Source organism: Lathyrus oleraceus, chromosome 6 (assembly GCF_024323335.1).
Source record: "Lathyrus oleraceus cultivar Zhongwan6 chromosome 6, CAAS_Psat_ZW6_1.0, whole genome shotgun sequence".
NCBI classification, from domain to species: domain Eukaryota; kingdom Viridiplantae; phylum Streptophyta; class Magnoliopsida; order Fabales; family Fabaceae; genus Lathyrus; species Lathyrus oleraceus.
The window spans coordinates 210,635,162-210,897,138 of NC_066584.1; the positions used below are offsets into that span (position 1 = coordinate 210,635,162).

Here is a 261,977-nt window from a genome sequence, read left to right on the forward strand (position 1 = left end):
AATAATGTACAAAAAAGTGTCATCCAATTTGGAGCTTTGGTTGAGAAGTTATGCACATTTGAAGTTCAATGCACACTTTGCCATGTTTTGATCATATCTCTTTAACCACACATGATAAATTGATGATCTTGGACTTTTTGGAAATGGGAGAGAAAGATCTACAACTTTCATGTTCAACAAAAATGTCATTTGAAGCTTTTTTGGTGATGTATTTTGAAGTTGAAGTTAGGTTAAAACCTTTCCATTTTTGGCAAATTTGAATTATAGGTCACTTTCTATTTTTGGAAAGTTTTGACCTGACTTTATTTTCTTTAATGTTGATGTTTGAAATGTCAAATGAGACTTGTTTGAGCATGAATGAAGTATTTCTAATCACTTCCCACCTCCAAATCCACTGTTGACTGGGCAGTTGACTTTCTAGGCCTTCAATTGACTGGGAAATGTTCTGATGAAGTTCAAGCCTCTACCACTTGGGATTTTGATTCAAAATAACATCATGGTTCATATGAACTCTTGATAATGATTGTGGTGTCCAAATTCTCAAGAATGGCCACCATCTATGGCTCAATGAATGCCTTTGACTGCTTTGACTGTTGATTGCTTCATCTGCAAGACAAGGGTTAGATGACATATTTTTGTACTTTTGGTTAGTGATGAAAAGAAAAGCAATGATATACAAATGCAGTGAATGCTTGGTGATCAAGAATCACTCTCAAAAATATAACCAACCCACAGGGAAGGAGGCAAGGTGCACAATGATCCTTGAGGCAATGAAATGATATGATATGATGCCATGAGGGATTTTAGGGACAAAATTGGGGTCTTACAGGGACCATATATCAATAAAATCAATTCCGTCATGTGTGCTCAATGTTTTTACTTTTCCTGTTTTATTTGTGAAATGTGACTTTTCTCAAATTGATATGACATTAGAAATTTTTCGATAAATAACTTTTACTAAAAAAAGATTTTAAGGGAAAACATTGAAGTACTTCTATTTCAAAAGTATCTAAAGGCAGCCCATAACACACGTTTGATATACCTCAACACCACAGTGCCACAAAAATCCTTTGGACTTAGCCCAATCAAGAAATTCGCCGGCAGTAATCCTTAACTATTGCACCTAATGCCTACTTGGATACCAGAAGTTCCAGGTTTCTGATGTCGGGAAGTCAGTTCACTCTCCCCAAGCAAATCCCAAGCCCAATCTTCATTGGCATTCCTAACAAATATTCCCCCGCAAAGCCCAATTATACTTGACATAACTTGCAGACTTTGCCAATGAAGATTGTTTCTAGGGCTCCATAGGATGTTGGGACCGATCTCGAGGACTTTGGATGATTGTTTCTAGGGCTCCATAGGATGTTCATCCTCCTTTTCTCTTGTATTGTATTTGGTTACCAAAACTGTATTACTTCTTTGGTGTAAACAAAATTTCCCAAATATTATTGCCATGAGTATTCCATATAAAAGTTAAATATTTTCAAAATATTTGCAAATAGATCTCTATAAAGTTCCTCTAATAAAAAACAAATCATATGCACAAACATTGCATGCATCATATGCATAAGCAGGTTTTGTTTTGAGATCTTGATCATTGGTCTAACTCTTTGCTCTTCATTTATTTTGAAGACAAGCTGACGCACCGGTATAATACCAGAGCTAATCATCCGAGGATAATGGAGCATTTAGAGCAAGAGAACAGGGACCTGAAAGAAGAGATTGCTAGGTTGACTGCCATGATGGAGTCAGTTCTAGCCGCCCAGAGCCAAGCTTCGCCAACTCCTGCAACTCCTCCCGGGAGGACTGTTATATCAGAGATAGCAACTTCTATTGTGCCTGCTGCAATATCCCACTTCGCTGCGTCAATGCCAGTCGGGTTCCCTTGGGGAATGCCTGCTAATTTTGTGCCAGAGGGTTTTTCTCCTACTCTCGCTTCCATGTCGGCATCTAGCACGGTCCTATCTGTGCCACCTCCCGTTGTGCACATCTTACCCCGTGTTGAAGACACCATCTATCATTCCGAACCGTCTGAGGGTCCGGATTTTTATGAGAAGATGGACGACATGAAAGACCAATTCCTTGAGTTGCGCAAGGAACTGAAGACTTTGAGGGGTTAGGACCTCTTTGGTAAAACTGCTGTTGAGTTGTGCCTAGTGCCCAACATGAAGATCCCTATTAAATTCGAAGTACCTGACTTTGAGAAGTATAAGGGAAATACATGCCCGCTCAACCATCTTGTGATGTATGCTCGCAAGATGTCAACACAGATTGATAATGATCAACTGTTGATCCATTACTTTCAGGATAGCCTGACTGGTGCCGCGCTCCGGTGGTATATGGGGCTGGAGAGTGCAAGCATCCTCTCTTTTAACGATCTAGGTGAGGCCTTCATCAAGAAGTATAAATATAATGTGGATATGGATCCGGACAGGGACCAATTGAGGGCGATGTCGCAGAAGGACAAGGAGACCTTCAAGGAGTACGCCCAGAGATGGAGAGAACTGGCAGCTCAGATAGTGCCACCCCTAAAAGAGAAGGAGATGACAAAGATCTTCTTAAAGACTTTGAGCTCTTTCTATTATGAAAGAATGGTCGCCAGTGCTCCCTCAGACTTCACCGAAATGGTGAATATGGGGATGAGATTGGAAGAGGGGGTCCGTGAAGGACGTTTGTCTAGAGATGATGGTTCCTCAGCAAAGAAGTATGGAGGCTTTGCTAGGAAGAAAGAGGGAGAGAGTCATATTGTGTCCTCTCACATTAAAAGAAGGTCGTCTGTAAGGAGGAAGGATGTGCGTCCAGCCGTCAACCAACACCAGGTGGCTCATATAGCAACTGCTTTTAGAGAAGTTCATCAACAACAACAACAACATCGTCAACAACAGCAGGCCTACCAGCCTCGAAACAATAATAACACCAGCACTAGCAATCACGAGAGGAAGAGGGTAACTTTTGACCCAATTCCGATGACATATGCTGAGCTTTATCCTTCTTTGATAGACAGAAAGTTGATAACTCCACGAGACCCTCCTGCTGTACCTACCAATCCTTAGTGGTGGTATAAGTCCGAGCTTCATTGTGTATATTATTCCGGTGCTCCCGGACATGATGTGGAGAAATGTTACCCGTTGAAGACCAAGGTGCAAGACCTTGTGAGAAGTGGGATATTGTTTTTCGAGGACGTAGGTCCTAATGTTAAGAAGAACCCATTGCCAGAGCATGGGAAAGCAGCTGTTAACATGGTCCAGGGTTGCCCTGGAAAATACAAAGTCCTGTATGTGAATGACATAAGGCAATATTTGGTCGAGATGCATAAGATGTTGTGTGAACACAACCACTAAGAGTACGACCATGATAGGTGCCAGGTGTGCACTATCAGTGAGAGAGGATGTCGATAAGTGAGAAAGGACATCCAAGAGATGATTGATTAGGGGATGATTGAAATACTTCATAATCGTAATGAGGACGAAGTCGATGTTATCACCCCAGTATTTAAAATTCCTGAGCCTGTTGTCGTCAAATATGATGGCAGCAAGAAAAAGGTTTCACCAGCTCTTGTGATAAAGCCAACGGGTGTTGTCCCGTATGTATCGGACAAGGCTGTTCCCTACCGATATGACACTGTGATGCTAGAAGATGGAAAAGAGGTGTTGTTGCCCTCAACTTCTATAGTGAGCACTTCAGACGTCAGTGGAGTGACCCGTAGTGGTCGTGTTTTCTCGGCTTCACCAAAATCCCAGGAAGATGTTGTGAAGAAGGCTGTTGTTAATCATGTCGGTCCTGTGGGGACTTCTTCTCAAAATAATCATGTTCCTGTTGTTGAACTTGTTGCTATCAAGAATAATAACACTCCTATGCTGGTTGGCCAGTCTGGCATGTTGAAAGACGATGGTGATGAGATGTTGAGGCTCATCAAAAGGAGTGAATACAATGTTATTGATCAGCTGCTACAAACTCCATCAAAGATATATGTCTTATCTTTGTTGATGAATTCTGAGCCACACCGTGAATCTTTGCAGAGGGTGTTGGACGTGGCATATGTGGACCACGATGTCACCATAGAATAGTTTGATAACATTATTGCAAATATAACCGCTTGCAACAACTTGAGCTTCTGTGATGCTGATCTTCCCAAGGAGGGAAAAGACCAAAATTTGGCTTTACACATTTTAATGAACTGTAAGGATGATGCCGTGTCCAATGTGTTGGTGGACACAAGATCATCACTTAATGTGTTTCCAAAATCCACTCTTGCTAGACTTTCATACCAGGGGCCTCCCATGAGGCAGAGTGGGGTGGTTGTGAAGGGGTTTGATGGATCGCGCAAAATCGTGATCGGCGAATTAGAACTCCCGATCAAGATTGGACCTAGTGATTTCCATATCACTTTCCAAGTCATGGACATTCATCTATCTTACAGTTGTTTACTGGGCAGACCATGGATTCACGAGGCAGGCGCCGTGACATCCACCCTACACCAAAAATTGAAGTTTGTAAAGAACAAGAAGTTGGTGGTGATAGGGGGAGAGAAGGCTCTCTTGGTCAGTCATTTATCTTCCTTCTCCTACATTGATGCTAAGGATGAGGTTGGGACCCCGTTCCAAGCCTTATCTATTTCTGAGCCTTCAAGGAAAGGGCTTTCTTCATTTGTCTCCTATAATGATGCGAAGTTGGCCATTGAGCATGGTGCAACTACTGGTTTGGGGAAAATGATCAAGTTGGAAGATAACAAGTCCTGATCTGGCATAGGGTATTCTTCTGGTGTTTCCAATGAGCGTGGGTTGTTCCAGAATGGAGGTTTCATCAACACCGTTAAAGATCAGGAAGTTGCTGCCATTGTTGAAGATGATGAAGAGGAAAACCTTGGCAACTTTGTCATACCTGGTGGAATCTGCAATAATTGGGTCGATGTTGATGTTCCAACAGTTATCCATAAGTCAACGTAATGTGTTCATTTTGTTCAAAAACCCTTCTCCCATGCCAAACGGGGAAGTGATGACATTGTTGGCATAATTTGATTAATACAATGATATTCATTCAATAATTGCATGTTAAATGTTTGTTTTTCCAAATTATTTTTCCTTTTTGCTTTTTTGCATGAAATTGGTGATCACCATAAAACCCTAAAAAGAGAATAAAAATCAATCTTTTCATCTGCATAATGATTTGCCTTGTTTGAATTCTAAAATCTCTTTTATACTCAATATCATTATGCAGGTTAATCAAACCCATTGAACATAATGATCCAACACCATCTCCCAACTTTGAGTTCCCTGTATTTGAGGTAGAAGAAGATGATGTTGAAGAGATTCCTAATGAGATTACCCGTCTGCTTGAGCACGAGGAGAAGATCATTCAACCGCATCTTGAGAATTTGGAAACAGTCAACTTGGGGTCTGAAGACTGCATTCGTGAAGTGAAGATTTGGGAACTCCTTGAAGAGTCTGTTAAGAAGGGGTTGATTGAGTTGCTACGAGAATATGTCGACGTCTTTGTCTAGTCGTACGAAGACATGCCTGGTCTAAATACTGATATCGTGCAACATTTCCTGCCATTGAAACCTGAGTGTATGCCTGTGAAGCAAAAACTCAGAAGAACTCATCATGATATGGCAGTGAAGATTAAAGAAGAAGTTCGGATGCATATTGATACGGGGTTTTTGGTGACTTCTACATATCCTCAATGGGTGGCCAATATTGTGCATGTGCCAAAGAAAGATGGAAAAGTCTGAATGTATATGGATTACCGTGACTTGAATAAAGCTAGTCCGAAAGATGATTTTCCTCTACCACACATTGATATGTTGGTAGACAATACAGCTAAATTCAATGTCTTTTCATTTATGGACGGATTTTCCGGCTATAACCAGATTAAAATGGCACCCGAGGATATGGAGAAGACAACATTCATCACACCTTGGGGAACATTCTGTTATCGAGTGATGCCCTTCGGTTTGAAGAACGCCGGAGCCACGTATCAATGAGCTATGACTACTTTGTTTCATGATATGATGCACAAGGAGATTGAGGTATATGTTGATGATATGATTGTGAAGTCGAAAACAGAAGTTGAACATGTAGACCACTTGTTGAAGCTTTTCCAGCGTTTGAGGAAGTACAAACTCCGCTTGAATCCGAACAAGTGTACACTTGGAGTCCGTTCCGGCAAGTTATTGGGCTTTATTGTCAGCGAAAGAGGTATTGAAGTTGATCCTGCCAAGGCCAAAGAAATACAAGAGATGCCTGCGCCCAAAACTGAGACGCAAGTCCGAGGTTTTCTTGGCCGCTTGAACTACATTTTGAGATTTATATCCCACATGACTGCCACATGTGCGCCTAAATTCAAGCTCCTTCAGAAAGATCAGCAAATTGATTGGACCGAGGATTGCCAAAAGGCCTTTGGCAGTATCAAGGAGTATCTGTCCGAGCCTCTGATTCTGTCTCCACCTGTCGAAGGGAGACCATTGATTATGTACTTGACCGTGCTTGATGATTCCATGGGTTGTGTCCTTGGTCAGTAAGATGAGTCAGGAAAGAAGGAATATGCAATATACTACTTGAGTAAGAAGTTCACTGATTGTGAGTCTCGGTACTCAACGCTTGAGAAGACATGTTGTGCTTTGGCTTGGGCTGCTAAGCGTTTACGCCAGTATATGTTGAATCATACGACTTGGTTGATATCCAAGATGGATCCAATCAAGTATATCTTTGAGAAGCCTGCTTCAACTGGGAGGATTGCCCGTTGGCAGATGTTGTTATCTGAGTATGATATTGAGTATCGAGCTCAAAAAGCTATTAAAGGTAGTATCTTGGCTGACCATTTGGCACATCAACCAATTGAAGATTATCAGTCTATGCAGTACAACTTCCCTGATGAGGAGATTCTGTATTTGAAGATGAAAGATTGTGATGAACCTACGCTCGAAGAAGAGCCAGAGTCTGGTTGCTGATGGGGTATGGTGTTCGATGGCGCTGTTAATCAGTATGGAAATGGTATTGGGACAGTGATTATTACCCCCCAAGGCACACATTTTCCTTTTACAACAAGGCTAACTTTCAAATGCACGAATAATATGACGGAGTATGGGGCTTGTATTTTGGGTTTGGAAGAGTGTATTGATCTTAGGATCAAACATCTTGATGTTTATGGTGATTAGGCCCTTGTTGTTAATCAGATTAAGGGTGAATGGGAGACGAATCAGCCTGGCCTCATCCCATATAGAGATTATGCGAGGAGGATTTCAACTTTCTTTACTAAGGTTGACTTCCATCATATTCCTCGAGATGAGAATCGGATGGCAGATGCTCTTGCTACGCTTGCTTCAATGATTGTGGGAAGTATTGGAATGAAGTCCCCAATATTACCGTGATGTGCTTGGATAGACCAACTCATGTGTTTGCAGTTGAGGAAGTAAAAGATGATAAGCCCTGGTATTATGATATCAAATGTTTTCTTCTGAGTCAGATTAACCGCCTGGGGAATCTGTTAAAGATAAGAAGACTTTGAGGAGATTATCTGGCAGTTTCTACCTCAATGGTGATGTGCTTTACAAGAGGAATTTTGACATGGTTTTACTCAGATATGTGGCTAGACACGAAGCAAACCTATTGATGACTGAAGTCCATGAGGGTTCATTTGGTACTCATTCCAATGGACATGCCATGGCAAAGTAAGTGCATCCTGACAAGACTTTGTTGAGAGCAGGCTATTATTGGCTGACAATGGAGTCTGACTGTCGCAAGTATGTGAAGAAATGCCACAAGTGTCAGATTTATGCGGTTAAGATTCATATTCCCCCGACACTTCTGAATGTTATTTCCTCACCATGGCCTTTCTCCATGTGGGGAATTGACATGATTGGCATGATTGAACCAAAGGCGTCAAACGGTCACCATTTTATTCTCGTAGCTATTGATTACTTCACCAAGTGGGTTGAAGCGGCATCGTATGCGAATGTGCCCAAGCAGGTGGTTGTAAAGTTTATCAAGAATCAACTCATATGCCGGTATGGTGTGCCAGACAAGATCATTACTGATAATGGATCTAACTTGAACAATAAGATGATGAAAGAGCTGTGTAGCGAGTTCAAGATTGCACATCATAATTCTTCTCCCTATAGACCCAAGATGAATGGGGCTGTTGAAGTTGCGAACAAGAACATCAAGAAGATTATTCAGAAGATGGTTGTTACGTATAAAGATTGGCATGAGATGCTGCCATTTGCTTTACATGGTTATCGTACATATGTCCGCACTTCAACAGGGGCAACCCCTTTCTCTCTCGTATATCGCATGGAGGTTGTGCTCCCCGTGGAGGTTGAGATCCCATCAATGAGAGTCTTGATGGAAGCCAAGTTGATTGATGCTGAACGGGTTCAGAGTCGTTATGGCCAGTTGAACTTGATAGAAGAGAAGAGATTAACTGCCATGTGTCATGGTCAGTTATATCAGCAAAGGATGAAGAAAGCCTTTGATAAGAAGGTCAAGCCTCGTGTCTTCCGAGAAGGTGACCTCGTGCTCAAGAAATTCTTGTCTTTCGCGCCCGATTCCAAGGGCAAGTGGACTCCAAACTATGAAGGTTCATATGTTGCCAAGAGAGCATTTTCAGGCGGTGCTTTGTTGCTTAGAACTATGGATGGGGAGGATTTCACTTGTCCTGTAAATTCAGATGCAGTCAAGAAATACTTCACCTAAAATAAAAACAGAATAGCTCACTAAGTTGAAAACTCGAAAGGCCGGCTTAGGCAAAAATGAGCGTCTCGGTGGATTGAAAACCCGAAAGGGCGATCCAGGCAAAAGTTAGAGACCTAAAAAAAATGAATATATATATCCCGCTAGATTGAGTACCTCACCCCGGGGCAATCTAGGCAAAAATTAGGGATTTGGCAAGTAAGTGCATCCTGACAAGACTTTGTTCTACAACTGCCTTTTGTCAAAGATGCTCGCTTAGTCATCGTCAACTGAAGCTTCAAATACAGTGAATTCAGAGTTGGTGGAGAAACGATCGTTATTTTCAATGTAGCCCTTTTTCCATGTATATCACCAATTTCAAATTTGTAAAGATCCATGGAGTCTCGCCATTTGCGGACCACCATTCTATTAAATAAAATTGAGCCTTTATCCAATTCTTTGCACTCTTATTTGTTTCTGTTTAACAAATGTTTGCATGTTTTAATTGATAAATATCATTGTTTTAAACAAATAAAATTTTATAAATTGTTTTAAACAAAATGAACATTCACAATGACTGAAAGGATAGCCGAAACGTCTTCAGTGCTCTCCCAAGGATAGTACGATTTCCAAAAGGTAAGACATTTGTTCATATTCTGGCATGTTTATATCCTCTTCATCAACTTTCATTTGTTTCATCAGCAAGAAGTTGTTTAGAGCAGTTGGTGAAGGGCTTGAGTCCCTTTTCATCCCCAACACAGCACGTGTGGACGAAGGATTCATTTCTATTTCCCTCAGGCAAGGTATTTTCCTTTGGGAATTTTGGCAGTTTATCCCCAGTAGGGTTGCCTACAGTTTATCCCCTGCAAGTTTGCTTGATCCGGGTTGATAATTTGTATCCCCTCCATGCTTGAAGTTTTCTTCTAAGTATTGAGATGATGAGGAAAATATGTTGTTTCCTTCCCCGGCGGAGCAAATTGTTATTTCTCCCCTTAGCAGAGATGTTTCTCTAGCGGTTGGAAGGGAGTGTTTTGATTGATGAGTATCTGTTTGGTGGTTGTTCCCCATAGAGTTTCACATCATTCCTTGATAAGTTCCCCAATAGAGTTGCTTCTACGACGGATGGTATTGGTATTCAACCACCTGTTCCCGAGAATTGTTGGAAAATCCCCGGCAGTTGAAAGCTGTGACTTTGCCTATCCCTAGCGGTGGTCTATGTCTCATGGTATTAGATCATCCCAACTAGAATTGATTTCTCCTGTCGGCCTTGTCTTTCTTTTTGGAGATATTGTGTCGGATGTTCGTTCGTGGCTCTTGAGCCTGTTTGTGTTAGATATGTTTGTCTGTCAGCATTAATCATACATAAAACATCCATATACATGCATAATCATAGCATTCAGATATTCATGATGCATTCTTTGCTATATATCTTGACTTGTTATCTCCTGCTATTGGTGAAATATTCATCCCCATGCAGATGTTTGTGTCTGATCTCTCCGTATAGAGTCAGCCCCATAGGCAGAAAGTGTCTATCTTTCCTTCTTTATTCCCCACTGAGTTTTGTCCTCGTGGATGATTAATGTTTCAGTTTCCTCCAGTCGCAACCTGAAAAATACAGTGCGTAAAAAAACAACCGGCGAGAGAAAATGACAGAAGAGTCGCCACCGTGCGTTATTTATCCCAAAGGAGGGAAAGGAAAGGCTCAAAGTAAACCTGAAAAGAGGAAAGGAAAAGATAAGGTCTCGCAACCAAATCTTGGGTTCGGGAGTCGGTTATGCGAAGGGAAGGTATTAGCACCCCTACGCATCCGTAGTACTCTATGGGATCCACTTTTGTAGTTCTTGTCTAAAGGGTGTGAGTTTATCTTGTGCTGCTTACTAAAAAAAAGGTTAAATGAAAATGACTCGCGCGGATGTCGCATCCACTGCATACGTATCTCATCTGAGTATGAGAATCAGAGTCTTCGTAGCTCGGCTGACCTATGGGTTGGGGGATGTGTGCTCGCTAAGACATCGCGTCTTATGCCTAAGTATCTCATCTGGAATGAGAATCAGAACAAGCCGTAGTTCGGCTAACTACGGGGTTATGGATTGGGTTTTGGACGAACGACGTTACTACGCAATCTATCGGATGCTCGACCTTTGGAGACTTACTCGCCTGTAGTAGAAGGAGTAAACGTGTGTTTAGGAGAAGAAAAATCAATGAAGGGTTAGGGTTTGGGATGCTCATGCAAAAAGGCAGTCCTTGGCGAAGGAACCTGTAAAAAAAATAAACACACAGAAACATTGCCTCCTATCAAGGTCTTCCAGCTAGGAAAGCAGTAAAATGCGGGAAAAATGTAAAAGTACCACGCGGATAAAGATCCGAAGTAATAGCAATTAGAGGAATGGGAAACCCATGGATCCTTCCCAGCTAAACACCATCAAAGAAAGTGAGTCAGTACAGGTAATCGGAATGAAAACTCCAGGAGGTATCCCATAAATAAAGTGGAAAATCACGTAAGTTATCCCTGCAAAAGTCATGTGAGCCCTCACAAAAACTCAACAAACAGGTTAGAGACAAAAAAATAGGGTAATCAAGGGTTGCCCCCAAATCAAAATGTAACCACATGAATCATGCCATTAAAATTCACAAAAAAGACATGCATCAAAAGGGTATCAAATTCACCCATAATACCTCAAACATTCAGAGTATTCAAATTCAAAGCTTAAAGGTAATGGGAATAAGGGCAAACCTGATTGGAGAGCTTGATTGAAATTGAGTTGCACCCGTGAGGTTTACAAAACAATCTTTAGGGTTTATGTGAGGCAGAGGTGATTCTGTGCAGTTGAGTTCCCTTCAGGGTTTGGAGGCTGCTCTGAACTCTGTTAGCTCTTCTCTCACTATCTTTTTCCAGCCAGGGTAATAGGAATAGCATGGCCTTTTGTTTCACTGAAACTCTGAATTTATAACCTGATTTTTGTGGACCTGTGGGCTCAAATGAGAGAGGTCCAAGTCCAAGATTTTTTCTTTTATTTATTTATTTATTTATTTTTCGTTTTCCTTTTTTTTTCCTTTTTTTTTTCAAAACACGTGGGCTTCGCCTAGCGAGAATGACAGCTCATGAACAAACCTTTGCTCCTTCAAGATTAACGTTTTGACTGACGAATAGACCCCTGTTGGAAGTAACTCAAGTCTTTCCCTTGTGTTGACTGATCATCTAAATAGAGCCCACAAAGTATCCTGGATGATGTTCAAGCTTCTTGGATCCGATTCTGATTCCCATGATGAAATGCAAATGCTAAATGACCTAAAAAATGAATGCATGCATGAGGTGTAAAGCGTATGCTTCCAGGAAAAATGATGGGTAAATTTTGGGGTATTACAGCTGCCCCTATTCAATCAACTGGAGACCTGGAAAGAAGATAGCAGTGACTTTCGTGCTTTCGAGGTATCAAGGGATTGAATACAATAAAAGCCCGAAAATTTGCACTGAAGTGAAGTGAAGTAACAATGCCTGTCAGAATCGGCAAAGAGGTGGTCTTGAAAGAAGAATCTGTCTGGTACGGTGAGAGTCAGTCTGAATACCGAAGAAGAATGTTAACCTGGATACCAAAATAAATGGTAACACAGAAATAACCATGGCCTGAATGCCGCTCATCAGTCTCAATACTAGAAATGACTTCGATCTGAACATCGGGAGATATGAGATTATTAATATCGGTCTGAACACCGAGAGGCTGGCCTGAATGCCATAAGTTGGGTCGACCTGAACATCGGAAACTTCTTCGATCTGAACATCGGAAAACTGGCCTGAACGCCACAAGTTGCATCGACCTGAACGTCGGAAACTTCTTCGATCTGAACATCGGAAAACTGGCCTGAACGCCACTTCGGTCTGAATACCGGAAACTTCATGCCTGTCAGCATCGGCAGAAATAGGGAACGATAATAGAGGCGGCGCATGGGCCAATGACACTTGCTGGGGATAACAAAGGTAAGTCATGAACAATCTTCAGTTTGAGTACTGGAAACAACTTCTGGCTTATCACTTGGGATACCGAGAATGTTTTATGCTTACATGCGTATGTTTGAATTTTTCAATGGCGTAATGCTCCATGAAAATGGAAATGCTACGCGATTTGGTAAGGATGCAATGCAATATGATTCTACATGCACGGATGCGAAATGCTGGGTAGAATGCCAAGCTGAGGCAAGGGGATCTGCTGGGGAAATCATCACCATCTTCTGGACCCTGGCAAGGCTGCTGGAGATGCACAGCGCAAAGAATTCTGTGGGGAAAGGACCTGCCACACGGTGTTCTAGCAATGACGAAATACCGAGATTCTGACTGGGGAGAGAACGGCACTGAAAACCTGCTGTTGGGGAAAGCGATAATGGTTCTGGCAACCACAATCTGCGAGAGATGACTCAGCAGGGGAAGCAAACACCGATACGGTACTGAGGTTCTGCTTCAAGGAAAGAAACCATGGATCTGGCATTGGGATTATCGATCTGGCCTGGAACTCTGAGGAGTAGCCGCTTTTGCTGGGAAGATACAGTCTGGCACTGTCAACTCCGCTGGGGAGTGTATAATCTGAAACCACCGCTTGGGGGGAAGGTATAGTGGTGAGAACCTGTTGGGGATTGAAGAATCTAACGCTCGATCAGCTCTACAGGGATAAGATACCGAATTCGTCTGTTGGCGACTTCACTGGGGAACACATTCACAATCATCTGCAGGGGATTTTAAGGAAATGCCCTGAGGGTATCTGTTCTGAATAGACGATCCAAAGCACTTAAAGTTTATAGCAAATTTAAATGTTTATTAAGCATGTACCTGTAAAGCTCTTATGTGTCATGATGCAATGTTTATCAAAAATTCGGACGTCATTTTTGCAATAAAAACAGAAAAATGAAAATGAAAACAGAGATATACTAAATAACATGATTTTATTGATTGAACGACCTCTGAATAGGCATTTACATCAGGAAGCAATCCCTGGAAAGAGGTAATCGAACAACAGATAAAAACAGACATTAATCTAATGGCAATGTGAAATGGATTTCTATTGGGTTCCAATTCTGCTATGACTTGCTCGTCTTCAAGATCCTCCAGATGATCAGCTTTCTGAAAGAGTGATTGGATTGTTTCCTATCCTTCAAAAGTTTCCAATCATTGACACGAGATGAGATTCAGAACTACTCAGAACGCAGTCATTCACTTAATCCCTAACTTTTGCCTGGATCGCCCTTTTCGGGTTTTCAATCCACCGGGACACCCATTTTTGCCTAAGTTACCTTTTCAGGTTTTCAACTTACCGGGTGTACAATCTTTTCACTTTTAATCCCTAATTTTTGCCCGAACCTTTTTCATTTTCTTGGTTCGCCGGGATGCCCATTTTTGCCTGGACTACTCTTTTTATTGTCCAGCGGGTCTATTTCATGCGAAGTATTTTTTAACTGCGTCTGAGTTCACCGGGGAAGTGAAGTTTTCACCATCCATCATTGCAAGCATTAAGGCCCCACCATCAAAAACCTTGGTGACAATATACGGTCCATCATAGTTAGGAGTCCACTTGCCCCTGTGATCTGTCTGAGGAGGAAGGATCCTTTTCAACACCAAATCTCCGACCTGGAAGCATCGAGGACGCACTTTCTGATCAAAAGCTCTCTTCATCCAACTTTGATACAACTGCCCATGACAAATGGCTGTCATTCTCTTCTCTTCGATAAGACTCAACTCATTGAACCTTGTCTGAATCCATTCAGCTTCGTCTAACTTGACATCCAACAGGACTCTTAGAGAAGGAATCTCCACTTCAATAGGTAGGACTGCATCCATACCATACACAAGGGAGTAAGGGGTTGCCCCGGTCGATGTACATACTGAAGTACGGTACCCATGCAAGGCGAAGGGTAGCATCTCATGCCAATCTCTGTACGTAACGACCATCTTCTGCACAATCTTCTTTATGTTCTTATTTGCTGCTTCAACAGCACCGTTCATCTTAGGGCGGTAAGGGGAAGAATTGTGATGCTGAATGTTGAAGTTCTGGCACAACTCCTTCATCATTTTGTTGTAGAGATTAGAACCATTATCAGTAATGATTCTTTCGGGAATCCCATAGCGACAAATGATTTCTTTCTTGATGAATCGGGCAACCACATGTCTGGTGACCTTCGCAAATGACGCTGCTTCGACCCACTTGGTGAAATAGTCGATGGCAACAAGGATGAAGCGATGCCCATTGGAAGCGGTCGGCTCAATCTTTCCAATCATATCGATGCCCCGCATAGCGAAAGGCCACGGCGAAGACATCACATTCAAAGGATTCGGCGGCACATGCACCTTATCAGCATAAATCTGGCATTTATGTCACTTCCGAGCATATTAGAAACAATCAGATTCCATGGTCATCCAGTAATAACCTGCTCTCAACAATTTCTTAGCCATTGCATGTCCGCCGGCATGAGTACCGAAGGAGCCTTCATGAACTTCCTGCATTAACATGCCTGCTTCGTGTCTATCCACGCATCTAAGCAGAACCATGTTGAAGTTCCTCTTATACAGAACATCGTCTTTGTTCAAGAAGAAACTGCCTGCCAATCTTCTCAAAGTCTTTCTTCATTGTTGGATGCCCCTGCAGGGTACTCTTGATTCTTCAAAAAGCACTTGATGTCGTGATACCAGGGCTTGTCATCAACTACCAGTTCAGCAGCAAACACATACGCGTCCCTATCAAGGCGCATCACGTTGATCTTGGGAGCATGGTTCCAACGGATCACCGTGATCATGGAGGATAGAGTGGCAAGAGCATCTGCCATCTGGTTCTCATCACGAGGTATATGGTACAACTTTACTGTTGTGAAGAAAGTCAACATTCTTCTCGTGTAATCTCTGTAGGGGACCAGAGTAGGCTGGAGAGTGTTCCAATCACCATTCACTTGATTGATTACCAGAGCTGAAACTCCGAAGATGTCCAAAGTCTTGATTCTCAAATCAATGGCTTGCTCAATACCCAAGATACAAGCTTCATACTCAGCTTCATTATTGGTGCACTCGAAAGTCAGATGAGCGGTGAAAGGCATGTGGACACCTTTCGGAGTTGTAATGACAGCACCAATTCCACTTCCTCTGGCGTTGACGGCCCCCATCAAACATTAAAGTCCACTTTTCGTCTGGATCAGGTCCCTCTTCAACAACTGGCTCTTCACAGTCTTTCATCTTGAGGAACATGATGTCTTCATCTGGAAAATTAAACTTCATCGGCTCACAATCTTCAACCGGCTGTTGAGCAAGATAGTCTGACAGAATACTCCCCTTGATGGCTTTCTGGGAAGTATACTGGACGTCGTACTCTGTCAGTACCATTTACCAACGAGCAACTCTTCCGGTGAGAGCTGGCTTCTCAAATATATACTTGACTGGATCCATTTTGGAGATCAATAAGGTTGTGTGAGACAGCATGTATTGTCTCAATCGCTTCGCAGCCCATGCAAGTGCACAACATGTTTTTTCAAGCATTGAGTATCTCGACTCGCAATCTGTGAATTTATTACTCAGGTAGTAGATGGCATGCTCTTTCCTACCTGTCTCGTCGTGTTGACCGAGAACACAACCCATGGAATTGTCCAGTACTGTCAAATACATAATCAGCGGTCTCCCTGGGACCGGAGGCACAAGGATAGGAGGATTCTGCAAATACTCTTTTATCTTCTCGAACGCCCTTTGACAATCATCATTCCACCTGATAGCCTGATCTTTTCTCAACAATTTGAATATTGGCTCACACGTGGCTGTTAGGTGAGAGATGAACCTTGCAATGTAGTTCAACCTCCCTTAGAAACCACAGACTTGTTTCTCTGTTCTTGGCTCAGGCATTTCCTGTATCGCTTTCACTTTGGACGGATCCACCTCAATCCCTTTTCCGCTAACAACAAAACCCAGTAGTTTTCCAGATCTCACCCCAAAAGTACACTTGTTCGGATTAAGCCTCAGCTTGAATTTCCTCAAACGCTCAAACAGTTTCTGCAAATTCACCAAATGTTCTTCTTCTATATGAGATTTGGAAATCATATCATTAACATAAACCTCGATTTCATGATGAATCATATCATGGAACAGAGTCACCATCGCTCGCTGATATGTTGCTCCGGCATTTTTCAGACCAAACAGCATCACCTTGTAGCAGAAGGTGCCCCATGGGGTTATGAATGTTGTCTTCTCCATGTCTTCTGGTGCCGTCTTAATTTGATTATAGCCAGAAAAACCATCCATGAAGGAGAATACCGAGAACAGAGCCGTGTTATCCACCAAAACATCAATGTGAGGTAAGGGGAAATCATCTTTAGAACTAGCCCTGTTCAGATCCCGGTAGTCAACACACATCCGTATGTTTCCATCCTTCTTAGGTACCGGAACGATATTTGCAACCCATGGCGGATAATTTGTGACTGCTAGAAACCCTGCATCCAACTGTTTTTGCACTTCTTCCTTTATCTTGACAGCCATCTCTGGTCTTGTTCTTCTGAGCTTCTGCTTGACTGGAGGACAATCTTCTTTGAGCGGCAAGCGATGTACCACGATGTCTGTCTCAAGCCCTAGCATGTCCTGATAAGACCAAGCGAAGATGTCAACATACTCTTGCAGCAATTCAATCAACCCCTTCTTCATATTATCTTCCAAAGCAGCCCCTATCTTGATTTCTCTCTTGGCGTCCTTGGTGCCGAGATTAATCACTTTAACAGACTCTTGATGCGGTTGAATGACCCTTTCCTCTTGTTTTAATAACCTGGTAAGTTCTTCAGGGAGTTCACAGTCTTCATCACCCTCTTCTTCAGCTTGGAAGATTGGATTTTCAAAGTCGAAGCGAGCCATAGCAGAACCGTTATCAATAGGATCCGGTGATGTGCATCTGCATGAGTGATGGTATGTGCTTATGAGTGTGAAAAAAAAAGTGGAAACTAAACAAAACATTGCCATTTTTTTTTGAAAAACTGCAAAAATAGAAAGACAGGGAACGAAATATTTGAATGCAAAAAGACGTCCTTTATTTATGATAAGAAATGTAAGTGTCACATAGATGAGCCCTATAATGAGTCATTACGCCCTGGCGGAACGTAAGACTTGGATATGCATGAATAAACAAAGAAAAATACTCCTCCAGACAAGTGGCTTGGACAATCTCCTCAGAAGACCAATTGTTGAGAACTTCACCCAGGATCCTCGGACGCACCCAGTTATCGATGTCGCAATCATTATCCCCATCTTCATTGTTGACCGCAGAGACTAATTTGACTTCTCCTTCAACCATGTTAACGTTGGCTCCACCATGCTGGGGCATGGGATTGTTGACGACATTAGGAGCTAGTGCAAAGTTAACGGCCTTTGAATCAATGAGGTCCTGAACTACGTGCTTAAAAGCTTTGCAGTTCTCAATATTGTGGCCAGGTGCCCCAGAGTGGAAGCTACACCTAGCGTTGGTGTCATAACCCACCGGAAGCCTACCAATGGGAGGAGCCAGAGTGCGCAACTGCACAAGTTGTAGTTGTTAAAGACTAGAAAGCAACTGAGCGTACGACATTGGAAGAGTGTCGAAACGCCGGTCCATCGTCCTTGGCCTCAGTTGATAGGCGGGTATGTTACCTGGTTGTTGTGGTTGGTACTGAGCTGGTTGACGATGTGGTTGTTGTTGTTGTAGTGGTGCTGCAGCTGGAATGGTCACTGTCGCAACACATGGTTGCTGATGATAGTTCTGAAAGTTATTCCTCCAGTTATCCCTGTTCTGATAAGAAGATATGGCACTTGCATCCCCTTCTCTCCTCTTCTGTCCCTGAATGAAAGGCTTCTTCACCCTTGATGAAGATCCATCTCCACTCTGGGTCTTGTATGTCTTCAGGTAATTCTCCACCCTCTCTCCAGTAGAGACTACATCAGCAAAATTGGAGGCATTGCAACCCACCAGGCGCTCAAAATAAGGTCCTGGCAGAGTGTTCATGAACATGTTAGCCATTTCCTTCTCTAACATAGGAGGTTGAACACGGGAAGCTATTTCTCTCCAGCGTTGAGCGTATTCTCTGAAGCACTCATCGCTTTAAAGAGATAGATTTTGAAGTTGAGTTCTGTCTGGAGCCATGTCTGCATTATACTGATACTGCTTCACGAAAGCCTCAGCCAAATCCTTCCAGCAACGGATGTGGGCTCTGTCCAGCCTCATATAACATTCCAGGGATGCCCCAGCTAGGTTGTCCTGGAAAAAGTACATAAGTAACTTTTCGTCATCGGAGTATGCAACCATTTTACGGAAATAGGCTTGCACATGGGTCTTCGGGCAAGAGTTGTCATTGTATTTGTCAAATATCGGGACCTTGAATTTCGGTGGCACTCTCACACTTGGGACCAGCCCCAAGTCAGCAACATCTACTCCCAGAGGATTCTGTCCTTCCACTGCCTTCAACCTCTCTTCCAATCTTCTAAACATGGAGTCCACACCATGACCCGTACCAAAGTCTTCCTGCAGCAGGGGGAACTGATCGTCCTGATCATCATGAACGGGCTGTTGACCGGAGGTGACATGTAGGATTGGGATAGGCCCCGGTCCATTGGGTCCATTAGCCTCTCCAGCTGGAGGATCAGTCACCGTCTCTGGTTGAGCAGGGGGATTCCTCTGTATCATCTGCCTGAGCTCTTGCTATCCCTGAGCCACCCCCTGAACCACATCCATGAATTGATTCATGCGGATTTTCATCTCGGTGAACTCTGCCTGTAGGCTCTCCATTACTCTCTGTTGGTTTCTACGGGTACCGTACCGGTGAATGCCTGGGTCAGCTATCCTGCTGATTGAACACCAAACAAACTGAGAACATTGTGGCGGTACCTGTTATGCAAGACATGCTAATGAATATGTAAATGCAATTACATGTTTATCAATTCCAAAGGTATTCTACCCCCTTGGTTCCAGTCTCTCAATAGATAAACGATGTAAAAAAAAACTAAGCCATTGATGAGAACCAAGAAAATTCCGACTAGAATCAAGTAGAAGATATAAACCCCACAGAAATGGATAAACATGTGTGAATGATTATGAATGCAAAATGATGTGATGCAAAATGATGTGAATGCAGTGCAGTGGCATGGGAATCAGGATCTTTGTATCTGCTTGAACATCTGTCAGGTTGCACTGTCTGGAGAGAAATTAAGAGCACACCAAACAAAGGTCATGGGATGGATCATGTTATCCTTAATATCAACCACCCATTTTGGTGGATTATGGTTTACACCTTATCAACACCCAAGTTTCATTGATATTAAGGATACCTGATCGGATCAACCATGAATCAAGGGTTTGTTGCAAGTCACGAGCATGGAGTTTAGGTTAAGAACCACCCAAAAGGAGTGTAATAAGGTTTAAACCTGCCAAACATGTTCTACAAAAGGTTCCCATAGTCATAATCCCATCTTTCGGATATTATCGGAGGAACGACTACTCGTATTTCAAAAATATTCTCAAGAGAGACTCTTATGAGTGTAGTATCGCGTAACAATCGTATCAAATCTTACACTTGAACGACTTTCACACTACGTCCTATGAATAGGCCAAGATGGATTTGGTAAACTAAGGTCCTCGGCTTCTAAGGTCTATATTGGAAAAGTAATGTCTAACCACAACTTACTTGTGTGACATTATTGATCTCAACATGACCTCCACCAAGTGAATGGGCTTGCAAGTCAACTTGCTAAGGAATAACTCCACACAAGTCGACAAGACTATGCCATTCTCCTATCCTAAGTGCACTCGAGTTCGGGTATAGAACTCATCTCACAAAGATCACCAAGCAGCCATAGCCAGCCAACAGATACAACAATGATATGTACACAATGCAATAAGGTAAAGCAGGTAAATAAATAACTGTACAAAAGCATGAATACCCAATAAACAAACAAACTACAAAAGCTAGGAGGGACTCGCTTAGGGAAACCGGGTCCCCAGCAGAGTCGCAAGCTGTCGCAACCTGAAAAATACAGTGCGCGAAAAAACAACCGGCGAGAGAAAATGACAGAAGAGTCGCCACCGTGCGTTATTTATCCCAAAGGAGGGAAAGGAAACGCTCGAAGTAAATCTGAAAAGAGGAAAGGAAAAGACAAGGTCTCGCAACCAAATCTTGGGTTCGAGAGTCGGTTATGCGAAAGGAAGGTATTAGCACCCCTACGCATCCGTAGTACTCTATGGGATCCACTTTTGTAGTTCTTGTCTAAAGGGTGTGAGTTTATCTTGTGCTGTTTACTAAAAAAAAGGTTAAATGAAAATGACTCGCGCGGATGTTGCATCCACTGCATATGTATCTCATCTGAATATGAGAATCAGAGTCTTCGTAGCTCGGCTGACCTATGGGTTGGGGGATGTGTGCTCGCTAAGACATCGCGTCTTATGCCTACGTATCTCATCTGGAATGAGAATCAGAGCAAGCCGTAGTTCGGCTAACTACAGGGTTATGGATTGGGTTTTGGACGAACGACGTTACTACGCAATCTACCGGATGCTCGACCTTTGGAGACTTACTCGCCTGTAGTAGAAGGAGTAAACGTGTGTTTAGGAGAAGAAAAATCAATGAAGGGTTAGGGTTTGGGATGCTCATGCAAAAAGGCAGTCCTTGGCGAAGGAACCTGTAAAAAAAAATAAACACACAGAAACATTGCCTCCTATCGAGGTCTTCCAGCTAGGAAAGCAGTAAAATGCGGGAAAAATGTAAAAGTACCACGCGGATAAAGATCCGAAGTAACAACAATTAGAGGAATGGGAAACCCAGGGATCCTTCCCAGCTAAACACCATCAAAGAAAGTGAGTCAGTATAGGTAATCGGAATGAAACCTCCAGGAGGTATCCCAGAAATAAAGTGGAAAACAACGCAAGTTATCCCTGCAAAAGTCATGTGAGCCCTCACAAAAACTCAACAAACAGGTTAGAGACAAAAAAATAGGGTAATCAAGGGTTGCCCCCAAATCAAAATGTAACCACATGAATCATGCCATTAAAATTCACAAAAAAGACATGCATCAAAAGGGTATCAAATTCACCCATAATACCTCAAACATTCAGAGTATTCAAATTCAAAGCTTAAAGGTAATGGGAATAAGGGCAAACCTGATTGGAGAGCTTGATTGAAATTGAGTTGCACCCGTGAGGTTTACAAAACAATCTTTAGGGTTTATGTGAGGCAGAGGTGATTCTGTGCAGTTGAGTTTCCTTCAGGGTTTGAAGGCTGCTCTGAACTCTGTTAGCTCTTCTCTCACTATCTTTTTCCAGCCAGGGTAATAGGAATAGCATGGCCTTTTGTTTCACTGAAACTCTGAATTTATAACCTGATTTTTGTGGACCTGTGGGCTCAAATGAGAGAGGTCCAAGTCCAAGATTTTTTCTTTTTTTTATTTTTATTTTTTTTATTTTTTATTTTTTTTTCAAAACACGTGGGCTTTGCCTAGCGAGAATGACAGCTCATGAACCAACCTTTGCTCCTTCAAGATTAACGTTTTGACTGACGAATAGACCCCTGTTGGATGTAACTCAAGTCTTTCCCTTGTGTTGACTCATCATCTAAATAGAGCCCACAAAGTGTCCTGGATGATGTTTAAGCTTCTTGGATCCGATTCTGATTTCCATGATGAAATGCAAATGCTAAATGAACTAAAAATTGAATGGATGCATGAGGTGTAAAGCGTATGCTTCTAGGAAAAATGAAGGGTAAATTTTGGGGTATTACACCTCCCTAGTTGTGTATTGGGATGGAATTACTCCCCTGAGTTATATCCTCATTGGGTTGAGTCTTGTTAATTGTGTCTTTCTAGTTTGTTCCTAGATTGACTCCTTTCTTGTGATTCCCCTGCAGTTTCCTGTGGTTTAGTAGTTCAATTTCTCAGGAACCAGTAATTGTTCATCCTTTACCCAGCGTATTTCTGTGGCCTTCTACCCAGTAACCGGTAGTTGTAAGTCCTATTTCTGTGGTTTTCTACCCAGTAACCGGTAGATGTAATCCCCTCTTTGTTGGTTATCTTTACCCAGTAGCCGGTATCGATATTCCTTTGTTTTTTTAGTATACCACCCAGTAACCGGTGATATATCTCTTGGATAATTGCTTTTGTCAGGCAATGTATCCCCAGCGAGTCATCTTTCACTTACCCTTGTTTGGTAATGATTGTTTCTCCCTTTGATTGGTCATCATTTTATACCCAGTACCCGATATCCCGATGTCCTTTCTTTTCGGTCGATTTATCCTTCATTAACCCAATAACTGGTTGTGGATAATCTTCCATGCGAGTATGTTATCTACATTATGACAGTAATAGATAATATATCTCATGCGCTCTTCAGTTGAAGTCTTTTTCCTCCCCAGTTGAGCAAGATTCGCATTTCCTTGTGGAATCGAATGCCAATCCTGTAAGTTGAGTTTGCTTTTTTAGCCCTCCTTTCGGATGATGAGTGTCTTGGATATGTTCCCAATTCATGCCTGGTTCGTCACCTATTATATGCCTAGTAACCGGTATCCCTGGTGTTCCTTCCTTCTGCTCCCTATTATGACTTTTTGTCCCCTGTGGAGTCAGATTTTCCTGAGTTGAGATGTGCCTTTTGGTTCCTCCTCGGATGTTTCGGATGATCGATATCTCTCACCCTTATACCGGTCTTAGATACTCTTTCTCCCTGAGTGTGTTGTTCTCTCACCCAGTAATCGGTGTTTTGATAACATGTCTCGCTTTGAGTTTATTACCCAGTAATCTGTAATATCTCGTTATTTCTTCCTCAGCTGAGTCCTTTGTGGGCGTCCCCGTCTGAGTCCGGATTTTTATCTGATGTATCCTTTATGGATAGTTTCGCTGTATTGGCATATTCCCCAATACATGCATCTTTGCGTCAGCTCGAGTCTTTCCATCGATTTATTTTCATGGAATCCCTTCGTGTCTCCCAGCAAGTTTTCAAGTCGTGATCTGCTCACGCATTTTTTCTTGTTTTTCCCCAGAGTCTTTGTCTCCCTAGTGAGTGTGTTACTCCTATGGATTTTTCAGTTTCTCCTGATTTCTTTTCCTTCATGGCAATTATTCACCATGAAGATTTTATTTTGCATACATACATTTGCATCATGAGGTCTCTTAGGGACCAAAATTCGTCTCTTTGTTATTATTTAAGCCCATTCTACCGCGTCGAGGCAAAGATTTTAACCTTCATATCTCCGGCTAGAATGACCTTAAATAGGGGTATCTGTAAGACCCTAGTTTTGACCCTAAGATCCCTTATGGCATCATATCATTTGCTCAATACATTGCCTCAAGGATCATAGCATGTTTGGCTCCTTAACCCTAGGGGTGGGGCTTGTGTGAGTTGGTTTGAGACCACCAAGCATGCTTGTATTGTATATTATTGCCTTTCTTATTTTGATTACTAACCAAAAGCACAAAAATATGTCACTAACTCTTTTTGTTTTGAAGCTCAAGTGATCATGTGCACCCATGCTCCTAGGAGGCTCTTAAGCTCAGTGATGTGGCTAGATGAGGATAAGAAAAAGCATGACAATGGCCCACAAAGTTCATAATTATCATATATGTCTCCTAAGTATCTCAATTTGCCAATTTGATCAAGATAACCCAAAGGGCTTGAGGATTGTTTCCCAAGGAAACCCTAATTTAATTGTGCATTGATTGTGCCTTGCTCATGAAGCAACCTCAAACTAAGATCAAATTTAATCAAGGTAAGTTCTTTCATTCATTATTTTATGCATATATGAGCTTATGTGATGTTCCTCAATCATTCATTCATCAATATTGGAAGGTTGGCCTTGAGAAGTTGTGAGAAGTTGACTAGTTAAGTCATCTGACTAAATTGAGAATCACTGAGACACAACGTGTGATGTGTTTGTCAAATGAAGATGACCCCAAGAGAAAAACTGTTCTTAAGAACCATATGAACAACTTTCAGGATCATCAAAAATCCATTTGAAACTTGGAAGTTCATCATTCATTTCAAAACATTATAGGTCATTTTGACTGAAACCCTGATTTTGGGTCAACTTACCAAGGATCTAACTTCCTTATTTTTTATGATTTTTAGGTTAGACCAAATGCATTAGAAAGCTTAAGATGTCCACTTCAAATGTTATGTTGGACAAAATTTCATAATCCTAAAATAAATACATTTGATAATACAAAACATTATAGGTCACTTTGGACCTAAGTCATTGAATTTGAAAAATGTCCAACTTCAAGTGCTCATAACTTTCTCATGAAAAATCCAAATGATGCAAAATATAAGTCTAAATTGATCATCGTGAAAATATATACAACTTTGATGTTGGAGGTTTTTCCATTTAAGGCTTGCATCATTGAAACAGAGGCGCTTGATAGTGCTTGCTTTTGTTGCAAATTTTCAAAGGTAACCTAGACATGTTTTGTACCCAAACTCCAAATGATTTTTTTCCCAACATGACTTTTGTTTCTTATTTCAAGGTCTTTCTAACCATTACTCACATTAACTTTTTGGACTTTCCATGAGTGAGTTTCGAAGAGCTTCATGTTTATGTTCATTTTTGCATTTCACTTTGTAACTTCATGTGCAAGCTTATGCACTCTCTTGTGCACGTCCAATTCACTTCCCTTTGATCTCAGCATGGATTTCCATTCATTCTTGGGCCTCACATGCGCCTGTACAGGCCCATGCAAGAGGAATTCAAACTTCATGCACACGAGCTAAGCATTGCCTTGCATCACATTTCAGCTATAAATAGAAGCTCATTCTCATTCAAATGGAAACCAAGTGGAGATCTGAATTGCTGCTGAATTGAAAACCAAACCCTCACTAAAGGAATTTCCAGTTTTCTCTTTCACTTTCTGTATACATGTGTTTTTGACGCCATGAGATTTAGTATGCAGAATGATTCTTTCGACAAATGACGTCATGAGATTAACAGTTTAGTTGATGAGTGTTGTTCGACACTTCGACAAAATGATGGTTCGACATTTCGACAAGATATTTGCAGATGGAAAGACGTCTTTGACAAGCATGGATGATGTTACAGTATTTCGACAATTCGACAAAGTCTGGAGAGAGACGTCATTTCGACATAAAGTAAAATTTTAAATTTAAAAGAGTTGTGACGTTTGGCAGAAGACGCGTGGAAGCATCTTGCGAAAGGAACAAAGCCAAGTGTCACAGTTTTAGGATTTGTTCGTTAGTAACCGTTATTTGGTTTGTATATAAATAGGATAGTTGTTATCAGGAAAAAGTGTGTGAAAACTTGTACAAAATTCCTGCAAATACTCAAAGTATCCGTGTGAGAGAAAAGAGTCATATTTGGAACATGTACGTGTAAACAAACACCAATTCTTTCAAAGTTTTATCTTATAAAATTCAAAGTTCTTTACCAATTTTCCTTTACATTTACCAGTCATTTATCTTTCTGCATTTCCTTTTTGACACTTTATACTTTATCTTAATCTTGTTAAGTTTACTTTTATTTAAGCATTTGTTATCAATATCTTTCGACACGAAAGATTTAGCAAATATAATGAAAGATACAAAAGTTGTTATAGAGATTTACAAAGTTATTTAGATTTGCACATGTCCTAGGATTTGTGTGGTTGATCCTGCAAGTAACCCAATTCGACAAGGATTTGTGTGGTTGGAAAACCAGAGGTTGTTCGCTAAAATCAGCAGCGAACAAATAGGCACGCCGAGTGGGACAGTGCAGAAATCTAAAACTTAGATAAGCGTTAGTCAAGGTTTTTTCTTCATTGCATGAGACTAAGAAGCGGTAAATTAGCCGTATCTGACGTAGAAAGACCTAAGAGAACAAGAGTAAGAAAAATGGCGAGTCAGCCAAATAATCCAAATAATCCCAATCCAAGTGAAGCCATCCAAGTATCCAACCTTATCCCTTCGACAGGAGGAAATGTGGGATCAATCCCTGTGTCAGAGGCTGTGCCTTCGTCAACAGGGTCAATACCAGCGATTTCAATTTCGCAAAATGCGCCTAGTTCGTTCATTAGGGCGCAACAAATGCCTGTTGGGACGCCTCCTCCTATGGGAAACACTTCTAGGCCTTTTGTGACGAATTTCACCACGCCTCTGCCTGGTAGGGAACAACCATTTGGAATGCCAACTTCGGTAATGGCAAATTTACACAATTCCCCGGTAGTATATTATGATTCTATGGCCAATATGTCTTCACCTTTACAAGGGTCAGGATATGGCAGAAACATGAATAGACTAAACCAACAACCACTTTACATGCCAGTGATAACAAATAATTCGGCGCAAGTAATTAGACAACAAATGGACGAGAGTAATCATGATATGGTCCAAATGTTGACACAACAAATGGGGGCGGTGTTCAATCCTCTAATACAAAACACCACCCAAACAAACCAATTGTTGGCAGCGTAAATGACGCGCATTGCTGACTTTTTTGGGGTCCCTCAAACTCGACACAGAGAACAAGTGGTTCAGAACCCAGCGGTAGCGGTCCAGGAAGAGCCTACGATAAACCAAATATCGTTAGACAATCCTCAGAAAAACGTCAGAAACCAAGAGGATGTGGTCGAACAGCCTCGTGTCGAAATCCCTGTTCCACAAGAGCCTAGAAGGATAGTAATCCAGGGAGGCCAAGACGCGGATGCTGTGTTGCAACAGCGAATCCGGTATAATCACTTGCCTGTCGAAAACAATTTAGCGGCCATTGTCTAAACGATAATGGCACAAAATGGGGTGAACATGGGATTACAAAGGCCCAGTTACGCTTCCCCACTGTCGGAGTATATTCTGCAAGAGGAATTGCCCCCAAGATGGAAAGTTCCTAAGTTCACCAAGTTCTCAGGGGATACTAGTGAGTCCACCATAGAACATGTAGCACGTTATCTGATCGAAGCAGGAGAGATAGCCCGTAATGAAAATTTGAAAATAAAATACTTCCCTAGATCCTTGACGAAAAACGCGTTTACTTGGTTTACATCTTTGCCTGCAAACTCAGTGTATACGTGGACCCAATTAGAGAGGTTATTCCATGAACAATTTTACATGGGACAAACCAAAATAAGTTTGAAGGAATTAGCTAGTGTTAAGAGAAAACACTCAGAACCAATAGATGATTATTTAAATAGGTTCAGATTGCTAAAGGCTAGATGTTTCACTCTGGTGCCAGAACATGAGTTAGTCGAAATGGCCGCAGGGGGACTAGATTATTCTATAAGAAAGAAACTAGACACCCAGTATCTAAGGGATATGGCGCAATTAGCAGATAGGGTGAGCGTAGCGGTGTATTCGTCGCTATATGATCTATTGATTAAATCATAAGCAAAGTATACAATGAATTCGAGTCGCCACCGCACTTTTATTTATCCTAAGGACTGGTTAAAAAGCGAACAAAAACCTAAGAAGTTTTACACGTAGAAAATTAATGAAAAAGATCAGAGAGTCTGGATAAGGGGTAAATTACGCAAAGGGAAGGTGTTAGGCACCCAATGCGTCCTAGGTACTCCTAGGGAGCCCTTTTCACACTTGTTGTTTGAAAATTATTATTTGTCATGACATAAGTATTGTGCAAACATGATTGGGATGATGAGAAAAGAATGTACAAGTTAATTATTTTTGTGTTCGAACGGATGAACCCGTTGCCTACGTACCTTCCATCAAAGGTAAGGATCAAAACGCCGTAGTTCGGCTAAAAGATTTCCAAAATATTTGTGAGTTCATTTTAAAACAATAGCACTAAGGTTTTACATTATCCACGGGAGAAAACTCAACCTTATGAAACAACACGTCCACCATGTGAGAAAAGCTTCCACTCGCTAGTGAGGGGTTAACCCTATAATAAGCGAGGAAGACTTACAATTCAATCAACTAAGGACAAATAGGTGAGGTTAACATCAACCAACTAGGATAAATCAAACCTACGGCTAATGTATGAAGACTTAACAAACATGGACAAAGCCACAAAATCATTTGAATGGGTGAAGTTATTTGGATTATTTACAAAAAGGTCAAAGTATGATTAAAGTCAATTCAAAATGAAGTATTTACACAAATGAAGTTTGGAAAATCATGGACTTAAGGTCCAAGTTTCTAATTTGGAAAGAGGTGAGAATGTTTGCACAACACTTATTTCAAGCTTTTTAAAACATGTGTGAAAAAGGTAGGACACAATGGGATGAATGGATAAATGATGTAAAACTTCTTAGAAAGGTTCACCTCTTGAAATCATATATAAGATGATTCAAGTGGGTCCTTAGGAATAGGCTACAAATGAGCAATGAACATGGTAACAGATGAAAGTCAATAAAAGCGGATACTGGATGCCACTCAATGGTCTTATACCTGTCTCCTAAAACAAGTAAGGATATCAGAAGCCACTCTATGGACTTACACTAATCTCCATCAGAATAAAACAAAAAAACAAAACAGGGAAGTCAACTGCCAATCTATCTGGACTTATGTTAACCTCCACAGTATGATCCTAGGAATACAAATGCCACATCACAGGGACTTACAATGAATCCTCACATACAACAACAATGCTCAAACAAAGAGCGAAGAAGATATGAGTGACCAATGAGGTCTTACACTCTATCTCTTCCATGTCATAGGAACAAAAGCCAATCAATATGGACTTACAATTGTCCTCAATGGGAAAACAACAATGTCACAAGGACAAAAGAACTGATCATGCACTGATGGCAAACAAAGATGATAAATGCACAACGGCAAACTCAAGTACTCATGTATAAATGAATCAAGTAATCAATCACATAAATTCAAGTAGCACACACTATAACCATTCAATGAGGCTCAAGCAAAAGGGTTTGACTATGAAAGTCCACTGTAAGAGGTAAGTGTCGCTCTTAACCTTGCCATTGAGGGGCTAAGGTGAAGCAGATGAAAGGGTATGAGGGGTGTGCCTCATTGCTTCTATCTCAGGTCCGAGAGAGCATGTAAATATAAGAATGTGGGGGAGTTCAGAAAGATGGAACTCTTTCCCCAATTGAAGACTCTATAGATCTTGGGTTTGGATCTCAATGCTACAACCATGTAATGGGAGCAAGGAGAAGACTCACAGAATAGTGGGAGATAGGCTACATATCTCTTATATCCACCAATTGCCTCAAAATGAGGACTTTTCCTGCTTGGGACAAACATAAACAATCACAAACATTGCCTCTTAAGGAGGACTTCAGACAGTTTGCCCGGCCAAATAACAGGCCGGGTCTCCAGACTACATGAATAATAGAGAGTCTACCTCAATGCAAATTGCTATTTAAGCAAAGCAATGCAAGTTCTTAAGAGAACTGAGCAACTAAGGGTACCTGAAATCAGTCAAATATAATCAGCATCCCAACATAAACATAACAACAACAATAAGAATCAATCAACAATCAAACAATGATGTGCATAGCACCAAGTCCATGTGAACCAAGCACCCTACAACACAAACAAATTAGTACACAATGATCAAAGTAAACAACTCAATTATGAATCAACCTCCTTAAGGCACTAGCTTTTTAACCTGAAAAGTCAAAGTCAAGCTCAAACATAAGTAACAAGACCACTAGGCCAAGCCTAGGGTCCAAAGGAGGGAAAAATCTTAAAACAGCAAGTAAAACATGATCAATGTCAAGATAATTCAAATAAGAAGATATCTCAAGTGGTCTCATATCCAAACTATGCACTAATCTCATTTTATGCACAATTTAAGGCAAAGTGATCAAAGTTGAATCACATATGAACAACCAGAATGATTACATCCAAAAAAATATCAAAACAGGTCAAGAAATTCCACAAAAATTATATCCTAAACATAGGACATTCAACAAGCTACATGTTAATTTTCATGCCATTTGGACTAGTGGAGCTATGGGAATTAATTCAACATGTCAAGGCATGCAAAAACACAACCAAAATAGGTCACAACATGTACACTAACTTCAATCAAATGGTAAACAGTGATATTAAATGGGAAATGGATGGGACCAAAGCCAAATGAAAGCTATACATGTTAGGAACTACCCCACCAAATTTCATATTCATAGGATTAGGGATGAGGATTTTGCAACATATGAAAAAATGTTACACAAGCAAGGCCCTAAAAATGCTAAGCAGCAAACAAAAATCCTAATCAATTAGAAAATGGATTATTAAAATCCACAAAAATTCATGTTGAAAGTTAACATGTCAAAGGTATCTCATGCAAAAAATCAGAACCATAGGCCTAACGGAAGCATGGAAAAATAATTCATAAACTCAGCATATCAAAGTGTGACACATATTGTCACACTCAAAAAGAATTAATCACATCTAGCAAACCAGAAGTCCAAAAATTACAAATCATATGTCAAAATCTCCAGGAGAGGGTCAAGAATCATCATGTGAATTTTCATCCAATTTGGAGCTAGCATGACTATTTTGTGATTAAAATGGTAAAACACATCAACATAGCACACATGATGAACATCCCTATGCCAATTAAATTTTCTACCAGGCACAACTTAAATTTCTATGCCTAAAAAAAAGTAGATAAAAAATGGAGATCATCAAAAAAAGTCCCAAATTAATTGGATGAATATTGGTTAATCTATGATTTTTTGAAGATTTGAAATAATTATTGAATATTTATTTAAATGGATTTTGGATTAATTGAATTATTAAGGTCTGAATGGCAAATCCGTAAATAGCCAGGCCATAGCCAAAACGACGTAGTGTCATTTTAATGTGTTGGCGAGTTGTGGTTCGCCCAATCCAGCGGGAAACAACAATTTGAATGGCCAGGCGCGGACGAAGGATCAAACACACTCATGTTCATCGTTTTTTCCCAGAAATCTACCAACAAGCTCAAGAACATCAAGAACATCCAACTTCAATGAAAATTAACATGCCTATAACCGTTGGAAAGGTCTCGCTCTCAGGATCTCAAATATCACAATGATTCATCCTAATTCTTATCGTACAGCACAGATCGAGCGGAAGAAGATTTTACATCAAAATTTAAATTCACGATTGCTCTCTCGAATCTTAACGATTTTCGATTCTACCTATTGCAGCGTACTCTACACATTATGCTCTACAATAACCACACAATGATTTTGAGTTTGGTAGAAATCGGATCCTAACCTTCTTGACGTGCAGTGCTGGAATCGGTGTGTGCAAGGCCTCAATGAGTGAAAACAGATGCAGAAGATCGTTGTGGACGGTGAAAGATGAAGAGAATCCAGCTCAAGAACGCTCGAATCAACAGATTTTGCTAACTGCCATGGGAGAACCGCTTTACAACAGCTGCGAATTGGCTTGAATCTTCACTCAATTCCTGCAAACAGAAATCCTAGACTACCTAACAATGATGAATCTGCAAAGAATTAACACAAAGATCAGTGAAAATTGGCGAATTGATGCATAAGTTCTTGGTGAAAAATTGGAGAGAAATGAGAGAATTGGTGGAATTTTTGCTTTTGGATCTGTGTATTGTGATTAGTGTTGTGAGTTTCTGTTACAATTAGGCTTATATATGATTGCTTAATCCCAACTTTAATCAAGATTAGCACAAAAATGGTGATTAGCAAAAATGAGCTTATGTGTGTAGTTTGGCCTTTTTGCCCTTGGATGGTTTTGATCAATGGAACAGTGATTTATCACCTCAAGCAAACCATAAATATCATTTGGAAGCTATTGGAATTGGTCCCATGCCCATTGAATGTATATTTCTCAATTTCACTATGTGATGGCTTATGTGTTCATTTTCAAGTTCATTTCAAAAGCCAATTTTCAAACCATGAAGCCTTGGCAAGTTATGAATATTCCAACAAGTTTCAAATGCCATTTGTGAAGTGTTGCAAAAATCCCCATCCAAAAATTCCAATTATTTCACAAGTTGGACAATTTTGCCCCTGGTCCTTTTTAACTGTCCAGTTGAAATTTGACCTTTTGCATTGACCTTTTTTGAAGAAATCCAATTATGCACCATGAAAGTACATGTCAAATGGAGTTTGTGCATGAGAAGATCATCCAATTTGGACACTCCATGTGGAAGTTATGCCCTCCTGATTATGGGTCATTTTTGAAATTGAATGGGCCATAACTTGCCAACCATACATGGGATTTTCAAGTTCTTGGACTTTTTGGAATGGTGAGGACAAGATCTTCAACTTTCATGTTGGACAAATTTCCATTTGAAGCTTTCTTGGACACGTAATATTTGGGAGAAAAACTTTCCATTTTGGGCAGGTGAGAATTACAGGTCATTTCCATTTTTGGAAACTTTTTGTCTGACTTCAAATCCTTCAACCTTGATCTTTGAAATGCCAAATGAGGCTCATATGGACATGAATGAGACTTTTCCAACCATCCCACACCTTCCAATTCCTGATTAAATGCACAGTTGACCACAGTTGACCACAATTGACTTTTCTATGGTTTTGGATGACTGGGCCATGTTCTGATGAATTCCAAGCCTCTTTCAATTGAGATCTTGATTCCAAATGATATCACAAGTTATATGAACTCTTTATGAATGATCATGGTGTCCAAATTCTTCAAGAATGGCCACCATCTATTGCTCAGGGCATGATTTGACTATTTGACTGATGATTGCTTCAGCTGCAAGAAACAAGGTTAGATAACAATATTTTTGTACATTTGGTTAGTCAACAAATGAAAAGCAATGATATACAAATGCAATACATGCTTGGTGATCAAGAATCACACTCACAAGGTATCCCACCCACTAGGAGAGAAGCTAGGGTATGCAATGATCCTTGAGGCCATGATATGATATGATATAGGGACAAAATTGGGGTCTTACAGATGCCCCTATTTAAGGTCATTCTAGCCGGAGAAGTGAAGTTTAGAAATCTTCATCTCGACGCGGTAGAATGGGCTTAAATAATAGTAATGAGACGAATTTTGGTCCCTAAGAGACCTCATGATGCAGATGTATGCATGCAAAAGCAAATTCTGTGGGGAATATATGATTCGCACAGAAGAAAAGACAATCCATCGGAGTAATACACTCACCAGGAACAGAGATTCTAACAAGACTCTTATTGGGGATAGTAAGAAGAATGCGTGAGCAGGACACGACTTTGATTAGGGAAATGACAAAACTGACACAGCGTGACCAAGACACAACTGGGAGTGGGGATAACAGACATCGGACTGGAGAACTTGCTGGGGAAGCAAAGGACTCACACCGGGGAATAAAGAATTCCAGAGGAAAATAAATCCATTGGAAAGACATAAGCTGACTCAAACTATCCAGAAAGGATACTTCGGATAAAAATCCGGACTCGGACCAGGAAAAGATTCACAGAGAACCTCCCTGCCGGGAAATGCATATACTGGGGAATAAACACCCATATAGCAAAAGGGTAAAAATCACCAAAGGAACTCCGCCGAGAAATGTCTAACAAAGAGACTTTCCTGGGGAAAAGCAACAAGATGAGGTGTTACCGGTATAAGGGTAACAAACTCAGGAAGAATGAATATCTAAGACCGGTATAAGGGTGAGAGATATCAATCAACCAACATCTGAGAAAGACCAACGAAGGGTACACAAACTCAGGAAAATCTAACTCCACAGGGGACCAAGGTCATAATAGGGAGTAGAAAGGAGGGAACACCAGGGATACCGAAGTATATAATAGGTGACCGACAGAACGTGCATTGGTATATATGCCAAGACACTCATCATCCGAAAGGAGGCTTGAAAAAGCAAAATCAACTTACTGGATGGACATTCGAATCCACAACGGGAAAACAAATTTTACTCAACTGGGGACACAAACCCAAAGAGTACATGAGATATAATATCCATTACCGGCAGACCGTGGATAAGATACTCGCATGAGACATATTATCTATTACCGTCAGAACGTAGATAATACACTCGCATGGTAAGAAACACCAGAGATACCGAAGTATATAATAGGTGATCTACCGAAAACGTGAATTGGTATATATGCCAAAACACACATCCGAAACACAAACAGGTTAAAGGATGAATATTCGATTCTACAAAGAATACGAATCTTGCTCAGTTGGGGAAAATCAACAAAGGATTCCAACCAAAGAGCGCATGAGACATATTATTCATTACCGGCAGACCGTGAATAATATACTCGAAAGGACAAGACACCAGAGATACCGAAGTATATAATAGGTGACCGACCACAAAGAGAGACAATCGTTACCAAGCATCCGGGTAAACGAAAGACAACTCAAAGGATAAATTGCGAGCATCCGACAATTATCCAACAACAAGAATATTCGACTCCGCAAAGGGAAATAACGAATCCTACTCGACCAGGGAAACACAAAAGGCTTCAACTGAAGAGTGCATGAGATATATTATCCATTACCGTCAGAACGTGGATAGTATACTCGCATGGAAGATTATCCACAACCGGTATAAGGGTTAATAAAGGATAAATCGTCCGAAACGAAAGGCATCGGGATACCAAACAGGCATATAATGATGACCAATCCAAGGGGAGTAACAACATTACCAATAAAAAGGGTAAATGAAAGACTCACTGGGGATTAATTGCAAGCATCCGGCAATTATCCGCAAAACAAAGGAATACATTGATAAACAATCAATGATCCGGGGAACGAATCACTAGCAAACGGTGAAAAGGCCCACTGGAGACTTCAAAAGGATAACATTGCAAGCATCCGGCAATGATCCAGGAGACTGCTGGGAATACAAATGCTTACTCAAGAGCAACTACCCAAAAGCAGGAAGGAATATCAACATCGAATATTGAATGAAGATAACCACAAAGGAAGATTAGGGTTTACATCTACCGAATACGGGGTAGAAGACCAAAAATCTGGCTGAGAGAACAAGGAGTTTAACAATACCGACTACTGGGTAAGAAACCAAAGACTCAGCTGAGGATAAAATTGCTAGCAACCGGCAATTATCCACATGTATCATAAGATACAACTCTGCTAGAGAGAAAAATCACAGCAACATAGGATTTACAGCTACCGAATACGGGGTAGAAGACCACAAACTCCACTAGGGATACAAATCACCACCGGGAACAGAACTCTGTTAGGGGTAAAACCACAACAACAGAAGATCCACCATCAGCCAGACCGAACCACAAAGGTTACCGCTGCTAGGGGAAAAGAGATAGGACTTACGACTACCGGTATGAGGGCAGTAGCCATACTTGAAGGTGAGAAAAACAAGAAAGGGGGGTTTGAATTGTTTGAAAAATAAGCGCTTTTGCAAAATGAAATCACACAATGATTTTATACTGGTTCGCTTATAACACAAAGCTACTCCAGTCCACCCGGCCAAGGTGATTTCGCCTTCAACAAGGACTTAATCCACTAATCTTGAAAGATTACAAACAACCCCTAAGAGAGAAGAAAATCTCTTAGTCCTCTCAAGTCTACAGACTGCAAAGAGTCACTTGAGAAAATCAAATAAAAATAGATACAAGATGTGTAATCTAGAGTGCTTCTAAGAAAGCAAATATTACAAACTTAAGAACAAATTTTTCACTTGATAAGCAACAGCTTAGTGAAAATCTTTGAAGAACAAAGATGTTTTTCTTGAGCGTGATATGATTTCAGTATAGTTTTGGCTAGTGATTTCTTCGTGTCGTTGTATTTTTACTGAATGAGATTTCTTCTCTATTTATAGGAGTTGAAGTAGAGTTGAAGTAGCGTTGGATCTGTTGGATATTGAGATGTAATTACGCCATTCCATTAATAGCTTCTGCAGTAGACTTTTTCACTTAGAAGTGACTACTTACCACAATTAGTATCTTTTCTCTTGGAAGAGGAGATTAACGTCTCTTTCTAATTGAGGAAATCCATTTGCAGAACTTTAACTTGGCTTAAACGTTACTTCATCATGATTAACAATTCTGATTAGAGTCTTTGTGTATCTGGAGAAATCTTGCTTCTGATGTTATTACTTGAGAGTTCAGATGGCGCTGATAACTTCCAGAGTTTGCAGAAGGCATTTGTTCAGAGTCAGAGCTTCTAGACTTTACTTCATGTTCAGATGCTTCTGATACTTTGCAGTTTTGTCCAGAGTCAGAGCTTCTTGAAACGAGATTCCACTTTAGATGCTTCTGATACTTGAGATTTTGCATCTGATCTTGTTGTGCATCTGATGACATCATCAGATTTATTTCTTCTTTCTTTAGAACCCTGCACACTTAGAAACTTTTCGTTAGGGTGCCATTTTTGGTTTCATCCTTTGTTATCATCAAAATCATGGAATCTATTGTAGAACTATTTTTGTTCTTACAATCTCCCCCTTTTTGATGATGACAAAACAAATAAAATTATCAGATGAAACATGAAAAATATTAGATCAGATAAACAAAAGCTCCCCCTGAGTTAGTACTAGGGAGTTCAGAAGTTCTTACCAGAGCTTTCCAAGCAATAAGATTTCTGAAAACTTTCTGCAATTTCTTAATTTAATGTTAGAACTATTTAATCAGAGCTATTATTTAATCAGAGCTATTTATATCAGAACTAATTCTATAATTGTTGCAGAATGCTTAAGGTTTTAGACATAGTTTTCATCAGAGCTATTTAATAATTTCTCCCCCTTTTTGGCATAATCAAAAAGGCATAAAAAATAAAAAGAATAATAGAGAGAAAAACACTTCATTAAACAAAAGCACAAAGGCAAGCAGAAGTCAAAACATCAGATTCAACAGAAATATCAGAGCTAAAAAAGAAAAGACAGAAGCAAAAACACTAGGCAAACAAAAGAAATCCTAAGTGCCTAAGGGTTTGGAGGAGGAGGAAGTCTCTGTAGTAGCATAGCAAACATATTCTGGAGGTTTTCATTCAGAGCGTCTTGCTTGTCCATCCTTGCCCGGAGCTCACTCTGATCTTGCTTGATCTCTTTCTGATCTTGCTTGATCTCCTTCAGAGTGTTAAGAATCAGAGGGATCGCAGAGGAAGACTCCCCCTGAATCAGAGCCTGCTGAGTTTCAGCTTCAGCAGCAGCTTGGGCTTCTGCATCTGCCTTAGCCTTGGCTTCAGCTTCCTGAATTCTCAGACGTTCTGCTTCCTTTGCCAGGCGTTCTTCTTCCAACCTCTTAGCTTCTTCTTCAGCTTCCCTAGCCAATCTCTCTTCTTCTAATCTCTTGGCCTCAGCTTCTCTAGCCAGTCTCTCTTCCTCTAACCTTCTGGCCTCAGCTTCTCTAGCCAGTCTTTCTTGAAGTCTTTCCTCAGAGTCTCTGATGTAGCCATTTCTGACTTGTTCAGAGATACTCTTCAGCCTATAAGACTCAGAGGTCATCCAACTAATAACTCTGTTCCAGTGTGTCCTAACAGATTTAGGATCATCACTGACTTCAGAATTTTTAGCCAGAGACTTGATCTTCTGGACTGAAGCTTCTGCAACCTGTATAATGGCCTCCTCAAGGGTAGGTGTGATAATTTTAGGTTCAGGTTCAGGTGAATGAGGTGGAGAGTTTTGAGGGCTGAGATTTAGAGGTTGAGGTTCAGTTTGATGAGGTTCAGATTCTGCTTGAAGTTCAGAATCTGCGTCTGGTTGAAGACTAGGAGAAGAAGCATATAATGGATTTAGGTCTAAAGGGTCAGAGTCTGGTCCAGGTACAGCGGGAATAAGTGGTGGAGTGATATAAGGTTCAGATGGTTGAATCACAGGTGGTTGGGTTTCAGAGGGTGTGGTGGTTGTTTGTGGTGGAAGTGAGGTTTGATTTTCAGAGGAGATGGTGGTTGTTTGTTGTGGAAGAGAAGTTCGGAGGGGAGAGGTTACTTCAGTTTGTGTTTGAGTTTGTGGGGCGAAATTTTTAGCATAAATTTCAGCTATTGTTGGGGAGTTTGGGTCAGAGTGTTCTTGATCAGAGGACTCATGATCAGAGAACTCTTGGTCAGAAGAAGGTGAATGGTAAGGGGGTGATTCATAATCAGAGGATGATGAAGAACTGTGGTGATATAGTTGATTAGGGTCAGAGGTTGTTGTAAAAGTACGGGCAATTTTTAGAACAGGTGGAGGTTGAGAGGTTCTGATGGTAGAAGGTGGTATATCAGCGGTGGTATATATTGGTTGAGAGGAGAGAGGGTTAGAGGAAGCCATTACAGATTCAGAAGAGACAGGAGGAATGGACTTACCAGAGGAGACATTCAGAGGTGCTGAAGCTTTGGTGCCAGAGGTTTCTCCAATTCTGGCTTTCTTTGCCTTCCTTGCTTCCTCAGCTATCTTCTTCTCAGAAAGGCCTCTTTTGTATCTGACCAGATCTTCTACAGAGTCCAGACAGTCTTCTAGGCGAAAATCAGAGATATCAATGCCTTCATCCAGACGATCCTGAAGGTAGATAGCAATGGCATCTCTGGGTTCGTTCTTGAAGAACCTTTCAAGGCCATGAGGCATCTTTCTCTGATCCTTCAGAGCTTCCCAGGTCACATTCATAGTGGGCTTGGCTCTGATGTCTTTGATGATTCCCATACTCCTCAGATTTCTGGCATTCAGAGGCTTTCCAACGTCAATTGCCAGATCATCCATACATCTGGTCTTCTCCAGAGCATCTACCAGCCCATGCTCAATGAAGATGTCAGAGAGCAATCTACCCAGAGGAATGTAGGATCTGGGCTTCATATTATTCCTTGTTTCTCTGACTGAATCCCTCAGATATCTGAAGAGAAGAACAGGGAGGTTGATTGGAATACCCTTCTGAATACAGTAGAGGATGCACTTCTGATCAGCATTTATATAATCTGAAGAGTTGGAGGCTGGACGATGATGGATTGTTCCCAGAATAATCTTCAACCAAACTCGGAGGTTCTGATGAAGCTCCTTGTTCTTAGATGGGTTTCCTTCAACGTTTGCTTTGAAGATAGTAGGGTTAATGACTTCTGTGATGCGCTTGGACCTTGGAGGAATGTAGTAAATCCTTTTACCTCCAGCTTTTTCCATATTCAGCAAAGAAGCAATAGACGCTTCTGTGATAATGATCTTCACTCCCAGAACAAAAGAAACGATGAACTCATCATCAGCATCTGCACATCTCCAGAATTCTTTCACCAGAAGAGGATAGATTGGACCATACAATCTGTTGAAGTAGGTTTCCCAACCTTGCTTGTGAAGATCTTCAGTTAAATCAACGCCATTTCTTTTCAAATTCTCAAAATCCACAAGCGATTCACACAGTACATCCAAACCTTCAAAGGGAGTTGAAAGATGAATGTGTTGTTCACGTTCCAAAATGTGAGGTTCTTTGTAAACTGGGGTCGTGGTAACATCTACAACCATGGGTGTTTGAGTGTTTGAGGTTTGGGGGTTAGAAGCAGCTTCCATTTGTTGGGAGAAGTTAAAAACAGCTTGTTCTTGAGGATTCATGACGAAGATTGATGAAGAGGATGAAGAACTGAGAAGGTTGCAGAGAAAACTTCGAGAGAGGGTTTAGGGTTTAAGAGTGAGTGAGAGTGATAAGTGTGTGAAATGTGAGAAAAGTGTTTATATACTAAGGGTAAAAACACATGCAAAACGACACACATACCAGCGTTAGCACAAAAACCAAAATAGCACGTTTGGGGGAAAAATGATTACAGCTCATTAATGAATGTCTAATCCCAACAGTAAGCACACTGCTCAAGGAGATTTTCAAGCGTTCTGACCTTTGATTTCTTTTGACAGCTGTCTAGAAGTTCTAGGGTTAGACGCATGTTCCCCACGTGTTGATGTTTCTGATCTTCAGGAATACCAAAGGATTTCTGAAGATTTCTAACTCAGATATCTTCTTAACTTGGTAGAAGTATCAGAGTCAGAGGCAGAAGTATATTTGTTTTTATCAGAGTCTCATTTTACATGTTCAGAGCCAAATTTTACTCAGGACAATTTTTAATGTTCAGATTTTCTAAGATGAAAAGAAATCTATCTTCAGCTAGAGGCTTAGTAAAGATATCTGCCCATTGATGTTTTGTATCAATGAACTTCAGCGTTACTATTCCTTTCTGAACATAGTCTCTAATAAAATGATGTTTAATTTCTATGTGTTTGGCTCTGGAATGTAGAATAGGATTCTTACTTAAACAAATAGCAGCAGTATTATCACAAAAGATAGGAATGTTACTCTCGAATATCTGGAGATCTTCTAGCTGATGCTTCATCCAGAGCATCTGGGTTGTGCACAGTGATGCTGAGATGTATTCTGCTTCTGCAGTTGATAGAGCAATTGTTGACTGTCTTTTGCTAGCCCAGGAGATTAAGTTGTTTCCCAGAAGCTGGCAATTTCCAGATGTGCTTTTACGTTCTATTCTATCTCCTGCATAATCTGCATCACAATAACCAGAAAGCCTATACTCTGATGTTTTCTCATACATCAGGCCCAGGTTAGGGGTTCCTTTCAGATACTTAAGAATTCTCTTAACAGCTGTTAAATGAGATTCTCTAGGATCTGATTGGAATCTGGCACAAAGACAAACACTAAAGAGAATATCAGGACGAGTAGCAGTCAGATAGAGAAGAGAGCCTATCATACCTCGATAGAGCTTCTGACAAACCTTGTTGCTTACCTCTTCCTTCTCCAGAATGCAAGTTGGATGCATGGGAGTCTTTGCAGAATTGCATTCAGACATATCAAACTTCTTTAGAACGTCTTTAATGTACTTGCTTTGATGAATGTACGTGATTTCTGGAGTTTGATTGATTTGAATTCCCAGAAAGAACTTTAGTTCTTGCATTAGACTCATTTCAAATTCTGCCTGCATTAACTTAGAAAATTCTTGGCAAACAGAGATATTAGCAGAACCAAAAATAATGTCATCAACATAAATTTGGCATATCATGAGATCATTTTCATGATTTTTACAGAAGAGTGTAGAATCAACTTTCCCTCTGATAAAATTTTGTTCCAGAAGAAAATTACTTAAGCGTTCATACCAAGCTCTGGGAGCTTGTTTAAGTCCATATAAGGATTTCTTAAGTTTGAAAACATGTTCTGGAAAAATTTGAGTTTTCAAAACCAGGAGGTTGATTAACATACACTTCTTCTGAAATATAACCATTTAGAAATGCACTCTTGACATCCATTTGGTATAATTTTATAGAGTGATTAATAGCAAATGATACAAGAAGACGAATAGACTCTAACCTTGCGACTGGAGCAAAGGTTTCATTATAATCAATACCTTCTTGTTGACTATAACCTTGAGCTACCAGTCGTGCTTTGTTTCTGACAACTTCTCCTTTCTCGTTCAGTTTGTTTCTGAAAACCCATCTGGTTCCAATGACATGAGTGCCTCTGGGTTTAGGAACAAGATCCCAGACATCATTCTTGGAGAATTGATCTAACTCTTCTTGCATAGCTGCCACCCAATCATTATCTTGAAGAGCTTCATCACATGACGTAGGCTCAATCAGAGACACTAGTCCCAGAGGAATATCTTCAGAAGTTCTGAAGGTAGATCTGGTTCTAACAGGTTCATCTTTGTTTCCCAAAATCAAATCTTCAGATACGTTGCTACGACTCTTGACTTTCCTTGGAATTTCTGGAGATTTAATTTCTTCAGAGTCTGGAGTGACAGTTGCTTCTGGAGTTTTCTCAGATTCTACCAGAGTGATCTCTAAATCTGCAAACTTTTCAACTAGCTTTGACTTTTCAGGGTCAAGCTTATCATCAAATCTAACATGAATTGATTCCTCCACAATTTTGGTTTCTGTGTTGTATACTCTATAGCCTTTAGAGCGTTCTGAGTATCCTAACATAATACCTTTCAATAGTTTCGGAGCCTCTGATCCTTCCTTTCTGATCTCCTCCGAAGCCTACAAAGCCAGCGTCTTTAAGTTCCAGGCTTTGGAACATAGACTTTCTTCCCGTCATATGTCGCGAGCATCCAGAGTCCAGGTACCATGACTGGTGTCTGAACTTTGCTGCATAGGATATCTGCAACATAGATAATCTTATCTTTCGGTACCCAGAATCTCTTGGGTCCTTTCAGATTAGTTTTCCCAGAGTTTCTTACAACTTTGGGTCTTCTAGCATTTTTAAATTTGTGTTCTTGTGTGTGTGTGTAGTGGTATGAGAAAGGCGATTTAATTTGGTTACTGGTAGAAGTTTTATCAGAATCAGAATCATACCCAATTCCCCTTTTATTATTCTGACCTACTCCATAAATCATGGATGCCATAATACTCCTATTTATCCCATTCTTCAGAAATTGTTGAAAGGCTTCTTCATACTTATAAATAATTTCATTTGAAGTTTGTGGTGCTTGAGACAACACTTCTTCTAATTCTAAGCTTTTTGTTTTAGCTCCATCTCTTTCTAACGTTAAAGATTTGATTGTATCTTCATGTGCTAGAATTGTTGTCTCAAGTTCACTACATTCTTCAGATTTTGCTTTAAGAAGACCTTTAATGCTTTTAATTTTTTGTTTTAATTTCTGAAGAGAGGTAAGAGTTTCTGATAAACATGATTCTAAGTCAGATCTAGAAAGTTCAGAAAATACCTCTTCAGATTCTTCATCTGAGCTGCTGGATGTGGTAGCCATAAATGCTACGTTGGCTTGTTCATCAGAGTCAGATTCTGATGATCCTGATTCACTATCGTCCCAGGTGGCCATTAATCCTTTCTTTGTTCTGAAGGCATTTTTCTTGAAGCTTTCTTTCTTAGAGTTATCTTTCTTCAGCTTGGGGCATTCATTTCTATAATGACCTGTTTCTTTACATTCAAAACAGGTAATATCTTTATTAGGTTTACCTTTTGAAGTTGACTCTGATCTATCCCCTCTGGGTCTTGATCTTCTGAAGTTGTTGTTGTTCCTTCTTTTCCAGAGTTGCTTAACTCTTCTGGTTAGTAAGGACAGTTCTTCTTCATCATCAGAGTCTTCAGGTTCAGAGTCGTCAGTATCTGCAGTTTCTGCCTGGAGAGCTTTGGTTCTGTCTGACTTCCGTCTTTCAGATCTGGACTTCAGCGCCACTGACTTGTTTCTTTTCTGAGGCTCATCCTCCTCTAGTTCTATCTCATGACTTCTGAGAGAGCTAACAAGTTCTTCAAGGCTGATGTTGTTCAGATCCTTTGATAACTTCAGAGCAGTAACCATTGGTCTCCATTTCTTTGGCAGACTTCTGACAATCTTCTTAACATGATCTGCAGTCGTATATCCCTTGTCTAGCACTTTAAGACCTGCAATAAGAGTTTGGAATCTGGAAAACATAGCTTCTATAGCTTCGTCATCTTCCATCTTGAAGGCTTCATATTTCTGGATCAACGCCAGAGCCTTCGTCTCCTTGACTTGGGAGTTTCCTTCATGGGTCATCTTCAGAGAGTCAAGTATATCTTTAGCCGTCTCTCTGTTGGTGATCTTTTCGTATTCGTTGTATGATATAGCATTTAGAAGTATTGTTCTGGCCTTGTGATGATTTTTGAACTCACGTTTCTGATCTTCTGACATTTTGCTTCTGGGAACTTCAGCTCCATTTAAGGTTGGAGGTTTGTATCCATCTGTGACAATGTCCCAGAGGTCAGCATCATAACCAAGAAAGAAACTTTCGATTCTATCTTTCCAGTAATCAAACTTTTCTCCATCAAAAACAGGAGGCTTGGCATTGTAAGAGTCTTTCTCATTTGAGTGGGCCATTTGTTTTTCTCGCACTGGATCTCTCTACACGGTTAAGTGTTTGATTTGAAAATCAATAACAGAGCCGGAGCTCTGATACCAATTGAAGGTGAGAAAAACAAGAAAGGGGGGTTTGAATTGTTTGAAAAATAAGCGCTTTTGCAAAATGAAATCACACAATGATTTTATACTGGTTCGCTTATAACACAAAGCTACTCCAGTCCACCCGGCCAAGGTGATTTCGCCTTCAACAAGGACTTAATCCACTAATCTTGAAAGATTACAAACAACCCCTAAGAGAGAAGAAAATCTCTTAGTCCTCTCAAGTCTACAGACTGCAAAGAGTCACTTGAGGAAATCAAATAAAAATAGATACAAGATGTGTAATCTAGAGTGCTTCTAAGAAAGCAAATATTACAAACTTAAGAACAAATTTTTCACTTGATAAGCAACAGCTTAGTGAAAATCTTTGAAGAACAAAGATGTTTTTCTTGAGCGTGATATGATTTCAGTATAGTTTTGGCTAGTGATTTCTTCGTGTCGTTGTATTTTTACTGAATGAGATTTCTTCTCTATTTATAGGAGTTGAAGTAGAGTTGAAGTAGCGTTGGATCTGTTGGATATTGAGATGTAATTACGCCATTCCATTAATAGCTTCTGCAGTAGACTTTTTCACTTAGAAGTGACTACTTACCACAATTAGTATCTTTTCTCTTGGAAGAGGAGATTAACGTCTCTTTCTAATTGAGGAAATCCATTTGCAGAACTTTAACTTGGCTTAAACGTTACTTCATCATGATTAACAATTCTGATTAGAGTCTTTGTGTATCTGGAGAAATCTTGCTTCTGATGTTATTACTTGAGAGTTCAGATGGCGCTGATAACTTCCAGAGTTTGCAGAAGGCATTTGTTCAGAGTCAGAGCTTCTAGACTTTACTTCATGTTCAGATGCTTCTGATACTTTGCAGTTTTGTCCAGAGTCAGAGCTTCTTGAAACGAGATTCCACTTTAGATGCTTCTGATACTTGAGATTTTGCATCTGATCTTGTTGTGCATCTGATGACATCATCAGATTTATTTCTTCTTTCTTTAGAACCCTGCACACTTAGAAACTTTTCGTTAGGGTGCCATTTTTGGTTTCATCCTTTGTTATCATCAAAATCATGGAATCTATTGTAGAACTATTTTTGTTCTTACAATACTCTGGTGGGAATAACCACAAATTGGGGTTTACCTCTACCGAATACGGGGTAGAAAACCAAAAACTCTGCGTGGGGATAGAATAAATCACGAATCCGCACGAGAAACCAAAATGAGGTTTATAACAGACCACAAACTCTGTTGGAGAGTAAGGAATTAGGATTTACGACTACCGACTATCAGGTAGAAAACCAACAACTCTGGCTGGGGACTAAAAGGTATATAACCACAAGTTCTGCCAAGAAAGCCAGGAGAATAGGACTTACAACTACCGGTATAAGGGTAGGGGCCAAAAATCGACTCTTGCGGAGGAATGAAAGGTATATAACCACAAATTCCGCCAAGAGGAAAGGAACAATAGGACTTACAACTACCGGTATAAGGGTAGAGGCCCGAAACTCCGCTGGGGAACAACCCACTGGGAAGCACGATATAGTTGACAAAGCGCCAATTCGGGAATATTCCGAAAAGACAGACTGAATCAAGACACGTCCTATGAGGATATAGCTCAATAGGAAAACTCCATCCCAATATATATGTTGGGAGGAAACGGAAGAAACCGTCATCCACGAGGGTATATCTCAGTGGGGAACTGCAGAAGGAAAGACAGACATTTTCTGCTTATGGGCTGACTCTATATGGAGAGATTAAACACTCGACATCTGCTTAGGAAGATCTTTTAGAGAGATCTATGAAACCCATGGCAGGAGACAAATAAACAAGAGATATATGGCAAACAATGCAACATGACTATCTAAATGTTTCATGAATATGCATGAATATGTGTGATTTACGTTTGATGAATGCTGACAAAACAGACATTACTAACACAACAGGTCCAGGAATCAAACGTCCGGTATTATACTTCCAGGGGAAAACCAACTTGAAAGCCAATTCTGCTGGAGATCTATATGCTATAAAGCAAAGATCTGCGAGTACTGCTGGGAAGCAGAAGCAAAAGAATCAGGGATATCTGGAGAATACCAAATCTCTGAGCGATGGATCAACGATCACCCCAACTAGGGCACAGAAAGTCACAACAGGCAAAGAGCCACAAAGACAAATCTGTCGGGGAACAAGAGAATCTCAAAGTCCTGCAGGGGATCCTAGCAAACACTGCTATGGAAACAGATCCAACATAGCTCCATTGGGGAATAATCCACTGAGGGAGCAAAGGTCACCCGGATAGAGTTTGGCTGCACAAGCAACTCTACTGGGGATATCATCAATTACTCTCTTGGGGAACAACCCACCGAGGAAGGAAAGCACCAAACAAGTAGATTCTGCAACAAACCACTCTACTCGGGGCGAACACACATCTGATGGATCACATCAGCAGATTCTGCAACAAAATCCGCTCTACTGAGGATCGAAAAGTAATCAGGAAATCAATATAGTCTCTGGATGACGGAGCTATCAACCGACCATACCGGGGATTGAAAGAGGTTCAACAGGCAATACTGCCACAACAACCGCTCTGCAGACAAATGCTGGAGAAAGACGGATGAAAATACCGGGATATCAACCCAATCAACCACTGAGTAGGAAAATAAATCCTGCTCTGCCGAGAATAACAACCATTCTGATAGAGAGAAAGTAAGCACTCCGTTCGCGACTGCGCTGGGGAGGAGTGACAACAACTCTGCTCGCGACTTCGATGGGGATATTAATAACTGCACTACTCGTGACTGTACCGAAGAGACAAATAAAGTCTGGGGATAGCGACCCACTGGAGAAAGTGACAGGGCACCAAGGTGGCAAACCATCAACTGCCGAATCTTCCACAAGGAAAGCATCCATGCCGGGGAAAACTGCTGCTGGAGAAAACTGAGTCTTCAACAACACTCTGCTTGGGGAACAACCCCACCAACAACTCGACTTGCAATTATGCTGGCAACTCACTTGGGGAGAAATACGGGATACGGGGATATCAACCCACTAACCACAAATTTTCTGAACACCTGAGCAATCAAGTCGGGGAGAGACTACTGCTGGAGAACAGACTGAGCCTTCAACACACAACTCTACTTCGGGGAGTCAAAATCCACAGAAGCTCTGCTTAAGGAACAACCTCAACAACCAAATCTCTGCTTGGGGAACAACCCCAACAACCAAATCTGGAGAAGAAGGATACAAACCAAACCAGGAGTATGAACAAATGTCTTACCTGTTGGAAACCATGCCACCCTCGGGAGAGCACTGAGAAATTCTTTGAGTATCCTTTTATCATTGTGAATGTTCACTTTGTTTAAAACAATAATCTTTGAAAAATTTTGTTTTTAAAACAATGATATTTTTATCAATTAAAACATGCAAAACATTTGTTGAATTGAACAAATAAGAGTGCAAATAATCGGATAAAAAGCTCAAATTGATTTGATGGAATGGTAGCCTGCAAATGGCAAGACTCCATAGATTTGTACAAATTTGAAATCAGTGATATATATTGGAAGAGGGCTACATTGAACATAATGATCCTTTCTCTACCAATTTGAATCTCGATGTATTCGAAGCTTCAGCTGACGACGAATCGAGAATCCTCTGACGAAATGACAGCTGTGGAACAGAAAGTCTTGTCAGGGTGCAGTTACTTGCCTGATCCCTAATTTTTGCCTAGATTGCCCCGGGGTGAGGTACTCAATCTAGCGGGATGCAAATATGCTTTTTTATCAAGTCCCTAACTTTTGCCTGGATTACCCTTGCAGGTTTTCCACCGAGACGCTCATTTTTGCCTAAGCCGCCCTTTCGGGTTTTCAACTTAGCGAGCTATTCTGTTTTTCATTTGCATATACTTTTTTTTTTAGGCAAAGTATCTCTTGACTGCATCTGAATTCACAGGACGAGTGAAATCCTCCCCATCCATTGTTGTAAGCATCAAAGCTCCGCCTGAAAAGGCTCTCTTAACAACATATAGACCCTCGTAGTTTGGAGTCCACTTGCCCCTGGAATCGGGTACGAAAGACAAAACTTTCTTGAGCACAAGGTCTCCTTCTCGGAACACACGAGGCTTGACCTTCTTATCAAATGCTTTCTTCATTCTCTGTTGATATAACTGACCATGGCACATGGCGGTCAATCGCTTCTCATCAATCAAATTCAGTTGGTCATAACGACTCTGAATCCATTCAGCATCAGTCAACTAGGGACTTGAGGGTATACTTTTCTTTAATTTTTCTTTCTTTTGAAATTTTTTTCCTGATTTTTCATTTTTCATCTTTTTTCACCCTCTCTCTTTTTTTTTTTTTACATTACATTTGTAATGCCCCAGTTTGACTGTTGCTGGGTTCTTGAGACGCAGCCGAATGATCTGCTTTTTATTGCTCAAGTGCTCGGGTAATCTCATCAGGAATCCCCTTCAACATCATCTTCCTCTGCCTCGAATACAAAGAGCTCAAGATTGGGAGATGGCGTTGGATCATTATGTTCAATGGGTTTAGAAATCCCTGCATAATGATTCTGGATAATGAAAAGCTTTAGAATTTTAAACAAGCAAATCATTTATGCAGATGAAAAAGCTATTTTATTGTTTTTCATGGTTTTTTGTGATCACTGATTTCATGCAAAAGCAAAAAGTGAAAACAAATGGAAAAAAAAATGTTTAACAATGCATTAATTGAATGAAAACATCATTGTATATATGAGCCAAACAATGTCATCACTTCTCCTTTTGGCATGGGAGAAGGGTTTTAAACAAAGTGAGCATATTTACTCTGATCTATGGAGGACCGTAGGAACATCTACAGCGACCCAATTGTGGCAGACACCACCAGGAATAACGAAGTTGTTCACATCTTCTACATCCTCTTCAATGATAGTAGCAGCTTCTTCAGGTTGGTCAGCATGGATGAATCCTCCACTCTTGAACAAACCTTGCTCATTACACGCCCCAGAACAGTAGCCAATGCCAGCCCGGGATTTGTTAACCAGGAATAAATCCATCAACAGTACATAGTCTGGCAAATATCTCTCTGAGTTCATAGCTCTCTTGCTCAGGATGATCCATCAATCTCGAAGAATCGGCTCTGGTGTAGTACCGGCGAGGTGCGTCTTCAAAATAAATGAAGATCGTAGGGTCAGACCACAGGACAGGAGTTGAACAAAAACCTGCTTATGCAAATGATGCATGAAGTGTTTGTGCATATGCTTTGTTTTTATATTCAAAGGAACTCTTAGGGTATTATTTGCAAACTTTGAAATATTAACATTTTGATCGTATATGAGAATATCTCATCAGATATATCAGGTGAAAATTTTTTCCGGTTTTTTCATGTTTGAATTTTTTTTGCAAATAAACTCCTTTGAGTTCCTTGAAAATTTTCTCTTTATCTGATGATATGGATGCGGATGAATGCATGAATGTATGAATGCAACAATCACACTCAAGGATCAAGCAAGGCACACCAAACAAAGGTCATGGGAAAGCTCAATGTATCCCTTAATATCAATCATCCATTTTGGTGGATTTAGTTTTTCACCTTATCGACACCCAAGTTCCATTGATATTAACGGTACATGAACCGGCTCGAACACCCTTAATATCAACCAGCCGCTTTGGTGGATTTTAGGTTTTACACCTGATCCGGGATCCATTGATATTAACGGTGTCTGAACGACTCAACCACGAATCACGGGTTTGCTGAGAGTCACGAGCATGGAGTCTTGGTTAAGAACCACCCAAAGGGAGTGTACTAGGGTTTAAACCTGCCAGACATGTTCTACCAGAGGTTCCCATAATCATCGTCCCATCTCTCGGATATTATCGGAGGAACGAATACTCGTATTCCAAAAATATTCTCAAGAGAGACTCTTATGAGTGTAGTATCGCGTAACAATCGCATCAGAACTTACATCTGAACGACCTCCGCACTACGTCCTAAAAATAGGCCAAGATGGGTTTGGTAAACTAAGGTCCTTGGCTTCTAAGGCACATGATTGAAAGAATAATGCCTAACCACAAATGACTTGTGTGACATTATCAATCCAACATGACCTCCACCAAGTGAATGGACTCGCAAGTCAACTGGCTAAGGAATACTCCACACCAATCGACGAGACTATGCCATTCTCCTATCCTAGAGTGCACTCGAGTTCGGGTATAGAACTCATCTCACAGAGATCACCAAAGCAAACAGCATTTGTATATCAAGCAATTCAAACATTACAATCAATACAGTTATCCCAAATCGTACAAAAATATGTCAAATAACAAGATAACAATATAGCACAACAAGGGTGAAAAGTAGGCAATACCACCAAGGGTTGGACTCCCCAGCAGAGTCGCCACTTTCCTGTAGCGGTGTATTCGTCGCTATATGATCTATTGATTAAATCATAAGCAAAGTATACAATGAATTCGAGTCGCCACCTCACTTTTATTTATCCTAAGGACTGGTTAAAAAGCGAACAAAAACCTAAGAAGTTTTACACGTAGAAAACTAATGAAAAAGATCAGAGAGTCTGGATAAGGGGTAAATTACGCAAAGGGAAGGTGTTAGGCACCCAATGCGTCCTAGGTACTCCTAGGGAGCCCTTTTCACACTTGTTGTTTGAAAATTATTATTTGTCATGACATAAGTATTGTGCAAACATGATTGGGATGATGAGAAAAGAATGTACAAGTTAATTATTTTTGTGTTCGAACGGATGAACCCGTTGCCTACGTACCTTCCATCAAAGGTAAGGATCAAAACGCCGTAGTTCGGCTAAAAGATTTCCAAAATATTTGTGAGTTCATTTTAAAACAATAGCACTAAGGTTTTACGTTATCCACGGGAGAAAACTCAACCTTATGAAACAACACGTCCACCATGTGAGAAAAGCTTCCACTCGCTAGTGAGGGGTTAACCCTATAATAAGCGAGGAAGACTTACAATCCAATCAACTAAGGACAAATAGGTGAGGTTAACATCAACCAACTAGGATAAATCAAACCTACGGCTAATGTATGAAGACTTAACAAACATGGACAAAGCCACAAAATCATTTGAATGGGTGAAGTTATTTGGATTATTTACAAAAAGGTCAAAGTATGATTAAAGTCAATTCAAAATGAAGTATTTACACAAATGAAGTTTGGAAAATCATGGACTTAAGGTCCAAGTTTCTAATTTGGAAAGAGGTGAGAATGTTTGCACAACACTTATTTCAAGCTTTTTAAAACATGTGTGAAAAAGGTAGGACACAATGGGATGAATGGATAAATGATGTAAAACTTCTTAGAAAGGTTCACCTCTTGAAATCATATATAAGATGATTCAAGTGGGTCCTTAGGAATAGGCTACAAATGAGCAATGAACATGGTAACAGATGAAAGTCAATAAAAGCGGATACTGGATGCCACTCAATGGTCTTATACCTGTCTCCTAAAACAAGTAAGGATATCAGAAGCCACTCTATGGACTTACACTAATCTCCATCAGAATAAAACAAAAAAACAAAACAGGGAAGTCAACTGCCAATCTATCTGGACTTATGTTAACCTCCACAGTATGATCCTAGGAATACAAATGCCACATCACAGGGACTTACAATGAATCCTCACATACAACAACAATGCTCAAACAAAGAGCGAAGAAGATATGAGTGACCAATGAGGTCTTACACTCTATCTCTTCCATGTCATAGGAACAAAAGCCAATCAATATGGACTTACAATTGTCCTCAATGGGAAAACAACAATGTCACAAGGACAAAAGAACTGATCATGCACTGATGGCAAACAAAGATGATAAATGCACAACGGCAAACTCAAGTACTCATGTATAAATGAATCAAGTAATCAATCACATAAATTCAAGTAGCACACACTATAACCATTCAATGAGGCTCAAGCAAAAGGGTTTGACTATGAAAGTCCACTGTAAGAGGTAAGTGTCGCTCTTAACCTTGCCATTGAGGGGCTAAGGTGAAGCAGATGAAAGGGTATGAGGGGTGTGCCTCATTGCTTCTATCTCAGGTCCGAGAGAGCATGTAAATATAAGAATGTGGGGGAGTTCAGAAAGATGGAACTCTTTCCCCAATTGAAGACTCTATAGATCTTGGGTTTGGATCTCAATGCTACAACCATGTAATGGGAGCAAGGAGAAGACTCACAGAATAGTGGGAGATAGGCTACATATCTCTTATATCCACCAATTGCCTCAAAATGAGGACTTTTCCTGCTTGGGACAAACATAAACAATCACAAACATTGCCTCTTAAGGAGGACTTCAGACAGTTTGCCCGGCCAAATAACAGGCCGGGTCTCCAGACTACATGAATAATAGAGAGTCTACCTCAATGCAAATTGCTATTTAAGCAAAGCAATGCAAGTTCTTAAGAGAACTGAGCAACTAAGGGTACCTGAAATCAGTCAAATATAATCAGCATCCCAACATAAACATAACAACAACAATAAGAATCAATCAACAATCAAACAATGATGTGCATAGCACCAAGTCCATGTGAACCAAGCACCCTACAACACAAACAAATTAGTACACAATGATCAAAGTAAACAACTCAATTATGAATCAACCTCCTTAAGGCACTAGCTTTTTAACCTGAAAAGTCAAAGTCAAGCTCAAACATAAGTAACAAGACCACTAGGCCAAGCCTAGGGTCCAAAGGAGGGAAAAATCTTAAAACAGCAAGTAAAACATGATCAATGTCAAGATAATTCAAATAAGAAGATATCTCAAGTGGTCTCATATCCAAACTATGCACTAATCTCATTTTATGCACAATTTAAGGCAAAGTGATCAAAGTTGAATCACATATGAACAACCAGAATGATTACATCCAAAAAAATATCAAAACAGGTCAAGAAATTCCACAAAAATTATATCCTAAACATAGGACATTCAACAAGCTACATGTTAATTTTCATGCCATTTGGACTAGTGGAGCTATGGGAATTAATTCAACATGTCAAGGCATGCAAAAACACAACCAAAATAGGTCACAACATGTACACTAACTTCAATCAAATGGTAAACAGTGATATTAAATGGGAAATGGATGGGACCAAAGCCAAATGAAAGCTATACATGTTAGGAACTACCCCACCAAATTTCATATTCATAGGATTAGGGATGAGGATTTTGCAACATATGAAAAAATGTTACACAAGCAAGGCCCTAAAAATGCTAAGCAGCAAACAAAAATCCTAATCAATTAGAAAATGGATTATTAAAATCCACAAAAATTCATGTTGAAAGTTAACATGTCAAAGGTATCTCATGCAAAAAATCAGAACCATAGGCCTAACGGAAGCATGGAAAAATAATTCATAAACTCAGCATATCAAAGTGTGACACATATTGTCACACTCAAAAAGAATTAATCACATCTAGCAAACCAGAAGTCCAAAAATTACAAATCATATGTCAAAATCTCCAGGAGAGGGTCAAGAATCATCATGTGAATTTTCATCCAATTTGGAGCTAGCATGACTATTTTGTGATTAAAATGGTAAAACACATCAACATAGCACACATGATGAACATCCCTATGCCAATTAAATTTTCTACCAGGCACAACTTAAATTTCTATGCCTAAAAAAAAGTAGATAAAAAATGGAGATCATCAAAAAAAGTCCCAAATTAATTGGATGAATATTGGTTAATCTATGATTTTTTGAAGATTTGAAATAATTATTGAATATTTATTTAAATGGATTTTGGATTAATTGAATTATTAAGGTCTGAATGGCAAATCCGTAAATAGCCAGGCCATAGCCAAAACGACGTAGTGTCATTTTAATGTGTTGGCGAGTTGTGGTTCGCCCAATCCAGCGGGAAACAACAATTTGAATGGCCAGGCGCGGACGAAGGATCAAACACACTCATGTTCATCGTTTTTTCCCAGAAATCTACCAACAAGCTCAAGAACATCAAGAACATCCAACTTCAATGAAAATTAACATGCCTATAACCGTTGGAAAGGTCTCGCTCTCAGGATCTCAAATATCACAATGATTCATCCTAATTCTTATCGTACAGCACAGATCGAGCGGAAGAAGATTTTACATCAAAATTTAAATTCACGATTGCTCTCTCGAATCTTAACGATTTTCGATTCTACCTATTACAGCGTACTCTACACATTATGCTCTACAATAACCACACAATGATTTTGAGTTTGGTAGAAATCGGATCCTAACCTTCTTGACGTGCAGTGCTGGAATCGGTGTGTGCAAGGCCTCAATGAGTGAAAACAGATGCAGAAGATCGTTGTGGACGGTGAAAGATGAAGAGAATCCAGCTCAAGAACGCTCGAATCAACAGATTTTGCTAACTGCCATGGGAGAACCGCTTTACAACAGCTGCGAATTGGCTTGAATCTTCACTCAATTCCTGCAAACAGAAATCCTAGACTACCTAACAATGATGAATCTGCAAAGAATTAACACAAAGATCAGTGAAAATTGGCGAATTGATGCATAAGTTCTTGGTGAAAAATTGGAGAGAAATGAGAGAATTGGTGGAATTTTTTCTTTTGGATCTGTGTATTGTGATTAGTGTTGTGAGTTTCTGTTACAATTAGGCTTATATATGATTGCTTAATCCCAACTTTAATCAAGATTAGCACAAAAATGGTGATTAGCAAAAATGAGCTTATGTGTGTAGTTTGGCCTTTTTGCCCTTGGATGGTTTTGATCAATGGAACAGTGATTTATCACCTCAAGCAAACCATAAATATCATTTGGAAGCTATTGGAATTGGTCCCATGCCCATTGAATGTATATTTCTCAATTTCACTATGTGATGGCTTATGTGTTCATTTTCAAGTTCATTTCAAAAGCCAATTTTCAAACCATGAAGCCTTGGCAAGTTATGAATATTCCAACAAGTTTCAAATGCCATTTGTGAAGTGTTGCAAAAATCCCCATCCAAAAATTCCAATTATTTCACAAGTTGGACAATTTTGCCCCTGGTCCTTTTTAACTGTCCAGTTGAAATTTGACCTTTTGCATTGACCTTTTTTGAAGAAATCCAATTATGCACCATGAAAGTACATGTCAAATGGAGTTTGTGCATGAGAAGATCATCCAATTTGGACACTCCATGTGGAAGTTATGCCCTCCTGATTATGGGTCATTTTTGAAATTGAATGGGCCATAACTTGCCAACCATACATGGGATTTTCAAGTTCTTGGACTTTTTGGAATGGTGAGGACAAGATCTTCAACTTTCATGTTGGACAAATTTCCATTTGAAGCTTTCTTGGACACGTAATATTTGGGAGAAAAACTTTCCATTTTGGGCAGGTGAGAATTACAGGTCATTTCCATTTTTGGAAACTTTTTGTCTGACTTCAAATCCTTCAACCTTGATCTTTGAAATGCCAAATGAGGCTCATATGGACATGAATGAGACTTTTCCAACCATCCCACACCTTCCAATTCCTGATTAAATGCACAGTTGACCACAGTTGACCACAATTGACTTTTCTATGGTTTTGGATGACTGGGCCATGTTCTGATGAATTCCAAGCCTCTTTCAATTGAGATCTTGATTCCAAATGATATCACAAGTTATATGAACTCTTTATGAATGATCATGGTGTCCAAATTCTTCAAGAATGGCCACCATCTATTGCTCAGGGCCTGATTTGACTATTTGACTGATGATTGCTTCAGCTGCAAGAAACAAGGTTAGATAACAATATTTTTGTACATTTGGTTAGTGAACAAATGAAAAGCAATGATATACAAATGCAATACATGCTTGGTGATCAAGAATCACACTCACAAGGTATCCCACCCACTAGGAGAGAAGCTAGGGTATGCAATGATCCTTGAGGCCATGATATGATATGATATGGGCCATGAGGGATCTTAGGGACAAAATTGGGGTCTTACAGATGCCCCTATTTAAGGTCATTCTAGCCGGAGAAGTGAAGTTTAGAAATCTTCATCTCGACGCGGTAGAATGGGCTTAAATAATAGTAATGAGACGAATTTTGGTCCCTAAGAGACCTCATGATGCAGATGTATGCATGCAAAAGCAAATTCTGTGGGGAATATATGATTCGCACAGAAGAAAAGACAATCCATCGGAGTAATACACTCACCAGGAACAGAGATTCTAACAAGACTCTTATTGGGGATAGTAAGAAGAATGCGTGAGCAGGACACGACTTTGATTAGGGAAATGACAAAACTGACACAGCGTGACCAAGACACAACTGGGAGTGGGGATAACAGACATCGGACTGGAGAACTTGCTGGGGAAGCAAAGGACTCACACCGGGGAATAAAGAATTCCAGAGGAAAATAAATCCATTGGAAAGACATAAGCTGACTCAAACTATCCAGAAAGGATACTTCGGATAAAAATCCGGACTCGGACCAGGAAAAGATTCACAGAGAACCTCCCTGCCGGGAAATGCATATACTGGGGAATAAACACCCATATAGCAAAAGGGTAAAAATCACCAAAGGAACTCCGCCGAGAAATGTCTAACAAAGAGACTTTCCTGGGGAAAAGCAACAAGATGAGGTGTTACCGGTATAAGGGTAACAAACTCAGGAAGAATGAATATCTAAGACCGGTATAAGGGTGAGAGATATCAATCAACCAACATCTGAGAAAGACCAACGAAGGGTACACAAACTCAGGAAAATCTAACTCCACAGGGGACCAAGGTCATAATAGGGAGTAGAAAGGAGGGAACACCAGGGATACCGAAGTATATAATAGGTGACCGACAGAACGTGCATTGGTATATATGCCAAGACACTCATCATCCGAAAGGAGGCTTGAAAAAGCAAAATCAACTTACTGGATGGACATTCGAATCCACAACGGGAAAACAAATTTTACTCAACTGGGGACACAAACCCAAAGAGTACATGAGATATAATATCCATTACCGGCAGACCGTGGATAAGATACTCGCATGAGACATATTATCTATTACCGTCAGAACGTAGATAATAAACTCGCATGGTAAGAAACACCAGAGATACCGAAGTATATAATAGGTGATCTACCGAAAACGTGAATTGGTATATATGCCAAAACACACATCCGAAACACAAACAGGTTAAAGGATGAATATTCGATTCTACAAAGAATACGAATCTTGCTCAGTTGGGGAAAATCAACAAAGGATTCCAACCAAAGAGCGCATGAGACATATTATTCATTACCGGCAGACCGTGAATAATATACTCGAAAGGACAAGACACCAGAGATACCGAAGTATATAATAGATGACCGACCACAAAGAGAGACAATCGTTACCAAGCATCCGGGTAAACGAAAGACAACTCAAAGGATAAATTGCGAGCATCCGACAATTATCCAACAACAAGAATATTCGACTCCGCAAAGGGAAATAACGAATCCTACTCGACCAGGGAAACACAAAAGGCTTCAACTGAAGAGTGCATGAGATATATTATCCATTACCGTCAGAACGTGGATAGTATACTCGCATGGAAGATTATCCACAACCGGTATAAGGGTTAATAAAGGATAAATCGTCCGAAACGAAAGGCATCGGGATACCAAACAGGCATATAATGATGACCAATCCAAGGGGAGTAACAACATTACCAATAAAAAGGGTAAATGAAAGACTCACTGGGGATTAATTGCAAGCATCCGGCAATTATCCGCAAAACAAAGGAATACATTGATAAACAATCAATGATCCGGGGAACGAATCACTAGCAAACGGTGAAAAGGCCCACTGGAGACTTCAAAAGGATAACATTGCAAGCATCCGGCAATGATCCAGGAGACTGCTGGGAATACAAATGCTTACTCAAGAGCAACTACCCAAAAGCAGGAAGGAATATCAACATCGAATATTGAATGAAGATAACCACAAAGGAAGATTAGGGTTTACATCTACCGAATACGGGGTAGAAGACCAAAAATCTGGCTGAGAGAACAAGGGGTTTAACAATACCGACTACTGGGTAAGAAACCAAAGACTCAGCTGAGGATAAAATTGCTAGCAACCGGCAATTATCCACATGTATCATAAGATACAACTCTGCTAGAGAGAAAAATCACAGCAACATAGGATTTACAGCTACCGAATACGGGGTAGAAGACCACAAACTCCACTGGGGATACAAATCACCACCGGGAACAGAACTCTGTTAGGGGTAAAACCACAACAACAGAAGATCCACCATCAGCCAGACCGAACCACAAAGGTTACCGCTGCTAGGGGAAAAGAGATAGGACTTACGACTACCGGTATGAGGGCAGTAGCCATACTCTGGTGGGAATAACCACAAATTGGGGTTTACCTCTACCGAATACGGGGTAGAAAACCAAAAACTCTGCGTGGGGATAGAATAAATCACGAATCCGCACGAGAAACCAAAATGAGGTTTATGACAGACCACAAACTCTGTTGGAGAGTAAGGAATTAGGATTTACGACTACCGACTATCAGGTAGAAAACCAACAACTCTGGCTGGGGACTAAAAGGTATATAACCACAAGTTCTGCCAAGAAAGCCAGGAGAATAGGACTTACAACTACTGGTATAAGGGTAGGGGCCAAAAATCGACTCTTGCGGAGGAATGAAAGGTATATAACCACAAATTCCGCCAAGAGGAAAGGAACAATAGGACTTACAACTACCGGTATAAGGGTAGAGGCCCGAAACTCCGCTGGGGAACAACCCACTGGGAAGCACGATATAGTTGACAAAGCGCCAATTCGGGAATATTCCGAAAAGACAGACTGAATCAAGACACGTCCTATGAGGATATAGCTCAATAGGAAAACTCCATCCCAATATATATGTTGGGAGGAAACGGAAGAAACCGTCATCCACGAGGGTATATCTCAGTGGGGAACTGCAGAAGGAAAGACAGACATTTTCTGCTTATGGGCTGACTCTATATGGAGAGATTAAACACTCGACATCTGCTTAGGAAGATCTTTTAGAGAGATCTATGAAACCCATGGCAGGAGACAAATAAACAAGAGATATATGGCGAACAATGCAACATGACTATCTGAATGTTTCATGAATATGCATGAATATGTGTGATTTACGTTTGATGAATGCTGACAAAACAGACATTACTAACACAACAGGTCCAGGAATCAAACGTCCGGTATTATACTTCCAGGGGAAAACCAACTGGAAAGCCAATTCTGCTGGAGATCTATATGCTATAAAGCAAAGATCTGCGAGTACTGCTGGGAAGCAAAAGCAAAAGAATCAGGGATATCTGGAGAATACCAAATCTCTGAGCGATGGATCAACGATCACCCCAACTAGGGCACAGAAAGTCACAACAGGCAAAGAGCCACAAAGACAAATCTGTCGGGGAACAAGAGAATCTCAAAGTCCTGCAGGGGATCCTAGCAAACACTGCTATGGAAACAGATCCAACATAGCTCCATTGGGGAATAATCCACTGAGGGAGCAAAGGTCACCCGGATAGAGTTTGGCTGCACAAGCAACTCTACTGGGGATATCATCAATTACTCTCTTGGGGAACAACCCACCGAGGAAGGAAAGCACCAAACAAGTAGATTCTGCAACAAACCACTCTACTCGGGGCGAACACACATCTGATGGATCACATCAGCAGATTCTGCAACAAAATCCGCTCTACTGAGGATCGAAAAGTAATCAGGAAATCAATATAGTCTCTGGATGACGGAGCTATCAACCGACCATACCGGGGATTGAAAGAGGTTCAACAGGCAATACTGCCACAACAACCGCTCTGCAGACAAATGCTGGAGAAAGACGGATGAAAATACCGGGATATCAACCCAATCAACCACTGAGTAGGAAAATAAATCCTGCTCTGCCGAGAATAACAACCATTCTGATAGAGAGAAAGTAAGCACTCCGTTCGCGAATGCGCTGGGGAGGAGTGACAACAACTCTGCTCGCGACTTCGATGGGGATATTAATAACTGCACTACTCGTGACTGTACCGAAGAGACAAATAAAGTCTGGGGATAGCGACCCACTGGAGAAAGTGACAGGGCACCAAGGTGGCAAACCATCAACTGCCGAATCTTCCACAAGGAAAGCATCCATGCCGGGGAAAACTGCTGCTTGAGAAAACTGAGTCTTCAACAACACTCTGCTTGGGGAACAACCCCACCAACAACTCGACTTGCAATTATGCTGGCAACTCACTTGGGGAGAAATACGGGATACGGGGATATCAACCCACTAACCACAAATTTTCTGAACACCTGAGCAATCAAGTCGGGGAGAGACTACTGCTGGAGAACAGACTGAGCCTTCAACACACAACTCTACTTCGGGGAGTCAAAATCCACAGAAGCTCTGCTTAGGGAACAACCTCAACAACCAAATCTCTGCTTGGGGAACAACCCCAACAACCAAATCTGGAGAAGAAGGATACAAACCAAACCAGGAGTATGAACAAATGTCTTACCTGTTGGAAACCATGCCACCCTCGGGAGAGCACTGAGAAATTCTTTGAGTATCCTTTTACCATTGTGAATGTTCACTTTGTTTAAAACAATAATCTTTGAAAAATTTTGTTTTTAAAACAATGATATTTTTATCAATTAAAACATGCAAAACATTTGTTGAATTGAACAAATAAGAGTGCAAATAATCGGATAAAAAGCTCAAATTGATTTGATGGAATGGTAGCCTGCAAATGGCAAGACTCCATAGATCTGTACAAATTTGAAATCAGTGATATATATTGGAAGAGGGCTACATTGAACATAATGATCCTTTCTCTACCAATTTGAATCTCGATGTATTCGAAGCTTCAGCTGACGACGAATCGAGAATCCTCTGACGAAATGACAGCTGTGGAACAGAAAGTCTTGTCAGGGTGCAGTTACTTGCCTGATCCCTAATTTTTGCCTAGATTGCCCCGGGGTGAGGTACTCAATCTAGCGGGATGCAAATATGCTTTTTTATCAAGTCCCTAACTTTTGCCTGGATTACCCTTGCAGGTTTTCCACCGAGACGCTCATTTTTGCCTAAGCCGCCCTTTCGGGTTTTCAACTTAGCGAGCTATTCTGTTTTTCATTTGCATATACTTTTTTTTTTAGGCAAAGTATCTCTTGACTGCATCTGAATTCACAGGACGAGTGAAATCCTCCCCATCCATTGTTGTAAGCATCAAAGCTCCGCCTGAAAAGGCTCTCTTAAAAACATATAGACCCTCGTAGTTTGGAGTCCACTTGCCCCTGGAATCGGGTACGAAAGACAAAACTTTCTTGAGCACAAGGTCTCCTTCTCGGAACACACGAGGCTTGACCTTCTTATCGAATGCTTTCTTCATTCTCTGTTGATATAACTGACCATGGCACATGGCGGTCAATCGCTTCTCTTCAATCAAATTCAGTTGGTCATAACGACTCTGAATCCATTCAGCATCAGTCAACTAGGGACTTGAGGGTATACTTTTCTTTAATTTTTCTTTCTTTTGAAAATTTTTTCCTGATTTTTCATTTTTCATCTTTTTTCACCCTCTCTCTTTTTTTTTTTTACATTACATTTGTAATGCCCCAGTTTGACTGTTGCTGGGTTCTTGAGACGCAGCCGAATGATCTGCTTTTTATTGCTCAAGTGCTCGGGTAATCTCATCAGGAATCCCCTTCAACATCATCTTCCTCTGCCTCGAATACAAAGAGCTCAAGATTGGGAGATGGCGTTGGATCATTATGTTCAATGGGTTTAGAAATCCCTGCATAATGATTCTGGATAATGAAAAGCTTTAGAATTTTAAACAAGCAAATCATTTATGCAGATGAAAAAGCTATTTTATTGTTTTTCATGGTTTTTTGTGATCACTGATTTCATGCAAAAGCAAAAAGTGAAAACAAATGGAAAAACAAATGTTTAACAATGCATTAATTGAATGAAAACATCATTGTATATATGAGCCAAACAATGTCATCACTTCTCCTTTTGGCATGGGAGAAGGGTTTTAAACAAAGTGAGCATATTTACTCTGATCTATGGAGGACCGTAGGAACATCTACAGCGACCCAATTGTGGCAGACACCACCAGGAATAACGAAGTTGTTCACATCTTCTGCATCCTCTTCAATGATAGTAGCAGCTTCTTCAGGTTGGTCAGCATGGATGAATCCTCCACTCTTGAACAAACCTTGCTCATTACACGCCCCAGAACAGTAGCCAATGCCAGCCCGGGATTTGTTAACCAGGAATAAATCCATCAACAGTACATAGTCTGGCAAATATCTCTCTGAGTTCATAGCTCTCTTGCTCAGGATGATCCATCAATCTCGAAGAATCGGCTCTGGTGTAGTACCGGCGAGGTGCGTCTTCAAAATAAATGAAGATCGTAGGGTCAGACCACAGGACAGGAGTTGAACAAAAACCTGCTTATGCAAATGATGCATGAAGTGTTTGTGCATATGCTTTGTTTTTATATTCAAAGGAACTCTTAGGGTATTATTTGCAAACTTTGAAATATTAACATTTTGATCGTATATGAGAATATCTCATCAGATATATCAGGTGAAAATTTTTTCCGGTTTTTTCATGTTTGAATTTTTTTTGCAAATAAACTCCTTTGAGTTCCTTGAAAATTTTCTCTTTATCTGATGATATGGATGCGGATGAATGCATGAATGTATGAATGCAACAATCACACTCAAGGATCAAGCAAGGCACACCAAACAAAGGTCATGGGAAAGCTCAATGTATCCCTTAATATCAATCATCCATTTTGGTGGATTTAGTTTTTCACCTTATCGACACCCAAGTTCCATTGATATTAACGGTACATGAACCGGCTCGAACACCCTTAATATCAACCAGCCGCTTTGGTGGATTTTAGGTTTTACACCTGATCCGGGATCCATTGATATTAACGGTGTCTGAACGACTCAACCACGAATCACGGGTTTGCTGAGAGTCACGAGCATGGAGTCTTGGTTAAGAACCACCCAAAGGGAGTGTACTAGGGTTTAAACCTGCCAGACATGTTCTACCAGAGGTTCCCATAATCATCGTCCCATCTCTCGGATATTATCGGAGGAACGAATACTCGTATTCCAAAAATATTCTCAAGAGAGACTCTTATGAGTGTAGTATCGCGTAACAATCGCATCAGAACTTACATCTGAACGACCTCCGCACTACGTCCTAAAAATAGGCCAAGATGGGTTTGGTAAACTAAGGTCCTTGGCTTCTAAGGCACATGATTGAAAGAATAATGCCTAACCACAAATGACTTGTGTGACATTATCAATCCAACATGACCTCCACCAAGTGAATGGACTCGCAAGTCAACTGGCTAAGGAATACTCCACACCAATCGACGAGACTATGCCATTCTCCTATCCTAGAGTGCACTCGAGTTCGGGTATAGAACTCATCTCACAGAGATCACCAAAGCAAACAGCATTTGTATATCAAGCAATTCAAACATTACAATCAATACAGTTATCCCAAATCGTACAAAAATATGTCAAATAACAAGATAACAATATAGCACAACAAGGGTGAAAAGTAGGCAATACCACCAAGGGTTGGACTCCCCAGCAGAGTCGCCACTTTCCTGTAGCGGTGTATTCGTCGCTATATGATCTATTGATTAAATCATAAGCAAAGTATACAATGAATTCGAGTCGCCACCTCACTTTTATTTATCCTAAGGACTGGTTAAAAAGCGAACAAAAACCTAAGAAGTTTTACACGTAGAAAACTAATGAAAAAGATCAGAGAGTCTGGATAAGGGGTAAATTACGCAAAGGGAAGGTGTTAGGCACCCAATGCGTCCTAGGTACTCCTAGGGAGCCCTTTTCACACTTGTTGTTTGAAAATTATTATTTGTCATGACATAAGTATTGTGCAAACATGATTGGGATGATGAGAAAAGAATGTACAAGTTAATTATTTTTGTGTTCGAACGGATGAACCCGTTGCCTACGTACCTTCCATCAAAGGTAAGGATCAAAACGCCGTAGTTCGGCTAAAAGATTTCCAAAATATTTGTGAGTTCATTTTAAAACAATAGCACTAAGGTTTTACGTTATCCACGGGAGAAAACTCAACCTTATGAAACAACACGTCCACCATGTGAGAAAAGCTTCCACTCGCTAGTGAGGGGTTAACCCTATAATAAGCGAGGAAGACTTACAATCCAATCAACTAAGGACAAATAGGTGAGGTTAACATCAACCAACTAGGATAAATCAAACCTACGGCTAATGTATGAAGACTTAACAAACATGGACAAAGCCACAAAATCATTTGAATGGGTGAAGTTATTTGGATTATTTACAAAAAGGTCAAAGTATGATTAAAGTCAATTCAAAATGAAGTATTTACACAAATGAAGTTTGGAAAATCATGGACTTAAGGTCCAAGTTTCTAATTTGGAAAGAGGTGAGAATGTTTGCACAACACTTATTTCAAGCTTTTTAAAACATGTGTGAAAAAGGTAGGACACAATGGGATGAATGGATAAATGATGTAAAACTTCTTAGAAAGGTTCACCTCTTGAAATCATATATAAGATGATTCAAGTGGGTCCTTAGGAATAGGCTACAAATGAGCAATGAACATGGTAACAGATGAAAGTCAATAAAAGCGGATACTGGATGCCACTCAATGGTCTTATACCTGTCTCCTAAAACAAGTAAGGATATCAGAAGCCACTCTATGGACTTACACTAATCTCCATCAGAATAAAACAAAAAAACAAAACAGGGAAGTCAACTGCCAATCTATCTGGACTTATGTTAACCTCCACAGTATGATCCTAGGAATACAAATGCCACATCACAGGGACTTACAATGAATCCTCACATACAACAACAATGCTCAAACAAAGAGCGAAGAAGATATGAGTGACCAATGAGGTCTTACACTCTATCTCTTCCATGTCATAGGAACAAAAGCCAATCAATATGGACTTACAATTGTCCTCAATGGGAAAACAACAATGTCACAAGGACAAAAGAACTGATCATGCACTGATGGCAAACAAAGATGATAAATGAACAACGGCAAACTCAAGTACTCATGTATAAATGAATCAAGTAATCAATCACATAAATTCAAGTAGCACACACTATAACCATTCAATGAGGCTCAAACAAAAGGGTTTGACTATGAAAGTCCACTGTAAGAGGTAAGTGTCGCTCTTAACCTTGCCATTGAGGGGCTAAGGTGAAGCAGATGAAAGGGTATGAGGGGTGTGCCTCATTGCTTCTATCTCAGGTCCGAGAGAGCACGTAAATATAAGAATGTGGGGGAGTTCAGAAAGATGGAACTCTTTCCCCAATTGAAGACTCTATAGATCTTGGGTTTGGATCTCAATGCTACAACCATGTAATGGGAGCAAGGAGAAGACTCACAGAATAGTGGGAGATAGGCTACATATCTCTTATATCCACCAATTGCCTCAAAATGAGGACTTTTCCTGCTTGGGACAAACATAAACAATCACAAACATTGCCTCTTAAGGAGGACTTCAGACAGTTTGCCCGGCCAAATAACAGGCCGGGTCTCCAGACTACATGAAGAATAGAGAGTCTACCTCAATGCAAATTGCTATTTAAGCAAAGCAATGCAAGTTCTTAAGAGAACTGAGCAACTAAGGGTACCTGAAATCAGTCAAATATAATCAGCATCCCAACATAAACATAACAACAACAATAAGAATCAATCAACAATCAAACAATGATGTGCATAGCACCAAGTCCATGTGAACCAAGCACCCTACAACACAAACAAATTAGTACACAATGATCAAAGTAAACAACTCAATTATGAATCAACCTCCTTAAGGCACTAGCTTTTTAACCTGAAAAGTCAAAGTCAAGCTCAAACATAAGTAACAAGACCACTAGGCCAAGCCTAGGGTCCAAAGGAGGGAAAAATCTTAAAACAGCAAGTAAAACATGATCAATGTCAAGATAATTCAAATAAGAAGATATCTCAAGTGTAACACCCTTCTAAAATACCCCAAAAATTAATTAAAATAATAAACATATAATCAGAGTAATAGTGCACCAAGGGTGTCACACAAACATTCCACACCATTTAAACAATATAACAATCATGCTCTTTTATTTAATTTAAATATAAAGTATTTGCACAATTACGCAGCGGATAGAGATCAACTCAATCATGCAAAACATGTAACATCACATGTAATTTAGTTCAACAACAACAACAACAATATTAGTGTTCCCGCCCGATGTTACATCTATCAGAGCATGACCCACTAGGGAGACTACACTAGACTCCAAGCATTTGCTTCTACTCAACTCATTTCTCGTTACCTGAAAAATAGTTGTAAGGGTGAGTTCCTCAATCAATATAATAAGCATTATAAAACAACATGTAATGCCAAGTAATTAACACATCAATCACCCTAATTGCAATACACATTCAGTAATAGCTCATTGGCTTAAACATCATACTCAACATCAATATACAATACCAGTATAATCTCAAATCATACTTAACAACAACACAACACACGTATAATATTGGAACACATCCATTCATATTATACGCCATACATATTTTTATGCAATGAGACTCTACACATGCGGTACCGACTATTCTCGAACATATAGTTCAAGCTCACCGATCCCTCCAGATACGGCTACTAAGCTCACTAGTCCCACTCATTTGAGACCTAGTGACTCACTCACTAATTCCTCACCATGGGAATTAGCTACAGCCCCGAAGGCTAGACTATGCACACTAATCATCTAGTATGCAAACATCAACAAACCCACAATGGTTCACTCACTAATTCCTCACTATGGGAATTAGCTACAGCCCCGAAGGCTATGCCATGCATGCTAATCATCTAGCAATGCAACATCAACAATAATTCAAGAATAAACATATGCTCACACTCTGAGCCATACAACAGTCCATTCACACATACATGCATAATATATACATTCACAGCATCATGTACATCATTATACATCACCAATCGTTCATCACATAAGCATGTCAGATTATGCCAAACAACAACCACAATATTAGTACATTTCAATATTGCATATACTGCTCAAAACAGCGGGAATTTATCCCTATTACACCATAGGCAACATAGGCCAACCCTCAATTAGGTACGCCACATTTAAAAACAATAATTTTTCACTCTGCAACAGTGTTAACCGGTTAACGCCCTGGGTTAACCGGTTAACGCAGGCAAAACTCACTTTCTGGCAAAACGCAACAGTGTTAACCGGTTAACGCCCTGGGTTAACCGGTTAACGCAGGCAAAAACTCAATATTTTCACATTTCAATACAGTGTTAACCGGTTAACGCCCTGGGTTAACCGGTTAACGCAAACCAAACAACAATTCCTGCGCTAACACACGGCAGAATGCAGAATTCCGCCGTTGGAGGACTTCCGGACCTCCGATTCCGATTCCGTAAACAGCTATACGATCGGGAAAACATTACTCACACAAATACCGATTTAATTTCAACTTTCAACACAGTTCATCCAACAACATTTCAACATTTACAAATCCCAATTAGGGTCAAATTAACGGCTTATCACTACCCATGACATATTATCCCAAAATACCCATTAATCGACGATAAACCCCCCTTACCTTAACAATCCGGCGAATCTTTGAGCTTCAAGCCTTTCCGTTCTTCAACCTTTGCTCTTCAGCTCCTTTCTCCTCTTCTCTGCCCTTTTCCCTTTTCACGATTTCTCTGTTTTCACGTGAAATGGTTTTACTCCCAATGGGCTTTTTCCTTAATTCCAACTTATATATATTTTCCAAATAATAATTATTATTCCAAAATAATAATAATTCAAATAATAATAATAATAATAAAATTTCCAATTATTTAATTAAATTAATAATTAAATTATTAACTCAATTCAAATAATTATTTTATTATTATCGGGGTGTTACAACTCTCCCCCACTAAAAGAGTTTTCGTCCTCGAAAACATACCTCAAGCGAACAACTCTGGATAAGATTCCTTCATCTTACTCTCCAGTTCCCAAGTCACGTTGCCACCTGCTGGCCCCCCCCCCAAGCTACCTTCACCAAGGCAATCTCTTTACCCCGCAACTGCTTCAACTCTCGATCCTCGATCCTCATAGGTGATGTCTCAACAGTCAGGTTATCTCTCACCTGTACATCATCTACTTGGACTACATGCGACGGATCATGGATGTACCTCCTCAACTGAGACACATGAAAAACCTCATGCAAATTCGCAAGCGACGGCGGTAAAGCGACACGATAGGCTACCTCCCCTATCCTCTCCAAAATCTGATAAGGACCAATAAATCGAGGTGTCAACTTCTTCGACTTCAAAGCTCGACCAACACCAGTTATCGGAGTAACACGAAGAAACACATGATCTCCCTCTTGGAACTCAAGTGACTTCCTCCTCTTATCATGATAACTCTTCTGACGACTCTGAGCAATCCTCATCTTCTCCTGAATCATCTTAATCTTTTCCGTAGTCTGTTGAACAATCTCTGGTCCAACCACAGCACTCTCACCGGACTCATACCAACACAAAGGTGTCCGACATCTCCTACCATACAAAGCTTCAAACGGTGCCATACCAATGCTCGAATGAAAACTATTATTGTAGGTAAACTCAATCAAAGGCAAATAACAATCCCAAGCACCTCCTTTTTCCAGAACACAAGCCCTCAAAAGATCTTCTAATGACTGAATCGTCCTCTCAGTCTGACCATCAGTCTGCGGATGATATGCAGAACTCAATCTCAGCTGAGTTCCCAAAGCCTTCTGCAAACCTTCCCAAAACTTTGATGTAAATCTAGGATCTCTGTCCGAAACAATACTCGACGGAATACCATGCAAACTTACAATCTTCTCAATATACAACTCGGCTAATCTCTCTAACGGATAATCCATTCTGATCGGAATGAAATGAGCCGATTTCGTCAATCTGTCAACAATCACCCAAATGGCTTCAAAATTCTTACTTGTCCTCGGTAAACCCGAAACAAAATCCATACTGATACTATCCCACTTCCACTCTGGAATAGCCAACGGTTGCATTAGCCCAGACGGTTTCTGATGTTCAATCTTTGACTTCTGACAAGTCAAACAGGAATAAACAAAACTTGCAATTTCTCTTTTCATTCCCGGCCACCAAAACAGCTTCTTCAAATCATGATACATCTTCGTAGCTCCAGGATGAATACTTAAGCCACTACGATGTCCCTCCTCAAGAATACTCTTCTTAAGCTCAATAACATTCGGAATACACACCCGACTACCAAATTTCAAAACACCATTCTCATCAACTCTGAATTCACCACCTCGACCTTGATTCACTAAAGTCAACTTATCAACCAAATGCATATCGGATTTCTGACCCTCTCTGATCTCCTCCAGAATACCACTCGTTAACTTCAACATTCCCAATTTAACACTGTTGTGAGTACTCTCACACACCAAACTCAAGTCTCTAAACTGCTCAATTAAATCCAATTCCTTAACCATTAACATAGACATATGTAATGATTTCCGACTCAATGCATCAGCCACTACATTTGCTTTACCCGGATGGTAATTCAACCCAAAATCATAATCCTTCAGAAACTCTAACCATCTCCTCTGTCTCATATTCAGCTCTTTCTGATCAAACAAATACTTTAAACTCTTATGGTCACTGAAAACCTCAAATCTTGATCCATACAAGTAATGCCTCCACAACTTCAAAACAAACACTACAGCTGCCAACTCTAAATCGTGCGTCGGATAGTTCCTTTCATGAACCCTCAGCTGTCTCGAAGCATAAGCTATAACCTGCTTATTCTGCATCAACACACCACCCAAACCCAACAATGAAGCATCACAGTAAACCTCAAATGATTCCGACGGACTCGGTAATATCAGAATAGGAGCAGTAGTTAACCTTCTCTTTAACTCTTGGAAACCTTCTGCACATTTTGAGTCCCAAACAAACGCTTGCCCCTTTCTAGTCAACATCGTCAACGGTAACGCCAACTTAGAAAATCCCTCAATGAACTTCCTATAATAACCAGCCAAACCAAGGAAACTTCGAATCTCAGCAACAGACTTCGGAGCTTCCCACTTAGATACCGCTTCTATCTTAGAAGGATCAACAGCAACACCACCTCTTGAAATCACATGACCAAGAAAACTAACTTCTTCTAACCAAAATTCACACTTAGACAGTTTAGCAAATAACTGTTTTTCTCGCAGCACTCCTAAAACCACTCTCAAATGCTCAGCATGCTCTTCTTCAGATTTCGAATACACCAAAATGTCATCGATAAACACCACAACAAACTGATCCAAGTACGGATGGAAAATCCTATTCATGTACTCCATAAATACTCCAGGCGCATTAGTCACACCAAAAGGCATTACAGAATACTCATAATGTCCATACCTCGTTCTGAAAGCAGTCTTCTGAATATCCTCAGTTTTCACACGTATCTGATGATATCCCGATCTCAAATCTATCTTGCTGAACACACTCGCACCAACCAACTGATCCATCAAATCATCAATCCTCGGCAAAGGATACCGATTCTTGATCGTCACTTTATTCAGTTGCCTGTAGTCCACACACAACCTCATAGTACCTTCCTTCTTCTTAACCAACAACACTGGTGCACCCCACGGTGACACACTTGGACGAATAAACTTCTTATCCAACAAATCTTCCAACTGACTTTTCAATTCAGCTAACTCAACAGCAGACATACGGTACGGAGCCATCGATATCGGTCTAGTACCAGGTACCAATTCAATCGAGAACTCAACTTCACGCTCTGGCGGTAACTCATTCACTTCTTCCGGAAACACATCAGGAAAGTCACACACCACTGCTAGATCACGAATCACTAGTTTATCTTTAGCCTCTAAAGTTGCCAACAGCATAAACAACTCTGCCCCATCTGCCACTTCCTCATTCACCTGCCTGGCTGATAGAAACAGACTCTGCCCTTCCTCAGTCTCAGGAAATATCACCGTCTTATCAAAACAGTTGATATAAACTCGGTTAAACACCAACCAGTTCATACCCAAGATAACGTCAATCTGCACTAATGGAAGACACACAAGGTCTATCCCAAAATCTCTACCAAAAATATTCAAAGGACAACTCAAACAAACCGAAGTAGTAGTCACTGAACCCTTTGCAGGAGTATCAATCACCAAACTTCCACGCATCTCAGATATCTCTAATTTAAGCTTCACAGCACAATCCACAGATATAAAAGAATGAGTAGCACCTGTGTCAATAATAGCTACAAGAGGAAAGCCATTAATATAACACGTACCTCGGATCAAACAATCATCTGCAGAAGTCTCAGAACCTGATAGAGCAAAAACCTTGCCTCCTGACTGATTCTCCTTCTTCGGCTTAGGACACTGGGGACTGATATGACCCAACTCTCCACAGTTGAAACAAGTTACAGTCTTCAATCGGCACTCTGCAGCCAAGTGACCACCTTTCCCACACTTGAAACACTTCATCTCAGCACTGGTACACTCATGAACACGATGTCCAGCCCGACCACATCTATAACACTTAGCAGGAGCACTAGAGTCTCCCCCACTAGGCCTCTTCATGCCACTCTGCTTCTGAAAACCTTTGCCAGCTGCATACGGTTTTCCACGATCCATCTGATTCTTACCCTTCCTATCAACCCTCTGCTGATAGCTCTCTGCTCTAGCCTTGGAATCCTGTTCAAAAATTCTGCAACAGTCAACCAAGTCAGAAAACACCCTGATCCTCTGATATCCAATAGCTTGTTTGATCTCAGGACGCAACCCGTTCTCAAACTTCACACATTTCGAAAATTCTCCAGCAGCCTCATTATAGGGAGTATAGTACTTTGACAGCTCGGTGAACTTCGCAGCATACTCAGTAACCGACCTGTTACCCTGCTTCAATTCCAAAAACTCTATCTCTTTCTTTCCTCTGACATCTTCTGGAAAATACTTTCTCAGGAACCTTTCCCTGAACACAGCCCAAGTGATCTCAGTATTCCCAGCAGATTCCAACTCAGTGCGGGTAGCAACCCACCAATCATCAGCTTCCTCTGACAGCATATGTGTACCGAACCTGACCTTCTAGTTATCAGCACACTCAATTACTCTGAAGATCCTCTCGATCTCCTTCAACCACTTCTGAGCACCATCTGGATCGTATGCTCCCTTGAACATTGGAGGATTGTTCTTCTGGAACTCACTCAGTTGACGAGCAGCTCCCATTCCCACAACATTCGGGTTCCCTCCAAGTACTCCAGCTAGCATACCCAGAGCCTCAGCAATCGCAGCATCATCTCTACCTCTTCCAGCCATCTCTATTCTGAAAACCCAACAAGCTAAAACAATAAGTACTGATAGGGTTACACAACACCTATCCCGTACAGGGAAAACAGAATAATTACGACTCGACACGACCGACTATGCTCTGATACCACTAATGTAACACCCTTCTAAAATACCCCAAAAATTAATTAAAATAATAAACATATAATCAGAGTAATAGTGCACCAAGGGTGTCACACAAACATTCCACACCATTTAAACAATATAACAATCATGCTCTTTTATTTAATTTAAATATAAAGTATTTGCACAATTACGCAGCGGATAGAGATCAACTCAATCATGCAAAACATGTAACATCACATGTAATTTAGTTCAACAACAACAACAACAATATTAGTGTTCCCGCCCGATGTTACATCTATCAGAGCATGACCCACTAGGGAGACTACACTAGACTCCAAGCATTTGCTTCTACTCAACTCATTTCTCGTTACCTGAAAAATAGTTGTAAGGGTGAGTTCCTCAATCAATATAATAAGCATTATAAAACAACATGTAATGCCAAGTAATTAACACATCAATCACCCTAATTGCAATACACATTCAGTAATAGCTCATTGGCTTAAACATCATACTCAACATCAATATACAATACCAGTATAATCTCAAATCATACTTAACAACAACACAACACACGTATAATATTGGAACACATCCATTCATATTATACGCCATACATATTTTTATGCAATGAGACTCTACACATGCGGTACCGACTATTCTCGAACATATAGTTCAAGCTCACCGATCCCTCCAGATACGGCTACTAAGCTCACTAGTCCCACTCATTTGAGACCTAGTGACTCACTCACTAATTCCTCACCATGGGAATTAGCTACAGCCCCGAAGGCTAGACTATGCACACTAATCATCTAGTATGCAAACATCAACAAACCCACAATGGTTCACTCACTAATTCCTCACTATGGGAATTAGCTACAGCCCCGAAGGCTATGCCATGCATGCTAATCATCTAGCAATGCAACATCAACAATAATTCAAGAATAAACATATGCTCACACTCTGAGCCATACAACAGTCCATTCACACATACATGCATAATATATACATTCACAGCATCATGTACATCATTATACATCACCAATCGTTCATCACATAAGCATGTCAGATTATGCCAAACAACAACCACAATATTAGTACATTTCAATATTGCATATACTGCTCAAAACAGCGGGAATTTATCCCTATTACACCATAGGAAACATAGGCCAACCCTCAATTAGGTACGCCACATTTAAAAACAATAATTTTTCACTCTGCAACAGTGTTAACCGGTTAACGCCCTGGGTTAACCGGTTAACGCAGGCAAAACTCACTTTCTGGCAAAACGCAACAGTGTTAACCGGTTAACGCCCTGGGTTAACCGGTTAACGCAGGCAAAAACTCAATATTTTCATATTTCAATACAGTGTTAACCGGTTAACGCCCTGGGTTAACCGGTTAACGCAGACCAAACAACAATTCCTGCGCTAACACACGGCAGAATGCAGAATTCCGCCGTTGGAGGACTTCCGGACCTCCGATTCCGATTCCGTAAACAGCTATACGATCGGGAAAACATTACTCACACAAATACCGATTTAATTTCAACTTTCAACACAGTTCATCCAACAACATTTCAACATTTACAAATCCCAATTAGGGTCAAATTAACGGCTTATCACTACCCATGACATATTATCCCAAAATACCCATTAATCGACGATAAACCCCCCTTACCTTAACAATCCGGCGAATCTTTGAGCTTCAAGCCTTTCCGTTCTTCAACCTTTGCTCTTCAGCTCCTTTCTCCTCTTCTCTGCCCTTTTCCCTTTCACGATTTCTCTGTTTTCACGTGAAATGGTTTTACTCCCAATGGGCTTTTTCCTTAATTCCAACTTATATATTTTCCAAATAATAATTATTATTCCAAAATAATAATAATTCAAATAATAATAATAATAATAAAATTTCCAATTATTTAATTAAATTAATAATTAAATTATTAACTCAATTCAAATAATTATTTTATTATTATCGGGGTGTTACAACTCTCCCCCACTAAAAGAGTTTTCGTCCTCGAAAACATACCTCAAGCGAACAACTCTGGATAAGATTCCTTCATCTTACTCTCCAGTTCCCAAGTCACGTTGCCACCTGCTGGCCCCCCCCCAAGCTACCTTCACCAAGGCAATCTCTTTACCCCGCAACTGCTTCAACTCTCGATCCTCGATCCTCATAGGTGATGTCTCAACAGTCAGGTTATCTCTCACCTGTACATCATCTACTTGGACTACATGCGACGGATCATGGATGTACCTCCTCAACTGAGACACATGAAAAACCTCATGCAAATTCGCAAGCGACGGCGGTAAAGCGACACGATAGGCTACCTCCCCTATCCTCTCCAAAATCTGATAAGGACCAATAAATCGAGGTGTCAACTTCTTCGACTTCAAAGCTCGACCAACACCAGTTATCGGAGTAACACGAAGAAACACATGATCTCCCTCTTGGAACTCAAGTGACTTCCTCCTCTTATCATGATAACTCTTCTGACGACTCTGAGCAATCCTCATCTTCTCCTGAATCATCTTAATCTTTTCCGTAGTCTGTTGAACAATCTCCGGTCCAACCACATCACTCTCACCGGACTCATACCAACACAAAGGTGTCCGACATCTCCTACCATACAAAGCTTCAAACGGTGCCATACCAATGCTCGAATGAAAACTATTATTGTAGGTAAACTCAATCAAAGGCAAATAACAATCCCAAGCACCTCCTTTTTCCAGAACACAAGCCCTCAAAAGATCTTCTAATGACTGAATCGTCCTCTCAGTCTGACCATCAGTCTGCGGATGATATGCAGAACTCAATCTCAGCTGAGTTCCCAAAGCCTTCTGCAAACCTTCCCAAAACTTTGATGTAAATCTAGGATCTCTGTCCGAAACAATACTCGACGGAATACCATGCAAACTTACAATCTTCTCAATATACAACTCGGCTAATCTCTCTAACAGATAATCCATTCTGATCGGAATGAAATGAGCCGATTTCGTCAATCTGTCAACAATCACCCAAATGGCTTCAAAATTCTTACTTGTCCTCGGTAAACCCGAAACAAAATCCATACTGATACTATCCCACTTCCACTCTGGAATAGCCAACGGTTGCATTAGCCCAGACGGTTTCTGATGTTCAATCTTTGACTTCTGACAAGTCAAACAGGAATAAACAAAACTTGCAATTTCTCTTTTCATTCCCGGCCACCAAAACAGCTTCTTCAAATCATGATACATCTTCGTAGCTCCAGGATGAATACTTAAGCCACTACGATGTCCCTCCTCAAGAATACTCTTCTTAAGCTCAATAACATTCGGAATACACACCCGACTACCAAATTTCAAAACACCATTCTCATCAACTCTGAATTCACCACCTCGACCTTGATTCACTAAAGTCAACTTATCAACCAAATGCATATCGGATTTCTGACCCTCTCTGATCTCCTCCAGAATACCACTCGTTAACTTCAACATTCCCAATTTAACACTGTTGTGAGTACTCTCACACACCAAACTCAAGTCTCTAAACTGCTCAATTAAATCCAATTCCTTAACCATTAACATAGACATATGTAATGATTTCCGACTCAATGCATCAGCCACTACATTTGCTTTACCCGGATGGTAATTCAACCCAAAATCATAATCCTTCAGAAACTCTAACCATCTCCTCTGTCTCATATTCAGCTCTTTCTGATCAAACAAATACTTTAAACTCTTATGGTCACTGAAAACCTCAAATCTTGATCCATACAAGTAATGCCTCCACAACTTCAAAACAAACACTACAGCTGCCAACTCTAAATCGTGCGTCGGATAGTTCCTTTCATGAACCCTCAGCTGTCTCGAAGCATAAGCTATAACCTGCTTATTCTGCATCAACACACCACCCAAACCCAACAATGAAGCATCACAGTAAACCTCAAATGATTCCGACGGACTCGGTAATATCAGAATAGGAGCAGTAGTTAACCTTCTCTTTAACTCTTGGAAACCTTCTGCACATTTTGAGTCCCAAACAAACGCTTGCCCCTTTCTAGTCAACATCGTCAACGGTAACGCCAACTTAGAAAATCCCTCAATGAACTTCCTATAATAACCAGCCAAACCAAGGAAACTTCGAATCTCAGCAACAGACTTCGGAGCTTCCCACTTAGATACCGCTTCTATCTTAGAAGGATCAACAGCAACACCACCTCTTGAAATCACATGACCAAGAAAACTAACTTCTTCTAACCAAAATTCACACTTAGACAGTTTAGCAAATAACTGTTTTTCTCGCAGCACTCCTAAAACCACTCTCAAATGCTCAGCATGCTCTTCTTCAGATTTCGAATACACCAAAATGTCATCGATAAACACCACAACAAACTGATCCAAGTACGGATGGAAAATCCTATTCATGTACTCCATAAATACTCCAGGCGCATTAGTCACACCAAAAGGCATTACAGAATACTCATAATGTCCATACCTCGTTCTGAAAGCAGTCTTCTGAATATCCTCAGTTTTCACACGTATCTGATGATATCCCGATCTCAAATCTATCTTGCTGAACACACTCGCACCAACCAACTGATCCATCAAATCATCAATCCTCGGCAAAGGATACCGATTCTTGATCGTCACTTTATTCAGTTGCCTGTAGTCCACACACAACCTCATAGTACCTTCCTTCTTCTTAACCAACAACACTGGTGCACCCCACGGTGACACACTTGGACGAATAAACTTCTTATCCAACAAATCTTCCAACTGACTTTTCAATTCAGCTAACTCAACAGCAGACATACGGTACGGAGCCATCGATATCGGTCTAGTACCAGGTACCAATTCAATCGAGAACTCAACTTCACGCTCTGGCGGTAACTCATTCACTTCTTCCGGAAACACATCAGGAAAGTCACACACCACTGCTAGATCACGAATCACTAGTTTATCTTTAGCCTCTAAAGTTGCCAACAGCATAAACAACTCTGCCCCATCTGCCACTTCCTCATTCACCTGCCTGGCTGATAGAAACAGACTCTGCCCTTCCTCAGTCTCAGGAAATATCACCGTCTTATCAAAACAGTTGATATAAACTCGGTTAAACACCAACCAGTTCATACCCAAGATAACGTCAATCTGCACTAATGGAAGACACACAAGGTCTATCCCAAAATCTCTACCAAAAATATTCAAAGGACAACTCAAACAAACCGAAGTAGTAGTCACTGAACCCTTTGCAGGAGTATCAATCACCAAACTTCCACGCATCTCAGATATCTCTAATTTAAGCTTCACAGCACAATCCACAGATATAAAAGAATGAGTAGCACCTGTGTCAATAATAGCTACAAGAGGAAAGCCATTAATATAACACGTACCTCGGATCAAACGATCATCTGCAGAAGTCTCAGAACCTGATAGAGCAAAAACCTTGCCTCCTGACTGATTCTCCTTCTTCGGCTTAGGACACTGGGGACTGATATGACCCAACTCTCCATAGTTGAAACAAGTTACAGTCTTCAATCGGCACTCTGCAGCCAAGTGACCACCTTTCCCACACTTGAAACACTTCATCTCAGCACTGGTACACTCATGAACACGATGTCCAGCCCGACCACATCTATAACACTTAGCAGGAGCACTAGAGTCTCCCCCACTAGGCCTCTTCATGCCACTCTGCTTCTGAAAACCTTTGCCAGCTGCATACGGTTTTCCACGATCCATCTGATTCTTACCCTTCCTATCAACCCTCTGCTGATAGCTCTCTGCTCTAGCCTTGGAATCCTGTTCAAAAATTCTGCAACAGTCAACCAAGTCAGAAAACACCCTGATCCTCTGATATCCAATAGCTTGTTTGATCTCAGGACGCAACCCGTTCTCAAACTTCACACATTTCGAAAATTCTCCAGCAGCCTCATTATAGGGAGTATAGTACTTTGACAGCTCGGTGAACTTCACAGCATACTCAGTAACCGACCTGTTACCCTGCTTCAATTCCAAAAACTCTATTTCTTTCTTTCCTCTGACATCTTCTGGAAAATACTTTCTCAGGAACCTTTCCCTGAACACAGCCCAAGTGATCTCAGTATTCCCAGCAGATTCCAACTCAGTGCGGGTAGCAACCCACCAATCATCAGCTTCCTCTGACAGCATATGTGTACCGAACCTGACCTTCTGGTTATCAGCACACTCAGTTACTCTGAAGATCCTCTCGATCTCCTTCAACCACTTCTGAGCACCATCTGGATCGTATGCTCCCTTGAACATTGGAGGATTGTTCTTCTGGAACTCACTCAGTTGACGAGCAGCTCCCATTCCCACAACATTCGGGTTCCCTCCAAGTACTCCAGCTAGCATACCCAGAGCCTCAGCAATCGCAGCATCATCTCTACCTCTTCCAGCCATCTCTATTCTGAAAACCCAACAAGCTAAAACAATAAGTACTGATAGGGTTACACAACACCTATCCCGTACAGGGAAAACAGAATAATTACGACTCGACACGACCGACTATGCTCTGATACCACTAATGTAACACCCTTCTAAAATACCCCAAAAATTAATTAAATAATAAACATATAATCAGAGTAATAGTGCACCAAGGGTGTCACACAAACATTCCACACCATTTAAACAATATAACAATCATGCTCTTTTATTTAATTTAAATATAAAGTATTTGCACAATTACGCAGCGGATAGAGATCAACTCAATCATGCAAAACATGTAACATCACATGTAATTTAGTTCAACAACAACAACAACAATATTAGTGTTCCCGCCCGATGTTACATCTATCAGAGCATGACCCACTAGGGAGACTACACTAGACTCCAAGCATTTGCTTCTACTCAACTCATTTCTCGTTACCTGAAAAATAGTTGTAAGGGTGAGTTCCTCAATCAATATAATAAGCATTATAAAACAACATGTAATGCCAAGTAATTAACACATCAATCACCCTAATTGCAATACACATTCAGTAATAGCTCATTGGCTTAAACATCATACTCAACATCAATATACAATACCAGTATAATCTCAAATCATACTTAACAACAACACAACACACGTATAATATTGGAACACATCCATTCATATTATACGCCATACATATTTTTATGCAATGAGACTCTACACATGCGGTACCGACTATTCTCGAACATATAGTTCAAGCTCACCGATCCCTCCAGATACGGCTACTAAGCTCACTAGTCCCACTCATTTGAGACCTAGTGACTCACTCACTAATTCCTCACCATGGGAATTAGCTACAGCCCCGAAGGCTAGACTATGCACACTAATCATCTAGTATGCAAACATCAACAAACCCACAATGGTTCACTCACTAATTCCTCACTATGGGAATTAGCTACAGCCCCGAAGGCTATGCCATGCATGCTAATCATCTAGCAATGCAACATCAACAATAATTCAAGAATAAACATATGCTCACACTCTGAGCCATACAACAGTCCATTCACACATACATGCATAATATATACATTCACAGCATCATGTACATCATTATACATCACCAATCGTTCATCACATAAGCATGTCAGATTATGCCAAACAACAACCACAATATTAGTTTCATACCCCAAAATTTGCCCATTAATATTTCAAGACATTTTGCAAGGCATTCCGACTCATATATAACACTGATCTTGAAGAAACAAAGGCCCAGCTCACGGATGGCCCAATCCAGAAAATGGCCCAAACTGGCCTGTTCGCTACGCGCTCGCCTAGCGAAGCTGACAGACATAAAAAATTTCGGGCTTCATTCTGAGCCAAAAAAAAAAAAAAAAAAAAGAGAATTTTTTTTTAATTAATTAATTAATTAATTAATTAATTAAATAATTAAAATAAATAAATAAATAAAATATAACAAATTATTTTGGACTTGGGTCTCCCTCATTCCAAGCCCATTACCCACGAAATTAGTCTATAAATACTGAAGTTTCAGTAGGGGAGTTAGACTTGGAGTTTACACTGGGAGATTCACTGGAGAAAGAAGAAAGAGAAGCAAAACACTCTGAGGTTTCCTTGGAACAAAACCTTGAGGAAAAAGAAAGAGAGAGAACAGAGAAGGACGGATAGAAACTTTGGCATAGGAACCCTGCCTACCCGGAGAATTCAGAGTAAAGAAACCCTGAAGGCAGCCCATCTGCACCGAAGCCATCGCCGTCCAATTCCCGCTGCCTAACTTATTCCGATACTACAAGTGGTCAATCCCTTCAACCTTGAATTGGCAAACAGGTTTGCGTATCTCTATTGTTTATACTTTCAATTGGCCATATCTACATATATAATGCATCATGATTAAATGTTGATATATAATTTGCTTTCGTATGGGAATTTAAATATGCCTGAATATCCTGAATGTTTGACCATGTTATTCCTGTGATAAAATGCCATAAAATTCAAAGTTCCTAACATGGGGCTGTTTTCAAATTCAAAATCCGTGGCCTTCGCTAGGCGAGGCAGAGGCGAACGAGACAGTACCTGATTCTTCTAGTCTGTTTTTTTTTATGTTTTTATCATAGCCATGCATTATTCATCCTATCCTATTTATTGTTGTGATATTTCTCCGGTGTAATCTTCGATTGCACCCTGATTTGGTGTTCTGACATGTTTCTTTTTTTGAGTTTCGTAAAGGTTCACATATCCCAGGAAAAGGTTATTGGCTAGGTATTCCACTTTATTTGTGGGATACCCTTGTGGAGTTTCACCCTAAATTAATTTTTAATGTATTAATTTCTAATGTATTAATTTTTTAATATATTATTTTTAATAATTTTAATGTGGAGTTTCATCCTAATTATATAATTAATTGTAAAACTTTGCCTTTGAATAAGTGATCTTGGACCTCTCTTTGTTGCCTTACGATTACGATATTACGGTCATGTCCCGCGAACGTGGGGATACCCTTAGCAAAGACCCTTCGGTTAAATCATCATAAAATAAATTATAGTCCCTCGGATGTTGCCTTCGAATATACAACTTTGTCCCTCGATGACCCTCCGATGTTGCCTACGGTTAAAAGATGATAGTCCCTTCGAATGCTAAGGTATCCTCATAACTGTTACCTTCAATGACCAATCGATGACCCTACGATGACCCTTTTACATCCAAAGGATAAAACTACTTATTTCTCAATAATAAGGACAGTTTTACCCTCATAAGGATAGAAAATACTCATAAAGACCTTGGGTCGGTATAACTCTTAATTGCTGGCTCACAATCTAAAAACAATTTTCACACCTCACACCTTTCAAAATATCTTTAGAAAATCACCACTTGGTATACATTCATACTAGAATCATTACCGAGTTATATTTTTCTAAACAATTTTCAAAACTAAACGAGATAATCACTTTGTATACATTCATACAAGAATCATTACAAAGTTAAATTCTCTTTTCAAAACAATTTTTCTAAACAATTCACAAACACTTTTTTTAGACAAAAATAATATAAGTGATCGAGCAATTAAGAGCCCATGGATAACCATGGATACAAAGGGTGCTAACACCTTCCCTTTGTATAATGTACCTCCCGAACCCAAAATCTAAATTAAGGTCTTTCCTGTTCTTTTCCACCTTTCCTTATTGGATAAAAGAAAAGTCGGTGGCGACTCTTGCTAACCGCGACATTGTGATTAAAACCACAAAAAAGTCCAGTTCACCGTATGACAGAACTGGCGACTCTGCTGGGGATCCTAAATATTTAAAAAGAGAGGTTACCTTAAAAACAAGATCACTTATTCAATTTGTCTGATTTATTTTTAAGGGATTGCTTGGGTATGATATGCTTGAGTGAAAGATCCTACACCTGGATCTAGTGTACCTTAGGTAAGTAGCAAGAGATCATCGCGACTGTCCGGCGTATACTGGAATGGTCAAAATGATGGCTACGGTTAATGTGGCACTTTGGATGTCCTGATGTTCCTCATGTTAGTTGAGGAAATATTTGGCATTCGCGTGGTGTCATAAAAGCATTAACCAGACCTTTAGAACCCTAATTGACTCATCCTGGCCATTAGAAAGTAGTGAGATAACTGGCTTCGGTTCCGACTGGAGTTGGTTGAGACTCGATACTACACTCTTTGAGATTGGACTTTAGGGAAGCTTCGGTCAACCACTTGGTGTTGCACTGAAGTGGACTTAAGGAAAGGTCAATGATTTGAGATCCTTCTAGAACCCGGTTACTATTCTAAGACAGGTTGAACCAACCAAACTTCAGTGGGGAGGGTATTTACCTATGGAACTCACGCAAGCCTTAAAACCTAGGAATGATTGTTGTGCGACTTGCTTGTGCTTGTTATTTATCTAACAACATGACATCATAACAACATAACATCATAACATCATGGCATTGTACTAACCATTTCAAGGATTTAGGGATTTAACTCTGCTAAAAAAAACAAAAACAAAAGCAAAAACAAAAGAGAAAAAAAAAGAAGCTCTTTTTGTTAGTTTATGCAAAGTTAAATCCCGAAAGTCCTTGAAAACATTTCATACATTGCATTGCATCGCATAACAGGTATTCTAAAGGATCAGTGTTCTCACGATTTTCCTATCAAACAGATTCCAGCAGATTCAAACAGATTGAACAATGGCTCTCGAACAAACTGTCAAAGATCTCCAGGCCCAGAATGCTCAATTCCAGGAAATGATGCTGAGCTTATCTAAGGGGCAGGAAGAACTGAAAGCTCTTTTGATGGAGAAGAAGAAGGACCAGAAACCTGTGGGTTACATCAACCCGGGGAGAAGGCTTAAGGGACAGGTTACAGGAGTCAAGATTAGAATTCCGAAGGATTCAGAAGAAGAGACCGAGAATGATTCGGAAGATGAGAATCCTAATCTCGTCAATTCTGAGGACGACGATGAAGATTATGAACATGAACAGTACTCTCCGAAGGATGATAAGTACAAGTTGCTGGAAGAACGTATGCTAGCTATGGAGGGGCAGAAAGTGCCCGGTCTGGATTTCGAAAACTTGGGTCTGGTCTCTGATGTGGTCATTCCCCGCAAATTCAAGGTTCCCATTTTCACTAAGTATGATGGTGCCTCTTGTCCTCAGATGCATCTAAGGGCTTATGTGAGAAAGATTCAGCCGCACACTACTGATAAGAAACTGTGGATCCATTTCTTCCAAGAGAGTCTGTCTGGCACACAGTTAGAGTGGTATTATCAGCTTGAGAGCTCTAACATCCGCACATGGACTGATTTAGCAACAGTTTTCTACAAGCACTACCAGTATAATTCTGAGTTAGCGCCTACTCGGCTACAGCTACAAAATATGACTATGGGTTCTAAAGAAAGTTTCAAAGAATATGCTCAAAAGTGGAGAGATTTGGCTGGCAGAGTCAAACCCCCTATGACTGATCGAGAGTTAGTGGACATGTTCATGGGTACACTGACTGGCCCATTCTACAGCCATCTACTGGGAAGTTCCTCGTCAGGTTTCACTGAACTTATCTTGACAGGTGAACGGGTTGAAAGCGGCATTCGAAGTGGAAAGATACAGGCAGCTACTTCTGCAAGCACCAAAAAGTCCTATCAGGGAAAGAGTGAATCAAATGCTGTGTACAGTGAGAGGAAGCATAACAAGAAGAATCGTGACCATACTGTTGGGGCAGTTACAATTGCCGCACCGCCATCTCAGAACTTCCAACACAGACAAGACAGGTCGAGAAGACAGTTTACCAAGATCAATATGACTTTAACCCAAGCACTGCAGAGTATGTTAAAGGCCAATTTGATTACCCTCAGAGGCCCTCCTGCAAATCCCAACACTACTTCTCCTCGTTATAATCCCAACGCCAGGTGTGCCTATCACTCCGATAGCCCCGGGCATGATACGAATGATTGCTGGTTGTTGAAGAACAAGATTCAGGATATGATCAACGCTGGAGAAATTGAATTTGATCCTCCGGCGACCCCCAATGTCATCACAACACCTATGCCTAATCATGACCAGAATGTTAATGTTGTGGACGACAATTCTCACGTTACTGACGTTGCTGATTTAGCATCTCCTCTCCTGATCGTTAAGAAGAATTTATTGCAAGCTGGTTTATTTCCAGGTTGTGCTGAAGATTGCGATCTCTGTGTACTCCGACCCAATGATTGTTTGAAGTTGAAGAACGGCATTCAACGGCTGATGGATGATCGTACATTTCTATTTGAAAGGGTTCCTAAGGTGGACAACTCTATTGAAGAGGTATCTGTGATTGCTAGGTCCAAAGCTCCAGTGAAGATTACCGCTACTAGAGTGCCTGTGAAGATTACCGCTGAGCCCAAAGTGGCTCCCCTGATTATTACCGCACCTGGCCCCGTGCCATATTCCTCCAGCAAAGCTATTCCGTGGAACTATGGAGGCGACGTTTACATCCATGGCATAAAGCAAGTTGGTAGTTCTGCTAATCCTAATGATATTGTGGGGACTAGTAAAGTTACTCGAAGTGGAAGGATCTACTCCCCAGAAATCTCACCTCCCGCTCCCGAAATTCGAGGAAAAAGACCAGTCAATCCTCCGCAGTCAGAGACATCGGTCGAAGTTACTTCTGAAGATGTTGCCAAACAGGAAATGGAAGAGATGCTGAAAATCATCCGTAAGAGCGATTTTGATGTAGTGGAACAATTGGGGCATACTCCGTCTAAAATCTCAATGTTGTCCTTGTTATTATCCTCTGAATCCCATGCCAATGCATTGATGAAATTCTTGAAGACCGCTCATGTGCCTCAAGAAACATCCGTCGATCAATTCGAACATTATGTTGCTAATTTGACTGTTGACAATGGCCTAGGCTTTTCCGATGCTGACCTGACGCCAGCAGGAAAGAATCACAATAAAGCTCTGCATATCTCCATCGAGTGTGAGGGGATCACCCTGGCTCACGTGTTGATCGACAACGGCTCTTCCTTGAATGTGCTCCCGAAAGCTGTACTCGATAAATTTGACTACAACGGCATTGAACTGAAACCTAGTGATGTAGTGGTGCGTGCTTACGATGGTGCGAAGAGTGTTGTCTATGGTGAAGTGGTTCTCCCTATCAAGATAGGACCTCAAGTCTTCAACACTACCTTTCACGTGATGGACATTCGTCCCGCCTACTCCTGCTTGTTGGGGCGCCCTTGGATCCATGGGGCAGGTGCGGTAGCTTCGTCACTTCATCAAAAGCTGAAGTATCCAATAGCAGGCATGGTTGTCACTGTATGTAGAGAAGAAGAGTATATTGTCAGTAGTGTGCAAGCCTTCAAATACGTTGAGATGGATGGTGAATTCTTTGAGACTCCTTCTCAGTCATTTGAAGTGGTTCCTCCACCCAGTCCTGTCCTTAAGCCAACTCCCCTTGTGCCCAAGGTTGTTCGTGCTCCCCCTGTCATGATCTCTCTGAAAGATGCTCAAGCCGCGATTGAAAATGGTGATCGTGCTGGTTGGGGTCAACTGATCAATGTACCGTACAAGTCTGATAAAGCTGGCCTGGGGTTTAACTCTGGAAAGATAGTCAAAAATCAGATTAATGCTATGGAAGATGCTGATAGTGATTGCGACTTGGATAGCTGGATTTTCCCAACAATTGGTGACGGACTCAACAATTGGAAGACTGAAGACATTATCCCGATTTCCTTTAGTCAGGAGTAATTGTTATTGTTTATTCTAGAATTGCAAATTTTAATCTTCTTTTACAATCAAACTTCTTAAAGCATTGTGTCTGTGCCCGAGGCACAATGGCTAATTTGTTAGGGGTTTTGTCATTTTCATAAGCATATTTATATTCAATAAATCAATGGACGTTTTGCATTCAAATATTGCGCTCTTTGTCTTTCCTATTATCTTTCAAACAAGCTATGTTTTCTTACACACACGCACGTAACAATTTGCCGATCCATATCCACTCTGGATCCTGTTGGTAATGACTCTGCTACTGTTCATTATGACTTTGAAAATCCGATCTACCAAGCCGAGGATGGAAGCGAGGAAGATTGTGAAGTCCTTGGAGAACTTGCCCGACTACTGCAAGAAGAAAAGACTATACAGCCGCATGAGGAATCAATTGAAATTGTAAATCTGGGTACTGAAATAAACAAGAAAGAAGTCAGAGGTTTCTTGGGGCACTCGAATTACATTGCCCGATTCATTCCACACTTGACTGTTACCTGCAAACCCATCTTCAAATTACTGAGACAAAATCAAGAGATGGTATGGAATGATGAATGCCAAGAAGCTTATGACAAAATCAGGAAATATCGCCAAGAACCTCCAGTTCCGATGCCACCAGTTGAAGGAAGACCTTTAATTACGTATTTGACCGTGTTAGAAAATTCAATGAGGTGTGTTGGGGCAACATGACGAGTCTGGTCGAAAAGAGCATGCCATATACTGCCTTAGCAAAAGGTACCGACTGTGAAACAAGATACTCACAGCCCGAGAAAGCTTGCTGTGCTTTGGCCTGGGCTGCTCGCCGACTAAGACAGTATATGTTGAATCATACCACCTTATTGACTTCTAAGATGGATTCTATCAAATACCTATTTGAGAAACCTGCTGTCTCCTGAAAGAGTTATCACTGACAATGGTACTAATTTGAACAACAAGATGATTACTGAACTCTGCACGCAGTTCAAAATAAAACACCATAACTCTTCTCCGTACCGGCCAAAGATGAACGGCGCCGTGGGGACTGCTAACAATATCAAGAAGGTCATGCGAGAAATGACAGTAACATACAAAGACTGGCATGAGATGTTACCCTTTACTCTTTACGGTTATCGCACTTCAGTGCGCACTACGACAGGGGCAACTCCGTTCTCTTTAGTCTATGGAATGGAAGCCATCTTACTAGTAGAGGTTCAGATTCCCTCTCTAAGGATCATGAAAGAGGCGGGCTTAGACAAGGACGAATGGATTCAGACTCGACTCGATCAGATAAATTTGATGGATGAGAAGAGACTTGCGGTTGTTTGTCATGGGCAGATATATCAGAAATGCATGACCCAGGCATTTAACAAAAGAGTTAAGAGACAGGTGTACCAACTTGGCGACTTGGTGATCAAGCGTATCATTCTATCACAAGGTGATCCCAGAGGCAAATGGACTCCCACATACGAAGGACCATTTGTGGTTAAGAAGGTATTCTCTGGTGGAGCCATGATACTCGCTACTATGGATGGTGAAGACTTCCCACATCCCGTGAACGCGGACATAGTTAAAAAATACTACGCATAAAAGAGACCCGCTAGATCGACGTATCTAGGCAAAAGTAAGGGCATCCCGGCGAACCAAAAGGGTTCGGGCAAAAATTAGGGATATATAAAAAAAAATGTACACCCGGCAAGTCGAAAACCTGAAAAGGTGGCTTGGGCAAAAAAGGGTATCCTGGTGGACTGAAAACCTGAAAAGGCGGTCCAGGAAAAAATTAGGGATTAAAGCGTATGACTATGTCCCGTTCTCAGTCAACTTTCATCCAAGTTCGAGGGACTGACCAAGCCAATCACTTCTATCCGACAGCAAGGGATGAGATGCTCGAAGACATAATGACAGTAGTAGGCTTAAAATCAATAGGACTTCTTCCACATAGCTTTCTCTTTGTTTTCGACAATTTCCTCTTACTAGGATTTCTGTCTCCTTGTACACAAAATGCCTGTTTATAGGCCTCCTTTCAAAATCAATACAACCCTCTTTCAAAAAAAAGATGCTTTTGTTTTTACTTTTCTGTTTTGGTTGCGTAAATGTCCATTGATTTAATTTGAATTAATATGTGCATTTGAATATGACTGATGTTTACCAAAAATACATGCATAGAATAGCAATAGCAATTACTACCCGACTTCAGGATCAAGGAGAAGGTCTAATCATGCTTCCAATGAATCCGCTACCAATTCTCTTCCCCAGCAAGCCTGTTTTTTTTTTCCCTCAGAAAATGGCAGTATCCCCAGGCACAGCCAGTTACTCCCCAACAGAGGTCGGCGTAACCAGACAGATTGATCATCTCATCCATCCCCAGCCAGGCTCTGTTGAATATTTCCACCATCAGACAGAAATCAAAAACCCCCGGCCGAGAAAGGGTCATTGTTACAAATATCTCCAATCAGTAGATGGGGATTTATTTTCCCCAGTAGAGTCCCCAAGCAGAACTTCTCATACGCATAACTCATTCATTACATCATTTCACAGCATACGCATGCATACAACATTCGCATTTATTTTAGCATAACACGAAACATCTCATACATCATGACATAGCATGAAGCTAACTTTTCTTTGCAGGTTATTTATCCTCCTGATATAGTCAAAATAAAAGGTTCATTCAGACAGACACCTTTATCAATCACATTCAAGATTCAGATACATATTTCAAATACAGTTCATGGGAACATTCATTCTGACAACACTTCGATATCCTCCTAACGATGGCATCTTTAAGCCCATCCCAGACATTTCTTGCAAGTACAACATATACAGGTTATCAGATACAGCCTAACGTACGGTTCATTCTGATTCAGCCCAACATATGACTTCTTCAGCAACTCCAATGCGGTCTAACGTACGACCCATTTGGACCTTCAAATCCTCAGATGCTGCCTAGCGTACGGTACATTCAGGGGTGTAGTCTAGCGTACGACTACTTTCTTTTTCAGATGCAGCCTAACGGACGGCTCATTCTACAACTCGGATACGATCTAACGTACGATCCATTCTGAACTTCAACAACCCCAACGCGGTCTAACGTACGACCCGTTTGGATCTTACAACCCTCAGATGCTACCTAACGTACGGTACATTTCTGAAGTGTAGTCTGGCGTACGACTACCGCTTTCATCATCAGATGCGGCCTAACAGACGACTCATTCTGCGACGGTCTAACGTACGAACCGTTCGGATGTCCATCCCCTCAGATGCTACCTAACATACGGTACATTTCTGAAGTGTAGTCTAACGTACGACTACCCCTTTCATCATCAGATCCTACCTAACATACGGTACATTTCTGAAGTGTAGTCTAACGTACGACTACCCCTTTCATCATCAGATCCTACCTAACATACGGTACATTTCTGAAGTGTAGTCTAACGTACGACTACCCCTTTCGTCATCAGATTCAGCCTAACGTACGGCTCATTCTGCAACTCAGATACGATCTAGCGTATGGTCCATTCTGATCCTTTATCCCCAACAGCATATGACACACTCCGACTCCCCAGCGAAGTCGGCAGCCTAATGGATGACTCATTATACGGTCTAACGTACGACCCAGTGTGGCACCCATGTCTTCAAATTGGCCTAATATACGGCGCGATCTAAAGCTTTCGTCATCAAACCTCCCGGATGGCATCTTTAAGCCCATCTCCATCAAGACCAACTGTCGATTCTCAAGTGCAAACTTTTGGGGCATTCTAGTGTTCAATAATCTTCCACCTCCAGACCACGAATGGCGTATACACCATTCTAACTCTCTCGGTCCAAGAATATTGAACAGGGGCAGCTGTCATACCCCAAAATTTGCCCATTAATATTTCAAGACATTTTGCAAGGCATTCCGACTCATATATAACACTGATCTTGAAGAAACAAAGGCCCAGCTCACGGATGGCCCAATCCAGAAAATGGCCCAAACTGGCCTGTTCGCTACGCGCTCGCCTAGCGAAGCTGACAGACATAAAAAATTTCGGGCTTCATTCTGAGCCAAAAAAAAAAAAAAAAAAAGAGAATTTTTTTTTTAATTAATTAATTAATTAATTAATTAATTAAATAATTAAAATAAATAAATAAATAAAATATAACAAATTATTTTGGACTTGGGTCTCCCTCATTCCAAGCCCATTACCCACGAAATTAGTCTATAAATACTGAAGTTTCAGTAGGGGAGTTAGACTTGGAGTTTACACTGGGAGATTCACTGGAGAAAGAAGAAAGAGAAGCAAAACACTCTGAGGTTTCCTTGGAACAAAACCTTGAGGAAAAAGAAAGAGAGAGAACAGAGAAGGACGGATAGAAACTTTGGCATAGGAACCCTGCCTACCCGGAGAATTCAGAGTAAAGAAACCCTGAAGGCAGCCCATCTGCACCGAAGCCATCGCCGTCCAATTCCCGCTGCCTAACTTATTCCGATACTACAAGTGGTCAATCCCTTCAACCTTGAATTGGCAAACAGGTTTGCGTATCTCTATTGTTTATACTTTCAATTGGCCATATCTACATATATAATGCATCATGATTAAATGTTGATATATAATTTGCTTTCGTATGGGAATTTAAATATGCCTGAATATCCTGAATGTTTGACCATGTTATTCCTGTGATAAAATGCCATAAAATTCAAAGTTCCTAACATGGGGCTGTTTTCAAATTCAAAATCCGTGGCCTTCGCTAGGCGAGGCAGAGGCGAACGAGACAGTACCTGATTCTTCTAGTCTGTTTTTTTTTATGTTTTTATCATAGCCATGCATTATTCATCCTATCCTATTTATTGTTGTGATATTTCTCCGGTGTAATCTTCGATTGCACCCTGATTTGGTGTTCTGACATGTTTCTTTTTTTGAGTTTCGTAAAGGTTCACATATCCCAGGAAAAGGTTATTGGCTAGGTATTCCACTTTATTTGTGGGATACCCTTGTGGAGTTTCACCCTAAATTAATTTTTTAATGTATTAATTTCTAATGTATTAATTTTTTAATATATTATTTTTAATAATTTTAATGTGGAGTTTCATCCTAATTATATAATTAATTGTAAAACTTTGCCTTTGAATAAGTGATCTTGGACCTCTCTTTGTTGCCTTACGATTACGATATTACGGTCATGTCCCGCGAACGTGGGGATACCCTTAGCAAAGACCCTTCGGTTAAATCATCATAAAATAAATTATAGTCCCTCGGATGTTGCCTTCGAATATACAACTTTTTCCCTCGATGACCCTCCGATGTTGCCTACGGTTAAAAGATGATAGTCCCTTCGAATGCTAAGGTATCCTCATAACTGTTGCCTTCAATGACCAATCGATGACCCTACGATGACCCTTTTACATCCAAAGGATAAAACTACTTATTTCTCAATAATAAGGACAATTTTACCCTCATAAGGATAGGAAATACTCATAAAGACCTTGGGTCGGTATAACTCTTAATTGCTGGCTCACAATCTAAAAACAATTTTCACACCTCACACCTTTCAAAATATCTTTAGAAAATCACCACTTGGTATACATTCATACTAGAATCATTACCGAGTTATATTTTTCTAAACAATTTTCAAAACTAAACGAGATAATCACTTTGTATACATTCATACAAGAATCATTACAAAGTTAAATTCTCTTTTCAAAACAATTTTTCTAAACAATTCACAAACACTTTTTTTAGACAAAAATAATATAAGTGATCGAGCAATTAAGAGCCCATGGATAACCATGGATACAAAGGGTGCTAACACCTTCCCTTTGTATAATGTACCTCCCGAACCCAAAATCTAAATTAAGGTCTTTCCTGTTCTTTTCCACCTTTCCTTATTGGATAAAAGAAAAGTCGGTGGCGACTCTTGCTAACCGCGACATTGTGATTAAAACCACAAAAAAGTCCAGTTCACCGTATGACAATTAGTACATTTCAATATTGCATATACTGCTCAAAACAACGGGAATTTATCCCTATTACACCATAGGAAACATAGGCCAACCCTCAATTAGGTACGCCACATTTAAAAACAATAATTTTTCACTCTGCAACAGTGTTAACCGGTTAACGCCCTGGGTTAACCGGTTAACGCAGGCAAAACTCACTTTCTGGCAAAACGCAACAGTGTTAACCGGTTAACGCCCTGGGTTAACCGGTTAACGCAGGCAAAAACTCAATATTTTCACATTTCAATACAGTGTTAACCGGTTAACGCCCTGGGTTAACCGGTTAACGCAGACCAAACAACAATTCCTGCGCTAACACACGGCAGAATGCAGAATTCCGCCGTTGGAGGACTTCCGGACCTCCGATTCCGATTCCGTAAACAGCTATACGATCGGGAAAACATTACTCACACAAATACCGATTTAATTTCAACTTTCAGCACAGTTCATCCAACAACATTTCAACATTTACAAATCCCAATTAGGGTCAAATTAACGGCTTATCACTACCCATGACATATTATCCCAAAATACCCATTAATCGACGATAAACCCCCCTTACCTTAACAATCCGGCGAATCTTTGAGCTTCAAGCCTTTCCGTTCTTCAACCTTTGCTCTTCAGCTCCTTTCTCCTCTTCTCTGCCCTTTTCCCTTTTCACGATTTCTCTGTTTTCACGTGAAATGTTTTTACTCCCAATGGGCTTTTTCCTTAATTCCAACTTATATATATTTTCCAAATAATAATTATTATTCCAAAATAATAATAATTCAAAAAATAATAATAATAATAAAATTTCCAAATATTTAATTAAATTAATAATTAAATTATTAACTCAATTCAAATAATTATTTTATTATTATCGGGGTGTTACATCAAGTGGTCTCATATCCAAACTATGCACTAATCTCATTTTATGCACAATTTAAGGCAAAGTGATCAAAGTTGAATCACATATGAACAACCAGAATGATTACATCCAAAAAAATATCAAAACAGGTCAAGAAATTCCACAAAAATTATATCCTAAACATAGGACATTCAACAAGCTACATGTTAATTTTCATGCCATTTGGACTAGTGGAGCTATGGGAATTAATTCAACATGTCAAGGCATGCAAAAACACAACCAAAATAGGTCACAACATGTACACTAACTTCAATCAAATGGTAAACAGTGATATTAAATGGGAAATGGATGGGACCAAAGCCAAATGAAAGCTATACATGTTAGGAACTACCCCACCAAATTTCATATTCATAGGATTAGGGATGAGGATTTGGCAACATATGAAAAAATGTTACACAAGCAAGGCCCTAAAAATGCTAAGCAGCAAACAAAAATCCTAATCAATTAGAAAATGGATTATTAAAATCCACAAAAATTCATGTTGAAAGTTAACATGTCAAAGGTATCTCATGCAAAAAATCAGAACCATAGGCCTAATGGAAGCATGGAAAAATAATTCATAAACTCAGCATATCAAAGTGTGACACATATTGTCACACTCAAAAAGAATTAATCACATCTAGCAAACCAGAAGTCCAAAAATTACAAATCATATGTCAAAATCTCCAGGAGAGGGTCAAGAATCATCATGTGAATTTTCATCCAATTTGGAGCTAGCATGACTATTTTGTGATTAAAATGGTAAAACACATCAACATAGCACACATGATGAACATCCCTATGCCAATTAAATTTTCTACCAGGCACAACTTAAATTTCTATGCCTAAAAAAAAGTAGATAAAAAATGGAGATCATCAAAAAAAGTCCCAAATTAATTGGATGAATATTGGTTAATCTATGATTTTTTGAAGATTTGAAATAATTATTGAATATTTATTTAAATGGATTTTGGATTAATTGAATTATTAAGGTCTGAATGGCAAATCCGTAAATAGCCAGGCCATAGCCAAAACGACGTAGTGTCGTTTTAATGTGTTGGCGAGTTGTGGTTCGCCCAATCCAGCGGGAAACAGCAATTTGAATGGCCAGGCGCGGACGAAGGATCAAACACACTCATGTTCATCGTTTTTTCCCAGAAATCTACCAACAAGCTCAAGAACATCAAGAACATCCAACTTCAATGAAAATTAACATGCCTATAACCGTTGGAAAGGTCTCGCTCTCAGGATCTCAAATATCACAATGATTCATCCTAATTCTTATCGTACAGCACAGATCGAGCGGAAGAAGATTTTACATCAAAATTTAAATTCACGATTGCTCTCTCGAATCTTAACGATTTTCGATTCTACCTATTGCAGCGTACTCTACACATTATGCTCTACAATAACCACACAATGATTTTGAGTTTGGTAGAAATCGGATCCTAACCTTCTTGACGTGCAGTGCTGGAATCGGTGTGTGCAAGGCCTCAATGAGTGAAAACAGATGCAGAAGATCGTTGTGGACGGTGAAAGATGAAGAGAATCCAGCTCAAGAACGCTCGAATCAACAGATTTTGCTAACTGCCATGGGAGAACCGCTTTACAACAGCTGCGAATTGGCTTGAATCTTCACTCAATTCCTGCAAACAGAAATCCTAGACTACCTAACAATGATGAATCTGCAAAGAATTAACACAAAGATCAGTGAAAATTGGCGAATTGATGCATAAGTTCTTGGTGAAAAATTGGAGAGAAATGAGAGAATTGGTGGAATTTTTGCTTTTGGATCTGTGTATTGTGATTAGTGTTGTGAGTTTCTGTTACAATTAGGCTTATATACAATTAGGCTTAATCCCAACTTTAATCAAGATTAGCACAAAAATGGTGATTAGCAAAAATGAGCTTATGTGTGTAGTTTGGCCTTTTTGCCCTTGGATGGTTTTGATCAATGGAACAGTGATTTATCACCTCAAGCAAACCATAAATATCATTTGGAAGCTATTGGAATTGGTCCCATGCCCATTGAATGTATATTTCTCAATTTCACTATGTGATGGCTTATGTGTTCATTTTCAAGTTCATTTCAAAAGCCAATTTTCAAACCATGAAGCCTTGGCAAGTTATGAATATTCCAACAAGTTTCAAATGCCATTTGTGAAGTGTTGCAAAAATCCCCATCCAAAAATTCCAATTATTTCACAAGTTGGACAATTTTGCCCCTGGTCCTTTTTAACTGTCCAGTTGAAATTTGACCTTTTGCATTGACCTTTTTTGAAGAAATCCAATTATGCACCATGAAAGTACATGTCAAATGGAGTTTGTGCATGAGAAGATCATCCAATTTGGACACTCCATGTGGAAGTTATGCCCTCCTGATTATGGGTCATTTTTGAAATTGAATGGGCCATAACTTGCCAACCATACATGGGATTTTCAAGTTCTTGGACTTTTTGGAATGGTGAGGACAAGATCTTCAACTTTCATGTTGGACAAATTTCCATTTGAAGCTTTCTTGGACACGTAATATTTGGGAGAAAAACTTTCCATTTTGGGCAGGTGAGAATTACAGGTCATTTCCATTTTTGGAAACTTTTTGTCTGACTTCAAATCCTTCAACCTTGATCTTTGAAATGCCAAATGAGGCTCATATGGACATGAATGAGACTTTTCCAACCATCCCACACCTTCCAATTCCTGATTAAATGCACAGTTGACCACAGTTGACCACAATTGACTTTTCTATGGTTTTGGATGACTGGGCCATGTTCTGATGAATTCCAAGCCTCTTTCAATTGAGATCTTGATTCCAAATGATATCACAAGTTATATGAACTCTTTATGAATGATCATGGTGTCCAAATTCTTCAAGAATGGCCACCATCTATTGCTCATGGCCTGATTTGACTATTTGACTGATGATTGCTTCAGCTGCAAGAAACAAGGTTAGATAACAATATTTTTGTACATTTGGTTAGTGAACAAATGAAAAGAAATGATATACAAATGCAATACATGCTTGGTGATCAAGAATCACACTCACAAGGTATCCCACCCACTAGGAGAGAAGCTAGGGTATGCAATGATCCTTGAGGCCATGATATGATATGATATGGGCCATGAGGGATCTTAGGGACAAAATTGGGGTCTTACAGTGAGACAAGTCGAAAGGTTAAGAGACGAAAAATTCAGAGCAAATAAGAACAAAAAAGAAAGGGTGGCCTATGTAGGGGCTTGTCAAAATAATGAATATGACGATAACGAACCAAGTAACTTCGACGAACAAGAGATTGACTTAGCAGAACTAAAGCAAGGCCCACCTTATTCGTGTAAAGTACTAACTTCGTCGAATGGAAACCCAGTCGAAACCAATGATAAGTTCCCCAAAAGAACTTACATGTTCGACATCACCAAATGTGATGAAATTTTCGATTTGTTGGTTAAAGATGGTCAATTAATAAAACCACCAGGCGCTAAAGAATCGCCTATGGAACAATAGAAAAAGAGAGGTTTTTGTAAATACCATAATTTTTTGGGCCATAAAACGTCTCGTTGTTTCCTTTTCAGGGATCTCGTTCAAAATGCTATCCGTGACGGAAGGCTGAAGTTTGGTGATAAGCCAAAACAACAGATGAGGATTGATTCGAATCCCATGCAGCCAGTTGAAGCCCATTACGTTGAACCATCCATTGTGAACTTGGTGGAGGTTGAAATTGCTCCTGATGGCAATCTCGAAATGGTGGAAACTGCTGGAGGTTTCGACACAAATATTAACATGGTTGAGATTGTTGATGATCTCGCAAACCAGAACGAAGTTGAAGTTACTGAAGGCTTCGGCGACCAGAAAAAGATGGAAACTACTGAAGGTTTCGACAAAAAGGACAGTGACGATACTGCTGAAGATGTTATGGTTCAACAAGAAGAGAATTGGGACTGCTTGGGACAGCCAAGTGGAAAGTACGATTATCTCGTGAAATACAATGCGCCGGCAAGCTCTCATATCGACATCAACACAATCCAACCAACCGGTTGGGGAGATGTACCTTTGAGCAACAATGAAAAAACATTTGAGACAATTGAGAATCTCCCTATTACCAAAAAGAAGGTCACTGAAGACCTCACTGTTGAAAACAATGCTACTGAAGGCCTTGATCCTGATCAAATGAAGACAGGTGATGTCGCAAACTACGTCAACACTATGGGACCTTTCAGTGAAGAAGTCACAAGAATCAAAGCAGAAGCTGTGAATGGTCCTATGAAGCCCGTGACCAGTGGAATCCTGCACAGGATAATGGAGGACCCCAAAAGAAATTGGAACAAGTGTTGTTGCAAACATAGTCCCAGGAACATATCTTGGTGTTGCTGCCCAGAAAAGGAGTTCGACCAGATACCAAGAGATGTCGAAGTCGAAGAAGAAAGACTCATTAGGAAAATGAACGAATTGAGCATTGCTGACGAACGAAATGTTGGGGTAAATATGGTGGAAGTATCTCAGAGAGACCAAGCTGAAGTAGGTGAAGATCGTCGTCGAAAGGAGTACCAAAGGCTGGCGTATCCTAAAGAAGAGGAAAATCTCGTGGAATTCATCAAGAGGTGCCAAAAGATGAGGACCGAAGTGATGTTATGCCCACGCTGCAGTGCAATATTCGACAGGAAGGCAGCAACCAATCTGGAAGCAGTGGATAAAGCCAAGAGGAAAGAGAATTGGGGGACAACAAGATATGATCCAAGGAGAAGTGATCATCATCAATGGAGGCATGGAGAAAGACACCATAACACTTACAAACCATCTAACAAAGCAACGGATGACAAATGGGTTCAACCCATTAGAGATGCCCAAGGGCAGAAAAAATGGAGAAAATTTGAGGTTCAGAGAGGCGCTTCGATGGAAGGCAAGAAGGAAATGGAAAAGCACAAGCCAAGACCATATCCTTCAGAAAACTACAAGGGAAAAAACCCTATGTCAAGATCCCAATGGAGAAGATTCCAGAGGCAAAAGAGGGTAGAAAAAGAGTCTGCAGAAAAGAGCGTGAATGGAAAAGACACTAACAGCAAAGATAAAGCAGTATCTAGTAACAATATTCAGATAGTAAGCAGAAAAGAGACTTCCCACCAGATCAATCCTGGCAGCATTGTCGGACCACTGGCGTCGAAAGAGAAGATGCAAGAAGACGATGAAATAACGGACAACTTCGAATCTGACTCCGAAGCGTCCTTTAATGTAATCTGCAATATGGTTTCTGTCCTCCCTAGAGATTATGATAGAGTCATGGAGGTCGAAGACGAGTAAGATGAAATGGAAGAGGAAACAATGGCACACAGGCCCGTTTGCTACTACGTCATGAACAACGGATGCGTCGAAGAGCAAAATGCTTTCTTCGAAAGGCCAGATGATTCCATGAAAGCACATTTAAAGCCTTTGTTCATAAAAAAGGAAAGGTGGAGAATGTTGGTGTAAACAAGATACTGGTAGATGGCGGAGCAGCAGTAAATTTGATGCCCCATTTCATGCTGAAGAAGATTGGGAAGGATGATTCAGACGCAAAACCCCACAACATGGTGTTGTCGAACTACAAAGGAAAAGTAGGAACCACTATGGGCGTTATCCAGGTGAATTTGACTATTGGAACCATAACAAGGCCAACAATGTTCATGGTCATTGCTTCAAGGGCAAATTACAACCTACTACTTGGAAGGGAGTGGATTCATGGTGTAGGAGTCGTACCTTCTTCAATGCATCAGCGAATAGCCATTTGGAGGCCAGACGGGATTGTCGAAAACATTGAGGCTGATCAAAGCTATTTCATGACAGAAGTAAACAATGTCAACAGTCAAAGTTTCGACAAGAACCTGGCTCACATACCTCCGTGCAGCCCAGCAGAGTTCGACCTAAAAGCAACAGATAACGCCTATTGCTCCATGTACCTTCATCCTACACATGGTTTTCAGTGGGACAAAGAAGTGATTGGCGAATCTTACATGTGGGGAACTACACATATAGCGCCAACAGGATGGGGAAGCAAATTTGACGATGACGAGTAAAGAATCAGCGCTCGAAAGAATTACGGCTTACATAGCCGAAAACAAACTCGAAGAGGCCCTTGAGGCTGAAGTAAAATATATGGCTATCGAAGCCAACAAAGAAAATTCTAACGAACAATGTCCCCAAAGAGACGTTGCAGAAGATTATGATAACAACCAAATGGGCGAACGGCAACACCAAAGACTTGACGCCATTTATGATGACGAACCTCTGGGGTTCGAAAAAGATCCAGTGTCAACTAACGAGAAGATGGTGGCGCAGGATCCATTAGAAGAAATAAATTTAAGAGTGGGGGCAGAAAATAGACCAACCTACATAAGCGCAAAAATGGACCCCCAGTTTAAGATCGAAATAGTCCAGTTGCTGAAAGAGTTCAAAGACTGCTTCGCATGGGATTACGACGAGATGCCTGGTCTAGACAGAAGTTTAGTCGAACTGCAGCTACCAATAATGGAAGGAAAGAAGCCAGTAAAGTAGACTCCACGACGCTTCGCACCAGAAATTCTGTCAAAAATAAAAGAAGAGGTCGAAAGACTTCTAAAATGCAAGTTCATCCGCACAACCAGGTATGTCGAATGGATTGCAAATATTGTTCCTGTAGTTAAGAAAAATGGAAAACTTAGGGTATGCATTGATTTTCGAGACTTAAATTCGGCTACCCCAAAGGATGAATATCCCATGCCAGTGGCAGAAATGCTTATAGATTCTGCAGCAGGTCATGAGTATTTAAGTATGCTAGACGGATACTCTGGCTATAATCAAATTTTTATCGCGGAAGAAGATGTTCCTAAAACAGCTTTCCGTTGTCTTGGAGCAATAGGAACGTACGAATGGGTAGTAATGTCTTTTGGGTTAAAGAACGCTGGAGCAACTTACCAACGTGCTATGAATTCCATTTTTCACGACTTTTATTGAAACTTTCATGCAAGTGTATATTGACGATATTGTGATCAAGTCTGTTTCAGGAAAAAGTCATATAGATCATCTTCGACAATCCTTTGAAAGGATGAGGAAGTTTGGTTTGAAAATGAATCCACTTAAATGTGCTTTTGGTGTGCAGGCGGGTGATTTCTTAGGTTTTGTGGTCTACAAGAAGGGGATCGAAATAAATGAAAACAAAGTCAAATCCATAATGGAGGCGAAAGCGCCATCAACAAAAAAGGGGATGCAGTCTCTGCTAGGGAAAATCAACTTTCTCAGAAGATTTATCTCCAACCTTAGTGGAAAAGCGCAAGCTTTCTCTCCTCTACTTCAACTAAAGAAGGAAGACTTCGCATGGGGGCAAGAACAGCAAGCTGCCTTTGACAAAATCAAGGAATACCTGGCTAGTCCTCCAATTCTAATGTCTCCTTGTAGAAAAAGAAGTATGACATTGTACATTTTGGCATCAGACAGAACATTAGGAAGTATGATGTGTCAAGAAGATGAGAATGGCGTCGAAAGGGCCATCTATTATCTAAGTAGAATCCTGAATGATGCTGAAACTAGATATAGTATTATAGAAAAACTATGTTTATGTGTATATTTTTCTTGTATGAAGTTAAAGCATTATATAAATAATATTGATGTATACATTTCTTCCCATTTCGACGTAATAAAATATATGTTATCTAAATCTATTTTACATAGTCGAATTGGAAAATGGGCTTTAGCATTAACAGAATACTCCTTGAAATATCTGCCTTTAAAGGCTGTGAAAGGACAAGTGGTTGCTGATTTTATAGCTGACCACTCTATAGATGAAAATGTAGAATATGTCGAATTAGAACCATGGAAACTATATTTCGACGGTTCCAGTCATAAAAATGGAACTGGTGTTGGGGTATTGATTATTTCTCCTGACAGAATTCCAACAAAATTCAAGTACAAAGTTGAAAGTCCGTGTTCAAATAACGAAGAAGAATATGAAGCTTTGATCGCTGGACTTGAAATCTTGTTGAAATTGGGGGCAACAAGAGTCGAAATAAATGGCGACTCTGAACTGGTGATAAAGCAGTTGACTAAAGAGTATAAATGTGTGAAAGAAAATTTAATCATGTACTTTGTAATAGCCAATAGACTTCTCAAGGAATTCGACAATGTGGCCTTTAGGCACATTTCCAGGCTGGAGAATCAAGAGGCGAATGATCTTGCTCAACTAGCGTCTGGATACAAGTGTCGAAGGAAAAGTTAGAAGAGGCTATTGAAGTCAGAGGAAGAGTCGTATCCACCAAGTTGTCCCCATCGGATTTGGAGTCAATAAGATTAGGATACGGTGACGAAGAAAATTTCGAGATATTCAATATAGATGATTCAGGAATTGCAGAATGGAGAAAGCCTATCAAGAATTATCTACAAGACCCAAATCAGAAAGCAGAAAGAAAGATAAAATACAGGGCTTTGAGTTACGTACTTTTTGGAAACGAATTGTTCAAAAAGACTGCAGAAGGAGTCTTGTTGACATGCTTAGGTGAAGATGAAGCTTACATAGCATTGTCGAATGTGCACAGCGGAGCGTGTGGCGCACACCAAGCAGGTCACAAAATGAAATGGTTATTATTTCGACAAGGAATGTATTGGCCAACAATGCTGAAGGACTGTGTCGAATTTGCAAAAGGATGTCAGGAATGTTAAGTACGTGCAGGCATACCCCATGTTCCTGCAAGTGAGTTGCTTTCAATTATAAAGCCTTGGCCATTTAGAGGTTGGGCTTTAGACTTGATCGGTGAAATTCGACCAGCCTCTTCAAAACATTTTGGTTGGGATAGACTATTTCACTAAGTGGATTGAAGCTATACCATTGGTAAATGTGGATCAAGAAGCAGTTATAGATTTTATCCAAAAGTACATAATTTACAGATTTGGGATACCTGAAACAATAACAACAAATCAAGGATCTATGTTCACTAGTAAAAATATGCAAAAATTTGCACAGGAAACAGGGTTTAAACTCCTTACTTCGACACCTTACTATGCTCAAGCCAACGGGCAAGTTGAAGCAGCCAACAAGGTAGTGATAAATTTGATCAAAAAGCATGTGGGGACAAAACCTAGAAACTGGCATAAAACTTTAGATCAAGTTTTATGGGCTTGTCGAACGTCTCCAAAAGAAGCAACAAATTCGACTCCATTTAATTCGACTCCATCATGAAATTCCATCAGATATATATTGGAGTATGATGATGGACGAATTAGTTGATCTAGACGAAGAAAGGCTGCATGCGCTAGATCTAATAAAGAGACAAAAAGAAAGAGTCGAAAAGTTTTACAATAAGAAAGTAAAATTCAAGACCTTCTTAATTGGTGACCTTGTTTGGAAAGTAATCCTTCCTATGGATCGAAAAGATAAGTTAATGGGAAAATGGTCTCCTAAGTGGGAAGGACCTTTCCAAATTGTGAAAAGTTTTTCAAATGGCGCGTATGAGATTGAAGAAATAGGGAAAGATGAGAGAATCCTAAAGATAAATGGCAAGTATTTGAAAAAATATAAGCCAATATTGCAGGAAGTAAAAATAATAATAGAATAATTGTAAACATAATTCTGATAAGCTTTGCCAAATAAAAATGGCACTAAAGTTACTACAAAGAAAGCCTCAAAGGGCTGAGAATTGTTAAATTAATTCGATTACAAATTGATATTGGCAAAAGTTTCCTTCAACGTGGCGAATTTCTTCCTCTGAAACTGGAGTCGATGATCACAAAGACTTTTGTGAGTGGAGAGAGTCTCAATCTCTTGACTAAGTTGTTGGGCCTTTTCTGCATATCGTATACCCACCTTCAGTTCGTCGTCAATCTCATTCTGCTTAGGTTGTTGTATGGATGCTTTGCGTTTTTTCTCTTAGGAGATCTTTTCTTGAAGCGCTGCTATTTGTTTCTCCCGTTTCTGAATATTATCATCACAAGCAGCAACTTCTTTGACATAAGTTTCAGAAAGTTGTTGCAGCTTTGAAACTTTGTCAGTCGAAGTTGCAACAGCATCCCATTCAGCAGTCTGAGTTTTAGATTTGGAGGAGATTTGCTGAGAAAGATCTCTTTGACGATGAAGGTCTGCAGTCACCAAGTCAATGAGGGTCATCAGCTCCATCACAAAACTGCCAACCTCAGCAGAAGTTTCTAAGACATTTACTTGTTTCAGAATTTTCTTGAGTTCAATATGGGCTAGGGCATTTTCTCCCAAGAATTTGAACAAGTCAACATCAAGGATCTTCGTTTTAATCTTGGTCAAGATGTTGCCAAGTGATGGTGCTTCAGAAGTGGCCCCAGAAGTAGTCGAACTACTCTGCAAAGAATCTTGAAAATTAAAACAAGTGCTAAGCATAGCCTTCAGATACTCTAAGGGCTTCTGCACTTTGAGACTTTCAAGCTCCTCGAGAGAGAAACTAGTCGAACCAGTTGATTTACCACTTCCTTGAGTCTGGTCAGGAGCGGGTTTAGTGTTTCGCCCTAATGTTTGCCCAGCCTCTGTTTGCTTCGACTGGTCATCCCCATCTTTGGCAGTTTCGACTTCATGGTCATCTTCGACCCCAGCTTCCATGTCAGTATCGTCACCCTGATTCGTAGCATCTAACCCTGGATGAGGAGGAGATTCATCTTCAGAAGCTTCACCCATTGTAGCGTCGAATTCTGCTACAGTTTGCCTGTCTTGATCACATGTGGGGATATTTTCTTCTTGGACTGTTTCTTCCAGAATTTTCTCTGGTGTTCTTTCTACAGCCACTTGTTTCTGCAAAATAATTCTAAGTTAGAAGAGAGAGATGCAAAGAAGATGAATATATACGGTCAAAATAAAGATTTACCTCAGGAATCTCAGTGTTAAAGCTAGATTTCCCACTCTCTGTATCCTTCGACTGAGGGTTAGCAGGGGGAGTACTTGCAGAATCCTTCCTAGTTGATTTAACAATGGATCTTTGGGAAGAGACCTTCGTGATTTTCTTCTTCTTCTGGGGAGGGGGGATTAGCTCTGGAGATTCGTCACCAGATTCTTCATTAGGAACTTTATCCTCTTCTTCCTCCTCTTCACTCTTTCTCTTTTGGAATGATGGGGGTTTTCGACTTACCTAGTCATGCAGACCAAAGCCAGTTAGTTTCTTAAAAAGGAAAAGAATAAATGAGAAGAGTTAAAGTGTTGTACCTTTGTCGAATGTTTCTTAGCAGCACTTGGTGACGCGTCGACAAAAGTTTTCTTGGTGGGAATCCTTACGGCTAAGAAAAGAAAGGAGATTCAGAAACGGATATAAGAGACATATGATAATACAGTTAGATTAACAAAAGGAAAAATCATGTTTTCTGTGAACACCTTCAAGAATGGGATCTTCCACGCGAACGTGTTTTATTCCAATATGAAGGTGTCCTTGGTATTCATCCAGATGATACTTAGTCGGAACCACACGCTCAACAGGTTTTTTGTACTGTTGACGAAGAATTTTCATAAAGTCCCCACAAACGAACCAATCTGGAAATGGAGGGCTAAATGCCACGCCAAATTCAGCAGTTGGCAAAGACGGAAATTTTGGCGGATGACAACTGAAGGCCAAGTCATAGCGCGCCTCTGGTTGAACATTTGAAGGGAATGACAATTTTTCAAACTTCTCCGTCAATTTATGTTTTAATTCTGCTGCTGCTTCGTGTATGGTTCGACTAAGATCATCAGGTCTATACGCAGTTTCGAAATATTTTTGAAATTTTTGTATTTCTCTAATGTGTCTTGGAATACCTTTTTTGGTCCGATCCTGCACAAAAGCAAAAGCATTTGTTAAATGTGTAGTGAAAGCGGCTACGTCAAAAAATTTGTGGGAATAATAATCTTTCCACCATTCATCAAACTCAGGAGTACATAGAAAAGATGGTCGAAAGATCACTGGTCGAATGTCAAGAGAGTCATCAGTCAGTTTCTTCGACAGTTCTTTGCCCTCATCTTCAGTGTGAAGGGAGTTGTAAAAAATGATGGATCCTTTCTTGGGGAATATGGGTCGAGGTTTTATTTGGATCAGGCCAAACTGTCTAGAAACAAGATTGGGTTGATAGACTATCAAAGCGATTTGGGTTTTAGTGGCGTTACGATAAGAAAAAAGGAGCCTAGGGGTTAAAAATGATTCCCAAACATTCAGAAATATATTTTCATCCTTCTGCATTTCAAAAGGCAGTTGTTGGGTAAACCATTTAGGTCCAATTTTTCTATCAGCAAAAAGTTCCATGGTCGAAGTAAACTGATACCTTTTGGAAAACATCATGACATAACTTTTGAAAGCTTGTCGAAGGCTAATCCCTTCATCAGTTGGCGTTAGTTGCACCAACCTTGGCCATTCGACAGTCCTGCCTTTCACTTCTTCTTCATCCACCTCTGGCTCTACAGGGAGAGAAGCTTCAAATGTGGCATTGAGCCATAATTGTAAAAGCCAGAAAGTTCCTGATAAATTGATTTTACCTTGGGTTTTGATGGTTTTCAAAAGATGCACGCTCTCACTCAGAGATTCGTAAAGATTCGCCAAAATCATTTTACTCAAACATAGTTTGGTGCCTGCGTGAAGCTGATTGGCCATGGTGATGAATCTCTTGGCAACTTGGAGGGGACGAGAGCAGAACACATATTTGGATAGCGACAGAGTCAAAAAGGCTATGTGTTCGACATCCGAAACTTCCGTGGTACTCTTGTCATGATAGTAAGACGTAAATAAAGAGTATGGGGCAAGGTTGGTGTCGAAAGCGATGGTATCTTCGTTTAGGATAGTGGGGTCGAAATCTATCCCATTGGGGTGAAGGCCAACGATGGCTGCTGCGTCGAAGAGAGTGGGCGTAACCATCCCACAAGGAAGATGAAAAGTGTTGTAGGTGATGTCCCAAAAATAAAGCAAAGCTAAAAGCATATTGGGGCAAATATTGGGTTATACTCTCGACAGTTGAATAAGGTCGAAAATACCTACTTCTTTCCATAAATCCCCTTTAATCTTCTCAACTTTATTTAGCCAAGATAAGTAGTCTTAAGGGTCTTTCGACCATGGACAAGTTCTAAATATCCTGGTGTAATTCAAATAAGTTAAGTTCAACTCTGCGTCATCAGTCGAACTCGGTGGGTCATTTTGTTCTATCATTTTCTCTTTAGGTTTAGGTTTCACTCCAGCACCTATGGGTTTAGTATGGAAATAGGTTGGAAAAAATTATTTTAAACGATCTGGCTTAATCTCTGGATTCGGAAGTGGACCTAACATAGTGTGACAGTTTCCAGAAATAAGAACAGGAATTAATACCTGAGATTTGTAGATACATTCTTTTTCTCTCTCATTTGGAGGTTCAAGAACATATTGCTGGTTTCCAATAGTCATTGGTCCCTTCAAGTCATGCGCAGGAGAAAGAGCTGAATCCTGATTCTTCTTGGAATGTTTGCTGCTGGAAGGTTTGTGAGGAGCCATTGTTGGGAAGAACAAAGGAATTTTTCTCAGGAAAGTTGAAACTTTAAGAAATGGGTATGAAGAAAGGAGTTCTGAAGCGTTAAAAGAGTTCAGAGAAAATGGTTTGTGGGTATTTATAGAAGGAAGATGATAAAAATGCTTTGAGATATTAATGATGATCGTGGACACGTGGCCGATTTTCATGGTGATGTTGAAGAGGTGGAAGTTGAAAAGAGGCCATGATGTTAGGAAATGATGGAGGTGGATTCTGAACGTGGGCTAGACGTGACATCTTGGAGAAAGTGTAATGATGAATCTGTTTTGGAAATTGAGATTACAAAAACTTGGGAATAATGAAATTAAATGACATGGCATCAAAACACTGGTTGACAACAAATGACTGTTTCTCCAAAATAGTCGAAACATCTTTGCTGGGGGGCAATTTGTATACATGCGTTTTTAACACCATGAGATTTAGTATGCAGAATGATTCTTTCGACAAATGGAGTCATGAGATTAACAGTTTAGTTGATGAGTGTTGTTCGACACTTCGACAAAATGATGGTTCGACATTTCGACAAGATATTTGTAGATGGAAAGAGGTCTTTGACAGGCATGGATGATGTTACAGTATTTCGACAATTCGACAAAGTCTGGAGAGAGACGTCATTTCGACATAAAGTAAAGTTTTAAATTTAAAAGAGTTGTGATGTTTGGCAGAAGATGCATGGAAGCATCTTGCGAAAGGAACAAAGCCAAGTGTCACAGTTTTAGGATTTGTTCGTTAGTAACAGTTATTTTGTTTGTATATAAATAGGATAGTTGTTATCAGGAAAAAGTGTGTGAAAACTTGTACAAAATTCCTGCAAATACTCAAAGTACCCGTGTGAGAGAAAAGAGTCATATTTGGAACATGTACGTGTAAACAAACACCAATTCTTTCAAAGTTTTATCTTATAAAATTCAAAGTTCTTTACCAATTTTCCTTTATATTTACCATTCATTTATCTTTCTGCATTTCCTTTTCGACACTTTATAGTTTGTCAGTCATATTCTGCCACTTTATCTTAATCTTGTTAAGCTTACTTTTATTTAAGCATTTGTTATCAATATCTTTCGACACGAAAGACTTAGCGAATATAATGAAAGATACAAAAGTTGTTCTAGAGATTTACAAAGTTATTTAGATTTGCACATGTCCTAGGATTTGTGTGGTTGATCCTGCAAGTAACCCAATTCGACAAGTATTGGAAAACCAGAGGTTGTTCGTCAAAATCAGCAGCGAACACTTTCAAGCTTGAATTTCAACATCATTAGTTGATCTTCAAAGCTCAATTCCTTAACCTAGCATCATCATCACACTTCCAGAGCAAAAGTAGATCAAGAGCTTGGACAATTCGTGTTGTTTGAAGCTCCATTTCAAAGGTAGAACACCAATCTTTCTTGATCTAGATCTTCCAATATAATGTGAATCTCTTTGGTTTGTGCTGTTTTTTGAAGTCCTCATGCATGAGGCAGGCCAGTGGTGGTCTCAATTTTGCGAATCGTGTCATTTCAGTTCATGTACCATGATCTTCAAAATCATGTTTTTCTCTAAATAGGAACCGTGAGGAGGATCCATGGTCACAGGGGTGATGTACTTCACCTCAGCTTCATTTTGATACCTTCATTTTTCATTTTCATTGAGGTTTGTTTTCCTGCGCGTGGTGGCCGGATCTGGTTAGATCACCGGAGAAGATGGTGGTTTCCACCACCATCCCCATGTGGGAGCTTTAGAGCCTTTGGATCTTGCTGAAATGTTTTAATCGTGGCCTTTCATTATGTTGACTCATTTTAATGCAAAGCGTAGCGCGCTTGACTCGGGTGTTTCGTGTATTCGCGCCTTAGAACCACATGACCATTGCCACGTCAATTAATGAAACCATCTGAGGGCGCTGGATTTTCTTGATTTTCTTATTTTTGTTTTAATTTCATTTAATTCCTTTTATTTTCAAAAATTCATAAATATTTTATTTGAAGTCACCAAAATATTAGACCAATGCCAAAAAAAATCTTGAAAAATCTAGTTTCATATTTTGATTTTTAATTATTTTTGTGACTTCATTTAATATATTTTGTGAATTATTTGGTTTTTTATGGTTTTAATTCATTTTTAATTACTTTTTGATATTTGAAAAATCCAAAAAATATTTTCCTAACACCTATGGATCATGATAAGTCAATGAAAAATAGTCTCATCAATTTCTTAATTGATTTGAGATTTATTTGAGATTTTAATTCGTATTGTGTTATTTTTTATTGATTTTAATTGTTTTAAAATAGTTTCTGATTTCAAAAATTATTGAGAAAATTTGTCAAAGCTTGTTTGACCATGTTAGACCTATGATAATTTAATTGGACTTGTTGAAGTTGATTTGAATTAAATTTGAGGTTTGACCATATTTTGTTTATTTTATTTTGCATTTAATTTTAATTCAAAAACTACAATAAAAATATGTTTGACTTGTTGACTTGTAATCTTCATTTCTCTTCTGTTTAGCATTGATTGATGATGATTTGATTCACATTTGGTCATTTGTGTTTGATACTTTATTTCTCTTTCCATCCATTCCATCTTCATCCCATTTCTTTTTATTTTTTGGGCAATGAGTCAATGTCTTATGGTTGGTCTTGACAAATGAGGGGTTTAACCTTCTTTGATCCAAGTCAAACTCAACTTGATTCAAGATCAAGTGAGTTGCTTTGTGTCCAAGATAGGTTGCTTCTTGGTCAAGCAAAATACCTAAAGTCCATATAAGGCCTTCCCCTTTTGTTTTGGCAGGGCAAGTTTTAGGAGCTTGGCTTACTAGTCATGATCTCTAACTTGTGTTTATTTGCCTATAGTTTTATTGATCGGCCTCAGATAGGTGTGACTACTACACTAGTCCACTTACGATTGCTTAACATAGCGCTACATTGTCTTATGACAAAACTATCATAACCATACTAATTACTAACTTTAAATTTGAGCATTTAATTTCTTGCCATTTACTTTAATGCACTTTATTTCTTGCCCATTTATTCATATTGCCTTTTCATTTTGCTTTCTTGACCATATATTTTATGTTTATGCCATTTTCCTTTTGCTTATTTGAGCTCATTATTGTATATAAATATATTGTTGTCTTGTGTTTGTTTTGCCTTTGTTTTGTGTGAACCCAATGCAAAAAGGAGAAAGGACTTAGAATTAGGACATACCTATGCTTAAAGGACTTCAAGAGTAACTAGGCCTCATGCCTTTAGAATACTAAACTTGTTGAAGAGCAACTAGGCCTCATGCCTTTAGAATGCTAAATCTCAAAGTTGACTTCAAAGGACTTCCTTTCCAAACTTATTCTTTGTCCATTCCTCTTATTGTGTTGTGAATCTTTTGATGTTTGCTCTTGTGTGATAGGGATTCCATCTTGAGATAGAAAAGAGGATCATTGTCATGAATAGCCAAGTTAAGAAAGACAAGCCAATTGGAGATCCTAGAAGCTTGAATATACTTGTTTGATTGCTTGAGTGTGTGCTAAGTCCAAAGGAAATGAGCATCTTTAATCATCTCTATGATTTCAAGAAAAGGAACTCCAAGGGTTTTATCCTCTCTCTTATCTTTGTATACTTTAGGACTATCCCTTTCTCTTCTTTTCCTCACTCTAACTCAAGCCAAAATCTTTTCTTTCAAACTTTGACATTATTTTCAAACTAGAAACCTAGGCCTTATGCCTTTGACTTTTCAAAATATTTTCATCAATACTCATTATGAATAAATCTTAATTCAACTTTGACTCCATTTTGTAAATAAATTAACTTGTAAATACAACTCACTTCAAGTTGTTTTGTGGTTCCAGTGGCCACCTTTGTCTAAAACCTTTTCATAAACATTAGTCATAGGTTTGAGTTATCATAGTGGTTGGTATAAATCTCACCTTATCCTTAGTGATTGGATTATAAGTCTTCCATACTTATTATAGGGTTAACCCCTCACTAGTATGTTGAAGCTCTCCTCACATGGTGGATTGTTGGTTTAGGTTGAGTTTTCTCCCTTTGATAACAAAAGACCTTAAGGCTTTTGATCAAATCAATTCACCAATCTTTGAGATTTTTACCCCGAACTATGAGGTTTTGATCCTACCTTTTGTGATGGTACGTAGGCAATGGGTTCATCCATTCAAACAACAAAATTTGTAAATATAATCTATTCTCTTCTCATCCCCCCAATCTTTTGCACAAATTTTTTCACAAATACCAACCTACAACACATATTTGCAAAAAGAGGTTCCCTTAGAGTACTAAGGATGTTTTGGGTGCGTAAAACCTTCCCATTTCATAAAAAAATACCCTTACCTAGATCTCTGACATTTTTATTAGTTTTTTATTTGATAAATCTTCTTACTTGGCTTTTGTTCGCTTTTTAGCCTTTCCTTTGGACAAACAAAAGTGCGGTGGCGACTCGAATTGTATGTTTACTTTTGGTTTAGTCAATAAACCTAAAGGTAACGAAAACCCCGCTACAGAAAAGTGGCGACTCTGCTGGGGAGACTGTTCTTCCTAGTGGGTTTAGCCTACTTTTTGCTTGTGTGTTGTATGTTTATATTTATTGGTGACATATTTTTGTGCAAATTTGGGATGACTGTATTGTTTGTAATGTATGAATTGCTTGATATATTACTTGCTTGTATGCTTGGTGGTTTCCTGTAAGATGAGTTCTATACCCGAACTCGAGTGCACTTATGATAGGAGAATGGCATAGTCTTGGTGACTTGTGTGGAGTTATTCCTTAGCAAGTTAACTTGCAAGCCCATTCACTTGGTGGAGGTCTTATTGGTATCAATAATGTCACACGAGTAGTCGTGGTTAGGCATTACTCTTTCCAATATAAACCTTAGAAGCCAAGGACCTTAGATACATAGCCCATCTTGGCCTATTTTAGGATGTAGTGCGAAGTTCGTTCAAGTGTAAGATTTGATACGATTGTTACGCAATACTACACTCATAAGAGTCTCTCTTGAGAATATTTTTGGAATACGAGTAGTTGTTTTATCCGATAATATCCGAAAGATGAGATGATGACTATGGGGACCTCTTTTAGAACATGATTGTCAGGTTTAACCATAGTACACTCCCATTGGGTAGTTCTTACCGAGACTCCATGCTCGTGACTTACAACAAACCCTTGATTCGCGGTTGATCCGTTCTCGTATATCCTCAATATCAATGGAACTTGGGTGTTGATAAGGTTTAAACCATAATCCACAAAAATGGATGATTGATATTAATGATGACTTGAGCCATCCCGTGACCTTTGTGTGGTGTGACTTGCTTGATCCTTGAGTGTGATTGTTGCATACATGCATTCATGCATTCATTTGCATCCATATCATCAACAATAAAGATTTTCAAGGAACTTAAGAGGCCTATTTGCTAATTTTCAGACATGGATAAGCAAAGAAGGAATACGAAGAAGTACAGTTTCAGATAACCCGACTTGAAAGAGTTAAGGAGTTTGACATCTTATGTATTAGAGCCTTTGGAGTTCAAAGCTCTCCATGGGAAGCTTTTGTCTATTCTTTCTACCAAGGTGGACGAAGGTCTGATGAGTGCGTTGGTGCAGTTCTATGATCCTTTGTATCGATGCTTCACTTTCCCAAATTTCCAACTTTTTCCTACACTTGAGGAGTATGCCTATCATGTGGGTATACCTATCCTGGATCAGTTATCGTTCAGTGGCTTGGACAAGATTTCGTCCTCTCAAGATATTGCTGACATGCTTCACATAGATGTATCTGACATTGTTGCTCATATGACTACCAAAGGTTGAATTCAAGGTCTCCCATCTGATTTTCTCATTGCCCAAGCTACTTTGTTTGGGAAGGCCATGAGTGAGGATGCCTTTGAATCCATATTTGTACTACTCATCTATGGGCTAGTGTTATTTCCCAACATCGACAATTTTGTGGATGTGAATGCTATTAGGATTTTCTCTTCTCTTAATCTTGTTCCGACTCTGTTGGGTGACACTTATTTCTCTTTTCATGTGAGGAATGCAAAGGGTCGTGGTCCCATTGTGTGATGTCTGCCTCTGTTGTACAAGTGGTTTATTTCGCACTTGCCTCAGACGCTCGCCTTCAAGGAGAACAAGGGATGTCTACGGTGGTCTGCAAGACTTATGTCTCTCACTAATGATGATATCTCTTGGTATAACTGTGTTTATGATGGTGTTCAGATTATTGACTCTTGTGGTGAATTCTCCAATGTGCCTCTTCTTGGTACATGTGGTGGAATTAACTACAATCCTGCTTTGGCTCGTCGTCAGCTTGGGTTCCCCTTAAAGGATAAACCTAACAACATTTTGTTGGAAGGTGTGTTCTTTCAAGAGGGTAAAGATCCCCAGAACTTGAAGAGCAGGATGGTTCGCGCCTGGCGCAAAGTTCATAGGAAGGGAAGGAATGAGCTTGGTCCGAAGAATTACATTGCTTTGGAACCCTACACCGCTTGGGTGCGGAGGAGAGCTCTTGAGTACCGCATGCCATACGATTATCCGAGACCTACCCATATGGTTATGGTTGGGCCTTCAAACCTCCCTAATCAAGCAGTAGAGGAGTTGAGAGACGAAGACCGGTCGCGTGCATGGGTTCGTGAGTGTGAGGAACTTCTTCAGCAGCTCAAAGATAAGGATGCATTGATAGAATTTCTAGAGCATCAAGTTACTGATGAGCCTGATGATGTGGTTACTTCTCTTCTTCCTCACTCATCTAGGTGTTGGAAGAGGAAGTATGATCAGCTCGCCAAGGAGAAGGCCGATATGGAAGCAGCTTACGAGAGAGAGGTGAAGAGGCTTCGTGCAGCTTATCTTCTGATCTCGAGGGCTTTGGACGATTGTTTCTAGGGCTCCATAGGATTTTCATCCTCCTTTTCTCTTGTATTGTATTTGGTTACCAAAACTGTATTACTTTCTTGGTGTAAAAAAATTTCCCAAATATTATTGCCATGAGTATTCTATATAAAAGTTAAATATTTTCAAAATATTTGCAGATAGATCTCTATAAAGTTCCTCTGATAAAAAACAAATCATATGCACAAACATTGCATGCATCATATGCATAAGCAGGTTTTGTTTTGAGCTCTTGATCATTGGTCTAACTCTTTGCTCTTCATTTATTTTGAAGACAAGCTGACGCACCGGTATAATACCAGAGCTAATCATCCGAGGATAATGGAGCATTTAGAGCAAGAGAACAGGGTCCTGAAAGAAGAGATTGTTAGGTTGACTGCCATGATGGAGTTAGTTCTGGCCGCCCAGAGCCAAGCTTCGCCAACTCCTGCAACTCCTCCCAGGAGGACTGTTATATCAGAGATAGCAACTTCTATTGTGCCAGCTGCAACAGCTCACTTCGCTCCGTCTATGCCAGCCGGGTTCCCTGGGGGAATGCCTGATAATTTTGTGCCAAAGGGTTTTTCTCCTACTCTCGCTTCCATGCCGGCATCTAGCCCGGTCATATCTGTGCCACCTCCCGTTGTGCATATCTTACCCCGTGTTGAAGACACCATCTATCATTCTGAACCGTCTGAGGGTCCGGATGTTTATGAGAAGATTGACGAGATGAAAGACCAATTCCTTGAGTTGCGCAAGAAACTGAAGACTTTGAGGGGTAAGGACCTCTTTGGTAAAAGTTCTGCTGAGTTGTGCCTAGTGCCCAACATGAAGATCCCTATTAAATTCAAAGTACCTGACTTTGAGAAGTATAAGGGAAATACATGCCCGCTCAGCCATCTTGTGATGTATGCTCGCAAGATGTCAACACAGACTGATAATGATCAACTTCTGATCCACTCCTTTCAGGATAGCCTGACTGGTGCCGTGCTCCGGTGGTATATGGGGCTGGAGAGTGCAAGCATCCGCTCTTTTAAAGATCTAGGTGAGGGTTTCGTCAAGCAGTATAAATGTAATGTGGATATGGCTCCAGACAGGGACCAATTGAGGGCGATGTCGCAGAAGGACAAGGAGACCTTCATGGAGTACGCCCAGAGATGGAGAGAACTGGCAGCTCAGATAGTGCCACCCCTAGAAGAGAAGGAGATGACAAAGATCTTCTTGAAGACTTTGAGCTCTTTCTATTATGAAAGAATGATCGCCAATGCTCCCTCAGACTTCACCTAAATGGTGAATATGGGGATGAGATTGGAAGAGGGGGTCCGTGAAGGACGTTTGTCTAGAGATGATGGTTCCTCAGCAAAGAAGTATGAAGGCTTTGCTAGGAAGAAAGAGTGAGAGACTCATGTTGTATCCTCTCACATTAAAAGAAGTCCCTCTGTAAGGAGGAAGGATGTGCGTCCAGCCATCAACCAACACCAGGTGGCTCATATAGCACCTGCTTTTAGAGAAGTTCATCAACAACAACAACAACATCGTCAACAACAGCAGGCATACCAGCCTCGAAACAATAATAACACCAGCACCAGCAATTACGAGAGGAAGAGAGTAACTTTTGACCCAATTCCGATTACATATGCTAAGCTTTATCCTTCTTTAATAGACAGAAAGCTGATAACTCCACGAGACCCACCTGTTGTACCCACCAATCCTCAGTGGTGGTATAAGTCCGAGCTTCATTGTGTATATCATTCTGGTGCTCCCGGACATGATGTGGAGAACTGTTACCCGTTGAAGACCAAGGTGCAAGACCTTGTGAGAAGTGGGATATTGTTTTTCGAGGACGTAGGTCCTAATGTTAAGAAGAACCCATTGCCAGAGCATGGGAAAGCAGCTGTTAACATGGTCCAGGGTTGCCCTGGAAAATACAAAGTCCTATATGTGAATGACATAAGGCAACCTTTGGTCGAGATGTATAAGCTGTTGTGTGAACACAGCCACTACGAGTACGACCATGATAGGTGTCAGGTGTGCACTATCAGTGAGAGAGAATGCCGACAAGTGAGAAAGGACATCCAAGAGATGATTGATTAGGGGATGATTGAAATACTTCAGAATCGTAATGAGGACGAAGTCGATGTTATCACCCCAGTGTTTAAAATTCTTGAGCCTATTGTCGTCAAATATGATGGCAGCAAGAAAAAGGTATCACCAACTCTTTGTATAAAGCCACCGGGTCCTGTCCCGAATGTATCGGACAAGGCTGTTCCCTACCGATATAACGCTGTGATGCTAGAAGATGGAAAGGAGGTGTCGTTGCCCTCAACTTCTGTAGTGAGCATTTCAGACGTCAGTGGAGTTATCCGTAGTGGTCGTGTTTTCTCGGCTTCGCCAAAATCCCATGAAGATGTTGTGAAGAAGGCTGTTGTTAATCCTGCCGGTCCTGTGGGGACATCTTCTCAAAATAATCATGTTCCTGTTGTTGACCCTGTTGCTGTCAAGAATAATAACACTCCTATCCTGGTTGGCCAGTCTGGCATGTTGAAAGAGTATGGTGATGAGATGCTAAGGCTCATCAAAAGAAGTGAATACAATGTTATTGATCAGCTGCTACAAACTCCATCAAAGATATATGTCTTATCTTTGTTGATGAATTCCGAGCCACACCACGAAGCTTTGCAGAGGGTGTTGGACATGGCATATGTTGACCATGATGTCACCATAAAACAGTTTGATAACATTGTTGCAAATATAACTGCTTGGAACAACTTGAGCTTCTATGATGCTGATCTTCCCCAGGAGGAAAAAGACCACAATTTGGCTTTACACATTTCAATGAACTGTAAGGATGATGCCTTGTCCAATGTGTTGGTGGACACAGGATCATCACTTAATGTGTTGCCAAAATCCATTCTTGCTAGACTTTCATACCAGGGGCCTCCCATGAGGCAGAGTGGGGTGGTTGTGAAGGTGTTTGATGGATCGCGAAAATTTGTGATCGGCAAATTAGAACTCCCGATCAAGATTGGACCTAGTGATTTCCAGATCACTTTCCAAGTCATGGAAATTCATCTATCTTACAGTTGTTTACTTGGCAGACCATGGATTCACGAGGCAGGCACCGTGACATCCACCCTACACCGAAAATTGAAGTTTGTAAAGAACAAGAAGTTGGTGGTGATAGGGGGAGAGAAGGCTCTCTTGGTCAGTCATTTATATTCCTTCTCCTACATTGATGCTGAGGATGAGGTTGGGACCCCCTTCCAAGCCTTATCTATTGCTGAGCCTTCAAGGAAAGGGCTTTCTTCATTTGTCTCCTATAATGATACGAAGTTGGCCATTGAGCATGGTGCAACTCCTGTTTTGGGGAAAATGATCAAGTTGGAAGATTACAAGTCCTGAGCTGGCATATGGTATTCTTCTGGTGTTTCCAATGAGCGTGGGTTGTTCCAGAGTGGAGGTTTCATCAACACCATTGAAGATCAGGAAGCTGCTGCCATTGTTGAAGATGATGAAGAGGAAGACCTTGGCAACTTTGTCATACCTGGTGGAATCTGCAATAATTGGGTCGCTATTGATGTTCCAAAAGTTATCCATAAGTCAATGTAATGTGTTCATTTTGTTCAAAAACCCTTCTCCCATGTCAAACAGAGAAGTGATGACATTGTTGGCATAATTTGATTAATACAATGATATTCATTCCATAATTGCATGTTAAATGTTTGTTTTTCCAAATTATTTTTCCTTTTTGCTTTTTTGCATGAAATTGGTGTTCACCCTGAAACCCTAAAAAGAGAATAAAAATCAATCTTTTCATCTGCATAATGATTTGCCTTGTTTGAATTCTGAAATCTCTTTTATACTCAATATCATTATGCAGGTTAATCAAATACATTGAACATAATGATCCAACACCATCTCCCAACTTTGAGTTCCCTATATTTGAGGCAGAAGAAGATGATGTTGAAGAGATTCCTGGTGAGATTACCTGTCTGCTTGAGCATGAGGAGAAGATCATTCAGCCGCATCTTAAGAATCTGGAAACAGTCAACTTGGGGTCTGAAGACTGCATTCGTGAAGTGAAGATTGGTGCACTCCTTGAAGAGTCTGTTAAGAAGGGGTTGATTGAGTTGCTACGAGAATATGTCGACGTCTTTGCCTGGTCGTACGAAGATATGCCTGGTCTAGATACTGATATCGTGCAACATTTCTTGCCATTGAAACCTGAGTGTGTGCCTGTGAAGCAAAAGCTCAGAAGAACTCATCCTGATATGGAAGTGAAGAGTAAAGAAGAAGTTCGGAAGCAGATTGATGCGGGGTTTCTGGTGACTTCTACATATCCTCAATGGGTGGCCAATATTGTGCCTGTGCTTAAGAAAGATGGAAAAGTCGGAATGTGTGTGGATTACCGTGACTTGAATAAAGTTAGTCCGAAAGATGATTTTCCTCTACCACACATTGATATGTTGGTAGACAATACAGCTAAATTCAATGTCTTTTCATTTATGGACGGATTTTCTGGCTATAACCAGATTAAAATGGCACCCGAGGATATGGAGAAGACAACATTCATCACACCTTGGGGAACATTCTGTTATCGAGTGATGCCCTTCGGTTTGAAGAACGTCGGAGCCACGTATCAACGAGCTATGACTACTTTGTTTCATGATATGATGCACAAGGAGATCGAGGTATATGTTGATGATATGATTGTGAAGTCGAAAATGGAAGTTGAACATGTAGAACACTTGTTGAAGCTTTTCCAGCGTTTGAGGAAGTACAAACTCCGCTTGAATCCGAACAAGTGTACACTTGGAGTCCGTTCTGGCAAGTTATTGGGAGTTATTGTCAGCGAAAGAGGTATTGAAGTTGATTCTGCCAAGGTTAAAGCAATACAAGAGATGCCTGCACCCAAAACTGAGAAGCAAGTCCGAGGTTTTCTTGGCCGCTTAAACTACATTTCGAGATTTGTATCCCATATGACTGCCACATGTGTGCCTACATTCAAGCTCCTTCAGAAAGATCAGCGTCATGATTGGACCGAGGATTGCCAAAAGGCCTTTGACAGTATCAAAGAGTATTTGTCTGAGCCTCCGATTCTGTCTCCACCTGTCGAAGGGAGACCATTGATTATGTACTTGACCGTGCTTGATGATTCCATGGGTTGTGTCCTTGGTCAGCAAGATGAATCAGGAAAGAAGGAATATGCAATATACTACGTGAGTAAGAAGTTCACTGATTGTGAGTCTCGGTACTCAACGCTTGAGAAGACATGTTATGCTTTGGCTTGGGCTGCTAAGCGTTTACGCCAGTATATGTTGAATCATACGACTTGGTTGATATCCAAGATGGATCCAATCAAGTATATCTTTGAGAAGCTTGCTTTAACTAGGAGGATTGCCCGTTGGCAGATGTTGTTATCTGAGTATGATGTTGAGTATCGAGCTCAAAAAGCTATTAAAGGTAGTATCTTGGCTAACCATTTGGCACATCAACCAATTGAAGATTATAAGTTTGTGCAGTACAACATCCCTGATGAGGAGATTTTGTATTTGAAGATGAAAGATTATGATGAACCTACGCTCGAAGAAGGGCCAGAGCCTGGTTCCCGATGGGGTATGGTCTTCGATGGCGCTGTTAATCAGTATGGAAATGGTATTGGGGCAGTGATTATTACTCCCCAAGGCACACATTTTCCTTTTACAGCAAGGCTAACTTTCAAATGCACGAATAATATGGCGGAGTATGGGGCTTGTATTTTGGGTTCGGAAGAGTGTATTGATCTTAGGATCAAACATATTGATGTTTATGGTGATTCGACCCTTGTTGTTAATCAGATTAAGGGTGAATGAGAGACGAACCAGCCTGGCCTCATCCCATATAGAGATTATGCGAGGAGGATTTCAACTTTCTTTACTAAGGTTGACTTCCATCATATTCCTCGAGATGAGAATCGAATGGCAGATGCTCTTGCTACGCTTGCTTCAATGATTATGGGAAGTATTGGAATGAAGTCCCCAATATTACCGTGATGCTCTTGGATAGACCAACTCATGTGTTTGCAGTTGAGGAAGTAAAAGATGATAAGCCCTGGTATTATGATATCAAATGTTTTCTTCAGATTCAGACTTACCCGCCTAGGGCATCTGTTAAAGATAAGAAGACTTTGAGGAGATTATCTGGCAGTTTCTACCTTAATGGTGATGTGCTTTACAAGAGGCATTTTGACATGGTTTTGCTCAGATGTGTGGATAGACACGAAGCAGACCTGTTGATGACTGAAGTCCATGAGGGTTCATTTGGTACACATTCCAATGGACATGCCATGGCAAAGAAGATGTTGAGAGCAGGTTACTATTGGCTGACAATGGAGTGTGACTGCAGCAAGTATGTGAAGAAATGCCACAAGTGTCAAATTTATGCGGTTAAGATTCATATTCCATCAACACTTCTGAATATTATTTCCTCACCATGTCCTTTCTCCATGTGGGGAATTGACATGATTGGCATGATTGAACCAAAGGCATCAAACGGTCACCGTTTTATTCTCGTAGCTATTGATTACATCACCAAGTGGGTTGAAGCGGCATCGTATGCAAATGTGACCAAGCATGTGGTTGTAAAGTTTATCAAGAATTAACTCATATGTCGGTATGGTGTGCCAGACAAGATCATTACTGATAATGGATATAACTTAAACAATAAGATGATGAAAGAGTTGTGTAGTGAGTTCAAGATTGCACATCATAATTCTTCTCCCTTTAGACCAAAGATGAATGGGGTTGTTGAAGCTGCGAACAAGAACATCAAGAAGATTATTCAGAAGATGGTTGTTACGTACAAAGATTGGCATGAGATGCTGCCATTTGCTTGACATAGTTATCGTACATCTGTCCGCACTTCAACAGGGGCAACCCCTTTCTCTCTCGTATATGGCATGGGGGTTGTGCTCCCCGTGGAGGGTGATATCCCATCAATGGGAGTCTTGATGGAAGCACCGTTGACTGATGCTGAATGGGTTTAGAGTCGTTATGACCAGTTGAACTTGATAGAACAGAAGAGATTAACTGCCATGTGTCATGGTTAGTTATACCAGCAAAGGATGAAGAAAGCCTTTGATAAGAAGGTCAAGCCTCGTGTGTTCCGAGAAGGTGACCTCGTGCTCAAGAAAGTCTTGTCTTTCGCGCCCGATTCCAGGGGCAAGTGGACTCCAAACTATGAAGGTCCATATATTGTCAAGAGAGCATTTTCAGGCGGTGCTTTGTTGCTTACAACTATGGATGGGGAGGATTTCACTCGTCCTGTAAATTCAGATGCAGTCAAGAAATACTTCGCCTAAAATAAAAAGAGAATAGCTCGCTAAGTTGAAAACCCGAAAGGGCGGCTTAGGAAAAAATGAGCGTCTCGGTGGATTGAAAACCCGAAAGGGCGATCCAGGAAAAAGTTAGAGACATAAAAAATGAATATATATATATATATATATATATATATATATATATATATATATATATATATATATATATATATATATATATATATATATATATATATATATATATATATATATATATCCCGCTAGATTGAGTACCTCACCCCGGGGCAATCTAGGCAAAAATTAGGGATTTGGCAAGTAATTGCATCCTGACAAGACTTTGTTCTACAGCTACCTTTTGTCAAAGATTCTCGCTCAGTCATCGTCAACTGAAGCTTCGAATACAGTGAATTCAGAGTTGGTGGAGAAACGGTCATTATGTTCAATGTAGCCCTTTTTCCATGTATATCGCCAATTTCAAATTTGTAAAGATCCATGGAGTCTCGCCATTTGCGGACCACCATTCTATTAAATAAATTTGAGCCTTTATCCAATTCTTTGCACTCTTATTTGTTTCTGTTTAACAAATGTTTGCATGTTTTAATTGATAAACATCATTGTTTTAAACAAATAAAATTTTATAAATTGTTTTAAACAAAATGAACATTCATAATGACTGAAAGGATAGCCGAAACGTCTTCAGGGCTCTCCCAAGGATAGTACGATTTCCAAAAGGTAAGACATTTGTTCATATTCTGGCATGTTTATATCCTTTTCATCAACTTTCATTTGTTTCATCAGCAAGAAGTTGTTTAGAGCAGTTGGTGAAGGGCTTGAGTCCCTTTTCATCCCCAACACAGCATGTGTTGACGAAGGATTTGTTTCCGTTTCCCTCAGGCAAGGTATTTTCCTTTGGGAATTTCGGCAGTTTATCCCTAGTAGGGTTCCTACAGTTTATCCCCTGCAGGTTTGCTTGATCCGGGTTGATAATTTGTATCCCCTCCATGCTTGAAATTTTATTCTAAGTATTGAGATGATGAGGAAGATATGTTGTTTCCTTCCCCAGCGGAGCAAATTGTTCTTTCTCCCCTTAGCAGAGATGTTTCTTCAGCGGTTGGAAGGGAGTGTTTTGATTGATGAGTATCTGTTTGGTGGTTGTTCCCCATAGAGTTTCACATCATTCCTTGATAAGTTCCCTAGTAGAGTTGCTTCTACGACGGATGGTATTGGTATTCAGCCACCTGTTCCCGAGAATTGTTGGAAAATCCCCGACAGTTGAAAGTTATGACTTTGCCTATTCCCAGCGGTGGTCTATGTCTCCTGGTATTAGATCATCCCCACCAGAACTGATTTCTCCTGTGGGCCTTGTCTTTCTTTTTGAAGATATTGCATCGGATGTCCGTTCGTGGCTCTTGAGCCTGTTTGTGTTAGATATGTATGTCTGTCAGCATTAATCATACATAAAATACGCATATACATGCATAATCATAGCATTCAGATATTCATGATGCATTCTTTGCTATATATCTTTGACTTGTTATCTCCTGCTATTGGTGAAATATTCGTCCCCATGCAAATGTTTGTGTTTGATCTCATCATATAGAGTCAGCCCCATAGGCAGAAACTCTCTATCTTTCCTTCTTTATTCCCCATTGAGTTTTGTCCTCATGGATGATTAATGTTTCAGTTTCCTCCCCAGTTGTTTATTGGGATGGAATTACTCCCCTGAGTTATATCCTCATTGGGTTGAGTCTTGTTAATTGTGTCTTTCTAGTTTGTTCCTAGATTGACTCCTTTCTTGTGATTCCCCTGTAGTTCCCTGTGGTTTAGTGGTTCAATTGCTCAGTAACCAGTAATTGTTCATCCTTTCCCCAGCGTATTTCTGTGGCCTTCTACCCAGTAACCGAAAGTTGTAAGTCCTATTTCTGTGGTTTTCTACCCAGTAACCGGTAGATGTAATCCCCTCTTTGTTGGTTATCTTTACCCAGTAGTCGGTATCGATATTCCTTCATTTTTTTAGTATACCATCCAGTAACCGGTGATATATCTCTTGGATAATTGCTTTTGTCAGGCAATGTATCCCCAGCGAGTCATCTTTCACTTACCCTTGTTTGGTAATGATTGTTTCTCCTTTTGATTGGTCATCATTTTATACCGAGTACTCGATATCCCGATGTCCTTTCTTTTCGGTCGATTTATCCTTCATTAACCCAGTAACCGGTTGTGGATAATCTTCCATGCGAGTATGTTATCTATGTTATGACGGTAATAGATAATATATCTCATGCGCTCTTCAGTTGAAGTCTTTTTCCTCCCCAGTTGAGCAAGATTCGCATTTCCTTGTGGAGTCGAATGCCCATCCTGTATGTTGAGTTTGCTTTTTCAGCCCTCCTTTCGGATTATGAGTGTCTTTGATATGTTCTCAATTCACGCCTGGTTGGTCACCTATTATATGCCCAGTAACCGGTATCCCTGGTGTTCCTTCCTTCTGCTCCCTATTATGACTTTTTGTCCCCTGTGGAGTCATATTTTCCTGAGTTGAGATGTGCCTTTTGGGTCCTCCTCAGATGTTTTGGATGATCGATATCTCTCACCCTTATACCAGTCTTAGATACTCTTTCTCCCTGAGCGTGTTGTTCTCTCACCCAGTAACCGGTGTTTTGAGAACATGTCTCGCTTTGAGTGTATTACCCAGTAATCGGTAATATCTCGTTATTTCTTCCTCAGGTGAGTCCTTTGTGGGCATCCCCGTCTGAGTCCGGATTTTTATCCGATGTATCCTTTGTGGATAGTTTCGCTGTATTGGCATATTCCCCAATACATGCATCTTTGCGTCAGCTCGAGTCTTTCCATCGATTTATTTTCATGGAATCCCTTCGTGTCTCCCAACAAGTTTTCAAGTCGTGACCTGCTCACGCATTTTTTCTTGTTTTTCCCTAGAGTCTTTGTCTCCCTAGTGAGTGTGTTACTCCTATGGATTTTTCAGTTTCTCCTGATTTCTTTTCCTTCATGGAAATTATTCACCATGAAGATTTTATTTTGCATACATACATTTGCATCATGAGGTCTCTTAGGGACCAAAATTCGTCTCTTTGTTATTATTTAAGCCTATTCTACCGCGTCGAGGCAAAGATTTTAACCTTCATATCTCCGGCTAGAATGACCTTAAATAGGGGCATCTGTAAGACCCTAATTTTGACCCTAAGATCCCTCATGGCATCATATCATTTGCTCAATACATTGCCTCAAGGATCATAGCATGTTTGGCTCCTTAACCCTAGAGGTGGGGATTGTGTGAGTTGGTTTGAGACCACCAAGTATGCTTGTATTGTATATTATTTCCTTTCTTATTTTGATTACTAACCAAAAATACAAAAATATGTCACTAACTCTTTTTGTTTTGAAGCTCAAGTGATCATGTGCTCCCATGCTCCTTGGAGGCTCCTAAGGTCAGTGATGTGGCTAGATGAGGATGAGAAAAAGCATGAAAATGGTCCACAAAGTTCATAATCATCATACATGTCTCCCAAGTATATCAATTTTCCAATTTGATAAAGATAACCCAAAGGGCTTGAGGATTGTTTCCCAAGGAAACCCTAATTTAATTGTGCATTGATTGTGCCTTGCTCATGAAGCAACCTCAACCTATGATCAAATTTAATCAAGGGAAGTTATTTCATTCATTATTTTTTGCATATATGAGCTTATGTGAGGTTCCTCAATCATTCATTCATCAATATTGGAAGGTTGACCTTGAGAAGTTGACCAGTTAAGTCATCTGACTAAACTGAGAATCACTGTGACACAACGTGTGATGTGTTTGTCAAATGAAGATGACCCCAAGAGAAAAATTGTTCTTAAGAACCATATTAACAACTTTCAGGTTCATCAAAAATCCATTTGAAACTTTGAAGGTCATCATTCATTTCAAAACATTATAGGTCATTTTGACTGAAACCCTAATTTCGGGTCAACTTCCCAAGGACCTAACTTCCTTATTTTTTATGATTTTGAGGTGAGACAAAATGTATTGGAAATATTAAGATGTCTACTTCAAATGTTATGTTGGACAAAATTTCATAATCCTAAAACAAATACATGTGATAATACAAAACATTATAGGTCACTTTGGACCTAAGTCATTGAATTTGAAAAATATCCAACTTCAAGTGCCCATATCTTTCTCATGCAAAATCCAAATGATGCAAAATTTAAGTCTAAATTTACCATCTTGAAAAGATATACAACTTTTATGTTGGAGGTGTTTCCATTTGAGGCTTGCATCATTGAAACAGAGGGGCTTGATAGTGCTTGCTTTTGTTGGAAATTTTCAAAGGGAACCTAGACATGTTTTGTACCCAAACTTTCACAGCCAGTTTTCATTAAGTTCTAATATCCAAATGAATTTTTGCCCAACATGACTTTTGTTCCTTATTTCAAGGGATTTCAAACCATTACTCACATTAATTTTTTGGACTTTCCATGAGTGAGTTTCGAAGAGCTTCATGTTTATGTTCATTTTTGCATTTCACTTTGTAACTTCATGTGCAAGCTTGTGCACTCTCTTGTGCACGTCCAATTCACTTCCCTTTGATCTCAGCATGGATTTCCATTCATTCTTGGGCCTCACATGCGCCTGTACAGGCCCATGCAAGAGGAATTCAAACTTCATTCACCCGATCCAAGCATTGCCTTGCATCACATTTCACCTATAAATAGAAGCTCATTCTCATTCAAATGGCAACCAAGTGGAAATCTGAATTGCTTCTGAATTGGAAACCAAACCCTCACTAAAGGAATTTCCAGTTTTCTCTTTCACTTTCAAGCTTGAATTTCAACATCATTAGTTGATCTTCAAAGCTCAATTCCTTAACCTAGCATCATCATCACACTTCTATAGCAAAAGTAGATCAAGAGCTTGGACAATTTGTGCTGTTTGAAGCTCCATTTCAAAGGTAGAACACCAAACTTTCTTAATCTAGATCTTGCAATATAATGTAAATCTCATTGGTTTGTGTTGTTTTCTGAAGTCCTCATGCATGAGGCAGACCAGTGGTGGTCTCAATTTTGCAAATCGTGCCATTTCAGTTCATGTACCATGATCTTCAAGGAGGATCCATGGTCACAGGGGTGATGTACATCACCTCAACTTCATTTTGATACCTTCATTTTTCATTTTCATTGAGGTTTGTTTTCCTGCGCGTGGTGGATTGATCTGGTTAGATCGTTGGAAAAGATGGTGGTTTCCACCACCATCCCCACGTGGGAGCTTCAGAGCCTTTGGATCTTGCTGAAATGTTTTAATCGTGGTCTTTCATTATGTTGACTCATTTTAATGCAAAGTGTAGCGCGCTTGACTCAGGTGTTTCGTGTATCCGCGCCTTAGAACCACATGATCATTGCCATGTCAATTAATGAACCCATCTGAGGGCGCTGGATTTTCCTGATTTTCTTATTTTTGTTTTAATTTCATTTAATTCCTTTTATTTTCAAAAATTCATCAATATTTTATTTGAAGTCACAAAAATATGAGACCAATGCCAAAAAGATTCTTGAAAAATCTAGTTTCATATTTTGATTTTTAATTATTTTTGTGACTTCATTTATTATTTTTTGTGAATTATTTGGTTTTTTATGGTTTTAATTCATTTTTAATTACTTTCTGATATTTGAAAAATCCAAAAATATTTTCCTAACACCTATGGATCATGATAAGTCAATGAAAAATAGTCTCATCAATTTCTTAATTGATTTGAGATTTACTTGAGATTTTAATTCATATTGTGTTATTTTTTATTGTTTTTAATTGTTTTAAAATAGTTTCTGATTTCAAAAATTATTGAGAACATTTGTCAAAGCTTGTTTGACCATGTTAGACCTATGAGAATTTAATTGGACTTGTTGAAGTTGATTTGAATTAAATTTGAGGTTTGACCATATTTTGTTTATTTTATTTTGCATTTAATTTTAATTCAAAAACTACAATAAAAATATGTTTGACTTGTTGACTTGTAATCTTCATTTCTCTTCTGTTTAGCATTGATTGATGATGATTTGATTCACATTTGGTCATTTGTGTTTGATACTTTATTTCTCTTTCCATCCATTCCATCTTCATCCCATTTCTTTTTATTTTTTGGGCAATGAGTCAATGTCTTATGGTTGGTCTTGACAAATGAGGGGTTTAACCTTCTTTGATCCAAGTCAAACTCAACTTGATTCAAGATCAAGTGAGTTGCTTTGTGTCCAAGATAGGTTGCTTCTTGGTCAAGCAAAATACCTAAAGTCCATATAAGGCCTTCCCCTTTTGTTTTGGCAGGGCAAGTTTTAGGAGCTTGGCTTACTAGTCATGATCTCTAACTTGTGTTTATTTGCCTATAGTTTTATTGATCGGCCTCAGATAGGTGTGACTACTACACTAGTCCACTTACGATTGCTTAACATAGCGCTACATTGTCTTATGACAAAACTATCATAACCATACTAATTACTAACTTTAAATTTGAGCATTTAATTTCTTGCCCTTTACTTTAATGCACTTTATTTCTTGCCCATTTATTCATATTGCCTTTTCATTTTGCTTTCTTGACCATATATTTTATGTTTATGCCATTTTCCTTTTGCTTATTTGAGCTCATTATTGTATATAAATATATTGTTGTCTTGTGTTTGTTTTGCCTTTGTTTTGTGTGAACCCAATGCAAAAAGGAGAAAGGACTTAGAATTAGGACATACCTATGCTTAAAGGACTTCAAGAGTAACTAGGCCTCATGCCTTTAGAATACTAAACTTGTTGAAGAGCAACTAGGCCTCATGCCTTTAGAATGCTAAATCTCAAAGTTGACTTCAAAGAATACTAAACTTCTCCATTCCTCTTATTGTGTTGTGAACCTTTTGATGTTTGCTTTTGTGTGATAGGGATTCCATCTTGAGATAGAAAAGAGGACCATTGTCATGAATAGCCAAGTTAAGAAAGACAAGCAAATTAGAGATCCTAGGAGCTTGAATATACTTGTTTGATTGCTTGAGTGTGTGCTAAGTCCAAAGGAAAGGAGCATCTTGAATTATCTATGTGATTTCAAGAAAAGGAACTCCAAGGGTTTTATCCTCTCTCTTATCTTTGTATACTTTAGGACTAGCACTTTCTCTTCTTCTCCTCACTCTAACCCAAGCCAAAATCTTTTCTTTCAAAACTTTGACATTGTTTTCAAACTAGAAACCTTGGCCTTATGCCTTTGACTTTTCAAAATCTTTTCATCAATACTCATTGTGAATAAATCTTAATCCAACTTTGACTCCATTTTGTAAATAAATTAACTTGTAAATACAACTCACTTCAAGTTGTTTTGTGGTTCCAGTGGCCACCTTTGTCTAAAACCTTTTCATAAACATTAGTCATAGGTTTGAGTTATCATAGTGGTTGGTATAAATCTCACCTTATCCTTAGTGATTGGATTATAAGTCTTCCATACTTATTATAGGTTTAACCCCACACTAGTATGTTGAAGCTATCCTCACATGGTGGATTGTTGGTTTAGGTTGAGTTTTCTCCCTTTGATAAAAAAATACCTTAAGGCTTTTGATCAAATCAATTCACCAATCTTTGAGATTTTTACCCCGAACTACAAGGTTTTGATCCTACCTTTTGTGATGGTAGGTAGGCAATGGGTTCATGCATTCAAACAACAAAATTTGTAAATATAATCTATTCTCTTCTCATCCCCCCAATCTTTTGCACAAATCTTTTCACAAATACCAACCTACAACACATATTTGCAAAAAGAGGTTCCCTTAGAGTACTAAGGATGTTTTGGGTGCGTAAAACCTTCCCATTTCATAACCGACCCCATACCTAGATCTCTTACATTTTTATTAGTTTTTGATTTGATAAAACTTATTACTTGGCTTTTGTTCACTTTTTAGCCTTTCCTTTGGACAAATAAAAGTGCGGTGGCGACTCGAATTGTATGTTTACTTTTGGTTTAGTCAATAAACCTAAAGGTAACGAAAACCCCGCTATAATAAGTATCTTCTGAAATTATTCCTCAGTTGTACTCACAAATGATTCATCAAATTTTGGAACTTCCCAACCGTTATTAGGGATTCCCTAGTAAAGTCATCTTCCATTCCCAAAATATTTCCCCAAGTAGAGTCAGGTATTTCAACCATTGCTAGGAATTGTCACTGAACTATCTTGTTTCCTTTCATGTTTTCCCAGAAGAGTCAGGTATTCTAGTCGTTGGTAAAGGATCTTCGTTATACTTCGTCTATCCCCTGCTAAGAATCATCATTTTCATTTATCTCTTACCATAGTCAAGTATTCTTAGCCTTTGTTAAGAATCGTCAATGAACTTTCCCTTTTTCTTTGAACAAGAGGCGCATTTAGTATTGTTCCCCAAGCCAAGTCAGATATTCATAGCCGTAGCTAAGAAACATCTTCAAACTTCTTACCCCAGTATAAAATTAGGTATCTCAATCTTTATAACGAATCGTCACTAATTTGCTCTCTTCCCCAGCTAGGTCAGGTATTCCATCCGTTGCTAGGAATCGTCACTGAACTTTCAATTCTCCTCGGCAGAGTCTGGTATTCTAGTAGTTGAAAAGAATTGTCACTGAATTGTATGATCTCCCCAGCAGATGTCAGGTATTCCATCCGTTGCTAGGAATCATTGATTAACTTTTATATTTTCTCAACAGAGTCAGGTATTATAGTCTTCACTAAGAATCGTGATTGTACCTTCTTGAGAAATTCATCCTCAAACAAAGTTAGGTATTTCTGGCCATTATTAGGAATCTTTGTCGAACTATTTGGGTCTATATCCCCAGTCGAGTTAGGTATTCCAACTTCTTTTTGGAATCTTCACTGAACTACTTATTTTCCCCATAGAGTCGAGTATTCTAGTCGTCTCTAAAAATCATCATCGTACCTCTTTTTTCTCTCCAACTGAGTCAGATATTCCAGTCGTTGCTAGGAATCATCATTTGGACCCATTTATTATCCCCACTGAGTCAGGTATTCTAGCCGTCGCTAAGAATCATCACTGAATTCACTTGGTTGATCCCCTTTAGATGTCAGGTATTCTAACTGTTACTAGGAATCATCGCTGAATCTATATTTCCCCATTAGAGTAGGTGTTCCAGCCGTTGCTAGAAATTACCATGTTTTTCTCCCCAACCGTTGCTAAGGGAAATCCCCCTTTTTTCTTTTATTGTTTCTCATTCCTCAACAGAATTTTCTTCCATACACTTTTTCTATAAGTCTTGGCATCAAACTTTCTCCTTTGAGAAGATACTTATATTGCATACATCACATTGCACACATAATCATCATGACCGTATATAATCCCCAACAAACTGTAACACTTTCATCACCATCAGGGTAAATTCCTAGTTACTCCTTTTAGTATTTAATCCTCTCCTACCTTTAACACATTGGAAGTCGATTCTATCCATAGATTAAGGTCCAAGAAGAATAAATAAGGGCAGCTGTCATACCCTCAAATTTATCATACCCTCACATCACCTTCTTAAAACCTTAATACATGAGCATACATCCCATACATGTCATCTGATATGAATTTATACTTAATAATCCATAATAATCCATAAACTTAAGGAATGGGATCCATTTGTGAAGCTTCAAGATCCTTTGGCCATGTTGAGGTGTGCCCAAGCCACCTCAACCCTAAGCTCATCCTCAAGCATCCAAAAAAGCTTATAGGATCATTCAATTCATCTCACTCGCTCCTGTAAGACCCTAATTTTTACCCCTAAGATCCTGTAAGACCCTAATTTTGACCTTAAGATCCCTCATGGCATCATGTTATTACACTAGTGCATTGCCTCAAGGATCATAGCATGTTTGGCTCCTTAACCCTAGGGTTGGGACTTGTGTGAGTGTTTTGAGACCACCAAGAATGCTTGTATTATATATTATTTCTTTTCTTATTTTTGATTACTAACCAAAAGCAAAAAAATATGTCACTAACTCTTTTTGTTTTGAAGCTCAAGTGATCATGTGCTCCCATGCTCCTAGGAGGCTCCTAAGCTCAATGCAATGGCTAGATGAAGATGAGAAAAGCATGACAATGGTCCACAAAGCTCCTAATCATCATATATGTCTCCCAAGTATCTCAATTTTCCAATTTGATCAAGATAACCCAAAGGGCTTGAGGATTGTTTCCCAAGGAAACCCTAATTCAATTTGCTTTGACTATGCCTTTCCCATGAAGCAACCTTAAACTATGATCAAATTTAATCAAGGTAAGTTATTTCATTCATTTTTTTATGCATATGTGAGCCTATTTGAGGATCCTCAATCATTCATTCATCCAGATTGGAAGTTTGGCCTTGAAAAGTTGACCAGTCAAGCCATCTGGCTAAACTAAGGATCACTGAGATATAACTTTTGATGTGTTTGTCAAATGAAGATGACCCCAAGAGAAAAACTGTTCTTAAGAACTATATGAACAACTTTTATGTTCATCCAAAATCCATTTGAAACTTGGAAGGTCATTATTCATTTCAAAACATTATAGGTCATTTTGGTTGAAACCCTAATATTGGGTCAACTTACCAAGGACACAACTTCCTTAATTTTTATTATTTTTAGGTGAGACCAAATGCATTGGAAATCTTAAGATGTCTAATTCAAATGCTATGTTGGACAATATTTCATAATACTAAAATAAATACATGTGATAATACAAAACATTATAGGTCACCTTGGACCTAATTCATTGAATTTAAAAAAGTACCCAACTTCAAATACCCATAACTTTGTCATAGAAAATCCAAATTATGCAAAATGTGAGACAAAATTGATAATCTTGAAAATATCTACAACTTTGATGTTTGAGGTTTTTCCATTTGAAGCTTGCATCATGGAAACAGAGGGGCTTGAATAGGCTTGCTTTTGGTGAAAATTTTCAAAGGTGACTTAAACATGTTTTGTACCTAAACTTTCACAGCCAGTTTTCATTAATTTTCAAATGCCAAATGAATTTTGTTCCAACATGACTTTTGTTCCTTATTTCAAGGGCTTTCCAACCATTACTCACAATGCTATTTTGGATTTACCATGTGTGAGTTTCAAAGAGCTCTTTCTTTATGTTCATTTTAACATTTCATGATGAAACTTAATGTGCAAGATATTTCCACTTCATGTATGTAACACCCTTCTAAAATACCCCAAATATTTAATAACAACAACAAGTATATATATATCAGAGTAATCATGCACCAAGGGTGTCACACAACATTTCACACCATAATAACTGTCATGCTCTTTATTTAATCAAAACAATATTTTTGCAAAATTCGCAGCGGATAGAATCAACCAACCAATCAAAACATATAATGGTTTACAGGTAAAAAGGTTCAACAATCAACAGTAAACAATTAAAACATCCCGTCCCGATGTTACATCTATCAGAGCACGACCCACTACGTAGACTACACTAGACTCCAGGCACTAGCTTCTACTCACTCACTGCTCGTTACCTGAAAAATAGTTGTAAGGGTGAGTTCCTCAATCGATATAACAAACATTATAAATTATCATGTTATGTTAAGTAAATTTACACGTTAATCACCCTAATCGTATCATGCATTCAGTAACGGCACATCAACTCAAACATCATACTCAATAACAACGTAAAATGCAACTCAATAACGACATAAATTGCAACTCAACAACAACATAAAATGCAACTCAAATGAGACTCGACTCGTCATGCATGTGGTACCATTCGGAGTAAAACTCCCAACTTAAAATCATTGCCAGTTTAGTGGGCATCAAGGCATAAGCCTTCAACTTTCAACTTAAAATTTTGCCAATCCAGGCCAACGTGGTGTGAGCAAAGCTCCGATTTTTGCCAATCCAGGCCAACGTGGTGTGAGCAAAGCTCCGACTTAATGCATATGAATGTACATGGCATACACGACTTTAAATTCCGACAACATAATAATAACAGCAACACAACAATGTTTTCAACATAATCAACTTATAATCAACGTTGGCTCATCAAGCCTACAACTCAGTATTTTCAACAACTTAACACAACTTATCAACATATTTATATCAACACTTCATAACATAAACTCAACAAAATTACTCATCGAAATCAACGAGAATATGCCAATCACCAATTATGTTCACAACATTAAAATATCCAATTTTCCAATTTCCAACAGTGTTAACCGGTTAACGCCCTGGGTTAACCGGTTAACGCCCTGGGTTAACCGGTTAACGCAGGACAAAAATACATTTTCTGGCAAAACGCAACAGTGTTAACCGGTTAACGCCCTGGGTTAACCGGTTAACGCAGGCAAAACAGCAGTCCCTGCGCTAACACAAGGCAGAATGCAGAGTTCTCCGCATTTTCCGCCGTTGGAGGACTTCCGGACCTCCGATTCCAATTCCGTAAAAAGCTATACGTTCGGAAATTCACAACTAACCCAAACACATATTCAATTACAGCCTAAACACAGTTTCATCCAACGTAATTTTCCAGCATTCATAATCCCAATTAGGGTCAATTCAACGGCTATCACTACCCATGACATGTTAATCTATAATACCCATCAAACGACGATAAACCCCCCTTACCTGAACAATCCGGCAAATCTTCGAGTTTCAAGCTTTTCCGTTCCTCAACCTTTGCTCTCTAGCTCTTCCTCTTTGCCCTTTTTCCTCTTCTCTGCAGCTTCTCAGTTTTCACGTAAAACCCTTTTACAAAAATGAAAACTCTTTTTCCTTATTCCAACTTATATACTTTCCAATAATTATTATTCCAAAATAATAATAATAATAATAATAATCCAATAATTCAATTTATTTAATTAAATTAATAAATATATTATTATTAACTTAATTTAAATAATTCTCTTATTTTATTCGGGGTGTTACAACTCTCCCCCACTAAAAGAGTTTTCGTCCTCGAAAACATACCTCAAGCAAATAACTCTGGATAAGACTCTTTCATCTGACTCTCCAGTTCCCAAGTCACATTGCCACCTGCTGGTCCTCCCCAAGCTACTTTCACTAAGGCAATCTCTTTACCCCGCAACTGCTTCAACTCTCGATCCTCAATCCTCATAGGCGATATTTCGACAGTCAGGTTATCTCTCACCTGTACATCATCTACTTGGATCACATGCGACGGATCATGAATGTACCTCCTCAACTGAGACACATGAAAAACCTCATGCAAATTCGCAAGTGACGGCGGTAAAGCGATACGATAGGCTACCTCTCCTATCCTCTCCAAAATCTGATAAGGACCAATAAATCGAGGTGTCAACTTCTTTGACTTCAAAGCTCGACCAACCCCAGTTATCGGAGTAACACGAAGAAACACGTGATCTCCCTCTAGGAACTCAAGTGATTTCCTCCTCTTGTCATGATAACTCTTCTGACGACTCTGAGCAATTCTCATCTTCTCCTGAATCATCTTAATCTTTTCCGTAGTTTGTTGAACAATCTCCGGTCCAACCACAACACTCTCACCGGACTCATACCAACATAAAGGTGTCTGACATATCCTACCATACAAAGCTTCAAACGGTGCCATACCAATACTCGAATGAAAACTATTGTTGTAGGTAAACTCAATCAAAGGTAAATAACAATCCCAAGTACCTCCCTTTTCCAAAACACAAGCTCTCAAAAGATCCTCTAGTGACTGAATCGTCCTCTCAGTCTGACCATCAGTCTGCAGGTGATATGCAGAACTCAATCTCAGCTTAGTTCCCAAAGCCTTCTGCAAACCTTCCCAGAACTTCGAGGTAAATCTAGGATCTCTGTCCGAAACAATACTCGACGGAATACCATGCAAACTTACAACCTTCTCAATATACAACTCAGCTAATCTCTCTAACGGATAATCCATTCTGATCGGAATGAAATGAGCCGACTTTGTCAATCTGTCAACAATCACCCAAATAGCTTCAAAATTCTTAATTGTCCTCGGCAAACCAGAAACAAAATCCATACTGATACTATCCCACTTCCACTCTGGAATAGCCAACGGTTGCATTAGCCCAGACGGCTTCTGATGCTCAATCTTTGACTTCTGACAAGTCAAACAAGAATAAACAAAACTCGCAATTTCTCTTTTCATTCCCGGCCACCAAAATAACTTTTTCAAATCATGATACATCTTCGTAGCTCCAGGATGAATACTCAGACCACTACGATGTCCTTCTTCAAGAATACTCTTCTTAAGCTCAGTAACATCCGGAATACACACCCGATTACCAAATTTCAAAACACCATTCTCATCAACTCTGAATTCGCCACCTTGACCTTGATTCACTAGAGTCAACTTATCAACCAAAAGTACATCGGATTTCTGACCCTCTCTGATCTCATCCAGAATACCACTTGTTAATTTCAACATTCCCAATTTAACACTATTGTGAGTACTCTCACACACCAAACTCAAGTCTCTAAACTGCTCAATTAAATCCAATTCCTTAACCATTAGCATAGACATATGTAATGATTTCCGACTCAATGCATCAGCCACTACGTTTGCTTTACCCGGATGGTAATTCAAACCAAAGTCATAATCCTTCAGAAACTCTAACCATCTTCTCTGTCTCATATTCAGCTCTTTCTGATCAAATAAATACTTTAAACTTTTATGGTCACTGAAAACCTCAAATCTTGACCCATACAAGTAATGCCTCCATAACTTCAGAACAAATACCACAGCCGCCAACTCTAAATCATGCGTCGGATAGTTCCTCTCATGAACCCTCAACTGTCTCGAAGCATAAGCTATAACCTGCTTATTCTGCATCAACACGCCACCCAAACCCAACAATGAAGCATCACAGTAAACTTCAAATGATTCCGACGAACTCGGTAATATCAGAATAGGAGCAGTAGTTAACCTTCTCTTTAACTCTTGGAAACTTCCTTCACATTTTGAGTCCCAAACAAACGCTTGCCCCTTCCTAGTCAACATCGTCAATGGTAACGCCAACTTAGAAAATCCCTCAATGAACTTCCTATAATAACCAGCCAAACCAAGGAAACTTCGAATCTCAGCAACAGACTTCGGAGCTTCCCACTTAGATACCGCTTCTATCTTAGAAGGATCAACAGCAACACCACCTCTTGAAATCACATGACCAAGAAAACTAACCTCTTCTAACCAAAATTCACATTTAGATAGTTTAGCAAATAACTTCTTTTCTCGTAGAACTTCTAAAACCACTCTCAAATGCTCAGCATGCTCTTCTTCAGACTTCGAATACACCAAAATATCATCAATAAACACCACAACAAACTTGTCTAAGTACGGATGGAAAATCCTATTCATATACTCCATAAATACTCCAGGCGCATTAGTCACACCAAAAGGCATTACAGAATACTCATAATGTCCATACCTTGTTCTGAAAGCAGTCTTCTGAATATCCTCAGTTTTCACACGGATCTGATGATACCCAGATCTCAAATCTATTTTGCTGAACACACTTGCACCAACCAACTGATCCATCAAATCATCAATCCTCGGCAAAGGATACCGATTCTTGATCGTCACTTTATTCAGTTGCCTGTAGTCCACACACAACCTCATAGTACCTTCTTTCTTCTTAACCAATAGCACTGGTGCACCCCACGGTGACACACTCGGACGAATAAATTTCTTATCCAACAGATCTTCCAACTGACTCTTCAATTCAGTTAACTCAACAGCAGACATACGATACGGAGCCATCGATATCGGCCTAGTACCAGGTACCAAATCAATCGAGAACTCCACTTCGCGTTCTGGTGGTAATTCATTCACCTCTTCCGGAAACACATCAGGAAAATCACACACCACGGCTAGATCGCCAATCACCAGTTTATCTTTAGCCTCCAAAGTTGCTAACAGCATAAACAACTCTGCCCCATCAGCTACTTCTTCATTCACTTGCCTTGCTGATAGAAACAAACTCTTTCCCTCCTCCATCTCAGGAAAGACCACCGTCTTATCAAAACAATTGATAGAAACTCGGTTAAACACCAACCAGTTCATACCCAGAATAACATCAATATGCACTAGTGGAAGACACACTAGGTCCATCCCAAATTCTCTACCAAAAATACTCAAAGGACAATTTAAACAAACCGAAGTAGTAGTCACTGAACCCTTCGCAGGAGTATCATTCACCATACTACCAAACATCTCAGATATCTCTAACTTAAGTTTCACAGCACAATCCAAAGATATAAAGGAATGAGTTGCACCTGTGTCAATAATAGCTACAAGAGGAAAGCCATTAATATAACACGTACCTCGGATAAGTCTGTCCTCACTGGAGTTTTGAGTTCCGGTCAATGCGAACACCCTCCCCGTCTGAGATTTCTTTGGCTTCTGACACTGACTTCCAATATGCCCTTCTTCGCCACAATTAAAACAAATCACTTCCTTGTGCTTGCAATCAGCTATTGCATGACCAATCTTACCACAGCGAAAACACCTCTTTACTTCAGCAGTGCATACATTACTCTTATGACCAGCCTGACCACATTTGAAGCAAACTATACCAGCAGGAGCACCTCCCCCACTAGCCCTCTGAGCCGGAGCAGCTCTTTGCTTCCCTTTTCCAGCTGGAGCATCATACGGCTTGCCACGATTTTGATGTTGCTTGCCTCTGCGGTCACTGACAATCTTGTAATGAGCATTATTGTCTTCCTCAAATATCCTGCAGCTATCAACCAATTCAGTAAAAATGCGTATCTTCTGATACCCAACAGCCTTCTTAATTTCAGAGCGCAGTCCATTTTCAAACTTGATGCACTTTGAAAATTCAGCACCAGCACCAGTGTAATGAGGATAAAATTTGGACAGCTCCACAAATTTCGCAGCATAATCAGTGACAGACATGCTTCCTTGCTTCAGTTCAAGGAACTCAATTTCCTTCTTACCACGGACATCTTCCGGATAGTACTTTCTCAGAAATTCCCTACGGAATACATCCCAAGTAATGGCTTCACCTGCCACGGTCAACCTCTCGTGAGTCTCTAGCCACCAGTCATCAGCTTCGACTGCTAGCATGTGAGTACCATACCGAACCTTCTGAGCTGGAGTGCAATCCATAACACGGAAGATTCTCTCAATCTCTTTCAACCATCCCAAGGCTGCATCTGGATCATGCTTCCCTTTAAACACCGGCGGATTCTCTCTTTGAAAAGTCGCCAAGCTACGTGATCCAGCATCACCACCAGCATTTGGCAAGTTCTGCACAGCTTGTGCCATCGCTTGCATTGCGGCAGCCATTGCAGCGTCATTCCTTCCAGCCATTTCAACTTATCACTACAACACAACTTAAAAGTTAGACTAGTAACAATTACACAATTGTTAGACAGTAACGACACGACAACTGGCCGGATAGACCGACCTGCTCTGATACCACTAATGTAACACCCTTCTAAAATACCCCAAATATTTAATAACAACAACAAGTATATATATATCAGAGTAATCATGCACCAAGGGTGTCACACAACATTTCACACCATAATAACTGTCATGCTCTTTATTTAATCAAAACAATATTTTTGCAAAATTCGCAGCGGATAGAATCAACCAACCAATCAAAACATATAATGGTTTACAGGTAAAAAGGTTCAACAATCAACAGTAAACAATTAAAACATCCCGTCCCGATGTTACATCTATCAGAGCACGACCCACTACGTAGACTACACTAGACTCCAGGCACTAGCTTCTACTCACTCACTGCTCGTTACCTGAAAAATAGTTGTAAGGGTGAGTTCCTCAATCGATATAACAAACATTATAAATTATCATGTTATGTTAAGTAAATTTACACGTTAATCACCCTAATCGTATCATGCATTCAGTAACGGCACATCAACTCAAACATCATACTCAATAACAACGTAAAATGCAACTCAATAACGACATAAATTGCAACTCAACAACAACATAAAATGCAACTCAAATGAGACTCGACTCGTCATGCATGTGGTACCATTCGGAGTAAAACTCCCAACTTAAAATCATTGCCAGTTTAGTGGGCATCAAGGCATAAGCCTTCAACTTTCAACTTAAAATTTTGCCAATCCAGGCCAACGTGGTGTGAGCAAAGCTCCGATTTTTGCCAATCCAGGCCAACGTGGTGTGAGCAAAGCTCCGACTTAATGCATATGAATGTACATGGCATACACGACTTTAAATTCCGACAACATAATAATAACAGCAACACAACAATGTTTTCAACATAATCAACTTATAATCAACGTTGGCTCATCAAGCCTACAACTCAGTATTTTCAACAACTTAACACAACTTATCAACATATTTATATCAACACTTCATAACATAAACTCAACAAAATTACTCATCGAAATCAACGAGAATATGCCAATCACCAATTATGTTCACAACATTAAAATATCCAATTTTCCAATTTCCAACAGTGTTAACCGGTTAACGCCCTGGGTTAACCGGTTAACGCAGGACAAAAATACATTTTCTGGCAAAACGCAACAGTGTTAACCGGTTAACGCCCTGGGTTAACCGGTTAACGCAGGCAAAACAGCAGTCCCTGCGCTAACACAAGGCAGAATGCAGAGTTCTCCACATTTTCCGCCGTTGGAGGACTTCCGGACCTCCGATTCCAATTCCGTAAAAAGCTATACGTTCGGAAATTCACAACTAACCCAAACACATATTCAATTACAGCCTAAACACAGTTTCATCCAACGTAATTTTCCAGCATTCATAATCCCAATTAGGGTCAATTCAACGGCTATCACTACCCATGACATGTTAATCTATAATACCCATCAAACGACGATAAACCCCCCTTACCTGAACAATCCGGCAAATCTTCGAGCTTCAAGCTTTTCCGTTCCTCAACCTTTGCTCTCTAGCTCTTCCTCTTTGCCCTTTTTCCTCTTCTCTGCAGCTTCTCAGTTTTCACGTAAAACCCTTTTACAAAAATGAAAACTCTTTTTCCTTATTCCAACTTATATACTTTCCAATAATTATTATTCCAAAATAATAATAATAATAATAATAATAATCCAATAATTCAATTTATTTAATTAAATTAATAAATATATTATTATTAACTTAATTTAAATAATTCTCTTATTTTATTCGGGGTGTTACAATGTACACGTCCAATTCCATTCCAAATGAATTCATCTTGGTTTTGCACCCATCATTGGGCCTCACATTCTCCTGTACAGGACCATGCATCAAAATTTCAAATTGCCGTGCACACGAGGGAATCATGAACTCAGCCACATCCAGCTATAAATAAACACCTCATGAGCTTCATTTCATAACCCTTTGGAGACCTGAAATGCTGCAACACTGAAATCCTAACCAATACCAAAGGAATTTTCCAGATTTTTTCTTCACCTTCAAGCTTGAAATTCAACATCATTAGTTGATTTTCAAAGCTCAATTCCTTAGCCTATCATCTCCATTGCGTCCATAGAGTGAAGAGGAATCAAGATCTTGAAGAACTCCAATTCAGAGGTAGAACTTCAAACTTTTTGGATCTACATCTTGCAATTCAATGTAGTATTCTCTTGTTTGTATGGTTTTCTGAAGTCCTCACACTTGAGGCAAGCCAATGGTGGTTTCAATTTTCCATTTCGTGCATTTACAATTGTTACACCATGATCTTCCATCTCACACGAGCTTCAATTTGATGTCCTTGTTTTTCATTTTTGTTAAAAAAAATTCTCTGCCACTGGTGGCCGGAGATTGTTGGATCACCGGAGAAGATGGTGGTTTCCACCACCATCACCACGTGTATGCCTTCCCAGCCCTTGGATCATGCTTACACGTTATAATCATGAGCATCCATTGTGTTTACCTTTTTTAAATCACTTTGCCACGCGTTTGACTTGGTCACACCATGCGCCCTCACATCTAGGCCACTTCTCTTTGCCACGTCAATTAATGAGCTTGATCCAATGGTTGCGCAATTTTCAATTTTTTTTTATTTCATTTAATTCCTTTTATTTTCAAAAATTCATAAAAAAATTATTTGAAGTCATAAAAATATGAGACCAATTCCAAAATATTTCTTGAAAAATCTAGTTTCATATTTTGATTTTTAAATATTTTTGTGACTTCATTTAATATTTTTTGTGAATTATTTGATTTTTAATAGTTTTAATTCATTTTGAAATACTTTCTGATATTTGAAAAATCCAAAAATATTTTCCTAGCATTCATGGATCATGATAAGTCAATGAAAAATAGTCTCATCAATTTCTTATTTGATTTGAGATTTATTTGAGATTTTAATCCATTTTGGGCTATTTTTTAATTATTTTAATTGTTTTTAAATACTTTCTGTTTTCCAAAATTGTTGAGAAAATTAGTCAAAGCTTGTTTGACCATGTTAGACCTATGAGATTTAGTTGGACTTGTTGAAGTTGATTTGAATTGAATTTAAGGTTTGACCTTATTTTGATTATTTTTATTTGCATTTTATTTTAATTCAAAAAATACCAAAAAAATATTGTTGACTTGTTGACTTGTAATCTTCATTTCTTTTCTGTTTGGCATTGATTGGTGATGACTTAGTTCATATTTGATCAATTGGACTTGATACTTGTCTTCTTTTTCCCTCCCTTTCATCTTCATCCCATTCTTTCCATTAATGGCCAATGAGTTAATGTCTTATGGTTGGTCTTGACAAATGAGGGGTTTAACCTTCTTTGATCCAAATCAAACTCAACTTGATCCATGATCAAGTGAGTTGTTTTGTGTCCAAGATAGGTTGCTTCTTGGTCAAGCAAATAAGCTAAAGTCCATACAAGGCCCTTCCCCTTTTATTTTGGCATGGCAAGTTTATGGAGCTTGGCTTACTAGTCATGATCTCTAACTTGTGTTTCTTTGCCTATATTCTTATTGACCGGCCTCAGATAGGTGTGACTACTACATTAGTCCACTTACGATTGCTTAACATAACGTTACATTGTCTTATGACAAGCTAACATAACCTCCACTAATTACTAACTTTAATTTGAGCATTTAATTTCTTACCCTCTACTTTTAATGCCATTTATTTCTTGTTCATTATTCATATTGATTTTTCCTTTGCTCACTTGAGCACATATTTTATGTTTATGCCATTTTTATTTTGCTCATTTGAGTTCATTGTTGTATATAAATATATTGTTGTCTTATGTTATTTTGTGTGAACCAAATGCAAAAGGAGAAAGGACTTAGAATTAGGACTTACCTATGCTTAAAAGAGTTCAAGAGAAACGAGGCCTCATGCCTTTAGAATGCTAAATTTGTTGAAGAGCAACTAGACCTCATGCCTTTAGAATGCTAAAACTCATAATTGATTTTAAAGGACCTCATCCAAACTTATTCTTTGTCCATTCCCCCTTATTGTGTTTGTGAACTTTTTGATGTTTGCTCTTGTGTGATAGGGATCCCACTTTGAGATTATGAAAAGAGGACCATTGTCATGAGTAGCCAAGTTAAGAGAGACAAGCCAAATGGAGATCCTAGGAGCTTGAATCCAAATAGTGTGATTGCTTGTGTGTGTGCTAAGTGTCGCGGCGGGATTTTTCACGAGATTAAGTATTGATTGAACTTAACCCGTTTGAAAAATATTTTAAATGCAAGAGTCGCCACCGTCTTTTATTTTATCCAAAAAGAGGAAGGGAAAAATAACGATAAATCCCTTTAGAGTTACGGGTTCGGGGGTTGGTTATGCAAAGGGAAGGTATTAGCACCCTCTACATCTGTGGTACTCCACAGGAACCTTTTTGCTTATGTTTATGTGAATGCTTTGCTTTTTTCGCTTTGATCGTTTGATTGGGAAGATGAGAAAAGAACTTGATTTTATTACTTTTGGACTCGATAAAGTCGTAGACTTCATGCCTACGTATCTCCAAGGCGCAATGGAGAAATCAGAATCCACGTAGTTCTCCCAAAAGAAAAGGGGAAAGTCTGTTTTGTTGATTTTAGATTGGCGTGTCTTGCCATCTCTTGCTCGACCTAGGCGGGAGGCTTCGAGACTGACACGTCCTTTTGAAAATGTTTTTAAACTGAAAAGCCAAAGTTGGCAAAAGTTTTGAATGAGCCTAAACCCTGAAACAATAAATAAATGGGCTCATTATAAGGAAGCCCAAGAGTAAGCTTGTGAGTGTGTGAAAAGGGGTTTCTTAAACGGCGACCGTTGGAATCGCATCGGGTTTCTCTTTTTTGGATTTTTCGATTTTTTAACATAAAACGTGAACAATACGATTAAACGCACAATACAGAACATAATAAATGCGAGAAAGTAAATTATTACAACACAGTTAGCTATGAATAGTTAGTATTATGAATAGTTAGTGGAGTTAATCGAGCTGAAACTGAAACGAAACGGTTAGTAACAACATAAACAAATATAAAAAACAATATAAATATTTACTTTAGACAAAATAAACATTTGATATAAATAAACATTTACTTAAAATAAACATTTAAACAAATAATTAATTTAATTAACATTTAAATAAAACATATATGCAAAATAATAATAAAAGATAAACAATGTTTAGTAAACAAAAGTAATATATATATATATATTATATATATATATATATATATATATATATATATATATATATATATATATATATATATATATATATATATATATATATATATATATATATATATATATATATATATATATTTAGATAAATAATATATTAAAACACATGTCGGCAAGCCGGAACTTTGCCGATTTCAGAGATAAGTGAAGAATATTACCTTGTGTGAAGAGGATGAACTTCTGATCGTCCAAATGATCGACCGAAAGCTGGAAACCGTCACCGACGCAGTGCTGGCTGCCTTCGTGAGTACCTGACTTCAACGTCGCTTTTGATCGGTGAAACGACGCCGGAATGAAATGAACCTTGGATATTTGTGACCTGGACTCAACGAACTTCAAAGATATGAAATCGGTTTTGTGTTTCGGTGAATAATCGGGACGATTTTGGGTTACCGAAAATGAAGAACAAGTGAAATACGGTAATGCTTTTGGAAAAATATTTCTTTTCAATTCTCTGTTTCTCTCACCACACGTTTTTTTCCTTACTGATCCACCTCTTTCCTTCTTTTTTTCTTACTAACCACATCTATATATATATATATATATATATATATATATATATATATATATATATATATATATATATATATATATATATATATATATATATATATATATATATATATTTAGATTACTTAAACAATAAGAAACCTAAAAAATATCTAACATAAATTAATAATATATATTTAGATTACTTAAACAATAAGAAACCTAAAAAGTATCTAACATAAATTAATAATATATGTTTAGATTACTTAAACAATAAGAAACCTAAAAAATATCTAACATAAATTAATAATATATATTTAGATTACTTAAACAATAAGAAACCTAAAAAATATCTATCATAAATTAATAATATAATTTATATATTATATAATAATAATAATAAACTAATATAATATTAATCCTAATTAAATAAACTAATTAACAACTAAACACAATTAATATTAAGCACAAATAATATTAAACGGCACACGATTAAAATCCGATAAAATCGAGCGACACGAACGCGATAAAAACGATGACAATTTGCACAGCAAAACAGACAAATTGATAAAACCAATAAACCAGTAAACCGGTAAACCAGTAAAATCAACAACACGACTCAAACAGACTCGATTAAATCACACGGCACAACACGTAATTAAATAAACAACCCTAGGCAATAATAAAATCAACACGACATCACGAAAACGCTGACAAACACAATCACAAATAATCGGACAATACGAAAACTCTAATATATTCGAAATACAGTCAAAATACCGACAAACAAATAATTAAATAGATAAAAACGCACAAAACCTAATCGAAGCGATGCCACACACAAAAGAGATAAGCGAGATAAATACGAGGCAACGATATCGGGCAGGTTTTGCTAAAACAACGAAATACAACACGGTAAGCAACGAAAACACACAAAACCTAATCAAACCAGTTGTCACGCGAAGTTTAAGAAATTGAGATGAATACGAGACAACGAGATTAATCAAGATGTGGTCAACAAAGCCAAAGTCAAATTTTGGGGTGCGACAGATGCCCCTATTTAATTAACTTAGGCCAGATAGCCGGAGGCTATCGAATGGCGTAAGGTAATTAAATATGACAAACCCCACAAAATTTTGACCGCAAATGCATGTATGCATGATGCAAAAGACAGACAGACACAGAGACACAGGAGTGCAAACTCTACTGGGGAAGGACATACACCGACTCAATGCATGAAGGTAAACACTGAGAACACTCAGCTGGGGAAGATTCACTACCTATTCATAGATGGAAAATAGGAGGAAAAGAGATATCGACTCAATGCTGACGATACATCACTATCTCATAGATGAAAGTGGGAAAAGATCAATATAACAAGAGTACTGATGTGACAGTACATTACCAACTCAAAGATGGAGGTAACTGAAATTCTGGTGTAGTCAGTATTCAGATGTTCTACTTCAAGTCATGACATCTGATCTAACATTGTACCTAATACAGCAAGACAGTTATTACACTCTGTACTAATGTGCACCCTTTCACAGTGTCACATCCTCTCCTTCTATGTCATCCTAGAATGGAGGAACACTTAGTTATGTGCACCATAACATTCACTACTGTTGTTTTCCTACACAGTTATCAGCACGACGTCTCAATCCTGTTTTGGACATCATCTGTTACATTGTTCCAGTTTGTTGGTCATGTACTTGTATTTCCTAGATTAAAGGTTGTAACAAGTTAAACTAATCTCCACTTATTAAGGAGCTAACAAATAGAATATTTGTTAGGTTCATTAATTGTAGCTTAGTTGTTAGTTTCCTAGATTTTAGATCAGCTGGTGGATTCCTGAAGAATAGCCTGGGAAAAATCCTGAAACAGAAAAACTAACCATCCAACAATATAGCATATGCTGTCAGGAATGAATGTCACAACATTCCGTCTGACATCCAAGCCCAGAACCATATGCTCAGTCTGTTTAGTTCCTGAACACAGACTGCTAAATTTGCTGTACTGTAAAAGACCAACCAGTCTCTACTTCAGTATCAGCTTACTGGAAGAACTGTCAAGACATCCAGTTTGGCAATTTCACACTGCTCTTTAGGCCAGGTCTGATATGCTTTTTAAAACCAGACTTCACTACATACTGAACTGAATTCATCAGCTTATTAAACAGTATGTGCTGTTGTTGATGAATGTCAAAACATTCTGATTGACATTCCAACAGAAGGCTATGTATCAGGTTTGTTATTAACTTGATTTGCAGACTGTAACACAACCTGAATTATGGCAGACATGATTATAACATGCAGTAGGTAAACAAACACAGGAAATTGTTAACCCAGTTCAGTCCAACACGACCTACATCTGGGGGCTACCAAGCCAGGAAGAAGATCCACTATTAGTAGTATCAATTCAGAGTTAAACTCCCCCGTTTACAACTCATCACTTAATCCCTACCCAATGCAATCTATACCTAGGAACTCCTAGATAGAAACCTCCAGTTTCCATTCCTATCACTACAAATACAATGTAATGTGCAAACACCTTGAACTTGCTTCACAGCTTCATTCAAGAACATAATCACTCTTGCCTACAGGCTTTGAGTAACAAACACTCTCAGGTTTACCACTCAGAAACACATGGTAACCTTCCCACAGATTGGGAGGTTTACCTTACACACACCCTTAAAAATTCATTCTAAGAGGCTTACAAAAACTAGATTACAATCAGCTATTTATAACCTAATCACCCAACTGGATTTGGGCCTTCAAAAAGTTGCAGCAGACTTGTTCTTTGCTGTTGCAACTTCAGCAGAAAAATTCTGCTACAAATAAGGTCTTCAAGTTCCTAAACTCTCTCCATATATATCTCCATATTTTGAGCCTATATATCTTCTGATTTAGTCTTCAAGACCTCCACCTGGGAGTTAGGATATTCACCAGATATCCTTGCTGATCCCAGAACATATACTGAATTAATTAATTCAGTTTCCTACACATGTGCGATGTCACAGACCTGATGTCGTGACATCGTACATGACATGTTGGTCCAGATGTTGAATTTCTTCAACCCAACATATTAAAACAACAGAGGTGATTACATTATTTGTTTTCTAAAATTAATGCCAATCCTGAGGTATTAACAATCTCCCCCTTTGGCAAATTTTAGCTAAAACAAATAATCCTCTGTTATTATCTCCCCCACCATGAACACCAATGTTGGTGTACATGAGGAAGAAGAGGGACAAGACTTAGTTGTTCCAGAACCCTTCCCCTCAACAGGAGAGCTTCCTGAAGAGTATGTGATGCTGAGTACATAGACAATGTAACTCAGATCACAGGGCACAACTGTCTTCTTAACTCAGATCACAGGACACAAGTGGAAACCCCAGTTGGTGGATTTTGTGCCTGATGCCAACTTCTGTTTGCTGCCACATCCACAGTTGGCTTTCTTCTGGTACATCCTCAGCCCTAGGACTGTATTTCTCTCCCCCTTTTTAGCTAAACATTTGTAAAGGAACCCTTCACAAAACCAGATCCAGGCGCAGCTTGCCCAAACCTTAACATACCCCATGATTCTGAGAATGGAGTGTTTTTCTTGTGAGAGGAAGAGGGCTATTGCATCCTTTAAATAGTCCAGCCCGTGCCTAGGAATTTCCGGTAGAAATAAATGCTTGGTCAAGATGCATTTATTTTTGCTGAGAAACAGTCAGAGACTCACCAACAAAATCTCAGACTATCTTTGAATACCTTTTATAGCTCTTGACTGTTTCTTTTCCAAAACAGCCGTTCCAGTGCATGGAGACCATTCCATATATGCAGTCAGACACGTTGCACTCGATGTCTTAACATTCCTGCATTCAGCCAGTATTCAACAAGACCTCTGTCATACCTCCATTAGAGACTTGACACCTAGCACTGCTACAGCCAACTTTTCACACTCTGTTGATGGTTACTCCCCCTGTACCACACAGCTGTAGCCATCAGGCTTATTCTGGTTTATCAGACTTAGCCACATCACCCTCATAATTCCTAATGACTTTAAGATTCAGAAGGAATTGACAGCAATGTCCAGGGTAATGTCATGACATCCGGTCAGACATTCTTCTGCTCACTCAGCCTTGACATACATCACAGCATCCTGATAGCTATCTAGTCATCTGAGAGCACATAGACCACAAGCTTGGTGATTGCTTGCAGCACAAAGGCACAACTCCCCCTGTCATGGGCAACCTACTCTCTTGGAGGTCACACATGATCATATCCAACATCCCAAGGTTGGACCTTCACCTACTTCCTGATTCAAAGAGATTCCAGACCACTTGATGAAAGGAAAACATAAGACGCATCTTCATGTCTTCAAGAGCGCACCCTCTGTCCAACCCTCTTGGCTGAACACATCCACACTCTGTGTCAATTTCTCTTCTAACCAGAACAGAAGATCACTTCACAAGATGTTTTAACATCAGCTGGGACTTCCTTCACAGCATCACAAGGAGCACTATCTGATAGACTTCAGCTATTACTGAGTCCTCAGCTTGGGCCAGAGGAACCCAGACATACATTGGGATATATACACTCTCATCCCACTACCAGAGACAGTCTTCCATAGATAGCTCAGAACTTCTACCACAAGCTCCAAGAGATGAATAGAGAACACCTCCTTTTGTCTTCAACTTAATACTTTTCAGTTCAAAAGTAATTTGTCTCAGACTTTCCTCAAGAATAATCAGCTACCTTATGTTGATTACCTTGATTCTTCGAACTCACTTCTGAGATAGACCAAATGCCACTGGTTGATTACCTCCTTCATGAATTCTCATATGAACAGGTCAAATGCTGCTTTTTAACCTCTCCACGTGTATCAGACTTCTCCCAAAGATATTCTGACCTTCCAGGTGAAATTTGAACTTCAAGCCTTTTGAAGTGTCCAATCTACAACCCTGCAGACCCTTCTATCTTAAGTTGATGTGCCACTTCATCAACTAAGAATCTGATGTTGAACCAAATCTCACAACATTGTGTTTTGACATCCAGCTGTTGAATTCAGCTCCTTCTTCTGCCACTTGAAAGAACTTCCTCCCTTCACAGAACAAGAGTTCAATGTTCTCATAGACTTGATTGTGGAACCAAGTTTGAGTAAACAACCTCCATCCTGCAAGTTTGCAGTTAAGTCATCCAAGCTCACACCTTGATGAATCCCTGCTTCTTCTCCAAAGACATCAGACACTCTGATGTATGAGTCTTCAGAAGGACCAGTTAGACACTAACCCTTCAGCTTTACCAAGGATTCCACATCCTAAGGCAAGGCTGTTTCCATGATGTCAAGACTGCTGCCACTTGTTCTTGACTTCACAGTGTGCATAAGCTAATGCACTTCCTTACCTAGATTAGAAATAAACTGATCCAAGTAACCACCATCAAGACTATGATGTCTTCTTCTTCTTGTACATACCAAGGCTGAACATGTTTCTTGCCAGGAAACCTTTTCAGAGATCATATGCTTTTGCTGCCACCGAAGAGATAGATCATAAGCCAATGTACTGTCCTTCCTGTGATTCTGCACAGGGTCTTGAAGAAGTGATGTTCCAATATCTTTAAGAACATCAGTTATCTTGAGCTCCAAGGATAATCAATTAAACACTTGCACTTGGCACAAGTAGACATTGATCTTAAATCCTTTCCCAATCATCCCTTCAGATACTTCCACCATAAGAATACTTTGAAAATACTCTTCTTGTGTCAACATCTTCTGCTTGCAAGCACCTAGACAATTTTGAAAGTCTTCCCAGATTAAATTCACTCTTAGGAATGAGAGAGATGAATTCTTCATTGCAAATGTGACACACAACCACCAGAACCCATGTGACACAGGTCAACAGCCAACCAGACCCTAGGCTGACCAGACTTGAGAAGGTTAACCAAGACTCCCCCTCAACTTAACAGTCATGGATACTCCACACCAATATCCATGCATTGTACACATATGTCTCAACATGACATACACTATCCCTACCAGTGGCAACTAACTCCTCCAATTAGACCAATCAGACTTCAGCTGACCATAAGTACTAGTGAGACAAACAACACCAGTCAATGGTAGATATGCATTGCCAGAGCATATTACCTCAACCAACCTATGAATCTTCATATTCTCACTCCTAGTAAGAACTGCCACTTCTGAACGTGGTGTTTGAATAACAAGATTCATGGTTCCAGCCCCCTTAAATGATATCACAATCAGGTTACCCCATTATTGACTGCTAACATCCAGGAGACTTGTCTTCCAACACACCATAGTACTTCAGGGAACAACTATCCAATCCTGATCAACCTGCAGGGATATGCCAAACAGCAGGAGATTGCACAATGTCACATCTCAACCAGCTCAACTTCTAGGGATGACCTTCTTGAGCACACACCCAGTTGACCCTGCTCTTGTCAACTTAGCACACACAGATGTCTCCTCTTCCAGGTCAGGAGTAGGTTCCAAACAGAATTATCCCATTGTTTTGACCCTAAAAACATCTGCTCTTCAACCAGTAGCTGCATACTTGTTGAACAACATGTTCTAACATCACATAGAACATTGGTTCCACCTCCTTAGAACAAACCTTCCTTGAAGGTCTTCAAGGTCTTCATATACACTACTCAAGAGAGTAAGAGAATCAGTGATTAAGTGACTCTTACCATCCTGAAGTGAGAACGTCATGATGAGTGGACTTGAGGGGACTCAAGTATCTTTGACATCTTCAGTAGATTATGATGAGATCTTGAACACAGCAGCCTTTCATCCACATGAGGGGAAACTACATCAGAGTTTGAGTTTTGCCAGGTATTATGCAGCGGAAATCATAATACAACTCAACCTATGACCACACACTTCACCAGATTGGCCTCCAAGACCATACCAGGTTTGAATGTGATTTAGTACTGGCACAGCTGTCCCACACACAGGCCTATTGCCAACCTCCAGAGACAGGTACACACCATTCCTGTCATGAACAGTCCACCCACCTACTTCAAGGGACCATTCAGGGAATTACAGAACCTTACACAGGTTCCAGCATCAGTACTAACATAACTCCTTGCCAGCTACCAGAAAGTATCACCCATGGATCTCATCCAGAGACAGAACAAGATGCCTGCTCTGATACCAATTGAAATTCTGGTGTAGTCAGTATTCAGATGTTCTACTTCAAGTCATGACATCTGATCTAACATTGTACCTAATACAGCAAGACAGTTATTACACTCTGTACTAATGTGCACCCTTTCACAGTGTCACATCCTCTCCTTCTATGTCATCCTAGAATGGAGGAACACTTAGTTATGTGCACCATAACATTCACTACTGTTGTTTTCCTACACAGTTATCAGCACGACGTCTCAATCCTGTTTTGGACATCATCTGTTACATTGTTCCAGTTTGTTGGTTATGTACTTGTATTTCCTAGATTAAAGGTTGTAACAAGTTAAACTAATCTCCACTTATTAAGGAGCTAACAAATAGAATATTTGTTAGGTTCATTAATTGTAGCTTAGTTGTTAGTTTCCTAGATTTTAGATCAGCTGGTGGATTCCTGAAGAATAGCCTGAGAAAAATCCTGAAACAGAAAAACTAACCATCCAACAATATAGCATACGCTGTCAGGAATGAATGTCACAACATTCCGTCTGACATCCAAGCCTAGAACCATATGCTCAGTCTGTTTAGTTCCTGAACACAGACTGCTAAATTTGCTGTACTGTAAAAGACCAACCAGTCTCTACTTCAGTATCAGCTTACTGGAAGAACTGTCAAGACATCCAGTTTGGCAATTTCACACTGCTCTTTAGGCCAGGTCTGATATGCTTTTTAAAACCAGACTTCACTACATACTGAACTGAATTCATCAGCTTATTAAACAGTATGTGCTGTTGTTGATGAATGTCAAAACATTCTGATTGACATTCCAACAGAAGGCTATGTATCAGGTTTGTTATTAACTTGATTTGCAGACTGTAACACAACCTGAATTATGGCAGACATGATTATAACATGCAGTAGGTAAACAAACACAGGAAATTGTTAACCCAGTTCAGTCCAACATGACCTACATCTGGGGGCTACCAAGCCAGGAAGAAGATCCATTATTAGTAGTATCAATTCAGAGTTAAACTCCCCCGTTTACAACTCATCACCTAATCCCTACCCAATGCAATCTATACCTAGGAACTCCTAGATAGAAACCTCCAGTTTCCATTCCTATCACTACAAATACAATGTAATGTGCAAACACCTTGAACTTGCTTCACAGCTTCATTCAAGAACATAATCACTCTTGCCTACAGGCTTTGAGTAACAAACACTCTCAGGTTTACCACTGAGAAACACATGGTAACCTTCCCAAATATTGGGAGGTTTACCTTACACACACCCTTAAAAATTCATTCTAAGAGGCTTACAAAAACTAGATTACAATCAGCTATTTATAACCTAATCACCCAACTGGATTTGGGCCTTCAGAAAGTTGCAGCAGACTTGTTCTTTGCTGTTGCAACTTCAGCAGAAAAATTCTGCTACAAACAAGGTCTTCAAGTTCCTAAACTCTCTCCATATATATCTCCATATTTTGAGCCTATATATCTTCTGATTTAGTCTTCAAGACCTCCACCTGGGAGTTAGGATATTCACCAGATATCCTTGCTGATCCCAGAACATATACTGAATTAATTAATTCAGTTTCCTACACATGTGCGATGTCACAGACCTGATGTCGTGACATCGTACATGACATGTTGGTCCAGATGTTGAATTTCTTCAACCCAACATATTAAAACAACAGAGGTGATTACATTATTTGTTTTCTAAAATTAATGCCAATCCTGAGGTATTAACAGTAACAGAAAAGATGAATACCAACTCAAGGATGAAGGTATAACAAGGGCATAATAAGAATCGAACTGCGTTGACTCATGGTTGACAGCTCACTACCCATTCATTGATGAGGTAAACAGGACATGCCAACTCAAAGTTGAAGGCAAGCTTCAAAAGATTGATAATAACACTGCTAGGGAAATCAAATTCCAACTCATTGATGATGGTGTAGATGAAGAATCAGATCTAAGGATCATTGTGCAGACTTACAGTTGAATGCACACTACCAACTCATTGATGAGGTAGACAGAGAAATGCCGACTCAAAGTTGAAGGCAACCACCGGTTCATTGACAAAGGTGTTTAAAAGAATTTAGAACATATTTTCCTGGAGATGTTTATCATTACCGACTCAAAGATGATGGTGGAAGGACAAAATGTACCTAACTCATAGATGAAGGTACTCCATCAACTCAAAGACGAAGATGGAATCAGAAGTTATCTGTGCAGACTCAAAGATGAAAGCACACTATCAGTTCAACAAGGATCAAACATACCCTACTCATAGATGAAGGTACTCCATCAACTCAAAGACGAAGATGGAATCACAGGAAAATGTGCGAACTCAAAGATGAATGCATATTACCAGCTCAAAGTTGCAGGTACTTCACCAACTCAAAGACGAAGGTGGAATCAAAAGGAATCTGTGCTAAACTCAAAGACGAAAGCACGCTACCAGCTCAAAGTTGCAGGTAGAACCATGGAACTTTCTGTGAGGATGTTATCAACTCATAGATGGAGATAGTAATTAATTTATCCGAGGGATAACAAAGGTTACCACTCATGGATGTAGGTAACTCAAGTTTGTAACGGGTACCAACTCAAAGATGAAGGCATAAAGGACTTGGACACAATATCTGTCATGTCTGTTTTACTGAATGAGAGTCACAAAGACTATATTGTTGCCTTCTTTTACTGGCAATTTCTGAGCTTTATCTGGAGACACGAGGTTCAAACTAGGATAGAACTAGAATGAAACGGTCAAACAAGACTTCAACTGAAGAGGAATGAACTCATCAGGATTTACAACTGAAACAACCATCTTCCACGAGGCATAAATCTCTGTGGGGAACATGACCAATAAAAGGTATTTTGCTGCTTATGAGGATACTCTATATGGAGAGATTGACTCAACCCACAATATAAACAAGGAAACAAGGTGCATATGAATGCAAGCATGATATGTCATAGATATGCATGAATATTTAGTAATGAATGCATGACGGACAGACAAAACTAGGAATAACTAAAAATGTTAACAGCTGCATAAGGACTTGCTGGAGATTTGCATTAAGACTCGCTAGGGAGTAGTACAAAGACTTGCTGGGGAATTGGTACAAGAGCACCATATCCAGGTTTCTTTAAAAGTCTGTCTCTGCTGAGGATTCCGTAGAAGAATGGAGATGCCTTCTACTTCAAAAATGCAGGAGATTCCCTGTGGTTCTTGAATTTGTGAGGTATATGAGGATTGGACCTTTTTGAGGACTCCGCTGGGGATACAAGGTGTTATCCTCTGGAAATAAGATGATATTGTAAGAGAAGTCCTGCAATTCTTGAATTTGCTGATAATGCAGAAGGGATTATTCTTCTGGAAGACTCCACTGGGGATAAAGTCCGCTGGGGATAGGTGGTATCTTTCCAGGGAATAAGAATATAGGGGAAATCTATCCTTGAATTTTTTGCTTTAATTATCATGGAGACTTTCTGTATCTGAAGACTCTGCAGGGGATTATGGTGTCTGATATCTGGTTACGAGATCTTTCCTCTAGGAGACTCTGCCGGGGAACAGTGATGTCTGACCTTTGAATGTAAATGAGAATTCAGGAGGAATCCTGTAATTCTTGAATTTGCTTAAAATGCAACACACTCTTCTTTACTACAAAACATTACTGAGGAGGAGACATATCCTTCTATTGAATGGACAGAGAACAACAGGAGATTCCCTGTAGTTTCTGAATATCAACTTTCTTCACTCGCTGAGGGATGGAGACCTCTGTATTACTCCTGCTCAGGGAAATCAAATCTTCCTTCTCATCCTCTGCTGGGTTCATTGCTGATCCCGCCTTAATAAATTACTGGGGAAATACCTGTAGTAATCCCATAGGCCAAATCTGTAACTTAAAACCTGGATCAAAGTCTTCATGATCAATTAACCGAGGAGTCTTCATGCCCCAAGTGAAGGGAATAAACTTCTTGAAATATTTCTTGCATGATCTCTTGAGGAAAACTAGGAAGCATAGCTGGGGATATCCAGAATCACAACCTCTGCTGGAGAAATATTACTGCCAAGACACCTGTGGAGATTTTTTCATCATATACATATAAGGATAGTAATATGAACATGTCTAGTTGGAATCACATGATTTCAGAATTACTGGGACCACATGTCTCAATCCTTTTATTGATGTCCACAAATCAAAATAAATAATCTTTACATTTTTCAAAAACTGTTTTTAATTCAAAACTTTTGTTTCAAAACATATCTGTCAAAGTAAAAGAGCTTTCGTAAATTGAAATGAAAATTAAGAGTGCCAAGAAATATAGAAAGGCTCAAATTGATTTGATAGGATGGTAATTTCGTGGAAAAAGGGTACGTTGAACTACAATGACATCATTCTCTCTTCCACTTTTGACCTGTATTGCAGCCTTGAGAAAGTTGGAGAACTGTTGAAAATATTCTGATACTTCAATGATCTTATCTCTGTTATGCAGTTACTTGCCTGAAATCCCAAACTTTTGCCTAGATTGCCCTTTCGGGTTTTCAATCTACCGGGATAATATTCTCTTTGTTTTTTTATGTCTCTAATTTCTGCTTGGACCGCCCTTTCAGGTTTTCAGTCCACCGAGACGCTCATTTTTGCCTAAGCCGCCCTTTCGGGTTTTCAACTTAGCGAGCTGTTCTTTTCATTTTTTAGGCGAAGTATTTCTTGACTGTATCTGTATTCACGGGACGTGGAAGCTCTTCACCATCCATGTTTGTAAGAATTAAAGCACCGCCTGAGAAGGCTTTCTTGACAACATAGGGTCCTTCATAGTTAGGAGTCCACTTGCCCCTAGAATCATTGTGAAATAGTATCATCTTCTTGAGCACAAGGTCACCCTCTTTGAATTCTCTCGGCTTAACCTTCCTATCAAATGCCTGCTTCATTCTCTTTTGATATAACTGTCCATGGCACAAGGCAGTCATTCTTTTTTCTTCAATCAAATTCAACTGATCGTATCTGCTTTGACACCATTCAGCCTCTGACAACTGAGTTTCCATTAGTATCCTCATTGATGGAATTTCAACCTCTATCGGTAACACAGCTTCCATACCGTATACAAGTGAAAATGGGGTTGCCCCAGTTGAAGTACGGACTGATGTTCTATATCCGTGTAGTGCAAAAGGCAGCATTTCATGCCAATCTTTGTAGGTAACAACCATCTTTTGAATGATCTTCTTGATATTCTTATTTGCAGCTTCAACTGCCCCATTCATCTTGGGACGGTAAGGAGAAGAGTTGTGATGCTCGATCCTGAAACTTTCACATAATTCATCCGTCATTTTGTTGTTCAGATTGGAGCCATTGTCAGTGATGATCTTGTTTGGAATCTCATATCGGCAAATGAGATTATTTTTGATGAATCTGACCACCACTTCCTTTGTCACCTTTGCATACGAAGCTGCTTCCACCCATTTGGTGAAGTAATCAATTGCCACGAGAATGAAACGGTGTCCGTTGGAAGCTTTGGGTTCAATCATACCGATCATGTCAATGCCCCACATTGAGAATGGCCAAGGAGCAGAAATCACATTCAAAAAGGTTGGTGGTACATGAACCTTATCAGCGTAGATCTGACATTTGTGACACTTCTTTACAAATTTGCAGCAATCTGATTCCATGGTCAACCAGTACTAACCAGCTCTCAACATCTTTCTTGACATAGAATGGTCGTTTGCATGAGTACCAAAGGACCCTTCGTGAACTTCTTTCATCAACATTTCTGCTTCCTTTTTGTCAACACATCTGAGTAAGACCATGTCATAATTCCTTTTATAGAGCACATTCTGATTAAGGAAGAAACTGCCTGACAATCTTCTCAAAGTCTTTTTATCTTTTCCTATTGCTCCAAGAGGATACTCCTGAGTCTGAAGGAAATGCTTGATATCGTGGTACCATGGTTTATCATCAAAACTGGCCTCAGCTGTAAACACATGTGCTGGTCTATCAAGTCGCTTGATCACAATTCTGGGTACTTCGTTTGGAAAACCCACTTGATACATTGAAGACAACGTAGCTAGAGCATCCGCCATATGATTCTCATCCCGAGGAATGTGATGCAATTCAACCTTGGTGAAGAAAGTCAACAATCTTCTTGCATAGTCTTTGTATGGGATCAAGCCAGGGTGGCGTGTTTCCCATTCTCCTTTGATCTGATCGATAACTAACGCTGAGTCACCATAAACAGTAAGATTTTTGATGCGGAGGTCAATGGCTTCTTCAAGACCCATGATACAGGCTTCATATTCAGCAATGTTGTTTGTACATTCAAAACAAATTCTTGCCGTGAAAGGAATATGAGAACCTTCTGGAGCGATAATGACTGCACCTATTCCATGTCCATAAGCGTTAGAAGCTCCCTCAAATACTAAACCCCATTGAGAATCTGGTTCAGGTCCTTCTTCAGGAAGTGGCTCTTTACAATCTCTGGATTTTAGGAACATGACATCTTCATCAGGAAACTCATCCTCATTATCATCGTGATCTTCAACGGGTTGGTGAGCAAGGTACTCAGCCAACACACTGCTCTTGATAGCTTTCTGGGTATGATACTCAATGTCGTATTCTGATAACAGCATCTGCCATCTGGCAATCTTACCAGTGACTACAGGCTTCTCAAAAATGTACTTGATTGGATCCATTTTGGATATCAACCAAGTGGTGTGACTTAACATATACTGCCTCAATCTCTTAGCAGCCCAAGCCAATGCACAACATGTCTTCTCGAGTAAGGAGTATCGTGATTCACAGTCAGTAAATTTCTTGCTTAAGTAGTAAATGGCATGCTCTTTCTTTCCAGTTTCGTCTTGTTGACCCAGAATACAGCCCATAGAATTCTCAAGCACTGTCAAATACATAACCAACGGTCTTCCAGCAACAGGTGGTAACAAGATAGGAGGCTCCATGAGGTACTCTTTGATATTGTCAAATGCTTTCTGACAATCCTCTGTCCAAACACAATTTTGACTCTTTCTCAGCAATTTGAAGATAGGTTCACAAGTGGCAGTCATGTGAGAAATAAACCGGGATAGGTAATTCAATCGTCCTAGAAAACCTCTCACTTGCCTTTCTGTTTTTGGTGCGGGCATCTCTTGGATAGCTTTTACTTTATCTGGATCAACTTCAATGCCTTTTTGGCCGACAATGAAGCCCAAGAGTTTACCTGACCTGACGCCAAATGTGCATTTGTTCGGATTGAGGCGAAGACGGAACTTCCTCAATCGTTGAAACAGCTTCAATAGATCTACTAAGTGACCTTCTTCTGAACGAGACTTCGCGATCATGTCATCCACATGAACCTCAATCTCTTTGTGCATCATGTCGTGAAAGAGCGTTGTCATGGCTCGCTGGTAAGTAGCACCTGCGTTCTTCAACCCAAACGGCATTACTTGATAACAGAATGTTCCTCATGGTGTTATGAAGGTAGTTTTTTCCATGTCTTCGGGAGCCATTTTGATCTGGTTATACCCGGAGAATCCGTCCATGAAGGAGAATATGTCAAACTTTGCTGTATTGTCTACCAACATGTCAATGTGAGGTAGGGGGAAATCATCCTTTGGGCTTACTCTATTTAAGTCACGATAGTCGACACACATTCGTACCTTCCCGTCCTTCTTAGGAACTGGCACAATATTTGCTATCCACTCTGGATACACTGAAGTGGCAAGAAAACCAGCATCTATTTGCTTCAGAACTTCTTCCTTAATTTTGACGGCCATATCTGGATGTGTTCTTCTTAATTTCTATTTGACCGGTGGACATTCTGGCTTCAAAGGTAGCTTGTGCTCTACGATGTCAGTGTCGACACCAGGCATATCTTGATAAGACCAAGCAAACACATCTACATACTCTTTCAACAGGCTGATCAATTGCTCCTTGACCTGTGGGGATAACAATGCTCCAATTTTGACTTCTTTCACATTTTCTTCCGAACCCAAATTGACTGTTTCCAAAGGCTCCTTGTATGGCTGAATATTGTCTTCTTCATTTTCAAGCTGGCGGGCGACCTCTTCTGGAATCTCATCCCACTCTTCCTCTTCAGCTTCGAATACAGAATGTTCAAAGTTGGGAGAGGGCATGATGTCATTGTGTTCAACGGGTTTAAGTAACCTGTACAAACAATTGTTTTTAGAGGACTGACCATGACATGCAAAAATGTGTTCTTTTTAAGGTTTTTTTTTGTGTTACCATTTTCCGAAAAAGCTGAAAAGATAAAAGGACACAAGTGTATAGGAACATAAAAGATCTTTTTCATGGATAGTACGTTTTTGACAAAAGTGCCCATTTTACAAAATTAATGCTTCGCGCTTTGGGCTAAAGCGGAAGGTTTTTGAAAACTGAAAAGCTTAATTACTTTGATATGTGGACACAATGTGGGATGTCAACTGCGGTCCAGTTCTTCATAACTACTCCAGTCGCCATTCTGTCTTTCCCTCGAAGAGCTTTTATCTATTTTTGTAATTCCACAAACTGATCCTGGAATTCATCCATTCTATCATTGAGACCAGGATCCTCACTTGGGGTAGGGCCGTGATAGACAGGTTCTCCTAGGTGAGGAGTATAGTGAACAACGGGAGGCACATTAGTGAAGACAGGAGCATTTGGTGGAACGAACTCTTGTTGATATCTATCTTGATTAAGATCCCTGGGTATTTCCCAAGGACGGGATGCTGTGATGGTAACAGAAGTGACTGGGACAGCGTTGATTTCTGAAGCGATGACTGTAGTGACGGGTGCTGCTGTTGTCTGATTCTGAATTTGAGGTTGATTCTGTGCTGAAGTCTGTCCTGAATTATGAACTTGAGCCCTAGCCTGGGCTTCCTCTGCTTGTAGACGGGCGGTTAACATTTGGTTGCGCATCTCTGCTGCCTGTGCTTGCGCCTGGATCTGTGCATCTTGTGCTTCGGCAACCTGAGCTTGTGCTGTTTGAAGTTGAGCAGCTTGGGCTGCTTGGTTTGCTATCAATGTCTCGACCATAGCAGAAAGGCGGTCAACCTGAGCTTTCAATTCTCGGTTCTCGTTATCTGTTATCTCCATTCTTCTTTTGTAGTTGGCTCTTGTGTTGTAATTATGCGTCAGCTTGAAATGGATCTGCTTGCGGGAAGCAACTGTCAGAAGACTGGACCAAGACAGACAACCTGTATGCACGTGATGCATGGATATGCAAAATGAATGATTTTCCAAGGAACTCTAAGTGAAGGAAAAGATAGAATTGCAAACATTTTTGATAACAAAACAAAAAATTTCATTTTAAGCATTTTTATCAAAATATACAAAATTATCAACCCAAAATACAACCAAGAAAACCATTTAAGGACATGTGTCATCAGGACGAGCATAAACAAGTAGGAGTTGTCCTTCAAGTCTCTCAATTCTTTCTTCATAGGCCTTCTGCATGAAAGCTTTCTCCTTCACCAAACTGTCTACAAGACCTTTCCATGCACCTGAGGACTGTGGAATCTGGGAGTAATCTGTTGTGCCTGAGGAAAATAAATCCTCTTGCACCCTTGGACGTTTACCTGCACGATCTTCTCCACTCTGCTCCTTTGACTGTCTCTGAAGTTCTTCATTTTCCATTTCGAGCACCTGGGCCTTATCCTTCCAAGCGTCTCTCTCTTTCTTGACCCTCTCCAAGGTGGCTTGGAGTTCTTCTTTGTCATCTAGCGGAAGGTAGGGGGTCTTCAACGGAATGGGTTTGATAGGATCATGATGTGGGTATGGCATTTTCAACTGTATAGCTCTGGCTCTGATCCAGTGGAGGTACGACTCATAGGAGGTACAATCTTTCTTACCCAATTCAAGTCTCCCTTTGCGACAAACACGATGCCAAGCTCTTACTACTCTCTCTTTCATGGTAGGGTCCTCCTCGTTATCCCTCAAGAAAATACCTTCTAAAAGAATGTTAGGAGGCTTGTCCTTCATAGGGTAACCGAGTTGTCTCCTAGCAAGTACTGGATTATAAGAAATGATTCCCTTTTGTGCCCATGAGGGGCACATTGGGGAACTCCCCGCAACTATCAATGATCTTCACATCGTCTAAAACTCTACTATACCATGCAATATCTGACTGGGTAAGAGACATAATCCTCTGTGACCACTGAAGTCCTGACTTGCGATCCCAAAAATTAGCTGACTTAGGAAGATGAGAGACAAACCATTTGTAGAGTAACGGTATACAGCAGACTATGGTTCCTCCTCCTTTCAAAGTACGGTAATGGATGGAATGATAGGTGTCTCCGAGCAAAGTTGGAACAGGATTACCACTTAGGAAGATGCGTATAGCATATGAATCCACAAAACCTTCAATATTAGGAAATAGTAACAAACCGTAGATCAACAAGGCGAACAGATGCTCCACAATAATATCACAACCTTGACTGGAAAAATAAGAAACCTTCCCCATTAAGAACTTGGCAGTGAAACCTGGAAGTCCTCCTTTGATGGTGAAGTTATTCTTGAATTCTGACTTCTTCATGTACAACACTTTTGCAAGAGAACTGTGCTCGGGTAACTTTTCTGAACCAGAGAAAGGTACTGTATCAGCAACTGGGATGTGAAGCAACTGGGCATACTCTTCCAATGTAGGCATGAGTTGATAGTCTGGGAATGTGAAACAGTGATAGACTGGATCATAGAACTGTACTAATGTCTGCAATAACCCTTCTTCCATCCTAAGTGTCAATAAAGATATAAGTGCCCCATATCTGTCTCTGAAACCAATAGGATTTGCGATCGAAGAAACCAGTTTCTTTAGTTCATCTATCTTTGGATTGATGAGATTGTACTTTTTCACACTTCTCCGTCCAAAATCCATGTTTCCTGCAATATTTGCAATCCTCACTTTAAGTTCCTTGGAAAAAGGTTGAAATGATGGGAATGAATGCATGTCATGCGTGAATGCAACAAACACAAACATGGTCAAACAATACAAGGCTCAAAGTTCATCACCAGCATGGAGTTTAGGACAAAGCTCCAAGATAAGTTCTAAGGTTCACCTGCCAAACGGGTTCTAAAAGTTCCCAAGGTTATGGATCCTTCTTCGGATAATACCGGGTTAAGCAACTGCTTGCTTTCCAATATTATTCTCAAAAGAATCTCGCTTAAGTGTGATATCGCGTATCAACAAAACCAGACTTTTGGTCCGAAGTGGTCACCGCATCACATCCTAAGTAAGGCCAAGGTGGGGTAAAGGTAAACTAAGGTCCTTGGCTTCACGGGCCCGTCGAAAGCAATAATGCCTCACAAATGACTTGTTTAGCACTATCACCCTCAAAGAGGCATCCACCAAGCGGACAAAGGCTCAAGTCAACTCGGTAAGGATTGTCTCCTATCAAGTCAACCTGAATTATCATCCATCCTATCTCAAATGTGCCCCAAATCCGGGTATAGGATTTATCACAAGTATCCCTCAAAAACCCAAAATAACAAACATTACAAACAATACAATTTAGCAAATATTCACAAAGCAAACATATAAACAAGCAAAGATAGGCTAAACCCTCAAATAAGTTTAATCATGGATATCCCCAGCAGAGTCGCCATTCTGTCGCGGCGGGATTTTTCACGAGATTAAGTATTGATTGAACTTAACCCGTTTGAAAAATATTTTAAATGCAAGAGTCGCCACTGTCTTTTATTTTATCCAAAAAGAGGAAGGGAAAAATAACGATAAATCCCTTTAGAGTTACGGGTTCGGGGGTTGGTTATGCAAAGGGAAGGTATTAGCACCCTCTACATCTGTGGTACTCCACAGGAACCTTTTTGCTTATGTTTATGTGAATGCTTTGCTTTTTTCGCTTTGATCGTTTGATTGGGAAGATGAGAAAAGAACTTGATTTTATTACTTTTGGACTCGATAAAGTCGTAGACTTCATGCCTACGTATCTCCAAGGCGCAATGGAGAAATCAGAATCCACGTAGTTCTCCCAAAAGAAAAGGGGAAAGTCTGTTTTGTTGATTTTAGATTGGCGTGTCTTGCCATCTCTTGCTCGACCTAGGCGGGAGGCTTCGAGACTGACACGTCCTTTTGAAAATGTTTTTAAACTGAAAAGCCAAAGCTGGCAAAAGTTTTGAATGAGCCTAAACCCTGAAACAATAAATAAATGGGCTCATTATAAGGAAGCCCAAGAGTAAGCTTGTGAGTGTGTGAAAAGGGGTTTCTTAAACGGCGACCGTTGGAATCGCATCGGGTTTCTCTTTTTTGGATTTTTCGATTTTTTAACATAAAACGTGAACAATACGATTAAACGCACAATACAGAACATAAAAAATGCGAGAAAGTAAATTATTACAACACAGTTAGCTATGAATAGTTAGTATTATGAATAGTTAGTGGAGTTAATCGAGCTGAAACTGAAACGAAACGGTTAGTAACAACATAAACAAATATAAAAAACAATATAAACATTTACTTTAGACAAAATAAACATTTGATATAAATAAACATTTACTTAAAATAAACATTTAAACAAATAATTAATTTAACTAACATTTAAATAAAACATATATGCAAAATAATAATAAAAGATAAACAATATTTAGTAAACAAAAGTAATATATATATATATATATATATATATATATATATATATATATATATATATATATATATATATATATATATATATATATATATTTATATTTTAGACAATAAATATATAGTAGACAAAAATAATATATATGTACATTTAGACAAATAATATATAATAGACAAAAGTAATATATATATATATATATATATATATATATATATATATATATATATATATATATATATATATATAGAGAGAGAGAGAGAGAGAGATAAATAATATATTAAAACACATGTCGGCAAGCCGGAACTTTGCCGATTTCAGAGATAAGTGAAGAATATTACCTTGTGTGAAGAGGATGAACTTCTGATCGTCCAAATGATCGACCGAAAGCTGGAAACCGTCATCGACGCAGTGCTGGCTGCCTTCGTGAGTACCTGACTTCAACGTCGCTTTTGATCGGTGAAACGACGCCGGAATGAAATGAACCTTGGATATTTGTGACATGGACTCAACGAACTTCAAAGATATGAAATCGGTTTTTGTTTTGGTGAATAATCGGGACGATTTTGGGTTACCGAAAATGAAGAACAAGTGAAATACGGTAATGCTTTTGGAAAAATATTTCTTTTCAATTCTCTGTTTCTCTCACCACACGTTTTTTTCCTTACTGATCCACCTCTTTCCTTCTTTTTTTCTTACTAACCACATCTATATATATATATTTAGATTACTTAAACAATAAGAAACCTAAAAAATATCTAACATAAATTAATAATATATATTTAGATTACTTAAACAATAAGAAACCTAAAAAATATCTAACATAAATTAATAATATATGTTTAGATTATTTAAACAATAAGAAACCTAAAAAATATCTAACATAAATTAATAATATATATTTAGATTACTTAAACAATAAGAAACCTAAAAAATATCTAACATAAATTAATAATATAATTTATATATTATATAATAATAATAATAATAAACTAATATAATATTAATCCTAATTAAATAAACTAATTAACAACTAAACACAATTAATATTAAGCACAAATAATATTAAACGGCACACGATTAAAATACGATAAAATCGAGCGACACGAACGCGATAAAAACGATGACAATTTGCACAGCAAAACAGACAAATTGATAAAACCAATAAACCAGTAAACCGGTAAACCAGTAAAATCAACAACACGACTCAAACAGACTCGATTAAATCACACGGCACAACACGTAATTAAATAAACAACCCTAGGCAATAATAAAATCAACACGACATCACGAAAACGCTGACAAACACAATCACAAATAATCGGACAATACGAAAACTCTAATATATTCGAAATACAGTCAAAATACCGACAAACAAACAATTAAATAGATAAAAACGCACAAAACCTAATCGAAGCGATGCCACGCACAAAAGAGATAAGCGAGATAAATACGAGGCAACGATATCGGCCAGGTTTTGCTAAAACAACGAAATACAACACGGTAAGCAACGAAAACACACAAAACCTAATCAAACCAGTTGTCACGCGAAGTTTAAGAAATTGAGATGAATACGAGACAACGAGATTAATCAAGATGTGGTCAACAAAGCCAAAGTCAAATTTTGGGGTGCGACACTAAGTCCAAAGGAAAGGAGCATCTTGAGTCATCTCTATGACTTCAAGAAAAAGAACTCCAAGGGTTTATCTTTCCCCTCTTATCTTTTTATGCTTTAGGACTAGCCCTTCTCTTCTCCTCCTCACTTTAACCCAAGCCAAAAATATTTTTTCTTCAAACTTTGACATTGTTTCAAAACTAGAAACCTAGGCATTATGCCTTTGACTTTTCAAATCACCTTCATTAATACTCATTGTGAATAAATCTTAATCCAACTTTGACTTCATTTTGTAAATTAATCTAACTTGTAAATATAACTCACTTCAAGTTGTTTTTGTGGTTCCAATGGCCACCTTATTAAAACCTTTTCAAAAACATTAGTCATAGGTTTGAGTTATCATAGTGGTTGATGTAAATCTCACCTCCTCCTTAGTGATTGGATTATAAGTCTTCCATACTTATTATAGGGTTAACCCCTCACTAGTATGTTGAAGCCTTCCTCACATGGTGGATTGTTGGTTTAGGTTGAGTTTTCTCCCTTTTATAACAAAAGACCTTAAGACTTTTGGTCAAATCAATTCACCAATCTTTGAGATTTTTACCCCGAACTACGAGGTTTTGATCCTCCTTTGTGATGGTACATAGGCAATGGGTTCATCCATTCAAACAAAATTTTCAAATATAATCTATTCTCTTCTCATCCCCTCCAATCCTTTTGCACAAGTCTTTTCACAAATACCAACCTACAACACATGTTTGTAAAAAGGGTTCCCTGAGAGTACTAAGGATGTTTTGGGTGCGTAAAACCTTCCCATTTCATAACCAACCCCCTTACCCAAATCTCTGACATTTTATTAGTTTTTGATTTGAAAAACTTCTTACCTTGGCTTTTGTTCTCTTTTTAGCCTTTCCTTTGGACAAATAAAAGTGCGGTGGCGACTCGAATTGTATGTTTACTTTTGGTTTAGTCAATAAACCTAAAGGTAACGAAAACCCCGCTACAGATCCTTTATACCATCTCATAGCTTTTCATTGGCATTGGGAACACACTTTGGTATTCTCCTCACCTAGCATTCATTGGGTTTGCATTGGGAGAGATCACCAAGCATTTTTTGTTTGTATCATACTTTATTTTCTTTGTTTAACTAACCAAAATACAAAAATATGTCTATTGTAGCTTTGTTTATTTTGTAGGTAATGTATGTGTCCATCTATGTCTCATCAAGCTCACAACTAGGGTTTGAGACCCTCAGTGCAAGAGATCAAGCAAGCAAAGGTCCACTTTGGTTATAAGAATCATATATGGATCCCCATGTTCTTTATGTGTCATTTTGATCAAAAATTCATCAAGAGTTTGAAGCTTGTTTGTCAAGGAAGCCCTAATTTATCTGGGTATCTTGTGTGTCTTCCTCAATAAGTGTCTTCAACATTTGTTAAAATATATCATGGGATACTTCATTTTATATCATCATAAGCATATATGATCCTCCATGGGCCTCTATGAGCAAAGGAAGTTCAAGTGTGGAAGTTGATTCAAGGAGGTTGACCAGAAAAGTCAACTAGTTATGACATTCGAAACATCTTTCATGTTGGCATCAAGAGATAATTTTGCTTGGAAAGTCATTTTTTATGGTGAAAGATTATAGGTAATTTTGTTTATGCCCTAGATAGAAGGTCAACTTCCAAGAACCATATCTTCCTTAATTTTTATTGTATGAAGATGATCCAAGTGTCATGATAAATTTTAACATGTCTTATTCAAGTTTTCTTCTTTGATAAAGATCAAATTCTACTTGGAAAGTCTTGTACCATGAGGAAACATTATAGGTCCATTTTGGTCCTCATCATTGAACAAGCAAATTTCCACAACTTCTAAAATCCATAACTCCATCAGGAAAGCTCCAAATGGTGTCAAATTTGTGATCCAATTGAATATAATTGAAAGAGATATAACATTTTATAAGGAACCAAAGTCATTTGAAGCTCACATCAAAAGTTATTCAAGGTGGAAAAAGGGTTCATTTGACTTTTAACTTAGAATATTTCTAAGTATGTTTGATTCTTCCAACTTCAAGGTCAGAATTCACCAAGTTCCAAGCTTCAAATGGAAAATGTCCCAACACCAAAGTTATTCCTCATAATGATAGCTTTCTAAAGAGCCCTAGATCACTTCATTTGGATGAGAATTGGAGAAGTTGCACATAGGTTCTTTTCATGGCTTGATTTTGCAACTCTTGAACTCCAATTGATATATAACTTTGCATAGCTTCATGTGATGACCTCAGTAGCATTTTGGCATGAATTGAAGTGGATTACAATCAACATTTTGGCCTGAACACACGGCCATGCATCCATTTACCATGGAATTGCTATTTTTGGTTCAAACTTTGAATGGTATGGAAATCAAATGATTTGCCTATAAATTGAAGTGCATTGCCTCAGATTGAGAGGAAACCCTTGCCTAAGCTTTCCCAATCAATCCCATAGACCCACTTGTTAGACGGTGTGGCTAGTGATCGAGAGGGGGGGTGAATAGATCACCTCTTTAAAAAGTTAACGGATTTGACGTTTTATCAGAGTTTTCAAAAATGGCGGAAAAATCGGTCCCGAATCGACTTCCGTCTATTCTGAACCGCTACTAGAAAGCCGGACACACAAGTGTAATTGCTGGATTTTGATGAGAATGACAGAAACAGTTCACACCAGAATTTTAACTAATTGAATGCGCTTATCATTAAAGTCTATTTCCAATGAATAAAATCTAGCTAACCGTTTTATCAAACAGTTGGTGTGTATGTGATCGATGATAAACTGCAATGGAGTTTGATTAAAGTGTTCTTGCCACTGCTGTCTTGAAAAAGAAACAATCACCACACACTAACTGAAATTGCGAAAACAGTTTGGAAAACGTAAAGAGGATTAAGGTAAGAGTAAGATACGCAGAGATTTGGTAAGGAAGTTCCCCACGTCGTCCTCGCGTGTGGGTACGTCTCCCTCTCAATTTCAAATGAAATTGAGAACTTTGATTATCAATTATTGCCGAATCCGTTGATACAAGGTTTTGATACAAAGACAGAATTCTAAACTCTAAGAACCTCTTCTTGTACAACCTTCACTTGATCTGAGCTCGATCAAGATTTTCCTGCACAAAGTTGCAAACAATTCACCGGTTCCACGACCTGCTTGCGAAATCCCCCGATCTCCAAACGCAACGCTGCGGCTGAATATGTTCTGCAAATGTGACTCCCAAACCCTCAAGAACACACCAGTTCTTGAAGGACAAACCAGTAGGTTTTTCCTAGAAACCCCCTTCAATCTTCGACTCAGCTAGATCCTCGATCGTTCCACTGCAAACCACAACTAGATCCTTGATCGTACCACTGAACGTTATCTCAATGCTTCTTTAATCCAAAGAACAAGAATTGTTATGTGTAAATGTTCTTGAAGAAAAGTGATTGAGAAGATGAAGAAGATGAAGTCTCTTTCAGGTTTCTATGTGCTCACAAACAATTGCTCCAACACTGCTTTTGATCTGTGTTCAATTGTTTTCCCTCAATGAATTCGTCACTTTCATCTGCTTTTGAAACCTGTTCTTATATTCTGCAAAAACAGTTGCTGTTATGACTTAAAACAACTTTGTGTATTGATGCATGGGAGTGTGTATCGATACATACTGTAAGTTGTGTGAATATTTGGTGAAATCAATTACTCATGTATCGATGCATAAGTCGTGTGTATCGATGCATGTGATTTTTACACTGATATGTATCGATGCTTAATGCTCATGTATTGATGCACAGGCAGTCTCAAGTAGTCCTGTATCGATGCAGGAATCGTGTGTATCGATACATAGAGTTTTTGGCCTTCCATGTATTGATGCATGGCTCGTATGCATCGATGCATACTGAACAGAAATTGTTTTGTGATTAATCACAGGTTACATGTATCGATGCAAAGGCTCATGTATTGATACATACTGATATAAAATGCATTTTAATAGTTATTTTAAGGGAATTTTCAATGTAGATTTATATGTATGTTTATGCAACAGTAAAGTGGGATGAAGGACAAAGTAAGAACACAAATATATCATGTAATGCAATGCACAACTAATTTGGATGATGATCACACAATTTGCTATCATTAAAAGTTAATTCAAGTTAAAGAATTCTTTCAAAAACTCCCCCTTTTTGATGATGGCAAATTCTTGGCAAGATGTGTGATACTCTCCCTGAGTTTGTGCATATCTGCATTTTCTCCCCCTTTGTCAACATCAAAAAGAGGAAGAAACATAGTTATCAGGCAGAAAGTGTAGCAGGGCATGGCAAAAATGGATAATAGGCTATCAATCACAAAGAAAGAAGCTGCAAGTTAAAGAATCATTCACAAAGAATCATTCAAAAGGTAAGGGCAATAACAAATAGAGATAAACAGAAATTGAAAAGCATTTTAAAGGTACGGACGAGTTTAAGAGTTACATAAGCTAAACCGTATGTTGTGCAACAAAATGAAACTTGAGCAATATGAAATGAAATGCAGTGAGATGCAAGGATGGTAGGTTAATTTGGATTGTTGCCACCACAGGACTCCTCATCATGTCTCTCAGGATCTCGGTAGCTTGGCGGAGGCGGAGGAGGAGGCATTGTGTCTGGATTTTGGCCCATGAAGGAGTATTGCCTAAATCGATTCTGAACTTCAATGCTTCTAAAGCTGTCCATAATCCCAGGATTTTCACGGCAATCATCCATAAAGCCGGACATTTCGTTGTAGAAAACCTGATGCCATTTAACCAAGTCTTGGTGCCAAGCGTGTTGATTGTGATACATCCGTGTATGCTCATCATGCCAGTCCCGATGCTCGTTGTGCCATTCAGATTGTTGAACATGCCAGTACCGTGCTTCTTCATGGCGTTCCTTGTTGACAATTTCCATCTGTTGAAGCATGTGAGTGATGTCCGCATTTGGTGTTGAGGCTGAAGTACCACCGGAGAATGGAGGGGCTATAGGTTCAGGTACGTAGTTGGTGGGAGACCACCTTCGTGGCACCCACTCACCCCACCCAGTATTGGCCTCAGCTTGAGGCACATCTGTTTCAGGTGCATCCTGCATTTCTTCATCAGGCTGTTCTTCAGCAATATGGATGCGTTCCGAAGGCACATCAAAGTTGTAAATTCTGGTTTTGGATTTTCTTTCGAAGAAATAGAAGCATTTGCGGTCTTTGTCCCACCTATATCCCATATGCGATAGAGTGGCAGAATCAAACTCTTGAGCTGCCGATGGAGATAGGAGAGGCACAATAGGTATTGCAACTTTCCAAAACTTAAGAATTTTCATTATTTGAGAGGCATACCCTAGAGCCACAGTTTTGGAGCTGTCGCGCACATAAAATAGACGTTTTACAAAGTAGTTCGCCCAATTTAAGAGAATCTTATTTTGCAGAATGTAGAGAAGATGTATGCTAGGCCTATCCAACCGAGAGTGGCCACTGTTGGTTGGACGCAGAATGTGTGTAATGATCCAGTGAAGAATACGCGGAGTTTGTTTGATCATACCTGACGTGACGTGTTCGTCCTCACTCAACGGTCTGTCAATCTTTAGGATAGAAGTTGTAAATTCCCTCAGGTCAAATTCAGGATCAAAATGCAGGTCATGCCAGGACTTGACAGCCATCGACGGAAGCGGCATTTGAAATACCGTTTCCCAATCAGCGGCTTCAAAGGTATATGTTCTGACTCCGATAGAACACCGGAACATATAGCCTCTACCTGTTTGTAAACCAGCATAGAAGGCCCGGATGAAATCCTCATGATACTCATCTTTTGTAGATAGAAAGGATCCAAGTCTTTGTGCATGTAGCAGTTCAACTATTTCATTTAGGTGCAGATGGACAGCATCTGTTTTATCAAAGATATGAGGTTTCATTACCAACCTGGCTTTGAAGGATTCCTCAAATTCAGCAGTAATGGCAGGATGAAGAATGTCTAAGGCATTTGAAGGAACATCTGGTGGTTGCTGAGAAGTACCGGCTACTTCCTTTCCCTTTCCTTTTCCTTTGGCTCTGGCTGGAATAGTGCGTGGAGGCATGGTGATATGAAATTTAGGGTTTTACCAAGTTTGTGAGAGAGAGTGAAGATGAGGAGGATTAGGGTTAGCCACTGGTTTTGGGGTTTTTGAGGGCAGATGAGATGAAGTAATGAGATAGGAGGTGATATGATTGGTTGATGTGTCGATGCATGAGAGAGAAAGAAATTGCATTTAATTCAGATAGCATCAGTATGTATCGATGCAGATAGTCATGCGTCGATGCCTAGTATTCAAAAATGTCATGTGTGTCGATACATGCGATGGATGCATCGATGCCACGTGTTTACAATTGCCCTGTGTATCGATACATGCGATGGATGCATCGATACATCCTGAAGCAGTTTTTAAAAAATTGAATTTTTTTTTGAATATATGGATCGATGCAGGCTTTGTTTGTGTCGATGCATACTGATGCTGAACCAGTTTTTAATGAATTTTAATGCAGTATGAATATGCATTATGCACTGTCATGATGATTATGCTCAACAGAGATTCAGAAGTCAATTTATTAGTGTGCACACAATATGGACAGGAGTATATGCAATCAAATTTTGTGTCAACTAGAGTAAGAACATTTGATGTAACATACACAATCACTTAGCAATAAGAAAATTGTAGAAAGGATTGATATTACCTCTGTTGGAGAACTCGTGTGATGGATAATTGAAATCTAAATATGCGCTTTACCGCTTTAAGGTGCGATTCCTTAGGATTTGATTGATAGCGTGCACACATACAAACACATGCTCATCCTTGTCTAGATTTCCGTTGGTAGGCATTGGGGTGTCAATCGATTTTGAGTCATTCATTCCAAAGCGCTTGAGTAGTTCTCTGCAGTATTTTGTTTGACATACTGCTGTACCCTCATCAAGTTGCTTTATTTGCAGTCCTAGGAAGTAGTTCAGCTCCCCCATTAGACTCATCTCAAATTCACCCTGCATAACCTTAGAAAATTCTTCGACCAAGTGTATGTTAGTTGAACCAAATATGATATCGTCGACATAAACTTGAACTAAAAGAATGTGCTTCCCTTTGTGTTTAATAAATAGAGTATTGTCCACTTTACCTCTTGAATATCCATGATCAATTAGAAATTTGCTAAGCCTTTCATACCAAACCCGAGGGGCTTGTTTAAGACCATACAAAGCTCTTTTTAATTTGTAAACATGATCTGGATTTTCAGCATTTTCAAAACCGGGAGGTTGTGAAACATATACTTCTTCATTTATGACACCATTAAGAAAGGCACTCTTTACGTCCATTTGGTAAAGCTTAAAATCCTTAGAACACGCATAGGCAAGCAAAAGACGTATAGCTTCGAGGCGAGCAACTGGAGCATAAGTTTCCTCATAGTCTATGCCCTCCTCTTGGTTATATCCTTGTGCTACTAAGCGTGCCTTGTTCCTAGTAATCACTCCGTTTTCATCAAGTTTGTTTCTAAAAACCCACTTAGTGCCTATGATATGATGATCTCGCGGACGAGGGACAAGTTCCCAAACGTCATTTCTTTTAAATTGATTAAGCTCTTCTTGCATGGCCATTAGCCAAAATTCATCAATCAAGGCCTCTTTGGCATTTTTAGGTTCTACTTGTGAAACAAACGCGAAGTGAGAACAAAAGTTACTTATCTTAGACCGGGTCATTACTCCCTTTGAAATGTCTCCCAAAATGTTGTCGATGGGATGGTCTTTTGAGGATCTCCAAGCTGTTGGAAGATCATTCACTTCAGCTGTCTTTTCTTCCTCAATTTCTTCATGACTAGTATCTTCCTCCTTCTCATGGGCAGCTGTTTTGGACTGATCAGTTTCCTCAACAGCTTCCTTGAGTATGTCTTCTGTAGATATACCTGCGTCATCGAAAGAAATACCTTTTCCGACATTTTTCGGATAAGACTCATCAAACGAAACATGAACCGACTCTTCAACAGTAAGTAAACGCTTATTATACACTCTATATGCTTTACTTGACATTGAGTAACCAAGAAAAATACCTTCATCCGCTTTTGCATCAAACTTCCCAATGTTTTCCTTACCGTTATTCAGAACAAAACATTTACAACCGAATACGTGAAGATGTGACAAGTTTGGTTTTCTTCCTTTCAAAAGTTCATAAGGAGTTTTGTTTAAGATAGGGCGAATTGAGATTCTGTTTAGAACATAACAGGCTGTGCTAACAGCATCGGCCCAAAAGTATTTTGGTAATCCACCCTCATTAAGCATTGTTCTTGCCAACTCCTCTAAAACACGATTTTTACGCTCCACAACACCATTTTGTTGTGGAGTGCGAGGAGCTGAAAAGTTATGCTCAATGCCATACTTGTCACAAAACTTCTCAAAGTGGTAATTTTGAAACTCACCACCATGATCACTACGAATTGTAACTATTTTGGAATTCATTTTGTTTTGGGACAGATTTGCAAAATTCTTAAAAGCAGAAAAAGTTTCATCTTTGCTATGAAGGAATATAGTCCAAGTGAATCTAGAGTAGTCATCAACTATTACAAAGCCATAGTAATTTCCACCTAGGCTCTTTGTCCTAGAAGGTCTAAAGAGGTCCATATGGAGAAGCTCAAGGGGTCGTGAAGTTGAAATTACATTTTTAGATTTAAAAGACACCCTTGTTTGCTTTCCCATTTGGCACGCGTCGCATAGGTGGTCTTTTGAAAATTTTATTTTTGGTAGACCGACTACTAGATCCTTAGATACAACCTTGTTTAGCAAATCGAAGTTAACATGAGCTAAACGTCTATGCCAAAGCCAAGAATCATCATTCAAGGTGACTAGACATTTAGTATTTGTTAACGGTACATCAAACAAGTCAAGCATATAGATATTGTTTACTCTTACACCCTTAAACACAATGTTTTGTTCAGCATGTTCAATTATGCAGCAAGTTTTTGTAAACGAAACTTTATAGCCCATGTCGCATAGTTGACTTATGCTTAACAAATTGTGTTTAAGTCCCTCAACTAGATGGACGTTTGAAATAGTAGTGGTGGAGGGATTACCTACACTACCTTTGCCGAGTATAGCTCCTTTGTTGTTGTCTCCATAAGTAACATATCCCTTTTTCTTCGCCTTGAAGTCTATAAAAAGCGATATGTCACCGGTCATGTGCCTTGAGCAGCCGCTGTCAAGAAACCACCTTCTATCTACGGAGGCAAGGCACTCATCCTACAACATCAAAAGAGAGAAGTTGGTCCCCAATTTTCATTGGGTCCAAGAGGGTAAGTGTTAACATGGTTGCCTTTTGGCTTCCATTGATAAATACCTTTAGGGACTAGAAATCTCCTAAATTTGCATTTCTCAATGGTATGGCCAGCATGACAACAATAATGACATAAACCATGATGATGTGTTTGTTGTTTCTTGTTCATTGAATCCTTTAGAATAAAAGAGTATTTTGCATATGGAGGATTCAATGACTTCTTAAACAACTTGGGGTCAACGGCATAAGTAATTTTAGGTTGTAGCGCTTTCTCTAATTTGACCTTAAGAGTGTTTACCTCTTTTTGCCAAACATAACAAGCGTCACAATACCTAACTCTACTACATCCGTCAATGTCAATAGTTTTTGAATTTTCTGCAATACTAGTTTTCAATGCATCTAAATCAATTTCAGCTTTGTTTACTTTTCCTTCCAAAAAGGAGAAGATATGTTTGTCGGAAGCTAGTCGTTTAAAAGCATCTACAGCTTCGTTATGCAGTTTTTCAAAAGCTATTTTTAATTCCGAAAAAGACATAGAGGAGAAATTATTGTAGTAGATTTGTTTTACCTTTTTGTCATTGTTTTTCTTCTTGTGGTAGGACAAATTTTTTGTGTGAGCCATAAGGCACAGATTGGTAGCTTCATCACCATCACTTGAGCTTTGTGTGCTTGATGAATCACTATCACTTTCCCATGCAATATACGCTCTTCTTTGTTTGCTGTACCCTTTTGGTGAATCTTTTCTTTGGTCCTTATACTTCATAGGGCAGTCTGTTTTAAAGTGTCCGGATTTACCACAATTAAAGCATGATCCTCTTCCTCTACTCTTCTTGTTCTCTTCTTGTTTCGAATTTATAGATTGTCTTCGAAATTTCATGAGATTTTTGTCGGAATGTTTGACTCCATTCTTTCGAATGAATCTATTGTATCTTCTTACAAACAGTCCCATTTCCTCATCATCCGAGTCTTTGTCACTACTTGAATCATTGTCGCTTTGCTCTTTTCGTGAGGACTTAGAGCTAGAGGCCACAAGAGCTATTGGCTTCTTCTCTCCCTCTTTGTCTCTTTTCTTCTCCTTTTCCTTCTTACTTTTATTCTCATATTTTTCAAGACTTTCCAAAGCTTGCTGATGTTCTTCCAGCTTTCGAAACAGTGTTGTAATCGTAAGTCTTGTAAGATCGTTGGCTTCCTTGATTGCTGTAACTTTAGGTTGCCACTCCCTGCTAAGACACCTGAGAATTTTATTAGTAGCAATTTCATTGGAAATAGGTTTTCCAAGAGCATTCAATCGGTTAGTTAGATGGGTGAATCTCTTTTGCATGTCGGAGATGGATTCTCCTTGTTTCATGCGAAAGAGCTCAAACTCTTGATTGAGTGTGTTAATGCGGGACTGTTTTACTTCAGTAGTACCCTCATGGGCAACTTCTAAAGCGTCCCACATTTCTTTAGCTGTCGTGCAATGGGATACTCGATAATACTCATCAACACCAAGTGCTGAAATTAGCATGTTTCGAGCTCTCCAATCACACGACCACTTTTTCTCATCTTTCTCATTCCAATCATCTTCTGGTTTAGGTACTATGGCGCCAGCCGCATTAGTCATTGTAATTTGAAACGGACCGTTTTCAATGGCAGCCCATACTAACCTATCCACAGAATTTATATGAACTCGCATGCAGTCTTTCCAGTAGCCATAATTTTCACCGTTGAAAATAGGCGCTCTATTATACGCCCCCTTTGGTTCAGAATCCATACTGTTACAGGCAGCCACAGAGCACCAGCGAACCGGGCTCTGATACCACTTGTTAGACGGTGTGGCTAGTGATCGAGAGGGGGGGTGAATAGATCACCTCTTTAAAAAGTTAACGGATTTGACGTTTTATCAGAGTTTTCAAAAATGGCGGAAAAATCGGTCCCGAATCGACTTCCGTCTATTCTGAACCGCTACTAGAAAGCCGGACACACAAGTGTAATTGCTGGATTTTAATGAGAATGACAGAAACAGTTCACACCAGAATTTTAACTAATTGAATGCGCTTATCATTAAAGTCTATTTCCAATGAATAAAATCTAGCTAACCGTTTTATCAAACAGTTGGTGTGTATGTGATCGATGATAAACTGCAATGGAGTTTGATTAAAGTGTTCTTGCCACTGCTGTCTTGAAAAAGAAACAATCACCACACACTAACTGAAATTGCGAAAACAGTTTGGAAAACGTAAAGAGGATTAAGGTAAGAGTAAGATACGCAGAGATTTGGTAAGGAAGTTCCCCACGTCGTCCTCGCGTGTGGGTACGTCTCCCTCTCAATTTCAAATGAAATTGAGAACTTTGATTATCAATTATTGCCGAATCCGTTGATACAAGGTTTTGATACAAAGACAGAATTCTAAACTCTAAGAACCTCTTCTTGTACAACCTTCACTTGATCTGAGCTCGATCAAGATTTTCCTGCAGAAAGTTGCAAACAATTCACCGGTTCCACGACCTGCTTGCGAAATCCCCCGATCTCCAAACGCAACGCTGCGGCTGAATATGTTCTGCAAATATGACTCCCAAACCCTCAAGAACACACCAGTTCTTGAAGGACAAACCAGTAGGTTTTTCCTAGAAACCCCCTTCAATCTTCGACTCAGCTAGATCCTCGATCGTTCCACTGCAAACCACAGCTAGATCCTTGATCGTACCACTGAACGTTATCTCAATGCTTCTTTAATCCAAAGAACAAGAATTGTTATGTGTAAATGTTCTTGAAGAAAAGTGATTGAGAAGATGAAGAAGATGAAGTCTCTTTCAGGTTTCTATGTGCTCACAAACAATTGCTCCAACACTGCTTTTGATCTGTGTTCAATTGTTTTCCCTCAATGAATTCGTCACTTTCATCTGCTTTTGAAACCCGTTCTTATATTCTGCAAAAACAGTTGCTGTTATGACTTAAAACAACTTTGTGTATTGATGCATGGGAGTGTGTATCGATACATACTGTAAGTTGTGTGAATATTTGGTGAAATCAATTACTCATGTATCGATGCATAAGTCGTGTGTATCGATGCATGTGATTTTTACACTGATATGTATCGATGCTTAATGCTCATGTATTGATGCACAGGCAGTCTCAAGTAGTCCTGTATCGATGCAGGAATCGTGTGTATCGATACATAGAGTTTTTGGCCTTCCATGTATTGATGCATGGCTCGTATGCATCGATGCATACTGAACAGAAATTGTTTTGTGATTAATCACAGGTTACATGTATCGATGCAAAGGCTCATGTATTGATACATACTGATATAAAATGCATTTTAATAGTTATTTTAAGGGAATTTTCAATGTAGATTTATATGTATGTTTATGCAACAGTAAAGTGGGATGAAGGACAAAGTAAGAACACAAATATATCATGTAATGCAATGCACAACTAATTTGGATGATGATCACACAATTTGCTATCATTAAAAGTTAATTCAAGTTAAAGAATTCTTTCACACCACTTTATAGAATCCTTGAAGATTTCTTTGAAATCGAGCTATTGTTCAATTTCTGTTTGTGAACAAGAACTCCAAGGATTCATTGCCATTTTCATTTCATTCAACTCTTGTAAGCAAGAGGAAGAGGAACTAAGTTGAATTTCCTCAAGAATCGAGCTCCAAAGCATCTGACAGAAGGTGATTTTTCTCAAACTTCTCTTCTTCGATTATCTCTCATTTCTTAAGATCTTGGCTCAATTATGGATGACTAAAGTCCTAACAATGTGGGAAATATTCTTGAGTTGTTTTGAGGTTCTATCGAAGCAACTCAGGTTTGACACTCAAAATTTCAACTCCACTTTTCTGATTATAGAGTGAGAGTTAGAAGAATTGGAGGTTATATTCGAATTCCTTGCATTTTTCTCTTTAAAAAGGTATATGATCCATTTATTTTTGGAACCTTTTTGGTTGACCAGTCCGACGAGGCTCGCCAGAGAAGATGACCGGAGATAGGGCTCCGGTGGTGTGTTGGCTTCTCCTCCACCCTCATATCTTCATCCCTTGCTTTAATCTGACCCATTCCTTTTAAGTACCAAGCGTGTACATGCGTTGACTGAAGCATTGGCGGAATGCGCGCGCATAGCCATCAGATTTTCCACCTTAATTAATGAGGGAGATCTGATGGCCTATGTTTTTTCTGACTTATTTTATTTTCCAAATTGATTTTTTAATTAGCATTTTATTCTAAAATTCATTATAATTTCCTTTTTAATACAAAAATTATGGGACGAACACCAAAAATTCACAAATAATTTCCTCTTCTCATTTTTTATTTAAATTTAATTTTTGGATGGAGTTTGATATTTTTAGTGAATTTTGTGATTTTTGATTTGTTTTAATTGATTTTTAAATACTTCTGACTTTCGAAAAATGGAAAAAAGATTAGTCAATGGTCCTTTAACCTTGTTTTACTTATGATAAATCCCTTGGCCATTTCTTTGGTGATTTGAAGGGGTTTTAGGTTTTTGACCTTTAAAAATTCATTTTCTTCATTTTAAAATTTATTTTAAATTGTTTTAATTACTTTAGTGTTTTGTTGAGCTATTGTATTGACTTTGTATTGACTCAACTTCTGTTTGGCCTTGGTGTTGGTTGAATTGGACCTTGATTTGGTCAATACCATTGGATTTAGGTGGTTAATGAAGTTTGAACTTCATCCCTCAAGATGAATGAATGGTATTGATCAAGTGAGTTTCATCCCTTGATCAATTTGGTATCCTTTTCACCTCATATCTCCATATTCATACCATTTCTTCCCCAATCATTTATTGACCAATGACTTCTCATAGATCAAATGCTAGTCGATTCATCAATGACCTTATGTCAGATGAATCAACATTAGCTTGATTGAGATAGGTTCATCCCATATTATTTGGTGTGTGGTATGATTTAGGAGCTTGGTCTTTATACCTTGTCTCTAGAATGCATTAACACTAATATTATTATTGACCGATCTTAGATAGTTGTGACTTCTACATAAGTCCAATTACGATTGCTTAACATAGCGCTAAATTTGTCTCGAAGGCAATTCTATTTTTGTAAATGAGATTGTAAGTCTCTTATTCCTCATGATATTGTGTGAAGATTTTACTCCTTTTCCATTTATGAGAGCTAGCATACTTTTTGATTTTATCCAAGTTTGAGCCCTTCTCCTGAATGATGTATATCTTCATATCTTCATGCTTGTGAGTGGATGGTTGAGCGTTCTCCAAAAAATGACTAAAACAATCTTTTCTTCTTCCACTAACACTCATTAACATCTATTTATATTGATTTTATTTTAGTGTCATTTACTTTAATGCAATTTAAATTCTTGCACTTTATCATTCATTGTCATTTACATTCATACAAATTGTTTATGTTTCAATCATTTTCACTTCGCTCACTTGAGCCATTATATTTTGTGCTTGTGATATATTTGCGTTTGTGATATTGCTTTGTTTGTGGTTTTAGGACTTTAAAACACTTAATAAAAACAAAAACCCTAAAAAACACATTGGTGGACTGTTGGATCTCTGTCTGTGACTTGATTTAGACCTATGGACTTAGAGTAGGCAACATCCCTGAACTATGGAAGAACTTGGCCAATGCCATTAATTTGAGACCATTTTTTGCCTAATGTCATTCATCTTATACAAGCTAGAGAGACTCCCTTAGGTTTATTTGATACACTCTTTCTCTGTGTCTAAGTTGTTATTTTGATCTTATTTATATTATTTGATGTTCTCTCTTTGAGTATGTTTCAAGGGACTTTTCATCTGATACATCTAATGGACATTGAAGATTGCTTGCTTTGGAGTGCTTGCTTGGATGTTTTGTTATCTTTTTTTGATACCATTGATCTCATTATTAATTTCTTGGATGATTATGGCTTTATTGCCCTCTCGAAAATCCAAAGGAAATGGATTTCTATCTGACATTATTGTCTTGTGGATGCTTCCCATGAGTTAGATATTTTCAACTCTAAACTTTTAAATCTTGTCTAGGATAGTCCCTTCATCTCTCCTTCTTCTTTAATTTCAAAATCTCCCTCTCGTTTTCAAAACTTCTTTGCTTGTGTTTTTCAACTTAGACTTGTTTGAATGAGTAGAAACCTTGTCCTTATGCCATTGATTTTCAAAATATTTTCTTAATCAAACTTGTGAATAGACTTAATCATATTGACCTTATTTTCAAAAAGACAAAAAAAACTAACAACCTCATCTAACCATTTTGGCCATTTTGTGCCTTTTTCCTTTTAAACTTTTCAAAAGAAAGCATTTAGATTTGAGTTATATTTGGTTGAGATATAATTCTCCCATTCCATATTATGTTGAGTGTAAGACATTCCATTTATTAGGGGTTAGTGGCATACTTGTTGATTTAATCCCTCTTATTGATGTAAAGCCCTCATTATAGGTGGATGTTTGGTTGAGTATTCTCCCATTGATAACAAAAGATCTTTAAGTTTTTGTTAAAACCAATCCACCCATATTTGAAATTTTTACCATGAACTATGAGGTTTCGAACCCTCATTTTTATGTTGGTATGTAGGCATAAGACCAAAAGTATTATCAAACACAAAAATGTAAATAATGAATTCTTTTCTCATCCCCTCATTCTATTTTTTAGCAAACATCTCTTTCAACCAAACCACTTACACACAATGTGAAGATCCCGATGAAGTTCAAAGTCCCTGACTTTGAAAAGTATAAGGGAAACACTTGTCCACTAAGCCACCTTATTATGTATGCCAGAAAAATGTCGACTCAAACTGATAATGACCAGCTGTTGATCCACTACTTTCAAGACAGTTTGACTGGTGTTGCTCTAAGATGGTATATGGGATTGGATAGTGCAAGTATCCGTACTTTCAGCGATTTGGATGAAGATTTTATGAAGTAGCACAAGTACATTGTTGATATGGCGCCTGATAGAGACCAATTGAGGTCTATTTCTCAGAAAGAGAAAGATACGTTTAAAGAGTATGCCCAAAGGTGGAGGGAACTTACTGCCTAGATTAATCTGCCATTGGAAGAGAAAGAGATGACAAAGATTTTCCTGAAGACCATGAGTTTGTTTTATTATGAACGTATGATAGCCAGTGCCCCTAGTGACTTTACTGAAATGATAAACTTGGGGATGAAGCTAGAGGAGGGAGTCCGTGAAAGACGTCTTTATAAGGAAGAAGTGTTGTCCAGTACGAAATACGGTGGTAGTTTCTCCAAGAGAAATGAGGGGGAAACTAATTCAGTATCTTTGGGGAGGCAGAGGAGGCCTCACGTCAGAAGGATTTCTCAACCACGTCAGCATCAACATCAAGTTTCTTCAGTGATTCCCGTGTTTTCCAATAATTCTAACAATCAATCTATTCCGATTCAACAACAACAGTGTCCACAACAACCGCAACAAAGAACCAACTACAACAACAATAATCAACAACAAAATTTTGAGAGGAAGAAGGTCTCTTTCAACCCTATTCCTATGTCTTACACTGAATTATATCCATCTTTGGTTCTCAAGAACCTACTCCAACCAAGAAATCCACCCCAAATTCCTGAGCCACTTCCATGGAGGTTCAAACCTGAACTCTGTTGTGCCTTTCCTCATGGATCCCCTGGCCACGACATTGAGAGTTTCTACCCGTTGAAGTACGAAGTACAAAAGCTTGTGAAGAGTGGGATGGTGTCCTTTGAGGACCGTGCGCCTAATGTGAAAGCCAATCCATTTCCTACTCATGGTAATGCTACTGTCAACATGGTGGATGGTTGTCAAGGTAATTTCCGAGTTTTTGATGTACGACTTATCTGTAGGTCATTGGTGGAGATGCATAGAACTCTGTGTTTGATCAGTGATTGTGAGCACGACCATGATGGTTGTGCAATCTGTAGTGTGAACCCCTGTGGGTGTATGATTGTCAAGAGAGATATCCAGAAGTTGATGGATGAGAATGTAATCCAAACTCAACAGTCTAGGGATATAGATGATGTCAATGTAATTGTGCCAGTGTTCAAGACCCCTGAGCGGGTAGTAATCCAGATTGATAGCAGCTACAACAACAATGTTAATAGATCGGTATCACCGTTGGTAATACGGTTAACGAGGCTTGTCCCATATGCATCCGATAAAGTTGTGCCTTATCAATGTAATGCCACAATGATAGAGAATGGTCAAGAAATTCCGTTACCCGTAGCAAATTATATGGTGAATATAGCTGATATTGCAAATGTGACTCGTAGTGGTCGTGTCTTCGGTCTGGTCTTTACGAAGGAGGTAGAGGATGTTTCGATCAGCAAGAAGGTGGATATGTCAGTGGTAAACCTAGTTAGTTCTCCAGTATGTCAGTATGGTGAATCCAGCAAGCTGAAGACTAATGATGATAATGAAGTTTTGAGGTTGATAAAAAGAAGCAACTTTAATATGGTGGAGCAGTTGCTCCAAACCCCATCAAAGATTTCGGTGATGTCTCTATTGATGAATTCCGAGGCACACAGAGAAGCGTTGCAGAAAGTGCTAGAGCAAGCCTATGTTGAACACAATGTTATTGTGGATCAGTTTGCCCACATTGTTTCCAACATCACTTCTTGCAATAATTTGAGTTTTTGTGACGAAGAGCTTCCTGAGGAAGGTAGAAACCACAACCTAGCACTTCAAATTTCGATGAATTGCAAGGAGGACGCGTTGTCCAATGTGTTGGTGGACACCGGGTCATCTCTAAATGTGCTCCTGAAATCAACTTTGTCCAAACTTTCCTATCAAGGTGCCTTTAGGAGGTATAATGGCGTGATTGTCAAGGCGTTTGATGGTTCTCGTAAAACCCTCATTGGTGAAGTGGACCTTCCAGTCAAGATAGATCCGAGTGATTTTCAGATTACTTTACAAGTAATGGATATACACCCGACATATAGTTGTTTATTGGGAAGGCCATGGATTCATGAAGCAGAAGCTGTGACATCTACTCTACACCAGAAGCTTAAATTTGAGAAGAACGGAAAGCTTGTCGTTCTTGGAGGAGAGAAGACACTTTTAGTGAGTCACCTGTCACCCTTTTCTTATGTTGAAGCTGAGGAGGAGGTTGGAACTCCGTTCCAAGCCTTGTCTATTGCTGAAGTGAAGAAAACTAGGGCACCCGTGTCTTCTTTGATGGATGCTCAGAAAGCTATTGAGACTGGCACCGTTGATCAGTGGGGTCGTATGATAGAGATCGTTGAGAACAAGAATAGGGCCGGATTGGGATTTCAACCAGGGTCGTTCAACGTCAAAGCTGAAGATGTGCAACCGAGTTTCCGTAGTGGAGGGCTCATTCATGGTAATGATCAATACTCAGCTGCTATGATTGAGGATGGAGACGATGAAGAAGAAGCTTGCCCCAACTTTGTGACGCATGGCCAGACTTGCAACAATTAGGTTGCTATTGATGTTCCTACTATTATTCATCGCTCCAAGTAATTTTTTTTCATTTTTTTAAGAAAAAAATCCTTCTCCTATGCCTAAGGGAGAAGTGAACATTGTTAGGCATTTCAATTATCATCAATAAAATACAATTTTATTCATCCACATCTATGGTGTTTTTTTTTACTTTTTGCTTTTCTGAAAATGGTAATCACAAAAAACATAAATAAATAATAATCTTCAATCTGCATAATATTTGGTCACAATTCACTTATTTGAAATCAAAATATCAAATCATTATGCAGGTTGGTTCCCAAACCCATTGAATACAATGATCCTACTCCATCTCCAAACTTCGATTTCCCTGTGTTTGAGGTCAAGGAAGAAACTAATGATGAAGAAGTATCTGATGAATTATCTCGTTTACTTGAGCATGAGGAAAAAGCCATTCATCCATTTGAAGAGAAGATTGAACTAGTCAACTTGGGTTCCAAAGATTACGTGAAGGAAGTCAAGATTGGGTCTCAACTGTGTCTAGAGGCTAAGAAGGGGTTGATTGATCTTCTTTGAGAATATTCTGATGTGTTTGCTTGTTCCTATCAAGACATGCCTGGTTTGGATTATGAAATTGTGGAGCATAGATTACCGTTGAAGCCAGAATTCCCGTCGATCAAGCAGAAGTTGAGGAGAACTCATTCTGATATGGCAGTGAAGATCAAAGAGGAAGTGCAGAAACAAATTGATGCTGGTTTTCTTGTAACCTCTGAATATCCGTAGTGGGTGGCCAATATTGTGCCTATTCTGAAGAAAGATGGAAAAGTCTGTATGTGTGTTGATTATAGATATTTGAACAAAGCTAGTCTGAAAGATGATTTTTCTCTACCACACATTGATATGTTGGTAGGCAATACAACTAAATTCAGAGTATTTTCATTTATGGACGGATTTTCCGGTTATAATCAAATCAAGATGGAACCCGAAGATATGGAGAAGACCACATTCATTACGCCTTGGGGAATATTCTGTAATAGAGTGATGCCTTTCGGTTTAAAGAATGCTGGTGCAACATACTAGAGAGCTATGACTACTATTTTTCATGATATGATGCATAACGAAATTGAAGCCTATGTTGATGTTATGATTGCTAAATCAGGTGATGAAGAAGAACATGTTGAGCATTTGTTGAAGTTATTCCAGCGTTTAAGGAAGTACAAACTCCACTTGAATCCCAATAAGTATACTTTTGGTGTTCGTTCTGGTAAGTTGTTGGGCTTTTATTGTCAGTGAGAAGGGTATTGAAGTTGATCCTTCCAAGGTCAAAGGAATACAAGAAATGCCTGCGCCCAAAACTGAGAAGCAAGTTAGAGGTTTTTTGGGTCGCTTGAATTATATCTCAAGATTCATATCACATATGACTGCCACTTGTGTGCCTATATTCAAGCTTCTTCGGAAAGATCAATCTTGTGATTGGACCAAGGATTTCCATAAAACTTTTGACAATATCAAAGAGTATCTGCTTGAGCCTTCGATTATGTCTCTGCCTGTTAAAGCAAGACCCTTGATCATGTATCTGACTGTGCTTGATGAGAGTATGGGTTGTGTTCTTGGTCGGTGTAACACCTCAAAATTTGCCCTCCTCTCTTGGGACTAGCATTAACATATTACATACATTTTTAGGTCATTAGGCATTGCATGTTGCATATCATGTGGTTACATTGTGCAAGCTATCTTCCCAAGTCTTTGTTGGAAGATGAGAAAGTCAAAGTGCAAGCCTAGGGTTTATTGACTGATCATTGGCCATCTGAGGATTGGGCTGTGAATTAGGGTTTTGTGATTCTCCAAGGATATTGGATTTCATCTTGATTGAAGTGATACATCATCATCATCAGGGTTGGATTTCATCAAGTGATTGGGGCTGATTCCTTGAGATTAGTGTTTTGACCACTGGTCAACCCTAATCAGTTGCATTGGGCCAATCAGGGCATGGTCAGGAGAGGGGGTTTGTGATGGTTATGGGGTTCATTATATGATTATATGGAGATTATTGAGGCTAGGGTTTCACCCTTGAGCCATGTCATCAGGAGATTGGAGCTTAACTTGATCAATGCATGGCCAAATTCATCTATCAGTTGAAAAAGTCAACTGTGGTCAACTGTACATGATTTGATGGATTTGGAGGTGGAAATGAGTTGGATACACTTCATTCATGTTGGAACAAGTGTTATATGACATTTCAAAGCTTAAGAATGAAGAAAATCAAGTCAGGACAAAAACTGCCAAAAATAGAAAGTGACTTGTAATTGAAGTTTCCAAAAATGGAAAGTTTTTAACCTCAAAATTACATGTCCAAGGAAGCTTCAAATGAAAATTTGTTCAACATGAAAGTTGTAGATCTTGGTCTCACCTTTCCAAAAAGTCCAAGAACTTGAAAATCCCATGTATGGTTGTCAAGTTATGGCTCAGTGAATTTCAAAAATGACCCATAATCAGGAGGCCATAATTTCCACATGGATTGTCCAAATTGGAAGTTCTTTATATGCACAAACTCCATTTGACATGTACTTTCATGGTGCATAATTGGATTTTCTCAAAAATGGTCAATGCAAAAAGTCAAATTTCAACTGGACAGTTAAATGGACCAGGGGCAAAATTGTCCAACTTGTGAAATAATTGGAATTTTTGAGTGGGGATTTTTGCTACACCTCACAAATGGTATTTGAAACTTGTTGGAATGTTCATTACATGCCTAGGCCTTGTGGTTTGGAAAATAGCTTTTGGAATGAAAGTGGAAAATTGGACAATTAGACATCACATAGTGAATTTCCAAAATACTCATCCAATGAAGGTGAAACAAGTTGCAACAGCTCACACATGTCATTTTGAGAGTGTGTGAGCTGTCCATGAGGTGGCAATGAGCTGGCATGGGAAGTTCCAATTTTGCCCTTACTTTGAATTAGCCATTTCACTAATCATTTCCATTTGGCTAATTAGATGGTTTAAGCATGGATTAAGCAAGCATATATAATCTTAATCATCATTTAATCATAACAGAAAAACACATTTCCCAAAATCAGATCTCAAATTCTTGAAATTCTCTCAAATTCTCAAGAACACCAAAACCAAAAATTGACAAGAACTTCCTCAATTCTTGATCAACTTTCGAAATTCTTCTTGCTGCAAACTTCATTCATCATCTACCTCATCTGTTTGTGAAGATTCATCTCAAATTCACCACCATTCACGACTGTTCAAGCAAGGTCCTTCCATGGTGAAATCGAATTCCTCCTTCTAGAAGCCATTGCCATTGATCCTGAGTGTTCCAGGCTACTCCTTGAAGCTTGTTCTTCGACTGTTTCGCATCACAACACCTTGAAAGCTCCGATTCCAACATTGCCTTCAAATCAAGGTTAGAACTCGAGTCTAATGATTTGGCCAGTGATTATGTGCGTTTTGTAGCTTGTTTATCATAGATCGTAGTGATGTGATTAGTTTAGGAATTGATGAACTATAGGTTGAGAAATCTGAACTCGAAGCTTTGAATGTGAAACTTTAGTCGATCGATCCGTGAGATTTAGGAACTTGTAGGTTAAATCATAGACATAATTGAGATCCTGAGAGTGAGACCTTTCCAACGGTTATTCATTTGTGAGATTTGATTGAGTTTTGAGCGAAATCGATTTTGAGATGAAGAACATTCATGTTGTTCTTAAATTCTGGAAAATCCGCTGCTGTTGTTCATCTGCTCGCTGCCAATTTTCAAATCGCGCTTCCCGCCGAGCCGAGCGAATCACCATGCGCCACCTCGTTAATTGCTAACGCCGCGTTTTGGACTGGCTAATGATAATTACCGGTCTGCCATTGAACACTTAATTTAATTAACTTAATTCCAAATAATTATTAGAAAAATCATAAACACATTAAAAAATTCATAAAAAATGTTTAAATGATCAGAAAAATGTGTGGTTTTTTTTGTTGACTTCCTAATTGACTGTAGAATTTTATTGACCTATTGATTGAAGTTGTGCATGGTGAAAATTGTGTTTGACTTAGGGTTGATTAACATGTGATATATTTTGGTACACTTTGCCATATCCATTGTGAAATTCTCATGGTTACAAAGAAATGCTTGAAATTTTTTGTGGTAATTGTATACTGGCTGATGTTTATTTACATGTAAATTTCATGAATTTTGGATTCCTGGTGTTTGAGTTATAAATTTTGGAATCTAGGTGTGACAATTTGTGTCACACCTCATTATGTCAACTTGCTGGATTTATTTGAATGTCTTAGGCTTGTTAGAATGATGTGAAATTTTGCAGGGGTGTTCATTAACATGTTAAGAAGCTATGTGAATTTTTGTGGAATTTTATGTGGCATTTTCAAATTGATTGCTATTTTTCATCTCTGTTGGTCAATTGTGCAAGCTTGTGTGACATAGGTTGGTAGATCTTATGTGAAATGCTCATATGGTATTGAATGAACATGAAATTTGGCTTGCTGGTTATAGACACATGATAGAACATGATGCTTTTGGTCCCAGTCATTTCTTTATTGTTTTCATTGAATTATGAATTTTTGAAGTGAATGCATGTGTTGATGTTGTGATTTGGAGCATGTAATTGTGTCTGTTTTTGTTGATTTTCATTGACATGGTTTGCTTTGTCCAATTAAGCTAAAATTTGACATGCTAGACCTAGGATATGTCCTGTTTAGGTATAATTTATTTGAGATTTTTTGGATTTGTTTTGATATGGATTTGAATGCAATAGTTCTGTTTGGATGTTTGGTGTTCCATTTGAACTAGTTTGACTTGTTTTATGCATAAAATGAACATGGTGAATGATATGGACATGGGATTAATTGTGTTGGCTTTTGTTTGACATTAATTTGAGTTTGGTTGGATATACCTTGCTGTTTAGGAATTTTTCTTGCCTTTGGACCCTAGGCTTGGCCTAGTGGTCTAGTTTCTAACATTTGATTGATTTTTCAGGATGAAAAGGTGCAATGTTTATGGAGAATGATCCAAGTCAATTCAATTGATGTTGTTTGATGTTTGTACACTAACATAACTTCGTTTTGTAGGTTGTGAAGTTGGGGCTTGAGCTCATAGCTTGCCTTTGTTGTGCATTAGTTTGTATAGTCTGACTGATTAATATTTGCTGTTTATTTTTGTCTGTCTGAGTACTAACTGTGTTTGACTGTTTCCAGGTACTTTTAGTTGCTCAGTTCCTTGTGAACTTTTGCTTTGCTTTGCTTAAGGAACTTGCATTGAGGTATAACTTCCTAACTTCATGTAGTCTGGAGACCCGGTCTGTTATTTGACCGGGCAAACTGTCTGAAGTCCTCCTTAAGAGGCGATGATTGTGATTGTTTAATTTTGTGCCTAAGCAGGTGAAGTCCTTAATCAAGGCAATTGGTGGAAGGTAGGGATATGCAATCTATCCCCCACTATTCAGTTGAGTCTTCTCCTTGCTCCCATTACATGGTTGTAGCATTGAGATCCTAGCCCAAGATCCTGTGCAGTGCACATTGTGCCAGAGTCTCTGAGTATAGAAGGGTTCCCCCATTCTGGACCCATGCTCATTTGTCAGAAGCTCTCCCTGGTCAGGGATAAGAGCTGTGAGGTCTGATCCTCACTTCACCTCTCATCTGCTTCACCTTAGCCTCGTAATGGCAAGGTTAAGAGCAAACCCAGCCCGTACAGACGACTCGCTTCGGCAGTCAAACCTATTGTGTGAGCCACTTGTTTGGTTATAGTGCGTGCTATGTGGATATCTGTTTGAGATGCTTGTTCTCATTTGATGTATGCTTGAATTATTTTGTATGCTTGTATGCTTGCTTCTTTCCTGGATAGGAGTAGTTTGCTTATGCAAGTAGGATAGAAAACTGAACTTAGGGTAACGATGCATGACAACACTAGGCTCGAGTCCAGCTCCCTAGTAGTGTGTCTTTCCCTGGTTTCTGGTTAGCAATTCAGTCCCTTTCAGGGGAACTACATCGCCCTGATCCTCGTTCCAGACGAGGTATGTAGGCAGGGGGTCGTGCGAGACCTCTCCGGGCAACCTTTTTCTTTTTTGTGTGTGTTTACTTGTTATCTGGTTATGTTTTGGCTCGGATGCCGACGTAAGTCCAGGAAGTGGCTGTCGGGCTCCACGTTTGCCGTGTTGTGCGCGTTTTGGTTCGGATGCTGACGTAATTCCATCGAGTGGTCGTCGGGCTCCATGTTTGCCATCAGTTTGTATGTTTTGTGTTGTTTGGCGTGCGTAAGCCGAACTATAGTGGCTCTGATTCTCACGTCCAGATGAGATATGTAGGCATAGGATGCGATGTCCTATCGAGCTCCCTTCTCCTAACCCCACCTGCGTTTCCTGTGTGTGTGTGTGATGTTTAGCAACCTATTCTTTATTTTAGAACGTGGATCCCGTCGAGTACGACGGACGTGAGGGGTGCTAATACCTTCCCCTTGCGTAACCGACTCCCTTACCCTTTCTCTTTGGTCGCGAGACCATTTCCTTTCCAGGTTTCTCTGAGCGTTTCCTTTCCCTATCTTGGGATAAATAACGCGCAGTGGCGGCTCTGTGTTGTGTTTTTATTTGAGTCTCGCCGGTTGATTTTTCGCAGGATGCGACAGCTGGCGACTCTGCTGGGGACTTCTCTGATGTAGACCTGTGCTGGTCCATCTTCCCTAAGCGAGTCTCTCCTAGCGTTCTAGGATTAGTTTAGGTTGCTTGTTGTGTGATTTATTGCATTTATTATTCTAACCAGTGTGTATCTATACTTGCATTAATATTTGCATGCATCATACTATCATGTTGTTGCCGTCCTCTGTGCAGGTGGTTCCTCTGTGTGGGGTGGGTGTTCTGAGTGGGGCTAAAACCCAGGCCCGAGTATACACCTAGGATTAGTGTGGTCTCATGTTGCCTCTTTCATGTTAAGTCAACATGTGCCTGGCGGCGTGATGTACCACAAGTCGGACGAGGCTCATTTGGTAGTGCTCATCTCTGTGGATATTCCGCTTTGTTTGAGTTACTCCATCTGAGTTATTGACTCTGGTGACCGATCATTTCCCGGATCTTTGGTTTAGACGGTCTTAAGGGAGCTACAATGGCACACCTGAAAGGGCAAACCCATTGAGTATCTCTGCCCGATTGTCGAGACTATTGTCCGCCTTAGGATGACCTGATTAGAATTTACCTGTGAGGGGAGGGTGATTCTTTCAGATGCATGTTCAGATGGTGACTCAGATGGTGACTTTTGTTCCGTGGATCTTATTTATAAGTCGGATTTATGGTCATTTATTGACGTGACGCCGGAGTGCTGTCCGTGATTTATCAGTGGGGATCCGTTTATTTCAGGATTCCCTGGGCCGAGATGTTTATCAGTGGGGATCCGTTTATTTCTGGATTCCCCGGGCCGATTCAGATGGTCGCGAATGTCTGCTCAGAGATTGATGATGATGATGTATCTTTCTTCCGTTTATTTCGGAACCCGTGGGTCAGATTTGTGATGGTACATTCCTCAGATGGTTATGATCAGTCCAGAGATCAGATTCAGTGCAGATTATCAGATGGCTTGGAGGATGGCAACGCATTGCATTCATTCATCAGCATCATTACATCTTGCATTAATTGCATCTAACACATGTTTATCCATATGCAGGGACATTTTTTATTGATATCCTGGTTGAGAGACTTTCTTTGCTCAGAGATGAGGACCGGTCTGAAAGACAACATTGCCTACAGTTTCTTCGATCCAGAGATTGGTGTGCTGAAGGAGATGATAGCATTGATTACACCCAACCATGTGGGGATGTTCAGAGAGTCATACGGTAGTATCCTGAAGATAGTGTTCAGACTCACTGACAGTGATAGGAGTGCCATTCATACTCTTCTCCAGTTCTATGACCCGGGGCTGAGGTGCTTTGTGTTTCCAGACTATCTGTTGGGACCTCTGATGGAGGATTATGTTAGCATCCTGGGTATTCAGATCCGAGATCAGATTCCTTTTCATGTCACCAGAGCAGAGCCAGATGTCCTTGGAATTTCACGTGCTCTTTATTTGTGTCCGGAAATGGTCAAGGAAGGATTGAAGGAAAAGGGGAAGCTACCCGGGTTTCATTTGAGTTTCTTGGAGGCTAATGCCAAGGAACATGCTGCTATGGGTAACTGGAAGACGGTTTGTGCTCTGATTGCTGTGAGCATTTATGGGATTGTTCTGTTTCCTAATCAGAAGAATTTTGTGGACCATAATGCTATCAGATTGTTTATACAGAGAAACCCTATTCCCACTCTGATCGGAGATGTTTACTACTCAGTGCATAACAGGAATGAGAAGAGACGTGGTGGTTTGATCAGATGCTGTTCTCAGTTGCTCTTTAAGTGGTTCATGGGGTATTTGCCTTCTCGAGGTGCCTTTGCTCAGATTGATCCTTCGGTCAAGTGGTCCTTCAGGTTGATGGGTCTGCGGGCTGATGATATTGCTTGGACTCATAATGGTTTGGCTGGTCGAGACTTTATATGCAGTTGTGGGAGTTTACCTAATGTGCCTTTGGTGGGAGTTCAGGGTTGCATTAATTACAACCCGACGATTCTCAGGAGACAGATGGGGTTTGCTGTAGAGGGTCCTCCTCTCGGGCGAGAGATTCAGGAGTCCCTCTATTTCCCGATCGATGGTAACCAGACCAAGCTGAGGCAGGTATTGGATGAGTGGCAAAATATCCAGAGGAAGGGTAAGGTCCCTTATGGTAAAGTCAACAGTCGGTATTTTCCACTATTCGAAGATTGGTTGCGGAAAAGAATCGAGGTTACACATTTACCATTTCCTGGAGGTGATCCTGTGTGTCCTAGGATCGAGGGACCAAGTTCTTCTGTCAGTATGGAAGAATTCCTTGAGATGAAGAGGGCCAGAGATCAGCTACTTGCAGAGAAAGTTGAGTTGGAGAGAAGTGTTCCTCGGTTTCAGGCAGCTAATCAAGAGATCAAAGTGAAGATGGAAGATCAAGACAAGCGACATGCCTTGGAAGCCAAACGCTTTGAGATGGATACGGCCTACTATGGGAAGATCAACCAAGCTTTAGCATCATCCAACAGGGAGCACGACATCACCAAGGAGAAGCTGTTCAGAGCGTCACAGGTCATTGAGGATGAGAAGAGGAGGCAAGTCCTTGTCCGAGATCAGAGGGATGCTAGAGCTCGAGTTCTGGCTGCAGAGTGGGAAGCGGAGAAAGCAAAGATCAGGGCTGAGAGAGATCACTACATGGCTGAGAGAGATCACTACTTCAGGCAGATGAAGATTCATCAGAAGGAAGTTGGAAGACTACAACAGGAGAACACCGAGCTCAGGTTCGCCGCAGAGTTCGCGAGGATGGAAGATGAGATAGGGCCATCTGTGGGACCCTCATCCAGTTAGATCTTTCATTTGTATTGGATTACCGTCAGGCTTGTTGACGGAATTCACTTGCTTGTATTTCTTTCCTGATTTCGGAGGATTGTATTTGAATTTTATTTGACTTGATGTATGACTATGGCACTGATTGTGCGCTTTTGGTTATGTGATGATTCTTTTCATTCAGTATTTGATCTTCAAGCTTTATTTGCTTTACCGTATGCACTCACACAAGCACACACATGGTTGGGGGTATCATGCTGAATCACATATCTCCGATCTGCACGATGAATCCGATGCTGAATATCAGAATATTGATGCCGGATTATTATCTGTCTCAGTGATGCCAGGATCGAGAGATAAAGTGTCCTTCATATGGATAGACACTGCATCCATGCATTGATCATAATAACTGTGCTTTATTTTGCAGGTGTTCGTTACTAACGTGCTTGATTGTGACAGGAATCATTGCTCGCGCTCGAAGAACAGTACCCTTGCACTCAACACGCCCTCACAGATATTATACCAGAAGAAATACTCCCAGACTCATGGAACTTCCCAGCGTAGATATGCTTGAGCTAAAAGATAAAATGAACGAGCTGATCAACATAATGCAAGGTTTCGCAGTTGGTCAGAAAGCGTTAGCAGACAAAGTCGAGAAGCTCGAGCGGGCTTCTGCAGCAAACAGTGGGGTTAACCTGGATGGAGTCTCCAACCAGGAGCAGGGATCTCGAGACGGCGGAAAGAGGACGACTGTGGGTCTCGTGAATAATGCTGGTGGTCTTGGTGGTGCGGGTGGCCAACCGGGTCAGAATCAGAAGGATAATTTTGTGCCTCCGTTCTACGGGTTCGATGAAGACCAGGAGGAAGACAGAGAGGCTGATCAGTTCTCGATGCAGAACGAGCCGTTTGTTCCTTATAATGCTCCACCTCGGAACAAAGAGATTCAGCTGCTGGCTGAGAAAATCAAGGTGTTGGAGAGTTATGCCACTCCTGGAGTGGTGAATATGTCTAACATGGGGCTGGTAGAGGGGATTGTGATCCCACAGAAATTCAAAGCACCTACTTTTAACAGATATAACGGGAGTTCTTGTCCAGAGACGCACTTACAAGCTTTCGTCCGCAAGATCTCTGCGTACACGGCAGATCAGAAGTTGTGGATGTACTTCTTCCAGGACAGCCTGTCCGGAGGCTCCCTGGAGTGGTATACCAAGCTGAAATCTTCCGATATAAAGAGTTGGCAGGATCTTGGAGATGCTTTCTTCAAGCAGTACCAGTTCAACGCTGACATGGCTCCGAGCCGTACCCAGCTGCAGGGTATGTCTCAGAAAAATAATGAAGGATTTAAGGAGTATGCTCAGCGGTGGAGAGAACTGGCTGCGAGAGTGCAACCTCCTCTTGTTGATAGAGAAATGTCTGACTTGTTCATGGGGACCCTGCAGGGGCCGTTTGCGGAAAGGATGGTGGGTTGTCCTGTCACCAATTTCTCTGACATTGTGGTGGCAGGGGAAAGAATTGAAAGTTGGTTGAAGCTGGGTAAGATCCAGGGTACTGCTTCTGCGTCTTCTTCCGGTTCAAAGAAGCCATTCGGTAATAATGGTGGGCAGAGGAAAAAGGAAGGAGACACAAGCGCTGTTTATACTCAACATAGACCCAGTAGGGACCGTTACTTCCAGCACACTGCTGCGGTAACTATACCTGCCGAGCCTCAACCTGCACCGCAACAGCAACAGCACCAGAGACAACCGTTTCAACAGAGGCAGCAAAGGGCTGGTTATCAGGTCAGGGGCAGAGCTGTGGATCGTCAATTTGATAGGCCTTCGGTGACCTATGCTTTCTTGTTCAAGAAGTTGCAGGATTTGGGGCTAGTGCAAACCAGAACTCTGGCACCTTTGAGACCTGATCAAAGGCCAGCCAGCTATGACGAGAACGCCAAGTGTGAATTCCACTCAGGTGCGCCTGGGCATAATATTGAGAACTGTAAAGCTTTTAAGCACACAGTTCAAGATTTAGTGGATTCAAAGGCAATTAATTTTGCTCCATCTCCCAACGTCAATGCAAATCCCATGCCCGCGCATGGTCAGAGGGGGGTGAATGCCATCTCCGAGGAGAATAGAGTTGGGCTGTCTGATGTGAGTCAGTTGAAGACGCCTCTGGCTGAGGTCAAGAGGCAGTTGTTGAAGAATGGGGTTTACCCGGGCTGTGGTGTTGATTGTGTTGGATGTCGGGTTGTTCAGAACGGTTGCGAGCTTCTGAGGAAGTGTGTCCAAGGGCTGATGGACGAAGGGGTTATTATGATTGAGAGGGCTGAAGAAGGGATAGAGGAGGTCTCCACCATAACAATTTATTATGATCCGGTGGATTTGTCAAACCTTAGCGAGGAGGCTCCAGTTACCATCACGGTACCTGGGCCGATTCCCTATGACAAAGATGATGCCGTGCCATGGCATTATGGTGGGGAGGTGTATTGCAACGGGGAGAAGTTGGAGGAACAATCTGCAAGTGAAACCACCGTGCTAAAGGTGGATAATGCCGGTCCCAGCGGTTTCACTCGCAGTGGGAGGCTGTTTGCTCCTGATGCGTTGAGAAGAGGTGAAGAGGAAAAAGATAAAAAAGAAAAGGCCGAGGCTTTAGCCAGGGCAAAGGGAAAGGCTGTGGTTGAGAATGGAGGTACTCCTGCGGTGACACCGGCGCCTGCGGGGTCGGACAACAAATTTGATGATGAAGCTGAAGAGTTCTTAAGAATCATCAAAAAGTCGGAGTACAAACTGGTCGATCATTTGCAGCAGACTCCGTCCAAGATCTCAATTCTTTCATTGCTGCTGAGCTCAGAGGGGCATAGGGAGGCCTTATTGAAAATTTTGAAGAAGGCGTATGTTCCTCAGGAGATCACTATTAATCAGCTGGAGACGGTCGTATCCAATGTGCATGCTAGCCATGGGTTGGGCTTTACGGATATGGACCTGACAGTAGATGGGAGGAATCACAACAGGGCACTACACATAGCAATGGAATGCAAAGGGGCCGTGCTTTCGCATGTGCTGGTGGATACCGGCTCCTCATTGAATGTGTTGCCAAAGAAAGCCTTGGCGAAGCTTAATTGTGATGGGCTGATTTTGACCCCGACTGATTTGATTGTGCAGGCTTTTGATGGGTCAAAACGGGCCGTATTTGGGGAGATTGAGCTGCCGGTGAAGATTGGACCTGAGGTGTTCAAGTCGACTTTCTACGTCATGGACATTCAGCCGGCATACAGTTGCCTGTTGGGTCGCCCATGGATTCATGCTGCGGGGGCAGTTACATCGACTTTGCATCAGAAGCTAAAGTATATCTGGGGAGGTCAGGTTGTCACCGTCTGTGGAGAGGAAGATATATTTGTCAGCCACCTGTCTTCATTCAAGTACGTGGAGATGGATGGTGAAATCTGGGAGACGCCTAGCCAGGCATTCGAAACCGTCAAGGTGGAGAATGCTCTGTTCGCTAAGCAGGAAGAGGAGAAACCATCCATCGCTTCATACAAGCAGGCTGCTGAAGTGGTCAAGAGTGGAGAGGCTCCTGGTTGGGGCAGAATGATGGAGGTTCCGGAGAAGAAGGACAGATTTGGGGTTGGATATCAACCGGGCCGAGGCTCAGGGCAAGGCAGAGGACGTCGTACGTCGGTAACCTTCACAAGCGCCGGAATGCTGGATCCGGATCACATCTGCATGCTGGGTGAAGACGCTGATAGTGACTGCGACATTGACCAATGGATAAAGCCGTGCGTACCAGGGATGGAAATCCGGAACTGGAAGGCCGAAGAGATCATCCGGGTCACTCTCCTTGAAGAGTAATATTTTTCTTGTTTTCATTTTTATTTGCATGAAATCCATACGTGTTGCCCGACACGTAATGGTCCATTGTAAGGGCCACCTCATGTTTAAATTTGCAAATTCGCATCATTAATAAAAGGATGTTTTTCAATCAAAAGCGGTGTTCCCTGTTTTTCATTTATTTTTGCAGTTTAAAATAAAAACAAATAAAAATGGCAATGTTTTCATTTTTCCTTTTGTTTTGTCACACCGGTTCTAAAGCAATGCATGAATCAACATTCATGCAGATGCGATTCCTCTCCGGATCTCATTGATAACAATCCTGTTACACCCTCATATGACTTCGACAATCCAATCTATCTTGCTGAGGAAGAAGACGAAGAAGATTGTGAACTGCCAGGGGAATTAGCCAGGTTGTTGAAACAAGAGGAGAAGGTGATTCAGCCGCACGAAGAGCAGATTGAGGTCGTGAATCTGGGTACCGACGAGGTTAAAAAAGAAGTGAAAATCGGGGCTGCTTTGGAGGAAAGTATCAAGAGCAGATTGGTAGTGTTGTTGAAAGAGTATGTCGACATCTTTGCCTGGTCTTATCAAGATATGCCAGGGTTGGATACCGATATTGTTGTGCACAAGCTACCGTTGAGAGCAGATTGTCCTCCAGTGAAGCAGAAGTTGCGCAGAACTCGACCTGATATGGCAATGAAGATTAAGGAAGAAGTGCAAAAGCAGTGGGATGCCGGTTTCCTTGCTGTTACTAATTATCCGCCATGGGTTGCGAACATCGTGCCAGTCCCGAAGAAGGATGGGAAAGTAAGAATGTGTGTGGACTACCGAGATCTGAATAGAGCTAGTCCGAAGGATGATTTTCCACTACCTCACATTGACATGTTGGTAGATAATACAGCTCAATTCTCGGTGTTTTCCTTCATGGATGGCTTTTCTGGCTATAATCAAATCAAAATGTCACCAGATGATATGGAGAAAACAACGTTCATTACACCATGGGGTACCTTTTGTTACAAGGTGATGCCATTTGGTCTCAAGAATGTCGGTGCTACTTATCAGAGGGCCATGGTGACTTTGTTTCATGATATGATTCATCATGAAATCGAATGCTATGTTGATGACATGATAGCAAAGTCCCAGACAGAAGAGGGGTATTTGGTGGATCTGGCCAAGTTGTTTGACCGGCTGAGACAGTTCAGACTGAGGTTGAATCCGAACAAGTGCACGTTCGGAGTGCGGTCCGGTAAATTGCTGGGGTTCATTGTGAGCGAGAAAGGAATCGAGGTTGATCCTGCAAAAGTAAAAGCGATAAAAGAAATGCCTGAACCGAGAACAGAGAAAGAGGTTCGTGGTTTCTTAGGTAGATTGAACTACATTTCACGGTTCATATCTCATCTAACAGCCACGTGCGAACCGATTTTTAAGTTGTTGAGAAAAGATCAAACGGTCAGGTGGAATGATGATTGCCAAGCGGCATTTGAAAAGATAAAAGAGTATTTGCAGGAGCCTCCGATTCTGATGCCTCCTGTGGAGGGAAGACCATTAATTCTGTACCTGACAGTCCTCGAGGGGTCTATGGGGTGTGTATTGGGGCAGCATGATGAGTCTGGTCGAAAAGAGCATGCCATATACTACCTTAGCAAAAAGTTTACCGACTGTGAAACAAGATATTCACTGCTCGAGAAAACTTGTTGTGCTTTGGTCTGGGCTGCTCGCCGACTAAGGCAGTACATGCTGGTTCATACCACTTTATTGATTTCCAAGATGGATCCAATCAAGTACATTTTCGAGAAGCCAGCGTTGACCGGACGGGTTGCGAGGTGGCAAATGATTTTGACTGAGTATGATATACAGTATACCTCTCAGAAAGCGATCAAGGGGAGTGTATTGTCTGATTACCTCGCCCAGCAACCTATTGAGGATTATCAACCGATGAAGTTTGAATTCCCTGATGAGGACATCATGTTTCTCAAATCGAAAGATTGCGAGGAACCGATCCCGGAGGAGGGGCCTGACCCTGAATCCGAATGGATTCTGATGTTTGATGGGGCCGTTAACGTGAATGGAAGCGGTGTTGGTGCTGTTTTGGTTACGCCGAAAGGATCCCATATTCCTTTTGCTGCCCGGCTAACATTTGAGTGTACCAACAACGTAGCTGAATATGAAGCTTGTATATTGGGGATTGAAGAGGCGATTGATTTGAGAATCAAGAACCTTGTCATATATGGAGATTCAGCTCTGGTGATAAATCAGGTTAACGGGAAATGGTATACGCATCAATCTCATTTGGTTCCGTATCGAGATTATACGAGGAGATTGTTGACGTTTTTCACCAAGGTGAAGTTGCATCATGTGCCCAGAGAAGAGAATCCTTTGGCAGATGCTTTGGCTACTCTGGCTGCCTTGATTAAGGTGCAGAGGTGGAATCAGTTCCCCAGTGTGGAGGTTGGGCGTCTGGATAGACCGGCTTATGTGTTTGCTGTTGATACAGCGCCTGATGATGAGAAGCCTTGGTATTATGATATCAAACGCTATCTTGAGACGCAAGAGTATCCTGAGGGAGCATCAAAGAAAGATAGAAAGACTCTGCGGAGGTTAGCCATGGTGTTTTACCTGAATAAGGATGGGGTTTTGTATAAGAGAAATTTTGATTGGGTCTTGCTCCGATGTGTTGATGATGCAGAAGCTAGCCAGTTGATGAAAGAGGTTCATGAGGGATCGTTCGGTACCCATGCCAGTGGGAATGCAATGGTAAAGAAGCTGTTGAGGGCAGGCTATTACTGGATGACAATGGAGGCCCAATGTTTCAATTTCGTGCGGAAGTGTCATAAATGCCAGATTTATGCTGATAAGGTGCACGTACCTCCAAATCCTTTGAGCTTAATGTCGTCTCCATGGTCGTTTGCTATGTGGGGCATTGATATGATTGGAAAGATTGAGCCTACGGCTTCGAATGGGCACAGATTCATATTGGTGGCTATTGATTACTTCACCAAATGGGTGGAAGCAGCCTCTTATACGAACGTGACGAAGCAAGTCGTTGCTCGGTTTCTCAAAAGAGACATCATTTGTAGATATGGGGTTCCCGAGAGAATCATTACTGATAATGGTTCTAATTTGAACAATAAGATGATGGCCGAACTGTGCCGGGAATTCAAGTTTGAGCATCACAATTCTTCTCCCTATCGTCCGAAGATGAATGGGACGGTTGAGGCAGCCAATAAGAATATAAAGAAGATTGTGCAGAAAATGGTGGTAACCTACAAGGATTGGCATGAGATGTTGCCGTTTGCGTTGCATGGATATCGAACGTCGGTACGCACATCTACGGGGGCAACTCCTTTCTCATTGGTATATGGGATGGAGGTTGTGTTACCTGTTGAGGTTCAGATTCCCTCTTTGAGAGTCCTGATGGACGTGAAGTTGCAAGAGGCTGAATGGGTAAGAACCCGATACGAGGAGTTGAGCCTAATTGAGGAAAAGAGGCTAGCAGCCATCTGTCATGGGCAGTTATACCAGCAAAGGATGAAGCGTGCTTTTGACAAGAAGGTGCGACCTCGGGTATATCACGTAGGTGATATGGTGCTGAAAAGGATCCTTCCTCCTCAAAACGATCGAAGGGGCAAATGGACACCGAATTATGAAGGTCCATTCGTGGTCAAGAAGGTTTTCTCTGGCGGAGCCTTGTTGTTGACGACCATGGATGGTGAGGATTTTCCATCCCCTGTGAATGCGGACGCAGTTAAAAAATACTTCGTATAAATAGACCCGCTGGACGAAAAGAATAAAATAGTCCAGGCAAAAAAGGGCGTCCCGGCGAACCAAAAACAGAAAGAGAGGTTCGGGCAAAAATTAGGGATAAAATGAAATAACTGTACACCCGGCGAGTCGAAAACCTGAAAAGGCGACTTGGGCAAAAAAGGGTATCCCGGTGGACTGAAAACCTGAAAGGGCGGTCCAGGCAAAAGAGGGATTGAAACGAACAACTGCGTCTAGCATGATCGTTTGCGCTTTGGTTAAAGCATCATGGATAATTCCCGGTAGGGATCAATCAGAAGCGTCTTGTTCAGAAGGCAGAAAGCACGGAGAGTCTGAGGACATATGGGGTGTAACTGAGTTGGAACTCGATGAGATCACGGGTTTCACATTGCCATTAGGATAGATTTTTCCTTTTGAGCGCAATTACCTCTTTTCAGGAATTGCTTCCTTTTGTATTGCTCATTTGAGCCACACTTTTCCAATCAATAAAATGCATATTCAGTCAAATAAGTTTGTTTTTGTTTTTCGTTACCGCTTTGATTGCAAAAACATCCAGATATTTTTGATAAAGAATCTTGCATTTTGAAACATACAGGTTTCCTTCCAATGCATGTTTATAAGATTGAAAGCTAGAAATCTTATTTGGAAGGTTGAGTGACCCAAGTGTTGAAATCTTGACACGCCTGGGGGCACGGTTTTATCTGACGGTCTGTTTTGAAGGAACTGTTAGATATTCTTCACTCACTTGCAGGTTGTGATGCGGAAGCTTTGTGACAGATCCCCAGAGAGTTCGTTCAGAGACGAATGAACGAAAAATGACGAAGTGACGTTGAGACGTACGACGATCCTTGATATTAATCAAGAAGACTCTTCAAAGTCAAGAGACTTGAAAGTTTGTAGTAATTCCCCGCAGGGTCCAGTCAGGAACGAGGGACGATGAAGAGACGACGAGACGTCCGGCGACCTTTGGAATTAACCAAGAAGACTCTTCAAAGTCGGAAAATTGAAATTTCTGTATAATCCCAGGAGTACGTTCTCGTCGAGCGCGAAGCGATTTGGAATACAAGATGATGGAGCAGAAAAGGTCCAGACGAGTCTGGAGTTCTCAAAAGTGGAAAGCTGATACGAGATTGGGAGGTGGATACCATGGTTCGACGAGTCGACGGGTGTTCTATACCAACTTTTCTCATTTCCCCAGCGAGGTCCCCAAGCAGAATCATAGGACTAGCTCCCCAGCAGATCCCAGGTCTGTGGATTTCTCCAGCCGAGTCAGGATGGTTATCCCCGGCGGGTTTACGATGGTGTTTCCTCAGCGGCCAAGCCCGAGGGTAGCTACTCCCCGAGTGGAGCGGGTTTCAATGATATATATCTCCAGCAGTGTTCATCCTACCTGTGGATTGAACAAGTTCCCGTAGTGGACGGATATCTGCATCCCCAGCTGAGTTGATGCTATCTATGGATTGCATGGGTTGTCCCCAGCGGAGTAGTATGCGGTTCCCTAGCAGGGTCAGGATGGTTATCCCCAGCAGGTTTCAAATTGATGTTTCCCCAGTTGAGTCTGGAGATTGCTATTTCCCCAGCGGAATTGCTGTGAGCATTTCCCCAGTGAAGTCGTCAGGTATCTGTGAGGATTCCCGAAGCAGAATCAGGATTGATATCCCCAGCAAGGCAAAGACTGTTGTATCCCCACAGAGTGTTGGTGGTGTTTATCCCCAGCAGTTTCTCGAGCGGATTGGGTGCAAAGGAGGTTCTTCCCCAGCAAGGGTTGCCTTATTCCCAGCAGCAGTGCTATTCCCCAGCCGGGTGGAAATCGGAGCGGTGACGAGTTTCTCAGCAGAGTGTCTCGTATTCCCCAGAAGAGTCCCTTGAGGGGGATACCTTTTTATGCATTCATCATGGAAAAATAACATGGCATATTGCATAGAAAAATAAATAATCGCGTAGCATTTCCATGTTTATGGAGCATTACGCAGAAAAAATCAATCATGCATCATTGCAAGCATAAGCTAGTCTCAAGTCGTGGTTACCGTTTGAGAAGTGGTTTTGGCCAGACAGTGAAGGTGTTGCTCTGAGGAGTTTAGCATCATGACGTCAGATCAGCAATGTTCCCCCATAGTGCGATATTGGAGGAAATGTTTCCGTCGAACGGAGATGGAAATAAAGTCAAAGGACGTGACGCGATCAGCGCGATCCCGGGGTTCAAATGGAGAAAAGGAAATGCTGAGGTATTTTCTGGGGTTCAAATGGAGAAAAGGAGATGTTGCGGCATTTTCTGGAGATCGGGGTTCAATCAGAGAAGAGTATATGCTGAGGCATTTTCTGGGGTTCAAATGAAGATTGGAGTTGAAGAATGTATCTGGGATGAGGTCCTTAGGATTATCTTCTGTTCATGTGTCACCTTAGACTCTGGCTGAGGCCAATGGAGGTCGTTATAGGTGTCTTCTGAGGAAGAGTTGCACATGCTACCTTCCTTTTGCGAAGGTATACCCTCTGACATGTCGCCCTCAGAGTGGTGTTTGGTGTTATTTCCGTCGTTGCCAGCGGAATTATCACGAGAGATTGGAGATTGGGGTTCAAACGGAGAAAAAAAGATGTGGAGGCATTTTCTGGAGATGGGGTTCAAATGGAGAAAAGGGGATGTTGCGGCATCTTCTGGAGAACGGGGTTCATATTGGCGATCGCAAGTAATCGTCAGGCGACTGGGGTTCAAAACGGAGAATGGGGTTCATTATGTGGCAAATAGGAGAGCGGGGTTCAAATGCAGAGATCCAAGGATCACTTGCGCAAGAGAAAATTTCGGGGTTCAAGAAAATGAGAAAAAACAGAGAAAAATTTCGGGGTTCAAGAAAAGCTAAAAAAGAAAAAGAATAATAATCCCGAGCGGATGTGGTGTTCAGGCCATGGTTATCCCTGCGTTATCATTTATTTTGGTATCCAGGTCGATGTTGTTGTTTTGGGGTTCAGGCCGGCTTGCTCCGTGCCAGGCGGATTTTTCCTTCAAGATTGTGTTTCTTCGCCGATGCTGGCAGGCGTTGTTAATTATTTTCCCATCAGAGTGCAAATTATTCGTCTGTTCTTGGTATTCAATCACTCTTCATCCTGATCATCCGAAAGCCGAGGCTATTTCGTATCGACAGGTTCACAGTGGATTGAATAGGGGCAGCTGTAACACCTCAAAATTTGCCCTCCTCTCTTGGGACTAGCATTAACATATTACATACATTTTTAGGTCATTAGGCATTGCATGTTGCATATCATGTGGTTACATTGTGCAAGCTATCTTCCCAAGTCTTTGTTGGAAGATGAGAAAGTCAAAGTGCAAGCCTAGGGTTTATTGACTGATCATTGGCCATCTGAGGATTGGGCTGTGAATTAGGGTTTTGTGATTCTCCAAGGATATTGGATTTCATCTTGATTGAAGTGATACATCATCATCATCAGGGTTGGATTTCATCAAGTGATTGGGGTTGATTCCTTGAGATTAGGGTTTTGACCACTGGTCAACCCTAATCAGTTGCATTGGGCCAATCAGGGCATGGTCAGGAGAGGGGGTTTGTGATGGTTATGGGGTTCATTATATGATTATATGGAGATTATTGAGGCTAGGGTTTCACCCTTGAGCCATGTCATCAGGAGATTGGAGCTTAACTTGATCAATGCATGGCCAAATTCATCTATCAGTTGAAAAAGTCAATTGTGGTCAACTGTACATGATTTGATGGATTTGGAGGTGGAAATGAGTTGGATACACTTCATTCATGTTGGAACAAGTGTTATATGACATTTCAAAGCTTAAGAATGAAGAAAATCAAGTCAGGACAAAAACTGCCAAAAATAGAAAGTGACTTGTAATTGAAGTTTCCAAAAATGGAAAGTTTTTGACCTCAAAATTACATGTCCAAGGAAGCTTCAAATGAAAATTTGTTCAACATGAAAGTTGTAGATCTTGGTCTCACCTTTCCAAAAAGTCCAAGAACTTGAAAATCCCATGTATGGTTGTCAAGTTATGGCTCAATGAATTTCAAAAATGACCCATAATCAGGAGGCCATAATTTCCACATGGATTGTCCAAATTGGAAGTTCTTTATATGCACAAACTCCATTTGACATGTACTTTCATGGTGCATAATTGGATTTTCTCAAAAATGGTCAATGCAAAAAGTCAAATTTCAACTGGACAGTTAAATGGACCAGGGGCAAAATTGTCCAACTTGTGAAATAATTGGAATTTTTGAGTGGGGATTTTTGCTACACCTCACAAATGGTATTTGAAACTTGTTGGAATGTTCATTACATGCCTAGGCCTTGTGGTTTGGAAAATAGCTTTTGGAATGAAAGTGGAAAATTGGACAATTAGACATCACATAGTGAATTTCCAAAATACTCATCCAATGAAGGTGAAACAAGTTGCAACAGCTCACACATGTCATTTTGAGAGTGTGTGAGCTGTCCATGAGGTGGCAATGAGCTGGCATGGGAAGTTCCAATTTTGCCCTTACTTTGAATTAGCCATTTCACTAATCATTTCCATTTGGCTAATTAGATGGTTTAAGCATGGATTAAGCAAGCATATATAATCTTAATCATCATTTAATCATAACAGAAAAACACATTTCCCAAAATCAGATCTCAAATTCTTGAAATTCTCTCAAATTCTCAAGAACACCAAAACCAAAAATTGACAAGAACTTCCTCAATTCTTGATCAACTTTCGAAATTCTTCTTGCTGCAAACTTCATTCATCATCTACCTCATCTGTTTGTGAAGATTCATCTCAAATTCACCACCATTCACGACTGTTCAAGCAAGGTCCTTCCATGGTGAAATCGAATTCCTCCTTCTAGAAGCCATTGCCATTGATCCTGAGTGTTCCAGGCTACTCCTTGAAGCTTGTTCTTCGACTGTTTCGCATCACAACACCTTGAAAGCTCCGATTCCAACATTGCCTTCAAATCAAGGTTAGAACTCGAGTCTAATGATTTGGCCAGTGATTATGTGCGTTTTGTAGCTTGTTTATCATAGATCGTAGTGATGTGATTAGTTTAGGAATTGATGAACTATAGGTTGAGAAATCTGAACTCGAAGCTTTGAATGTGAAACTTTAGTCGATCGATCCGTGAGATTTAGGAACTTGTAGGTTAAATCATAGACATAATTGAGATCCTGAGAGTGAGACCTTTCCAACGGTTATTCATTTGTGAGATTTGATTGAGTTTTGAGCGAAATCGATTTTGAGATGAAGAACATTCATGTTGTTCTTAAATTCTGGAAAATCCGCTGCTGTTGTTCATCTGCTCGCTGCCAATTTTCAAATCGCGCTTCCCGCCGAGCCGAGCGAATCACCATGCGCCACCTCGTTAATTGCTAACGCCGCGTTTTGGACTGGCTAATGATAATTACCGGTCTGCCATTGAACACTTAATTTAATTAACTTAATTCCAAATAATTATTAGAAAAATCATAAACACATTAAAAAATTCATAAAAAATGTTTAAATGATCAGAAAAATGTGTGGTTTTTTTTGTTGACTTCCTAATTGACTGTAGAATTTTATTGACCTATTGATTGAAGTTGTGCATGGTGAAAATTGTGTTTGACTTAGGGTTGATTAACATGTGATATATTTTGGTACACTTTGCCATATCCATTGTGAAATTCTCATGGTTACAAAGAAATGCTTGAAATTTTTTGTGGTAATTGTATACTGGCTGATGTTTATTTACATGTAAATTTCATGAATTTTGGATTCCTGGTGTTTGAGTTATGAATTTTGGAATCTAGGTGTGACAATTTGTGTCACACCTCATTATGTCAACTTGCTGGATTTATTTGAATGGCTTAGGCTTGTTAGAATGATGTGAAATTTTGCAGGGGTGTTCATTAACATGTTAAGAAGCTATGTGAATTTTTGTGGAATTTTATGTGGCATTTTCAAATTGATTGCTATTTTTCATCTCTGTTGGTCAATTGTGCAAGCTTGTGTGACATAGGTTGGTAGATCTTATGTGAAATGCTCATATGGTATTGAATGAACATGAAATTTGGCTTGCTGGTTATAGACACATGATAGAACATGATGCTTTTGGTCCCAGTCATTTCTTTATTGTTTTCATTGAATTATGAATTTTTGAAGTGAATGCATGTGTTGATGTTGTGATTTGGAGCATGTAATTGTGTCTGTTTTTGTTGATTTTCATTGACATGGTTTGCTTTGTCCAATTAAGCTAAAATTTGACATGCTAGACCTAGGATATGTCCTGTTTAGGTATAATTTATTTGAGATTTTTTGGATTTGTTTTGATATGGATTTGAATGCAATAGTTCTGTTTGGATGTTTGGTGTTCCATTTGAACTAGTTTGACTTGTTTTATGCATAAAATGAACATGGTGAATGATATGGACATGGGATTAATTGTGTTGGCTTTTGTTTGACATTAATTTGAGTTTGGTTGGATATACCTTGCTGTTTAGGAATTTTTCTTGCCTTTGGACCCTAGGCTTGGCCTAGTGGTCTAGTTTCTAACATTTGATTGATTTTTCAGGATGAAAAGGTGCAATGTTTATGGAGAATGATCCAAGTCAATTCAATTGATGTTGTTTGATGTTTGTACACTAACATAACTTCGTTTTGTAGGTTGTGAAGTTGGGGCTTGAGCTCATAGCTTGCCTTTGTTGTGCATTAGTTTGTATAGTCTGACTGATTAATATTTGCTGTTTATTTTTGTCTGTCTGAGTACTAACTGTGTTTGACTGTTTCCAGGTACTTTTAGTTGCTCAGTTCCTTGTGAACTTTTGCTTTGCTTTGCTTAAGCAACTTGCATTGAGGTATAACTTCCTAACTTCATGTAGTCTGGAGACCCGGTCTGTTATTTGACCGGGCAAACTGTCTGAAGTCCTCCTTAAGAGGCGATGATTGTGATTGTTTAATTTTGTGCCTAAGCAGGTGAAGTCCTTAATCAAGGCAATTGGTGGAAGGTAGGGATATGCAATCTATCCCCCACTATTCAGTTGAGTCTTCTCCTTGCTCCTATTACATGGTTGTAGCATTGAGATCCTAGCCCAAGATCCTGTGCAGTGCACATTGTGTCAGAGTCTCTGAGTATAGAAGGGTTCCCCCATTCTGGACCCATGCTCATTTGTCAGAAGCTCTCCCTGGTCAGGGATAAGAGCTGTGAGGTCTGATCCTCACTTCACCTCTCATCTGCTTCACCTTAGCCTCGTAATGGCAAGGTTAAGAGCAAACCCAGCCCGTACAGACGACTCGCTTCGGCAGTCAAACCTATTGTGTGAGCCACTTGTTTGGTTATAGTGCGTGCTATGTGGATATCTGTTTGAGATGCTTGTTCTCATTTGATGTATGCTTGAATTATTTTGTATGCTTGTATGCTTGCTTCTTTCCTGGATAGGAGTAGTTTGCTTATGCAAGTAGGATAGAAAACTGAACTTAGGGTAACGATGCATGACAACACTAGGCTCGAGTCCAGCTCCCTAGTAGTGTGTCTTTCCCTGGTTTCTGGTTAGCAATTCAGTCCCTTTCAGGGGAACTACATCGTCCTGATCCTCGTTCCAGACGAGGTATGTAGGCAGGGGGTCGTGCGAGACCTCTCCGGGCAACCTTTTTCTTTTTTGTGTGTGTTTACTTGTTATCTTGTTATTTTTTGGCTCGGATGCCGACGTAAGTCCAGGAAGTGGCTGTCGGGCTCCACGTTTGCCGTGTTGTGCGCGTTTTGGTTCGGATGCTGACGTAATTCCATCGAGTGGTCGTCGGGCTCCATGTTTGCCATCAGTTTGTATGTTTTGTGTTGTTTGGCGTGCGTAAGCCGAACTACAGTGGCTCTGATTCTCACGTCCAGATGAGATATGTAGGCATAGGATGCGATGTCCTATCGAGCTCCCTTCTCCTAACCCCACCTGCGTTCCCTGTGTGTGTGTGTGATGTTTAGCAACCTATTCTTTATTTTAGAACGTGGATCCCGTCGAGTACGACAGACGTGAGGGGTGCTAATACCTTCCCCTTGCGTAACCGACTCCCTTACCCTTTCTCTTTGGTCGCGAGACCATTTCCTTTCCAGGTTTCTCTGAGCGTTTCCTTTCCCTATCTTGGGATAAATAACGCGCAGTGGCGGCTCTGTGTTGTGTTTTTATTTGAGTCTCGCCGGTTGATTTTTCGCAGGATGCGACAGTCGGCAAGATGAATCTAGAAAGAGAGAATATGAAATTTACTATCTCAGTAAGAAATTCACCGATTTTGAGACTCGGTATTCTATGCTTGAAAAAACATGTTGCACGTTGGCTTGGGCTGCTAAGCGTCTGCGCCAGTATATGTTGAATCATACTACTTGGTTGATATCCAAAATGGACCCAATCAAGTACATTTTTGAGAAGCCTGCTTTAACTGGGAGGGTTGCCTGTTGGCAGATGTTGTTATCCGTGATATTGAATATCGATCTCAAAAACCGATTAAAGGTAATGTCTTGGTTGACCATTTGGCTCACCAACCAATTGAAGATTACCAGTCAGTGCAGTATGATTTTCCTGACAAAGAGATCTTGTACTTGAAGATGAAAGATTGTGATGAACCATTGCTTGAAGAAGGGCCAGAACCTGGTTCTCGTTGGGGCATGGTATTTGATGGAGCTGTTAATCAGTATGGTAATGGCATTGGGGCAGTGATTATTACTCCTCAAGGCATTTATTTTCCTTTTACAACTAGATTGACTTTCAAGTGTACAAACAACATGGCTGAGTATTTAGCTTGCATTATGGGGCTTGAAGAGGCCATTGATCTCAGAATCAAATATCTTGACGTCTATGGAGATTCAGCTTTGGTTGTAAATCAAATCAAAGGTGAATGGGAGACGAATCGACCAGGTTTGATACCATATAGAGACTATGCGAGGAGGATTTTAACTTTCTTTACAAAGGTTGAGTTTCATCATATCCCTCGAGATGAAAACCGGATGGAAGATGCTCTTGCAACATTGGCTTCAATGATTATGGTGAAATTTTGGAATGAAGTTCCTAATCTGACTGTAATGCTTCTTGATAGGCCAGCTTATGTTTTTGTTATTGAAGACGTCAAAGATGAAAAGCTGTGGTATTTTGATATCAAGTGTTTCCTCCAAATTCATATTTATCCTTCCGGGGCATCTTTGAAAGATAAGAAGACTTTGAGGAGATTAGCTGGCAACTTCTACCTGAATGGTGATGTACTTTACAAGAGAAACTTCGATATGGTTTTTCTCAGATGCGTGGATAGACACGAAGTAGACATGTTGATGAATGAAGTCAATGAAGGTTCCTTTGGTACTCATTCCAATGGACATGCTATGGCAAAGAAGATGTTGAGAGCAGGTTACTATTGGCTGGCAATGGAATCTAACTGTTGCAAATTTGTGAAGAAATGCCATAAGTGTCAAATTTATGCAGATAAGATTCATATTCCTCTAACACTATTGAATGTTATTTCCTCTCCATGGCCCTTCTCCATGTGGGGAATTGACATGATTGGTATGATTGAGCCCAAAGCTTCAAACGGACATCGTTTCATTCTGGTGGCTATTGATTACTTCACAAAGTGGGTAGAAGCGGCATTGTATGCGAATGTAACCAAGCAAGTTGTTGTGAGGTTTATCAAGAATCAGATTATATGTCGTTATGGTGTGCCAAGTAAGATCATTACTGACAATGGATCAAACTTGAACAATAATATGGTGGAATCTCTTTGCAAAGACTTCAAGATTTCACATCATAATTATTCTCCCTATAGACCAAAGATGAATGGGGCTATGGAAGCTCTGAACAAGAATATTAAGAAGATCATCCAGAAAATGATGGTAACCTACAAAGATTGGCATGAGATGCTCCCATTTGATTTGCATGGGTACCGTACATCCATCCACACTTCAACATGGGCAACCCCTTTCTCACTTGTTTATGGTATGGAAGATGTGCTCCCGGTAGAGGTCGATATCCCATCATTGAGTGTTTTGATGGAAGCCAAGTTGACAAAAGCTTAATAGTGCCATACCAGATATGACCAACTGAATTTGATTGAAGAGAAGAGGTTGACTGTCGTGTGCCATGGTCAGTTATACCAACAGAGAATGAAGAAAGATTTTGATAAGAAGGTCAGGCCTCGTGTGTTCCGAGAAGGCGACCTTGTTCTCAAGAAGATTCTATCATTAGAACCCGGTGGTAGGGGTAAATGGACTCCTAATTATGAAGGCCCATATGTTGTTAAGAGAGCCTTTTCAGGCGGTGCTTTGATTCTTGAAACTATGGATGGTGAAGAGTTCACTCGTCCCGTGAATGCCGATGAAGTCAAGAAATACTTCGCCTAAAAAAGAAAAGAATAAATCGCTGAGTTGAAAACCCGAGAGGGAGGCTTAGGCAAAAATGAGTGTCTCGATGGATTAAAAACCCGAAAGGGTGATCCAGACAAAAGTTAGAGACATAAAAACAGAAAATTTGTTCTGATAGATTGAGTAACCCACCCTAGGGAAATCTATGCAAAAATTATGGATTATGGAAAGTAACTGCAGTTGGTTGATTCCCTAGTCATGGGAGCAATTTTGAGTAAGTCAATTAGTTCTGATTCATCATTCTCAACCGAAGCCAAGAGCGCAGCGGATACTGAAGTTGGTAGAAGGATTAGTGATCATTATATTCAATGTAGCCCTTTTCCATGTAAATTACCATTTTTCAAGTTTTGTAAAAGATCTATGGAGTCTTGTCATTTACAGACTACCATTCTATTAAATAAAGTTGAGCTTTTATCCAATTGTTTTTACTCTTATTTATTTTTCAGCTAAATAGAATTGAATTTTATGATGATAATTTTGAAATTGAATTAATAAATAAATAAATAATTTCTTAAATAATAATGAAAGTAATTACTTTTAAGCGATCAATTTCGGTAAAGAATATCAACAGCAGTCTGAGAACAGGTGAGTCCTAAAGTGTGAAGCATTGTTGGTATCCCCCAAGTGATTGGTTTGGTAACTTTTTCCTTCCCAACAACAAGTCAGATTTCCCCAACTGAGTTTGTAATCACCTCCCTAGCTGAGTTATAGGCTCACATCCTCAACAGTTTGCTCAGACCCCGTATAGAGTTTTATCTCCTGTAGTCCCTGGCAGAATTCATCTTTGATTCCTGACAGTATTGATCCTGAGCAGTATTTGATTTGTTCCCCTGCAAGGATGTCTCCCATTCGATATGGTGTTGCTTTTAAATTCCCCACAGAGTTGACGATTTGGATCCTCCGCAGATATTTTCTCCTTCCCCAACCAGGGTTGAGATATTCATAGCCAGATGATTGGCATCCATCCCCAGCATGTTTCTCCAGTAGGTGTTTCCATCTAGTCGAGATCAGCTAGGTGTTGTAGCGATGATTCAAACCAGTGACATTTGTATCCTTTGTGATAGTTTTGTCAGCATAATCATCAATTATACACATAGATATTCATGCATAAAACACAGCATCAGATATTTCATTACGCATTTATTACATTTGATTCTTTGTTTCTGATCCCCTGCTACGGTGATATTATCTCCCTGTGCAAATTTGGTGTGTCTGTCCTCCTTCAATTATAGAGTGTCGTCCTATTAGGCAGAAAGAGTTTAACTTTCTCTCATTCCCCACTGAGTTATTTCCTCGTGGATGATTATTATTTCAGTCTCCTCCCCAGTTAATTATCTGGATGGAACCACTCCCCCTGAGTTATATCCTCATGGAGTTGAGTCTTTGTTTGACCGTTTCTTTCTAGCTCTTACCTAGATAGATACTTTTGGTCCCTCGGGAGTTTATTACCCAGTAACTGGTAATATTCTTCTCGATTTTTGAGTACTTTACTTTTTCCCATTTACTCGGTAGAAGTAATTTACTTCCTTCATTTTCCCCAACGGATTCATTTTCACATTTCACCAGAGAGTCTATCCTTGATATGTTCATCTTAATTGATGACGGGTATTCGCCCTTTTTGGTTTTCTACCCAGTAAAGGTAGTTGTAATCCCTATTTCATTCCCCAGAGAGTTAATCCTTGATATGTCATCCTAACCGATGACGGATTTTCTCCCTTTGTGGTTTTCTACCCAGTAAAAAGGTAGATATAAATCCTATTTCTCCCCTAAGAGTTAATCCTTGATATGTTCATCCTACTTTGTATTCTATCCAGTAACCAATAGATATAATTTCTACTTTGTCAGGTAGTATATCCTTGATATGTTTACCCTAACCGGTAACGGATATTCTTCCCATTTACCCAGGTGGTCTATCCTTGATATGTTCATCCTAACCGATGACGGATATTCTTCCTCTGAGTCTGTCCTTGATATGTTCACTTTAACCGGTGACAGATATTCTCTCTTTGGTTTTCTTCCCAGTAATCAGTAGTTATAAATCCTATTTGATATTTTCCCCAGTAGGCTATTCTTACCCAGTAACCGGTAATGAATACACCTCCTTTTTCTCAATAGGTCATCCTTGATATGTTTGCCCTAATCGGTAATGGATGCCTCTCTGTCAGAGTATATTATCTTCCTACCCAGTAACCGGTTTTAGATAATATACTTTTGGTACTCTTGCATTGAAGTTCATTCTTCCCCAGTTGAGTTTGGGTGTGTATTTCCTCAGTGAAGTCGCTAATCCCCTGTTTGGTTCGAGTATTTCAGTTTTGTTATGATTTACTCGTCTCTCCTGCAAATTTTTCTGGTTTCCCAACCGAGTCCTTCCATTAATTTATTGGAATTCTTCTCGTATCTCCAGCAATTTTCAAGTCGTAGCCTGGCCTACGCACAACAGTTTATCCCCCAGAGTCTCTGTCTCCCTAGTGAGTTTTTCCTTATGGAATGCATTATGCTCCTGTGGACTTTCAGTCTCTCCGAATTTCTTTTCCTTTGTGGCAATATTTTCCCCACATAGATTATTAGCATCTTCATATCATATGCATCATGAGGTCTCTTAGGGACCAAAATTTGTTTCTATATGTTGTTATTTAAGTCCATTCTACTAAGTCGATACAAAGGTTTTAACCTTCGCATCCTCAGTTAGAATGTCTTTAAATAGGGGCATCTGTAAGACCCCAATTTTGGCCCTAAGATCCCTTATGACATCTAATCATATGCATTGACTTTGGGATCACACCTTGGCATCCTCCTTACCTCTCATTCATTGGGTTTGCATTGGAAAAGATCACCAAGAACATTTGATTGTATCATACTTTGTTTTTCATTATTTACTAACCAAAATACCAAAAATATGTCAATGTATAGTTTGTTGCTTTTATAGGTAGTGCGTGCATCCACCAATGCCTCATCAAGCTCATACATAGGGTTTGAGACCCTCAATGCAAGGAGACTAATCAAGAGATTGTTTAAATTGATTCTAGACATCATATATGGATCCCAAGGGTCTTCACATATCATTTTGATCAAGAAATCATCAAGAGTTTGAAGCTCGTTTGCCTTGGAAACCCTAACTCACCTGGGTATCTTGTGTGACTTCTTCAACAAGTTTCCTCATCAATTGATCAAATATTCCAAGTGATGCTTCATATTAAATCATATTATACATATATGATCCTCCATGAGTCCCAAAAATCAAGATAATATCAAGCTAGCAAGATGGTTCATGGTGGTTGACCAGAGAAAGTCAACTAGTCAAAACTGGGGTTCCCTAGACCCTATCTCCTACACATTTTGTCATATGAAAATGATTCAAAGAGCCACGTTACTCATAATGACATTCCAAACAACTTTCATGTTTAAGTATAGAGCTAGTTTTGCTTCGAAAGTCATTTTTTATGGTGAAAGATTATAGGTCATTTTGTCTGAACCCTAGTTCGGAGGTCAACTTCCCAATACCATAACTTGCGCATTGTTCATGAGATGAAAGCAATTCAAATTCCATTATCAAATTAAAGATGTCCTATTCAAACTTTATGTTTGGAGGAAGTTCAAATTCAACTTGGAAATACATGTTCCAAGAGGAAACATTATAGGTCATTTTGGGCCATTACAATTGAACAAGTGATTTTCCTCAACTTCTAAAATACATAACTCCTTCATGCCAAATCAAAATGAGGTCAAATTTATTACAAAATTGAATAGGTTTGAAAGAGCTACAACTTTTATGAAGGAAGTTTTTCCATTTGAAGTCCATAACAAAGGTTATTCAAGGTGGAAGAAGTAAACATTTGACTTGGTACTTAGAAAATTTTCATTTATGTTTGATTTTCCAAACTTCCACCTCAAAATTCATCATGATCCAAGCTTCAAATTGAAAAGTGTTCAACATGAAAGTTGTTTCCCTTGATCTAACCTTTCTAAAAATTCCAAGATCATCTCATTTGTATCAATATTGAAGGACTTGCGCATGGGTGCAATGCATGGTACCATTTGGAAGATTCTCATGACCAATTTCCATTCCACATTGCATGGCTTAATGTATTGCTTTCAGCATGACTTGTGCATAATTTTGGACCTTTTCCAATGATTCTTTATGCTTTTTACACGCCCATGCAAGCTCATGATGCAAAGTTGCTATTTTGGTATTTCAAAAGGAAATGTGTGGGAAGCATATGAATTGGTTATAAATACAAGTGCAATGAGCTCAGAACTTGATCAACACCTTGCCCAAGCTTTACCAGAACAATCCAAACCCTCCATTCCATAGAATTCTTAAAGATTTCAATTGAAATTGAGTTTGAATTTCACCTTCTATTTTGATATTCAAACTCCAAGAATTCATTGCCTTTTTCATCTCAATTGATCACTGCAAGCAAGAGGAAGAGGAATCAAGCCAATCCAGATCAAGATCAAGTGAATTTGAAGCAACTCGAAGGTGAAATTTCAGAAACTTTATCTCTTTGATTTTGTCTTAATTCTTCATCATTCTTTGTGATTTTTGGTTTGCTGAAGTCCTACCAATGTAGGCAACAAGATTGAGTTGCTTTGAGGTTAAATCGGAGCAACTCAGATCATGAACCTCAAATTTCAAATCCATGTATCTTTTAATATACTTGGAATTGGAAGAAATGGAGGTCAGATTCGTGCTCCTGGGCAATTTTTCTTCAAGTTAGTGTATTCATTTTCCTTTTTTCATGAAGTTGAGGTTGAAACAGATTGGTGGTGATCATCGGAGAAGATGGCCGAAGCTAGGGCTCCAATGGTGCGTTGGCAAAGCCCAGGCCATCTGATCTGATTCAAATGTTTTAATCTTAAGCGTTCATTGTGATTACCACACGTACAACGCATTGACCAAGGAACATGATAAAACGCGCGCGTGTGGCTATCAGATCTGCCACCTCAATTGATGAGGGAGATCTGATGGCCCTTGTTTTTTTGTATTTTCTGATTTTTCATTTAATCCATTTATTTTGTTTAATTCATATTAATTTCATTTGTAATCCAAAAAATATGGGACTTTCACCAAAAATCTTTAAATATTTTTCTCTTTTATTTTCTGAATTAAAATTATTTTTTGGATTAATTTTGATATTGTTAATGAATTAAATGTTTTTGTGCATATTTTTAATTGTTTAAAAAAACTTCTGACTTTTCAAAAATCATAAAAAAATTGTCTAAGGTCCTTGGACCTTGTTTGACCTAGGATAAATCTCTTGGTCATTTATTTAGTGTTTTGAAGAGATTTTAGGTTTTGACCAAATTAATTTGAATTTAAATGCATTTTTTATTTAACTTTTAATTGATTAATTGTTTAAAAATTATGTTGAGCCATTTTTATGGTCTTGTGATGTTTGACTATTTGTTTGGGCCTTGGTCAAGGTTGATTTGAATTTTGTTGGGTTAAAATAATTGGATTTAGGGGATTTATGAAATGTACATTTCATCATCCAAAATGAATGAATGATTTTAATTTGATAAAATTCCTCCTATGACCAATTTGTGTTTCTCTCATCTCCCTTCCCTCTTCATATTTATTCCCATTCTTTCCCATCCCTTTCATTGACCAATGAAATCTCAATATTCTTAGGCTAATTGGTTCATCAAGAACCTTGTGTTAGATGAACCAATACAAATATGGATGAGATAGGTCCATCCTTTTGATATTTTCTTTTAGTGTGTGGTATATTTTAGGAGTTTGGTTTATTATACCAAATCTCTAACATGCATTAGCACCTAAATTTTTATTGTCTGACCTCAGATAGTTGTGACTTCTACATAAGTCCAATTACGATTGCTTAACATAGAGCTAAATTTGACCCTAAAGGCGTAGCATTCTAGTAAGTGAGATTGTAAGTCTCCCATCTTTCATGGTATTGTGTGGAAACTTGGCCTTTTTTCCTTCCTTTGGAATATGTCTTGGTTCAAGGATCCATGCTTGTGAATAGATGGTTGAGTGTTCTCCAAAGAATGACTTAATCAGTTGAAAAGCAAAATACCACTAACATATAATTAACCTTGACTAACATTTGACTAATTCTTACTAATATTGTTTTACTTTCAAGTCATTTATTTTTAAGCAATTTAATTATAAGTCATTTAACATTCATTGTCATTTTCATATCATTTAACTTGTTTATGTTTATGCCATTTTCACTTTGCTCATTTGAGCCATATATTATGATTGTATATATTTGCTTATGTATTTTGATTGTGCTTGTGGTCTTAGGACCTTAAAATACTTAATAAACAACAAAAACCGTAAAAAATGTTTGTGTGGACTGTTGGGTTTGATATGAACTTTTGGACTTAGGATTAGGAAACACTCCATATGCAAAAGGACTTGGACAATGCCAACATTTGAGAGACCAAGTTATTATGATTTGAGCCTTCATCTGATGCAAGTATTGGGATCCACTTGAACTTATCTGCTACATGGTCTTGATGCCACTGTTATTTTGATCTTGTGTCTAATGTATTATTTTGAGTTAATCGAGGAGTATTTCATCTGATACATGAGAAGACAAAGAAGACTGCTAACTATGGGATTTGCTTGCTTGGATGTGGCCATCTTTATTTAATGCCTTGATCTTCATGATGTCTAATATTGCTAATTGCTTGCTGATTATTGCTTGATTTAAAGTCCAAAGGGAAAGTTGGTTTTCTATATGACATTCTTGTCTGTTGGATTGCAGCCCATTGGTCAGATCTTTTCAACTCTGAACTTTTAATTTTTATGCTTAGGATTAGTCTCTTCATCTCCTCCCACTTCTTAAATTTCAAAAAAATCGCTTCCCCTTTTTAAAAACCATCTTTGCTTGTGATTTCAAACTTAGACCTATTTCAAATAGAAACTTTGGCCTTATGCCATTGCATTTTTTAACTCATTTTCTTAAATTAAACTTGTAAATAAATCTAATCATATTGACTTAAAATTTCAAAATACAAAAAGAACTAACACCCATTCAAACTCTTGGGCCCTTTGTGCCTCTTTTAACTTAAATTTTGATTAAAAGAAATCCACTCATTTTAAATTGATACCACGAACTATGAGGTTTTGATCCCTCAGTTTTATGTTGGTACGTAGGCACAAGTCTGAAGGTCTTGTCAAACAAAAAAATATAATCAATGAATTCTTCTCTCATCCCCACACTCTATTTTTCTCAAACATCTTTTATATCAAAACACATACACACATAAAAAAGGGCTCCCTAGGAGTACCTAGGACACTTTTGGTGCTAACACCTTCTCTCTGTGTAACCAACCCCCTTACCTATAATCTCTGGCATTTTATTAGTTTTGATTTGAAAACTTCTTATCTTTGGGTTTTGTTCGTACTTTTCCCTTTTCCTTTGGAAATAATAAAAGCACAGTGGTGACTTTAGTTTTATTGATGTTAAGCTTATTGATAGCTTGATGATCATGAATTTACCGCTACATTACCCAGATAGATCCTTCGGGTCCACCGAGAGTTTATTACCCAGTAACTGGTAATACCCTTCATGATGTTGATTACTTTACTTGTGTTAATTTACCCAGTAACCGGTAAAAGGTAATTTACTTTTTTGATTTCCCCAACAAATTCGCTTTCATTTTCCCAGCGGGTTATCTTTTCGCCAGCAGCTTATCATTGTACAATTACCCAGTAACTGGTAATTGTTTATCTTTCTTTCCAGCTAGTCATTTTTATGTCATCTACCCAGTAACTGGTAGTTAACAAGAAATTCTCCATGAATTTTTCCCCGACAGTCTATCCTTTATATACTTACCGTAACTAGTAACGAATATTCTTCCTTTGGTCTTCTACCCAGTAACAGGTAGACATAAATCCTATGTTTGGTCTTCAACCCTTTAACTGGTAGTTATAAATCCTATATTTTGAGTATATTGCCCAGTAACTAGTAGTATAACTCTTTCTTTGTGCTTGATCACTTTTGTTAAGTTACCCAGTAACTGGTAGTTGGTGATTCTTCCCGACAGTTTATCCTTGATATGTTTACCTTAACCGGTAATGGATATTCTTCCTTTGGTCTTCCACCCAGTAGCAGGTAGTTGTAAATCCTATGTTTGGTCTTCTACCCAATAATAGATTATTATAAATCCTATCTTTTGAGTATATTGCATAGTAACCGGTAGTATAACTCTTTCTTTGTAGTTGATCACTTTTGTTAAGTTGCCTAGTAATTGGTAGTTGGTAACTCTTCCCGACAGTTTATCCTTGATATGTCTACCATAACCAGTAACGGATATTCTTCCTTGGACCTTCTACCCAGTAACAGATAGATATAAATCCTATGTTCGGTCTTCTACCCAGTAACGGGTAGTTGTAAATCCTACTTTTTCTTTTCCCCGGTAGGCTCTTCTTACCTAGTAACCGGTAATGGATATTCCTCATTTTCCTCAGTGAGTGATCCTTGATATGTTTACCCAGTAAATGGTAACGGATGTCCCTCTGCCCAAGTGTATTATCATCCTACCCAGTAACAGGCGGTAGATAATATATCTCTTTTACACCTGTGTTGAAGTTTGACTTCCCCAGTTTAGTTCAGATTCGTATTTCCTTGTGAAATCGAATTTCCTTTTGAACATTTGGGTATTTCAGCATCGTTCTGATTTACTCCCTTCCCTAGTGGATGTTTCTTGCTGTGTTGGTTGTATCCTGATACATGCAGATTCTTTTTTCCCAGTCCAAGTCTTTCCATTGATTTATTTTCATGGAAATTCCCTCGTGTCTCCAGCAGTTTTTAAGTCGTAGCCTGGCCTACGCATATATTTTTATCCCCATAGTCTTTGTCCCCTCAGTGAGTTTTCCTTATGGAATGCATTACGCTCCTGTGAACTTCCAGTCTCTTCCGGATTCTTTTCCTTTGTGGCATATATCCCCCACAAAGATTATTTTTGCATTCATATCATATGTATCATAAGGTCTCTTAGGGACCAAAATTTGTTTCTTATCCTTGTTATATAAGTCCATTCTACCGCGTTGATATGAAGATTGTAACCTTCATATCCCCGGAAAGAATGACCTTAAATAGGGGCAACTGTAAGACCCCAATTTTGACCCCTAAGATCCCTTATGCCATCTCATAGCTTTGCATTGGCATTAGGATCACACTTTGGTATTCTCCTCACCTAGAATTCATTGGGTTTGCATTAGAGGAGAGATAACCAAGCATTTGTTTTTGTATCATACTTTATTTTCTTTGTTTAACTAACCAAAATATAAAAATATGTCTAGTGTAGCTTTGTTTCTTTTGTAGGTAATGTGTGTGTCCATTTGTGCCTCATCAAGCTCACAACTAGGGTTTGAGACCCTCGGTGTAAGAGATCAAGCAAGAAAAGGTCCACTTTGGTTCTAAGTATCATATATGGATCCCCATGTTCTTTATTTGTCATTTTGATTAAGAATTCATCAAGAGTTTGAAGCTTGTTTTTCAAGGAAGCCTTAATTCATCTGGGTATCTTGTGTGCCTTCCTCAGCAAGTTTCTTCAACATTTGGTCAAAGATATCATGGTATACTTCATTTTACATCATCATAAGCATATATAATCCTCCATGAGCCTCTGAGATCAAAGTAACTTCAAGTGTGTAAGTTGGTTCAAGGAGGTTGACCAGAAAAGTCAATTGGTCAAATCTAGGGTTTCCTAGACCCTATATCCTACAATTTTTGTCATATAAAAATTATTCTAAGAGCAAGGATACTCTATATAACATTACAAACATCTTTTATGTTGTCATAAAGAGCTAAGTTTTCTTGTAAAGTCATTTTTTATGGTGAAAGATTATAGGTCATTTTGTTTGTGCCCTAGATAGAAGGTCAACTTCCAAGAACCATATCTTCCTAAATTTTTATGATATGAATATGATCCAAGTGTCATGATTATATTTAATATGTCTTCTTCAACTTTTATTCTTTTAGAAAGATCAAATTCTATTTGCAAAATCATGTACCCTGAGGAAACATTATAGGTCCATTTTGGTCATCATCATTGAACAAGCAACTTTTCTCAACTTCTAAAATCCCTAACTCCATCATGCAAGCTCCAAATGGTGTCAAATTTGTGATTAAATTGAATATAATTTAAATATATACAACTTTTTATAAGGAACCAAAGTCATTTAAAGCTCCCATCAAAAGTTATTCAAGGTGGAAAAATGGTTCATTTGACTTTTAACTTAGAAAATTTCTAAGTATGTTTGATTCTTCCAACTTCAAGGTCAGAATTCACCATGTTCCAAATTTAAAATGGAAAAAGTCCTAACATCAATGTTGTTTCTCATAATGATATCTTTCCAAAGAGCCCAAGATCACTTCATTTGGATGAGAATTGGAGGACTTGCACATAGGTTCTTTTCATGGCTTGATTTAGCAACTCTTGAACTCCAATTGATATAAAACTTTGCATGGCTTCATGTGATGACTTCATTAGCATTTTTACACTAATTGAAGTGGATTGCAATCACCATTTGGGCCTGAATAGACGCCCATGCACGCATTCACCATGGAATTTCTATTTTTGGTTCAAACTTTGAATGGTGTGGAAATTAAATGCTTTGCCTATAAATTGAAGTGCATTGCCTCAGATTGAGAGGAGACCCTTTCCCAAGCTTTTCCAATCAATCCCATAGCCTCACTCTAAATAATCCTTGAAGATTTATTTGAAATCAAGCTCTTGTTTAATTTCTATTTGTGAAGCAAGAGGAAGAGCAACCAAGTAGAATTGCATCAAGAATCGAGCTCCAAAGCATCTGACAAAAGGTGATTTTTCTCAAACTTATCTTCTTTGATTCTCTCTCATTTCTTAATATCTTGGCTTAATTTGTGGATGGATGAAGTCCTACCAATGTAGGCAATCTTCTTGAGCTATTTTGAGGTTGAACCGAAGCAACTCAAGTTTGACACCTCAAATTTCAACTCCATTTTGCTGAATATAGAGTGAGAGTTGGAAGAATTGGAGGTCATATTCGAACTCCTTGAATTTTTCTCTTTAAAATGGTATACAATCCATCCATTTTTAGAACCTTTTTTGTCTGACCAGTCTCGCGAGACTCGCTGGAGAAGATGACTGGAGCTAGGGCTCCGGTGGTGTGTTGGCTTGTCCTCCACCCTCAAATCTTCATCCCGTATTTTAATCAGATCCATTCCTTTTAATTACCAAGCATGTACATGTGTTGACTGAAGCATTGGTGGAATGTGTGTGCGTGACCATCATATCTGTCACCTCAATTAATGAGGGAGACCTTATAGCCTGTGTGTTTTTCTGATTTATTTTATTTTCCAAATTGTTTTTTTAATTAGCATTTTCTTCCAAAATTTATTATAATTTTATTTTTAATCCAAAAAATATGGGACCAACACCAAAGATTCACAGATAATTTCCTCTTCCTATTTTTTATTTAAAATTAACTTTTGGATGGAGTTTGATATTTTTAGTGAATTTTGTGATTTTTGATTTGTTTTAATTGATTTTTAAATACTTATGACTTTTGAAAAATGGAAAAAAGATTAGTCAATGGTCCTTTGACCTTTTTTGACCTATGATAAATCCCTTGGCCATTTCTTTGGTGATTTGAAGGGGTTTTAGATTTTTGACCTTTAAAAATTCATTTTCTTCATTTTAAAAATTGTTTTAAATTGTTTTAGTTGCTTTAATATTTTGTTGAGCTATTGTATTGACTTTGTGTTGACTCAACTTCTGTTTGGCCTTGGTCTTGGTTGAATTGGACCTTGATTTGGTCAATACCATTGGATTTAGGTGGTTAATGAAGTTTGAACTTCATCCCTCAAGATGAATGAATGGTATTGATCAAGTGAGTTTCATCCCTTGGTCAATTTGGTATCCTTTTCACCTCATATCTCTATATTCATCCCATTTCTTCCCCAATCATTTATTGACCAATGACTTCTCATAGATCAAACGCTAGATGATTCATCAACGACCTTATGTCAGATGAATCAACATGAGCTTGATTGAGATAGGTTTATCCCATCGTATTTGGTGTGTGGTATGATTTAGGAGCTTGGTCTTTATACCTTGTCTCTAGCATGCATTAACACTAATATTATTAATGATCGGTCTTAGATAGTTGTGACTTCTACATAAGTCCAATTAGGATTTCTTAACATAGCGCTAAATTTATCCCGAAGGCAATTGTATTTTTGTAAATGAGATTGTAAGTCTCTTATTCCTCATGGTATTGTGTGAAGATTTTACTCCTTTTCCATTTATGAGAGCTAGTGGCATACTTTTTGATTTTATCCAAGTTGGAGCCCTTCTCATGAATGATGTATATCTTCATATCTTTATGCTTGTGAGTGGATGGTTGAGTATTCTCCAAAAAATGACTAAAACAATCTTTTCTTCTTCCACTAACACTCATTAACATCTCTTTATATTGATTTTATGTTAGTGTCATTTACTTTAATGCAATTTAAATTCTTGCACTTTATCATTCATTGTCATTTACATTCATGCAAATTGTTTATGTTTCAATCATTTTCACTTCGCTCACTTGAGCCATTATATTTTGTGCTTGTGATATATTTGCGTTTGTGATACTGTTTTGTTTGTGATTTTAGGACTTTAAAACACTTAATAAAAACAAAAACCCTAAAAAACACATTGGTGGACTGTTGGACCTCTGTCTGTGACTTGATTTAGACCTATGGACTTAGAGTAGGCAACACCCCTGAACTATGGAAGAACTTGGCCAATGCCATTAATTTGAGACCATTTCTTGCCTAATGTCATTCATCTGATACAAGCTAGAGAGACTCCCTTGGGTTTATTTGATACACTCTTTCTCTGTGTCTAAGTTGTTATTTTGATCTTATTGATATTATTTGATGTTCTCTCTTTGAGTATGTTTCAAGGGATTGTTCATCTGATACATCTAAAGGACATTGAAAATTGCTTTCTTTGGAGTGCTTGCTTGGATGTTTGGTTATCTTTATTTGATACCATTGGTCTTCTTATTAATTTCGTAGATGATTATGGCTTTGTTGCTTGCTTGACAATCCAAAGTAAATGGGTTTCTATTTGACATTATTGTCTTGTGGATGTTTGCCATGGGTTAGATCTTTTAAACTATAAACTTTTAAATCTTGTCTAGGATAGTACCTTTATCTCTCCTTCTTCTTTAATTTCAAAATCTCTTTCTCATTTTCAAAACTTTTTTGCTTGTGTTTTTCAACTTAGACTTGTTTTAATGAGTAGAAACCTTGGCCTTACGCCATTGATGTTCAAAACATTTTCTTAATCAAACTTATGAATAGACTTAATCATATTGACCTTATTTTCAAAAAGAAAAAAAAACTAAAACCTCATTTTGGCCATTTTGTGCCTTTTTCCTTTTAAACTTTTCAAAATAAAGCATTTAGATTTGAGTTATCTTTGGTTGAGATATAATTCTACCATTCCATGATATGTTGAGTGTAAAACTTTCCAATTATTAGGGGTTAGTGGCATACTTATTGATTTAATCCAAGTTGGAGAGCTCCCTCATAAATGTTGTAAAGCCCTTATTATCAATGGATGTTTGGTTGAGTATTCTGAAGGAGAAGGGTGATCCAAAACGCAGCGGAATTTAAAATTTCTCCTTTAGAGATCCTTACGAACGGGCATGATCAGTGATAGAAAAGTTACCTCTTGTGACGGTTGAAACCTTTGATGCAGATCTACGGAGCGATCACGAACGCTGAATGATGACAACGCCTCTACTCAGTCCACACGAACGGATTCCTTCAATCTCAGGGCTAGCTATTATGAATGAAGGCTTTGAGTGTGACAGAGAGAGAGAGAGAGAGAGAAATAGAAAACGAAAATGCAACCGCAATTAATGCTTCTGCACAAGAGTTCTATTTATAGAACCACTTGTGTGAGCTTCAAGCTAAAAAGCCCACTTAAGTGTATTTGGCCCATATCTTATAATATGCCAAATTCACTTAAGCGTGTGGTACCTTATCATATTTCGTATTCTACTTAAGTACATCGTACCTTACGATGTTTTACAATTCACTTAAGTGCACCGTACCTTACGGTGTTCCTTAGTTACTCTATCTCTCATCAACCCGTCCTTTGTGTGTGACCCTGTAGGTTTTCGCAGCATTGGCAATTATATTAAATCACGTATTTAACATAATAAACAGTGAGCGGTATCTAGCAACACATCACTACTACCCAAGACACAAAAATGTCATGTGATCTGACAAATCCTTCTGTGATAATACTTATGTGTATAATTACCCTTTTGCCCTTATGTCTATATTGAACACAAGGCATAGACCGTGTCATCCTTGTCCAGTTCAATATTGGGCCCAAAGACATTTATCCTGTTACGCAGGATGGGAAAATTCCATCTAGGTCACTCATGTCCCTCAGCGTGCTTCGTGGAGTACCCATCAACTGTCTTTATGGTTATCCAGTTACGGACAATGTTTGATCAGCAATAAAGCACTCGACTCTACATCTAGGGTCCATAGTGCTTTCAGGTCGAAGGGTGGTATACACCATTATCACCACGAGAATAACTTATGACACTTTACATAACATTCTATATAGTATTCTCATAGCGGGTCAATCCAGTATAAATATTACCCTTAATATTGATACCTATGTTTAAGACTTGATAACTCTTTATCCATGATCCATGAGATGTGATCATCAGTCTATATACATAATAGTCTTAATGCTTTAATGTTATCCCACTTCACAATAAAGCTCGACTACGGATACTTTAAGAATAGTGTCCTTATGTTTAATGTGATCTCATGATCAAGTCACACTTGATACATTAAACGGACTAGTTATTCTAGGGACTTTATGAAGCAAACATAATAAAGAAAAAGCCTTTTTATTATTAATAAATAATTCAATACAAGTACCAAAAGTATTGGCCTCTAGGGCTTACACCAACAATCTCCCACTATCACTAGAGCCAATCAGACATACCCCTAATGCCCATAGATCTAGTATGGCCATCATGCTTCTGCTGCGCAAGCGGCTTTGTTAGTGGGTCAGCAATATTGTCAAGTGTAGGTACTTTGCATATTTTCACATCTCCTCTATATACTATCTCTCAAATGAGGTGATAACGCCTAAGTATGTGTTTGGATCGTTGGTGAGATCTAGACTCCTTAGCTTGTGCGATGGCACCATTGTTATCACAATAGAGACCAATGGGATCCATAATGCTAGGAACTATGTCAAGTTCACTAATGAACTTTTTGATCTAAACAGCTTCCTTTGCTGCACTTGAGGCAGCAATATACTCGGCCTCGGTTGTAGAATCAGCAACTGTATCTTGCTTTGAACTTTTCCAGCTCACAGCGCCACCGTTTAAGCAAAACACATAACCAGATTGCGATCTAAAGTCATCCTTATCTGCCTGGAAGCTAGCATCGGTGTATCCAACTACAGCCAGCTCTTCCTGACCTCCATATATTAAAAATGAGTCCTTAGTCCTTCTCAAATACTTAAGGATATTCTTGACAGCTACCCAATGAGCATCACCAGGATCAGATTGGTACCTACTCGTTGCACTTAAAGCATACGAGACATCTGGTCGAGTACATAACATGGCATACATGACAGATCCTATTACAGATGCATATGGAATCTTATTCATGCAATCCCTTTCTTCCTTAATTGAAGGGGATTGTGTTTTTGATAGACACAGGCCATGTTACATAGGTATGAATCCTTTCTTGGAATCATGCATATTAAAGCGTCTCAGCACTTTGTCTATGTATGTACTTTGACTTAGGCCAAGCAGTTTTTGTGATCTATCTCTATAGATTTTGATTCCTAATATATAGGCTGCTTCACCTAGGTCCTTCATAGAAAATCATTTCCCCAACCAAGACTTTACTTGTTGCAGGGTAGGGACATCGTTTCCAATGAGTAATATGTCATCTACATATAATACTAGGTACACGATCATGCTCCCACTAACCTTCTTGTAGACACAAGGCTCATCTTCGTTCTTGATGAATCCATATTGTTTTATTGTTTCATAAAAACGAAGATTCCATCTTTTAGAAGCTTGCTTCAATCCATAGATTGATCTTTGTAACTTACATATCTTTTGGGCTTCTTCTGGTATGTCAAATCCTTCAGGTTGTGTCATGTACACATCCTCAAGAAGATTCCCATTAAGGAAAGCAGTTTTGACATCCATCTGCCATATTTCATAATCATGATATGCAGCGATAGCAAGTAAAATCCGAACAAATTTAAGCATTGCAACTGGTGAAAAGGTTTCATCATAGTCAACCCCATGAATTTGTTTATATCCTTTTGCAACCAGCCTTGCCTTATAGGTATGTACCTTACCATCCATGAAAGTCTTCTTTTTGAAGAGCCACTTGCATCCTATAGGGTTAACTCCTACAGGAGGCTCAACCAAGGTCCAAACTTGGTTTGTGTACATGGAATCCATTTCAGATTTCATGGCTTCTAGCCACTTCTCAGACTCGGGACCAGTTATGGCCTCTTGGTAGGTCACAGGCTCATCTTGATCCATGAGTAATACATCCCCTTGATCAGTTATGAGATATCCATATCTCTCAGGTAGGTGACGTATCCTGCCTGACCTACGATGGTCTTGTTCTACTTGAGCAGGTGTCATACCCCGATTTTGATCCCGAATTTTTCTCCATTTTTATTTTTGTTTGGCCCTTGGCCTAAGGTTCATTTGCATGCATCCCGTCCCATACCCAAAACCTTAGAAAACAATGTCACATGTGACTGCTCTGTTGCTGGTGACAACTTCTGTCATGTTGTTTCGATAATTTTGAAAGGGCAAAATCTACCCGACACTCTCCCACCAGAACTGACCAGGTTGCGTCATCTTCAAATTATTGACCTCTCTCGCAATTACTTGAATGTGCCTCCTATTTGGAGAAAGAATGCCTACGTAGATCTTTCATACAATAACCTTAGCATCAACCGGGGGAGTCAGATATGTCAAGATGACAGGGTGAACTTGTTTTCTACCTCATGGACACGTAATGATATAGAAGCAGTTTCGTGTTTGAGCTTGAAATGTACCAAACCCTCATACTCCTTTTATATAAATTGTGGTGGAAATCAAGCAATAGTCAACGGAAAAAATTATGACGGTGATTCAGATTCAGCTGGACCAGCGAGATTCCGTGCCAGTTCAACAGGAAATTGGGCGTTTAGCACCACTGGTGTATTCATGGAAAGTGATCTACTTGGAAAAACTTTTATCCCGCACGTATTTCTCCTATTTCTTTGACTTATTATGGATTTTTCCTGGCAAATGGAAGCTACACAGTAAATTTGCATTTTGCTGAAATAATGTTCACAGACCATGAAACTTATGGTAGTCTTGGAAGGCGTGTATTTGATATTTACATTCAGGGAAAGCAGATGCAAAAGGACTTCAATATTGCACAAGAAGCAGGAGGAGTTGGTAAGGAAATCATAAAACAGTTCAAAGATGTTTGTTTCTAGTAATACTTTGGAGATCCGTTTTTATTGGGCTGGAAAAGGAACACAGGCTGTACCGAATAAATCAGTATATGGTCCTCTTATATCGGCTATCTCAGTGGAATCTGACTCTCCACCTGGAAGAATATCTACTGGAGCTATAGTTGGAATTGTGGTTGCAGCAACAATTATTATGATTCTAGTATTTGGTATACTTTGGTGGAAAGGGTGTTTTGGAAAGAAAAACTCATTAGCAAGAGGTGATTACAAATGAATTTCTTTTGTTGCCATTATTATCAAACTTTTTGCTAACACATGAGTTATTCAAGTGATACAAAGTAAACTTGTGCAAGTTGTGTAACCGAGCAAGTATAAGAACATACTTTTGTTAGTATATCATGTTATGGAACCTGGAGCAAGTATGAGGAAAATGGATTGTCAATGCAGAGTGTCCATGTTTAATTTTCTTAGTTCAAGAGATCTTTGATCTTTCTTTTACTTTAATTAACAGAGCTGGAGAGTTTAGGCCTACAAACAGGTTTATTTACCTTAAGACAAATCAAAGCAGCCACAAATAACTTTGATGTTTCCAATAAGATTGGAGAAGGAGGGTTTGGTCCCGTGTACAAGGGGTGTTTACCCAATGGAACATTAATAGCAGTGAAGCAACTTTCTTCTAAATCAAAGCAAGGGAATCGTGAGTTTTTATATGAGATAGGCATGATTTCTGCTTTGCAAAACCCTTATCTTGTTAAACTCTATGGTTTCTGTGTGGAGGGAGATCAGTTGTTGCTGATATATGAATACTTGGAAAACAATAGTTTAGCGTGTGCTTTATTTGGTCCAGAGGAACACCAAATTAAATTAGATTGGTCAACAAGGCAGAAGATTTGTGTTGGTATTGCTAGAGGTTTGGCATACCTCCATGAAGAGTCAAGACTGAAGTTTGTTCACAGGGACATCAAGGCCACTAATGTATTGCTTGATACCAATCTTGACCCAAAGATATCTGATTTTGGTTTGGCCAAGCTTGATGAGGAGGACAATACTCACATTAGCACTAGAATTGTTGGGACCTAGCACTGTAAACCCATTAACGAAATCAGCTTTTATCAAAGAATCGTTCATCGTCACCAGCACCCTTGGAGGAACCAATTTTCTTTGGAAGCAACAGGTTGTGAATATTGGGCATCACGCCGCCATTGGCAATGGTAACATCACCAAGAAGCTTGCTCAGTTCTTCATCGTTTCTAACAGCCAATTGAACATGCCTTGGCACAATTCTAGTCTTCTTGTTGTCCCTTACAACATTTCCAGCCAATTCAAGAACCTCAGCAAATCAGCATTAACTTCAACAATTTCCTTACTTCCTAATTCCAATTTGGATAAGTCTGTTTGTAACAAAAGCAATGCAAAACGTGACACTCAGCAGATTATCCAGCCTTACCTATCCGATATCTCAGATTACCTTCGCACAATGGAGATGCAGGAAAAACGAAGACCAGCGGGTGATTACATGGATAAAGTTCAGAGATGCATTACTACAAATATGAGGAGAACATTGGTGGATTGGTTAGTTGAGGTTGCGGATGAATACAAACTTCTACCAGAAACTCTTCATCTAGCTGTTTCCTACATTGACAGATTCCTATCTATCCATTCTCTCAATAGATCCAAGCTTCAGCTGCTCGGTGTTTCCGCTATGCTCATTGCATCGAAGTATGAAGAAATCACTCCACCAAAAGCAGTGGATTTCTGCCAAATTACTGATAACACATATGAACTGCATGAGGTTTTAGAGATGGAAGCTCACCAATTTCACTGCAGTAAAAAAAGTAGAGTAATTAGCCAAAGCAGTAAAAATTCAAGAAATATCCCAAATTGGCATGAAGTCAAAACAGCGCAAGAAAGTACGAAGGTTCAGATTACCATTTTCGAACCTAGCATCAAAGGGGTCAATCCAATTTCTGAACATCCAAAGTGCTTTGCAGAGTTACTCTTCTGGAATACCAAAGGCATCTTTGAAACCCTAAATCAGGAGATATAAATAGTGAGCGAAAGCGAATCAGAAGAGAGGAGAAAAAACGGCGAAGAAATTTTCAAATACAAAAAACCCTAACCTAAAAATCAAAGAAAACCTGGTTGAAGAGTTGGAAGAGTTCGAAGCTTCATCAACGTCATCACCGCCGAAGGTGAGCTCTATTTTATCCCATCCACGAGTTCTTGCATGTCCCGGTGTGTTTGAGCGAGGCGCGAGCGATTGGGAACGACACTGATTGGGAACTTTTGAGAGCGATACTGAGAGAAAAGAGAGAGCGATTGAGTGAGATTGGAGATTGAGAGAGCGGTGAGGGAGCGATTTCAAGAAAGAGCGAGGGAGAGAGCTTGCTGGTAGCGATTGAGGGAAGGGAGATTCGTGAGAAAGAGAGGGCGATTTCACAAGGCCTCTGTTACTATCCCATCTTTTTATTTCTTTTCTTTAATTTTTTTTTTAACAGAATAAGTTTTGAAAGTTTAAAATTCCTAGGATATTAGGTAATAATTGTTTTTTCTATTTCCAACTTATTCCCCATTGATAACCCAACAGCCAAGCGGCTGGGTTTAACTACTGGTAGTCCAACAGACTTTTTTTTATTTTAGTTTTTATTCTAATGTTTAATCTATTTTGATTTATATATTTAAAGTAACATCAAATAATAAATAACCATGAGTGGTTTGGTGGAGAGGGGTAGTATCATAGTCTTGAGTGGGGTGGGTTCAATACTTATGTGTAGCATTTTTTTGGCATTTTATTTCTTTTAGCTTTTTTATTTTCTTTTAGCATTTTCATTTCTTTTTATGTTTATGCCTTTATTATACTCATAGTTTCATTTGTTAATAATGCAAATTTGTTTTCTTTTAATTTCATCATTCATTCAAAACCATTTTTAAACTTATAAAAATCATATTTTTCTCGATTTAATATCGAGCCCATTTTCACACCCTTGTAAGTCGAATGCTTCTTAAGCATCGCCATCAACCTCACATAGCTTACTCTTGGGCTTTCTCACAATGAGCCGGTTCTCTTGCACTTACACTCATATTTCACATCATTTTTTGTTTGGGCCTGATCTAATTATTTCATTGATTTTGAATCCCCCATTTGACAAAATGTACCCCATTTCCCCAATGTGTATATAATGTTGTATTGTTTTTATTTCTCTATTTGTTTAGGCACTAACCAAAGAGTAAAATCCACCATTTCTGAAAAAATACAAAAATATGACTCGATCCAACGTCGAGTATTTTCTCAATAAACAAATCAATTCATTTCGCCTTTCTATTCCTTTTCTTTCAAACTTTCATCAAATGTTTGATTCAACGTCAAGCCATTTTCTCTAATAAAAACTCAAAAAATATTAATTCATAAGTCAAGACTTTTTCAATAAAGATGGAAATGGAACGTGGTGTATACCACGCACTCCTGAGACTAGGATTCGAGATGTATATCTCGCCAATCCTAGCTCTCGCCATCATCCAATTTACCCACTTTGTTTTCTTAAACACTCATTCAAATCTTTCTCAAACGTCCATCAATACTTGATCTAGGTCAAGTCATTTTCACAACAAAACTCAAAATACCTAATTCTCATTTAACACTTTTTTTCAATAAAGATGGAAATGGAACATGGTGTATACCATGCACTCCTGAGGCTAGGATTCGAGATGTATATCTCGCTCATCCAAGTTCTCGCCGTCGTCTAAAATTGTCAATGCGGTTTCTTCAAACCCTTTCTCAATCAAATTCAAAAATACTTAATCTCTATTAAACACTTTTGCAAATAAAGATGGAAATGGAACATGGTGTATACCATGCACTCCTGAGGCTAGGATTCGAGATGTATATCTCGCCAATCCATGTTCTCGCCATCTCTCAAAGCACATCCAACCAATCAAACTCTTTTTCTCGCCGCCGTGCGACCAATCAAAAACCTTTTAAAATGAAAGATGTATTGTCATAAGAGATACAAAGCAATGTTTCGACCACGATTGTTGAGTAGAGATAGATGACGCTTTTCCGAATATAGATTTGTAAATCCTAACACCTAAGTACATATTGCATGACAACTCTAGGGCAGAGCTTCCCCTTTTCTTTTAGACCTTTCGTGCGTCTCCGATCCTGTGGCATGTCAATCCGTCCTATTGCAAAGAGGTAACTGCCTAAGACTCGATTCAGCGAGCTGCGACACCTACTGCTAGGACGTGAACACATTGCCCACTCTCCTTTGACACAACTGGTGTCTTCCCTTGTAAGTCCATGTTCAGATGGCAATCCCTATGTAGCCGAACTACGGCAACTCTGATTCTCATGTTCAGATGAGATATGTAGGCACAAGATGCGATGTCTTTCCGAGATTGACTAACGACTAACAACTAATCCTTGTTTGCTTTCGCCCTTGTTGCGATCCTTTCTCTCGCCCTCGTTGCGATCGAGACCTTCCCTTTCTCTTGCCCTAGTTGCAATCGAGACCTTTGTTCCCGTAGTTAGCTGAACTACGTTTTGCTCTGATTCTCATTCCTGATGAGATACGTAGGCATAAGACGCGACGTCTTAGCGAGCACACATCTCTTTCACCCATAGGTACCCGAGCTACGAAGACTCTGATTCTCATATTCAGATGAGATACGTATGCAATGGATGCGACATCCGTGCGAGTCATTTTCTTTGACCCTTTCTTTTAGTAAATAGTACATTAGATATAACACACACCCTTTAGACAAGAAACAACAAGAGTGGATCCCGTAGAGTACTACGGATGCGTAGGGGTGCTAATACCTTCCCTTCGCATAATCGACTCCCGAACCCAAGATTTGGTTGCGAGACCTTGTCTTTTCCTCTCCTCTCTTCAGGTTTACTTCGAGCGTTTCCTTTCCCTCCTTTGGGATAAATAACGCACGGTGGCGACTCTTCTGTCATCTTTTTCTTTGGCCGGTTGTTTTTTCGCACCTCTGTATTTTTCAGGTTGTGACAGCTGGCGACTCTGCTGGGGACCCGGTTTCCCTAAGCGAGTCCCTCCTAGCTTTTGTAGATTTCTTGTTTGTTGGGTGTTTATGCTTTTGTACAGTCGTTTACTTTCCGCATTTACCTGCTTTATCTTATTGCATTCATGTACATATGTTTGTTGTATCTGTGGGTTCCGTGGGTTGTTTGTTTGTTGGGGTAGGATGTTTTATGAGAGATAAGCCCACTACCCAGGCTTGAGTGTACACATAGGTTTTAGAGTGGATAGTCATGAGGCTTGCGTGGTATGTTGCTACGTTAAGTTGTTCATGAGACCCACATTCCAGACGAGGTTTCTGTTGGATATATTTTGTCCTATGGGTGTTCCATAACGACAGATATTCCTTTAGAAATCGTCGACTCTGGTGACCATTTCCCGAGAACTCAGTCGAGGCCTCTCCTCCGAGACGTGATTATGTTAGCTCTGGTGGGCGCATTCTCGCTGCTCAATCCGAGGACCCCGAGACTGGGAACTTGCTTTAGGATGTCCTGTTGAGGGGAGTCAGTGGAGGTCTTTTATCCCGAAATAATGCCAAACCTTCAGTGGTAAACGTATTATTCTCGACTGAAGGGCTGAAGCTGACAAACTTCTGTTCTTAGAACCTACCAGTGAGGGTGGGCTAAATTCAGGAGACCTTGACCTTCAACCAACCCGGTTTTCTGGAGAGGAGTTTTGATCTTGTATTATATTCCTCAGTGGGTTTCTCTTCAGGCAGTGCAACCCGACAGATGTTCAAGTAGATACAGCAGTCCTGATTTCCATGTCACTGCATTGCATCACATCATTCTGCATTCATATCATTTAACACATGTTTATCCATTTCCAGGGGTTCATATCTTCTTCTTGATTCTAGTCGGGATTTTCTTCTTACACCGTTTATCAAATGTGAGACTGGAATCAAGGGGGTAGAATGCCTTTTGGAATTGATAAACATGTCAGTGCATTTGCATATCCCATAACATGTCACAATGCTGGGGCAGTCTCTTCAACTTTACATCAGAAGATTAAGTTCCCGGTCAACGGACGAATTATCACCGTCTGTGGTGAGGAGGACATCCTGGTCAGTAACCTGTCTACATTCAAGTATGTAGAAGTAGAAGGTGAAATTCATGAGACCCTATGTCAGGCCTTTGAGTCAGTTCAGATCAAGGATGCAGCTCCGGTGAAAGAGGTTAAAGCAGGTGCCTCTATCTCATCCTTCAAGCAGGCACAAGCCTTGGTGGATTCTGGTGTTGCTCCCGGTTGGGGGCGTCTGTTGGATTTACCAATGAAGGACGACAAGTTCGGGATTGGGTATCAACCAGCGCTGACTTCTACAACTTCAGCACTTCAGACTCGTCAGGGGCCGATTACTTTTTCCAGTGTTGGCGTCATCCAATATGGCCAGATCTCTGCAATCAACGATGAAAATGGAGATAGTGATTGCGACATCGACAACTGGGTGCGTCCGAGGATCCCTGGTGAAGTCATCAACAATTGGTCTTCCGAGGAAACTGTCCAAGTCACTCTTCTAGAGGAGTAATTTTTCTTTGTTTTGTTCATGCATGTCTAAGTCTTACGTTCCGCTCAGGGCGTAATGACTCATTGTAGGGCTCATCTATGTGAATACCTGCATTGTTTACCATAAATGAAGGACGTCTTTTGCATTCAAATATTTTGTTCACTGTCTTTCTATTTTTTTGCAGTTTTCAAAATTTCAAAAGAATAAAAAATATTTGGCAATGTTTTGTTTAGTTTTCACTCACTGGTCACACTCATAAGCACATACCATCACTCATGCAGATGCACATCACCGGATCCTATTGATAACAGTTCTGCTATGGCTCGTTTCGACTTCGAAAATCCAATCTTCCAAGCTGAAGAAGAGGGTGATGAAGACTGTGAACTCCCTGAAGAACTTGCCAGGCTGTTAAAGCAAGAGGAAAGGGTCATTCAACCACATCAAGAGGCTACTTAAGTGATTAATCTTGGCACCGAGGAAGTCAAGAAAGAAATCAAGATAGGGGCTGCTTTGGAAGATGATGTGAAGAAAGGGTTGATTGAACTGTTGCAAGAGTATGTTGACGTCTTCGCATGGTCTTATCAGGATATGCCAGGGCTTGACACAAACATCGTGGTACACCTCTTGCCTCTCAAAGAAGGTTGTCCTCCGGTCAAGCAGAAGCTCAGAAGAACAAGACCAGAGATGGCTGTAAAGATAAAGGAAGAAGTGCAGAAACAGTTGGATGCAGGGTTCCTAGCGGTTACCAATTATCCGCCATGGGTCGCAAACATCGTTCCAGTGCCTAAGAAGGATGGAAAGGTACGGATGTGTGTCGACTACCGGGATCTGAACAGAGCTAGCCCTAAAGATGATTTCCCATTACCTCACATCGACGTTTTGGTGGATAACACAGCTCAGTTCTCGGTATTCTCCTTCATGGATGGCTTTTCTGGCTATAACCAAATCAAGATGGCACCAGAAGACATGGAGAAGACAACTTTCATAACCCCATGGGGCACCTTCTGCTACAAGGTGATGTCGTTTGGTCTGAAAAACGCTGGGGCAACATATCAACGAGCTATGGTGACTCTATTCCATGATATGATTCATCATGAAATCGAGGTTTATGTGGACGATATGATTGCCAAATCTCAGACAGAAGAAGAACATCTGGTGAATCTGCAGAAGCTGTTTGAGCGTTTAAGGAAATTCAAGTTGAGGCTTAATCCGAACAAGTGTACTTTTGGGGTGAGATCTGGAAAATTGCTGGGTTTTATTGTTAGCGGAAAAGGGATTGAGGTGGATCCTGACAAAGTGAAAGCAATACAGGAAATGCCTGAGCCAAGAACGGAGAAGCAAGTCCGTGGTTTCTTAGGGAGGTTGAACTACATTGCAAGGTTCATCTCTCACCTAACAGCCACGTGTGAGCCAATTTTCAAATTGTTGAGGAAAGATCAGGCTATCAGGTGGAATGACGATTGTCAAAGGGCTTTTGAAAAGATAAAAGAGTATTTGCAGAATCCCCCTATCCTCATGCCTCCAGTCCCAGGGAGACCGCTGATTATGTACTTGACAGTACTCGACAATTCCATGGGTTGTGTTCTCGGTCAACACGACGAGACAGGTAGAAAAGAGAATGCCATCTACTACCAGAGTAAAAAATTCACAGACTGCGAGTCGAGATACTCAATGCTTGAAAAGACATGTTGTGCACTTGCATGGGCTGCTAAGCGATTGAGACAATACATGCTGACTCACACAACCTTACTGATCTCCAAGATGGATCCAGTCAAGTATATATTCGAGAAGCCAGCTCTCACCGGAAGAGTTGCTCGTTGGCAAATGGTATTGACAGAGTATGATATCCAGTATACATCCCAGAAAGCCATCAAGGGGAGTATTCTGTCAGACTATCTTGCTTAACAACCGATTGAAGACTATGAGCCGATGAAGTTTGATTTTCCAGATGAAGACATCATGTTCCTCAAGATGAAAGACTGTGAAGAGCCAGTTGTTGGGGAGGGACCTGATCCAGATGAAAAGTGGATTTTAACGTTTGATGGGGCCGTCAACGCCAAAGGAAGTGGAATTGGCGTTGTCATTACTACTCCGAAAGGTGCCCACATGCCTTTCACCGCTCGTCTGACTTTCGAGTGCACCAATAATGAAGATGAGTACGAGGCCTGTATTTTAGGTATTGAGCAAGCCATTGATTTGAGAATCAAGACTCTGGACATCTTCGGAGATTCAGCTCTAGTGATCAATCAAGTAAATGGTGATTGGAACACTCTCCAGCCTACTCTGGTCCCCTACAGAGATTACACGAGAAGACTGTTGACTTTCTTCACAACAGTAAAGCTGTATCATATACCTCATGATAAGAACCAGATGGCAGATGCTCTTGCTACTCTATCCTCCATGATCAAGGTGGTTCGGTGGAACCATGCTCCTAGGATCGATGTTATGCGCCTTGATAGGGTCGCGTATGTGTTTGCTGCTGAACTGGTAGTTGATGACAAGCCCTGGTATCACGACATCAAATGCTTTTTGAAGAATCAAGAGTACCCTGCAGGGGCATCCAACAATGACAGAAAGACTTTGAGAAGATTGGCAGGCAGTTTCTTCTTGAACAAAGACGATGTGCTGTATAAGAGGAACTTCGACATGGTTTTGCTCAGATGCGTGGACAGACACGAAGCAGACATGTTGATGCAAGAAGTTCATGAGGGCTCCTTCGGTACTCACGCTGGCGGACATGCAATGGCTAAGAAATTGTTAAGAGCGGGTTATTATTGGATGACCATGGAATCAGATTGTTTCAAGTATGCTCGGAAGTGCCATAAATGCCAGATTTATGCTGATAAGGTGCATGTACCACCGAATCCTCTGAATGTGATGTCTTCGCCGTGGCCGTTTGCAATGTGGGGCATTGACATGATTGGAAAGATTGAGCCGACTGCTTCCAATGGGCATCGCTTCATCCTTGTTGCCATCGACTATTTCACCAAGTGGGTCGAAGCAGCATCGTTCGTGAATGTCACCAGACATGTGGTTGCCCGTTTCATTAAGAAGGAAATCATTTGTCGCTATGGGATTCCCGAGAGAATCATTACTGATAATGGTTCCAATCTCAATAACAAAATGATGAGGGAGTTGTGTCAGAACTTCAACATTCAGCATCACAATTCTTCCCCCTATCGTCCTAAGATGAACGGTGCTGTTGAGGCAGCAAATAAAAACATAAAGAAGATTGTGCAGAAGATGGTCGTTACGTACAGAGATTGGCATGAGATGCTACCCTTCGCCTTGCATGGGTACCGCACTTCAGTACGTACATCGACCGGGGCAACCCCTTACTCCCTTGTGTATGGTATGGAAGCGGTCCGGCCTGTCGAAGTGGAGATTCCATCTCTAAGAGTCCTGTTGGATGTCAAGCTAGACGAAGTTGAATGGATTCGAACAAGGTTCAACGAGTTGAGTCTTATTGAAGAGAAGCGAATGGCAGCCATTTGTCATGGGCAGTTGTATCAGAGTCGGATGAAGAGAGCCTTTGACCAGAAAGTGCGCCCTCGATGTTTCCAAGTCGGAGATTTGGTGTTAAAAAGGATCCTTCCTCCTTAGACGGATCACAGGGGCAAGTGGACTCCTAACTATGAGGGACCGTATATCGTCACCAAGGTTTTCGATGGTGGGGCCTTAATGCTTGCAACGATGGATGGTGAAGACTTCACTTCCCCGGTAAACTCAGACGCAGTTAAAAAATACTTCGCATAAAATAGACCCGCTGGACGGTAAAAAGAACAATCCAGGCAAAAATGGGCATCCCGACGAACCAAGAAAATGAAAAGGTTCGGGCAAAAATTAGGGATTTAAAAATGAAAAGATCGTACACCCGGTAAGTTGAAAACCTGAAAAGGCAACTTAGGCAAAAATGGGTATCCCGGTGGATTTAAAACCTGAAAGGGCGATCCAGGCAAAAGTTAGGGATTAAGCGAATGACTGCGTTCTGAGTAGTTCTGAATATCATCTCGTGTCGATAACCGGAAACTTCCGAAGGATAGGAAACAGTCCAATCACTTTTTTTGGAAAGCTGATCATCTGGAGGATCTTGAAGACGGGCAAGTCATAGCAGAATTGGAACCCAATAGAAATCCATTTCACATTGCCATTAGATTAATTTATATTTTGTCTTTTGTGCAATTACCTCTTTCCAAGGATTGCTTCCTGATGTAAATGCCTATTCAGAGGCCATTCAATCAATAAAATCATGTTATTCAGTATATCTCTGTTTTCATTTTCATTTTACTGTTTTGTTTGCAAAAATGACGTCCGAATTTTTGATAAACATTGCATCATGACACATAAGGGCTTTACAGGTATATGCTTAATAAACATTTAAAGTTGATGTGAATTTTAAGTGCTTTGGATCATCTATTCAGAACAGATACCCTCGGGGCATTTCCTAAGCATGCGTGTCAGACTATACACTCCCTAGTGGAGTTGACAGTACCAGATTGTATCTTCCCAGCAGAAGCAGCTGCTCCTCAGAGTTCGATGCCAGATCGAGGATTTCAATCCCAGATCGATGATCTCTTTCCTGGAAGCATAACCTCGGTACCGTATCGGTGTTTGCTCCCCCCCTGCTGAGTCATCTCTCGTAGATTATGGTTGCCAGAACCACTATCGCTTCCCCCAACAACAGGTTTCCAGCACCGTTCTCTCCCCAGTCAGAGTCTCGGTATCTCGCCATTGCCAGAACACCGCGCGGCCGGTCATTTCCCCACATAGTTCATTATGTTGTGCATCTCCAACAGTAGTGCCAGGGTCCGGAAGATTATAATCATTTCCCCAACGGGATTCCTTGCTTCAGCTTGGCATTTTCCCCAGCATTTCGCATCCCTGCATGTAGAATCATATTGCATTGCATCCTCCCAAATCACGTAGCATTTCCATTCTCATGGAGCATTACGCCATTGAAAAATTCAAACATACGCATGTAAGCATAAAACATTCTCGGCATCCCAAGTGACAAGCCAGAAGTTTGTTTCCAGTGCTCAGACTGAAGGTTGTTCATGACTTATTATCCCCAGCATGGGTCGTTGGCCCACGTGCCGCCTCAATTATTATTGTTCCCTATTTCTGCCGATGCTGACAGGCATGAAGTTTCTGGTATCCAGACCGAAGTGGCATTCAGGCCAGTTTCCGATTTTCAGATCGAAGAAGTTTCCGACAATCAGGTCGAAGTACTTGTGGCATTCAGGCCAGTTTTTCCGATATTCAGATCGAAGAAGTTTCCGACATTCAGGTCGATGCGACTTGTGGCATTCAGGCCAGTTTCTGGTATCCAGACCGAAGTGGCATTCAGGCCAGTTTTTCCGATATTCAGATCGAAGAAGTTTCCGACATTCAGGTCGATGCAACTTGTGGCATTCAGGCCAGTTTCCGGTATCCAGACCGAAGTGGCATTCAGGCCAGTTTCCGATTTTCAGATCGAAGAAGTTTCCGACATTCAGGTCGATGCAACTTGTGGCATTCAGGCCAGTTTCCGGTATCCAGACCGAAGTGGCATTCAGGCCAGTTTCCGATATTCAGATCGAAGAAGTTCCCGACATTCAGGTCGATGCAACTTGTGGCATTCAGGCCAGTTTTCCGATTTCCAAATCGAAGTGGTGTTCAGACCAGATTTTCGGTGATCAGACCAACATTGATACTCTCATATTCCGATGCTTAATGTTCAGACTAATATGCGGCGTTCAGGCCATGGGTATTCCTGTGTTACCATTTATTTTGGTATCCAGGTCAACTTTCTGTTTCGGTACTCAGGCCGATTTTCACCGTACCAGACGGATTCTTCTTTTGAGATTGCTTCTTTGCCAATTCTGACAGGCATTGTTAATTATTTCATAGGGATTCAGGATCAAAATCCGGGTCTTCTTAGTATTTAACCATCTCCAACTATGATCATATGAAGATTGTCCTGCTTCATATTCTCTAGTTGAAGACGCTTAGATAGGGGCAACTGTCATACCCCGATTTTGATCCCGAATTTTTCTCCATTTTTATTTTTGTTTGGCACTTGGCCTAAGGTTCATTTGCATGCATCCCGTCCCATACCCAAAACCTTAGAAAACAATGTCACCTGTGACTGCTCTGTTGCTGGTGACAACTTCTGTCATGTTGTTTCGATAATTTTGAAAGGGCAAAATCTACCCGGCACTCTCCCACCAGAACTGACCAGGTTGCGTTATCTTCAAATTATTGACCTCTCTCGCAATTACTTGAATGTGCCTCCTATTTGGAGAAAGAATGCCTACGTAGATCTTTCATACAATAACCTTAGCATCAACCGGGGGAGTCAGATATGTCAAGATGACAGGGTGAACTTGTTTTCTACCTCATGGACACGTAATGATATAGAAGCAGTTTCGTGTTTGAGCTTGAAATGTACCAAACCCTCATACTCCCTTTATATAAATTGTGGTGGAAATCAAGCAATAGTCAACGGAAAAAGTTATGACGGTGATTCAGATTCAGCTGGACCAGCGAGATTCCGTGCCAGTTCAACAGGAAATTGGGCGTTTAGCACCACTGGTGTATTCATGGAAAGTGATCTACTTGGAAAAACTTTTATCCCGCACGTATTTCTCCTATTTCTTTGACTTATTATGGATTTTTCCTGGCAAATGGAAGCTACACAGTAAATTTGCATTTTGCTGAAATAATGTTCACAGACCATGAAACTTATGGTAGTCTTGGAAGGCGTGTATTTGATATTTACATTCAGGGAAAGCAGATGCAAAAGGACTTCAATATTGCACAAGAAGCAGGAGGAGTTGGTAAGGAAATCATAAAACAGTTCAAAGATGTTTGTTTCTAGTAATACTTTGGAGATCCGTTTTTATTGGGCTGGAAAAGGAACACAGGCTGTACCGAATAAATCAGTATATGGTCCTCTTATATCGGCTATCTCAGTGGAATCTGACTCTCCACCTGGAAGAATATCTACTGGAGCTATAGTTGGAATTGTGGTTGCAGCAACAATTATTATGATTCTAGTATTTGGTATACTTTGGTGGAAAGGGTGTTTTGGAAAGAAAAACTCATTAGCAAGAGGTGATTACAAATGAATTTCTTTTGTTGCCATTATTATCAAACTTTTTGCTAACACATGAGTTATTCAAGTGATACAAAGTAAACTTGTGCAAGTTGTGTAACCGAGCAAGTATAAGAACATACTTTTGTTAGTATATCATGTTATGGAACCTGGAGCAAGTATGAGGAAAATGGATTGTCAATGCAGAGTGTCCATGTTTAATTTTCTTAGTTCAAGAGATCTTTGATCTTTCTTTTACTTTAATTAACAGAGCTGGAGAGTTTAGGCCTACAAACAGGTTTATTTACCTTAAGACAAATCAAAGCAGCCACAAATAACTTTGATGTTTCCAATAAGATTGGAGAAGGAGGGTTTGGTCCCGTGTACAAGGGGTGTTTACCCAATGGAACATTAATAGCAGTGAAGCAACTTTCTTCTAAATCAAAGCAAGGGAATCGTGAGTTTTTATATGAGATAGGCATGATTTCTGCTTTGCAAAACCCTTATCTTGTTAAACTCTATGGTTTCTGTGTGGAGGGAGATCAGTTGTTGCTGATATATGAATACTTGGAAAACAATAGTTTAGCGCGTGCTTTATTTGGTCCAGAGGAACACCAAATTAAATTAGATTGGTCAACAAGGCAGAAGATTTGTGTTGGTATTGCTAGAGGTTTGGCATACCTCCATGAAGAGTCAAGACTGAAGTTTGTTCACAGGGACATCAAGGCCACTAATGTATTGCTTGATACCAATCTTGACCCAAAGATATCTGATTTTGGTTTGGCCAAGCTTGATGAGGAGGACAATACTCACATTAGCACTAGAATTGTTGGGACCTAGCACTGTAAACCCATTAACGAAATCAGCTTTTATCAAAGAATTGTTCATCGTCACCAGCACCCTTGGAGGAACCAATTTTCTTTGGAAGCAACAGGTTGTGAATATTGGGCATCACGCCGCCATTGGCAATGGTAACATCACCAAGAAGCTTGCTCAGTTCTTCATCGTTTCTAACAGCCAATTGAACATGCCTTGGCACAATTCTAGTCTTCTTGTTGTCCCTTACAGCATTTCCAGCCAATTCAAGAACCTCAGCAAATCAGCATTAACTTCAACAATTTCCTTACTTCCTAATTCCAATTTGGATAAGTCTGTTTGTAACAAAAGCAATGCAAAACGTGACACTCAGCAGATTATCCAGCCTTACCTATCCGATATCTCAGATTACCTTCGCACAATGGAGATGCAGGAAAAACGAAGACCAGCGGGTGATTACATGGATAAAGTTCAGAGATGCATTACTACAAATATGAGGAGAACATTGGTGGATTGGTTAGTTGAGGTTGCGGATGAATACAAACTTCTCCCAGAAACTCTTCATCTAGCTGTTTCCTACATTGACAGATTCCTATCTATCCATTCTCTCAATAGATCCAAGCTTCAGCTGCTCGGTGTTTCCGCTATGCTCATTGCATCGAAGTATGAAGAAATCACTCCACCAAAAGCAGTGGATTTCTACCAAATTACTGATAACACATATGAACTGCATGAGGTTTTAGAGATGGAAGCTCACCAATTTCACTGCAGTAAAAAAAGTAGAGTAATTAGCCAAAGCAGTAAAAATTCAAGAAATATCCCAAATTGGCATGAAGTCAAAACAGAGCAAGAAAGTACGAAGGTTCAGATTACCATTTTCGAACCTAGCATCAAAGGGGTCAATCCAATTTCTGAACATCCAAAGTGCTTTGCAGAGTTACTCTTCTGGAATACCAAAGGCATCTTTGAAACCCTAAATCAGGAGATATAAATAGTGAGCGAAAGCGAATCAGAAGAGAGGAGAAAAAACGGCGAAGAAATTTTCAAATACAAAAAACCCTAACCTAAAAATCAAAGAAAACCTGGTTGAAGAGTTGGAGGAGTTCGAAGCTTCATCAACGTCATCACCGCCGAAGGTGAGCTCTTTTTTATCCCATCCACGAGTTCTTGCATGTCCCGGTGTGTTTGAGCGAGGCGCGAGCGATTGGGAACGACACTGATTGGGAACTTTTGAGAGCGATACTGAGAGAAAAGAGAGAGCGATTGAGTGAGATTGGAGATTGAGAGAGCGGTGAGGGAGCGATTTCAAGAAAGAGTGAAGGAGAGAGCTTGCTGGTAGCGATTGAGGGAAGGGAGATTCGTGAGAAAGAGAGGGGGATTTCACGAGGCCTCTGTTACTATCCCATCTTTTTATTTCTTTTCTTTAATTTATTTATTTTTTAACAGAATAAGTTTTGAAAGTTTAAAATTCCTAGGATATTAGGTAATAATTGTTTTTTCTATTTCCAACTTATTCCCCATTGATAATCCAACAGCCAAGCGGCTGGGTTTAACTACTGGTAGTCCAACAGACTTTTTTTTATTTTAGTTTTTATTCTAATGTTTAATCTATTTTGGTTTATATATTTAAAGTAACATCAAATAATAAATAACCATGAGTGGTCTGGTGGAGAGGGGTAGTATCATAGTCTTGAGTGGGGTGGGTTCAATACTCATGTGTAGCATTTTTTTGGCATTTTATTTCTTTTAGCTATTTTATTTTCTTTTAGCATTTTCATTTCTTTTTATGTTTATGCCTTTATTATACTCATAGTTTCATTTGTTAATAATGCAAATTTGTTTTCTTTTAATTTCATCATTCATTCAAAACCATTTTTAAACTTATAAAAATCATATTTTTCTCGATTTAATATCGAGCCCATTTTCACACCCTTGTAAGTCGATTGCTTTTTAAGCATCGCCATCAACCTCACATAGCTTACTCTTGGGCTTTCTCACAATGAGTCGGTTCTCTTGCACTTACACTCATATTTCGCATCATTTTTTGTTTGGGCCTGATCTAATTATTTCATTGATTTTGAATCCCCCATTTGACAAAATGTACCCCATTTCCCCAATGTGTATATAATGTTGTATTGTTTTTATTTCTCTATTTGTTTAGGCACTAACCAAAGAGTAAAATCCACCATTTCTGAAAAAATACAAAAATATGACTCGATCCAACGTCGAGTATTTTCTCAATAAACAAATCAATTCATTTTGCCTTTCTATTCCTTTTCTTTCAAACTTTCATCAAATGCTTGATTCAACGTCAAGCCATTTTCTCTAATAAAAACTCAAAAAATATTAATTCATAAGTCAAGACTTTTTCAATAAAGATGGAAGTGGAACGTGGTGTATACCACGCACTCCTGAGACTAGGATTCAAGATGTATATCTCGCCAATCCTAGCTCTCGCCATCATCCAATTTACCCACTTTGTTTTCTTAAACACTCATTCAAATCTTTCTCAAACGTCCATCAATACTTGATCTAGGTCAAGTCATTTTCACAACAAAACTCAAAATACCTAATTCTCATTTAACACTTTTTTTCAATAAAGATGGAAATGGAACATGGTGTATACCATGCACTCCTGAGGCTAGGATTCGAGATGTATATCTCGCTCATCCAAGTTCTCGCCGTCGTCTAAAATTGTCAATGCGGTTTCTTCAAACCCTTTCTCAATCAAATTCAAAAATACTTAATCTCTATTAAACACTTTTGCAAATAAAGATGGAAATGGAACATGGTGTATACCATGCACTCCTGAGGCTAGGATTCGAGATGTATATCTCGCCAATCCTAGTTCTCGCCATCTCTCAAAGCACATCCAACCAATCAAACTCTTTTTTTCGCCGCCGTGCGACCAATCAAAAACCTTTTAAAATGAAAGATGTATTGTCATAAGAGATACAAAGCAATGTTTCGACCACGATTGTTGAGTAGAGATAGATGACGCTTTTCCGAATATAGATTTGTAAATCCTAACACCTAAGTACATATTGCATGACAACTCTAGGGCAGAGCTTCCCCTTTTCTTTTAGATCTTTCGTGCGTCTCCGATCCTGTGGCATGTCAATCCGTCCTATTGCAAAGAGGTAACTGCCTAAGACTCGATTCAGCGAGCTGCGACACCTACTGCTAGGACGTGAACACATTGCCCACTCTCCTTTGACACAACTGGTGTCTTCCTTTGTAAGTCCATGTTCAGATGGCAATCCCTATGTAGCCGAACTACGGCAACTCTGATTCTCATGTTCAGATGAGATACGTAGGCACAAGATGCGATGTCTTGCCGAGTTTGACTAACGACTAACAACTAATCCTTGTTTGCTTTCGCCCTTGTTGCGATCCTTTCTCTCGCCCTCGTTGCGATCGAGACCTTCCCTTTCTCTTGCCCTAGTTGCAATCGAGACCTTTGTTCCCGTAGTTAGCTGAACTACGTTTTGCTCTGATTCTCATTCCTGATGAGATACGTAGGCATAAGACGCGACGTCTTAGCGAGCACACATCTCTTTCACCCATAGGTACCCGAGCTACGAAAACTCTGATTCTCATATTCAGATGAGATACGTATGCAATGGATGCGACATCCGTGCGAGTCATTTTCTTTGACCCTTTCTTTTAGTAAATAGTACATTAGATATAACACACACCCTTTAGACAAGAAACAACAAGAGTGTATCCCGTAGAGTACTACGGATGCGTAGGGGTGCTAATACCTTCCCTTCGCATAATCGACTCCCGAACCCAAGATTTGGTTACGAGACCTTGTCTTTTCCTCTCCTCTCTTCAGGTTTACTTCGAGCGTTTCCTTTCCCTCCTTTGGGATAAATAACGCACGATGGCGACTCTTCTGTCATCTTTTTCTTTCGCCGGTTGTTTTTTCGCACCTCTGTATTTTTCAGGTTGCGACAGGAGGTTGCTCTTCCACAACTACTTGTGTTTCCTGCTCTAATTCCTCCATAGGTGTATCAATTCTTTGTGATTCTTGAATTTCTTCAAGCTCTACTTTCCTCCCACTGATTCCTTTGGAAATAAAATCCTTTTCTAGGAAAACTCCAGTTCGAGCGACAAACACTCTGCCCTTAGAAGAATTGTAGAAGTAATACCCTCTTGTTTCTTTAGGATACCCCACAAATAAGCATTTGTCAAATTTGGGCTCAAGCTTAGTTGAAATTTGTCGTTTCACATAAACTTCGCAACCCCAAATCTTCGTGTAAGACATATGTGGTTTCTTACCACTCCATATTTCATATGGTGTCTTCTCAACCTTTTTGGATGGAACGCGGTTAAGTGTGTAAGCTGTTGTCAATAGTGCATGTCCCTAAAAGGAGTTCGGAAGATCGGCGTGACTCATCATGGATCGGACCATGTCTAACAGCGTTCGATTTCTTCTCTCAGATACACCATTCCATTGTGGTGTTCCAGGAGGAGTAAGTTGGGATAGGATCCCACACTCTTTCAGATGGTCATCAAACTCTAGGCTTAAATACTCACCACCTCGATCTGATCGAAGAGTTTTAATATTCTTACCCAGTTGGTTTTCTACTTCATTCTTGAATTCCTTGAACTTTTCAAAGGACTTCGATTTGTGTTTCATTAAATACACATAACCATATCTACTGAAATCATTAGTGAATGTGATGAAGTACTGAAAACCACCTCTGGCTGGTATGTTCAGTGGTCCACATACATCAGTATGTATGAGGCCCAAAAGAACATTCGCTCTTTCACCTTTTCCTGTGAGTGGAGAATGTGTCATCTTTCCAATTAAACAAGATTTGTATGTCTCATATGATTCATAATCAAAAGAGTCCAAGAGTCCATCTTTATGGAGTTTGGAAATGCGTTTCTCATTTATGTGGCCTAATCGACAATGCCAAAGGTAAGTTGGATTTAACTCGTTAGGTTTCATCCTTTTAGTCTTAATGTTATAAATAGGCATTTCGAGATCAAGGACATATAGTCCATTGCTCATTTTTGCAGTAGCATAGAATATATCATTCAAATAAATTGAGCAACAATTGTTCTTTATTATAAATGAAAAACCAAACTTGTCCAAACAAGAAATGGAAATAATATTCCTGCTAATTGCAGGTACATAATAACAGTTCTCTAACTGAATTATTAAACCACTAGTTAAAGTCAATACATAAGTTCCTACGGCTAAAGCAGCAACCTTTGCTCCATCGCCAACTCGTAGGTTAACTTCACCTTTTGCCAAATCTCTACTTCTATTTAGCCCCTGCACATTTGTACAAATGTGAGAACCGCATCCAGTATCTAATACCCATGATGCAAAAGTAGATAAATTTATTTCAATAACAAAAATACCTGAAGTTGAAGTCTCTACTCCATTCTTCGTATCTTCCAGGTACTTTGGGCAGTTTCTCTTCCAGTGTCTGGTCTTACCGCAACGGAAGCAGGTGTCTGCCTTTGCTATGCCTCCACTAGGCTTCAAAGCAGCAACAATGGGTCTGGGTTTGGCAACTTCCTTGCCTTTCGCTTTATCACCCTGCTTGGTGGGCCTTTTGTTCTGTCTCTTTCCATTTCTGATCATCAGAATGGACTTCCCTTTTGTCTTCAGATTCTGCTCAGCAGTCTTTAACATGGCTAGCAGTTCAGGAAGAGATTTGTCCATATCATTCATATTGAAATTTAGGACAAATTAACTGAATCTATCTGGCATCGATTGCAAGATCAAATCAGTCGCAAGTTCCTTTCCGAGGGGAAAACCCAACCTTTCAAGGTTTTCCACGTACCCAATCATCTTGAGCACATGGGGACCTACAGGGGCTCCCTCAGCTAACTTGCCTTGAAAAAGGGCTTTTGAAACTTCAAACCTTTCATGCCTTGCTTGCTCTTGATAGAGCATCTTCAGGTGTTTGATCATATCGAACGCTGCCATGTTCTCATGTTGCTTTTGCAACTCTGAGTTCATGGTAGCCAGCATGAGACAAGTAGTTTCATTGGCATCATCGACATGCTTCTTATAAGCATCCCTTTCTTCCTTAGGTGCAGAACTAGGAGGTTCCTCTTCAGGAACAGGTTTCTCCAAGACATACAGCTTTCTATCATGTTTGAGGATAATCCTCAGGTTTCGGTGCCAATCCAAAAAATTTGTCCCAGATAATTTTTCCTTGTCAAGGATTGATCGCAAAATGTTTGTTAGAGGTGTTTGTTGAGATTAATGAAAATATAAGTATCAATAACATATTTAATTAGGCCTTTAATTAAATATGCTCCCACTATTTTACTCAAAACAAATGACCCTCATCATTTAATTCGGAAAATCTCGTTAGAAGATTTTCTAGTGGGTCGAGATCCATATTTCACTTTGTTCTAAGTCTGCGTAGGAGGATTACACAAAACTAGGTTATTTAGGTAGGAACTCCTTCCAATTGTATCTAATACAACTCTCAAAAATTTCAGTTGGGTGAATAACTCCTTATTCCAATCCATCATATGGATCATTTCCAACTCTTGCTTTTAAACATATATAATCTTATTATAATTTGTTTAGTTAAGTTTGACCCATTGTTTTAGCAGTTGGATATTACAATTATCCCATTGCACCTTACTAATATAGAACATGCACCTCGCGTAGGCGAAACCTACATTATCCGATACTAGTCTTGATGAGTGTTAAAACTTGGAAAGCATAAACTTAATATTTAATTTGAGGGAATTGCAATTATTCTGATCTCACCAGCTTATTTATCATATAAATCGACTCTCACATGCATCAACATACATTAACATGCATCAACATACATAATGAAACAGTTATGGCCCCTAGTGCAATTGTTCTCCCAAGCCAATGAGAGAACCTAAGCTAACCTAATAACGATCTAAGCTTCTCCAAGAAAGATCTTCAAGGTTGTTCTCCTTTGATATTGAATTCTTTCTTCCTTCATAACATTACATTATAGAAGAAACTCGTTTTACATACGAGGGATTGAGATGAGAAAAGAAGTTACATTAAGAGATTAAAAGGAGAGGCACGACACGCAAGTCGTATTTAAAAGACCCAAAACAAAATAAAGGATAACTAAGGCCATAACCGATCACCACAAGACAATAATAATAAACACATTATTATTATTAATTTTAATTCCTTTAATTAATTAAAACCAAATTAAATTTCGGCGACCGATCACACTACGCAGAGTTAGTCGGGGGTCCGCTGCCCGGTCAGCGGGAACGGGGTTTCCGCTGCCCGGTCAGCGGACGGTGGTTCATTTGAAACCGACATTGTTTTGCATCAACACAACTCTTGTGCAGTCACAAAACAGAAACCCCGAGAATTCTGACTCTGTGAATGTGACGACCGTCACAACCAGCTTGTTACGATCGTCACAGGCCCATGACGAACGTCACGCGGCCAAAATAACAGAAACGCCTAGAATTCTAGATTTGTGAATGTGACGACCGTCACAAAGCATGTGACGACTGTCACGTCCAGCTTCTTACGATCGTCACAAGCCCATGACAATCGTCACGCGGCCAAAATCATCGCTTTTGAAACAGTCAACAGACTGATCCAAAAAGCCCTCAATTCATAACTCTTTGACGGCACAACCCTTGCACCGTCACTAACCCTAATGCATCAATTTCAGACCGTCAAGCACACATCGATTGTTGATTCAGTATGATTGATCAACAGGTCATTGCTTCACCATACTAATGTCGGATTCCGAAGCAAATGACCATTGATCGCTCAAAGGAAAACAACCATTTAGTGTTTGAATGAACGAAACAGAAACAGTATATCATATATGTCGTACTTTGCATTAGGATTACTTATATCATATATAAGTTGATCGGTCTCAATTGCGTAACCTATGGACAATCGATGTATCGCTGCTTCACCATACTAATGTCGGTTCCGAAGCATAGTCAACATCAATCATCCAAATCATACACACATGATGCCAAATTTAATTACTCGTTTATTCTTTGATTCATTTTATCTTTTAATCATATTAACACAGAAATTAAACAGCTATCTGATGCATGGTTTCGTAAGTGGCTCTGATACCACTGAAGGAGAAGGGCGATCCAAAACGCAGCGGAATTTAAAATTTCTCCTTTAGAGATCCTTACGAATGGGCATGATCAGTGATAGAATAGTTACCTCTTGTGACGGTTGAAACCTTTGATGCAAATCTACGGAGCGATCACGAACGTTGAACGATGACAACGCCTCTACTCAGTCCACACGAACGGATTCCTTCAATCTCAGTGCTAGTTGTTATGAATGAAGGCTTTGAGTGAGAGAGAGAGAGAGAGAGAGAGAGAGAGAAATAGAAAACGAAAATGCAACCGCAATTAATGCTTCTGCACAAGAGTTCTATTTATAGAACCACTTGTGTTAGCTTCAAGCTAAAAAGCTCACTTAAGTGTATTTGGCCCATATCTTATAATATGCCAAATTCACTTAAGCGTGTGGTGCCTTACCATATTTCGTATTCTACTTAAGTACACCGTACCTTACGATATTCTACAATTCACTTAAGTGCACCGTACCTTACGGTGTTCCTTAGTTACTCTATCTCTCATCAATCTGTCCTTTGTGTGTGACCCTGTAGGTTTTCGCGGCATTGGCAATTATATTAAATCATATATTTAACATAATAAACAGTGAGCGGTATCTAGCAACACATCACTGCTACCCAAGACACGAAAATGTCATGTGATCTGACAAATCCTTCGGTGATAACACTTATGTGTATAATTACCCTTTTGCTCTTATGTCTATATTGAACACAAGGCATAGACCGTGTCATCCTTGTCTAGTTCAATATTGGGCCCATAGACATTTATCCCGTTAAGCAGGATGGGAAAATTCCATCTAGGTCACTCATGTCCCTCAGTATGCTTTGTGGAGTACCCATCAACTGTCTTTATGGTTATCCAGATACGGGCAATGTTTGATCAGCAATAAAGCACTCGACTCTACATCTAGGGTCCATAGTGGTTTCAGGTCGAAGGGTGGTATACACCATTATCACCATGAGAATAACTTATGACACTTTGCATAACATTCTATATAGTATTCTCATAGCGGGTCAATCCAGTATAAATATTACTCTTAATATTCATACCTATGTTTAAGACTTGATAACTCCTTATCCATTATCCATGAGATGTGATCATCAGTCTATATACATAATAGTCTTAATGCTTTAATGTTATCCCACTTCACAATAAAGCTCGACTACGGATACTTTAAGAATAGTGTCCTTATGTTTAATGTGATCTCATGATCAAGTCACACTTGATACATTAAACGGACTAGCTATTCTAGGGACTTTATTAAGCAAACATAATAAAGAAAAAGCCTTTTTATTATTAATAAATAATTCGATACAAGTACCAAAAGTATTGGCCTCTAGGGCTTACACCAACATATTCTCCCATTGATAACAAAAGATCTTTAAGCTTTTGTTAAAACCAATCCACCCATCTTTAAAATTTTTACCACGAACTACAGGTTTTGATCCCTCATTTTTATGTTGGTACGTAGGCATAAGACCAAAAGTCTTATCAAACACAAAAATGTAAATAATGAAATATTTTCTCATCCCCTCATTCTATTTTTAGAAAACATCTTTTTCAACCAAAACACATAAACACAAAAAGGGCTCCCTAGGAGTACCTAGGACACTTTGGATGCTAATACCTTCCCTCTGTGTAACCAACCCCCTTATTTTAATCTCTGACATTTTATTAGTTTTGATTTGAAAAATTCCTATCTTTGGGTTTGTTCGTACTTTTTCCCTTTTCCTTTGGAAACAATAAAAGCGCGGTGGAGACTCTGGTTTTATTGACATTGAGTTAACCAATATCTTAATGGTCATGAATTTATTGCTGCAACTCCCCAAACCCAACTTGGATGGTGAGTCCCCTTTGAAGAAGCATCAAGATTCATCTAGGCACCCTAACCCTAGCTCTTGACCCTCATTTGGCTTGTATAAGTCATGATTCACCATGGATCTTGGCCATGTGATTGAGGACCCATCAAATCCAAAGTGTGGTCATGTCGCACACCTTTAAAACATTTCAATATGACCCTTGCATCACCAAACCCTAGTTGTTTGACCTTGGTTCTTGATGAAAACTTATGGCTCAAGAAACCCTGATTTGGGCATCGCTTGATCATTGACCTTACTTAATTTTTATATCCAATCACCCATCACTCGTTCAACATCAACTCAATTCCATTACAATCAAAATCTATCATTTAAACATCCATTCAATCAATGTTACAAGTACTTGGTTTGGTCATGGTTTTTCAACTTTCAAAGCATTTGATCCACTCGTGAACTTGAACTAAAATCATCACACAAAGCTCCAAATCTCATTTACCATCACTTTATGATCATATGAACTTAAAACATCCACCATTGTGCCTTGGAAATCAATAAATCACAAAATCACATTTTTAGGTCATGTTGGTTGGTCACATTTTGGCAAGAATGGCCTATGGAACGTTCCAAAGACGACAACTTTCTCATTTCTCAAGCTTCTTAAGTTCCACTTAGATCAAAGTATCCTAATTGAGTCCCTCTCCAAATTTTATTCAAGGTCCAATACCTAATTCATTGATCAAGGACCTCAATTTTTGCATTGGCCAAGCTGGTCCAACATGCCCATCATGCCCTAAAAACATGACCAAGACCACTACTTTACCACATTGCCATTTCCAAACCACAACTCCTTTTGACCTGATTCTTTTTGCATCTAATCAAGGACATGGCAAGGAACATTTGGCACAAGGTTTGGACAAAATTCACATGCCAATTAAATTTCGCCTTGGTCCAAACATTGATGATCATCCTAATTGGCAAACTAGGCAAGCCCAAGTCAGATTTTGCATTTCCACTCACCAAGCCCTCAAATCATTTTGATCTGATTCCAATGGGCCCTAAACACATTACATATGGTTGTGTGGTGTATTTGGAAGTAAACTTGGATGCCAAAACTTCTCAAATTGCAAAATCGGATCCCATGTGCAAATTTTGAGTTTTCCTGAAATGGCAAAAAGTGAAATTCATAGCAGGCCCTCCCAAGCCCTTTGTCTGTTCCTAATCCATGCTAAGGACCAAAGAAAGTTTATATGAAGTGCAAGCAAGGTCAGAAGGAAGCCCCACATGTCTCCCCAAGTCCAACCTTGAGCATGGTTCTAGCCACTTCCCTTTCTGAAGCAAACCTCCGCATTCTTCCCTCCAAACCATCCAAACACCGATGGTTTCCATTTTCAAGTTGAAAAGTCACAAAAACCCTGATGTATACTCGAGTTGAAGCAACCAAAATAGAGTTTCCATTTTCGAGTTTCAAAGTGTTTCAACCCCAAATAACCACCTAGAATCCACCACTGACCTCCACTCAAACTTTCCCAAGTCCTAACTCACCTTCCCTCAGCCTCACCTGAGAAAAGCTAAGTCATCGGAACTTCACTCTAAGATCGATTCTGATCGGGTAGTTCCATTCACCCCTATCATCCAAACGAGTTACCATTCAACAAGAAATTCCTTTCTGATCATTAACCCTAAACTTTTAGCTTTGATTAACCAACACTCAGCATTTAATTTTTAAACTAGGTTAACTTGTTTCTTCTAGTTCTTGGTGAAATACTCCACACTCAGAGCCAATCAACGGCTCATGAGTGTGGCGGGTGATTCGAATATTTATTTGCAAGATGAATCCATATTAAAATCTGGTTAAAAACACATATTTTCAAGTTTGGATTTTTGAGTTCCAAGGTTGAAGATAACTCTGAGTCGTTGCCTCACACAAACTTTAAAATAAAAAGTTGTACCATGTCCTATTCTGGTTGGTTGATCAGTGTGCACAATCATTTTCAATTGTTGTTATTTTATTTATTATATTCAGTGTATTTTGTTGACACAAGCGAGCACTTGGCTCAGTGAGAGAGGGTGTCGATCCCCCCATGACCCCAAGGTCAGGGATTCAACCCCCAGTGTGTGCATCTTCCTTATTTTTTTTCATTTCACTTAGGTTTTATTTATTTATTACCATTTTTATTTCCAACTTTGATTTATTTTTTAACCCGCTTATTTTATTTATTCTGAAATTATTTTCAACATAGACCCCTATTATTTTTGTCTCTAGTATTTATTTATGTCTTGTTTCAAGTCATTTGGATTTTTTGATGGACTTATGAGGTCTTGAACCTTAGGGATAATGAAGTATACACTTGTCATGATGTTGGATTATTTAGGGTTGCTTGAACCTTCCTTGTGTCAAACCTACTCATGGATGATCAAGTGTTCATCCATGGTATGAAGCATGGATAGGTTTCCCCTACATCAACCAAGTTGGGTCATTTAACATGTAGATGAAGCCTTGTTTATACATATTCTAACTTGTTGATTTCATCTGATACATTGTTACCTCATTTGCTTATACTAAGCCACTAACCTCTTATACTTACTTGTCTATATTATACAATAACCCTTACTATCTTGTTAATATTGTATATTGATCTTACAACTTCTTTAACTTAATAACTTAATCAAAAATGAACTTTCAACCTTGAGTTTGGTATAATCTTCCTTTTTTCAATCTATTGATAGACGGACTTGGGATTGTACAACTTTCATTGGTATAAATCTATTGCAAGTTAATCCTTTGATCATCTTCAATACTTTGCATCCGTGATAATTTATCCCCTGATGCACCATATTTTAAATCTATTGACCTAAGGATGGATAATCCTCAAGTGTTGACTTTGTTCATAATACTAACTTAACCTAACTTTACTAACTTTGATTACCATTAACCATTTGTTATAATGTTATTATCATAGTTTTTTTTTGTCATTTACTTTTATGTTATTACCTTGTAATTTACATTTAAGTGCTCATTATCATCATATTCACTATATAAACTCATCATGCATGTTTATTATTGTCATTTATCTTTATTGTTATCATACATTGAAAAACAACAAAAACATGATAAAATGATAAGACCAAAAACAAATCATTCCACTTAATCAACTTGGACTTAGAGGATCTCATCCTAGGACCTTTGCTTGGAGGCCTTTTCCATTTCTTTGTGATACTTGGTTTCAACTTTGGGTTTCATTTGTAACTTACATACTGATTGTAAGAATGGCATCATGGAACCACCCTAGGGAGACATGTTGGTAAGACCATTATCCTTTTTTTAGCTTAGGTCACTTTTGCACATACAAGGCTTTCTCTTGGGCTACCTTATAATGAGACCCTTTATTTTTTTGTTGGTTACTTTGCATACATGTTGCATTACCAAATTTCATAATCAAATAAACAAACCCTTGATTCAACGTCAACTTGCATTTTCATAATCAAATTCAAAACACTTAAAACTGCGATTAGTATTGTGTGCCACGAGCCTTAAGTGGTGGAGAGTAATTAAGAATGGAGCACTCCTACCCTTACTCTGATTATTTTGGACGCAAGAAGCTTGGTTTGTTCTCTAGAATTTTCACCTTCACCCATCGAATTTAGTGCAATCTAATTACAAACTCATTTCATAAACCCTTATTCAAGGTAAAATCAACACAACCATCAAACCTTATTTTTTGTGCCTCAGGGCACCACCCCAAAAACCCTTTTCTCAAAGGTAAAATCAACCAACACACAAATGTTTTCTACTCTGAACTACGGAGCTCTGATTCCTCATCCCCGATGAGTGATACGTAGGCATAAGGGCCACAATCCTTGGCGAGCACAATAACAAAAAAACCCCAGAGTCACATCACTTTTTACACACTTTTGAAAATAAAAACAATAAATGAGATAAATATTCACATACATAAACAACCCAAATGGTTCCCATGGAGTACCATGGATGTGAGGGGTGCTAATATCTTCCTCTTGCGTAACCGACTTCCGAACCCAAGTCTCGGTTGCGAGACCGATTCCTTATTCATCTTTTGCGCTTCTCGCACGCATCACGTTTTTCGAGGATCTTATCGACTATTTCCCCTCTCCTCTCTGGTAGAGGTAAACCAAATAAAATTTGGTGGTGAGTCTTCTGATTTTTCCTCTTTTTGGGAATCATTAAATCCCAGTTTCCTCGCTCCCGAAACCTTGGTTGCGACATCGCCACCATCCTTTATTTATTCCTAAGGAATAGGTAAATAATAATAAAACATAAAGTAAAAAGTGAGACCTAAGATTCGGGAGTCAGTTAAGCAAGAGGAATGTGTTAGGCATCCCTCATTTCCATTGTACTCAATGGGAGCCTTCTCTAGTTATAGGTTTACGATGTTCTTACCTAAGGGATGTCTGTTTAGGTTACTTATTATTCTACTCAAAACTTTATTTTATTTGTTTATAAGAAATTTATTTTATTTTTTTTAAGAAAAGATTTAATCAAGAAGGAAGGGGGACAAAAAAAAAGGTTTTTTATTATTGTACTCACTAGAGAGTCTCAACTTTATGCATATGTACGTTCAAGCAATTAGAAGGATTAAAGTATCGTAGTTCGTCTATAAAATATTTGTGTGTTTGTTGATTTTAGATCTTGAAAAATCCTCAACGCATCGGGGGCAGAGAAGAGTTAGTTTTTAAAATGTTTCAATGCACAAGGGTAGAGAACATGAAATTTGAATGCGTTGAATTTAATTTTAGATGGATTTCAGCTGATTGATAAGGTGTTGCACCAGCCAATCAACTTGACTTTGTAAAAATAAAATATTTGCAGGTTGATTTAGAAAACTAGGGTAAATGATACCTAAGCATTTATTTAAGTAAGGGAATTAAACAAATTATTAAGAGATATATAAAAGCGTATTGATTTAATGTTATATTTTATTTTTATTTGATTATTTAAACCTAATTAGATAATTATTCTAACAAATCCCTAAAGTTTCCCTGATTAAAACCTTAATAGCATCATAATTAAGACTCTAATACTATCCTGATTAAAACCCTAATCTTATCTTAATTACTAATAATATGCAATACATTAATCATATGTTTTTTGGTATTTTTTGTTATATTAATAAAAGAAAAAATTACCATGAAATATTTCTTGATCTTGGGGACATGGATTCAAGGAGACCACATCTTAAGATTCATCATGACATCAAAATCCTAATTCTTGGATTTATTCCTCTGGGATCTTGTGATTTCTTCTTGAACGTTTCCTTGATTTAAACCTTAATCAAGGATGCTTGGTACTTGTGTGCTCTTGTTTTGACTTTTGGCCATGGAATTGACTGAAATCCTATATCATTGGGGAGAGGTTCTTGACCATATTATCATGCATTTTGTCATGCATCATCAACCATTAAACTTGCTTTGTGCATAAGATTCATTCATCTGACCTAAATGTCCACTTGTTTGGGATTTTCATATGGATCAAGGTTTTGTCATTGCACTCATTCATATGGTGTTTTTAAGATCTTAATTCAGGATCATTGCATCCATTCATATGGTGTTGTCAAAATCATCAATCCACAATCATTTCTATGCAATACAATATTCATTTCCATCACAAAATGACAGATTGACCAAAATTTGTTGTAGTTGACTTCTGATCAAAATTGACTTTTTGATCAACCAGTTGACCAAAGCCAACTGACTCCCCCTTGACCCTAAGACGTATTACCATGCATCTTTCCATGTTTCATCATCAAAAAACACGTTTTCATTGCATTGGCCTCGTGTCCATGGCTTAGTCCATGACCAAGTCAGACCACCAAACGGACCAAGTCATGGACCACCATTTGGACCTGCAAGAAAACCAAACCATTTGACCATTTTTAAACCTCATCTCATTATTAAACCTCATTTCATTAAAAAAAATCCATTTAATCCATAGCATTGCATTTTTATCAACATTGTTTTAGGGTATAACATTCCAAGTCCCTTCCAATTTCAAACCAACCTTTCATGCATTTTTAGTCAATTTCATATTTTCAATTCAAGTTACAACATATATTTTCAATTCACATTTCCAATAATATTTTCATTTCAATTCATATTTTCAAATTTACAACATACATTTTCCATTCAAATTTCATTCATATTTTCAAACCAATCATTTACGTGAACCATATTTTTCATTTCAATTTATAACATTTCTGTGCAAATCCCATTCATATTTTCCAATTTACAACATTCTTACATTACAATGTCCAATTCATAAAAACCTCAATTTCTACACAATTTCAATCCAATCCCTTCCAAGCATGTGAGCCATAGCAAATTCAAGCAATTATATCCACTCTTCAAGCTAAGCCAATTCCAAGCACAAATTCTTCAAACCATCCCAAGCGCGCCTGAGTTCACAAATAACTCCAATTAAACATCCCTGCGCAAATCAAAAGCCAATTAACAAAGCTCATTTCATCAATTAACTTCAAACCAATTAACATACCATTAGCAAACTAACAAATTCAACCTCATCACTAATCTCACATTGCTAACTTCATCTCACTAATTAACAAGCTAACAACTCACAAGTCTCAGTTAACTTAACAGCAAATTGAATTTCCATTTCATTTGTAACTAATAAAACGAAACACAGAGAACCATTCAAACTAATTTCATTTTCATTATTTTCATTCAAGCTTAACTCACGATTAGCAGCTAACAAAATTACAAATTTCATTAACATCAAATTAAATTTTCGAATCCCACTATAAAGACTCAAATGCAACGTAACCCAAAATCAAATAAAAACCAAATTCACTCATTTGAATTTCACAATTAACTCCCCAATTGAATTTGAATCTCTAACTAATGCTAACTGAATTTAAATTTGCAACTGACTATTGAATTTGAAGGTAATTTCATGTGAATTTCATAGCCGAATTCAAGTTCTAAAAATCACAAGCTTCGTTCTTTTTCATCACTCACGCATCCAAATCTCATAACAAATCATAGAGAAAAATCAATCATTCTTCAATCTGAATCACTCTTCACTCTCAAAACCTCACGGAATCTTCATAACCTCGCAAATCTCTCCATTCTTCATGCATAATCTCGCAGCGATTAGACACTGAAACAACTCAGCAACTTATACATAACTCACAAAGGAAGAAGAAGAGAAGCAAATCAAAATCAGAGGGAGAGAATTTGTACCTGTTTGCATCAAAGCTTCAATCCGGTGAGTTTCTCGCTTTGGTTTCGATTCCATTTTTCCGTTTTCGCGCATGCAGGATGATGAATTGAATTGAGTTGTTGATGTTGATTCCGAGTCGTGAATTGATGATTGGAGCCTTGATTCTTCACTTTATTCGCTTCGATTTGTTCTTGAGGAAGACGAAGGTGAATATGTGAAGCACTGTGAAGAAACGCGATATTGAGTTGGATTTTTTTTACATAAGCGCTTTTGATTAATCGCTTCAGGATCGTGAACGCTTTTCCTTTGCACCCTCTCTCTTCATGTTCACCTTAATTTTCTTATTAATTTATTTAATTAGCTTATTCAAATTTCAATAAATTTCTGATCTGTTTTTGTTTAATCATTTGTATAAGAACATTTAATTCTCTTAATATTTGTTAGTTTTTTTATTATAACAATTAGGATCATTAGATTAAATATCCTAATTAGATAATTATGTTAATTAATGGTTAATTAGTGTCGTATCCAAAATTTATCCTCCTTTTTCATATCTTTATCAAATCTATGATTGGAGACTGCATTCATTCATGAGCATCATTCATTCAGTGTTAACACCTTCTAACAAACATCATGATTCAAGATTTATCGTCGTAAAAAGTCAGGACTTTGCTTAAAGATTGTGGTATCGCTTGGTATGTGGGTCATGGACTCATGAAGTCTATACCTTGACATTAATATTTGTTAGTTTTTTTATTATAACAATAAGGATCATTAGATTAATTATCCTAATTAGATAATTATGTTAATTAATAGTTAACTAGTGTCGTATCCCAAAATTTGCCCTCCATTTTTCATATCTTTATTCAACCTATGACGGGAGATTCATCTGCATTCATTCATGAGCATCATTCATTCAGAATTAACACCTTCCAACAAACATCATGATTCAAGGTTTATGGTCGTAAAAAATCAGGGTTTTGCTTAAAGATTGTGGTATCGCTTGGTATGTGGGTCATGGATTCCTGAAGTCTATACCTTGACATTCCCCTATGCATCCTGACCCTAATTCTTGACTATGCTCCTTTGGGATCTTGTGCTCGGCCTTTATGCATTGGATTTGGAATTATAAGCCCTGACGGTAGGCCCTTGATCTGAGGTGTAGCTCACGGAGCCTTGTGTTGTGTTTGAAACCCTAATCAGAGATAGTTGGTATAATATCTCATATTCCCTTAAATGCTAAATTAGTTGTCAGTTGAGATCAATTGAGTTCATATGTACTCTATCTATTATCAGTTGTAAGAATTTGAGTTCATATGTACTCTAAGTGTTATCAGTTGGAACCAATAGAGTAACCAGTGAACTCTTAAGAGATTAATTATTGATATAAGAGACAGATCAATATTAACAAGTACAAGAGAGGACATGTTAGAAGGTGTTAATTCCGAATGAATGATGCTCATGAATGATTGCAGATGAATCTCCAGTCATAGGTTGGATAAAGATATGAAAAGGGGAGGGAAA

The 261,977-nt window shown here is 39.5% G+C and overlaps 1 long non-coding RNA gene and 2 pseudogenes across 1 annotated transcript; 2 read left to right on the plus strand and 1 right to left on the minus strand.

Annotated features, from left to right (window-relative positions):
* The first annotated feature begins 115,640 nt into the window (after positions 1-115,640).
* Positions 115,641-229,966, plus strand: LOC127094812 (probable LRR receptor-like serine/threonine-protein kinase At1g53430; annotated as a pseudogene).
* A 187-nt stretch (positions 229,967-230,153) lies between these two features.
* Positions 230,154-243,344, plus strand: LOC127094813 (probable LRR receptor-like serine/threonine-protein kinase At1g53430; annotated as a pseudogene).
* A 16,086-nt stretch (positions 243,345-259,430) lies between these two features.
* LOC127094420 (uncharacterized) lies at positions 259,431-260,856 on the minus strand. Its single transcript, XR_007792617.1, has 2 exons — positions 260,474-260,856; positions 259,431-259,700 (listed from the first exon to the last, which is right to left on the minus strand). It is a non-coding gene; the product is annotated as an uncharacterized LOC127094420 (long non-coding RNA).
* Positions 260,857-261,977: the final 1,121 nt, after the last annotated feature.